General features: G+C 37.0%; 3 protein-coding genes across 5 annotated transcripts; 1 reads left to right on the forward strand and 2 right to left on the reverse strand.

Annotated features, from left to right (window-relative positions):
* Window positions 1-21,067: 21,067 nt before the first annotated feature.
* LOC109049366 (isopentenyl-diphosphate Delta-isomerase 1-like) lies at window positions 21,068-27,128 on the reverse strand. Of its 2 annotated transcripts, none has more exons than XM_042751614.1 (5): window positions 26,803-27,128; window positions 26,153-26,325; window positions 25,937-26,029; window positions 24,979-25,109; window positions 21,068-22,034 (listed from the first exon to the last, which is right to left on the reverse strand). In XM_042751614.1, exons 1-5 carry the CDS (start codon window positions 26,898-26,900, stop codon window positions 21,717-21,719), a joined length of 813 nt encoding a protein of 270 aa, XP_042607548.1. In that variant the 5' UTR covers window positions 26,901-27,128; the 3' UTR covers window positions 21,068-21,716. The 2 variants fall into 2 exon arrangements, with proteins under 2 accessions (XP_042607548.1, XP_042607549.1); XM_042751615.1 differs by having other exon boundaries at window positions 26,153-26,342; window positions 26,803-27,127.
* An 812-nt stretch (window positions 27,129-27,940) lies between these two features.
* LOC109058933 (WD repeat-containing protein 37-like) lies at window positions 27,941-66,564 on the forward strand. Its single transcript, XM_042751616.1, has 15 exons — window positions 27,941-28,166; window positions 30,224-30,330; window positions 31,275-31,453; window positions 36,120-36,216; window positions 36,671-36,766; window positions 37,308-37,372; window positions 45,725-45,860; window positions 46,383-46,454; window positions 46,605-46,649; window positions 47,325-47,401; window positions 50,794-51,042; window positions 51,151-51,278; window positions 61,870-62,004; window positions 62,417-62,531; window positions 64,867-66,564. The coding sequence occupies exons 3-15, from the start codon at window positions 31,316-31,318 to the stop codon at window positions 64,996-64,998; spliced, it is 1,485 nt and encodes a 494-aa protein (XP_042607550.1). The 5' UTR covers window positions 27,941-28,166; window positions 30,224-30,330; window positions 31,275-31,315; the 3' UTR covers window positions 64,999-66,564.
* A 394-nt stretch (window positions 66,565-66,958) lies between these two features.
* On the reverse strand, window positions 66,959-222,470 carry LOC109049597 (adenosine deaminase RNA specific B2 (inactive)). Of its 2 annotated transcripts, XM_042751612.1 has the most exons (10): window positions 222,005-222,470; window positions 123,247-123,333; window positions 121,695-122,620; window positions 95,860-95,974; window positions 87,738-87,906; window positions 84,649-84,800; window positions 84,111-84,279; window positions 78,033-78,214; window positions 73,815-73,996; window positions 66,959-70,840 (listed from the first exon to the last, which is right to left on the reverse strand). In XM_042751612.1, the coding sequence occupies exons 1-10, from the start codon at window positions 222,075-222,077 to the stop codon at window positions 70,673-70,675; spliced, it is 2,223 nt and encodes a 740-aa protein (XP_042607546.1). In that variant the 5' UTR covers window positions 222,078-222,470; the 3' UTR covers window positions 66,959-70,672. The 2 variants fall into 2 exon arrangements, with proteins under 2 accessions (XP_042607546.1, XP_042607547.1); XM_042751613.1 differs by lacking the exons at window positions 66,959-70,840; window positions 73,815-73,996 and adding an exon at window positions 76,566-77,630 and having other exon boundaries at window positions 222,005-222,469.
* Between the last annotated feature and the right edge of the window lie 65,888 nt (window positions 222,471-288,358).

The following is a 288,358-nucleotide window of genomic DNA, read 5'->3' on the forward strand; positions in this document are numbered from 1 at the left end:
TAAACATCCTTTAATAAAACGACAAGAGACCACATAAAGAACACTAAAAAAAAACAATATATATACCCGTCTGATTATCCCTTACAAGGGTATGACTATTTCATTTTACAAAACAAAAAGAGTATATTTACAGTGACTGTGAAAGAATAAAATTTAGCAAAAAACACTGAGTCGAAAACATTCATGACCATTAGCATTTCTTATAATATTTCACTTCAGGACCCAGAGACTTAAATGAATCAGTCTTTTACATTGAATGTTTACTAAAATGAACTGGATTTCCAATGTTATAAGAAAGAGGACCGTTTATAACAGTTTGTCACAAAAATGCAGTGATTTCTTTTTGTGCACTACACCACTGTTCATTGGAAATATTTGCTTATTACTAAAAAGTTACACATTGTAGTTAAAGTTCAACAGTTTTAGTTTGTTCCCAACACTTCTTTTTACACAAGATTGTGTAGCTGTGCTGTTCACAACCCTTCTCTAGTTTTCTCAGATTCATAATGAAGCCTGATTTATATGCACAGTGAAAGCCTCAAGCTTATTTGCTGCTTGTAGTCAACAACTTAACGCCTCATCACAATTCAACAACTAAAGAGGCCTTTATATGCTGGTTTTATACAGCCATCATAAATAGTGCTTGGAAGAATTTCCATCAGCCAATAAATACATAAAATACTACATTTTTAAATATTTATAAAATGTGCTGTTAAGGTTGTCATTCAGTTAGCACATGTCAACTTTAAGTAATGTTCTCATCAAGATTCATAACGCTGACCCGCTGTGACCTCAAAGAAAAAGCTAATACAGGCAAAGAGTTTATGCTAATACTCACTATAATGCCTCCAGCAGCAGTGCTGAGAATACAGTGTTGCATTATGACTAGCATTCTGACACATTTCTAGAAGCTTATTTGCGAAAAGTATGTTTTGGGCCTTAGGGATTTCGGAGACATGAGAGAAAAGGACAAGAACTAAATCTCACTGCATGTAGATTAGCCTACATGCTACAAATTTTACATAATAGCATTGGGCTTCATCTGGGAGTCAGACGTTTCTTGAGCTGTTCATTAATTAAAATTATTTGGGAATGCACCGTGCAAACCACAGAGCAGTTGTTCAATACACTCTCAGACAAAAAAACTACAAAAGCTGTCACTGGGGTGGCACCTTTTCCAAAGGTGAATCTTTGCACCCTAAATGGTGTAATGAAACAAGATGGTGCCACAGACGGCGCCTCAGGGTTTGGCTTTTGTACTGTTTTTGTTAGTTTTCCTGTTTTTTGTTTCTCAAACATGATCAGTTTTACCAGGAATGAACTGCTGAACATTCAGCAGAACACACCACAAAATCTTCTACAGGTTTTCGATTATTCTGACGTTTTGCTGAACATTGTAGTTGGCAGAGCAGCAGCGCTGATCAAGCGTTTTAGGACGTGCAGATGGGGAAAGCGAGCCAGCGGATTTCGAACGGCTCTTCCTAGCATTCATCTTGGGAATCACTACTCTCTACCCAACAAAACAGATGAACTTCTGCTTTCCCAGACAAATACGTATTTTACAAACTCTGCTGTTCTGTGTATCAGAAACCTGACTGAATGATGTGATACCGGACAGCGCTTTAAATCTGCAGGGCTTCCAGCTGTTCAGAGCGGATCGTGATGCAGAATCAGCAGGGAAATCGTGTGGCACTGGGACATGCTTTTACATCAATGAAAGGTGGTGTATAGAAATAACAGTGTTAAAGAAGATGCGCTGTTCCGATCTATAAGTGCTTTTCATCAACTGTAAGATGTTCTATTCACCGGTGGAGTTTTCTTTGTTCATTCTCGTGATTGTTTACATTTTACCACAAGCGCACGTGAACCTGGCTTTACACAAACTCGCTGATCAGATCACAGAGACAGAACAACAACACCCGGACTTTAATAAAGCAAATCTCTCCCGTGAACAGCCAAAATACATACAGCATGTTACATGTCCCACCAGAGACAGCAATATATTGGATCACTGTTACACAACAATAAAGGATGCATATCACTGTGCCCCACAAGCAGCTTTAGGGCTCTCTGATCACTATTTGTTTGTCATCTTACTGTGCGTTCACACCGCCGGCGTCGAGAGCGTCAAAAATCGCTCTGGCCGATCTGCTCACAACGCTGCAGAAAGATTTGTGAGTGCTCTGACGCTCTGACGTAGATCGAATGCTTTATCGTGTATTTAAAGCGGCCGCAAAGCAAACAAGCTTGTTGATCTTGTGCAGACTAACCACAATGAGAGTAACGTTATAAGTTAAGCTCATTAAATATTGTTGTGGACGAAGTATTAAGGTCCTTTACCTAATAATGTATAAAGCACTCTAAAAATACTCGGATGCAAGTAAAAGTCCTGCATTGAAAATGATACTTAAGTAAATATAATCAAGTATAAACATTACTTAATATACGTATAATCAAGGATTTTTTTTAAAGTAAACTGGGACTACTGTAGCCTAGTATTATTTATTATATCATTAGATTATTATTCTTATATCGTTACTGCACATCAGCAACTCACCAGAAAGATGAACAATCTCAGACACCTAGGTCCACGTATAATTTGTAATTTTATTTTTTTTTTTTTATGTCCCTGTACACAAACAGGGACACATAATAGATTACAGCAAACCCGCCACAGCAATAATCAACCTTTTGTTTTGAGAACTAATGTGGTCGGAGCTGCGTTCTCTGGAATCCTCTCGAGCGGTGGACTTCTACGTTCTGTTTGGTTGCTGCCCAACCGCGTCATAGCTCATTACCATAAGGTTGCCCCTGATTTCAACTCTCCTCGACGCTCTCAACGGCGGAGTCGCTCCGCGCGCGCCGCTCCTCGCCGCTGCTCGACGCCGGCTCACATTGAAAATGAATGACTTCCGGCCACTTTGACGCTCTCGACGCTGGCTGTGTGAACGTACAGTTACTCCGACCAGGCAGAAACTGAAATCAGCTAAACCTGTATTAAGGACTGTAAAAAGATGGACTAATGAAGCAGAGTGGGATTTACAAGCCTGCTTAGAATGAAAGTGATTGTGACATGTGGCCAAGTATGGTGACCCATACTCGGAATTCGTGCTCTGCATTTATCCCATTCTAAGTGCACACACACACACAGCAGTGAACACACACACACACCGTGAACACACACCCGGAGCAGTGGGCAGCCATTTTCGTGAAGTTGGGGGTTTGGTGCCTTGCTCAAGGGTACCTCAGTCATGGTATTGAAGGTGGGATAGAGTGCTGTACATTCACTCCCCCCACCTACAATCCCTGCCGGTACCGAGACCTTGGGGTTACAAGTCCAACTCTCTAACCATTAGGCCTCAACTTCCCCTGAACGACTTCCACTGACTGGAGTGTTTTTGAAACTGCTGCCAACAATCTGGACAAGCTATGTAACATACAACAATGACAAACCATGATTCACTGCAAAACTCACACAGCTCCGACAGGCCAAAGAAGATGCTTACAGGAATGGGGACAGAGTCTTGTATAAACAGGCCAAATACACTGGGAAAAGAGATCAGAGTGGCAAAGAAGAATTATTCTGGAAAGCTAAGGAACCCATTCTTTTCCAGTGACCCTGCATCAGTGGGGAAAGGTTTGAAAGACATCACCAACTATGAGACACCATCCCCCAGCACTAGGAAGAATCAACAACTGCCAGACGATCTGCAAACCCCCCCCCCCCCCCCCCGCTCCTGCACTTCAGATCAGTGAAGATGATGTTGGTCAGGTCTTCAGAAAGAACAAGAGAAGAAAGGCACCAGACCTAGATGGTGTCACACCAGCCTGACTGAAATCCTGTGCTGACCAGCTGGCCCCCATCTTCTTACTGATCTTCAACAGATCACTGGAGCTGTGTGAAGTCCCTTCCTGCTTCAAACGCTTCACCATCATCCCCGTCTCAAAGAAACCCAAAATTACAGGACATTCATGATTACAGACCTGTGGCTCTAACGTCTGTGGACATGAAGTCCTTTGAGAGGCTGATGTTGGCTTATCTGAATGATGTCACTGGACCGTCACTGGACCCCCTGCAGTTTGCTTACCGAGCAAATAGGTCTGTGGATGATGCAGTCAACATGGGACTGCACTACATCCTGTAACATCTAGACAGACCAGGGTCTTATGTGAGGATCTTGTTTGTGGATACAGCTCTGCTTTTAACACTATCATTACAAACCTCATCCTGTCCAAATTAACTCAACTCTTTGTGCCCACCTCCGTCTGTCAGTGAATCACCAGCTTCCTGACAGACAGGCAGCAGCTAGTAAAACTGGGAAAATTCTCATCCAGTACCCATACAATGAACTCAGGGTTGTGTCCTCTCCCCACTACTCTTCTCACTCTACACCAATGACTGCAATCTAAAGACCCCTCTGTCAAGCTTCTAAAGTTTGCAGACAACACCATACCTATTGGCCTCATTCAGGACGGTGACGATTCTGCCTACAGACAGGACGTAAAAGAGCTGGCTGTCTGGCACAGTATTAACAACCTGGAGCTCAACGTGCTCAAAACAGTGGAGATGTTCGTGGACTTCAGGAGGAACCCCCCTGCACTCCCCCCACTCACCATCATGAACAGCACTGTAACGACAGTGGAGTCATTCAGGTTCCTGGGCAACACTATCACTCAGGACCTGAAGTGGGACATTCACATTGAGTCCATTGTTAAAAAGACCCAGCAGAGGTTGTATATCCTTCGCCAGCTGAGGAAGTTCAACCTGCAACAAGAGCTGCTGAAACAGTTCTACAGTAACTGTCTGGTTCAGCTCAGCTACCAAATCTGACCTCAGAAGACTGTCCAGTCCAGTCCACACTGCTGAGCGAATCACTGGTACAACCCTCCCTACTCTCCAAGAACTGTACTTATCCAGTGAGCAAAAGGGCTGGCAAAATCACTCTGGACCCCTCAAACCCAGCACACTTCGTCTGCCATCTGGTCGACACTACAGAGCACTGAGCACCAGAAAGGCCAGGCACATGAACAATTTCTTCCCTCAGGCAATCCATCTAATGAACACTTGACAATAAACGTGGAACACACAACACCATCACACATTTAATTATTTAACATATACTTATTTACATTTCAGATTTGCACATAACATACCTGTACATACAAAATTGTCTATTTTGTATATGTGTATTTTATTCTTTTTATTATATATGTCTTATCTTGTCACTGTCATTCTGTTTCACTGTGGAGCTTCTGTAACTAAAATAAATTCCTTGTATGTATAAACATACCTGGCAATAAAGCTCATTCTGTTTCTGAATCTGATTCTTTTGAAAAGGGATCACCCCATTGTCAGCTTTTGCACCTTTTTTTCTTTCTTTTTTTTTTTCTGAGAGTTACTGGAATTACTGGAAATGTTTTCAGTCTTTCAAGTCATGAAAAATGGAGCACAAAAAAGAGTTACATTCCAGTATAAGTAACCTATATGGAGATATAGTGTTACCACATACATATGTTCTCTGGGTAGATGAAGACATGAGTTTATAATATAAATAAATATTCCCATAGTAAAACTGGTATGTTATTGATATCTATGATGATTGTTTATATGGTGTTATATGTAGCAACCATATACAGTATGTCAACAATATATATTTTATTTATATATACGACTTATTAAAACAAAATTTACACAAATAAGCTGTATGATTACATGCTTTTTTAATTTATTTTTTTTTAAATACATTTCTATTTTTTATATTTACTTCAACATGTATTGATGGGTTTTAGGATGGATATTCATGTACATGACTTATACTGTATATCAAAAAATTTATTCATCTATAAAATATGTTAATATATGAAACCGTTACAATTTCTAATAGGTTTTATATATTTTTACTTCATATGACAATATATTTCATATATGACAATTTAATATGTGTACATATTACACAGCTATGTTACATTTATAAGATTTTGCATTCTAACAGTTGACCTTTGCAGTCATGTTGCCAGTTATCGAGATATCAGTATCCCGATATTTGGTGCATCGAGGCTCATGCTAGTGCCTAAATTTGCATTTGAATGTATTTAGTCCTGCCATAGTGAACTAAGGAGTAGAATGAGACAGCCAATGCAGGAAGAAAACCAGATGAGTTGCTAGGCAGTCTTAAACCAAACTGCCAATCAGCCAAGATAAAAGTACTCTGAATATAAATAAAACACCCGCTGTTCTCAAAAGTTGCAAGGTCATATTTTTTTTTTTTTTTTTTTTTTTTGCAATGAGATATTTAGTGTCTTTTATGTTTGCTCACTTATATGCCACTGATGCAGAAGTCGAAAATGTTGGTATGTGAACATCAGAGATAAAAGCGGTCTGAAAGGAAGAGGAAGAAGATAAAAGCGCCGTGGAGGCTGGGCCTGAGCACTACACAGAGAAAAGACAGGCAAACCACAGCTCTGGCCACTGAAAAAGCAACATTACGTAGGTCACGAGCCACATGACACTGTGCGGTCTGCTGCGAATCCATGCAACACCCTCTTTCTCTCCTTCTTGCTCTCACAGCGTGCTTGAGAGTGCTTCTGCTGCTCTGGGCAGACTCTGTCAAAGGGGGCATGGGTCTCGCTAAGCAGGCTCTTGTTAAGGAGCTCACTTTGTCTCTGGAGGGCTCTGAGATCTAATCAGAGCTGTGTGGCATCAGGAGGAAAACCCTGGATGGCTAATGGCCAGAGGAGGATCAATGCTGATGGATCTGCTGGAGTAAACGAGCTTACATCATTGCATTAGTGGCACATGTTCATCAGTGTCACACAGCTGATTGGTCTCTCCTCCAGAAAGACTTCAGCACAAGCAAGAGCAGTCTTTCATTATGGACCAGCTTAAAGCCATATTTATGGGTTATTTGTTTCCATGGTAACTAAAATCAAATTGCCAACAGAACCTGAGCACTAGAAAACAGTGTCAATGATCCGTTGCTCCACAAAGAGCATTGAAAAAATATGACTATAATTCATTGGTATATTATCTGGTATTGTATGTGTGTGTGTCTGTGTATGTATGTATGTATGTATGTATGTCTACAAAATAAATCCAAAATAAAAATGTACTTTACATTATATGTGTGTATTGTATGATCTTATGTAAGCTTATGTAATATATGACATATGTATATGACATATATGTAGACCTTTATCATATGTAATATTGCCATATATACACTTGAACGAGTTGTGTTAAACCAAGTCTCTGCCTTTCTCACAAAGAAAAGCCTTCTGGGCAGCAACCAGTCTGGTTTCAGAAGTGGACATTCAACCGAGCCTGCCTTGCTCTCAGTTGTTGAAGCCCTATAAGACTTGCAAGAGCGGCTTCCAAATCTTCATTACTTATCTTGCTGAATCTGTCTTCAGCTTTTGATACGGTTAACCACCAGATCCTCCTGTCAGCCTTATCGGCAAAGGGTATCTCAGGAACTGCACTCTAGTGGTTTGCGTCTTACCTCTCAGATAGGTACTTCAGGGTATCTTGGAGTGCTGAGGTGTCCAACTCACAACATTTAGCTGGGGTGCCTCAGGGCTCAGTTCTTGGACCAGTTCTCTTCTCTGTCTACATGGCATCACTAGGTTCTGTCATTCAGAAACATGGCTGTTCTTATCACTGCTATGCTGATGACACTCAACTATACCTCTCATTCCATCCTGATGATCCAACTATAGCTGCTCACATCTCAGCTTGTTTAACAGACATTTCTTGCTGGATGAAGGACCATCACCTTGCCAAGACAGAACTGCTTGTGGTTTTAACAAACCCCTCACTTCATCACATTTTCACTATTCAGGTAGGCACATCAACCATAACTCCTTCAAAAACAGCCAGAACCCTTGGAGTTGTGATTGACGATCAGGTGAATTTGTCAGACCACATTGCTAAAACTACCCGGTCCTGCAGATTTACTTTATACAACATCAGGAAGATCAGGCCTTTTCTTTCGGAACATGCTTCACAACTCCTTGTTCAAGCTCTTGTTCTGTCCAGGCTTGACTATTGCAATGCTCTCTTGGCAGGTCTTTCAGCCAGTTCTATCAAACCTCTACAATTAAGCCAGAATGCGGCTACAAGATTAATCTTTAACGAGTTGAAAATAATGCACGTCACACCTCTGTTCATCGATTTGCTCTGGCAAACAATAGCTGCTTGCATAAAATTCAAGGCATTAATGTTTGCCTACAAAACCACCACTGGCTCTGCACCCCTTTACCTAAATCCATTACTTCAGACTTCTGTGCCTCTAGAAGCTTGCATACTGAAAGTGAACAGTGCATTATAGTGCCATCCCAAAGAGACACAAAATCACTTTCACAGATTTTTACATTAACTGTTCCCTCCTGGTGGAATGACCTGCCCAACTCCTTAGCCATCTTCAAGAATCAGCTAAAAACACATCTATTCCATCTTTATTTGACCCTCTAACTCTTGCACTTTCTATTCAAAATTAGCTTTATCTATTTGTTGATTTGACCCTCTAACACTTGCACTCTCTATTTGTTAAACTGCTTGTTTTCTTTAAAAAGGCCGCTAACACTAGTTTCCTCTATTCTTTTTCTGTTGTGTTATTTTTGTTATATGTATATATGTAAAAAACCATGCTATGTGTACTGCGTTAGGCTAACCGAGACTTGTCATAGCACTTGCATATTATTGCTCTTTTGTTGGTTTTGACTGATTCTGTTGTCATCATTTGTAAGTTGCATTGGATAAAAATGTCTGCTAAATAACTAAATATAAATGTACATGTAATATATGTTACCTATTAGATGATATATTATTTTCACATACATAAATTATTTGAGTAGATGAAGATAAAAGTTTATAACATATATAATATCCCCATAGTAAAATGTGTACATGTCATGATGATTTATATATATTATTTGTAGCAACCATATATGTCAACAATATATATATATTTGTGTGTGTGTGTGTATATATATATATATATATATATATATATATATATATATATATATATATATATACACACACACACACACACACACACATACACAAATATATTTAAAAAAATAGTTTATATGTTTTGTAATTTTTAAAAATACATATATCTGTACATGACATATGCTAGAAAATGTATCACATACATAAACATTTTTTATGGATTAGATACATATGCAGATATATGAAATTGTTTTAGTTTCTAAAATGATTGCCTATATGACAATATAATATATGGAAATTTAATAACTGTGCATGGGCTGAGTATGGTTTCATTTTTTTACATTTATAACTAATTGCACTGTGAACTACAGTTAAAATACCCTGCAGTCGGGACTCGCGGATGAATAATTATTTTGGAATACACACCATGTATCACGTCTGAAGTCTTAATTATCATCTGACAGGTTTAAAATATAAGAGGGGTGTTTTCTGAGGGATGAGTGCCAAAATATTTCTGCAGGTGTATTTTGTCACACAGCGCTGCCAGGCAGTTACAGAAGATACCTAAGAGCTGAGAAATGAAGATGTTAACCACGGGACTGAGACTATTTATACCTTCCCATCAGACCTCACTGCGAATATACATGCACGTGTGTGTGAACCAAATATTTGTGCAGCCGTGTGAGAGATTCACCATATGTTCAGCCAAGTCAGTGCCAGGAAAATCTTAGTATTACCGCATAGAATTTCAGAAAAACACCATTTGTATTACACATTTATTTTTTATTATTTTTTTTAAAAAAAGGAACACTTTGTATAATTTATTTATTCTATGTCATATATATATTTTTTTTTTGCATTAAAATCAAATATGGCATCATTGATGACTGACTGAATATTATTAGTAAATTAGTATCATTATATGGAAAAGATTTGCATTAATATTCATCAAAAACATGATAGTGAGTAAATAGTGACATAATATTCATGCTTGGGTGCACTATTCCTTTAAAAAAGCTCCAGTTTTTTTCATTGCATGAGTGCTGTGTGGAATTAAAATTGAGGAACAGATGGTTCACCTCAGGATTTCGTTGACTATGACAAAGCCTTTCAACATTTGCAGCCTTCCTCTCTGACCCTTCTTTCAGAGATCAGCATCTCTGAGGAAAAGAGTGCAACACTTTTACAGTTACATCACGTATGTAAGTGCTATAAAAAAGCCAGTCCTTGGGCTCACACAAATGTGAGAGCGGCTTATGATTATCAGCATATCTTACTGACAGTTTCATGGCAGCAGATTAACCTGGGGGTTAAAATTAAAATGAAATTAACCACTCACCCACACTATTCACTATCTTACCCTGTATCATCACCCGAAAGCACGCACAGAACAACTGTGACTCTTGCAGTCCGTGTGCATCTTTTACGGTAACATCAGGTTGCTATGGCAACAGATTAGCAGTAGTCATTTTGGGATGTGGAGGCAAATGAAGTAATTATTCTGTCATGCTCTAATGAGCACAAGCCCATTGTCTCTTAAAGTCAATCATATTTCATCAAATGTGCCATTATTATGTCAGAATACAGCATTGTAATTGAATGCAGGGTCAGCTGCTGGAATAATAAAATCAATCAAGCAACTTTCACTGATGCACTTTAAAAATCAAACTCATTTAGCTAGTGACTCATGGCCTGCATCGAAACATGTCTGCTTTGTGTCTTGCTTAACAGTCATGAAGTTCTGCATCAAATGCTGTCCATTGGGCAGTCGTCCAGCTGTGAGCAGCCTGTGTGAATTCAGTAATCGATGTTCAGTATTCACTGTGATGGCGGTGTCATCAAGTCTGATAATATCAGCTGGCCAGCAAGAAAGGGGCGGATTGATATTCTGCTAGATATACTGAATCATCACGGCTGGCTTTGGTTGCTAAGATGAGCTTTGTGCAATAGCACTGTTATCTGCTTTGTACAGGGGACAGAATAATAGCAAATTGCAAGTTTTTATTATTGACTGACGGCAGAAAAGGTGGGTGGATAAAATACAAATGCAAGTGCAAATAGATTCTATTTACACTATGTTAAAATAGCAAGTTTTTCTGCTATTTATACTACTTATAGCAAATAGTTGCAATTATCTGCACCTCAGTATTGTGGTACATTTTAAAACAGTATGCAATAATAAAGTGTAAATTATAATTTTAATTCAAATTATTAAATGGATCCCACCTTATTGGAACAATACAGCCTCCATACACCTGCCCTACTTATTTTCTACTTTTTGATTATTATTTTTTTTGAAAATAAATGCCGTTCCGATGCGATATGAGATTTGAAAAGGTAGAAAAAAGTTTGGCAAAAGACAGGTTCGAACTCGGGTTGATCGAGTCAAAAAGCACATGCCTTAGCAATCTACACCACTAAAACTGATATTTAACAAGTGGCTTTTTTCAGTGTTGACTATCCCAATCACACATTGGTGGGCGGAGTTAATGTAAATAGCATCTGCCAACAAGGTGGGCTATTTGCACTTAAGTGTAAATAGACACTCCATTTTAAATTAGCAACATGTTCACACCAGAGCATTCACATGTAAGCCATTTTTGTTGTGAACCACTCAGAACCCTGAAATGAACCAAGCATGAAGGACTGGTTCTTTTAAAGAGGATTCAAGTGAAAACACAATAATGCTGGAGGGGGCAGGGATGTGTGGTCCTGTTTCTCTCTCCAGCTGTGTGTGTGTGTGTGTGTGTGGGTGTCTCTTTGTGTCAGAGGTAATTACAGTGGGATGTGTGGGTGAAGGCACATATTCTAGCTGCTCAGCTGTCTGGGGTAGGCTGATAACAAGCACTACTTTTCTGCCACTTTTTGCTGTTTTCCCTGCATCTCTTGAGCCTTCTTCAGCTTTGTCCTAGGTCTCAACTTTTGCCTCTCAATCTCTCTCTTTTCTTTTCTCCTCTCAGTAAAAGAGATCCTGTGTTCAGCAGAAATCAGTAGTGCACAGAACACGATGCACAGATGGAGAGATCTCAAAAAGAAACAATTTTAACCTCATTTGAAGAAAATGTAAATGGTGGTTATTTAAAACTCACTTCCATAGTACCAAGGCCTTGAAATGTGCTTGTTAAACTGTTATGGTTGGCTATTAGGTGGTTACTAACTGGCCTATAAGTCAAAATAGTCTATTCTCAAGGGAGGGTCACACTACGCTTTTAGTTTCACTGACTTACATTCATGTGAATGCAGGAGACTACAAGCTTATGCAAATTATACAGCACAACTGAACTATGACATATAGATGTTAAGTTTTAAAAAAATAGTAAAAATAGAAAAAAGTAAGTGTCATGGCTTAGAAGGTAAGAGCATATTTCTCATCAACAAGCCAAATGATGTGAATGTCATTTTTATGTCTGTAGTAGAAGATGTGCAGGACGAGGTACGAGAAAACAAGTTTCTGGATAGCTGTAAAACTCTGCTGTCTGTTCCTGCTTTTACTGACATGAATTATGGTGTGCACTTAACTAATGATAGAACGTGTGGATGCAGCCAGGCCTTCACACCCTGTCACCAGCAGTTAGGAAAGATAGGCTATATGTCAGTCAGGATGGCTTGTGGGAGGGAATTACACAGCCAGAGCCATTTCTCTCTGTCATCATGAAGATTTGGCTGGCTCTGCCCTCTTTCTCTCGCAGTTTTCTCTGTTGCCTGTTCTCTGGTCCATCTGTGAACCTCTCTTCGATTATATACCCGACTTGAGAACCAATGAAAACACACTGTAACTAAATGTTACCAATAGATATTTCTTTCCATAAACAATAAAATATTGAGAACTTACACTGTAGCCACAAAGTCGCCAACACAAATCTTTCCAAACGAAGCCATAGTGGAACTGTTTTGCATCTCTGTGAAACATGTTTTGTTGCTGAATGAATCAGTGTTTTTGAACTAATTGGTTAGATGAATGATTCAATGACTCATTTCAAAGGCTGTGCAAGCTGGAGGTCGCATTTGTCGCACTCATTAAAAAAAAGCAAACATTGCATTCCAAAGTAAGAAAGAATTTACAGTAATTACACTTCACAAGTATAAACAGTCAACTGTTGGTTTTCTGAAAGCCTTTCGAAGCTTTTGAAATGAGAGCAACCATTATAAAATTAACTGTCATTCTTTGTGGGGTGATTAAATTGAGGCCACATTTTATTAATTTATTCCCTCATTTTAGGTTATTTATAACCATTCTGTAGTACTAATTCTTTCCCACATCTTAAATAGCACATCTCGGATTTCATTTGTTGTAGCGCAAGTTGCAAGTTGGAGAAAGCAATCTGACATCTCATTTTTACTTGAACTTAAAGGGATTGTTCACTCAAAAATGAAAATTCTGTCATCATTTATTCACATTCAAGTCGTTCCAAACCTGTACGACTTTGGTCTTAATGAACTTAAGGAAAACTAAACCATATGAATCGAACCGTTTAACCCAAGTCTTGTAAAGAGATATGAACTCTTTATATGATGAACAAAATCTAGGCTTTTATCTAAACAGTGATCAACACGTAGATAGTGCATCACAGTAAACAAAGATGCAAACAAACCCCATTCGTTCTTGTGCATCACATTTGAGAATCCATGTTTACCAAATGTAATATGCCCTATATATGTGTGGCTTTGATAATACTTCTGTAAATGGGGTTTCTCAGAAACCATCTCACAATTTAGAGGAATATGCATGGATGTGCCCTATTTGTGAAAAGCAAGTTTTTTGCGTCATGCTTGTTTGGTTTCCTCTTGTAGAGGGGGGAATAATCTCGGTCTCTGCGTCAGGATTAGAAGTGTGCTACTCTTGAGTCTAGGATGAGACACCCGCCGTTTGCGTCAATGGGAGTGCATTTGTGTTTTGTTTGCGTGAGTGAGTCATCTTATAATAGCTTCAAAACAAAGTACGGGGGAGCTGACCTAAATTGTTAGATATCGTGCCTTAGTGTGTGTCTACAGCTACTTTTACACAAATGAAATATCCGAGCCTCCCCTACGTAGGTGCACACATGCTTGTTTGTACCGTGTAGCACAATGCATTTGTGTTCCTGACACTATCTTGACCTTTTTCTTCTGTGCAGAGGCCTGAAGCCTGGAGTGTAAGTGTGTGTGGCAAACAATAATGCTACGAGACATTTCCTCGGCAGGTCAGACCTGGCAGAGCGCGCTGATGGAAGTGTCAAAGCAAATATGTCACAGGCGTACAGCACATGCAGTTGGCCACCCCTGAGTCCCATCCACTCCTGTTCTTGTTCAAAGACGAATGGATAGAGAGCTGAAGGCCAAAGAAGAACTCACCGACTAGTCATAAAATATTAGGACGATGTTCATCTCCATTATCAGTGGCTTTTGAGGACTCTTAAGCAATTGGGTAAATGACATCTAAGCTGATCTTAACTGGTTAATATATGGTAAAAATTACAGATGTGGTTGCAAGAACTTTTTTTTTTGTAACAAATACAGTGTTGCAGTGTTGAGGAAAATTACTTTTAAAAGTAATGCATTACAATATTGCATTACTCTCTAAAAGTAACTAATTATGATACTTAGTTACTTTTTAGCAAAAGCAATGCGTTACATTACTTTTGCATTACTTTTGCTTATCAGGGCTGGTCTTGCTTGTTTGTTTTTAATATAAAAAACTTTCACACTTACAGTGAAATGAATAAGCCTCAGGCTGAAGGAAATGTAAATTCTCGCTCAAACAAATCTTTCAGTTGTGCTGCTATTCTGGATTGCATGAACAATAGGATGCAGTAGAAGAAAGTTCAACACCCTTCAGCAATAAAAATCAAGAAAGAAACAAATGTTATGTTTATTTAAAGTAATTTTTGCTTGTTAGTATGGTTGACTTGGATCATCAAGGTCAGCAGCAAAGACATTGGTTAATAAAATGGGATTAGATACATAAAAATATTTGTGTTATTTAACATTTAATAATTGCGGGTTTGCCTTTAATTGTTTTTTATTCAGCTTGAGGAATATTGAATCTGGTTTTGTGCAAGTAAGATGAGTACATGCATATTCAAATTTAGTAATCTGATAACATCTGATAACATAACACACATTACCCCCAACACTGCTGTTTTAACTGTACATTAATATAGGTGTGCATTATGATATTACACACTGCTTGCTATGATATTACACTGTACATGACGTGAGAACAGTAAGCTATTTAGGTTTGTACGTTAGCATGGACTCACTAACTTTAACCTTAGCTCGTTTTAGCCAGAGATAACTTGCTGAAGCAAACGATGACATTAATGTTCTGCTTAAGCAGATGAAAAGTGTAACTTAATGAGAGTATGGCAACCAGAAAATGAAGGTTTTCGTCTTCATTGGGATTGGGGTTGAATAGGGACATTTTGCTGTCTTGTTTGGGTTTAGGAATAAAATTAATTCCATCGCTCATCCTCTCAAGATACTTGGAATCAGTGTTAAAGTACCCCGGGCACATAGTTTTTCCCATTTTTGTAGCATAAACAGAATCAAACCGTTGAGAGCTTCAGCTCTTCCAGTGTTTCTCTATGGCCCTGTAACCTAAAGATGTCCGAGTTCCGGTCCCCTGATACTCAACTGCCATTGGCTCATATGCGTTCGAGGGGAGGGGCTTACCGATAGGTCAGTTGCGTCTTCCGTGCAAGTTGGCAAATTTCAACTCGACTGGAAAATTCGCAAGATGCGTGTTTGCGCAAGCCAATCAACGAAGAGCTTATTGACACGTCTGGTTGTATCAGAAAATGGATGACAGCATTATGCTATGTTTTCATTCTAGCTAGTGATACGAAAAACATCCCGCAAGTAATCTAGAGTGATAATGCAATATCGCTTTGCTTTTGGTGTGCACACACCATAATTTTAGCTCTTTGCATCAGCAAACTTCACTATGAATTACGTGATTTCAACATGGAAAAATAAGACCCACACCATACTGTATAATTAAAACACGTTATTTAGGGAAGCTTTATGGGTGGACTCTTCATCACATGTGAGTATACGCCATTCAGAAAAAAAAAAACACTATTTATTCCTAAATGAGTAAATTAAGAATCAAACTACAGAAAGCAATATTCTATGGAAGCCCATGAATAAGAAATAAAAATTGTGACTTTATATCTCACAATTCTGACTTTTCTCTCACTATTGAGAGTTTACATCTCAAAATTCTGACATTTTTCGACTGAATTGAGTGTTATAATCTATTGCGAGTTTCTTTTTCTCAATTTTTTTTTTCTCAGAAAAAGTCGGAATTGTGCGATAGAAAGTCGCAGTTACCTTTACTATTTTTTATTCAGTGGCAGAAACAGGCTTCCATACATTTCAGCAGGCCAAATTTAAAATATTCACTTCACAACAGCATGTTCAGTCATTGTGTACTCTAGAGATCGAAATCAGGTAGCTTCTTCCGCTTGTCTTTTTCTCTCTCTTTCTCCTTTGTCTTGTCTCTCAGGGGAGCTGAAGCAGTTCTTACTGATCTTTGGCCCTATTCTGACAAATTAGGCAAAAATAGAGCTGTGCTCATATTACCATGGTATGATGAAAGAGTTGTTTGTGAAGAAATAGAGACATGAGAAGAAATAAGACAGTAAATTAGGACATGCTGATTGACCGGTCGGGCCAGATATTAATTTAATCTGCGCATCATGGCGGAAAAAGCAATTAACTGTGGAAACAGACAGGCAGCTACTAATGAGAGCAGGTGTGCGAAGAGCTGATTGAAAAGATAGATGCTAATACATACTCTATACATGATTAATGCCTTTAACTAGTGTCAAATACATACTGAAATCATCTGCATATGATTTGCTTTGTCATTATCTATACTCCAAGGCACAAGGATATAAACAAGGAGTGTAAGTGAGCAACAAGGCAAGAACTGTTGGTTTTTATGGTTTACAGGGACTCTCCATAGGCTCCAAAGCATTTTTACACTGTACAAACCGTATTTTCTGTTGCCATATGTCTAAACTTACCCCTCACAGAAAACTTTGTGCAGGTTTAGATGAAAAAAAAATAAAAAAAAATAAATAAATTAAGAAAACACCATTTAGTATGTTTTTAAAGCCGTTTGTATTATGGGGACATAGAAAGTGTAAAAAAAATTAATTTCTATCATCATTTACTCACACTCAAGTCTTTTCAAGTACCAACACTGGACTAGAGATGTAACTGTATGACAATTTCTTATCACAATTATAGTGACAAAAATTATCATGGTTATCAGTATTATCACAGTATTGTTAAAATGTTTTGGAAATGTTTAAAAAGTACTGACACATTTATTGTTTCACCAAGTTTTATATTTAAAATCAACAAACAACAAATAAAATTACTTTTTGTTTGCATAAACACTAAAACAAAAACATTACCAATGATGTTAAGATGTTAAATGACAACATGACTGACAATAGTTTATATAATAACATGTATGAAATGTTCAAATAAAACTTCGAAAAGGTTTAATAAAATGGTAAACCTCACACTTCAACCTTTAAATAATGAAAAAGTGTTAAGTCAAAATGATAACTGATTAATAAATGATTACATGTATTTTATCTGCTCCATAAGTAATTCTAGATAACTTATATGAATTAAGCTTATATGAACACAAGCTGAATGTAAATGTAACTCTCTGTAAATCCACTCTCTGACAGCAGGTGGCGCTTATGGAACAGCAGAATTACAGTTGTTTCCGTAACCTCGGTGGACAAAGCAGCATTGCTATTAAGAACACTGCTTTATTATGGAGCGAAGATGAAGACAAAATGCCATCGAAACTTTTCTGAAGACAGTCAGAATCTTCAGAGACACATTCATAATTAATTCATTTGTATATTCATTTGGATAATTCCCTTAGCACTCTTTTAAACCCTCCCAGTGAATACAGTTTTAATGATAACTGAAATATGAAAAGTTAATATTAACCGTGGGGAATTTTATTATGATTTATCGTCAAACTGGTAATCGTTCCATCCCTACATTGGACTATATGGGTGAAAAATGAAAGAAAGTCATATAGGTTTGGAATGACATGAGGGTGTGTAAATGAGGACAGTTTTTTTTTTTTGGGTGAACTGTCCCTTTAAGAAAATAAATGTCCTATTGGTTTACTGAGCTTCCTTAAATCTGAATGCATTAAAATATGTTAGCCTGAGTTTAAAATACAACACACACACACACACACACACACACACACACACACACACACACACACACACACACACTAGAAAGAAAGGTTCTTCATATTTTTCAGGATTGCATCAGCCAGACTCAGTATTAACACATTTTCTAGATTTCTCATTTACTTGCTCTCTCTCTGCTGTCACTGTTATCCTATCTATCTATCTATCTATCTATCTATCTATCTATCTATCTATCTATCTATCTATCTATCTATCTATCTATCTATCTATCTATCTATCTATCTATCTATTTGCTGACATTTAAGCGAACACTTAAAATTTTTAGTTCAGCTTTTGACTTAAATTGTTATATATTTTGCATTCAAATATCCTATTTTGTGTTCATTTTTTAAATTGCAAATTAAAAGCATTTCCACTCTTGGTCTCAGACCTCAGACCAGGTTCCAGACTGTACATAAAAAGACCATTTCAGGGTACAGGAGGTTATTTGTGGTCGGGCACACTGGTCTGAACATCACACTTTCATGTAAAATACATGTGCTGCTGAAGTGCTTGCTGCTCTTTATGATGTTCTTCATCCATTTTGAATCCAGCAGACCCCCTGGTGGTCATTCTTAGAAAAGCCCTCTTATGTCCACCCTTCCCCCATGAACATCTCTGTCTGTGGAAAATCCATGTGCATAATGGAAGGGATTCTTTCCTTCTCAGCAGCTGTGATGGTGCAGAGCAGAGCTGATTGTCTTTAATACCCAAAACATTGTGGTTAGAATAAAATAAATCATGGCATTAATGCTTGATTATTAAATTTAAGGGTTTTAATTTTCTACTCCAGAGTCATTCAGACGAATGCTTGTCAGTGCTTCATGCTTTAAGCACACCGGTGAAGTACAGTTATGAACAATGCTTTGATGATTGACAGCTCTCAGGTGTATCAGCTCAGATGGGCTTCTGTACGTCTGTTTTTCTATATGGCCTTAATACACAATCACAACACATGAAGCAGAGCAACAGTGTGTGTTTAGTTGAATGACTGCCATTTTCATGATCAATACAATTATACACTTAAAAGTATGAGATCACTCGGGACTGAAATGCTCAGTTCTTATAATGTTCTTGTCCAGTGTTAGTTTTGCACAGTCTGTTCCTTTGTTTCTGTGGTGAAGTTTGCGTGGCTTTAGTTGGGGTTTAGTGCCATCTGCTGGATAAAAGCAAGTATGAACTTGTTAAAAAAATAAATAAATAAATAAAACCCAAAAAGGACTTTGCGTTTAACTATTGATACCGAGTTATTGATCGAAGTTTAATTTGACCACTAATATTACACTTTGGGATGCAACTTGTCCTGCACTGTTTGTGCTATAAGCGTTGAGGTGCTTTTAGTTTTAATAAATGATCAAATGGGCAAAAAAGAGGGTAGCCTACATACAGTGCTGTGAAAGTTTTTGCACCGTTACTGTTTTTTGGAGGGTTTTTGAGCATGAAAGGACTGTTTAAGGTCATGCCATAACATCTCAATCGCATTTAAGTCCGTACTTTGTCTTGGCCACTTCAAAGCCTTAATTTTGTTTTTGAGCCATTCAGAGAGGGGCTTGCTAATGTGTTTGGGATCATTGTCCTGCTGCATAACCCAAGTGTGTTTGAGCTTAAGGTCAGAAAAACAGACGGCCGGACATTCTCCTTCAGGATCTTCTGATAGAGTGCAGAATTCATGATTCCATCAATTATGGCGAGTCGTCCAGGTCCAGACCATCACACTACCTCCACTGTTGCTATGATGTTCTTTTTATGAAATGCTGTGTTGGTTTTACGCCAGATGTAACGGGACACACACCTTCCAAAAAGCTCAACTTTTGTCACATCAATCCACAGAATATTTGCCCAAAAGTCTTGGGGATAATCAAGATATATTTTGGCAAATGTGAGACGAGCGTTTGTATTCTTTTTGGTCAGCAGTGGCTTTTGTCTTGGAACTCTCCCATGGATGCTGTTTTTGCCCAGTCTCTTTCTTATTGATGAATCATGAACACTGAGCTTAATTGAAAGCATGTGAGGCCTGCAGTTCTTAAGATGTTGTTCTGGGTTCTTCTATGACCTCCTGGATGAGTCGTCATTGTGCTCTTGGAGTAATTTTGGTAGGCCGGCCACTCCTGGCAAGGTTCTCCATTCTTCCAAGTTTTCTGCATTTGTGTATAATGGCTCTCTGACCGTGGTTCGCTGGAGTCCCAAAGCTTTAGAAATTGTCTTTATAACCCTTTCCAGACTGATACATGTCAACTATTTTGTTTCTCATCTGTTCTTAAGTTTCTTTAGATCGCGGCATGATGTGTTGCTCTTTAAACATGCTTCATTTTGTCAGACAGGCTCTTTTTAAGTGATTTCTTGATTCAACAGATCCGGCAGTAATCAGGTCTGGGTGTGGCTAGTGAAATTTAACTCAGTTTTCTAAAATAATGTGGTTAATCACATTCTTTCATGATTTAACAGGAGGGGGCAATTAATTTTTCACATAGGGCCAGGTAAGTTTGGACAGGTTTTTTCCCTTAATATATGAAATCATCATTTAAAAACTGCATTTTGTATTTACTTGCATTATCTTAGTGTAATAATAAAATTGGTTTGATGATACTTTTATAAATACACTATGAAATGTGTTGGGTCAGAAAGATTAAAAAAAAAAAAAAAATCAATTAATACTTGTATTCAGCTAATTAAAATGGGAGTAAAAGTACAAAAAAAAAAATGTTTCATTTATTTTTTAAATAAATGCTGTTCTTCTGAACTTTCTATTCATCATTAAATCCTGAAAAGATGTCACTGTTTCCAAAAAAATGTGAAGCACAATTGTTTTCAACATTGATAATCAAAAATGTTTCTTGAGCAGCAAATCAGTATATTAGAATGATTTCTGAAGATCATGTGACACTGATGGAAGGAATGATGCTGGAAAAAAATCATTTATTATTTAAATTCATTACATTTTAACATTATATTCAAATAGAGAACAGTTATTTTAAATTGTAATAATGCAAGAAAATTCCACAATATTGTTAATTTTACGGCATTTTTTATCAAATCAGATATAGTGAGCTTCTTTTAAAAAAACATATATATATATCTTACTGAGCCCAAACATATATATATCCACACTAGATTTGGTAATTAAAATGTATTATTGAGAGGAACACCTTAGGGATGAATGGATGGATTCATAATATGGATAATTGTCCATATTCATTTCCTAAAAAGTGTGAAATGAATGGGTTAAAATTAATAAGACTACGAAAAAACCAAATTTTATTTTACTTCCATAATAATTTCTTTACATCACTGTAAACCTCATAATGAGTCCTGATAGTTTTATCTACACAACACACTCTTTCAATGAAACCAGGCACTCCACACAATCCTCCTTCAGTCCTCCGACACACAGACAGCAAAAGCTCAGTGTTCCTGCAGCAGTTTGAAAAGTTTTCTAAGAACTTTAATGCTAAATATAACTCCCTGCTTGTCCAAACATTCACAAACAATAAGACGAGCCCTTCAGTTCTTTTATTAACCGTTAACGTGTCCTGTCCAGACGTGGCCTACATGCGGTGGATCCCGTCGTGGTCGATGAACTGTTTGAGGTCATGGAGGTTGTCCCACCACTTGAAGAGGAAGGTTTCTGCGATCAGGCTGAACCAGGGCGTGATCTCCAGCTCTTTCCGCCGGGCTTTCTCCAGGATCTCCTTCAGCTCCTCTTTGGACACGTAGCAGTGGCTCTGGATCTCGTTGGCGTCTGGATTCAGATCCACGTCTTTCTGCATGAAGAGGATGTAGTCGATCTCGTGCTCGCCCCAGACGCCGTCTGACTGGGCTTTGTAGTGGATGCGGGTCAGGTAGCTCATCTCTTCTGGAGGCACCTGGGACAACAAGCAGCTTAGCCACGAACCTCCAGATTTCTGAAGCGTCACACATTAATGCGACACACATTTTTTGTACAGGGTTTCTGCAGGTTTTACAAAGACTTTTTAAAACCTTTTAAAGACCAAGTTAAAGGGATACTCCACCGTTTTTTCATATTAAACTATGTTATTCCCTTAACTAAGACGAGTTGATACATACCTCTCTCCTCTCAGTGCGTGCACTAAATCGCTCTGTCTTGCGGCGAAACTTTGTTAGCACTTAGCTTAGCCCAGTTCATTCAATAGGGGCCAAGCAGAGAAGCTACCAAACACCTCCACGTTTTCCCTATTTAAATACAGTTACTCGAGTAGCACTTTGACTTGGCGCAGTAATATCTTCATGTGGGGAGCGGGGGCCGGTGAGAGGACTTTTCACGAGTGAAGATATTACTGCGCCAAGTCAAAGTGCTTCAGAGCACTTGCTATGGTATTCCGCCATACAATATAGTTATCCATTTTACACACTTAGAAAAGCGCAACGTTTTGTTTTGTGTCACCGTCCTAGGTCGAGTTACACTACTCGAGTAACTGTATTTAAATAGGGAAAACGTGGAGGTGTTTGGTAGCTTCTCTTATTGGCCCCTATTGAATGAACTGGGCTAAGCTAAGTGTTAACAAAGTTTCGCCGCGCACCAGAGCGATTTAGTGCACGTACTGAGACGAAAGAGGTATGTATCAAATCGTCTTAGTTAAGGGAATAACATAGTTTAATATGAAAAAACGGTGGAGTATCCCTTTAAGAAAATGTAAGGAAAATTTTTTATAAACTCTTCATGTAAGTCTCTAGGGAAGAGACAATGAGCTGTATTAGCAACACTTCAAGTTTTAAAAATACAGCTTCTAACAGATTTCAATTACTTTGTATTTAATTTTTAAAACTATTACTGTACATCTGATCACAAAAAAATAAACAAACAAAAAAACAACAACAAGAGAAGTTCAACTATCTATATTTTGCATCTTTATTTAAAGATGTTCAGATATCTGTATTGGAAAACAAGACAAAAATACTTAGAAAGATATAAATTTTTTCGTAATGCATGCAAGATTTAAAGCCATGACTTTTTGATTTTTTAGACTTTCTGCACTGATGTAAGACTTTTTAAAGCTTTAATTTGTGGAAAGGGAAATCAAGACTTTTTTAAAACCCGCAGAAGGCCTGTGGAACAGAAATAACTTTTACTGTACTTCTGATCGCACTGCAAAAAATTTTTTTAGTTCATGTTTACTCGAGAATCAAACTGATATAAGATGAGTTTATGATGGAAAATAAGACATTTTCCAGCAATACATACAAGATTTAATGCCACGACTATGAATTGAAGACGTTCTGCTTGATTTAAGACCTTGTTAGGCCTTAATTTGTGAAAAGGCAAATCAAGGCTTTGTAAGAGAAGCGGTGTTGTCTCAGTTAGTGATGTTTTGTATTGGGGTGTGTAATGGTTTCCCAGAGTCACGTGATTTAAGTATATTTATGGCTCTGTTTCTTTGAAGTATGTTTAGAGTTTCACTTTGCATGACGGAAAGTTTGATCCCTCGGATTTAATTCAGTTACATTTTAGATAGCCAGTTATATGACGAATACAAATTATTTCAGGAAAATTTAATATTTGTCATATTCATAGGTGCACTGTATTATTCTTCTTATATAATTACATCAAACTGATATTCATACTGGTATTAAATTGCACAATCAGATACAGAAATTCACACACTGTAAGGCGTTTATTTGTGCACGTAACTTGAATCGACGTGTGGCGGATGCTTCGCCCTTTCACAGGCTTTTGGCTGCTATATTTTTATATATAGCTGTTTTCGACACTCTCGAAGTTTCACATCTTTTCCCGAAACAGTGTTGGCAGATTGGGCAGGTTCCCGCCCAGTTGGGCTTCTTTTGGTTACGTCAGTACGGAAAAAAATGCGTTGGACAGGTTGCTAAAATTTGGCCTGCTTTTTGATACAACTGGTGGGTGTTTCAGTTTCCGTGCTTGTAACGTGGGAAATTCCCGTAAATATTTCAGCGTGAAAGTCGCTCGGGACAGATTACGGAATGTATCATTTGCACGTGCTTTTTAAACAGTAAGACAGCTTTCTGTGAGCTCACACCCAAAGCGCGCGCCCATAGCAAAGCGCGCGCACGACTACAGAATTAAGTTGTGTTGCGACCTTATTGCACGTAAACGACCAAATACATACAAAATTCCTGTCTTGATGGAGTATTCACGTAAACAGTTGATTTATACTAAACATGGTCAGTTATAGGCTATTAAGTGAATGTAAACAGTTAAGAAACAAAACTTACGTGTAACAGTTAGATCCATGCCTGAGGTCTTAAAGAGACAGCAACCTAAATAAACCTGCTTCTGCCTGTAACCAATGTTTATTTATTCATTAAAGACTAACCAGTGTTATTTTAAAGTTAAATAGATTATTCAGTTTCTGTGATATTTCTGTACCTGAATATTACTGTTATATCTACCTGAAAAACTTAAAGCACGGTTCATTTTATTTGTATCTTGTTATTGTATTTGTTTGTGCCACTGCTTGTCATTTATCTATTCTTATTTTATGACTGACTGTTTACATGACTTTTTTAGTTAAAATTAATTCAATTCAGTGTTTGAAATCAAAGTTTGTTTTAACTATCTCCCTCACAATACAAATATGAATCATCAACATTATAATTTGAAAAACACAAATACAGTGGGTGACGACGTTTAGGTTGGATGATTTTTTTTTTTTGTTATTACACATTTTGGGCTGGTACTTTTTTAAATGGGTGGGTTTTACGCTGTAGATGGGCTGGAGATCTTCAATCCAATCTGGCAACACTGTCCCGACACAGTCAGAGGAAGCGTCAGTGCTTCACGGGGCTTCATTTGCCCATCACTGGTCTCAGTACCTGATCGGTGGGAATGCCGAGCTCCGCTTGCAGGCGTCTCTGAGCGGCGCGTCGGACCCCGATGGCGTCCTGCTCCTCCAGTTCACTGGCGGTGTGGAGAGGGTGACTGCAGCAAGTGTTGGTAAAACAGCCTGGAAAACCATATCAGACAAGCTAAACTTTATTTCAGCTTATGACAGAGCCATGTTTAATTCATGCTCACCTCTCCGTATTCTGTATCATAAAGACCAGAAACTTTATACACTGAGAAATGTATTGAACATTGGTGTTTTCATCATACCGCCAACATTTTACAATAGCAATAAACCAAGTCTTAGGCTATTAAGCCATTTTGTGAAAACCAGTGGTTTAATGGAACAGAGAGGGAGTACTTAGGGTCAGGTTTACTAAACAGGGCAATTTAGCATTAAAGCACAGTCCCATGAAAGTACAGATGGGAGGGGAAACTCCTACAAATGCACATGCAATAAACCAGCCACAAAAACAACTGTAGCCACGTCTTTTCATCACTCAGTGTTTCTGTGTGTCTTGAAAGTAGTTTTTTAATGCCAAAAGAAGCTGCTAATAAATCTGGCCCTCATCAGTTGTGTGACTATTTGCCATGTAATCACACATTTATGAAGAAAACCCCCCACAGAATTAGTATCTGATTTCTGTGAAGAATTAGGAAATGAGAAAAGGCATCCAGTGTTGTTCATGCGAACTAAAACGAAAACTAGAAAAGCGGTTTTGGTAACTGAAGTGAAGCTGAGATACAAGTAAATCTAAATATTAGATGAAAAACTTTGGAAATGTTGCCTTTAAATCAATTAAACCATTAAAATGAATAAAACTACAATATAAACAAATTCATTCAGAACAACAGATTAAACCAGAAAATATAACGGCTAATACTAATAAATAATTCAAAAATAGGAAGAAATAGTATAGAAGTAATATGAAAATACCAGTGGCAGACCTGGAAAGGTGATTTTGGCATTGGATCTCTGCTGAAGGAGCAGCTTTTCCTCGCTGTTAAACAGGAAAACACTGAATGCTCGGTGCAATAATCCTGTCAGTGAGGAGGCAAGGAAATCATCCAACTGAGGACTTTATATATTCAGTACTAAATAAATCAATGGTAAAGTTTGCTAACATACACATGCATTATAATCGACAGTAAAATATCATGCACCTTTATCAATATTGGAATTAAGGTGGCAGTTTTTCTTGCTGTCAGCTCCAATCCTCCGGTCATCGTCGTCGATGACGATGCACATCTCCGCAAGCAGCTGCACCTGCTTCTCATCCAGATGATCCGTGTTAATCTCCGGCATCCTGACAGAGGAACCGAGCCGCCTCAACCCACTGCAAACACACACACTCTTTCATAATGCACACATTTCACATAATAATTATTAAACAAACAGAAGACAGTTGCTCCAAAACAATCGAAAACAAAACGTATATAAATAAGGCATTTTGGTAAACTGATAACAACATTTAGAGCATACTAATAAATATACATAATTGTTTAATAACTAAATAATATAATTATGATATTGTTAGATATAAAAAAAAACTATTAAATAAATAAATAACACAAACACATTTACACTTAAAAAGTTTAACATATTATGCAAATAGCATAGACGTAATAGTAAAGAACGTAAACATAATAATAATAAATGACACTTAAATATTTTACAATAATTGTTGCAAAAAAATCTAGAAGTATTAGTTTAGCATAGTGCTAAGTTATAAGGACACATAATTTAGGCCCTGTGAGATCAGTAGCTGATAAAGTGAATTGTATAAATGTTCTGCAGATGTTGCTGCACTCACCTGTGAAGCTGTGGAGCAGGTAGATGCGGAGCTCGAGCTCGAGCAGCGGGTTTGTTTACTCTGACGAGCCGCGCAGCCGCCCACAACGCGCGCGACATGAGCGCACTCCGCACCGACCAATCACACTCCAGCTCTACCAACACGCCATCACACCACGCGCTGCTGCGCTTCTGCTACACAGCTCAACGATAAATACACCAGCGCTTCACACGCTCGCGCTGCTGGATGGAGTGCTAATGCTCGAGTCTTTATTAGCTCACGCACAGAGATAAACTGATCACTGCTGGAGTCTGGCGATCACACCGATTTCCGCCTACAGATGACGTTTCATGCCAAAGGTTTTGATTGGCTGTTGGGGGTGAAGCCGTCCTCGGATTGGTGAATATTCATCAAGGCTGTCTTCCGGGTGTGGTTGAGGGGAAAAGCCTAGTAAAAAATTTTAAAAAATAAAATATAACAATTTATATATTATATTTATATATATTAATTACAGTAATGTAACTGTTAATGTACTGGAAATAACACATTTAAGACAATAAAAAAATCTATAATAATAATACGAATAACAACAGCAACAACATTAATATTATAAAAGTATAATAAAAATAAGGCTATATTTTTCACTTTCAATATTTGGAACACGATATCAAATACAGTAATTTATTGTTTGACAGTTGCTGCTGGAAATATCAGCACACAGAGACCCAATTAAAACAATCAAATACATACATTAATAATAATAATAATGATATTATTTAAAATATATTTAAAAAATACAGCTTTAATCAATAATTTAATTGATGTCAACAATTTAATAAATACATACATGAATAAATATTTCACGTGAAATTATATTTTCATCTGACATCTCATGTAATCGATATTTTTTCGCATTTAGTTGACTGTTCAATAGTAAAATATAATTAGTATTAGTACACATAGCTTCTATATGTGACTCAAAATAATTTAGTAAATTTCCCTCAATGTAAAATTTCACTGTAATCTGAATAATCCATAATTGAATAATTATAATTTGTTTACAAATGAATGAAAATAATCTATGTGTTTTTTAGTATATTAAAACATACCGGTGGGGGAAAAATAAAATTAAAGTTGAGACTTTTATTTTGAAGTTGTACATCCGGTCGGAGGCCCGTCTGATCTGTTGTCATTTCCCCTTGCTTCATACTCTGCTGACAGTGTCGGGTTTGATTAAAAAACATCACAGTGTGAAAATCCCGGTTAATTAGTTGACAGAATCCGCCGTGTGTGTTTGTGTAGATCATGCTGGAGGACTCCAACACACAGCATCCCTCCATCAGCGACTGACAGACGCGCTCAGATCTTCTGAAGCGGTCATAAGGGTGAGTATTATTGAACGCCGAGGCGCTAGTGTTCGTCATAACGGAGGATTAACTGTGCGCTGATCATCAGAACCACACTTTATCATCACACACACACACACACACACACACACACACGACAGAGCTGCGTCACACACTGATAACCAGCAGCGAGCTGAACTCTGTTAGTGCTGTTTTAACCGAGCAGGCCAGCTGACCTTGCCTCAGACTGCTGTGTGTGTGTGTGTGTGTGTGTGTGTGTGTGTGTGTGTGTGTGTGTGTGTGTGATCAGATCATTTCGCTGGATTCTGGGACTGATATATCTCCCATTTTCTATAAGTGTGTGTGTGTATCTGTGTGAGACACCTGTGTGTGTGTGTGTGTGTGTGTGTGTGTGTGTGTGAGAGAGAGACACCTGTGTGTGTGTGTGTGTGTGTGTGTGTGTGTGTGTGTGTGTGTGTGTGAGAGAGACACCTGTGTGTGTGTGTGTGTGAGAGAGATACCTGTGTGTGTGTGTGTGTGTGTGTGTGTGATCAGATCATTTTCGCTGGATTCTGGAACTGATATATCTCCCATTTTCTATAAGAGTGTGTGTGTATCTGTGTGAGACACCTGTGTGTGTGTGTGTGTGTGTGTGTGTGTGTGTGTGTGAGTGAGACACCTGTGTGTGTGTGTGTGTGTGTGTGTGTGTGTGATCAGATCATTTCGCTGGATTCTGGGACTGATATATCTCCCATTTTCTATAAGTGTGTGTGTGTATCTGTGTGAGACACCTGTGTGTGTGTATGTATGTATGTATGTATGTATGTGTGTGTGAGTGAGTGAGACACCTGTGTGTGTGTGTGTGTGTGTGTGTGTGTGTGTGTGAGTGAGTGAGACACCTGTGTGTGTGTGTGTGTGTGTGTGTGTGATCAGATCATTTCGCTGGATTCTGGAACTGATATATCTCCCATTTTCTATAAGTGTGTGTGTGTATCTGTGTGAGATGTTTGTGTGTGTTTGTGTGTTTGTATGTGTTTATGTATGTATGTGTGTGTGTGTGTGTGTGTGTGAGTGAGACACCTGTGTGTGTGTGTGTGAGTGAGACACCTGTGTGTGTGTGTGTGTGTGTGTGAGTGAGACACCTGTGTGTGTGTGTGTGTGTGTGTGTGAGAGAGAGAGAGAGAGAGAGAGAGAGAGAGAGAGAGAGAGAGATTCAGGGATTTTATTTGTTGTGAGACAGGAATAATAAAAGATGTCATTTTTGTCGTTGTGGCAGAGGGTCATATGTTTTCATTAGTGATCTGCAGGAAGTCGTACAATTGTAAAACACTTTAAAACGTATGAAGAAACATCATGGAACTTCAATATTGCCATTTTTGGACAATATACCATGACATTACAATGGTGTTTACATGCTTGTGTGTGTGTGTGTGTGTGTGTGTGTACAATGGTACTATGATTCACAGTACATTAATTGGAGTGCGTCTGTGTAGTACAGTTCTATGTTTCATAACAGCAACATAACTGTAGTCTCCCACGATCTGTTTCTCTTAAATTGAAATTTCACTAGGATCATGTTTTATTTTGTCAACTTTAAATCAAAATTGATATTCATTTTTTATTTATTGCTTGTCTTACTGTGAGCTCTTTAGAAGTAAATATTACTCCAGAACCCCCAAAATTTTTATTTTGTAATATTTCTTCCGTTAAAAATGTAATATTCTCTCCATATCAAAAACTAAGGGGTTATGAATGACAGAATAAGCTTATAAAATGACTAGCCTCTGCACGGCTGAGTGTGTAGTGTGCTGTACAGTGCATCGTTTGGGATGTAATGATTTCTATCTGGGAAGAATTAAATCCAGTGACACAAGAGTTTGCGTGACAGAAGTGCTAATGCTGCAGGTGCATAAACTTCATGCATGTTTTCTTTTTCCCCACTAACCCCTTCAGCTCAAACTTGTCTGTTTTAGCTGCTCCATCCGTCCACCTCCTCCTGTTATTGTAGGTTGTGAATGCCGTCACTCCGTGCCTGCAGCGCTCCCTCTCTTCACTGTCATGTTTGTGAACGATAGATGGTGTTGTTTTGTGTTCAGTGCTGGAGTGCGGCCCTGGGCTTCCTGTTGAGATCTTCTTCATCACTTTTAAGCGGTCGTCTGAGGATGTGTCTGCTTTCTTTATCATTCACTGCTCTCCATGGCTGGTATTTGTATTTTTATTTTGCACGCCCTTTATCTAACATTATGTTTTTTATTTTTTTTATGACTTGTTAAGATGCTCAGGCTGACATGAAGATTTCTGTTGTATGTTATTGTGGATAATGGCCTGCTTGCCTGATATTATCTTTTAATTTAACACTTCATGAACTCACTTAACATATTCCGTTTACATTAAAATAACATTCATTGCTTCATCTAAAAATGCAAGTATGATGGGTTTTCAAAAGGAATGTCCGAGTTTTTTTATTTTTATTAAAAAGGACATTATATTTAGCATTAAGAAAATGTCAATCATGCAAAAATGTAACGATCACTTTCATGATATTTAATCTAATTTCTTCTTATCTTCTTGTTATTGTGATAAGATTTTTTTTTAATGCAGTATCAGAAGATCCCATTCTTAATATTGTAAGGAAATAATAGTAAAAATTTTGCTACAGCAGTGTGAGGAAATTTACAGTGAAGCAAAAATCTTTGTTTCTGTAATGCGAAAAAAAAAATATTCTCATCAAATCAATTTTCTTTCTTTTTTTAAATTTATTTTTTTAAACAATATATAAGCCTATATATAGTAACAAAAATGTCCAGGACGTATTTCATTGTGAAAAAAAGGTCCTGGACATTTTATTAGATTCATCTTGTCATTTAGAGTCATATTCAGTTTTACAACAGCTTCTTTTGAACATTTCAGTTTTATTATGATGTATGCATAACTAGCATTAAATCAGCCTGCTCCCATAGTAAAGACAACATATTCCTCCAGTATGTCATCAACAAAGGCTAACTTTAAGTTTCCTCCCTCAATGTTTAACTTGTTATTTACACATCACATACAGAAGTAGTGTATACAGCATAGTGTCCAACAAGGGACACATTATACTCCTCCACTGCTGTAGGATGAGGCAAACCCTGCCGTGTGATTGCTCAGTTTCAGGTAGGAAGTGCGTAGTGGGACGTCACTGAGGAGTGATGCCTGTTGAAAGTGGAAACAGCGCAGCCGCCCGTCAAGTCAAACAGAAGCGCAAGTCGCACAGTCTCTCCATTAGGAGGACCAACAGCACTGAGCAGGACAGGCCAGGCATGCAGAGAGACATGCTGGAGGGACAGGTACGTTGTTCTTTGTCTTTGTTTCTGAAACTCACATGACCACGTAGAGATCCCGGTTTGCATTTCACTATTGTGTGAGCGTGCTGTCATGCGCAGGTGCACAGTCAAGAATGACACACAGCCAGTTCTGTGACATTGTTTGTAAAAAAAAGTTTTTGGTAACCACCAAATCATGACAGCTGGGATGTGGAAGTATCCGTGTAAACACGTGTCATGTTGTTTTTGAATAATTTGCTATTGTTTTAGAATTTATTGGAATTTTAAAAAGAAAAATGTTTGGACATGATGTATTTTAGACATATTCCATTTCCAGGAAGCCAAAGTTGATTAATTAAGTGTTATTATGGAAAAATCAGAAAAGTAAATTAAAACATGTTTTTCTTTATATATACATTTCAAAAGTAAAATGCAATGCATTTCTGGCCATAAATTCATTTTAATTCTAAGTTTTCATTCTGGGTGTCTTATAAAGTTGGAAATGCCTTCAACCCACTTACATTAAAAATGCAAAAATGCTACTAGATTACATTTAATATATATATATATATATATATATATATATATATATATATATATATATATATATATATAGAAAAGACGGATTGTAAATAAAATAGAAATATAATTTTTATTATTATTATCTTAACTGTTTCAGGAGACAGTGTATATAATTTCCAGGAAGCCAGTGTTGATTGATTAATTAACTGTTATTATTGAAACAACAAAGTATTTTTTTTTCCCTAAAAAAAAAAAAAAAAAAAAAAAGCATAATAAGGAACAGCAAAAGGAAAATAAAAGTAATGTAATAAAATTCAAATGACCACAAATTAATTTAAATTTTACGTTTTCGTTCTAGGTGTGTTATAACATTGGAAACAAAAAATGCTGCTAGATAACACTGAAAAACTCATTTCTGGCCCTGAAAAAAAAGCAGTTAAACATATTTAAATTAATATCAGAAAAATTCATTAACTTTGAAATCACTAGAATACTGAAATCCAAATGTAAAACTGACAAATAACAAAAAATACACTGAATTGAAAGACAAATTGTACATACAGTAGAAATAATAACACCGTAATAACTTTATTGAGAGTGATTCTGGTTTGAAAGAATGGAAAGGAGTTTGAATACTGGTGTCATAAAAATTTAAATGTCACAGTCAAAGTCCATGTTATACCTGGTGAACAAATGACCTGAGTTAAGTATTTCTGTCAATGAGTAGTTTTGTCATTGTTTGGTACTGTAACGTCTCCCAGGAATTTACATCCTCTAACACACAACGTTTGTCCTAAATGATCTGTTATCGACGCACATTTCTTACACAGACATTACTGGAGTACGTCAGCCATAAGAGCGGCCTGTACTCATGTCAGTTACAATTGTCAGCTTTCCCAGTCAGTCAAGTTCTTTATCAGTTTAAGTTCAAATATGACTTTATTACATGTTCCTGAAAAGTTTTCATGCGTTATTTTGAACAAAATGTTAAAATTAAAGTCTTAAAGGGGTCAAATGATGTTGCTAAAAAGAACATTATTTTGTGTATTTGGTGTAATGCAACGTATTTACGTGGTTTAGGGTTCAAAAACCACATTATTTTCCACATACTTTACATTAGTGTTGCTCCTCTCTGCCCTGCCTTTCTGAAACGCGTCGATTTTAATGAAGCTCATCGTTCTGAAAAGCGAGGTGTTCTTTGATTGCCCAGTTATCCAGTGTGTTGTGATTGGCCGAATACCTCAAGCGCGTCACGGAAATGTTAGGCTCTTTGCTGGAAACACACAGCGTCTTCATGACTTGGCGGCAGCGGCAATAATACTGCAGCGAGAATCAAAGTTATGCCTTCTTTCTTTGCATATACATGCATGAGTGGTGTTATGCAAATCTTCCCACACAGTGACGTAGATTTGTTAGGGTGTGTTTAAACGAGCCGTTTTAGGAAGGTGTGGAAGAGTCTTAACTTTTATAAAGAATATCTCTTTGGGTATGAGACTTTCATCTATGCGACTTTACAGATCTTATATATGCACACACAGCTTGTAACACTCCAAAGACAAAGGAAAACATGAAATCGCATCATCATCATGACCCCATTAAGAGCAGTCTAACTCATGTCAGACTTGAGACATGATGCCATTTGGTCATCTGTTTTATTGATACTCCTTGGAGGGTATCTATATGGTTTGTACTCTTCTATGGTCTATAGCCTCATCCATTTTTAAAGAGCGGCCCACGCTGGAGTTCGATTGTTCGTTTATTCCTCTGTAGGGTCATTTCTGATTGGCAGTCCCTACTGTAAACCGTTCACTGGATTTAGACTATACCGCCTTTCACCCTCTCAATGCTGTCATTATGTCCAGTTGCTATGGTGATCACAAGTTTTAGGATTGAGCAGGTTTATAAGAATAGACGACAAGCTGTTGTTTATTAATTGCCGTCTCTCTCTCTCTCTCTCTGACACATAAGTACATGTGGTACTGACAGAATGGAGAGCAGTTGACTTCGCTTTTACACTGTTTTCATTGGTTAACTGTTGTCCTGGAGTAGTTAATATGGACATAGCTAATCTAAACGACACAACAGCAATGTTTGTTTGTGGATTGCTTTTCTTTATGTAGTTTTAATCAGGCTGAAAGACTTGGAACTTCTTATCTTTGATAATGGAGGTAAGTTGATTTGGTAGATTAGTTATGTTTTTGAATAGAGATCGCTTTACTTTTTTACTTTTCCAGATTTTGTTGTGATTCTTTTCTGTTGGTTCTTTTCTGTCCTTAGTAATATTTGGTTACTCCAAAAATAAATTATGCATTTAGGACAGAAATGATCTGTACTGAAGCTTGAAAGCCTGTAGAACAGCAAGATATTTTATGTAAAGTTAAGGTAAACATTAACATAACCATGAAGTTTTTTTTTTTTTTTGGAAAAGGTTTTTATAGCAGCATGATATTTAATATAAATGGTTAAATGTAAAGTTTCAGAGCAGCAAGAAATTTTACATAAACTTTTAAATGTTAAGTTTAAGAGCAGCATGATATTTCATGTAAACTTTTAGAATTGTAGTATATTTTATCTCTATTAGCAGCATGATATTTTATATAAATGGTTAAATGTAAAGTTTCAAAACAGCAATATATTTTATGTAAAGCTTTAAAACAGCAAGATATTTTATGTAAACATTTAGATGTAAAGATGCAAAGATATTTTATGTAAACATTTAGATGTAAAGATGTAAAGCTTTAGAACAGCAAGGTATTTTACAAAAACATTTAGATGTAAAGTTTCCGAACAACAAGATATTTTATGTAAACATTTAGATGTAAAGATATTTTATGTAAACATTTATATGTAAAGATGTAACGATATTTTATGTAAACATTTAGATGTAAAGATGTAAAGCTTTAATACAGCAAGGTATTTTACAAAAACATTTAGATGTAAAGTTTCAGAACACTAAGATATTTTAAAACATCAATATATATTAAAGTGTGATTTAAAACATCAATATATTTTACGTAAACATTCAGATGTAAAGTTTCAGAACAGCATTATATTTTACGTAAACATTTAGATGTAAAGTTTCAGAACAGCAAGATATTTTATGTAAAGCTTTAATACAGCAAGGTATTTTACAAAAACATTTCGATGTACAGTTTCAAAACAGCAAGATATATTAAGTAAAGCTTTAATAGAGCAAGGTATTTTACGAAAACATTTAGATGTAAAGCTTCAGAACGGCATGATATTTTAAGTAAAGCTTTAGAACAGATAGATATTTTACGTAAACATTTAGATGTAAAGATATTTTATGTAAACATTTATATGTAAAGATGTAAAGATATTTTATGTAAACATTTAGATGTAAAGATGTAAAGCTTTAATACAGCAAGGTATTTTGTAAAAACATTTAGATGTAAAGTTTCCGAACAACAAGATATTTTAAAACCTCAATATATATTAAAGTGTGATTTAAAACATCAAGTTTTTTAATGTTTTAAAACAAATTGTGATTTAAAACAGCAAGATATTTTATGTAAACATTTAGATGTAAAGTTTCAGAACAACAAAATATTTTAAGTAAACATTTAAATGTAAAGTTTCAGAACAGCAAGATATATTAAGTAAAGCTTTAATAGAGCAATGTATTTTGTAAAAACATTTAGATGTAAAGTTTCAGAACAGCAAGATATTTTATGTAAAGCTTTAATAGAGCAAGGTATTTTACGAAAACATTTAGATGTAAAGCTTCAGAACAGCATGATATTTTAAGTAAAGCTTTAGAACAGATAGATATTTTACGTAAACATTTAGATGTTAAATTTCAAAATGGCAAGATATTTTATGAAAAGTTTTAGAACAGCTGAATATTTTACATAACATTTTAGATGTAATGTTTTACAACAGCAAGAAAATATTTATAGTTTATTAGTAGATTTTGGTATTTGTTATATTTTCTCTTAAAAATAAACTATTAACAAGATCCCTTCAACATTTCTTGTGTTTTAGTAGTTTATTTTTATGTGTTAACATTATTTTTAAATAGTCAGAATGTACAAAGTAGAACAGTGCAAAATCCACATTTATCATTTGTTGTAATTTCAGTTTGAAGGCGTTTTGATGATGCATTCTCTGAGTATGTGTAACATGGATTCTTTGATTCAATATCTAGGACTCCAAGTTGCCGATGGCCTTAAGGAGTAACTTACTGGACCTCTTTGGACAGATTGAACGGGAGTTTGAAAATCTCTACATTGAAAACTTAGAATGTGAGTAGTACCAATTAGCTTCTGTCATATTTAACATGCTTTTTTTTACATCTGGACTCTGTTTACTTGACATACTATATTTAATTTAATGATGACAACGCAATCTTTGCACATGAAGAAGAACTGGTTTTAATTTAGCAGTCATCTCACGCTAAGTAAGTTGCATTCTCACAGCATTCTCAAGATCTGAATCCTTAATTGTACTCGGTATTACAATTGATTTGTATTAAATAATGAATGTATAATTTAAATTGTAAGTTGTCATTTGACAAGCATATTAATGTACAGTCAGTATCGAGGTATAAACTCCTTCAGGGTGACGTGGGTCCTCATCAAACTGTTGGGTTTATTTGAATGTATGTTAGTTTGAAAATGTGACAGTCAGTCATTAGCTTAGTTTATCAGCGTATATATCCATATATACAGCCATATCATACGCTCTGTTCTTGTGCAGTGCGGAGAGAGATTGAATCACTAAACGAACGTTTGGCTGGAGAAGGACAGACTGTTGATGGCGGTGATCTGAGCAAAGGAGCCCTGAAAACAAAAGGTACATGCAAAACAAAACTGACATTTAGCTTTTGTTTAATTTCTGCATTCATTATATCAGATCATTGAACAAATAATGACATTGCTTTTCTGATAAGTCAGAGAGAATAATTTATTAACGTTGTGCCTAAAGCTATGCCCTCACGTGACAAGATGACGTTTTAAGTGCAGTTTGCTATTGATTTATCAGTAGATCTGCATGGCCAGGTGTTTGTGGACACCTTCTTCTTTAATTAAGGGGTTTGACTATTTCAGCTACACCCATTTCTAGCAGGAACATAAAATCATATCGCCATATAATCTCCTTAGACAAACATTTACAGTAGAATGGGGCCCTTTTTTGTTTGAGCTTGACAATGCCCTTGTAAACAAAGTGAGGGCCATACATTTATTTTTTTTTCTAATCTGGTCTGATTTGGAAGAACTTGAAAACTTAAAACCTTGAAACCTGGTGAGGATGAAATTGTAAACTTAAAACCTAACAATGTAATGTATAATTTATCCTATTTTTCACTCATAATCTTATAATTTCTTGTGCACAGCAAGTCACAGCACAAGTCAACTTTCCCAAAAGCTGAAGACGACATACAAGGCCTCCACTAGCAAGGTATGATTGTATCTGTGGGGTTATTTGCTGACATTTCACTTTGAGTAAAAGTCTGTTACTGTTGTTTAAGCTCAGAATATTTCTCTCAGAATCACTAATCTCTATAAACGTAATATCTCAGTGCAAAGTCCTGTTCTTTGTAGTCGGCTTACAGACTTTGCTGCTTAACATATGTAGACACTTTAGAAACGAACAAGCTAGGGTTGTCACAATACCAAAATGTGACCAATATCAGTGAAATCTGATGATTAAACCCATGAAGTTCCATTATTGGGACTCCTTTAAGTTTTCAAAATTGGTAAAAGGATAGTTCACCCAAAAATGATCATTCTTTCATCGTTTACTGATCCTCATTACTCATTTTGGGTACTTGGACCTTCAAAGGAGGGACAGAAATCTCTCAAGTTTCATAAATATCTTAATTTGTGTCAGATTGGGTTTGGAATTAAATGAGCAGTAAATGATGACCGCATCTTCATTTTTTGGTTAAGCTATCTCTGTAAGAAATTGAATTCAAATAACGGCATGTACCATAATGGCATGCAACTGACATGGAAATTTTGTGGAATTGACACTATTGAATAACTGGTAAAATAGTATCTTTTCAGTTTTGTTATTGACTTGTGACATCTCTAGAGCAAGCTATTTTAGGTGGTTATGTAAGTTTGTTTTGTCTCAGTGTTGCATTTTCGTAGTGCTGAGTTGTCTGCTCTGTTTGTTCAGTTTCGTTCAATTATACAAGCTACCTCCAGTTTCACATACACATTTCATGGAATTACATACCGATGATGTGATCAGTAGGGGTGTAAAATGTGTCAGTGTTATTTCATGCATTGATCTAACAATGACAGTTCAATGCATCAGTTATGGAATTTCACAGTCTATTATATTATGATATGTAATACCCAGTTTCTTTTACACATTCCTTTATTACCTAAAATTCATTTATTGACTTTTTAGTTTTCACCAAATCCAGATTCCACCACTTCTGACATATTTTTGATTTTACTTCATTACATTTGTATGATTTAATAATTGTGTATTGTACCAAAATATTTGAATCGTACTCAAATATTGCTGTGAAACCTAAAATTTGAGTACAATTCAAATATTCATGTAATTTAGTACAAAATCATAATCAAGTTAAATGCACTGCAAAAAATCATTAACTAGTATCCATGTACACTGTTAGCAGCTTAACAGCAGCTTATTTATTTTTGCTGTGTAGCTACCATATTACATGTTTGCACCCCTAATTTTTAATGTTCTTACTTAAAGAAAACAAAACATGTTTTCAAATGTCATAATTTCTCTCAACTTTCCACATCTCTCCATTACTGGACCCAAACACCTGTGTACTCAAGTAGCTCAATGGTGCTAATTCAAATTAAAATAGTCTTCTTAATGTTTTGGTCCTCATGGATTACAATTGTTCTTTTTTCTCGGTTTCACTGATGTAGCGCTCAAATTCTTTCCCGGGGAAAGTAGGTGGACCTCGCAACTTCAATGTGGGGAACTGGGAGTTATGGGGTGGAGACTCATGGGTAATTAACTCCTCAGTGTGCCAAAATGCATGAACTATCCAACAGTTGGGGGTCAAAGCCCAGTAGTGATGTGCTTGGTGACAAGCCATCAATCTGTGCTTATCTGGCTAACGCTAACACTAATTCAGCATCATAAAACATTAACAAAGACGTTAAGACAAATCTCAAGAATGAGAATTGTTTATGGAATTGTTTAATGGTTGGCTTGGAAACCTTTGATTGGCATTGATTTTCTTCTGCCTGCAAATCTTACCCCATTCAAGCAGTTTGGCCAGAGCAAATGAACATTTGAATAAGTTCATGATCCTAAAGAACTCTATGATGAAAGGCCAAACAGAGCATACTAGTTCTTCAACTGAGCAAACTCTAAACCAGTAAGAATCTTGTGTGCAAAAAAATATGCTATGGTCAAATATCTTGATGGTGAGCAGGGCCAGATGTGCAGGCGGGAAGAGAACCAGGACAGTTGACTAAATCTAACAATGGTATTACCGTATTCTGGTTTAGAAGGGTTTATAGACAGCTCAATTGGACCCAAATGAATCTTTCCCCTTTTTTGTGGAATTTCTGTTCTAACAAACTCTGTTTAACTCTGTTTGTAAATAAATTCTCTCTTTATAACATTAAAAAGTTGATCCCCCTGCTGAGTAGTTCTGTAATGTGGTATCGCTCATACAACCCTCCCCTTCAAAACACAAGATATGACCGAAGAGAAAAACCAACAGCTCTTTCCCCCGTTACAGTGAACATTAGCTGATGTTTCTCGTTTAGTCAGTGTTGAAAATGCTCTCTTGTTTTTAGGCTGTAAATAGTGTATTTTCCTTTTCTGTATTGGGCCTATTGCATTTTGCTTTTTAAATGCCATAAATAGTATTGCAAATGTTGAATGTTCAATATTATTATTTGTTTAAAATTAGTACTGTCTCGATTTGATAAAAACAATGAAAATCTTCCATGATTCAGTCGTGTTGTTGAGCTGAGATCTATGGACAAGGATAAGTACAATAAATAAGAAAATAAGTTATCATAAGTAGTAATAATATTTTACTACATGGTTCTTACATGTTTATTACATACTTGTTAACCCTCTGGAGTCTAAGGGTATTTTTGGGGCCTGGAGAAGTTTTGTCATGCCCTGACATTTGTGCTTTTTTCAGTTTCTTATAAATATCTAAATGGCTAAAGTCTAATCTCACTGTAATCAGCACACACTGGGCTATAATAATATGTGAGCAGCATGTATGTACATGATTGTGTTTTTGAGAAAAAAAATGTTTTGCGTGGTTAGTGAAAAACTAAAAATGTTAAATCACTTGAATAAGGCAATAAAACACATACAGAAAATTGGTTCCCAGGAATTTTGAGAACTGGAGCTTGTAGCCTAGAATTTTTTTTTTCTAAATGATGTGAAAATCATCTTGTTTACTCACTTACAGAAAACAATATATTGATTTAAATTTTCTAAGACACTTTTTGTTGGTAAAAAGTCATATGCGAGTAGGCGTCAACTATCATGAATTCACACCTGAGAAGACAAAGGCCTGCATAATGAGCTGCATAATGAGCCATTCAGTCAGCTGTGTCACTGAGAGGGATGAGTTACAAGAAAGAATGTGAGGACAAAATAACTGTATATAATTTTATGTTTGTAGTTTATTTAGAATATATTTAATTATCCCACAACATAATTTAATATTCACTTGTGAGTGCAGTTAAACAGTTTATTAGGAACAATCAAAGCTGACTTTGAAACTGAATTTTTTTGCATCATTACTCCAGTCACACAATCCTTCAGAAATCCTTTTAACAATCTTATTTTCTACTAAAAAAAAATTTATTGTTATTATTATCATTATTTATTATTATTATTATTATTATTATTATTATTAATGTTGAAAAAGAGCTGAGAATATTTTTTTTTTAGGTTTTTTAGGGGGGATAAATTGAAAGAACAGCAATGATTGTTACATTTGTTACAGTTACATTTATTGTTACATTTATATTATTTACATCAAGCTTTTGAATGGTATAGTAGTGTATATTGTTATTGAAACTTCATATATTTCACTTGATTATACATTTAGTCAGGAATTATAGTTTGGAAAAAGTCTTTGGAAAAAGTCTAACTAGTAAAATGTTTACACGTTATGTAAAAAACTAGTACAAGTATATAAATAAATAAAAAGAGACTTACTCATGTTTATGATCTCTGCTGAATAAAGTGCTTCATTCTTTTTTCTGAGGAAATCCAAATCTCAAATCCTCAACCACATCACATCTTTTTTGGGGTGAATTATGTCTTATTCCTCTCATCGCGAAGCAAACAGTAAAATAAAAAAAACTTGAAGAACAATCTAGCTGCGGTGTCTTCTGTTGTGAGGGCGTATTCAAAAGCCGCGCGCGCTTCAGTGAAACATTTGAATCTCAAAAGCGCGTTCAGCGCGGGGGCGTGGTCGCATTAGAAGATAATGAAGGGAGACGTGAAAGACGGACATCGCGTTGTTTTCATATGGATTACTTTATCACAGAATATTTGTTTTCAGCAGCACTCGTTTAGTTTAAAAGTAGACATGTCAGGCTTTCTATAGATATCTCTCTCATGTCTCTTCGTTGAGTATTCACTGAGTTACAGTTCATTTTAATGACGCATTTGTAGCTGAAGATCAGCGCAGACAAAGGCTGCAGACAGCACTCCTTGTTTGTTATCTTTATTTTATAAGTGCACAAAGTTTTGTTGTTATTATGTCTGTATACAAAAAAAAGTAGACCCTTTACAGATTCGATTGATGTATTGCTCTTCTCTGTACGATCAAAACTGAAAGTGTAATTTAAGTTATTTTCGGGGTTATCAGGAGAAAATACCCCAAAACGCGTATACGCGTTAATCGACTCCAGAGGGTTAATCATTTATAAACGTAATACTTTGTGTTTTAAATAATAGTCGGTTAGAAATGTTAGTTTTGTTGTTTATTTATTAAACTGTGTAATCGTTAAATATTAATCATGAACAACAAATCAAAGCCTTAAAACAGTACTGTGTTTACATAGTTCAGAGGATATATTCTACTTCACAGCAACGGACATCGGAACTACTTTTAGTGGGGTGTTTTTTTTTTGTTATCATAATATTGCGATTTGATGTACTAAAAATGTGCACTGCCATTCAAAAGCTTGGGATCAGCTGCGCCACGCAGATACGTGGTTTTCGTTCAAATCAAAGCATAAAGAAATGTAGAAAACGTATCCGCGTGGTGCAGCAGACAGAACAGCATACGTTCTTTTCGTTCAGTGGATACTCTCCAAAATGATGTAAGTGTGACTCGGAGGAGACAAATTGTTGAATAAAGTCGTTATTTTTGTTTTCTTTGCATACAAAAAGTAATCTTATAGCTTTGTACAATTACAATTGAACCCATGATGTCACATGGATTATTTTACCGATCTCCTGGCTATGTTTCTGGACAATGATCGTGTAAATTACATTGCTGTCTGTGGGAGGTTCAGAGAGCTCTCAGAATTCATCAGAAATATCTTAATTTGTGTTTAGAACGACATGAAGGTGAGTAATTAATGACTGAATTTTCATTTTTGGATGAACTAACCCTTTAAGCAGCACAACTGTTTTCAAGACTGATTATAAATCAGCATATTAGAATGATTTCTGAAGATCATGTGACACTGAAGACTGGAGTAATGATGCTGGAAATACAGCTTTGCTTCGTAGGAATAAATTATATTTTAAAGTATTTTAACATGGAAAACTTATTTTAAATTGCAATAATATTTAGCAAAATTGCATTTTTTTTTCTTTATTGTTTTATCAAATAGATACAGCCTTGAAGACCATAAGAAACATAAAATCTTTCACTGATCCCAAACATTTGAACGGCAGTGTAGTTCTTAGTGAAAGCCCTCTTGTGGATTTGGTTCCATGTAACTTTGAAGGATGTTGTACGTGACAGTTCAAGGAATTTCATGATTGTCTTTGGATGTTTTATTGAACTCTACAGTATGAGAGGAGCTCATTCAGTTACTATATAATCTTGTTTTCTAATATTACAGAGCATTTTCACAGCGCTGAGATGAGAGCTCATTGTGCTTGCTGTGTTTGCTCTTACCTCCAGTGAAATGTCCGGCTCAGCAGTGCTTGGTAGTGGTTAGGCTGCATATTGACATGCTTGCACACCTCCCTCAGTCCATTGCTTTATAGAAGTCATTTGCTTCCTGTGATGCCAAAAGTTTTATTAAAGTTAGGACAATGTACCTCAATACTTCTTTATTCTGAGTATTTACTTTTACAGATGATGCTGGGGATGCACAGATATAGAAATGTTGGCCGATATGCCAATTTTCATAATATTCTTTTATAATTGCCACTATTATAAATCTGTACTGTTTAACTTGGATCATATTACTTAAAAAAAAAAGGAAGAAAAGAAAAGAAAATGGGATTTAAGTTTTAAATTAGAAGTTTTAGCCATATATTTTAGAATTTTAGTTTTAAATACTGTTAAAGTTTTAGAAAATGACTTGCTTCATATTATAAAAACTAAACTAAACAACAACATGAAATGGTCACTGATATATTGTGCATCCCTTAATATTTTTTTGTCAACTTCTGTTGGTGTCATCACTGTAGTTTGCTAGTAAAGATTACTGTACAGTATTTTTTCACTTACCAAAACATATGCACAGTATTTTACAATTTACAGTTGTGCAACTGTAAATTGTAAAAATGAACTATTTAATGTTTTCAGAAGGAGCAGTTGAATGTTAAGTCAAGTGTTGAACCTATTCAAATATCTAAATGCCAAATGATCTGCAAAATATAGATGAAGGATATACTAATATACACTACTAAATATCTTTTTAATGAAAATCTTTTGAAATGCTGTAAATGTTTTTATGGTTAATTTCTATCAATTTAATGCATCCTTGTTAAATAAGTATTAATTTATTTTAAATACTTGCTGTTCTTTTTATTCATTTTCTACTCACGAATCTTGGAAAAAGTATCATACTTTCCACAACAATATTAAGCAGCAGAACTTTTCTCAATTGATAATCAGAAATGTTTCTTGAGGGGCAGATGAGAGTATTTTAAAGGATTTCTGTTGAATCCTGACAATGAATTACATATGCATATTAACAGGGCTGCCCCCTAAAAGTCAACTAATCGTTAGATCCGTCGACCAAAATTTCGCGGTCGCAGAAAAAAAATCATCTGAAGTAAGTATTAGCAACTTTACATGGCCGCTCAATCTAATGTTAACCTAGAGAAATGTCCGCTATTCAAGTGTCTGTGTGGAAGCTGAACAGTAGCTCACTGCAGGACAGATGGAGGCACCGGTGCGCTCCCCTGCCCTTAAAATACTCCATAATTTTTGGTAATACAGATAAGAGTAATACATCTTTCAAATCTGTAAAGACTCTACGTTTAGTTGTGTGCATACACACTAACAACAAAACGTGCTTTTTTATAAATAATGTAAGCAAACAGGATGCGCTTTCTGCCGTCTCGGTCTCTGTGAACTTGAGCGCAAAACTCTGTGCATATCTTTGCCTTACAGACATTAAAACTATATCTATAGAGAGTGAAATGTCTACTTTCAAATGAACCAATTCAAATGGAAAACGAATATTCTCAGATTATGTAATCTATGTGAAACATGCATACAGACTCATCCACTACTGCGGAGATGACGAGTCAGTGTCAGTGTCGTTGACTTCATCTCTTAAACTGAAAACAAAGAAAGCACTAGTTTATCAGTGAATTATTAATATGTTAATGCAGCCTCCTTACAGTGTTTTCCTGACACATTCAAAATCGTAGCTTCTGCGCTTGAGCGCATATTAGACTTAGTAGGCAATTAAATGCTCATTATTATGATTTAAATTGTTTTTTAATAAATGTGTGATTAGTCGACTAATGCTTAAAACGAACGACTACTAGTCGACCAGAAAAATTTAAGAAAAAAGTTATTGTAAATTGTTATAATTGTTTAGAATACTACTGTTTGACCTGTATTTGTAATCAAATGAATGCACCCTTGGTGAACCTCTATAAAAAAAAAAAAACATATTACAGACCCTTAACTTTTAATAACTTTCTAACCTATTAAACTTCTAACATACATCCATATCAGTGGTAGTTTAGCAGGAAAGGTTGCTACAGTGATATTACCAAAGATCCCTTCTGTAATGCACATTTTATGTTATATAAGATATTTCAGTGACTTTTAAATAAATATTGTGCACTTTTGTGAATGTGTCATTTACTGCCATTAAATTACGTAGTAATATGCATCGACACCATAACAGCCATTGATCTCCTTTCTCTATTAACTCAGCTTCTTTCCTTTTCCAGAGATGATACATATATTTACATGCATTTTTTTTTTATTACGATTTACAAACTATTTTGTCATTAATTTGTTTTCCAGTCATACATTTATTCATGTTTTGTCAGCTTTTATATATTTTAATGGTGTTTGGATGCTGTTCTTGTTTTATTGCTCATTATTGTTTGTTAGGGCGTTCTCATCTCAGAAGTATTGACTACGCTCTCCTTTCATAGACCTTGATCTTGTTTGGGAGACTGTATGACTGAATGCAGTTGTGTTCATACAATCCAGCAGTGTAACCACATGACGTGTGTCATAAGTGTAGAGGTGTTACAGTCATGTATTGATTCCCCATGCTTCTGCGCTGCTTACTGTTGCTGTGTAGTTAGATATGTATGTGTGTGTGTGTGCGTGTGTGTGTGTTAACCTCTGACCCAATGCTCACTCTCCTGTCTGTTCCTCAGATTGTGTCCAGTTTCAAAGCCACCACGTCTCGTGCAGTGTGTCAGCTGGTCAAAGAGTACGTGGGACACCGTGATGGGATCTGGGACCTGGCTGTGACTCGGGTTCAGCCGCTGGTTTTGGGCACAGCTTCAGCCGGTAAATATGCCACAACCGCGCTCACCTTACCCATGATTTTTAATTCAGTTGAGTTTTTTTTTGTCCTGTCCAGATTAACCCTTGTATGTTTTATGGGCATTTTTGTCTTTCGGTTTTGTTTCTTTTTTTATGCTTTCAATCTTTTGGCAAGGTTTCAGAATTTTTGCTATTTTTAAAAGTTACAATTTTTACTGTTTTCAATCTGATAGCACCATTTCATCATATTAGAATGATTTCTGAAGGATCATGTGACACTGAGGACTGGAGTTATGATGCTAAAAATGTTTTGAAATCACAGGAATAAATGACATTTTAAAATATATTCAAATTGAAACCAGTTTTTTTAAATAGTTAAACATATTTCAAAATTTTACTGTTTTTGCTGTACTTTGGATTTTGCTTTTATTGCTACTTTACCAAAAACATAATTTTTCTTGAAGCTGTTTCCACCCTTTTCTTTTATTTCTTTACATTTTACAAATTGTTGTGCTGATTGTCATTCTGTCATTCTTTATTCTTTAGATCACTGTTCCATGCTGTGGAGTATTGAGACTGGGAAGTGCCTGCTAAAATATGCCGGTCACGCTGGATCAGGTACGAAGCTCTTTTCACAGTATGTTTGTATGTGAATAACTTTCATTTGGAGTTTGTTTTCTTCAGATTTGACATGCTCTGGGTTTGGTAAGTGTTGTTAAACATGTTGCATTCTGTCTTATGCACATTTGTTATTTTGTATTCTTGCAGTCAACTCCATTAAGTTCCACCCCACAGAGCAGATGGCACTTACAGGTAAACAACAGCACATTTCCATGTGAAACATAATATATATTCAATATAGATAAGCAGAAAAAAAAGTATTACAGACACAGTGTGAATGTTTTTTTCAACCTCTAATTTGAATATAAACAATTAATTTAAAATATTTATATTTATAAATATTTATAAAAATAAAATAAATTGTCATATGTACGATTTAAATGTTTTATGCAACTCAAGTTTTTATTTGTGTTGATTATTAAATAAATTTGATTAATTAATTGATTATTGAATACAATAAATTTTTAATTCTGGGTGCATCACTAATTTTGAGAATATTATGCATTAATTAATCACAACTCAGGGACATTTATTATGAAAGCAAATAACTTGTTGCTGATGCATTATGGCGCCGTCCAGTGGTTATAACCTTCTATTACACATTAAAGACCGCATGTATGTGAGTGTTTGCTAATGCAGCAGTCACATCTCTTACTATGAAGCTGTTAATGATAATTCATTTATCACGTGACTGAAGCCTAAGTTGCCTTTTAATATTTATTTTATCATGAAAAATAGATATTTTTTCATATCTCTGTTTGTATCTCTCCCCGTCTCCTGTCAGATGCTTTTAAATGTGATTTGATAGATGACTGTCCTTTTTTATATAATGCTCCATCTGTGTTTGTTTTGTCTGTTTCCTGACAGCGTCCGGGGACCAGACGGCACACATCTGGCGTTACATGGTACAGCTGCCGCTTCCTCAGCCCCCGGCAGACATCAGTGTAAGTGTTAATTCACACACACTCACACAGACAGACACACACTCACACACACAGACAGAAAGAAACACATACACTCACTCACACACACACACACACACACACACACACACACACACACACACACACACACACACACACACACACACACACACACACACACACACTCACACAGACACACTCACTCACACAGACTCACACAGAAAGAAAGAAAGAGACACACTCACACAGACACAGACACACACACACACACACACACACACACACACACACACACACACACACACACACACACACACACACACACACACACACACACACACTCACTCACACAGACACACACTCACTCACACAGACACACACAGACACACACACACACACACACACACACACACACACACACACACACACACACTCACACAGACAGACAGAAACACAAACACACACACACGATACTCATCCGAATCATTTTCTCTCATCCAGGTGACTTGCTAATGCAAAAAGTCAACATAAATATTGAAATCAATATAATGTTTTTGTCATTTTTGTGCTAAATTTATACGTATGTTATTAAGAAAAAAGTCTATTTTAATATTGAAAACATAACTTGCTCCACATCTGAAAACATCTGTAACTATCCTAAATTTTTCCCCTACACTGAATATTCTGCTTTACTTAGAAGTGTGCCACATTAAAACTGCACTTTTTTGTGTTCAAAATTTACAGAATGAATAGAATAAGCGAGAACATCATAAATCCGTTTTCCAAACTGTGTTTTTGGCTTGTCCTGGATCACTATGGGACACCTATAATAGGTTTTATTTCAGACTGGTTGGGGTAGGTACCACTGCGGAGTAGCCCTGTACCTGCAGGGATTCGTCATAGACATAAACAGAGAGAAGTGTCTCCGGCTGCAATGTTCTTCTGCAAGACGCACGCAGTTCTGTTTATTAACCGCTAGAGCACCAACAGTTACGGACTGCAGCTTTAAGCTAATAAACTGAATGAATTTATTCAAGAATTGCCGTAATTATTGCCATTGCGTTCCATTTTTGTATACTTAAAGTTACAAGATGTAACTCCTTTTGAGAAAAAAAAATACATTAATCAGTGCAAAAAATACTTAATACTTTAACCAAATATATTCTGTTAAACCTTTAATCTGTTTGGATTTTTTATGTTCAAGTTTTAGGATATTTTTACATTTTGCATTTTCCTTTAAATTTTAGGCTTTAGTAATTTTGATTTGCATTTATTTTAGTAGTTATTGTTTTTTTTAATATGTCTATCTATTTATATTGTAGTATAGTTTTATAGTCGTAAAATTCTTTCTTCAGTTTTAGTACAAGTTAGACTACATTCAAATGAGAAATGCTAGCTTTTTTTTATTTTAATTAATGTTCAATTTAGAAACAAAATTGTATTTATTTTTGCAACACATTAAAGGGGTCATATGATGCGATTAAATTTTTCCTTTCTCTTTGGAGAGTTACAAGCTCTTGGTGAATAAAGATCTGTAAAGTTGCAAAGACTAAAGTCTCAAATCCAAAGAGATATTCTTTATCAAAGTTAAGACTCTGCCACGCCTTCCTAAAACGGCTCGTTCTAACACGCCCCCACATCTCTACGTCACTATGTGGAAATATTTGTGTAATGCCGCCCAAATGTTCACGCAAAGAAAGAAAGTGTGGTTTCAGTGACCGCAGTTAGTGTTGAAGCAGTCATGTCAGGGAGATGCTGTGTGTATGTAGGAGAAAGCAAAAGCACTTTATTTGGCCTTCTGAAAGTAGATGCATTTAGGAAGTTTTAAGATTACTTACAACAGAACAGCAACGCATTTTATGAACGACCGTTTCATAAACCTAGGAGAGGAGGTAATTCTGACTTTGCTACGACAATCTGGTGCTTCTGAATCAGCTACAGTAAGTATGTTTTGTTATTAGTTTTAAGTATTTGATATTGACTGTTCAAATGCGGAGTTTTGCGCATCGTGTGTGTGTGTGTGTGTGTGTGTGTATGTGTGCGAATGCGCACACGTGTGTGTGTGTATGTGAGAGAGACAGGGTCACACAGTGGAGTCAGCTGTCTTAAAGGAACACTGCACTTTTTTTGGAAATAGGCTCATTCTCCAACTCCCCCAGAGTTAATAAATTGAGTTTTACTGTTTTTGAATCCATTCAGCCGATCTCTGGGTCTGGGGATAGCACTTTTAGCATAGCTTAGCATACATCATTGAATCCTATTAGACCAGTAACATCACGTTCAAAAATGACCAAAGAGTTTCGATATTTTTCCTATTTAAGACTTGACTCTTCTGTAGTTATATTGTGTACTAAGACCAGCGGAAAATGAAAAGTTGGGATTTTCTAGGCCGATATGACTAGGAACTATACTTCACACTGCAGCAGGCGCAGTGATATTACACAGCGCCTGAAAATAGTTCAAGCAACTCTGCTGTTGATGCAACTACACAAACTAGCTGGGGACTCTTATCTGGCGCCCTGCAATTATCACTGTGTCTGTCACATGACTCTGTTCCCCTTTTGGGCTTGAACTGATGGTAAAACTAAGGACATTATTAACTGTCTTTACATTTATTTTGAAAGATGAAGCTGGTGATTATGGAAAGGGGTGTTACATTTCTGATGAGTGCTTGCGGTGTTCGGCCAATCACAATGCACTGGGTCAGTTGGCCAATCAGAGCAGACTGCGCTTGTCAGAAGGAGGGACTTTGTAGAACATGATGCATTTGAGAGAGGCGGGGCATAGAGGACCTACAATAATGTACGGTATTTGAAAAATAATGTGTTTTTTGAACATTAAAGCATGTCAACATATTCTGTTACACCAAATACACAAAATAATGATCTTTAAAAAAGCATCATATGACCCCTTTAAAAAAGAAAAAGACCATGGATTGTACAAAATTGCAAACCTCCTGGGGCAATCACTGGTTGTAAAACTAAATAAATATTATTTATTGGCGCTGATTACCATGTGGACCTTTCCTGAGCCCATCCCCTCTCTCTCCAACTTCGCTTCCTGTCTAACTATTATCAAATAAAGGCAAAATGCCAAAAATGCATCTTAAAAAAAAAAAAATATATATATATATATATATAACATTGTCTCAAAATTGTCCCCTTGACTTGTGTATGGATTAACTGCTTCTCCCCATGAATATAGCCATAGATGCTGAATGGTGTTAAGAAGAAAATAAATGAACACATAAACTATAGGCCAAAAGTTACATAGTGTAGCTTTAAAATGTTCAGTAAATGGCTGTAAACACATGATTTTATTGATCTATTCATTGATTTATTTATTTTAGTTAAACTCTGAATTAGCTTTGAACATTCTTTACTTTCCTGACTCTTATTTCCTCTGTGATTCAGGCCTCGCTGGACGATGACGTGGACTTCTCTGATAAAGACGAGGCCGACGGCGAGGCAGACGGGCCCAGTGAATGCCCCACTATCCGTGTGGCCACCACGACCTTGAAGAGCCACCAGGGGGTGGTGATAGCAGCTGATTGGCTGGTGGGAGGAAAACAGGTGGTCACTGCATCCTGGGATAGAGCCGCCAACCTCTATGATGTAGAAACCTCTGAGCTGGTGCACACCCTCACAGGTAAACAAGCCACCGCTCTTCCAGACCGCTGGACGGGTTCCTTTGCCAGGGTTTCAGGGTCAATAGCTCTGTTTTACACGTGTGTGTGTGTTTTTGGTGTGTTTGTGTGTGTGTGTGTGGAGGTGACCCACTGCTGTACTCATCCCACCCAGCGTCTGGTGGTCACCTCATCCAGGGACACAACCTTCCGCCTGTGGGACTTCAGAGATCCCTCCATCCACTCCGTGAACGTCTTCCAGGGCCACACGGAGTAAGTCACATGATCTCCAGCCTCACATGCCAGACATTTCAGTGTCTACATAAAATATGATGAAACAGAAATGCAACAAATGAAAACAAAAACACTTGCCAAGTGCCAAATGAGAGTAAAAATGAAGTCTTAGAGATGCAAAAGCTCTTCTAAAGTCAAGATCAGTGACTGTCCTCCATCTGCTAGCACCCTGACATTTTGCTAGCAAGCCAAAAGACTTTATTGTCATAACTCCAGAACTGGGTGTGGCGAGATTTTTTTGACGAGAATATAAGGGACAAAGTCTGTCCGTTTTGTGCCTGTAGCCTGTGATTTTGAAAGCGACACTTTAATAAATCAATATTAAATATGAACTATCTAGCAGAGACAATAAAATGTATTCTTAATCAAAAAGTGCAAATTATGAAAATACTTTTTCGTGACTGGGAAGAAGTAATTATAGCTGATAAATATCAGTGGTATTGTTACCCAAAACTAATAAAAAATAATTTTTGTTAAAATAAAGCAGAAATAAAGTTAAATATTAGATGAAAAACTACTACTACTAATAATAATAATAGAAATGAAAATGTTCAAATTTTTCCTTGAAAGATAACTGAAACTAAAGTACTAAGATTAATAAAACTGAAATATTAAATGAAAGCTAAATAGAAATCTAAAACAAAAACTAATAAAACGACAGCATTTCTTAAGAAACTATTACAAATGGTTGGAATAAATCTTAAATAAAATTAAACATTAGATAGCAAACTAAAATTAAAAACATAAGTAAATAAAATTAGAAATGTTGCCTTGGCAACTAACCAAAATAAAATAAGGTCAAGTTAAATTACTAAAATTACTAAAACTAAACTAAAAAACAGAATAAATAAATAAAAAAATAAATGGAAATGACAGAAGCACATAAAGGTACTTAAACTTAAATGAAGATGAATATGAAAACTGAAAACAAAAAGCTAATTCAGAATATTAATAAATATTATACTAGTATATAAATAATATCTAAAATAACACATTCAAAATATTCTAAAGCTTAGAAATGTATTTAGTTTGATGAATAACGTGGGCATTATTTGAACTATTTTAGGTCTCTTTTGTTTTTTTATTCACTTTGACCACAAGATGGCAGTGCACTGACAGAAAGTACAGAAACCACTCATTTCTGAACACTTGGGCCTGTTTCTCACCTCACTTTAATTTCATTCACATCAATTTCTTCAAGCCAAGTTAAAGCGAACCCTTTGCTGTATGGCTGTGTTTCATTTATTTTCAGCTTTGTCTGCGTGTCTTGTGTTTTCCCAGAGCAGTCCCTCTCGTGTTTTGGTGGCGTGTGAAATCAGTTGCGTGCTGGTTAAAGCAGGAACGAGGAGGCGCTGCAGTCTTTGATTACCAGGGATTACACGCCGCTCATTATGTTCAAGCCCAACATGTATAATTCCGTCAGATCCCAGCGTAATGCTCTCAAATAGACAATCAGCGTAATGAGATTAGCTGCTTCCCACTGCCAGCGCCTCCGTGCAAAGTCAATTACTGTCCTTCACTCTCATTCAGACTGAACCAGGCTCCCTGATATCTCCACTCGCTGATTCTCACGCGTCTCTGACGAGGATCGCTGTGGATCATCTGCAGCCGCACACCATTCATTCAGTTCATTAATTACTCAAGGCGCTCATATTTAAGCAATAGTGTATCGTAATTAGGAAATAATATTACTCCACAAACACCCTCAAACAAATATCTAACAGTGTCGAACCTGAATCCCTTTTAGAGTTATTTACATGGCAAGTAACAAGTTAAAATGATAATAAAAAAAAAAGATAAGGAAGCAGGCATGGTTTTTAAACACCAACCAAACAACCAACTTTTATTAAATGGTTATTACATAATATTAAATGAAATGTTTTTATTAAAATTAACATTTATTTATATATATGTATATGTATATGTATATATATATATATATATATATATATATATATATATATATATATATATATATATTAACTATTAGGTTTATTAGAGCAAATAGATTTCTCTATAGTTCTAAACATTTTTATTTAATTACTCACTTACTAATTATAATAATTATAATTGTCTCAGACTTTAAAAAAAATCTTAAAATAATTAAATCCATAAAAATATGTATTTTTATGAACACATTTTAAAAATGGAAAAGATCTAAATAATGACCAGTAAACTATTTCAACAGTATGAAAATTATTAAAACCATTAGAAAATGCTACTTAAAACAAACTAAATAAATAAACAAATTTAAAAAACTAATAAAAATGACACACAACAGAATTACTAAAAACCTTAAACTGTTAACTTAAAATGAAAACAAAAAATCTTAAAATGAATACTCTATATATATATATATATATATATATATATATATATATATATATATTACTGTCTTGGACTTGAAATTTGTGTTACCTGACAATTAAACCAAAAATCATAAAGCAAACCCACTTCTCTGTAGACTTGTGTCTGTGAGTGGAGTATCGTGTTGATTTCAGAGTTGATGAGACGCAGCTAATTGTGTTGAGCCGCTGAATTCACTCGTCACTGAGCCCTGAGCAACACTCAACACACACACCTGTGTAGCAGATTTTCTCAAGTTTCTTTTTTTCTCTCTTTGGAGGAACAAAGAAATGTCTGAAAAAGTCGCTATAGGAAAATATTGAGCTTTAGTAGCATCTTTATTATTCCAATATTTAGTACTTCATCCATGAAATATACTGGACCTCAAAATCTTCACAGCTTTTTTGAGGAAAAGTGTGCAGCTACTTTTCACAGTGATCAACTTTTGCTTAGTGGATGAGAAAGCGCACAAATCTAGGGCCTTGTGATTTACACAAAGCTGAAAATGCAGATGGAATTGTGGAAAATATAAATGATAAAAAAGGAATAATGCGAAATGACACAGAATTTGGCATAATGTGGGTGCTATTTAGACTGCTGTTTAAATATAAAGTCTGCATGTTCTACGTGTTTCTGTATGAATGAGCAACGCAGTTTTGCATCCGTTTAGTTTAATTTAGAGAAATTATTACAGAAATATATTAAATTGTAATGTAGTGCTCAGAGTAGTAATAATAAAATTCCAGTTTATTTAGAGAAAGCATGATACATTTTTTATTTAAACAGTAAATCTCTCTTGTGCAGCACTTTGTCAGCAAATGGCAGAAATTTTCATTTGATTTGCATTTTAAAAGACCACTGTTTTTGATAAAACGGTATAAATTCATACACTAAATCCAGGCAAAACTATATTTGTGAAAAAAAAAAACTATTATTTATTCATGTTTAAACTCCAAATGCAGTTGTAATAAAGCATGCCACATTTTCAGACACAGAGTTCCAACAATTATTTACTAAATGTTTTTGTGTAGTTATACAGAATCTAGTTAATAAAAGTGTAGTTCTCTTAAAATGAAAATTGTCACGCTCACCCTCATGTCATTCCAAACCCACGATGCATTCAATAATATAAATTATTAAATTGTTAATGTTTATGAATTCAATTGATTAGACATCCATCTCGATTATTAAAATGTAATTAAACCATGAAAATGGAATCCAGAAAAAGAAGAAAGAAATGAAATTCAGGAAAAATAAAATTGTATCTGGGGGAAAAAATAAAACCAATTTCATAGGGCCCTAAATATCCCATTGTAATACCAGAATATCATACTTCAGAAAGCACTCTTTTTAATTTTGCCCAATATCCTGTTCTATCAATTGCATAGCAACATGATAGAAAACACTCTGAACACCTTGGCAACCAATTATCAATGGCCTGATAACCACCCATAACACCCTGGCATGTTGGCGGTGAGTTTTCTTCAGACGCCTGGCACAAAAAGTTTGACTGCAAAATGCACCGAAAGGCTTAATGAATGAGAAGTTAGACTGAAAATAGCAGCGTGCATAAGCATTTCTGCATGCAGATGTGTGTGTGTGGGCTGTAGAGACAGCTGTTGGTTGTAATGAGTGGCGTACAGTGCGATGTGTGTGTGTGTGTTGATCGAGTCACACATGAGAGACAGAGAGAGGGTGTTGTGCTGTCAGTGGGAGTGAATGCTCTGCTGCACTGGGACTGTAAGATGAATGAGCTCTGCAGCGCTCCTGGCAGGAGCTGAGGACCTCCTAAAGACCAGACACACACACTTACACACCTTCACACAGGCTGGGATTTTTATTCATTCATGCTGAGCGTGTCTGTGGGTCCAGCATACAAGAGTCATGCTAGACTACCTCTCTCTCTCTCTCTGTCTCTCACACACACAAACACACAACCTGGACTTCCTGTCGCTCTGATTTCCTGTTTGCCTCACTGTCCTTAATTTCCTCCACTGGTGTTGACTCCACATGACACCATGCACATATATGCACATATACACACACTTACTAAGTCGCATGTTTTTTTTCTTATTTATATCAAATAGAGTAGCTCTGCCCACAGTACAATCTCTGCTCTACAGAGCTGTATTATAAGCGATGATATGTTCACACTGGCTGTGATTGTATTCTGTATGAACCCCCCCCCCCCCAAACAAAATGCTGGAATATTATCATGTTGAACTTAGGAAACGGTTCAACTTTAAAATACAACTTTCTGTGTTTTTGGTAGTGAGTAAAAATGTAATAATTAGCTGTTTTTCAGAAATGTGTTGATGAATCATGTTTTCTTTTGAGGACACCCTAATGTTTGGTCCTTTTTCAAGTTTTGGTTTACTAACATTTTCCAGATAATAAATTGGCATTTCTGTTTAAGCTTTACACATCACTAACAATGAAATCTTTTAAAGTATGCTGTCTTTTGAGTATTCTTTGCAAAAGGGATACACTGAAAAAAAAAATGGTGTAAGATTTACATGAAAGAATTTTCACTCAGAAATTTCACAAATAATCACAAAGATCATGAAAAGATGAGTAATATTAATTAACTACATGTAGTTACTATATGGTTAGGATTAGGGTTTGCCTTAGGGTTACTTACATGTACTTACTATTATAATAACAATTAATTATGCATAATTACATGCAAGTGTAACAAAACACCTTAGAATAAAGTGTTACCTATAGTGTTGCTTTTTTACAGTGTTTCTCACCAAATATAGAAATCCTATCATTACCGATATTAGGGACTAAAAAAAGTCCCATATTGATATACCGGCTGATATATAGCTAAAGCTTTCATGGGGTGTACATATTTTTCACAGCATTGTAGCTAGATTTGTAACACATCTGAATAGTGTTTCGTGGACACAATCCTAACAGATGTTTTACGTATACGTAACAACAGGATGCATGTCTATTTTATGCAGACTGAGGCTCTTAAACTGCTGTACAGTTTCTAATAGTGAGTGAAGTTTAGCTCCGTTGTGCAGTACAGCTGACATATGCCTGTCTCACATCACTAACCCAGAGCATCAGGACACACCATGAGCGCAGCATTACGACATATGGACACTTAGATGAAACATTCAAGCCTTTGCCCACTGTTTTTCTGATTTTTAGCAACGTAAGTGTTGAAAACTTTAAAGAGTTGCACTTTTAGAGCTAACTAGTGAATACTGGTGCTTATAGACAATGGAGTGTGACCCAGAGATGTAAACTTGAGTCTGAAGGCCTTAGTGTTGTGGAACTGAATATATCTTGATGTGCACACGTCTTTTGAATTTCATGCTGACAATAACCATGACATGCAAATTATCTGGTGATTAAACTGGATCTACAAAGTCAATGAAAAAACTCTTAAAAACGCTCAGCTGAAAGGGCCAAGGTGGGTATCAAGATTTTCAATCACAGTTTCCATCGGGTCCTCATGCAAAGCCATCATATGGCTTCAGAAGACTTTGGTACAGGGCAAAAGTAATATAGACAACTTTTATGATACTCATGTGGTGCTTCTGGGTCATTTTTGAAACTTGTACGCTTTCTGTGCATTGTTCAGAATTTTTCTTTTTGGGTTCCACGATTTAGCATTTGGGACCAAAAGAGGATTTGAGACTTGACTTAGACTTCATCTTCTGATTTGATACTTGATACTCAACTTGTGAAAAGTGTGAATTTGTGAACTTTTGAACCTGTAATTGTTCATGTTGGCACTCAAAAGGGCAGTGGAAGGGCCTGAAATGGCATCTCCTAATCATCTAATGATGGTGCAAATGCTAATGAGTGGCGCAGTACAAATGAAACATGACAGGAGTGTCGCTGTACACAAGAGCCTGTGGTGTTCGCTGCCTCATTCCTCTTTGATCTGCAGGGCATTTCCTGTCAGAGCCGCTATCTGTCTGTCAGGATGTTTGTGAGAGTATCGCCAGCATGCTTGATTTCAGACAGACAGAGGGAGACACACCTGCTGTCTTGGGGAATGTGTCAGAATGGGTTTCTCACTGAAGAAAAATCACAGCTGGGGTCTCCTCTGAGACAGATCATGCAAATTCTGGATGACAAGCCCACCTATTCCTGTTTCTCAGACTTGTGGTTAATATTCAGGCTGGAGGCTAAAAGGCTGTAGTTTTGAACCTAGTAAGGGCTTATTTATGAACCCTTGATCAAAACAAAGGTTAACAATCAAAGGTTAATTCATGGGGACTGAACGTGTAATGAGAGAACTGCTAAAGGTCTTCTTACTTATAATTGCTTAATTTTACAGGGACAGTTGACCCAACAATGAAAATTACCCTATGATTTACTGAAACTCAAGTCATCCTAGGTGTATATGACTTTCTTCTTTCAGACAAATACAGTTGGAGTTATATTAAAAAAAAAATGTCCTCTCTTCCAAGCTTTTTAATAGCAGTGAATGGGGGTTGAGATTTTTAAGCAAAATAAAGTGCATCCATCCATCATAAAAAGTGCTCCACACAGCTCTGAGGGGTTAATAAAATCTCATGCCCCCCCATTCACTGCCATTATAATGCTTGGAAGAGCCAAGACATTTTTTTAATATAACACCGATTGTAGAGAGATTCTGAGATTCTTGGTTTGTGTCCTTGGAAGAAAGAAATTCATGCTAGTTTGGATTTGAACACTACTGCGTACATGGAATAAATTCTGTTTTAAATGTATGTTTCATAATTATAATTGACAACTATGAATTTCATACATCTCAAACCATCTTCAACACATTTCCCAGTCTCAGCAAGAGTTTTAACCACATTCAAATACATTAACAATTGATTGAAAGAGCTTGTTATACTCCAGCACTGGATCTCTATTAAATGCACATGCAGCTCTTACTCTAATGAGTCTTGACCTTGCTTGTCAGTGGTCCCAGGGGAAACGGAACATTCCCAAAATATCATTTGAGTTGTAATAGGATTTTAATCAAGCTTTTAATCTATTACCCCACCACTGCCCCCACCCTCACTTTCCGGTGGCAACCCGCAATGTCAGAAAGCGTTTCCACGCTTCACTTTGGATGTGAACTGTGCTGGAGCGAGCCGAGCAAAGCTGTTAAATACAGCCAAACCCAACTCCAAATCTTTAATGCAGCAGAATTTAGCCCCTAATTAAACCTTAATACCATGTCAATTCAAATTAGCACGGCTAGAGGCGAGCGGAGCACCACTCCGGCCCTTTTTTTTTTTTCATTTTTCTCTCCCTCGCTCTCCCGAGAGAAGGGAATACAAAGAGGAGAGAAATGTCAGCAGGGAATGACGTGATAGATTAGTAATATTAAGGTCCATTAAATGGAAGTGTGTGTGCTGAGCGGAGCAGTTAAATGTGCGCTGTGACCCTGAGGGTTGCTGACATTCCTGCTGTTCACCCAGACTGTCTCAGATCACACACACACTCTCTCTGCCTCATTTTACCCCAGCTGCTGGTGCTCTCATGCCCTGTACAGGAGCAGAGGGTGGTCTTTTCAACCAGGGAAAGATGAGTTTAATTTCATCATCACAATAATATAATTTGTTGGGATGATTCAATTCCAGTAGAAACTCAAGCCTCATCACAGAAGTCACATGTAGGCCCACATTAACAGACTTTCGACTACCAGAATGAAGTCTGGTCCACAGCTTATTCTGGCCAAGAATTGGCCACTTAAAATGATTGCAAGCTAGGACTTGTGCTTTGAGAATTCTTGCCACAACATTGACTTCCAACTTGGATATAGAGGAAAAGCACAAGGCTTTGGAAAAGTGATACTACATCATCGTCCAAAAGTTTAGATATTTTAACTTGTTGTAACATACTGTGATAAAGGAAACTGTTGACCAGTGAGAATTTCCGCTTTCCATGCCCTCGGTTCTGATTTTTTTTATAGAAAATTTTGACTTTTGAGTCGCTAGGCCTTCTGGCCCCCTTGTGTGGTTTACAAGGTGGTTGCTATTTTGAGCTCTGGTCCTTCTGTAGTAAGTTCCACCTTTCCCCTCACTAGCGACATCCCTGCTTCAGTTGCTTTCAGAACTCTTTGACAGATGTCAATTTAAAGTAAAATAATAGACAGAAATCATTTACAATTCAACAAAGATCAGAATTTAACTTGCTAATATGCATCTTCACAATGTGGTGGAGCTCACATAATCTGTCTCATGATTGGCTGGATCAGTGGTTCCCAACCATGTTTCTGTCCCCCAAACCCCTACACACCCATCACCGCACATCACACATTTTGTATATCTCTTTTGTCTAAAACACCCATTTCAGGTCTTGGAGTCTCTACTAATGAGCTTGCAAGTTGAATCAAGTGCCAATCTTGAATCAAAATGTGCAGTGTTATGGGTACTCCAGGAACGGAGTGGTTGGGAACCACTGGGCTTACTAATCAAACAAATAGCAATGCCTACAAGCAGTCAGCAGTGCAGCTAATTGGCGAACTGCTTTCAGTGTAAATGCATCTGAAGTCGCTCAGTATAATCCAAATTTGCACACCTTGAATCCCCTACCTGATCTCATGACGAAAACATTCCTGTGGGAACTTTTTCGCAAGATGCGAAATACATACCAATAAGTACATATCTCTGCAGTTTCCAACAGAAATTAACACTAGAGGCAGTAAAACAGCAGGTTCTTGTAATCGTTTTCATACACAGTTATGATTACAGCTCCATATGTTTTGCTTTCTGGATGTTACAAGCTTGCTCGGTAGTTCAGCCGGCATGGAATTGGACTTAGGAAGCAGAATCCTTGGGTGATGCAGTGAAAAAAACAAAAAGACAATGAAAAAGCTGAAAGATGAGACATTGAAAAACAAGCTAAAATGGAATGCTTGCGAATGTGTTTTTACATCACATTCAATTTTGTTCATAGTATCGGGTAGGTTTAGGTGTAGTAAAGATGGTACGTTATTTTAAAACGTCACGGAGCATTAGAGTTATAGCGCCACTCAACAGACATTTCAAGTCCGAACTGCGGTGACACGTACAAAACCAACGTCATATAAGCAGCCATATCACCCTGCAGCCCAAGACTGCTTACCCACTGAAGCTGAGTAGTGTTTGGCTTTGTAGGTAAGTGGGTTTGAGACTGCTAGGTTGCTGCTGGAAGAGGTGCTAGTGAGGCCAGCAGGGGGTGATCACCCTGTGGTCTGTGTGGGTCCTAACGCACCAGTGTAGTGATGGGGACACTATACTGACAAAAAGCACCGTCTTTCGGATGAGACATTACACCGAGGTCCTGACTCTCTGTGGACATTAAAAATCCCAGGATGTCCTTTGAAAAGGAGTAGGGGTGTAACCCCGGCATCCTGGCCAAATTCGCCCATTGGCCTCTGACCATCATGGCCTCCTAACCATCCCCATATCTACTGATTGGCTTCATCACTCTGTCTCCTCTCCACCAATAAGCTGGTGTGTGGTGGGCGTTCTTTAGCGTCCTTAAGACCAATTCACCTCATGCAGATGCAGACCAAACGCCAATTCAACATGTTCAGTCACCGAGAACAAGTGTTGACCAACAGCTATAGACACACACTGATCAGACAAAACTCTATGAATGTGTCTGTTTGACGGCGTCTGCTGGTGCAGTGTGAATTGGAAGTGACACTGATGATTGGCAGTCATAACTATTTGTTGATGATATAATAATAGACCACCAATGGAAATACAGAAAGCAGAGTTCACGTGATCTGCTTCTTGATCTGTTGGGTACTGCAAATAAGACTGTGGAGATAACCCAATCACCTTGAGCGCACTCTAGTCACTCTGTACAGTAATTTGTCATTCCAGTAAAAGAGAGAGTCTATCTTGCTTTCAAAGAATACTTGAGTGCTGAGCTAGTTACTTTTAGGGGACTTGGCATTTTGCTGATGTATTTTGTTCAAAGTCCCTTACGTTACACTTAATTCAGGGACAATCCCTGCTGGAGCGTTCTGGAGTTAAGAGTTGCTCATGAACGCCATTATTATCTCTCATGATCAGGATTAAATGGGTGTCCTTCACATTAGCAGCCGAGATCCTTGACCTTCTGCAACTCTCGTTTTCATGTACAGGTACAGGTATGTGCTTCATTAAAACCATGTGCGTTTGTTCAGGATGATATTTTTGGCATTGAGGTGTTAAAGAGTGATTGAAGCATGTTTGAAGTGTGTGTGTGAGCGCAGTTTTGTTGACAAGCCGTTTGTTTCTTTCAGCACCGTGACGTCAGCTGTGTTCACCGTGGGAGACAACGTGGTGTCGGGAAGTGACGATCGCACCGTCAAGGTGTGGGACTTGAAGAACATGAGATCTCCAATTGCTACCATCCGCACAGACTCCGCAGTTAATAGGTAAGAGCAGCAGGTTGGTGAGGTGTAAGACCGCTTCCTGAGACTGTTGTTTCTGAGCAAGCAGAGACAATACAAGTGCCTGTTTTAGAAAGTTCTGGGAAACTGAGAAACTTTATTCCTCTATATCAAGATATTCTGAAAGAATGAAGTCAAGTCAGGCTTCTGAACTAGGAATAGTACAGAAGATTTTTTTGATTATTTACATTTAGTAAATAGTATCTAGCTCTATTTGCACTATTAAATGGCAACTTGTGTTATTGACTAAGTGTTATTTTGGAAATTGTTTAACCGATGGGAGTGAAAGTAGCCTTTGTAAATGAGGTAAGCTTTCTGCATTTGGTGTAAATAGATGCGGCTTGTTTCTTTACATTTAATTGAGTTTATTGATTGATTTTCTGGCTGTAACCTGCAGGATAAGTGTCTCAGCGAACCAAAGAATCATCGCTCTGCCACATGACAACAGGCAGGTCAGGCTGTTCGACATGAACGGAGTCCGTCTGGCCCGTCTCCCACGGAGCAACAGACAGGTACGTTGCATTCAGAGTGGAGGTTTTATAACTTTTCGTTTTTGCTTCATGTCTGTCAGGTTGTCTCGCACTCTTTAACCACTAGACAGTTCCGATTATTTGTCTTTTTCTTTCTGGGAAAAATAAATAAAATAATAAATAGTTGTTTTTTCTTTATGATGTAAACTCAGTTATTCCAAACTGTAGGTAGCAAAGTTTTGCCATTTTGTGACTTCCCTTTGAGAACATATTTTGCAACAAATATGGCAGCCTGTTGTTAACTGAAACTTTACTAAGCTAAAAGCATTTCAATAAAACAGTAAAATAACATTTTTATGTACAGAATAAATATATACTTCTGTTGAACGGTATCAAGTTGCATTTATTTGATTAAAAATACAATAAAACAATACTTTTAATGATAATTAGTTCTAGCTTTCTACCTTAATATATTTAAAATATAAATATTAAAATGTTATTCTAAATATATTAGGGTGATGTTATCCTTCATAAACTATTCTAATATACTGATATGTGCTCAAGTAACATTCCATATTATCATTGTTAAAAACTGCATGATTTTTCATATTTTGTAAGTATTTTTTAAATGTTAATAGGTACACAAGAACATTTATTTGAAATAGACATCTTTTGTAATTTTATATCTTTGCTGTCACAATTTTAATGCATCCTTGTTGAATATAAAAGTATTAATTTCTAGGGATTCACCGAATGTTCGTCAACCAAAATAAACGAAAAGACCGAATACATTGTACATGTGATCAAATAGAGGCGCGCGCGCACTAATGCAGCAACATGCAGTTTGGAAGCATTGAAAACTGTCCGAGAAAGACGCAAAAATTATTAAAAGCACCAACAACGAGAGAATGTTTAGTACTGCATCTCCGATGAGAAGAGGAAGGGGTGGTGGTTGCTGGTTACTGTGTGATGACTGAAATCACGAAATGGCCTTAAACAATTAAATAAAATGCAGAATGTTATGTATTCCAACAGCGCTGCATGAGCTAGTGACGCTATCTGCTTGTTAGCCAGGGTTCAAAGTACAAATCTGCACTTATGAATTTTTATAAGGCATGGATGTAACAATGTGATGTGTGCCTCAGACATCATCTCAAATTCTTAATAAGACTCATTTATAAATCTGCTGTTGTTGCAAAAAGAAGTACTGAGATCTTCCTGCAAGAACTCCATCTGAGTTTATAAATGATAGTATTGTAATGTTATTGTTGTTCTGTAAATAATACTCACAACAGCTCTATTAATACATTTATTATAACATCAACTTGGGATCTGTAATATTTTCTAATGTTTTGAAAGAAGTCTCTTCTGCTCAGCAAGTTTGGATTTGTTTGTATTTTTTAATGTGTTGGTGGTAAGACTGCATTTATTTGTACAGTTAACGGCATGCCTGATTCAAGAAGGGGGTTTGTATTATAATTTTTTTTTTTATTTTCTAGATTGTTAAAATGTTCAGTGTCAAGTAAATATTTTTAAATTGTTGTTCTGTAATTGATTTATTTTTTTTCTTTGAAAAGCAAGACAAAACAGTAAAAAAGTGGCTGTTTAATTTATGCAATGGTGAAAAAGAAAATGCCAAAAAATTGGCAACATGCATGGAAAAAAAAAGGCGAAAAACTGTGTTCGGTATTTCAGTATCAAGAATTTTCTTTACAGTGCATCCCAATAAAAAAAAGTATAAAGAATTTTCTTAAAAATAATAACATAAATATTTAAATTATTAAAGTTTTTTATAAATGTTAATGTTTTGTATGAATTTTGGATTTTTTATATTTTTTTTTATAGTAAAATTTTTATTATAGATATTTTTATTTTAGAATTTAAATTAATTTTTCTAATATATATTTACATTAATACTATATTGATTTCAGTTGTTTGAACTGTGTCTATTGTAAATATATATAGATTTATAAACAATTTAACCCAATAAAAAATTACTTTAAATAAAATCTCCTGTTTAAACTCTCTGTATTAATAATATCCAGTTTTGTGCATCCAGCATATCCATAATGTACATTTGAAACCTTTAGCTAGCAACCCACTGAATCACCAGAATCAACAGTGAACATTAGTTGAGTCCCACATGCGAATCTCTTGAGATGTGTTATTTCCTTGCAGCACATGAGTGACTCTTAGCAAAGTCACTTCCTATGAAGAGCATCTTAAATCAGTCTCTAACAAGGGTCCATTTTAGTACTGAACCATGAAGGCGGAAAGGAAGCTTACTAGGTTCTGTGCCACATCACTTTAACTATTGCATTAGCATGTTTTATACCTTTTTATGTGTCCTGACAATCACATTGCATTTGACACGCAGGGCCATCGGCGCATGGTGTGCTGCTCTGCCTGGAACGAGGAGAACCAAGCTTGCAATCTGTTCACCTGCGGCTTCGACCGCCAGGCCATCGGCTGGAACATCAACATCCCTGCCCTGCTCCAAGAGAAGTGACACTTCATACGTACACAAGCTTAACACGGCCCATCCACATAATCACAACTCAACACGTTCGTCAGTGCCACACCTGCAGTAGATTTTAAAGAACACATTCACGTCGTGTGTAATAAGACTTAGTATTTCATCCCAGTTGGCGTCTACGGTCGCTATCATCATCCCGTCACACCTTCTGACGTGTGTGGAAAACTTATTTTCATGGATATTCTGCATATCGAGGTCATATAGTGTGGTGAACTTCCTCCCAGTCTTGTTTTTACATGTTTGCATGAAACTGCGACTCGTGAATCCTGCGAGACCGGGACATTGCCGAAACGTTCGTTCACGGCCTGCCGCTGTTACACTCAAGTCATTTTTCACTTTAGTGGTATTTTTGTTGTGCAGTGTTCTTTGTACAGATTACTTTTTATTTTACGATAGCATTTTAGATTTTTTTTTTCCTTTAGTTTTGTATAGAGTTCTGCTTTGCTTTTTATAGAGATGAGATGTGCAAAAGAAACTTAAAGCACTCTGCCTTTTGTTAGTGGAAATCGGCAATCGCATTTACGGATCCGCACCTTCTTGATGTTCTGATTGCTGTTCAAGCGGCCAATCAGCTTTTGTCAGTATTGCCGTAGTCCATTTGCATGACAAACCCACCTCTCTTGTTAAATATGTGAAGCAAAATGCTGTATAATTGCTGTGTAATCTTGTTCACCCTATGAAAACGACAAAAAAAACTACGTATTGACTGTTTATGAAGCCCTACGTTTGATGTTCACTTCCATTTCAAGGGCTTTTTTAAGTCATGTAGAAGTAAATATTTGAATCAGAACAAGTTCACGTGTTGCTCACTACTGTAGTTTTTACATTGAAGAGTTGTTTGCGACAGCGAGTTTTCGATATTGTAATATTCGTCGATAATCATTAGACCAAATGTCAATGCCTGGCTCAGTGTGGTCTGCTGAGGCTTGAAAGGCTTCCTTCTTGTGATGTGTGAACCACTGTGCTTAGCCGTATCTACAGAAACCTCGCTTGAATGACTTGCGACATTCGTCAATAATCCTTAAATGGAAGCTCTTCCATCATTGTTACAATTGGTATCGTTACTGCACTACTGGGCTTTCACCAGAACTACTTTGGAGTGTGCTAGAAGTCTTGGTGGAAAGTGTCAGTTCTTTTCACGTAGACAGTCTGTTAAATCTGTTAGGTCTAACAAAAAGATGTTTATTATGCGATGTATGTTTGTGTGATGTCCATGTTTAATGGACTGTATTTGGCTTTAGTGTTGAAATGTACGCAAAAGACGCATCGAAAACGCTCATCTTTTATCCAGCTGTCTAACAACAACGCATATGACCCATCAGAACGTCCTGTAAAAAGGAGTCTGATCACCAACATTTTAGTTGTCTGTAACTTGATAGAATGTTCTGTGGGGTATTTGAGCCATTTCACTTTTTTATTTGAGAGCAACTTAACTCGCTGTAATGGAGAAACATATTGCATCTTATAATAATGTAGAGATATAGCATCAAAATCATTCACTGCTGGGCTTCAGAATAAAGTGAAGATGTCTTTCAACGATCACATTATTTTGATTGAATCTACAAATTAATTTATTATTCTGTGTACAAAAAATTCTGATGTTATTATATATATATATGTGTGTGTGTGTGTGTGTGTAAATTAAAGGGTTATTAGAGGGTATAATGCATATTCATAATGTGCATTGTAATACATTATATCTTGTCTTAATTTCAATCGAATTTAAAATGCATAGTGTAACAGTGAATTGATAAAGTATTGTACATTACGTTATAATGTATTAACTGTGGTTACAATCATGCATGAGATTTTACAATGCATTATAAGGTGCATTACAAAAACTTTTATAGTGCATTATACAAAGGCTTTAAGTAAAGTGTTACTTTTTTTAAAGTAGTTTTTACAGCACAACAAACAGAATCAAGTCAAAGTATAACACAACATTTTTGTTTTTATTCACATAAACATTCACTTTTAACTCAAGTGCAATGTACACACCTTAGGAGCATATGCTTTTGGGTTAAAATGTACACTTTATTTAGACATATCTTTAAGGTATTCTTAATTTTTTTCTTTTTTACAAATGTTTACAAAATGTACAGTCATTAGTACAATATTGCCATTCAATCATGCCTTACGACTGAATTACTTGAGATGTAGTTTTGTCTGGGGCTTTTCATGTTTCTGTTGTAATGAAGAAAAGGTTCAACCCAAACATAAAACAAATATTGCCCAAAAAAAGGTAAGTGAAACAAGTACATAAGAGAGACATGCATTAACTGTCTTTCCAATTATGTCAGTTTCAAACTGGGTTGTCAGTGTGGTGGAAATAACTATGAAACAGATCATTCCGTTCAATATCATCAAGTTGAACCTTTTAGTCATTTTTGGGAAAAAAATAAATCCTGATAACAAAGCAGCCAAAGGTTGGTAATGCTGGGTTACATATTTCGATCTCTCAGTTTCACCATCTTTCTATTGATATTCTATTTCTATTAGTAGACAAAATGATCACATTTAAGCTGGGATGGATTCATTATTTAAAATATATTTATATAACATCAGACATTAAACAGGGGTCAGAGAAAACCTTAAATATATTTACCACCACTGGGTGTCCCTGTAACATCTTGAGCTGTTTGTAAAGGGGTGGATACATGACATCTCAGCAAAGGTCGACAAAGTGCCATTTGAAAATACATACTGAAAGCTTATGAAAAAAAAACACGTGCTGTGATAATATACTCAAAGCAGTAACAAATTGTGCAATAACGAACTACGGCAAGAAAGGAATCAACCATTAAAATATAATCATCATGGAGTAATATGACTGTATTTGTATACAACAATAAACATCTTCACAGACAAATAATGTTAACTTGACAAAATAATTCAAGGTTTAAGCACGCATACTAAACCACAGAAAAGCGCACATCTAAATCAAAAAGACATGAATGGGATGTATCTGTAAATTAAATGAATGCAGGAGAATCATTGGTTAAACCTCGGTTAAAGTGGCATGCGTTTCAAAGGTTGGGTCAGGCTTTACGAAGCAATTTGTAATGTGCTCGGTTTGTAAATAAATCCATTAACTACAAATGACTCCATAATCACGGATCTCTACTCGCACTCTTTACTCCATTTTCTTTTCGTCTTTTGTGCCTACATCAAACCGCCGACGTTTCCCTTTCTTTTCACGCTAGTCTCTGCCTGGAACACCCTGTGTAAAGATACACAAAGAGAAACCAGCGGAGAAATGACACGTCACCGGTGAGTGGGATTCAGGTATTAAAGCAGCAAGCTGTCCCTGCTCAAAAAACGGCAAGAGACCTGGGGTGTCGTAATGGTACCATTTACATTAGCTTGTCACCATTACCTCTAACCTGCACACCCGAAATGGAGCTGAATTAACCTGTCTTTGCAATGTCAACCCCTACTGTTTTTTCGTTCCCTCTTTTTTTTCCTCCCGATTTTGAAGTTGTACCAATGAACCAAAGGCAAAGGAGAGAGAGGAAAATGAGGGACGCATCACTCTGACAGGACCTCTAATTGGACAGCGTGTCGGAGCTCTTCAGGGGCAGGCCATCCGGAAACGGGCAGATAATGACAAGACGGCGGCTGCCTTTCACTTTGGCGAAGGTTAACACACATACACACGTTTGAATGACAGCTACAGGAGAGCCGTCAGTGGAGACAGAGAGAGAAGGAGAGAGAGAGAGAGGTGACCATCTTTCCATCTGCTATGTTGTGAGAAAATTGTCCCCGTTTCTCACTTTTCCTCGTTGCCAATTCCGTACCTGGTAACCCTTGTTCTGCCAAAAGTCTTGCAAAAGCTATATACAGTTCATTGTTTCCCAGAACAAAGCACCCACTAAGTGTAAAACCTAAACTTCCATGTTTTTGGTTTTTAAATGCTGATGGACAAATTATTTTGCGATAATCGACATGCCATAATGGACTGAATGCACGATCGCTTCTGCATTTGGCCTCAATGGCCACTGCAACTTCCGCTGTAGTGCAGTGTATTGAAATGCTGAGAAAATTAAATCTTGGGAGTGTTACACAAGAGGACAAAGCAAATTTGATATGATCTACCTTCACACTAAAGGTATTCCGGAAGCTTCTGCAACTCATTACAAGAACGTAATAGTTTAATGTTATGTTGAACTGTGTACTACGTACTGTGAAATTACATGCATACAAAACTTGAAAGAATAACAACTGAACATCTATGAAACGCTAGATGGCACTTAAAATTTTGTACTAAAATGTTATTGCAACCATGTAGCATGAATGAATGAAAATGTATAATTTTAAATTAAAGAGAACTTGGAGAGTGTGGGCTGCTTTTGGTGCTTGAATTTGTGCTTCTGTATTGAGGTCCAAGTTTAAGACACACTAGAAGTTAAATTTTTTTTTTTTTTCTCTATTTAACAATATTAGCTAACGAAAGACATATTCCCTCAGGTGGACTGCATGTTTCTTGCCTAGCTGGATGCTGTACTTATGATCAATAATCACATTGTTTGCATTCGTCAAAACTGATTTGCCGAAATCAAAACATGGACGGTGAAACTGAATCGCCTTTAGATGTGAAGCTGGAGCGACTAGACGACAAAGGATTCTGCAAGGTCTTAAAGCCTTGCACAAATTGCTACGAACGCAATTCAAACAATGATTTGTGCATAAAGAATGTTTAATTATCAATTGAGAATTTGTTTTACGTATGGTCTAGGTCTAACGCCGTATACGTGCGAATATGGGACAAGCTTCTTTGATGCCTTAAATACGGAACGATTCCATATTATAGGGAACATTTGACAACCCTAGCAGTGGAATCCATTGCTTTCAATGTCCTGAAAGATCCCATCTTATTTGGTCACAAAAGCAATTCCATTGGAAACAACTTTTTGGGTCTTCAATTCTGAGCCTGATTAGAAATGCTAGAAAATCATTTTGCATTGAATTTGTTCTTAGCTTAGCCTTCTAGCTTAGCATTGCACTCGGTGGTTGGGAAACTTTTTTTGAATAGCTAGAACAATTTGGTACTCTATTGTTCTATGTTTTAATCAAATGTTGAGGATAGGTATAGGATCTTTCATAATGTCGGAACGTTAACCATACACATGATTTTTTTTTTCTCTATGTCAGTTAAGCGCAAATCTCTCCCCTCCGTCTATATCATTTAGTCAACTCGAATAAAAGTCCAGATTTTGGCAGGGATTTCATTGCAACAAATAGTAATGCTATCTATTGGGGATGTGCTTCCAACGCTAAGTAACTCAGGTTCAGGCTAGGGGTTAGTATTCAGCGTTGTGACTGACATGACCAATGAAATCTATAGAATCGGCTGCGGGGCGGTTTGCACTTTACTGGTCTGGAAAAAAAAAAAACACTAACTGTACCCCTCCCTACAGAAGCCATAAAAGCCAAGGTACAATTCTTCCGTGCCTCATCCTTACCTTGGTAGCAACATTTTGCGAGAGTTTGACAGAACAAGGTTTACCACCAAGTCGTGACTCCGGTCATCTCCCTGTGGAGATTTTTTGGCAGTGGGATGTTGTTGACTTTAGGGGTAAAATAGGGCTTCTGTGGTGACTGGTTGCAAGGTGAAGGTGGTTTTGGTGACGAGGTCAGGCTTCCGCACTCATACAGTCAGAGTGAAGTTTTCCTGCTCGGGAGGTTTTCTGACCCAGGTCCCTAATCCTGCTTCCTGTAGACCCTTCAACCACTGCAGCTTCACAGTCTGGTAGGTGCCGGCCGCCTGCTTCGCTTCACAGTACAGCGGCGTACCACTCGCCCCACGGACCACCAGCTATAGAGAGAGGAAACAAAAGGAAGAATGAAGGAGAGAGGGATGGGACAGACTGAAGAGATGGTGAGAGTGCAAAACAAAACGAATGAGCCGGCACAAACGTGGCGTTTGAGCAGCTGTGTAATCTCTCCATTTAAATTTCACAAGCAATTGAACATTCTCCGTGCTTTTGTGCATTTCTTAGTCGCACACTCACACACGAAAAAACAGTGCAAGCAAAAAGAGGGAGCGGTGAACGGAGGGGCTCGGAGAAAAGAAAAGTTTCTTTGGAGATTAGCGTGTGTGCTCTTGCGTCCCTTACTGCGAGTGCTGAGCGTTTGCCATGGGAGGCCGCTCAAGTGCTTTTCGAGATGATTACCATTTCCACAGTCATTAGACTTTAACTGCCAGCATTTGGTACAGCAGCCGGCATCTCTCCCATACATTTACATGATGAGGGCCTGATGAGGACCTAATTCTGCCCTACGCTTTTTTTTTTATTCCATCTCGTAACAAATGGGAGCTGTCTGTTGTTGTTAATAAAAAAAATAATTATTCATCCTCAACTAGTTCTTTATATTGACCTGAGAAAATGCCACTGGAACTGGGTTGGTAATTGAAAGGTCTTAGGTTTCAACTCTGCAAAGGTCCATTGACTGTGACCTTGATCGAGTTCCCTAACCTCAAACTGCTTCCAGTAAGTGAACTCTTAAGGTACAGTGACCAGCAGGGGCGTGTTTCTAAACTGCAGCTAAACAATTTTCCCATGTTATGGCATCCCTGGTGACCAGATATAGACTACTGTGGTGACCAGGCAGTATATCAAAAGCACATTGACTTCAGATTTATCGTTGTGTATCAAGTGTGAACAGGACTTAGTCACCATGAAATGAATATTGACGATTAACTTCACCTCCCCCTTGCAATGAACACTTCTCTGATGACGTGTGCACTGGGGTGAGGACGGGACAATCCCCGCCCTCCAGCAACCTGTCACTCATATTAGATTGCGACAACTGGCAAACAATAAAAACATAATAAACTCCCAATGGACAAAATCAAGTCCCACCCCAGATTTTTTCCTTTGGTGTTTGTGAAGCCGGTTCATACATCCCAATAGGGGATCTTGTATATGCATCAAAAGACGATCACAGCTTACATTTCATTCTGAATGTTCATAATGGAGTACTAATGTTCTGCATACTGCACAGTATGTACTGAACACTGCATATTTTTTAAGATGCCATATAGTATGTGATGAACGTTTTGACTGTAGTATGGTACATTGTGCTAACATAATTTGGTTATTGGCATTCAGGTAGCATCTTGAAGGGTTTTCACACCGAAGGAACCTTTTCATCGATCCTAGAACTACTGGCGGAAGTTCAAGCTTTTATGCATGTTCGCACTACAGGAACTAGGAATGGTTTTAGTTCTAGGAACTCCGTTTGGGGGAACTTAATTAGCTTCTACTTCAGAGTAGGGTCTAAAAAAGTGGTGTTGTAGGTACTTGTTGTAAAATATTTTTTCTACGAGAACATGGAAAACAGTGATAACGGCATTTAGCTACATGTCGTCTGCAGTAGGGGTGTCAAAAAAAAAAGAGAACGTCAATGCGGAAAAGATCTTGTGTACGTCAAAACTGAAACCAAGCCGTTCACACATATTTCACGCATTTTCTAGAGGGACATCACCATTGCACTCGAGTCTCGCATGTTTAGAAAGCCATGTAAAATTAATTCAAGTTCAACTTTGAAAAAACAAATGTCGACACTTAATGGCGTTCTTTCCTCCCCCATCCCACTGTAGATCATGTTTTTAAATTAAAAATGTACTCTGTGTGATTGGTTTTCAGCAATTTAATTAACTGTAATTGGTTTATAAACATTATTTTAAACATTATGCACCTTTTTCCCGGATAGTTATGTTATCTTATGCTCGATGCGCCCTCTTGTGGCCTCAGAAGAAAAGCCAAAAGCTTTTCTTTACCCTTACTGAAATTATGATTTTTAAATTTGAATAAGCACAAAATTAGAATTTAGTTTTTCAGCCATTTTGACAGCCCTAGTCTGCAGCATTGTGGTCTTTTCTCAGCCTTGATGATATGTAACACTGCAAGTTGCCATCGGAGATTTAGTTAGATTTTCATGATCTTTCAATTGACAGCTTCAGAGTTCCTGTTGCCAGTGCGAATGCAACCAGGAAAATGGCCAGAGAGGGGAATTGGTTCTCTAGGAACCATGGTGCAGAGGTGAGTTTCCCAAAAACAACTATGGTCGCAAGTTCCATCATTACAAATAAGAGTTCAAATGGAAGTAACGTCTATAGTTAGCCAACAATGCTTTTGGGAAACGCACCCCTGGCTAGTTCCTAGAACTGAGATCCTAGAACTATGTGGTGTGATTTCCCCTTTGGAAATAAATCTGGTTATTTCTTCAGTTTACACTAATGCTAGCTATAGTGCCCCTGCTGGCAACACTGAGAATGCAATGCCTACTTTATTTAGTTATGAATTGTTTTCACACATGAAATGTAGTTTGTGTAATGTATTTATATCAAGTCATTTAACAGTTTAAGATGTAAACACTATCAGTGCGTACAAAATTGAATATTGTCCGAATAGGTACTACATTTGAATTTGAAATTTGTGAACATTAAAAGTATGTTCTATATACTATAGTACGAATATGGGTTGCATGAATGAAATTCAGACACACTACATCCATCATGTTGTTACTGTCATGTGACCTACGGTACCAGTGTCAGCTGTGTTACCACTGCCTTTCATAAATCAATTCCCTTGGTCTCTTGGGATAGTAAAGTGTTGATCAACTGCACATTCCAGAATCTCAGCAGAAGTGGTACTGTAGGTCATCCGGGTATGTTTTTCAAATACTATGATTTTGGACATACTTCTGTTTTTGTGTACTGTTTTTGCCTGCTTTATAGTATGGCAGTATTCAAATTCTAATCCAGCATGCCAAGGTGAGCTCACCTTGCGATAGAGTCTGATCCAGCGTGTAAAAAGCGCATGCTTGCAAAGTCTGGACGGAGCCCCAGAGTCTCTTCTCTTCCCAGTAGACGCGTTGAGCACCTCCAGTTGGGTGTCACCTGCCGTCCAATTGACACTGTAACACACGGACTTCCCCTGCTGCCTGCAGTCGCTGTTGCTCAGGCCTGTGTATAGGAGAAAAGAGAGGGAGTGAAAGAAAGCAAGACTGGTAAGAAAGCACTCAAGGGAGGTTCTATTTAGCATGTGATTGCTGAAGTGTTTCATTAGCAGGCGAGCATGTCTGTGTGTCGTCTGTGCTATCTTTGAGGTAAACACTGGTTCCAGGCACAAAGGATCTCTCGGGCTCCTCAATCACTGCCGCATCGCTACACCAATTAGCATGGCATTTTTTCTTTCTTAAAGTGGAGAGTATCATAGCATGCCCATGTACTGTACTGCTGACTTGTAAATGCTATATGTGAGACACAATGGTGTTTTAGTGCGGTAGCACATTTGTAGTGTTATTATACAGTGGCATGCGGAAGTTTGGGAACCCTTTGCAGGGAACCCCTAATAATTTTAATTAAATGCATGTTATTTTTTATTTAGTATCGTCCTGAATAAGATATTTTACATAAAAGATGTTTACTTTTAGTCCACAAGACACACAAAAAAATTAAATAATAATAAAAATTGCAGAAATTATTAAAATAACCCCAATCAAAAGTTTGGGAATCCTGGGTTCTTAATACTATGTGTAGATACCTGGACTGGTTTTTTTTTTTTTTTTTTTTTTTGATTGTTGTTCATGAGTTCCTTGTTTGTTCTGAACAATTAAACAGATCACTGTCTCAAATGATTTTGAGATCCATCTTTTCACACTGAGGACAACTAAGGGGACTCAAACACAACTATTAAAAAAGGTTCAAACATTCACTGATGCTCCAGAAGGAAACATAATGCATTAAGAGCCGGGGGGTGAAAATGTTTTGAATTTGAAGATCAAGGTAGATTTTACTTAAATTATCTTCCGGGAAACATGCAAGTATTGCTAAAAATTAAACAAAAGACAAATTTGGACATCCTCATCCTGATCAGAAGTTTTCACCCCCAGCTCTTAATGCATCATTTTTCTTTCTGGAGCATCAGTGAATGTTTGAACCTATTTTAATAGTTGTGTTTGAGTGCCTAAATTGTCTTCAGTGTAAAAAGATGGATCTCAAAATTACAGTCACTGCTGGAAAGGGTTCGAATATGCAAAAGATGCTGGAAAACTGAAGAATGGAGGATTCTTCTGAAGAATCCTTCTGTGCTCAGTTTAACTGTTCAGAACAAACAAGGGACTCATGAACAACCATCACAAAACAAAAAACATTGTGGATCACCCAGGTAACCACACACAGTATTAAGAACCAAGGGTTCACAAACTTTTGAATGGTGTAATTTTAAGAATTTTAATTTTTTTTGTCTTGTGGACTAAATGTTAAAATTATTCACATTTTCACAGATTCTGCAAGGCGTTCCCAAACTTTCGCATTGCCACTGTAGGAGAGAAATTTGATATGGAAGACAACTGTGCTGATCTTTACTGTGAAGTCTTAATGAATATTCACAAAATGAAATACGAATCTTGGTGTTTATGTTTAACAAAACTTGCTAACAGAGGATTCACATTTAAGCAGCCTTAAAGGGATAGGTTACCATAAAATGATGAATGTGATCCCCCATTCATCAAATTGGTGGGACTAACTTTCTGCTGTAGAATGTAAAAGAAATATTGAAATATTGTGAAGAGTGCTATTTACTATTTGCTGGAGCTCATATCCTGATAAAGAGCAACCTGGACATTGTGTAATATATCTCTTTTTGTTTTCCACAGTAGAAAGAAAGTCATACACATTGGGTAAATGACAGCATTTTCATTTTTGGTTGATCTATTCCTTTAATCCTCCAACAAATCTCAGATTTTCTATTCAGTGCATCTAAACAGGTGGAATAAATAGTCTCCTATAATAAAGTGCATATCCTTTTATGCCGTAACGCAGCTGCTTTCTCGAGCCCTTGCTCACTTATTCCCAGTGTCATTTCATACTCTGCATTCGGTTTATCCCTATATGTCAGTAATAGAGCATTTAATTTGTATTTTACCTCAAGCAGGCTTCATCATTTACTGTCAGTCACAATGCTGTCGTCTATCCATCATCCAGAGTATTTTACACGAGATGCTGCTAAATGTGATCACTGTGTTTGACATACGGCTACTCTTAAGTGCCACTTCATATCTTCTAAAAGTGATGTGCTGAAGTATGTGACCTGCATTTAAAGGATATCTTCAGTAAAGTCATACACAGTCTGAATTTTGCTAACAAAGAGAATCATTCAAGAGTTTCGCAGTACAACGTTTACCATCTAGACACGGCACTTTTATCTATATGAGTCTCCAGTCTGAAACATTTGTGCAATTGCTAGTTCAGTCTGGTTTATGCTGGTGAATTCTTTGTTGCAGGTGAACCAGCACAACTGATCTGGTGAAGCAGATTGACTAGCATTATACTGTTAAAACTTGTTGATAATGAAAGTCCTTCTGCTTAAGATAGTTATGTAATTTGGTTAAGCTAATTAAAGGTGTGCTGAGTAAGTTCTGTTTATCAGTAATCTTTTACTAGCTTTTCTTTATTTGAGTAGTTCTTGACTATATACTGACACCTACTGGCCTGGATGTATGAGGTTTACTGCTTCACAAAGCAGTTTGAGTTTGTTTTGTTCCTTTACTTTCTTGTACATAAACAATACATTGATAAATTCAGTCTAAAGGATTTTCATGCATTGTTGAAGCTGGCTGTCGCATCGCTTGCACCAACCTTTATTTTTCACTCATACTAATTCTGTTTGGACCAGTAGATCGCAACCTCAATCACACAGAATAAAACTTTTTTCTTGAAGACAAGTATGTCCAGAGTTTTCATCTCATGTACTGTGTGTATATATTTTGAATGATATTTCTCAACCTTTAAGCACCTTCGTATTCACACATTTATTAAATATACCTTATTTGCAAACATGCTGTTTTTTGGAGCTTTAATCTAACATTTGTATTATAAAATGCAACCTGCATTTAGTAAAACACTATTTAATGACCTCCCCTGTGCATAAGTGAAACTAAATAATGAGTCGATAATATACAAATAATGAGTCACAGGAAAAGTTTGAAGGAAATACCATTCATTTTTATTTTCCCTCAAGCTGTCTTCATTTACTGTCACTAATGATGTTGTCTATACATCATGCAGAGTATTTTACACAAGAATGCTGCTAAAACATTAAACGCCATGCTGTATTTAAGATAATATGTCTGCTGTGCAAATCTGAGAATGTTAAGCACAGGTATGTCCACTGAGGACAGCCTCATTTTAGCTTCCTGACTGAAGGGGTCATTTGCTTCCCTTACGATAAGAGATCTCGGCCGCTTCTTGGGAACTCTGCACCCTTTATGATGCCTAAAATAACCAGCCCATTTTCCCCAACAAGAGAATCCAGACAAAGGAAGAGAAGCTCATCAATGGTGGTCAAAGGGGCCGTGCCGGAGATGTGCGGCCCACTGGGCGTGAGAGGAAGAGTGAATGGATCGCTGTCCTCTTCAATGGCAGTGATAAGGTGTTTGATGAGATTGATTTGGAGGATGGGTAGATCCAATAGTGCAGTCTGTCTGCCATACTGAGGCTCAGGAGAGCAGTTTAACAAAGTGATGGAGCGAGACAGAGTGTCCTCCATGCGCATAAGGTCACGTCTGCTAAAGCATTGGCATGGTCTTGGGTTTAACTGTGCATTCAAACCATACATTTTATTAATATGCGCGTTCCCTTGGATTCAAACCCACAACCTTGAGTTTGCTAGTGTAACTGGTCCTACTTGCACAGCTCAGAGTGGGATTCAAACCAGAGTCAACTGGCATAGTGTGCCAACAAGTCACTAGTGAGCATCTTAAGGCTAGGGAGTGAGGTTTACAAGCACAGCTCTTACTATTTGGCCTCTATTACTCTCACACCATCTTTAGCCTCCCATGCTGATTGATGATGATTAGAATCCCACTTGGAGAAGTGTGAGTGAGACCAGTTACGCTTGTATACAGGGATCTACTGGTCAGCAGGGACCTAAAAAAAGTCTAGTTAGAGTCTAGCTAACATTTAGAAGATGAATAAGAAAAGGGTTTAAAGGACATACCACTCAGTAGAGGCTGGTTACGGTGGTAGCATGTAGGCAGAGGGCCGACTCTCTCCAGCCTGTGGTTCATCATCCTGGAGAAGTGACCCGTGTGTCGTAGGCTGCCCACCGTCAGGCTGTACAGATACACCGGTTCCACAAAATGACTAAGCAATGCCCCCTGCAGGCCGAGCACATTCCACCTGTAGAGAATGTAGAGGGGTTAAGAAAGGTGTAGTCTAATCCCAGACTTTTGAAAATGTGCAAAATTCTCTCCATGAACAGCCCATTTAAGGTTTGGTCACAATAGAGAAATTTCAGTGGAATTTCATGGACAAAGAAAGGTCCACTGTCTGTTTTTCACTCGTGTGGCGATGTATGAAGCACAACTCACACAGAATGTGTGTTAATGGCAAGATTCTGCCCATAAACCGCCCATTTAAAGTGCCCCTATTATGCCATTTCGAATATTGCCTTTCGTGCAGTGTGTAATGTAGCTGTATGTGAATGTAAATGTTCTTCAAAGTTGTAAAATCCAAAGTGCATGATAAAGTTATTGTCTCCCAAAAGAAAGAATCAACTCTGAACAGCCTAAACGAGTTGTCAGTCGAATCATTGGAAAATTAGGTGAAATCAAATGATTTTGACCTTGCATGCATGTAAACCTATTATATGAGACTCCCAAAACAATATTAGGAACCCTAAAAATGGCCTAATAGATGCACTTTAAGGTTCAGACACCTTAGTAAAATTTCAGCAAAATTTTGTCGGCAAAGAAAAGTCCATTGCATATTTTTAATCATGTTACGATGAACAACTCACACAGAAGTCACTTTCAAACCAAATGGCTTCCTGTTGGTTAGCGCCAAGAATCAGCTTGTACAGCATGATGGGAAATCTTTCACGCTCATGCAAAATTCCAGATCAAGTGGATTCCTATGAAAATGACTAATTTTTGCACACACATATTTGTGAACCGTGACTGCAACTTGAACCAGAAAGACTCCTTGTGATAAATGTGTGATTGCCAGCGACTATTTATTCTTTAAATGTGCTCTTTGTATTAACCCAACCACTGTGGAAATAATGTTAAGACAGCCAGTCAGATTGAAGCCTGTGATTTCAGCCAGTTTGTACCTGTTTTGTGTGCAATATGTATCAGACGGCCTGGTTTTAAAATGGACAATACATTTTAAATAACTAAATTTAGTATCTACACAGCATTACAAGTTAAGATAGATAGATATTGTTGCATTTGATCACAGGCTAAATTCAGAATGCAGAATCTCAACAGACAGAATAAACATTTTGTTTTTAACCTCAGACTGTAAGCTAATGTATTTATGAAAAGCGCAATCATTTACAAATATTAAGCAGCTAATTTTTACATCATTGTTCTTTTGCTTAATTAATGCCTCTTTATCATGCCGGTAATGATTGCAGGCTCCTCTCTCTCTCTCTGTTCATCCCTGTTCATGAATAATAAGCCATTATAGTTTTTGCTTTCCCAAGCAGTCAATTAACATGGGCCGCTGTTCAAGAGCTGCCGCCCAGCATCTCAAATATGGATCCGTTTACCTGAGCAACAATCTGCTTGTGGAATCTCCTGCTTATTCAGACAAACTGATTTTTTATTCTCTCCCTTTCTGTCTCGGATTCTACCAAAATAGAAACGAATCGGCCTTGCAATATTAATTTACACAGGAGGCAACGCTGTGAATTAGAAACATCTTTTAATTCTCTTGCAAGAAAAGCCATCTGGCTGCTGTAGAAACGTAACGGTGGGAGCCTCCTTCATACCCTCCTCCTAACCTCCCTCACCCCCCCGTCTCGCTCTCTCCCAGCACCCCCTCCAGTGCTGTAAAACGGCAGGCCATTAAAGTAATGTGTTCATCTACATAAAACGCAAATGGAATATGACGGATCATATTCACAGGCATGCCATTTATGCCTTCAATTAAAGCACTCATCAGCTTAATTAAACATCCGCTCCACTCAATCAGCTCGGCATACCTTACTGCCTCTGAACAATAACAACACCTATCTATCATAACTCTGCAAAAGTAAGAAGCTTTCTGTATCGAGTCCAGACTCAGAAATCAATCAGGGGAATCACCTAATCTTATACAAACACCACAATGATACATAAACAAATACCATGTCATAATTTTATTTCATATTTTATTTTATTAAAAGTTTACACCCTCTAATGCATTATGTGGCCTTCTTGAGCATCAGTATGTTTTTACCTTATAGTAGTGATGCAAGAGCCCCCCAAATTGTCATCCATGTGAAAAGATGGATCACAAAATCATATTGGAAAGGGTTCAAAAATGCAGAAAATTTAGGAAAACCAAAGAATGGGCAGGTGCTTGAGGATTTTTCTGAAGAACAGCAGGCAGTTGAACTACTCAGGATCAACCAGGGACTCATGAACTAACACATTAACATTTATGCATTTAGCAGATGCTTTTATCCAAAGCGACTTACAGTGCATTCAGGCTATACATTTTTATTTTTTTTTAATCAGTATGTGTGTTCCCTGGGAATTGAACCCACAACCTTTTGCATTGATAACACAATGCTCTACCACTGAGCCACAGGAACACAAAACAGAAAGACAGTCGTGGATCATCCAGGAAACGACACACAGTATTAAGATTCAAGGGTATGTAAACTTTTGAACAGGGTAATTTTTATTAATTCAGTTATTATTTTGTCTTGTGGAAAATATATAAACATCTGTTATATGTAATAGCTTATTCAGGACAGTATTAAATAAACAATAACATGCAACATGGTTCGATACGACAGTGGTGTCACAGATCGGTACGTTTTTGATACGGTTGGTAGTTTCTTACATCGCAATATTTCTGTTTTAAACCATGAAGGTGAGCCAATGGATATCACATAAGCAACTTGCAAACTTTGCGCAAGAGTTTAGTAGAATGTCTTAATCTCAGTCAATTTACTATATGCAGAAAGTGAAAGTAAAAACGGAATGACGGAGCTTTCGGCATCTGACGCTGCATATTCTCTCAGAGACGACGAGATACGAATCTACTTCAACATACGCTGATAACGGTATATAGCTAACGGTTTTAATTTATTCCCTTAATATTTCTCTTGTGGCCCGTACATAGTAGGAACATTTTATTTCATTTTTGTTTGTTTTTTTGAAAAAAAAAAAAGCCTAAAAAAATAAGTATGTAACAGGTCTTTTTTTTGGCAGTAGGGTTCCATTATCACAGAATAGCTTTCCTGTGGCCGAATGGAGGCAGTGGAGGAGCGCGGGAGGGTGAGATGGAGGATAATAATGTGAGGTCAGGGAAGATGATGAAGGGATGAAAAAAATGAGTGCGACTAAGGATGAAAAAGAGGGTGAGCTGGTTGAGGGCAGTGGAGATGAATGGAGTTGGTCTATAAGGGACTATAAGGACTCTAAACCTCTTTTCCAGCCTGCTCTTGATGGTGACCTTGATCAACGACCCCTCTGAGGTGTGGGCTCAACAAAAGAGCGGGATAACTCAACGGGATATAAAATGGAAAAGGAGTGGCACTCAGGAAAAAAAAAAGATCTGGATGCTCTATTTTGTCTTATTCTGTGTGTTTTTTTCTAAAGTAATTACTTTAACCCCGCACCATGACCTAGCCAGATAGAATCAGACCCTTGTGGTCCTGGCCGATGCAATCTGATTGGTCAAATTAATGGCCCAGGGGATAGAGCTTCACCTTAATGTGACTCTGTGTCCCTGTGCACAGTCGAACATACACACATTACATGCAGGGTTGGGTGATTCACTGGTTTAAAAGATGCTGGTAGGAATTTGTCAGCTGGTATACATTAAAGCAGGGGTGCCCACACTTTTTTTGTCTGGAGATCTACTTTTCAAATGAGAAACTCACCGAGATCTACCAAGTGAAAAATAAATAAATGATAAAATACATATAAAATAAATAAATAAAAAGGCTTGTTGGGATTTATCTTTATATATTGCATTAATTTAATTTGTAATAAAATATAATAAAATAATGTTCTATTCTTAGTATCTCTATAGAACTAAGAATAGAATTTACCTAAAGAATTTAGAATTTACCAGCATTTTCCTAAAACAGTGGTTCTCAACCTTTTTTACTCCAAGACCCCCTCCTCTCCAAATCCTTACTGCAAGCCCAAACTTTTCTATTCACCAAATCCTTTGTATTTGTTATTACTTTTCAATTACATAAATTCAAGATAGATTTAAACATTTCATGTTTTTTATTTTTTTTTATTTTGCAAACATAATTTGCAAAAATGTCACTGCAGATATTCTATACAACTTAAAAGTATGTAAAGCTCAATCATATAATAATTTTAACATACAAGCACAAGTCAACCTGCCATACCAAACAATACCACAGGGGGATGCCAAAGGACTGCATATACACCTCTATATGGGTCCATTCAGAATCACTAAACACACCAAAATACAAATGAAAATGAAACCATTCTGAAGGCGGCTCGACGCCACAGAGAATAGTTCCTCTGTCAGAAAAAGCTGTACAATTTAATCTTTACAATTATAACAATTCTCATTATTGTAATGGGGAAAAAACCTGATTATGAAAACTCATGCATCATTTATATTATAATCAACTGATACTGGACAGCATGTTTTTGTTGCACTGCCTTTAAGTTATGCTGTTTTTTTTTTTTTATGTGGATAATGCTTATTGTCATACAAATAATGCAACAAAGTAAAAAAAAAAAGAAAAAAAAAAGGGTCTAAAACCAACTTTATGCAAAATTTCTTATTTTAATCATTCTAGACCAAAGGACATTTTCGGAATATTAACTCCATATTAACCCTAAATGCATGACATTAACTGATCATAGCCTTGACTTCAGTTTAAATGTGTGTAACAGTACGAGTAATCAGAAACCTTCACAATCAAACTTCTCAGGTTGTCAAAGCTCACATAAACAAACAAAGTCAGCTGAGGGTGGTAATTAAATCAAGCATATGGCAGCCAGCTCAAACACAGCTGTGTGTGTTGGAGATGAGTAAGTGTGTGTGTGTGTGTGTGTGATCTCTGGGCAGTGCGATTCACACATTTATAGAAGGTGTGGACTGAGTGTCAACGAGACAGAAGTGTGAAAGCAACTGAAGTAACCACACTCTCTAGCCGAAATGCCTCAGCAAATATCCATCCGCTCACATCACCTGCAGTGTCCTTCTGATGTCCAGAAAAGCTCTGAGGGCCTTAAGATCATGTAGAGTGTGACTTAATTAAAACATGACTAAATGTCCCAGGAGAGAGACAGAATTAATGATGAGAAACTACTCTAAAGTTGAACAATCCCTACCAGTTTTACAAACTGAACGTAATGTGTAAAGCTGCAGTCTACATATGAAATGCAGGTGCATATAAAAACAGAGAATGCCCATGAGGACACAGATTAACAGTGTGACGTGTCCCATACAGAAGCTAATTATTGAAGGATTATCAATCAAAGCACAGGCATCATCATAAGACAATAAAGGTGATCATTCCAGTCCCAAACACCATCGGTTCGGATAACTCCCTTCCTCAAGGCAAATATCACGCCAACCTTTCCCTCAGCCATTATAATGGCGTATAAAAGTCAGCGTATTTAAACGAAGCTATTTCTTCCTCATAAAAACTAATCCTCTAATAAAGGTAAACCTTAAATCAATACACTGTCCAGCACTTCACAAATCATGCTTTAGGGATGGTGAGCCTACTCTCTGAGGAAAAAAGGTAAACAAAAAAACCACAAATAAAATATATATTGCATTAAAAAATCTAAATGAAATGAATAAATAAAATACAAACATATATACAGTATGATAATTGAATGCAAATTCGAATGTTTTCTACATACTGTAGCAGGTGAAATCAGTTCCAAATCTCTGTAAAATAGGAACTGGCATAAATGTGGACTTTAATTCAGAACACTTTATTTCACACATGGGATCAGATAGTTGATTTACTGTCTTCTCATAGCGGGAACGTCCAGAAACAAAGCTGAGACCCGTGTTTGATTACTCTGTTTTCTTTACATGTGAATGTTGCGGTGTTTTTGATCCTGACCTAGAAATTTTGTCGGTGCATGACATGGTGATGAGACGTTCTCCTTGAAGGACTCCGTCCCACGTCTGAAAGGGACCAGTGGACTTCACGGGCAGCGTACCCTCCCCAGATTCAATCTTTGTCCGTAGGTGGCTGTGAAACTTCTTCACCAACTGTCTGTTGCTGTGCACTGTGAAAAATTCAAAAGGTGTTTGAATGCATAATTTATTCAAAAATACACTTAAAAATAAAAATAAAAAATAAACTCCTGTTTAACTCCTCATTTATGAATATATGACTTAGTACCATATGATTGATATTTTCCACATATTTTAGCCTACAATGTTCTGTTGAATTTTAAATGCAACAAAACACTGAATGAATGAATAAATACTGTACACACATTTTCCTTAAACATTTTCCTTTTGGATTAAGTTTTAAAACCCCTGAAACCAATGAACTTGACCAAAGTAGTACATAGCATCTGAACACTTCTAAAAGTCAGTGTTAGATACAGAAGCGAGCAGAAGAGATGATACAGACAAGTGAAGAATCTTACAATCGGAGGTGATTTCATACGGCGAGTTGACACGGCCGTCCCCGCAGGGCGACGTACTGATGTACATGTGGAAGAGGACGTTCTCTCGCAGTCTCAAACAGGAATCTTTGTGCCGTACGAAGATCGATTGCTCCCAGTCCTCTTTCCTTTTTTCAGAGTGATCACAGACCGCAGGCGGGAAGAGAGAACAGAAAAGGGAGACATGAGAAAGAACCACGTCTGAAAGCGTTCGGCGCTCACATTCCTGGATAATAATGGGCCGAAGACACAAAGGAGACAAATATTGGCCTTGCCGCGACCAAGGCTAGTTCCATCACTGTCACATTCCCCTCTCGCGCGCTCTTTCTCTCTCTGGTACACAATCTCAAATCATTACTCTGTCAGAACAAGGTGAATACAAATGGCCGAGACAACAGCGAGCTGTAATTCTTTAACCCAGATGATCTGTAGCTAGTCAGCTGTAGGGAGGACACGGCGTTTCCTGCAGAGCCGCCCCACTTTTACACATACAGTATCATCGTAATTAGCATTAACGCCTCACTGTGACATCTTACAAAGGACGTTTTGGAATAGTGCACGAGGTGAACTGCGCACGGGGAGCGCATTACATACGCAAACATCATCGTCACTAATTGGCACCTAAGCTGTGTTAATTAGGCAAACGACCTGCGATGTCAAGGGTGGAGTCACGCTGCTCCAGATCTGTCTACTGTGGAAGGTGCCGATGGCCGTCGTGGTATTTTATTTGCCGAACGTAATGACTTATCTTCCAAACTAGACTCCAGACCCATTTAGTGGCAGATAATGCACTCTGGGAAGACGCATATGCAAATATGACATTACATGAGGCTTTTCTGAGCAGCAATCTGCTACATCGAGGAAGACATTTAGAGTCTTTGCTGCCGCACAATGATACCTCCAACACCAGACCAGACTCAAATGATAATGTGTTTTCTCTAAGAATGAAGAATTAACACTTTGGAACGTACAGCCAAGTCCTTTGCTGGGTGCGAAATGTGCTTCTCTGAGAAAATGTGTTGTTTGCGTAAAGCTCTACGGGAGTTTTTCAGGTTCAATATGTGTTAAGCTCTCTTGACAACCTCTGTGACATGCTGTTGATTAATGCAGCAAATCATTTTGATTTGGAGTGAAAATTGAGCAAATATCTTGTTTACAGTAATGCACTTACTATGGAAGTTGAGTGGGTGATTGGTTCAAAAACATTTTTTGTTATGCTGGTAGAAAATCTCTTCACATCTGATACTGATCACTAAGTTAAGTGGTCTAAATGTATTTTTATGTATTTATATCATCTGTGGAAGCCATAGAAGCATAAAATGTTCTTCCAATCAGATCCCTCAGAACCTCATCAACGTGTTCCATTATGCTATTGCAGACCAAATGAGAATGGAAGACATTATTATTGTAATATTATGCTCTTTGGCAACTGTAATATTTTCTCACTCAATGAGACACACTTTATATGTGACCCTGGACCACAAAAACAGTCTTAAGTGTCAATTTTTCGAAATTGAGATTTACACACCATCTGAAAACTGAATAATTATTATTAGGATAGGACAATATTTGGTCGAGATACAACTATTTGAAAATCTGGAATCTGAGGGTGCAAAAAAAAGATGTCCAAATGAAGTTCTTAGCAATGTATATTACTAATCAAAAATCAAGTTTTGATATATTTATGGTAGGAAATTTACAAAATATCTTCATGGAACATGATCTTTACTTAATATCCTAATGATTTTTGGCATAAAAGAAAAATAGATAATTTTGACCCGTAAATTTTTTTTTATTATTATTATTATTTTTTTTGGCTATAAATATACCCCAGCGACTTAAGACTGCTTTTGTGCTCCAGGGTCACATGTGTCACGATGTGACTTTATATCACATTGCAGTACAATTACTATTATCTTTGAAATTTGGCTAAAATGTACTGTAAATGAACTAAGCATTTATAGTAAACTAAAATAAATACTTTGTAAATTATGTATTTATGTAAGTTTGGTCAATAATGAACAGTAAGACACTTGTTACATGTACTTACTATTGTAATAATTAATTATGCATAATTGCATGCAAGTAACCTTAAGACAAATCTTAACCCTAACCCTAACCATATAGTAAGTACATGAAGGTAATTTATATTACTCAGTATTTAAATGTATAATTACACTGTAAAAAGAACACAAAATAAAGTGTAACCTAATTTACTAGTGCCCTTTTATTTTATTAATATTATTATCTGCAATTATAGTTATTTTTAAAAATATACTTTAAAGATTTGAAGTACACTACAAGTGCACATTCAATACAGTTAAACACACTTCCTTTTCACAAGGGTTGATATGGACACAGACACTGTTTACTGTGCTCATCTACCCAGAAATAGTAGTTTCATCTAAGAAGACAATATATACATCTTTACAGCTCAGATAACACTATTTTTTTTTTGTGCAGACAAAAATAAGTGCTTTAGAAAAAATACACGCTGCATATTTCTACTTGACTTCCAATGTAAGTGCATTACCACAAATTAGATTTCACTTCTTTTTACAAACCGATACACAAGTTGAAGTCTTTTTTCTGCGGTACATGTGAGTTTAACTTGATTTGAACCCGGAATATCCCTTTAATGTTTTGGGGAAACTTAATGCATATCATAATAAATCACTTCATCTGTGCATCTATACATCATGCTGTTCTCTAGCATGCAGTTAGTTTTCATTCCTCATGTCATTTTTTTTAAAGCTGTTTCTTTGAAAAACAATCTATTTTGCATCATAACATCGCAGTTTACACAGTGTAGTTACTGCATTGTGTGTACAGTATGTGTGTGTAAGTTTAGGTTTATTCTTATTTATCTTACACTGGGTTCAAGTTTGTCTTCAGAAGTTACAGTAGCTAAATTTGACAAACCCTCCCACTGGGAGCGTCCTCACAAGGTAAAATGACTTATAAATAAAATAAGTGTTTTCTTTCCGGCATAGTGGGTAGGGTTTGGGTTAGCGCTCATAATTATGTAAGCTTTATGTATAAATGATCAAATGTAAATGTGTGTCATTTACCTGAGGTGTAACTCTAGCTGGGAGTACAGGAACCGCAGCAGGGCTCGTCTGGTGGTGATTTCAGCGTGACAATCGTTGACCGCCAGACCCTGGTCACTGATATATTCTCCATTAATGCATTTAGTGCCGGTCGATAGCGCCACCACTTGGGCCTGTCTCAGATCCAGACCTGAAGAGCACAAACACATGTGACAGCTTCATAATATTGGATCCAACAGCAAATAAATGCAAATAAATTCCCGTTCACACCAAGAATGATAGATAACTTTAGCGATAATTATATTGCCGTCCACACCAATGGATGATAATGCTACATATACATAAATGTTTCTTGAGCATGGTATTTGTAAAAATATTTGGTTTTTGAAGTTTAATGTGATACTTGTTTGTGGAGTAATGATGCTGAAAATTCAGGTGCGCATCACAGAAATAAATTACACTTAAAAAATATTCAAATAGAAAACAGTTGTAATAATATTTCACAATAGTTAAGATTTCTACTGTATTCTCTATCCCTATTTGCCAAGAATTCACAATATGCATTTGCGTACTTGCATCAAGTGTTCCTGGCTTAAGGATTAGAGAGAAAATGGAACCAAATTTTAACCATTTTTGGTGGAAAAAAAACAAACAAACAAAAAAAAAAAATAATATATAATTTATTTTTTTTTGCACCAAAAATGGTTATTTTTTTTTTTTGCACCAAAAATATATATATAAATTTGGTGTATATATATATATATATATGTGACCATTTGAAAAATAAGCAGCATGAACAAGGTTTTTATCAGGACAGATACTACTACAAGTTCTGCTGTAGTCCACAATAAAAGCTGTTCTTTGCTGATGTTTTTTACACAAGGATGAGTAGCTCCTAACTTGCTGTGGCCGCGCTGGTCATCAGTGCACAAAGCTTTTCTGTGACATTTTCATCAGCCACAGCAAGACGAAACCCACAACGCCGGCACAAAGCATCTCCACCTGCCACGGCCCGCTGTACCTGTCTCACAGCTGCTCGGCCACGATACGGCACTGGCAGGAGGACACAGGCTTCGCTGGGATTTCTGTACTGAGAACAGCTCAAGCGTGTCAGCGGATGTCTCAGCATGCTTAACCATAAAGCTCTGTGTGCTGGAGAAATATATATATCTCCCCATCGCTTCAAAAATTTAGTGTTCGCTGCCTCATGTAGACCTGCAGGCTAGAGGCAACATATGAGCTTTTATCAGTCGGGGCCCAGACGGAATTGCACGCCGTGGCCCGGCCACCACCAGCGCGGCTCGCTGGCAATAACAATAATAAAAACTAATATTGAGGTGGGGTTAAAGGCATAGCCTTTGAAATCCATTCTTCCACCTTTCACTGCTCGCTGAAACGAGAGAGAGAGAGAGAGAGAGAGAGAGAGAGAGAGAGACCATGAGAAGAGGAGAAATAGATGAACACGAGTCAGAAAAAGAGAGTCTGGGTCTTACGGAACCATAAGTCCAGATCAAAGCAGTCAATAGCTCATTTTTTCATACTTGTTGATATAAGGTTTTCTGTGGAGCACTACATGTATTCATAAACTGTGAGTTTAAAAGGTTGTTTCATTCATAAATGGATATTCTGTCAAGCATTTTTACAACCTAATGGCATTCCAATGTCATATGCCTTACTTTCTTCTGGAAAACACAAAAGGAGAATTTTAGCAGAAGGTCCATTTAAAAAAAATAAATTAAAAAAAACACCACATACCTATAAAAAAACACCATATATATTCCTAAAAGTGTAAATACATGGAAGTTTTTAAATCTAATTTTTAAGGTTTCTTTTTTTACAATCACAGTATAATAAAATTAATAATTAATAAATATGATTGCTTTTGCAGAATTGCACCACCTTAAATAAAAAGGTAAAATTATCAGATATTTTAAGAGATTTGTTGGCCTCTTTGATATCTCCTGCATAATTATTTATGTATGTTTCCACATATATATATATATATATATATATATATATATAAAATTATAATAATAATAAAATAAAAAAATAGGCAAAAATAAGCAAGGCTGCATTTAACTGATCTAAAGTGACAGTAAAGACATCTATAATATTATAAAATATTTATATTTCAAATAAATGCTGCTTTTGAACTTATTTTTCATCAAAATATACAATAAAATAAATATAAATATAATAAAATAATAACATTATTATTATTTAACATTGATAATAATCAGAAATGTTTCTTGAGCAGCAAATCAGCATATTAGAATGATTTCTGAAGATCATGTGACACTGAAGACTGCAGTAATGATGCTGAAAATTTAGGAATTAATTACATTAAATAATTATGGAATAAATGACAATATATAAAAATCTGTGATTTATTTGTCATTTTGATTTGTTCCCACTCCCATTCATTTTAATGAAAAGAGTGCCATTAATATTCTTCAAAATATCTCCTTGCTGACAGAATTTTATCTGTGTGAGAACACAGTCCTAATAAATAAAGCATTACACTATTTTTTTGACAGTAATGATAGCATTACTGTCCTATGTGACATGCAGAAAGGGAAAGAGAATCCCGGTACTCCAGGAAAAATAAATCCTTGAGGAAAACAACGCCGCTGCCCAGCAAAAAACCATCACAGTGAGTTATGCACTTCTTTTCGTACACTATTATAGCAACTCTACCTTTCCATCTATCAAAGACAGACTCAAACGTCCCAAATGTTCCTCTGAAGACAAATGCCAGCTGGTTCTGCTTCAGTCTCCACCTGCCTTACCTGATCTATCCCAGCATGCATCGGTACAGTGCACAGCAGGGACCCAGCATGCCTAGGTTTTGTGTTCAGGCATCTTTATTCAACAATCCCCCAAAGCAAAAACACTTCAGAAAAAAAAAAGTAAGTTAAAAGGCCCCAACCACCTCACTCTCCCAGCCTGTTCTCTCCATGCTGTTCCATTTAATGATAGTTTAGATCAATCTGGCGATGGCAGAGAGAAAGAAAAGAGAGTGTGTAGTAATTTCTCTCTGTACCGGCATGAAATTGTTGTAAAGGCTCTTCTCTCGGTGTGAGGGGGTGGTGAGGCCTGTGGGCACTGCTGCTTTTAGAAGAGCAATAATCATCAACATCTCTGAGAAAGCACATTGTGCCAGTGAGGTGGGTACAAAGGCAAACACTCTGGATGTGAACATGACTGCCGTTCTCTTTACCCTTCAGCAGACCGCTGTGTAAAGAACAGAAAAGAGAACATCACAGTATCAAAGGCAAGTGTGCGAAAAGACGCACTATTGGAACAACTAGTAGTCTTTAAAACAAATAGTCTTTAAAAATAGCTCACCAAAATTGTTTTACATTTGCTGAACATTTACTCACCCCCAGGCCATCCGAAATTAAGTTCGTTTCAGATTTTGAGAATTTATCATTATATCACTTGCTCACCAGTGGATCCTCTGCAGTGAATGGGTGCCGTCAGAATAAGAGTCCAAACAGTTGAGAAAAGCATCACAACAATCCACAAGTAATCCACACCACTCAAGTCCATCAGTTAACATATTGTGAAGCCAAAAGCTGCAAGTTTGTAAGAAACAAATCGAATAAAAAAGACGTTTTTTAACTTAAAACCATTGCTTTTGACTGAAATACGAGTTCTCTATCCATAATGTTGTTTTCTCCAGGAAAAAAGGTGTCCCAGCTGAATCAGGAGGGAAATATGCATGGATCAAGCAGTGTTTACAAGCAAAAACAATTCTACACACAAATGTAATTTTCATGTGAATGGGGATGGATTTATTTTCACTGGGGGAAGCGTTATTATGGATTATGGTCTCATATTTCGGTCAGAAATTATGGTTTAAAGTTTAAAAATCTCTTAATGGAGAAATGGTTCATTAAAAACACAAATCTTTTCATTTTACATAACGTCAATTAACAGATTGGAGTCTTGTGGATTACTTTTAGATTATTGTGATGTTTTTATCAGCTATTTGGACTCTCATTCTGACGGCACCCATTCAGAGGATCCACTGGAGAGCAAAAGATGCAATGCTAAATTTCTCCAAAAAATGAAGAAACAAACACGTCTACATCTTGGATGGCCTAAAGAGGGAGTGAAATATTATTTTAACAAAAATCAGAATTTGTTTAGAAGTAGAAAGACATGCCTGAAATAATATACAACTTTTTATTTATTTATTTTTAATGTGACTGTTTATTGCACCTTTAAATAACATTGTTTTTTAAAGTTTGCATATACTGTTTTCTTGAGTATTTTATTTGATGCATCAGGTTTTTTTTTCTTTCTCTAGTATGATATAGTGAAAATATGGAGCTCATAATCAAGGAGGAAAAATCAGCTTAATCTAGAAATGTATATATAACTGCATCAGCAATTTTATCCAGATTATATGGCCAAAACTAAGACTAACTAAGACTAAGACTAAATTCTAATAGCTTGTAAAGTGAGATCTTTATAGCAAAACAGCAGAATACATAAAATACATATTAATATCAGCTGTCACTCTAGAACTCCCATTTTTAATTGATTTTTTTGTGGGATATTTGTAGAATAAATGAAGTATATATTAATTTCAGCTGTCACATACAGCTGTGAACTTGATCTATGAAAAAAGCAAAATTCTTATAATAAAACTCAGTAGCAACAAGATTCTTATAATATAAACTACAACAGAGACAATACTACAGCTCAACACTCTAACCTTCACTGCTTTGCCGTCAAGAGACACCAGATTGTACCTCTTCATGGAAAGTGGCGTATACAGTGCAGTATTCAGTGAGAGGAAAGAGTATTCCACTGTGAACACAGCCACTGTCTGTGCAGGACACTATTAATCAGCACATGGGTCACTCTAGCGGAGGTCTGTCAGGGGAAAGCCCATATGCTGATATGAGCTTAATAAGCATCATTACCCCCGCGTTTCCTAAATGAGTTTTGTTTCGCAAAACAAGGAAAGAATGCAGTTCATCAGCTCCTTTATGAGGCCATCAAATCATAAGGAATCATTAGATGGGGTTTTATGCATCCTCTGCTTTGGGAGGTCTAGGAAAGTCCACATTGGATTGGATGCAAATGACACAGTGTATTTTTTTTTTTTTTTTTTTTTTTTTTAAGACACAGAAAGCGATTATTTCAGAAAATTGATGAATTTGCATTAAACATATTTTCTTCAGGGGTAAAGCAAATGGCCGAGGTCATCGTCTACCAAGTCATTTACATGCCATTAGTTATAAAGAGGCTCATGAATTGATCCTTTACAAGTTGCTCTCGCATGATAAAATGTTTGAATATTAAATAAGGTCAAAGCAGTGCACATCATCACCATTTACAACTTGTGTTCCAGAGATAATTCCTACCGAAATGGAAACCTTTGCGCAGATATGGCACACTTATATAAAATTATATGCTTAGAGAATGAGCTTCATCTTATCACTGTCAAATATTGAATCTGACTTGTTGACAAACAGTTAAATGTGCAAATTTTCTATAATAGTTGACCACATTATGGTTTTATATTATTCTTCCATGTTCCAATATATATATATGTATATATATATATATATATATATATATATATATATATATATATATATATATATATATATATATATATATATATATATATATAAATATATATTCTAATTCTAAGTTTAGTTAAACTTTTAGTAAGCTTTAGTCTGTTGTGTGTTTTTTTGCCATTTATATATTGTTTTTTTCTATTATTGTTTTTTTTTATTCTGCATTTATTTTATTTTATTTTATTTTATTTTATTTTATTTCAGTTATTAAGGAAATCTCTTTTGAATGCTTTCCGCTGTAGTTAACAATAAAAAATCAATTCAATTAAATAAATTAAAAAAAAAAAAAGTTTCAACAGTTTTCAGCTTGCCTTAAAATTTTAAAGGGATAGTTCACTCCCTTTAAAATTTAAAAAGGGATAGGACACTTGGTTGAAACAACATTTTTTAATTCATTCATTCATTCATTCATAAACGGTTCAAAACATGAATATCTGTGAAAAGCAATTGTGATTTCTGAATTGGCAAATGCTGAATGGGGAGTAATTGTTGTATTCATAACTACACAACCTCATCTTCAGATTCAGAACAAAACAAAACTTTTCAGAACCTGGTTGAAATTAATATGCATTTTCCACCACGGGAATCTGTCTTTCCACTTCCCAATTGCTCTAAACACAATCATCTGTTCTCCAAATGTCGAAGCAGACACGTCTGGTTCCCTTTACCAGCCCTTCAACTGTGCATCTGATGTTCAAAACCAAAATCCCAGCATCCGTACCGTGCCTGGTTGAAATAAGATTATTCACACCATCTGATTCAAGCAGTGTCTGTTTCCTTTACGTTAGCAGATGAAATAATCCAATAAGAGTCCTGTGAGGAGCACTTTCGCTCAGGTTATGACTCCCTCTGCGAAAGTCTCGCAGTTCAAAGTTGGACCCGCATTAATATTCCACCGGTGCCCGAACCAGTCTAAAAGATTCAATAGATGCTCAAAAAGCAGTGAACAGAACCCCCAGTGTTTCTGTCAAGTTTGCGTGTCTGCTCGCCTGCCACAAATTCTTGGGCACCAATGTCTGGATCTTTGAAGATAACAGTCTTAATAAACATGCTCCGCAATTACTGTGAGGCAGACAGAGCGGGAAGCAGAGAAAGAGAGCGAGACAGAGCAGCGAGGACGGGGATTAGGTCAGATCTCACTGAAGTCTACATTGATGAGCTGTGGTCTTCAAAAGAAAAACTTGATACTGATCCTGCAATGGCTCCTGAAAGCCTGCAGCTGGGTCTTACACAAACACACTGAAACATCCCGTCAACCTGTCACTCCTCGGCAACTGAGCCGTTTTAATTCATAATCGTGGGATATACTGTATATTTTAGTAGCAATACGCCAATAAATATGGATAGTGCAAGTATCCCTATTATTTTTGTATTGAATTTTTATTTTCTTACACTTGGGGGTTGGTGATTTGAAGCAGCATCTTATCACGGAGATACTATTAATAGAGATATTCTATTAATATTTTTAATATTTTATTTTATTTTTATATGCTTGGTTTTCATTTTATATATATTCGTTTTTATTTATTTATCCTATTTCATTTATTCTATTTAAACAAACCGCTAACCCTTAATGTTATGCCTACTGATCATTCCTCTATTAATAAGATAATTTATAATTATAGCCATTCAACATTACAGAATTACTGAAATTATATTATTTTTATCCATCATATATTACCAATTACAGAACATTAACAAATTTTAATTTGAATTAATTTAAAATGATATTCACATAAACACATTCTAGTAAATGTCATATGATCACAGAAATTAGCATGATTTTTCCAAGCCCTTACTAAATATTAGACTTTGGCATGTGACTTTCCAACACCATTTTGTTCTGTGGACTGAATAATACCCAAAATCATGTGATCATTGTGATTTTCATCTGGTTAAAAATAAAAAACAAAACAACAACCCAAAAAAAAAAAAAACCCTACCGATGCATTTCAACCACCCTAGCAACCACATACAGTAGCAACACACTAGTTAAAGTGAGTTCTGCACAGTCATCTAAACAAAACAAATTTGTTTATAAACAGGTTTCCCAAACAGTTCCCTTATCTCCCGTTGGTCAGCTTCACAGACCCCACACCCATGTCACTGGTTGAGCTGTTGCTATGTCAGGATGGTTGGATGCTTATAACATTGTTTTGATAGCACCACGGATACAAAGTGTTCACACCTTCCAGGGGAATCAGCCTATGAATGACTAACAGTTCACGCTGAATATCAATCTGGGATAAAGGAAAGTATTTTAACATCTGGAAATATTGCACACATCACCTTTAATATTGTTCTAAAGAATAAAATCCAAGACTTCATTGGCTGTAAATCATTTTAGTCTATTCTCCATCTGCTCTTTGACTCCATTCTGATATATGTGCATCTTTGTCTGTTGCTTTTTCACAGGTGATAAAGTACTAAATATTTCATCCAAAGCTCCACACTCAGAGGACACAGAGACTTAGAGGTGCTTTCTCTACTCTTATTGAACTTCTTAAATAATTCACAGGCCGATTGAAATGATGCCATACCTCTGGTCATGACGATGCCCGCCAGGCCTTTGTGACGCGCGTGCAGCAGCGAGGAGCAGCCGGCCAGCTCTGTGTATTTCTCTCGCACCAGGTGGAATATCGCATCCGCAAACTCCTGCAATTCACAACAGGTTCTTGGTAAGTTTGTTGCCTTATTAAGAATATATGTTCATATATGATACCATATCATCACACTGTAAAGTACTGAAAACAATGTATAGTAACTTCCAACAATAATTTTAAGTAACAAACATTGAATGTTCCATATCAGTACAACAGATGGTTAAATTCAATTGTGAAGGTAGTTGAAAAGAAAATATGAATATTTCCAAAAAATTTACATTCTGAACCAGAATTTAAATTGCACAAGGAATTATTATATTCTATAATATTTTATTAATGCATATAATTAATGCATATATCTGTTAAACATTACATTATAATTTTTTTATAAATGAAAACTATTGTAGAATTTTTCAGAGCAGTGAGTGCATGTATTTCAAAAACAAAATTAATTTAAATTCTGCTTCAGAGTGGATTTTTTTAAATGGATATTCATTATTCACTTATTTATATATATATTGTATGTAATATATATATATATATATATATATATATATAAATACATACATACATACATACATACACACACACACACACACACAGTAAATCTATATAAAAGCAAATAAAAGTTAAAAATGACATAATAAAATGTTAGAATACAAATACATACAATATTTGCATGTCACCTTTTTCATTAATTATTTTTTTTCATAGTCTCGATATATACACGACATCATAAATATATAAAATATACATAACATCTGAATCTACAACAATTAATGCTCTGTTAAGTAATAAAATAAAATGACCAACAATATTGTAAGTGTTACTCTGTGTGTGGTTGCTGTTACTGTTGCATTAAGATTAAAAATAACTTCACTAGATATTGCATAATAGAGATTTTACATGCCACAAATCATATATATCATTCATATTTCATATCAAATAAATTAAATTCAGCAAATAGCTTTGCTATTGCATGATCACACAATGACTTTGCCCGTGGCGTTTTTTTTTCCCCTCACCAATATGGTGACCCAATTAATTTGTGTCAAAACACCGGCCATCAATAGAGTAATTGGAAGGAGAAGAGACCAGGGGCGCGCTCATGGTCAGCCATTTATCTGAGACACTTTCACTAATGGAACAGTGTGATTAGTTTGGTAGCATCTCAAATGGACCATCTGTCCATTGCTCTGAGCTCAGGGTTCAGGCCGCCAGGCTGAAAAATAACCTGGACCCTGCGTTTGCTTTCACCAGACGGGCTCTGGCTCATCCTGCCCCGTACAGCTGTTCCTGAACCTGTGCGAGTGCATTTTTCATACCACGTCCACAACTGATGGTATTATGTGGCTGTTTGTGGCAATTAATGGCTTATGAAGGCAAACACATATCCACACAGTACATACACACACAGTGCCAGATGATAATTATGACTTCTGAGGGGTGCGCCAAGCGTCTGGTGAAATAAAATGGAGGGCAAAAACAGATGCACCTCTTTATGAAGGATGTTCACAGTATGTAGCAGCTGATGATCTGATTGGAGAACAGTCATAACACAAAAGGCATGTTCCTGTCTGTGGACCCTGAATGACATTTAGCAGAAAAGCACTTTTAAGAAACACTTTTATACATTAGATGCGTTGTATTTGAGTGAATCTTCCTAAGCATCATGCTTTTTTTGCTTTAAAGATATTTGTCATAATTGTACTTCCATATTCTCCCCTACAAAGGCAAAGCACATTAGAGAATTTTTTTTTATTTTGTATTAATTTTTCATACACTATTTTAAGAATTACATATTTTTTTTTTATGTTCAATTATTTCTATCCAAGTTTAATGAGCAGCAACAACTAAGTAAACCTTTCAGCTGTATACAGCAACAAACCTCTTAGGAAATGTCTCATACTGTACAACCTAAACATAAGAACAAAATGATGCTCAGTCTAAGGTTAACTCACAGTTAAGCGCTTCTTTAGCCTGAGCTTGCCAAGCCAGCAGACATATTTAAATGCCTCTCAGTGGTAATTAAACAGTAATCCCAATGTCACCTTAATAAAACATCTTTTATTGGTGACATTAAATGGATTAAAAGGGATGCCAAACATTTCCACACTTCAAAGACAGAGGCGTGAGCTATGGTTGGACTGATGCCAGATGCTCATACCTCACTGTGCTGGAGATCACCTCTGATGACTGGAAACAGCTACATTTTTACATTTTCTTTGGTAGTTGAAATGGCATTGGTAAACAGTTACTAAGGTGTTGTATGTGTGGATTTTAGCGTGTTGTGCTATTGCTAGGGTGTTGCTATGTTGTCAGGAGTGTTTTCTAGGCTGTTCTGGGTGGTTGCTGTGTATTCTGCTCTTTCTATAAGTCACACGATTTGAGGTATCAATTATGTTTGTAGCAATGGGGCAAGGTTTAATACTAAGGTTAATTGAAGAAAAAGTAATTGCGATGCTTGATGTGTAGCACCACTAATAAACACACACAGTCAAACACACAAAGGGGGTAGAGGATATATGCGATGGAAGGAAAGAAGCAAAGATAAAGAGGTAAATGGAGGGAAAACAAGCCCCAGCATTGGCCATTTCAGGGAAATTAAGTGGCTTCTGTCTTTTGTTTGCTACATGCCAACAACACATTATGAGCTTTTAAATTTCAAAGACTTGTCTCAACATGAACCATTAATGGCAATCAAATCATTTGATTCCTTTTGAAGATATGCCACAATAATGAAGTCTTTTGCATACATCTGTATTCACAAACCTGAATGCAGAATAATGTCACACTGATTCAAAAAGGGAAACTCTTGCAGGTAATGGACTGAAATTAGTTATCAAAGACAGGAATAAAATATTTAGAGCACTCAAAAAGGACTCTAATACCTTGAAAGAGGCCATGAAAAGGAAGGAAAAATCAAAAGCAGAAAAATGGCGATTTAGTCTCTGGCACATTGCTAGAGAATTTGTCTTGAATGTTAATCAGGCAAAAAAAAAAAAAAAAAAAAAGAGCTCTGTCAAATCAGAGAAAACCTGCAATCCAACTCCTTTCAGTTTGAAAGGTGTGGATGCATGTGACGAGACAAAAAGAACATCTGTGATGTGCGGTGGTTCTTTTTGCTGTCTAGGAAAAAAATTAAAGAATAAAACACAATGACATGACACACACTTAAGTATGTTCCTGCTATATTTAGCTTTAACCATGGTGTTCTACCTCTTGTAACTAGTAATAAATTTAATCTTCAATCAACCTGGGAGTTTGCTATGCTTCGGTACTTACAGTATGATATATAATATAAAATAATCAAAAGGAATTTCTATAAGATCAAGGACACACCTATAATACACCTTTAAACTCACACTTTAGTTCTCCCAGTTTGGAAAAACAAACAAACAAAAAACAGCCAAAACCAGCCATGCTGGCTGGCCGGTCTTAGCAGGTTTAACCCGATCAAGCTGATCTCCCAGCCTGACCAGCTAAAACCAACCTGACTTGCTGACGAAGTGATCAAAAACCCTCTAAAACCAGCCTGCAAACTAACTATGACCAGGCTGGAAAACCATCTTAAACTGGTTCAGTTGGTTTTTCAGCAGGTTAAAGCAGCTGTTGAAACAAAACCTAAAGCTTCAAATTGGTTGTTCTTCATCAACAATAACTAAATTAGTGTTCACATGAGCAGATGATAAAGTTCTGTGTATTAAAAGCTCATGCTGCAGTTTTGTCGCCTTTCACTTTAAAAGCTAAAGCTCTTTAAAGCAGGATTCTGATTGGCTGTCAATATTTCTATCACTAATCAGGTGGGAGAAAAATGTTCTTAAAGTGATTTCAGTGATTTTGTACCATTGTTCCATTATAGTTATAATTGGGATGGACTCTTTATGGACTCTTTATTACAGTTATCGTTATCAACCTTGGTGTGAACAGGCCTTTAAGCTTAAAGTGGTCATGTCACGTTGCTAAAAATAACATTTTGTGTATTTGGTGTAATGCAATGTGTATATGTGGTTTAAGGTTCAAAAAACACATTATTTTCCACATACTGTACACTATTGTTTCTCCTCTATGCGCCGCCTTCTGAAACATGTTGATTTTTACAAAGCTCATCATTCTGAAAAGAGAGGTGTGCTCTGATTGGCCAGCTATCCAGTGCATTGCGATTGGCTGAATACCTCAAGCGTGTGACGGAAATGTTACACCCCTTACTATACGGTGATGCCGTGATCCAGTGCGACAAGACAAAAACAATAAAACCCATTACAAATGAGGCATTTGTTGCATCCAGTGGGGACATAATTACAGATTATAATGACTTATACTGTCTTTTTACGCATTGCGTTGCGTAAACAAAACCATTTGTCTGCATTTGTGATTGGTGAAAGGACAAACAACAAGCACTACTCTACGCTCAAAACTCGCGTTTGAATCATCAGTGGCAAATTCTTTAAATATGAAAACATACATACAGGCTGTGAGTCAGAACAGCTGGCATTGTAGTTTCAGGAAACAGTCCTCCGTTAAATGCGTTGCACACACACAAATATTTGGTTTGAACTGTTCTGGAACAGTGTTGTAAATACAACTTAACCACTGATTTCTAGTTGTGCACTCTGTCGAAAGGTCAAAAAAAGTATTTTCGCTTTCACAACGAAACACACAGCATCTCCACGACATGGCGGCGGCAGCAACAAACTTACTCCTTTCTTTGCGTGAACATTTGGGCAGCGTTATGCAAATCTTCCCACATAGTGATGTAGACATGTGGGGTGTGTTTAAACGAGGCGTTTTAGGAGGGCGTGGATGATTCTTAACTTTTATAAAGAATATCTATTTGGGTTAGAGACTTTAGTCTTTGTAACTTTAGGGATCTTATCTATGCACAAACAGCTTGTAACACCCCAAAGAGAAAGGAAAACTTGAAATCGCATCATATGACCCCTTTAAGTAGAGGTTTAGTTATAATTATTAAAGTTATACTACAAAAAAGCATCAACTGCACAACATTTTAACAGTTTCTTTACAACTCTCTTTCCAGAACTCGTATTCCCAAGGTAATGTAGAATGTCAGTAGCACTGCTGCCGTCATCTCTCCTCAGATGTCAATATTGTGCCAGGAACACAAATGTCAACAGGGAAATTTTCTCGACTGATCCCTGACCCAGAAGTCTATCCCTTGGGGGCTTCTTGCTGACAAAAGGGTCCTGGCAATGCATGACTTCCTCTGCAGGGAAAAGTGTATGGACTATGCAGAAAATACCGCTGCCTGCTCTTCAGACTCAGGTGAGGGTTGGGATTTAGCTCTACAGCATGAGAACCAGAAGAGCACACACTGTTTAGCGACCAACTTTACCCACACAGAAACAGAAAAAAATCTTGATCTTTTTTTTTTTTTTTTTACCAAGGTAAAAGCCCAAAATGACATATTGAATGGTGATTTAAAATGCACAAAAGTGCATAGATTCAATGTCGACCAATACACTACAGTGCATAACCAGTACATTGATATGTAGTGATAAATAGACAATAACAACAAAGTAATGAAGGAAAAATGAAACAATTTTACATCATTATGAAATTAGCATTTATATCATTATGCTTTTATTGCACAGGCCATGTCAATAAATCTCAACATCCTTCAAACTCTGGATAACACTCCTGCAATTAACTGCTTCCATTGTATGACACAAGCATCATATATTTCCTAGTGTGGCTGCGTTTTACAATCTCCAGCTTGAGAGAATCCAATCATACGACGACGCGTGTTAGGGCCATCTCTTCAGAAACCTCCCCCCACGGCTTATCAGGGCCCAACAGAGCAGCCATGCCTGCAAAGAAATAGGGCCATGCCTTCTATTTCTTTATAGAGGTATTTAACAATTCATTCACCAAGTTTTAATAGTGTCTTTCCATGGCTATATCATCCTCCGCCCTGCTGCCCAGGGTGGGTTCTTTGAAAATCAATATCCGTTGGAAGCCTGCCTCAGGAGCTTTGGAAAATCTCAAAGTGGCAGGTACCCACAGTGCCACACATTTCACTCTTGTTTGTTCTCCGTTACCCATGCTATTAAGCTCTCTGTTTCTATCTCTGGCCTTGGCTTTACAAGTAGCCCACACTTTCATTTCTGTTTGCCTTGTTTTACAGTTTGTTTTCCCTTCTTTCTGCGCGAACAAAAAGGGGAACCGAGGAAACTGCTGACGAAGCCCCTGCCCATCTAAAATGAACTGTGTGCAGCTTCGTGATGTCGCCTTAAACCGTGTCCAACCTTTTAGCGTGCAGAAGGTCCAGATGGCCCTGCAGCCTGCAAGACAGATTTTCAGCCGGCCACGCTTTCTGCTCTATCAGCGGGGAGCTGTCAGTCAGATCAGCCTGACTGGGCCACCAGTGCTGTTAAAAACAATGCTTTCTCATCTGTCTGTTGTAAGACTCCCAACGCCCAAAACGAAACAGCAGGACCAGAGAGTTTTGATTTGGGTCCATCAACGCTCTGGAGGAGAGTTGGGTCACCTAATCCGAGGGGTGGACAATGCACCTGACCCCATAGCCTACGGGAATCATGACAAATTTGTGGCCTGGAACAAATGACCTCCACCATCATGAAAGAGGTTATGGAGGAATGAGTCGACCTGGTAAAGCAATGGCCCGATTTGTTTAGCTTCTAAAATGAAACTGCTTCTAACTACTGTGAGACGGGATGTCTATTAGACTGGAACAAAGAGGTCTACACATCAATATCAAAGCAGACGTCTCTGATTACTATGCTACAAGTCACTGTTTTTTTTTCCAGCATCTCGCGTCATGAGCACTGCATTTTTAAGATGCTGTATCAAGTTAAATGTGGTTCAGCTTAAACATTTCAATATCCTTGTGTTCCATTCCTTTATATTGTACTTTGTTTAACTTTTTTTTTAACAAAAGAACACATCGATTTCTGGGTTCCTTCTGGGTCATGCTTCATTATGAAAGTCCACTTTAGACATTTTACTAACTGTAAGTAACTTTGAAACTACATGCCAACTCATTAATTTGCAACTTCTGTACTTGTCTACTCTTGATAGAGCACTAGTAGACTGATAGGTTAGGGTTAATATAATAAGATGACATGTACTTGCAAAGTTATGGGAATGCTTTACATTAGGGAACACTATTCAGTATTGTTGCTTATTAGCATTCAAATTACTAGCATATTGTCTGTTTATTAGTGCTTATAAAACACATAATAAATCCTTATTCTGCATGACCATATACTAGATCCCCTAATCCTATCCCATATAACTACCTTACTTACTATCAATTAGCAGCAAATTAGGAGTATTATGAGGGAAAATCTCAAATGTTACCATAGTTACTTATGCTCAATAGAATTGCTGGGGGAATGTCAAAATATTAGATATTAAGCAGACAGTCTACTAATATTCTAACAACTGGTAGTTGACACATAGCTGCAAAGTTACTCATAGTACTCATAGTTAGTAGAATGTCTAAAGTGGACCATCAATAAAATTTCAAATGTTACTGTTTGTTTGGTTGCCGTTTCGTTAAAGAAACTACCCAACCTGACTGGATGTGAAGTTTGGGTTGGAGTCATGAGTCTTGGCATATTAACCGATTCAGTTACCAAATAAACACACTGACAACCAAACAAGCTGAAAAAGTTCTTTTCCAGGCCATAACGCAGATGTGCACAAACAAACCTGCAGTGAGGATCGTAATCATGCTACAGATGGACTCATCATGCACTTCTGCAGCCGTATAAAACAGATGTTGTTCGAGAGGGAGTGTACAAGCATGTGTACAGTACGTGTGTGTGTGTTTTCATGTGCACAGGTTTGACACCCAATCACTGTCCTGCTTCAGTGAGGCCATCTGATTGTACAGACTTGGCAAACAGATACGAAAGCAGCTTTTAGGATCAGTTCAATCTGTGCCACAGACTATCATGGCACCATGTTGGTTTTGCCCTGCATGGGCTTAATTCTCTCTCCATGTGCACTCAACCTGGTATTATCTGTGCGCCAAGAGGTGCCACGGTACAATTCACTGATCCTTTGCCTGTACTCCTGACTTACTTTTAAAATCTACGTGACCACACTTTCTCAAACTTTGGGCCGTACACAACAGTGTGCATGGCCTGGTTTCCAGAGTGGAAAACGTGTTTAAAAAAAACTGAAGCCCCAGTAGGAGGGAGCTTGTTTTAAAGGCTCAGTGTCAATCCCACCTGATTAACCCTTGTATCAAGATAGAAAAGCACAGATAAGAGGGGAAATGGTTTAATAATGCCAGAGAGGGTGTAAAACACACATCAGGGCCTTTATACATAATGCATCAAATAAAGAGGAAAAGGAAGAGGCTCCTTCAAAGGCATAACATGACCTGCCCCTCAGAATTAATTTGTGAGCGTGAGGAGGTGAGCGTGAGGGAGTTAGCGGGGGAGATTGAGACACAGAGGAGGTACGGGAAGATGAAGAGGAAAGATTGACGGTGAGAGGGAACGAGTGTGATGTTCTCTTAACGAGCGCCTCTTGGGCCGACCCTCGTCTGACCGCAAGGGCTGTTCACGCATCGCTCATTAATCCACTCCTGATTGTGAAGAGCCCTGCTAACAGAAAGGCCACGGAAAACACTGTCATCATTACTCGTAAAACTGCGCAAATGCTACTGGCTAATGCAGGTAACCCGACAAACAAATGACACAAAACAAGACTGTTATGAGCAAAGAGAGATAAATGACATCTGGAGAATGCTATATGTTAGCATTACTATCCATCACAGTGATGGCTGCTTAGCTCACACAGAACCCCCTGGAAGTACAATATGAAATCTGCCATCTTTCCTCATGAAATCTCAGAAGTTTAAAGCCAGTCGCCCAAGCTGAGACTGCCATGTGGCTAAGAGATTTTGAGCCACAAGAATATTAATACACAGTCACAAATAATCCACCAGCAAGGATCGTGAACTATGACAACAAAGGCAATAAAATTGGAGAAATATAAATCCATTTCACTGTTATAAGTAATACCCTACAAAAATGCACAATATTATAATAGAATACTTGCAATTATATTGCTTAAAAAAAATACACACCAGGTTTTGAATGGCTGTCAATGGACAAAGGTTATTTTTAGAAACAGATTGTGTAGCTACAGCATCTGGAGCAGCAGGTGATAAGTGAACATGCTAAACCTTTACTTGGTTATGACAAGCAATCAGGTAAAAGATATCTGCTTTAATTTATATTTATTTATTAATTAATTTATTTATTTATTTATTTTTACTTTGTCCTAAGTAGATGATATTTGTGGTAATCTGATATAATAGACCTCACAAATTGATTAGTTAACTGTCGGCAGTCAGCAGTCTAAAATCTTACATTAGATAAAATTATATATATATATATATATATATATATATATATATATATATATATATATATATATATATATATATATATACACACACACACACACACACACACACACACACACATATACAGTACTGTGAAAGTTTTTGCCCCTTCCTGTTTTTTTTTTTTTTTGCATATTTCTTACACTTAAAAGATTCAGATCATCAAACCAATTTTATTATTACACAAAGATAATGCAAATAAATACAAATTGCAGTTTTTAAATGATGATTTGATTTATTAAGGGAAAAAAGCTGTCCAAACTTACCTGGCCCTATGTAAAAAATGAATTGCCCCCTCCTGTAAAATCACGAAAGAACTGTGATTAACCATATTATTTTAGAAAGCCGAGTCAAATTTAACTAGCCACACCCAGACCTGATTACTGCCGGACCTGCTAAATCAAGAAACCACTTCAATAGAACTTTTTTTTTTTTTTTTATAGAAAAGCAACACACCATGCCACGATATAAAGAAATTCAAGAACAGATGAGAAATGAAATAGTTGACATGTATCAGTCTGGAAAAGGCTTATAAAGCCATTTCTAAGGCTTTGGGACTCCAGCAAACCACAGTCAGAGCCATTATACACAAATGGAGAAAACTTGGAACAGTGGTGAACCTTCCCAGGAGTGGCTGGGGGACCAAAATTACTCCAAGAGCACAACGACGACTCATCCAGGAAGTCATAAAAGAACCCAGAACAACATTAAAAGAACTGTAAATTAAGCTCAGTGTTCATGATTCATCAATAAGAAAGAGACTGGGCAAAAACAGCATCCATGGGAGAGTTTCAAGACAAAAGCCACTGCTGACCAAAAAGAACACAAATGCTCGTCTCACATTTGCCAAAATATATCTTGATTATCCCCAAGACTTTTGGGCAAATATTCTTTGGACTGATGAGACAAAAGTTGAAGTTTTTGGAAGGTGTATGTCCCGTTACATCTGGCGAAAACCAACACAGTATTTCATAAAAAAAACATCATAGCAGCAGTCAAACATGGTGGAGGAAGTGTGATGGTCTGGGGCTGCTTTGCAGCTTCTGGATCTGGACGACTCGCCATAATTGATAAAACCATGAAATCTGCACTCTATCAGAAAATCCTGAAGGAGAATGTCCAGCCATCAGTTTGTGACCTTAAGCGCACTTGGGTTATGCAGCAAGACAATGATCCCAAACACACCAGCAAGACCTTCTCTGAGTGGCTCAAGAAAAACAAAATGAAGGTTTTGGAGTGGCCAAGTCAAAATCCGGACTTAAATGCGATTGAGATGCTTTGGCATGACCTTAAACAGTCCTTTCATGCTCTAAAACCCTCCAATGTAGCTGAATTGGAACAATTCTTAAAAGAAGAGTGGGCCAAAATTCCTCCACAGCAATATGAGAGACTCACTGTCAGTTATTGCAAACACTTGATTGGGTGGCACAACCAGTTATTAGATTTAGGGGGCAAGTACTTTTTCACATAGTGCCAGGCAGCTTTGGTGAGCTTTTTGCCCTTAATAAATTAAATCATTTTTTTCAAAACTGCATTTTGTATTTACTCGGGTTATCTTTGTATAATATAAAAATTAGTTTGATGATCTGAATATTTTAAGTGTGACAAATGAAAACAAACAAACAAACAAACAAAACACCCCAGGAAGGGGCAAAAACCTTTTCACGGCACACACACACACACACACACACACACACACACACACACACACACAGGAAGGGGCAAAAACATTTTCACGGACATATATATAGGTCAAAAGTTTACATCCCCCTTTCAGAATCTGCAAAATGTTAATTATTTCATCAAAAAAAAGAGGGATCATACAAATGCATGTTATTGTTTATTTAGTACTGACCTGAAAAATATATTTCACATAAAAGATGTTTTCATATAGTCCACAAGAGAAAATAAGTTTCATTTATAAAAATTACCCCGTTCAAAAGTTTACAACCACTTGATTCTTAATACTGTGTCATTACCTGAATGATCCACATTGGGGTTTCTTTTTCTTTCTTTCTTTTTTTTAAATCAGGAAAGAAAAATTACTTGGTGCTCAATGCTTTGAAGCATTGCATGAGTTGTGTCTGTTTAGGATGAGGCGTAAAACAGAGCAGCATCCAAACAAATCAACCTACCGAAGATAAAACATGCACTACTTCAAATATTGCCTCAACAATCACCTTTCATGTGTTACCGGAGACGAGACGCATTCAAACGCCCTGTGAAGTAGCATTTTGCCGTCATCTTTGAGGGAGAATGTTGTGACCATCAACCAGAAACATCACAACTCCATCACTTCTGCTTCTCTTGAAGATACCAGCCAGAGCAGTGTGCACCATCCCAGACATCACTTCAAACCCAGTCTGTTTCCTTTGAACAGACTCTCCATATCTGCTGCCAAACCTGGTTACCAGCAAACACTGCCTGAAACTCTGAGTTTCAGAGAGTAGAAAAAATATGATGTTCGAAAAAGAATGTGACAATTTTACCAATTACAGTTGTTGAGAAAGAAAACCACAGTCATGTCATTGTCCAACCCTTGGGTACAGCAAGAGCACCAAACCTTTTCATGCAGTGCCCTTTCGGTCATGGTCAAATAATCTGGACACTCCTAGCCCTGCAAAAAACCCTCTGGCAGGCCATATATCACTCTGTATTGATATAGTTCCACTACACTGCCACACCTGACATTTGATTCATAGCTTCAGGTGTTCTTTTTAAATTCTAAACAGTCAACAAGGAATCAAGGGAAAATGTCAAATGAGCGTTGCGCCGTGTTGGAGATTGGTAAAGCCAGAATGCCTTAAGTAAGTTATTTGGTTGGAAAGTATTGATGATTTTTTAGAAAGAGAATTTAATGCTGATATATATTCACTTTCAAGTTATTTGTTGTATACTTTACACAATTAAGGTTAACAGGGTTGACATGTGAGATTGTTCCCCACTGAGACTCATAAAAAAGGTGAGGTGATAAAATTAGGAGATTTTAATTTTCTCATAGAGTTAACTTCCTGACAAAATGATGATAACAAACAAATGGCATAGCTGTTTTAATTAAAATGAGCATATTTGCTAATTTCGCAAAGATGCATCCTTATGATAAAAAAAACAGACAACAGAGTGATTAGAGAAAATTCTATTTAAACACCCAACTGAATTCTTGGATATTCATTGTTTTGCAGAAATAACAACCACTCAAAAAATTTTTTTACATGCAAAAATGTAGTCATAAAAAAAAAAAAAACTGCTGCGTTTTCATAAGTGGGTGGTACACAGCCAAAATAAGCTTCAATGTGGTCAAAATAAGCTTAGTTGTATTGTTACATTAGCTATGTTTCCATTCAAAGTTGTGAATTTAACTTGAGCACAAAATTGTAATAATGCATAAAACATGCGAATAAAACCTGCGACCTTCGGGTTACAAGTACAAATCTCTAACCATTAGGCCACAGCTGCCCCCTAAAGTAACTCGCCGAACCACCTACCTTACTAACTATTAATAATCAGCAAATTAGGAGTTTATCAAGGCAAAAGTTGTAGTTAATAGTTAGTTAATAGTGAGAATTGAACCTTCCTGGTTAACTGGTGCCAAATATCACTAAGAAAAAGGTAATTTGCTGAAGTAGGAGAAGCCACTGTGGGTCTTTTTGTATGTATATAATATACTTGCACTTCAGAGCATGCAGACGAAACGCAATCAACTTAGTCGTTATTTTACTTTCCATTTCTAGTTTATGCTCATGATTTCTTACCGTATAAAAAATTTATTCACCTCAATTTAGCACATATGTTTATATGCACATTTATGCGCATCTTGGCATTTCCATCTAGTGTTTTTAATGCGATATCCAAAAATGCACATAAAAATAAGTGGATGGAAACATAGCTACAGTTTCTGGGTCCACCAGCTCTATCAGATCGCAAAAGTAAAACACAAACACTGCTAATATACACTCACGGTGTGCTGAGGTACTACTGAAAAATCATGATCCTAACCTTTACCTCCATAGCGAAATCTCAGTTGGTCAGACAGTGATTCAACTTCTCTGAAACATTAAAATATTGCTGACCAGGACACAATGCACCTGGAGACTCTAGTGTACAGCATAAAGCTTAGCTTAAATGCGTGCTTTAAATGAATAGGCTACTGGGATAGTGTTCTCACTCGGAGTAGAGGTTTGAACCCAGAAACAGTATTTGATATTTCATGATTCAACAAGCAGATAACGAGATTCACAATTCATATATGTGTCACCTAACATGACTCCAATAACAATTTTAAACAGCACTACATCCCAGACCTGAATGAATGTGAACAGGATGGCACAAACATTTGAAGAAACTGAAACGGGAGGCAGAAATGACAACGTACCCAGAGCACTGTATGCTTCCTTCACCCAATTACACTCAGTAGTCAAGACAGCCAGAATTCGTTGTATTAACACAACACAACATTCTCAGAAACTCCAGCCCATGAACTGATGCGTTCCGCATCACGTCCGACATTTATTAAGCCTGCATATCAATCCGTGGCCTCTCACGACACCGATTTCCTTCATTAGCCCCTGGTTTGATCAGGCTGCCTTACACTCGGCGCGGCGACATGCTAAGTCAATTACAGTATCACTACTTCTCACCGTTTCTCTTCGCGTGGATCACCAGGGACGTGTCATTGTTATGAGACGTAACCTTCGCATCCTAATACGCGCTTGTACAACATCTGCTTTGATTTACAGTCCTGTTCTGCAGTCCCAACGGCTCCACCTATGATTGGAGGGTGTTAGCTGATGTGTAAAGTTAACTGCCGTGGTCAGACCTCCCTAACCCACCCTCCAGCTCTCTCCGGGAAAGAGTTCTGCTACTAAAGGATGTTTTACAATTCTGGTTAATGGCTGTGTGTGTGTAGTGATACAGGAAGAACAGGGAATTCTTTTGCAGACAGTGTGTCAGCCTCCGAACTGTGCACTGACACTTATGACTGTCATTAGAGGCACTGTATAAAAACCGAAAAGTCCTAATTTGACATGGCAGTCACGGAGGCACGCACAGGGAGAGAGTCCATGTCCACTCACACCGAAATATCTTAATGGTCTTGTGAGCGAGTTCATAAGTGCACCAGCAGAGGGAGCCGAAAGGCGCTCTTGGAGAATCTGGTCTCCTTCAACTAAATGCGCAACATTATTAATTTATCTGTCTGCATGGGGGTACGTTCACTAGTGTGATCTCCATTAGCAGAGGTGAGGTTTGAGAATGTCAGTGTTGCGTATAGTGAGCGACATGGCAGTTCTTGGGAAGCTCTGCTTTAGAAATTGCAGGAAATGGAATTTCCCTGTTCGTGGTTAGGTGCTGAGGCAAACCAGATTATCACAAATGCCTGCGCTGTACATGTCATGAAGCTGTTTGAAAGGCAAAAGGGGCTAAAAAGGGTTCAAAACAGCACTCTAAGACAATTTGTCTCTGTATTATAAATGTATTGATGGAATATAAAAGCACAGATGACTTTGCACATAGGTCTAAAAGCAGCATCGCGTTTTGGTTCACCAGTGAATTTCATGGGTCGTTTCAAACCGGTGATTTACTTTCTTCGGTGGAACACAAAATGAAATATTCTAAAGAAGAATTTGGTTGAAACTGACAAAAACAACAACAAAAAACACTCGTCCATATGATTACTTTATACATTTATATTCCAAGTTGAATGAAATGTTGAAACAAGTTGAAACTGCCACGTTTTTTTTTTTTTTTTTTTTTACATTAAACAAAACTATGCATTTAGCCGAGGGGCGAAAACTTTTGAACACAATGTGTATATTTGTCTTATTTTGCCTAAATATATTTTCTCGTTTAGTACTGCCCTTCAGAGGCTATAGAGACAAAGAAATAAATAAATGCTACTATTTATTCTGCTTTCAAGCTAACTTTACAATCTAGTTTTAAAGATATTTTTACTGGAAAACATTTTTTTTTCTAGAGTGAAAGATGTACTTATGTAATTTCTTATTTTAGTTCCACATAAGAAAACCACATGGATTTGGAACACCATGAGAGTAAGTGGAAATGAGTGATTTTCATTTTGGGGTGAACTATCCCTTACATATACTGTAAGATTCTTACAAAAGCTTCAAAAGTGAGTCACTGCACCACAGTAACTGCCCAACTTCCTTTAACAATTAATGAATTCAAATTGGAGAGTTGTGAGTCATATCAGCCATGTTCTGAATATCACAATGTTCTCCCAAAGTGAGTGCAAGCATTCTTGGTCAGGAATGAAGATTAAGCTCATAACGGCCATTTCATCTGGAATTACCGATTGGTATTCAAAGACGAGCACTTCCTGTGCCTCAGGAAATGACATAATGTGAAAGGCTGAAAGGTGACCCACTAATCGTCCCGTTTTTGCATCCTTTCTGACATCTTTGATATGCTGCTCATGTCACTTTGTAGAAGATAGATGGCAAACCCAACTAAAAATACAACTGAATGAGGTCAAAGGCTCTTATGGGACCTGAATTCAGCAGCAAGTTAATGCACAATCATTTGCATCTGTTCTGAATACAGTGCGACAGCCAGCAGCCTGGCACAGCGGCACCGCAGAAAGAAAACTCAAAGAAACAATCATTTACGAGCCCAAGACTTGTGCAATTTTTCGTGCTCTGTTGAGGAACGAAGTGTGAAATATCAACAAGCTGCAAAAAACACAATAAGAAGCCAAAAACACAAGCAAAACGAAACACAAATGACAAAGCACGTGAGCATGTTGCTGAATTATGACCCGACAGGCTGAGAGGACATTCTGCATGCACGGAGCGCCCATGCCCCGCAACCAATCTGACGCCTAATTAATCCTGAAGGTCTTTTAGTTCCGCCCCCCTCTCTCCCGTCCTGTCTTTAGGTCCATTTCTTTACCTGCTCATTCCTCATACGTCCAGATCAGTTTCAGCCTGTAGACAAACAGCACTCACACTTACAGTGCTAGGCCAGAGCCTGAAGGCATGCGTGTGTGTTTCTGATAAAATACTAGGCATGTGTGAAAGCAGAAGTCATTTGTTTTAACATGATCCTTCTTACAGTTGTTTAATGAATGCATATCTCATGCATATACATATAGATGGGTGCATGGATATTTCTACTGTCCATGCAGTTATTGTGACTTTCTGTTGGGTGTGCAATGATATTTCATTAATGAGACCAAAGGTTTGCTTACATTAGTGAAATTTCAAACTGTATGAAGCATTTGAACATAAGTGAAATCTGCATGGGCAACCTTTTTTGCCTCGCGTGAAATACTGATCACACAGATTTCAATTTAATTATTGGATTTGCTTGTGAAATTTTGTCAAACAATGGCATATTTGTTAAACTTGAGACTATCCCACTCATTATTTGTCTTTGCCATAAAATATGCCCCCTTGATTTTCCTGTGATTTCAAAATTGTGATCACATATTTAGAAGTAAAGGATAACTTCATTCATTTTCAACTACATTTGTATTGATACAGTGTCTTTCTCTGTCACCTGCAGAAAACCCTGTTTATTTGATAGCAAAAGTCCAAAGAATACATTTATTTTTAGGTGAACTCTTCTTTAACCTAAGAATAACTGTAATGTATGGCCTCTCCTTGCTTAAGGCTTTAAAAAGAGAATATATAGTTTTTGCAAAATATTACAAAGTCAGTTTTGTTAAAAACAAAAAGGCTTCAGGTTACTGAGGGATACACACTTAAACCACAGGGGTTGATTACTCACGGGACAGTTGGCGAGATGGGAAACCAGTCTCTGTGGAGGTTTAGCACTTAATGCCTAGCAATGTGTGTAGTGTAAATGGATAGGGCAACTAGATGTAGCCTACATGCACATACACAGTCCAGCTAGGCATAAGGTCAAGTAAAAGGCCACGTGTGTTTAGATAGGTTCCTCTGGCCTGTCCTCTTCCACCTGGTTCAGTGAGATAAACTCCCCCCACACACACACACACTCGGGCACTGTCTGTGATTTATCAGAGCCCGTCTGCTAGCTGAGTGTCTATGGCGCAGTAATGAACTTGATTATGCTTTTAATGAAGTGTGAGCATCTCATTGGGAGGTGATTATGAGCATGCGCGCTGATCACAGGAGACGGTCAGGTGTGAGAGATGATGAGTGTTTGGGGGCGTGAGTGTGTGTTTAAGACTGCCATCAATCCGGATGATTACAGGGGAAGAGCAAGGCAGTTCAGCAGCCAGAATTCAGGCTCAGCAACAGACGTACAGAATCAGGGCTTTTCCATGTGCCACTGAAAGCATCAGGAGGTCAGATGAAATGTTTCATGTACATCACATTTAAATTGTATTTACACAGAAACTGTTGGTGTCCTTCTACCGCTGCTCCATAGAGAGCATCCTCATATACTGCATCTGTGTGTGGTTTTCCAGCTGCACAGTCGCAGAGAGGAAGGCACTACAGAGGGTCGTCAACACAGCCAAAAAGATTATCAGTTGCCCCCTCCTCTCCCTGGAAGACCGGTATAGTTCCCACTGTATCAGGAAGGCACAAAATATTCTCAGATATCCATCTCACCCCGGACACTTTCACTTTGAACTGCTTCCCCTTAGGCAGACGTTACAGAACAATGAAAACTCGAACTAACAGACTAAAAAAACAGTCTCTACCCCAGAGCCATAACTGCCCTGAACACTGCAAAGATTTAAACTTAGCAATTATCTACTGTACATGTACTATGCAATAAGACAGGAACGTGCAATGACCGGCAGAAATATGAATGCACCTTATAGGTTTGCTGCAATTTCATTGTATTTGTACAATGACAATAAAGATAATCATCATTATCATTTCAAAATAATAATAATAATAATAATAATAATGCTACTCTTTTGGACTTTCTATATCAAAGAATCCTGAAAAAATGCATCATGGCTTCCTAAAAAAAATTTAAGCAACACATCTGTTTTCAATTTATAATATTCCAAATCAGCATATTAAGAGTGATTTCTGAAGGATCATGTGACACTGAAGACTGGAGTAATGATGCTGAAAATTCAGCTTTGCATCACAGGAATAAATGATATTTAAAAATATATGCAAGTAGAAATAGTTATTTTAAATTGTAATAATATTTCATGATATTACTGTTTTTACAGAATGGGAGAGTAGTAGAACAACAGCTTCAAGACTAAATTAAAATGTCACAGATTGGAGCTAATTTCATAATTATATTAATTTATTATATTAATTATATGATTTTAGTGATTATACAATATGAAGTTAAAGACCAATTTGGTGTTTGCAAACAGTGATGCCATGGCATAAAAAAGTTTATTAAATATGAAGTTTTAGATTTTTTTTTTGTTTTCAAAATTTTGTCTTTATTTTTGATATTCCGAGATTTTGTATAAAAATTCTGATAAGGACTGATAATTCCTGACTTTTTTCCCCTCAGAATTGACAAACTCACTATTGTTGAGTTAAATCAGGTTATAAAGTCCGAACTAGGAGATATAAACTTGCATTGGCAAGGAAAAAGTCAGAATTGTGAGATAAAATTAATATGTTAAATGTTAATGGTAATAGGTTTAAATAATATTTCATGCTGTAACTGTAGGGCTAATACAATATGCCCTCTATGAACTCCATATGTGAGTAATATGTAGACCTGTTGTTTAAATCAAATTTATGCTTTAAAAGTAGAGTAATCATAGCAGTTTTCATCCATAGTCTATCCATTTAAACATCTGCGTTTTGCTTAAAATGGCATCTTTGATGACAGTATTCTATAAAAATGATTTGCATTCCGATTCTGACATCCAAAGGCACAATTTATTTCTCTTATTCCATGAATTTTATCCATTTCCTTCCACTTGTTACCAGTGTTTTTCTGCAACCACTATGCGTGTGCAGCTGCAAGTGCCTAACTGTGACGTCTACTCCAAATTGGTCTATATTTCCTATAAATTAAAATAATATTTTCAGATTTTTCTTTTTTGCTTAAAAGAACTTGCATGTCTGTCATAAAGTTTCAACAACTGCAGTCAAGGCTACAATATTTATCTTGCAGTAACATAGGTGCCTGCAAAATGTAGGACACAGCTGAATACTTTTTTTGATAATTAAATTTGTTTGTAACTAAAAACAACTGCATTCACATCATCAACCAAAATCATCATATTAAAGGCCAATTCACACTGTGCTGACAGATGCAGAGAAATGGCAACTGTTTTGTCTTGATGTGTTTGAAATACCTTTTCTAGGTTAATTTAATGTCATTTAATAGTGTATCATATATCTGATAGTTCTCGCCACACAAAAACAGAAAAATGCTTTAAAAAAAAAAAAGTCATGGGATTGCACTGAAGCTTGTGTGTGGTTGTGCTGAAAGAATGGAAAATATTTTTATAGGTCATATTTTGCATAGGGATGAGACAGTTCCTGATAATGATAACCTTTTGGGTTTAAAGTGCTCCTATTATATTTCAAAACGTTATCATAGAAAGACAAGCTAAGAAGAAATTGCACTTAAAGCTGGCATGATTTTTACTAAGCCAGTTAGACATCTGCAGGTGGTTTCACTGCAGACTGTAAACACTAGAGCTCTTGCAACGCTATCACAACATTGCTCTGTTTGTTTGAGTGGCCCGCCAATCACTCCTCAAATAATGCACAGACGTAATAGCCACATTTGTCAGAATCGCTTAAGGAATAATTGACAATGGATTAATGCACACCTGAGGTTGTAATGTGGCCGTGGTGCAAAGCAGCTGGTGAAATCAAATGGACACTTCTATCCCACAAGGCCTCAGAAGCTGAAGCTTTATTCAAAAAGTTTAGAAAAGATAACTGTGAGCTAGACTTTTGACTTGTTGATGCTTTCAATAAATTCGACTTGCTGCAAAAACCTCCTCATTGTTATTGTTAGCTATCAGGCTGAGCTAATGTTGATGAACTTAATCAACAGCTAATGACAATGACCTTATGTGATAGATTTAAATAATACTCTTTATATTCTTTATTAACAATATTTAAAAATAAACAGCGCCTGTGATGTGGAGATCCTCTAGTAGGCGCTGATAATGTTCATCAATTACGCTCACAATGTCTGTTTCACACTTTGCAATCTGTATTCTCTCTAGCTCTCTTACCATCCTGCCATCTCTAATTTTTTGTGGCAGTCTTAATTAATGATTTTTGCTTCATGGCTGCTAGAGGGTTGTTTATATCTGGAGTGATTAAGTCAGAGGGTTAAAAACAGAGAGAGAGAGATAGAGAGAGAGAGAGAGAGAGAGAGAAAGAGGGACAAAATAATCACCAAATGGCAGGCTGGTGCAAGGTCACCTTCACGTGTATGAAAACGGTCTTAATTCACTCTGCTGGGGAAATTACCATGCTAGATTAGTCAAAGTCCATGCATACTTTCTGCATCCATATATCAAAAATGTGGCATAATTCACTGAAGCAGAAAGCGAGACACCTTCATGTCGTCGTTTCTCAATGAGAAAACCCAAAGGCCTGAGAAACCTCCCAGACAAAATCACAACATCATGCATCCTCTTCGGTTTAGGGGTTATTGTTCTGTATATGATTATTTCTGGTGCATAGTAATGCAATAAAACAGAAAAGCAAATTGGTTGCTGTAATGATGATAGTTTTTACTGTCTCATTTTCCATGCTAAATACCTGCCAGTGATGTTGAGCATATTATTAAGTAAATTGAACCTGACCATCTCAGTTTCTTCATATTTGCCTCTGAATTATTTCCCCTTCATTATTTCCATGCAAAACTTTACTTCTCTCTATCATTCCACCATGATTGCTTCCCTATATCTGCTCTTTAAAGGTAACATTCGTGTCCAACACTACCAATCACACCTGATCTCTCCCTGACCCCACCTTTTAACAACCCCTCATTTGCTGACCCTCACTCTGACCCCACCCTTTAACACTCCCCTTATTATGACTTAACACTTCACTGCAAGCAGCAAATCTCGTCGAAGACTTGACCCCACTCTTTAACACTGCTGATCTCTATTTTCCACTCTGCTCAATCTGTCTCCACCCTTTAACAACCCCTCATTCTGACCCCGCCCATTAACACTCCTCCCCTCATTCAGATTTCAGTCTTTTACATTCTCCCTCATTCTGACTCCACCCCTGAATAAGTCCCTCAACCCTTACCAGTCCCCTCATTTCCACCCATTTTTAACACCCCCTCAATCTGACCCCACCACTTACCATTTCCCCAATTGTGACCCCACCTGTTAAGACTCATTCTGACCCTCCCCATCTTTCCTTACTATGTATTGTTCCGCTTCATTTTCACCTCTTTATAACACCCTCCTTCATTCTCTCCTTTTCTGACCACACTGTTTAACACTTTCCGTCATTCTGACCTCACTCTTTGACTCTGTCTTCCCCTTTTCTCCCTGTACCCTATACAGACCTTGCGGTTTAACACTCCCTTTACTAGGGGTGAAACGATTCATCAACCTTATTGACAACTGTGACAGAAAAAAAAAATTGAGAAATATTTTTGTCGTAAAGTAGTCCTTCGATCTCATATGACCTAATGTAAAAGCCTGCAATAACGCAGTTTGACCAGTTGGGAGGCTGTTGCGATTATAGCGATGTGGATGACTACACAAGTTCTGCAGCTCAGTACTCTAAAGTCCAGTCACGACATGTTTATTTATATAGCACTTTGAGCAATAGATAGCCTTAAATCAATCAGCTTTACAGTATTAAACATGAAAAAAACAAAGCAAAACGGTGTCAGTGTCGCTTTCATTTAGAATTACAACTTTATTTTCTGTTACAAAGCAGCTCTCTACTGTGGAGCTAGTTAATGTTAAAATCTTTTTATTAGAGAGTAAAAAACAAAAACATTTCGTTTCATATCCACATGACTAACAGGCAGAATGATGAGTCATTACATTGTAATTGTATTGTAATTATATAATATTAATATGATTTCCAAAAACTAAAGTGATTTCCTTATTATATTTATTTGATAGAATATGTTTAATTCAACAGTTAGTATTAGTACTATTAAATAATAATAGTTAGATTAATCGATTATCAAAACAATCATTTGTTGCAGCCCTACCCCTTTACTTTGCTTACTCCGCCCTTTATCACTCCGCCTTTTAAGACTCCTTCTTTCTCTTGACCCTGTCTTTTTTTTTATATATCCCTAACCTTTCTGAACCTCCCTCAAACACCCACTTTCTCAGTGCGATTCATTCCTGTAAGCCTTTCTTTTTAAATATCATCTGCAACTGGAAGTCCAACTGTCTCACCTCACTCATGATTAGGCAGTGATTAATATTTACTGTAGCAGCATGCTGAGGTAATTCCTTCAGTCAAATACGCTGTGCTCCAAGGTTAACTATACTAGTGGCATGGTCAGGACCTGTAGTGGCAGCAGCGTCGCCCTCTGCTCAGACTCTGATTTTTCCTGTCTTAGCAGGGTCTGTGCGTTGACTTGGCAACGCTGCAGATATTTGTGACTGCACTGAGAGATTAAGTGGCCAATCAACCTAACCATGCACTGCAATCATTCTACCTTATAATGTGGGCCGACTCCTGATGCCAAATCCGTTTGCCCTGCATTTATACTTCTGAAATCAGAGGAATCGTGATGAAAACGTAAAGCATGCAGACATGCAGGGCACGGTTTTGCACATTTCCTTTTAGCTGGGAATGAAGTTAGGAAAGCGCTGGGGGGACTATGATCCCATGATTGATGGATATTTTTGGGGTGACTTAATAAGTCTTGCTTCATACCTGGATCTCATATTACTGCTTCAATGTTATATTGACTTTCACAGAGCATGCGGGTAAATCTCCGCAGGGAGTGTGTGTGCATGTGTGTGAGTGTGTCATTATTTAGAGATGTGAAGAGACATAGGGATCTGGCCAACAAGGCATGCAGCCTGGATGACGGTTCAATTTTTCATTTAAGAGGTGGTGGAGAAGGGTAGCCTGCAAGTTATTGTTCATATTTGCCTGGGGCATCACACTGCTATGGTCGGCTCTTCCTACGGAATATTCCATCTGTGCCAGAAATGCCTTCCACCCACCGGAGCCTCCCTGTCCTTCTATTCCACTTCAAAGGTGACCCTTATCTCACTCACTCTTTCTGCCACTCTTTGTTGATCGCTTTCTTTCTTTACAGCTTGTTTGTTTCAATACAGCCTTAAAATCTCAAATTTGATTCTAAATGTTCCCCAAATCCTCATAAATGGAATGTGTTTGCATCAGGGTCAGAAGTTTACCAGAGGTTTGGGCAAAAATGCCTTAAATGCAAAAATCACAATTTGTTCTCCAGAGTGATTTCATATGTTTATTAATCTTTCTGCGTCTATAAATTATATTTATTCATTCATTCATTCATTCATTCATTGCAATTCTAATTATATTCTAATGACTGCAATTAAGTAATTTAAATGATTATAATTATATATTTTTTCTTTATTTTGATTTCGAGGTGAAATGCTATTGCCAGATTTACTCAAATGTAATAACATTTGTAATTATTATTATCAAACAACAAAATGAAAATTAAAATTAAGTGTTAAAAATGTGGATAAAATTAAAAAAAAAACTGGATTTTTAGGCAGAAATTGTATTTCGTTATAGGAAAGCTTCTGCTACTAGTTGCTGCAATGAATGTTGTTAAAGGAAGTTGCTTCAGAAAGAAAGAGAAAAACCTCGGGTCTTGAGAGCAGTGTGACAGCGGCAGAGCTGGCAGCGGTTGCTATCAGCAGGGCCCTGCGGCACAGGAAGACACCCTACAGGCAGTGGTTTGAGCGCCATCCAACCCTCAGATCTCCAGACTACTGAGAAATCGTCATACAAGCTCAAACACACATGCACAAACGCTCGTTCCACCGGCCAGATGATGCTGGATGATTTTGTGATGGAAAAGAAGGAACATTTCTAATTACATGTGTATGTTTCTGTCAACATTTCTAAGAGACTCAACAGCTAACGCCGTAGTCTGACTTTCAAGAATTTCCACAAGGAAGTGCATTTCTGGAACTAAACTAGTGAGGCAAATCCTCTTATAAATCCTTTTAAAGAGCGTGGCGAGCAGGAGAAAAGAGAAGTTTCTCTCCGGCAAACATGTGCAGGTTGTTTGGCTGCTGTAGTAGGAGAGGAAAGACAACATTCTCCCTGTCGGCTCTGTGCAGGAAGGGGCTGAATACTAATACAGCACAAAAAACAGACACAGGAGAGCTGATACGGACATACACACATATACATGTGCATACTTGAGGAGAGAAAAAGTCACAAACACTACACAATAAACTGATTAGCCTCATACATCCGTGAGTGATTCTTAAAAACTAAAGAAACTCTATTAATCACGGTATAATCCCTGTTATGCGAGGTCATGCATGGCTTATTGCTTTTCGAAAATGGCAGCAATATGACAAATGTTCAATAATTAATTTATAGGAATGATAAACAATTCTTCCAATACGTAATATAATTAGCCAAACTATAGACTGTGTATGTACTGTATGGCAATCAACACTGAAGCTTTGTGCAATTAAAACAATGTAATTAACTACAATATCACGTAATTTAATTGAATTACAATTGATTGACATCATTATATGTTGATTAATTTTTGACTTCATATGGACACACAAGGGATCAAAAATACATTTTAGTTCTCTAAGAAAAAAAAAACATTATTTCCCTAGTCTGATTGCTATTTACATATTTGACTAAATAACAGAAGAATGGGTCTGAGGATTGTTTGTCGATTTGCTCTGTGCTTTTTTCAATCTCCTTTGGGCAACAGATTGAATTATTGTTTATAGACACTGCCATGTCATACATGAGGAAACTAGAGATTGTGCAAAATAACAATACTTTTGCAATTTAGCTCTATAAACACATGGAAAGTAAAAAAAAAAAAAAAAAAAAAAAAAAAAAAAAACATTCATTTGCTGGCACATCGTTTTTCTCTCTGGAGTCAGAGGTTTCCAAATGATAATTTGCCTCATTTACATCCTTTTTCCATCTGAATAGATCTGTGAATAGATTCTGTTTACCTCTGGCCCTTTTGCTTTCCTAAGTACACACGCATGTGTGTGTTTACACTAGATATGCCATCCTGTCCTGCCCAGAGTAAATGTTAAAGCCCATGTGCTAACATAAAACGCTTTCACCTTTTGCTCTGCGATATAGCCTAACCTCTCCACCATAATCCATCTGTACTGCCCCATGCCTCCCCAAACATTATCTCCTCCCTCTTAATTAAGTCTTGGCTGGCTGTTCTGTATCCCAGCATTCCTGCTGCTTTGGTTATTAAGGCCCGCCGTATGGAACGAGTGGCCTGCCAGCGGCTGGACTGGCACACTCACCTGGGGCAAATGAGGGCATTTGATCCTACTGGGCCGGTGTCCCGCTCTCGCCTCAGGTGCCAGCCTGAAGTTGAAGAGCGCCTGCAGGGCACACAGAGCCGCCTGCCTCTTCGCCTGCTTCTTACTGCGACCCGAGCCCTCGAATATCCTGCCATCCACTCGAACGGCCATGACGAAGCTGCGGTGTGCCCGTTTGCCCTGAACCCGCTCCGACAGGCAGGCGTATCTCAGGCCGGGCCGCAGGTCATTGAGCAGGACGACCGGACTGGGCTGGGTGGCGGGAACTGGAGGTGGGGGGAGGCAGGGATCTCCTTGCCTGGCCTGCACCACCATCAAGTCCAATGTGTGGCGCAGACGGAGGGCACTAGACAGCAACTCGCTCTCGGCAGAGCGGCAGCCGTCAGGCTCGAAGCCTTTGAACAGCGTGTCTGGGAAGTCGGCCTGGTCTGAGGTGAAGTCGGCCGCAGGGTTGCTCAGGCCGCCCATGGCCGAGTGAGCTTGCGAGGCATTGGGAAACTGGATGAAGGACTTCAGGGCCATCTCGGCTGCCTTCATCTTAGCTTTTTTCTTCGTAGGGCCGGTGCCCTCAAACGTGAGTCCGTTGACTTCCACGGCGATGGAAAAGAGAGGTGCGTGCACTGGTCCTGTCTGAGAGACCATCCGATACTGTAGACCCGGTCTCAGCTCGTTCAGCTGGACCAGAGCATTCTTTGGTGCATCGGACCATGCCAGTTTCTTGCAGTACAGACGCAATTTGCACAAGTGTCCAATATTATCCTCCTCCAAAGGTCGCTTTCGTTTAAGGCCAGATGCCCCATCCCTGGGCGCATCGGACAGGAAGAGCGTTTGGCAGTCTGATGGAACAATGGCACAATCTTCCAAATTTCCCGTGTTACGGTTCTCCTTGACCTCAGCACTGCTGGTGCCTAGGTTGGAAGCAGAAATGACATGTTATTATGATCAAGGCACTCAATGAGTGCTATATTCTTCACCATTCTGCTCATAATCTCACATGATCTGATAAAAGTCATATACAAGTTGATATTAAAAACTGCCATTACCATCCTCAAAGCAACAGTTCCATATGAGAAAAGCCTCCTCTACTTAACTGTTGCAAAAACCCGAAGACAAATCCTCTAAAATGGGGCATTATCTGGCAAATCGCTACATAATCTCCCACAAAATTGGCTTGGAGGCTATACTTAAAGTGGGTACAAATCGTCTCCCCCATATACAATGCAAAGGAGAAGCCGTTTTGTAATGCAGGAGAGCAGACGGTTATGAGATTTCAGTGTGTGAAAGTATGATCATACATTAAAGCTTCTATTTCACACCCCAACTGTGTTGTGATGGAACCAAATGAAATTAATCTGTGAAAATAAACTTCAACACATGGATGCAAGCCTAAATTGTGAGAAAGGACCAAAATGTTGTTTTTGTCGTGCTGCCTGTCTCCAACTCTTCTAGCATACTGTATATTGTATATGTTCATATCAAATTTAATGTTTTAATTTAATGAAAGGGGCTGTGTTAGTGATTATGCATTACTTACTCAATGTGTCCTCATCTTCTGTGCAATTGGCTGCTGGGCTCATGTACTTGTAAGGGGCGATCAGTGCAGACAACATGTTCGTTTTCTCTGAAAGGTAAAAAGGAAAAGAATGTTTGTGTAAATGCATCACATACTATGATTTGTACATACATGCTTATTTCTTACAAAGTTAAAAATAAAAAGATCTAGTGCTTCTTCAGCCTGAAATACATTCTGTGCTGATCAAATGAAAACACTAAGTTCATACAATGGGATTACACAGTTGCAATGCCTCAGTGTTTGCATACTTATATAGATTATGCTTTTGGTTTTAGCGGTGGTGGAAACGGAGTTTCTGGTTGAGCTGCCAATAAACCAAATTGTGTTCACAGCCCTCGTTTCCCTCTATAACCATGTGAGTGTGTGTGTTGTTAACACTGCAGGTTCCTATTAGGGTCTCTGCTGGGCTCAACCCAGACTGTGGGGAATTGACAAAGCTGCCTGGACTCATAATTACATCCCACCTTTCTCAGCATCCCCTAATGATCAATAATCTTAATGGGCAGACAAAAAAAGAAGCAGAGGTTTTGTGTGTGTATAGAAGAGGGACACTGAGTGAACAAAGAAGTGAAATGTGTGTACTCACATAGGCCACATGAAATGTAAAGATTCAGAATAGAAAGTGATTTTTCAGATTCTGACAGGATAATAACAAAGGCAAATTCTGATTAAACTGTTTTGCATTTTGATCTAGTATTAGACCTTAAACGCCAATAACAATGGCCCTTCAAGAAAAACCTTTTTAATGCAAGTACATTGATAATATTAAACAAACCCTGCTAAAAGTTTCTCTTCTACCAATAAAATTTTCATCCAAGATATCACTGAAAATGTTCAATCATCACACATTTCTCTTTTGTTAACAGTTTACATAAATATTTCCTGTATATGTCCTATGTGTGCATGTTTGTCTGTCTCTAATAATATTGGGCTCCTAGAGGCCCCCAGAAGCCCCAGATATGATTATTGTAGAAACATGGGTGTGGATTCATTTGACGCAGTGTAGTGTACTGGAGTTCCCCTTCCTAGGCACCAGAAAATTATAGAATAACAAGGGTGTGTCATTTTGACTAAGGGTAGTGTACAGAGATCCTGCATGGGGCCCCAGACATATCTAGGCATCTGCATATTTATAGAACCATTAGAGTAACCTATTTTTTGCAGAAACATGGGAGTGAGCTGCTTTGACCAGGTATAATTTACAGAGGCACCTAGGGGCCCCAGACCCATCTAGGCACTAGAATATTGTAGAAACATCAGGGCGGGTCATTTTGACTCGGTAATTTTCAGAGACTCGGTATGGGCCCCATATGTAGACATCTGATTTTTGTAGAAATATGACCAGTGACCTTTTGACTGGTGGTAGTGTACAGAGGCACTGGAGGGCCCCAGATCTATCTTGGCACCTGATTTATGTAGAAACATGGGAGTGAGCTCTTTTGACCCCAGGAGGTGCACAGAGGTACTTGGGGGCCCCAAGTACCAGACACACTGGGGTGGGTCATTCTGACTGAGTGTAATATACAGAGATCCTGGCATATCTAGACACTTGATTTTTGTAGAAAAATAGGAGTGACCTATTTTGACTCAGGACAGTGTATAGCGGCAACTGGATGGCCCAGACGCATCTTTTACCAGAATATTATAGAAATTTGGGAATTAGTCAAGGCAGCGTACATAAATCATGTTTGGGGCCTCAAAGGCCCCTAGAGGGCAAATCTAGGCATCTGATTATCACCTGAATAGGGGATGAGCCCTTTCGACTCAGGACAGCCTGCGGAGGCCCCTGGGGGCCCTAATCATACCTAGACTGCAGACAATCTGAGAGACACGGGAAAACATGGAACTCAGTATGTCACTTATTTTTTTCAGAAAATCTACTTTATCATTTTGTGGCCGGGGTTTAAATCACTCAATTAAACAAATCTGTTTGCAAGGGTCGGGAAAGGTTTGCTGTCAACTCCACATCATAGAAGAGAAACAAAAACAATTCCCCCACTTACTGCAAGTAGAATGAAGTGAAGCCATATAAATGATAGAGAGTGCAGTTTTGTAAAAGCAACAAGCTGCCATACAATAAGGCAAAAAGGTCAATTTAGTAACATCCACCAAGTATGGTCACGTGAGAGTCTAAGGCACGTGTCGGACACTACTGCCCCCAGTGACTGGCAGTAACACAATCTAAAAAGTCTCACCTATCAGCCAGCCACATGAAATCCCTCTTGCTTGACTGAAACGTGACCAAGCCCTGGCAGCAGGGAATTTTGACAACTCGTAATGTGTTGAGTGTGATAAGGAGCAGGAATCCAATTATTTTGCTTTCCCAAGCAGTGGTCAAGAGATTCTCTCTCCCTCCCATCAGAGGTGTGGAGGATTTATAGGTCACATATAGCACAACCAAAGTGCTGAATGTCAGCACATAGCAGGGAAGATACGGTAACTGCATTGTATGCTTCCTGTGTGTCACTTCCTGAATGATGGCTGAGGAGAACAGGGCATGAATAAGTGATAGGAGGTGCTATCACTGTCATCAACCAATCACAAAAGTGCTGAGACAGACTCTCATACTCAGAGCGATGATGTGGAGGTCTCTCGAAGTTCAGCCGTATCTAACGAGCACAGAGCTTTGCCATCACTACAGAGCCATTGAAGGTTACACGGATGACGTGACACCAAGAATCAAAGGGGGCCTACAGGAAATTAAATGTGAAGTCTGTTCATCTCACAAATGAGAACAAGAGTACAGTGTACAGCTCAGTAAAGTACTGCATTTGGACAAAATACACAGCTACTATACATGGTATGGGTCAATGACGTGGTGTCAGTTTAAATTCTAATTTCAGTTACACATAAAAAGAGTTTACAAATGAAATATACAGTATACGCAAAGGGTTCTGATAGTAAAAAAAAACGAATGAGCTCAACAACAGAAACAGAAGACAACAGACACAATCGCAGGAATCATGCTCAGTCAGTTGTCACCGCTGGATGTTTTGTCATGTCACCCTCAAGCACTTTGACTCGCCTGTCTGTGAAGCCAAACAATATGAGCAACTAGCTGGAGCTCTTAAAACCGATCCATTACTGCTGCCATGTTGAGGAAGGACGAATCATTATTCTCTCTGAACTACGGCTGTCAAGATTTCAGCAGTCAAAATATCACCATTCTTGCTACCAATTTCAAGACCAGAGAAAAATCTATTATGTTATTCAAGACACTCATACAAAATTAAATATTAATATATGCAATACCGGTCAAAAAAAAAAAAAAATCTTATGTTTTTGAAATAAATCTCATCAAGGCTGCTTTTATTTGATGAAAAATATAGTACAAACAGTAATAGTGACTTTTTTTATTCTTCAGAAATCATTTTAATATTTATTAATGTCATTTAAATATTATTATTGAGGTTGAAAACAGTTTTGGTGCTTTTTTAATTGCTTAATTTATTATTACTTTTTTTTTTTTTTACTGTGATGCACTACCATTCAAAAGTTTGGGTTAAGAACTTTGCTAATAACTAAGGACCAGTAATAGTTATTAATAATTGAGCACCATTTCTGAAGGATCATGTGACACTAAAGACTGGACTGATGGCTGTGATGCCTTGACATAACTAAATTACTGTCATCTATGTATTAACATATTAACAAAAGAATGTAGCTTTCTAGTACTTCTCGACTGGTATCATAATATATGTGGTAATTTTGTAGCATTGCCTTGGTACCAAAGTACTTTTGACATCGCTCCTCTGAACCAAAGAAAACAGCAAATATCAGGTCAGAACCAGAGGCCTGGCAGACTGCCATGTTGTCAGGAGACAGAAGAAGAGAGAAACGGTGTAAATTCAGAAGACGAGAGGGGCTTTGGTGTACCCTCCTCAGCTATCAGGAGCAAGCAGAGGTAATGAGCCAATCACATCTTCCCATGGCCCTCATAACCATCAGGTCAGATGAGACACTAGAGACTCTATTCAAAAAGGCAGTGGGGAAATCATTGACTCTCTCTCCCTCTCTTTATCTCTCTTCTCTTCCTTTCTTTCAATCACTCTTTCTGTCTAGGAGACCACCGATTAAACACTGGTGAAGTGGCAAATGAGGGAGGCCGCATTGTCTCGCCATCACGCTAGGAATCGGATTTCTGTCAGACCGCTCAGCTGGAGCTTGGTAGAGACACCTTTTGTGTGTGCTAACCATCTATATGTGTGTGTGTGTGTGTGTGTGTGTGTGTGTGTGTGTGTGTGTGTGTGTGTGTGTGTGTGTGTGTGTGTGTGTGTGTGTGTGTATTTGGACTTACTTAGCAAAAGTTTGAAGACAAATTTGTCGCAAAAAGTTGACTAAATCTGACAAAATCTCCCTTTGGAGACAACCAGTGACATCCACATTAGGAAAAACGACAACCTAAAAATCACAAATTAAGCAAAAAACAAGAGTTTTAAAACAATAGTTCTCAACCTTTTCGACTCAAAGGCCCCTTTTTTGTTCAAAACAATAATTGCAGACTATAATTTCTGGCATTTCTGCTGTAATTATAACAAAGCTGCTTGTTTTTAAACCTTTTTATGAAGAGAAACTGGGAATATTGATATATTAAATGCATATTCCATGAATAATTTTGTGATTTTTATGTTAAAAACTTAAGTTATTGAGAGGCAATAAATAAATGTGATTTTAGTTTACATTTTGATTTTGTGTGTTTAAATGTAGAATTAGTTTAATATCCTAATAATGACTTTTAGTAATAGTGTTCGCTTAAAAGTTTGCTGAGGCCCCCTAGAGGGATTATGATTATTATATTCATATAGTTATTTAAACTGTATGTTACATATTATATATATTAAATATTTTAACATTATACTATAAATAAATATTGAATTATTTTATCAAAAGACAAAATAAATGAAATAAAGATAAAAACTGTCTGTCTGTCCATCTACACACCTAATGAAACCTAATGTAAAAACTAATGGTAAAAAAGCAAATATTCCTCACTATAGGCTAGCACATGTAGAACGTAACAGTAGTACAATGCAACAGCTCAGGATAGTCAGTAGTTAAAGGCTGGAGACTGTGTGGCGTTTTGATGTCATGTGTGGCTCCAGAGTGATAAGTCATTCACGACTCAGCTGTTTGGCCCAAAAAATGGATGCAGAACTTCTATTTCCTAACAGCATACCAGCACAAGCCAACACAAAAGCGTGAGTGTTGTGGGTTCCAGGATCAGGCCGAGTGAGCAGACAGAGTGATATTTAGCACCTGATTAGTGCCAACAGAAGACATAGTGCACCAGCCATCTGCTTTACATGTGTTACTCTTTTCCATGCCAGGGACAGAGGTTTAGCATGCTAGCTGCTGCTAACGCCACTGTCCACAGGCACCCATCCTAATCGCTCTCCCACAACAGCTGTGGGCACAGACAAGCCATCCAACACAAGATTAAATTAACATTATGAGCTCAGCTTTTGTGTTTATTGGCATTATGTGTCACAGTGGAAGAGGAGGGAACCAGTGGGAGTGAGGATCAGTGATTGGTCAGGGTGGGCAAAAGATCAGAGGTCGTAAAAGTGGTTACAGGGCAGATTTAGTTTGCAACTGTTCAAATGTTTGGGGCCAGTAGGATTTAAAAAAAATGAAATGAATACCTTTAGTAAGCTTGGATGAATTAAATTGATCAAAAGTGACAGTAACAACACAGAAATGTTTCTTGAGCTGCAAATCAGCGTATTAGAATGATTTCTGAAGGACCATGTGACACTAAAGACTGGAGTAATGATGCTAAAAAAATTACTCCTATAGCATTACGTAATGGTCACTAGACATACAAAAGCCAATGACACTTCACAACCAAGGCTGACGTAACACTTCTTCTGGCTGCATTTTTTGAATTTATGCACAGACTGCACACACATGATGAGCTACACGGCGGACTGAGACGGCGAACGTGTCTATCCTCCCACAAATCAATCTTTTTTCCGAGGAAGAATAAATTATGACTGTAGCCGTATCTGCCTGTTATATCTTGTGTTTTATTATGGTAGGTTTAGGGGCAGGGGATGGGTTACGTGCTCATAAATGTGTAAATAGTGTAATATAAAGAAAACTGTTGTGACTGTTTACATTGAAAAATCACACCACAACATATATACAATAATGGCAATATTATTACCCAATATATACGATTGTAATTTTTAGATTGTAATAATATTACTGTATTTACTGCATTTTGGATTAAATAAATGCAGGTTTGATGAGAATTAACAGTTAAGGCCATTTAATATGAGTAATGAAAGGAACAGAGCCCAAAATGACTAATTTAATTGTTATTGGTCAGAAAGTAGAAAAGTTTTTATTAAACTATGGGTACGTTTACACAACAGCAATACTAAAAATGGAAAGGTTTTCCCTTCACAGTTTTTAAACATTTCCTTACAGACTAAACTTGGCACTGTATTATGACTAAAATCAATGTATTATGCATGCCAGGCCAGTAGTTGGCGATGTCACTTTCTAAAGAGACACTACACACTTTGCATTTTCAGGCCCCAGAAATGCTGTTGTTGTGTAAATGAATGGCAAAAATGCATAAACATGTCTCCTAAATAACGATTGTTTTTATGTAAGAACCTTTAGCTGTGATTTTGGTTGTTTTGACGTGCAGATAAAGACGAAGACATCACTGTTAAACGTCAAGGTCGTACTAAGATCGGTTTCATGATAAGAGATCCCACACTGCATGTGCTGATGTACCTCCCAAAACACTCGTTTTAAATTCTTCTCTCGACTGTCAAAATGTCAGTTAGCTCATAATCTCACCACAAACACTCATGTCCGTGTCAACATCACATGTGCAGTATACCACTCTACCAAGAAAAACCTTTTTGCTTTATTTACTGTAAAAAACTTTTGGTGTAACAGAAACACTGCAAAAGACTAACCGTGTGGGTTAGGGTTTGAACAAGAATTAAAGTTTGATGAAGCTGTTAAAAACCGCTCCAAGGAAGTGTGACTTATCTATTCCAATGACGCATCCAGATGATGTCAGCGGTGAGAAATAGAAATAAAACCCTGTTTTATGATACAGGTCTGGATGGCCAAAATAAACTCTTTCTTTGTCCGGTCTTTCACCCTGGACGGTCGTGACGCCATGGCCAGTCAGGGCAAGATGAGACTGATCACGTCTCCACGCCGCGGGCAGCTTCATCAGAAGGTGTCTAGGATTCATTCAGGGAGTGCTAGGGAGAAGGAAATTGGTATCCTTCTATAACTTCTATCGCTAGACATAGACACATTCACACACATGAAATGCCCTCAAGCCAACTCTGACCAAATCGAAGTTACCCAATAGCTACAACTTCTATGAAGCTCAAGGAGGACAAGCCGAAAATCATACAAGTATAAAATTTAACAAAACGTAGAAATGTAAAATAAATAAATAAAAAATTTTAAAAAATGAAAAGTTAATTCAGTAATTGCAATTATTACATATAATTCTGACTAAATTTGAGCAGTTCGTTTTTCCTTTAATTATTTAGATGTCATCAAAACAAAACAAAAAACACAAAGAAGCCAAAATGACTCACTTCTTTTCACAACTCACTCCAAAGAGAGGCGTCAGTTCTCACTTTAGCTTCTGCTACACCTGCTTCCTATGTCATACGTCATAACTCGACTTTCTCATGAACATGCGTACGCCAGTTTCCAGAAGCCAGTGATAACAGTTCAGAAAGTTTTAAATAATAATAAAATAGTTTATAAATATAGTTTTAAATATAAATATGTCTGAGGAAGAGCTTGAAGGCTCAAAAACATCACCTGTGGTAAGAAAATAAATATTTTTCTACGTTTGGAGCTGTGGTGTGCCAATTTTGCTCTTCCTGTCTGACAATGAGCTCTTGGCCTGCTGGATGTGCACACTTGGATTGTTAAGTTTTCAATATGGACATTTTTCTTACAAAAACCATTGCTTCACTTCAGAAGGCATTTATTAACACACTGGATTAATTTTATGATGGCTGGATGTGCTTTTTGGAGCTTCAAAACCTTGGGCACCATTTACTGCCATTACATCACTGGGAAGAGCCAGGATATTATTTAATAGAACTCCAACTGTATTTGTCTGAAAGAAGAAAGGCATACAGTATACACCTACTGTAAGATGGCTTGAGGGTGAATAAATTATGTGATGATTTTCATTTTTGGGTGAACTATTCATTTAAAACTGAAATAAACTACAGAGTCTGTACATTAAGCAGTTTGGATTGAATTACAGAAATAAGCAGAGAAAAAAAAAGAATAAAAAAAGTGGACTTCAGTTCACCTTGCGGACACAGTAACAACAAATGTAGTACTGGACTCATTGTAATAACCACCTCAGCTGTGTGTGTGAGTCAGCTGTGGAGCCGCGGAGGCGTCGAACAGATGAACAGTTACACCGTCTGACGATGTTTGTTTTTAATCTGAGTCGAGTTCTCACACTCAATCCCTTCACCTCAGAGACTCGGCTCCATACATCACGCCGAATTATCAGATCTCCGTCTTTTATTCTGTCTTCTCAAAACACTTAGCCTCAGATCAGCTGTGTCTCCTCCTTGTTTACTGTTTCTCTCGGTGTCATTCACAGGCCCCCACCCGCCATGCAACAATGATACGCTCTCACTCGCAAACCCTCTTCTCGCCTTTTCTTCTCCTGTCTAACACATCTCTCTCGGCAGCCTCCCCACCATCTCACATCAAAACACTTCCCAGTTAGGCTTGTCAACCATCCCATATAAGACCGGATCATCACACATTTAAAGGAAACATACATGCATTCAGTATTAAATCCATACGTCACACAGTTTGTGCTTTTTTTTTACACCTTCCCTTTAATTTTTTGTTTGTTTAAAAATGTTCAGTGGTCTCCTCACCTGGCATAAGTGGTATAAAGACAAGAAATGTCTCTTATTTTGCTAAAAATCAACTGAGTCAAGAGTCATTTATTTCCCTCTGCTGTAGTTGGCAGCACTATTCCCAGTGTCTCTGTCAGTCAGTGTTTTCATTTATGAGTCCCTCTGCCCTCGTTCTCTTCACATGCATTCTGCTCTTGTTTTCTCTTTATGTTGCAATAACCATCTGCATCTATTTCAGTATACCGTCTGCAAACATCCCTCTGTATTTTCACTTACAATGCCACAGATCTCTTCAAATATGGACACTTTCATATCACACGGTCTAAAAATTATTCTAAATTAAACAAGAGTATATTTTACAAGTAAACACTATTTCAGTTTTTCTGCTTCAAAATTTCACATTTAATTAAATGTTATTATTTCTTCATAACTGTTTGTTAAATTTACAAGCAATTTTTGAGTGCAAATTGTTTCTACGTTATTTTTTTAAGTCAGTTTTAATCCATAATAATTTATAATCATATGGATGTTAATATTTCCCTTTGATCCAAACTGTATATCTTAAAATAAGATAAAAAAACTCCAATATATTAATTTGCAAAACACCAGTTAAATAAGCATGTGAAATTTACAAGCAATTTTTGAGTGAAAATTGTTTCTACATAAATTTTTTTAGTCAGTTTTAATCCATAATAATTTAAAATCCATATGGATTTTAATATTTACCTTTGATCCAAACTGTATATCTCAAAAAGATAAAAAAAAACAATATATTAATTTACAAAACACCAGTAAAATAAGCTTAATACAGTTTTTAATGTGTCAGAATTATTTATATTCAAAACGTATGACATTTTAACTTATTTTATTTACTTAAGGTTACATATTTAGAATTTATGTATTTAGGATAAATAAATTGTGATGAAATCAGCCTTAGCAAGCCAAACGATTTGGCCATTTTATTCCAAATATGTTTGGAATAATTTCCATCACAGAATGCCATCAAATCCAGTACCACATACTGTATGTGATGGGATGGAAATGACATTTGTTGATTCAGAAAAATTAATTCTGTCATTGTTTTAAAAAATAAATAAACAAAGACAGAATTCTCTTGTGATATTTGTATATGCACCATTGGACATTTATAATAGACTAGTGAGAGTGTGAAAAGTGTGTATTATTTTTTCTAAAAGTCCACAAGGTCTAAAGCACCCAAAGCTGACGAAACTCCCTCATACGTTCATGTCTGTCATTATCGCGTGAGCAGTAATTCCGCAGTGTCCCGTCTCTTTTGTTGGGGCTGGAATGAGTGGGCCGCTGGGCCCGTGCTGGTCCAGATGGGGCGCGGTTCTTTCTTTCTTTTTTTTCTGTCGGCTGTTCCGTACCACGGCACCCACCACATCTGTTATGCAGCGCAAAGCATCTTCTCACTAATTTGTTTGTCAGTACATATTGAAGGAACGATCTGTCATTCTGCCATGCTTTGGTTGCGCCGTGATGTCTGCAGACATGGCTAGTCATAAGTTTCAGACGCCAGTCGCCAGGGACCTGCTCAGTGATGGCCCTCTGAGCGGAGAAAATGAAAGGGGGAAAAACAGAGAAAATAAAAACAAAAAGCACTTCATAAAGGAGCCTCCCGCACATCATTCCCAGAGTGCAGTAGCCCAGTTTAGCTAGACAACAAGAGGGAAGGCTTCTGTGATATTAGAGACAATTTAAAAATAAGCCGGTTCATGCTCTGATCAGATTAATTTCATAATGGCTACTATTAATATGCTCAGAGAAGACGCCTGACCTCTTTACAACCCATTTTCAACCATTAAAAGACACGGAATGTTTAAAGAACGAAAACTGCAATACTGCTGTGTATCGAATGACAAAAACATTGACTGTGAGTGTGTTTGTACGTGTGTGTGTGTGTGTATAGGGCACAGATAAAGTCTTTAAACGGTCGCTCGCTCAGCCCTTTACTGCCTCTCTCCAGCCCGGCTCCTGTTTTCCAATGCTTTTCCAAATCCCAGAGCAAAATTGCGATAAATGCAAACTGACAGTTCATAATATCCCATTTCCAATCGCATGCAGTGCGCTAAGTGCGTTTCCAAGTCAATTAAAAGAAGTGTTTGATGTTGATACTTTGAGACTTTCAAATTACGGGGCGGCCCATATATGCGGGTAGATGTGGCTTCCTGCGCAAGACACCGATAAAGACCAGAGAGACACTCGGAGACTCATGATGTCTTGAATCAAAAGCATGCTGTTTTAAAACACAACACTTCATTAATTAAACCTCTTTTAACTTTTAGTACAGTGCTTAATTACTTGTGAAATATTTGAAGCTGTGGAAAAAGATGCATTTTGATTGTCTGAATATTTGACAGTTCATATATTTTTATATTAAAGTGAAATGAAGTGACATACAGCCAAGTATGGTGACCCATACTCAAAATTCATGCTCTGCATTTAACCCATCCAAAGTGCACACACACACCGTGAACACACACCCGGAGCAGTGGGCAGCCATTTATGCTGCGGCGCCCGGGGAGCAGTTGGGGGTTCGGTGCCTTGCTCAAGGGCACCTCAGTCGTGGTATTGCCATCCCGAGACATGAACCCACAACCTTAGGTTTTTTTTTAAATGCATATAATTCAGTAATTAAAAAGTAAATGATTATTATTTTTTTAAGTTATATTCTTTGGGCTTTTTATTCCTTTATCATTTAGAAAGGACAGTGGAGAGATGACAGTAAAGTACTAGGTAGAGAGAGGGAAGCAGGACTGGAATAGGACCTCGAGACGGAAATCGAACTCGGGTCACCGTGAGCGCAGTTGCACTGTATAAGTCAACCGCCAAAAAAAAAAAAAAATTCTATTCTTTAGGTTTTTCCCTTTCTCTGTGTACTGTAAAGAAACTGTTTACAAATTAATAGACCTTTTTTGTAAAAAAAAATTTTTTTTTAGCTTAAACATAGCCTTTTAACATGACAAATGTGATATACTGCTAAATATGAAGTTCTACATTTCATGACGTACAAAAATAAAAAAAACCTTGACATATCAAGAGAGGTATGGAAAATGACCTTTTCAGTGTGCTTGTACAAATAACTGAAGAAAAACTACATGCGTAAAGAAAAAGGCCAGGTAAATGAGAAGTTATTGCAGATCTGAAATTGCTATGGCATTCACTGAAATAAATCTGCTAAAAACTCTAATGCATTCATCAAAGGACTGAATCATTAATAAGAAGACACAGGAATTATACAAATGTCTTAGTGATGACTGGAATATGTCTTACATTTTAGTCTTGTTCACATTTCTGCATATTCAAACATTATAAAAACTTGTGTTATCACTGATGTCAAACCTGCAATATATGCCCAACATACGACCTCAGAAGACTAGGAATGTAGTGCATGACTCATTTAGAATGTTTCTGGTACTCTTATGCTGCGTTTAATCATTTTTCTTTTACAGCTTGACAGCCCCTGGTCACTGAATGTTTTTCATTTTACTGATAATAACAGCACACATATTCTTCTAAACTGCTTCTTATGTGTACCATGAAGTAAGTCAGACAGGAACAACACAAAAGAATATCAGACAACGGGTGAACGATTGCTTTAACAATGCTAAAGGTATCAGCATGCACTTGCTTTAATTTGTGGCATTATACAAGGATGAATAAATGGCATCTGTATGAGTAGTGAGGCTGAAGGATGTAATAATAGTGAATGCTTAAAGCACAGTGGTTATATTCTCTAATCACATGAATGATTCTGTAAATGGGTCACCAGGTGTGGGAAATACAGTCTAGTCTGCATCCCACCTGTGAGTCTGTACAAGGCTCTATGCAAGTGTGTGAACACAAACCATTCTAGCTTTGTATCATCATTACTTTTCACAAGTACGTTGAATTCTCAGTGTTGCCACAAGGGGTGCTCTACAGTCTACCACGGTCAGTTCTCTCTTTCAGAACTATTGGAGCAACAAGAGAAACTTGCAGTCTTGCGCAGTTCTTTGATGTTTCTTCAGATTCATTTGAATCAGTTTTGAATTGGTTGCTTCAGATTCATTCACTGACTCGTTCAACAATCCTTTCTGCAGATTATGTACCTTGTTACACTAATAAGTTGCGACAAATGAGTTTATTTTTGTATGTTATGTTTGAGTAATTTAATTATTCACTCAACTGACTCATTCTTTTGTTCATGGCAAAAGTAGAGATGCAAGCTATAGGTTGCTGTTGTTGTTATTATTATATGTATCAGTTACCAGTAAATATAGGCTATTTAATTGTCCATTTCCCTATTTTTTACATTTAGATCACATTTGTTGTCACCTAAAGTTCAGTTAAATGTAATATTTAAGAATGCTAATAATTAAATAACACAGTTAAATGTAATCTTTAGTACACCTTAAAATGAATATCCATTTTTCATACTTTATATAGCATAATTATGTGATGACTCAATTATATGAAAGTAGAAATGCAAGTTATATCGCTACCACAAAAACCGATAATAGATTTTTTTTTCAGTTCCCAAATAATATTTGAGATTTAATCGTCCATGCTCATTTAGACTTTTGAAATGTATCTTTTAAACAATAATTCAATAGTGTTACATGTAATCTTCAATAATTCTCAAAACGAGTGTCCATTTTTTCATACAGCACATTACATTTTTAATTGTGATGACTAAATTCATTTAGCATTTAATATATATATAAGCATTTTATTTTAAAACATATTTAGACTGAAATAGCATAGCATTTTTAAAAATCTTGCCATTTATCAGTCATAAGAAATAAATAGTGGCTTATATCAGTCGAGAAATCTATATCATTGCATCACTAAAACTTTATTACCCTTACTAAAATTTGCTTTGATACAACAAGAATGATTCTTTCTTCATTTAAAAGATCTGTTTAAAAACATATTCATAAACAAAATACCACTCTCAGAGCGTGTTCTAGATGCGCCACACACACTCTCAAATGTACGAACACATGCTTCAGCTAAATTGCCCTGGCACCAGATGAGCGCAATCTCAGTTGCTTACTTTAATACGGAGTCAGATCCAACTAATCAAACACACTCTGGTACCACTCAAGCAAAAACCAAGACAAAGAAAAACTAAGACAAATTTAGCCAGAGTCTTCTGAATAATAAACCTGGAGCAGTTCTATATGTAGAGATGTTAAAAGGCTTTTGCTGTTCTTTCTTCTGCGACCAATTCTTCAGGAGTACGGATGCAAAACATTACTTTCCTCTAAAAAGACTCGCCATGTTTCTGTCTCATGACTCACACAGTCACTTTTATTTTTTTTCTGGATGGCTATCAGGTCGACATCTGATGAAATAAAATCGCCTAATACTTCATAATGTACTTCCTTGTGGTCTTATTTACATTATGCATCCAAAATTAGCCTCACTGAGTCACCAAATGTGTTGTAGCAGAATTTAAAACAAGCTAAATTGCTGCCGGATAGTCCTTCAATGACAATATTGGCAAATTATCGTACTGACGTGTTACATCAAAGCCCTTAGGATGTCTAAATGTGTTTTTAGAAGTCATCAACAGTCATAGAGCAGAGCAACGCCATTAACAGAGCCTGAAGAACTGGAAAGGGTCTCATTTGCTACAGTTCTTTCACTTTGATTGTGGAACACCTGACTTATGTTTGCTCTCATCTCCTTCTTCCTTTGAAAGCAGGAGAAACCGCTATTTTCAGAACCCTACAAATCATTCGCCTACATTAAGAAGAGCAAAGCCTCCAAAACCACGTGAAGAGCTCTCTGCTCCAGTGTCACGTCTGGAGACGCGGATCAGAAACCGACTCTTGAGGGCACACTTAGTTCGGTTTGTCGCAACAAGCTGGTATTTTAAGCTCAGGGTCATAAAGTCGCTGTTGTTGCATTCTGGCAGAGATGGAAAAATTGAGCGTGTGCGAATACTCCTGATGCTTCTGGACAAGTTGCCGTAATTGCTTTCAAAGCAGATGAATCTTAAGGCCACTCACAATCAATAAATTATAGAGAATTTGGTGCCTGATGAAATAAACAGGGTTCTTTGAATGGTTTCTGTTTTTAATGCTTTTTGGTGCCATTTGATGTTTTGCATTTTGTTAGCTTAAGGATACCAAAACAGACAAGATGCAGACTCTAATTTTCATTGGTGTCTTTTTTCATCCTCAAGTCCAAATCATCTAATATTAATTCATTGTGTCCCGCAACGTTCCACAATAAATGCGGCCAGAATAAAATCAACATGAAATTGACCCTTCTTAATACACCTTTCCAATCTTATTGTGCAGGATTTATCAGTGCACGTTCATTCACAGAAAATAAACAGCCTCTTTTACAATCTAACCAATTCCCATGGGATAAAATCCAGTCCTGCCTTATTTTTTGTTTCTCATTAAATATCCATTTCACATAGGACGGGTGAACAATAGGAAGCCAATATTATTAACAAGGTTAAACCTATTTACAGTCTTAATACATGTCTGTTCATAAAAAAAAAAAAACACATTAAAATAAAAAACACATCAAAATCCAAAAACTTGCACCATCTCTTTAAAGGACTTTCCTTTTAAGATCATGACACAAAACCCTTCCCTCCAATCAAACAGCTCCATTCTGGTAAGTACCACCCACTTTTTATAATCCAATTAATCCCAGATAGATAGATAGAATAAAGTGTAGCCACACATTAGTAGGTTTTACTTGGAAAATATGTCATGTCAAAACAGGAATCACACATACCACAGTGGAACTGGCCTCCTTTATGTGTGGACATCTCATGATGCACATACAAGATAACAATGGGATTTTGAGTGTAAGCTGACCACAGCTTTCAACAGTCAAGATATTCATATCCAATTAAAAGCTGCACAAAAGGCACATGTCCCATGGGCAGTGTTGCTCCTTAGCAAATTAAGTTTTCTAATGCAGAGGACATTTTCTCTCCTGTTTCTCTCTGTTTGACTTCTATAAAAGTAGTCAGTGTTGTGTTCTCACACAGGTGTTGTTTGATAATGCACTGAGTTAGTGTTCAGTGATGCATCGAGTTTGACTGTGCTGAAAGCATTCTGTCATGCCTGACCCAATGCATGTGTTTGTTTACTGGTGTCTGGAACAGAGAAGTTAAGTAAAAAGATACGATAAGTTGACGTTACTCGCTGTGTCTGTGTGATCCTTATCAAACGCAACAGTCAGGGGTCTCTTTAACCCTGAAGCATTCTGATTTATGGTTGTACACACCTCTCGACCACCTCACGAGAGTATGATCAGTAAAAGGAGTGTTTATATTGCTTCTGCAAGCATACTACTGTACCAACAACCACAGCTGTAACTACCAACCATTTACACAAATGACTAGTGTTCAATGAATAAATGTCAAATTAAGAGAGGATCAAGCACAAAGTATTCTTACAAGCTAATAATTTTGAATAAAACAGGCCTGACTACCTAGCTGACTTCTAGTTAAATAATATCTGTTTTTGCTCTGTATTTTTTGATAAGTGTAGAAGTAATGTGTTTGTGATGGAGCATTAACATTGTTTTCTATGTAGAACATTTCAGATCAGGTTACATTTCAGTTGGGATTCTGTTTTAGAAGTTATGTAGATAGCAGACAGTAGAGGCAGCTCGCTAGGGTTTTGAACAGCGCCAATAATTGTTTACAAAATAATATGAAATCATATTTGAATAGAAAATAATGGATGCATCTGATGGTTTCAAAATGATGACAAAACTGTAAAGTAGTGAATCAGTAAGACTTCATATTCTGAAAAAAAAAGCAAAAAGCAAAAAAAAAAAAAAAACACCTGATGACCCTTCTGATGAACAGAAACATTTACTTTCATAAAATCATTAATTGTAGGTTTGCTTAGTGACAGTATAAAAGAACCCCAAGCAAAACAGAGGAACATTTAAAAGAGCAACAAAGAGACTCACTATCAGTGTTTTTTTGTGATGGCAAAAGTTAAATTTCCAAAGGGGATGTTTTGTTAGGAGAAATTGAATTACATTAATTTCCATGTTTGCTGAGATAATCCCATTCCACTGATTGTTACACCTGGGTAAAATATGCAAATGAGCAGTCTCCACATAAAACAGTGGCAAATGAGTAATAATCATCATTCTCCAACATCGGGTCCATAATCATTGACAAGTGTTTCACATACAGTCACTCAACTTCACATTAATGCTGGTGCAACACCAATTTGCTTTCACTGTGTTTTCTTTGAGCCGGAATTTTAGGAAGTGTATTAACATTGTGTTAAATGTGCTAAACAGTCACCATGACCTTGCGTCTCTCATACGCTTATTTAAAACAGATAAATTAAAACTGGACTTTTATATTTTCTGAAGGGAAAAAAAGGTAAATTGACTGTACAAATCTAGATATACAAAACTACAGTGTTGTGGTTGGTTAACAGGGAATTGCTACATGTTTGCTAAGGCGTGTGGAGTATTTTTATGCATTTCTATGTGGTTTTTAGGACATTGAGGGGGTTGTTAGGTAGTTGTCAGGTGGTTGCTTAAAGGGGTCATATGACGTTGTTAAAAAAGAACATTATTTTGTGTATTTGGTGTAATGCAATGTGTTTAAGGTTAAAAAAAAAAATTCCACATACTGTACATAATTAATTGTTTCTACTCTATGCCCTGCCTTCTTGAAATGCGTAATTTTTCAAAAGATCATCTAAAAAAGCGAGGTGCACGCTGATTGGCCAGCTATCCAGTGCATTGTGATTGGCCGAATGCCTCAAGCATGTGACTGAAATGTTACACCCCTTACCTTAATGTGATGCCGTGTCCCGGTGCGACAAGACAAAACCAATAAAACCCATTACAAACGAGGCATTTGTTGCATCCAGTGGGGACATAATTACTGATTATAATGACTTAAACTGTCTTTTTACGCGTTGCGTTGCATATCGCGCCACGTAAACATAAAACCATGTCTGCATTTGTGATCGGAGAAACGACAAACAATAAGCTCTCCCAAGTCTCTGTTAAAAATTTAAACCAGCCTAAGTGGTTTCTTTGTCTAAACTGGTTTGAGCAGGTCTTTAAGGTGTTCAGCTAGTTCAGATTGTAGAGATGTAATGGTGAACAAAAGTGTCCAAAAACCTTCTAAGACTAGCCAAAACACCAATCTGACCCAGTTGGGCTGGTTTAAGCTGTCAAAGGTTTTTTTATGTTTTGTTTTTTGTGCATATTTGATCATCTTCTAGACGAAAAATGTATGGGTTTTTAAGTACACATGGTTTTAAATACAAGTGATTTATGAAGCACAAACAAGTTATCAGACAAGACCTATTTTTTAACATTGTGTGCATAAAAACCAAGATGCTATTCATCTGGCAGATGATAAAATGTGCAAAAAAAATCCTATAAATCAGCTAAAAAAAACAACAACTTTAACAGCCTAAACCAGCCCAAGTGGATCAGACTGTTCTATTGGGTGGTTTTAGAGGGTTTTTATCTATAATCTCAACTAGCTGAACACATCTTGACATGGGTTGAATACTAGGTTAAAGCAGCTAAGACCATCTTAAACCAGTTAAGACCAGTAAACAGCCTTGACTCAGACTTAAGTCTGGACTCAGGTCTCAATGAGCTGGTCTGGACTACAGCACTTATTGCTAATCCATGCTGCAGTAGTTGCAGGTTAAGGCTTACAGTCTGGAAAAGGTTACATTTTGGTGTCGTGAGGTAATTAGTAAAACTCATTAAGCTGAACAAGTCATTCCATGCAGACAGGGATTTGTTTTACACGTTTCTTATTTGACATTGCAGAAGCTCACACTGCCGATTGTACCAATCTTTCCTTTGATACTGCAAAAAGATAAACATCCAGGGTTCTTTTTCCCCCAGCAAAGCTTTTAGTGTAAAACAAGAGGCCAGGGTTCATGATAAACACGGAGAGGCCGTGTCTTAAGAAGGTCCCTATTCCCCAACTCATTTCCCATCATTAATCTAAGTGAGAGGCTGAGGAGGGACTACCCTGTGTGGCCTCAGGTATGGCACTTTAACAGATGACTATGGGCCAGCAAAAGGGCCATTCCTAGTTTTTTGGTTCCTGGACCCAATGATTCCAATTTTGGCGTCAATGAAAGCAGCGATTTATCATCCAACGTATTACTTAGTATGGCGGGTGGAGGGGACCATTCATCTCCCTCACTGCCAGGACTGGGCCAAAAAGACGCAAGCCCAGCAAACAACTACACCAACCTTCGCTGCACCCACACGCCCAAACTGACTTCACCGCCTCTCAAACCCCACAACATTGTGTAACCCCAGGCTCCACTGCCCTCAATATGTTCGAAACCGTATCAGTGCTACTGCTAAAAAAAAAAAAAAAAAAAAAAAAAATCCCAGCTTGTTTGCTTCAGCAGGGCAGACTAAATGTAGGGGGAAAAAAATGAAATGCAGAATGAGTTATGATGCATACACTTGCAATTTATGCAAAAATACAAAGTTAAGAAAAGTTTGAAGTCTAAAACTCACATGGGCCATGAAGAAATTTTAATGAGTAGACCAGCACTTACACAGGCCAAATGTGTAATCTACGCCATACAAGACATGCTAAAAAAATGGTATACGTCAATAAGTGCAGACACTGAAGGATCAAAAAGCAACATTGCTATGAATAATTCTGTTTTCAGATCCGCAGTATGTACTTATATATGTTCAATGAACTATCAAGTATACTCCAAACAACCGTTGAAAAGTTTGAGGTCCGGCAAGATTTTTACAATTCTTACCAAGTTTGTCAACAAGGCAAAATAAATAAACAAATAAAAACAGTAACGTTGTACCTGTTTTCAATTTTAAAATGTCTACAGGACTACTCTAGTCTTCAGTGACACGCGATCCTTCAGAAATCATTCTAATACTCTGATTTGCTAATCAAGAAAAATGGTTATTACACATCTTGAAAACGTTTTGATTTTTTTCAAAAAGTGCATAAATGTATAATTTAAATACATGCATATACATAAACCTGCATAAATATACAATTTAAAATATATATTCACAACATTTTAAATCAAATCAGGTACATTTTCAAAAAGGCTCAGTCAGCTTTATTACTCTTTAACAACAGAATCAGTTGATTGAAAGGGGGTAAGAGTTAATAATTGCTCTAACCTTGATTCTGCCCACATACAGAAATCTCCTATTTCACACGGCTCAATTAAAGGTGATAAAAAGGACAATATTACCCACCCTCTGTGCACATAATGGGCTATGCCTAGCCTCAAAGGCAGATAGCTGTGTATGCCTGGTAGGCATATGACACAGTGCTTATAATTGTGTAAATGAGTATGTATGTGTGCGTAGTTGCTGTGCTTCCAGCTCTGCAATGACAGGGACACACAAAACAATTTCACGCCCCCCAGGGGAGCGGAGCGATGGAGGTGCTGGGGACTGAGGCATGGCCCCTGAGCAAACCACTTCCTCCGCTTCAATTAGCGTTCAGCTCTCGCCTGCTGGCCGCCACAACACAGGCAACTGCCAAGCATGAAAAACACCCAACAACACGCTTGGGCTACAGCAAGCTGTCCCTGCCTGTGACACATATGACTCTAATTTTACCCTTCCCAAACTCAATATAGTTCTTCTGACTGTATGACACGGCACAGCCCACTTCCCTCGCCCAGATAATTCAGGATCCACTTTTAGTTTCACGGTTTAATTTGAGTCGGATTGTTATTGCCAAGTCATGATTGCCTAAAAAGGATAACCTACCACACAATCCAAGACAAAAACGATGATTTCCTTTCTATATAAATGTACAGCACAAATGTATTACCCACAATTCTCTCTTACACTCGTAACAGCAATGTATAAACAACAATCTCATGGTCCCAGCAGCAGTTACACATAATGTGAAGGAATAACTCTGTCTCTTTTATGGTAGTAGTGCTGTTTTGTTTAATATTGTAATGGGAAGTTGTGTTGTGGTGTGGTATTTTTTTTTTTTACATTTCATTTCAATAGCATAGTTACATAAGTTGCTAATGCTAAATAGAAGCAGTTATTGGGGGAGGGGCATTTTCATTCTAGAGACCATTTTTTGACAGCAATGTTTGATTTGTACATGGTGGATATGACAGTCTGTACTGACAGTAAGTTTGTTGCATTCATTTTTTTTATTTTTTTTATTTTTTTTTTTCGAATAAAACCAGCTAAGTTGCATGTGAAAAAAATATGGTCGGCTTTATTAAATTACAATGTTTAAACTATGGTTAGTGTGGCAAAACCATGGTTAATTTATGGCTACCATGGTTTAACTATAGTAACCCTGCTTTTTTGGTTTTATTTGTAGTAAAACCATGGTTAATTTTTGTAAGGCCTGACATCAAAATTATGACTTCCCAACGTGTAAATGTAAATACGAACTTACCAGGAGGACTTGAACATACCATTAGATTACATGGGAGTAGCTTTTAGTATACAAACATTAGCCCCAAAGCTAACACACGAGTAAGCAACACGAATTTAGATTTCACAGAAACAACTTTTAGGTTTATACTAGCATTGGCCTACAAAGCAAGCAAAGACTAATTAAATTTAATTGCGAGTTCACCGAACAGTTTTTGTGATTTCAGGATTCCCCCATTCATTTAGATAGGACTTGGTCTTGTTTGAGCTGACTGGAGGCATTGCAAATATGGTGGCAGAGTGAACAGACTTTCCTTGAAAGGGACTTTGACACAATACAAATAAACAACACCAATTTAGATTTCACAGGAGCAAAATTTATATACTAACATTTTAGTATACTAGTATACTAACATTAGTATACTAACATTAGCCTAGCCATGTGTAAACCACACCAATTTACATTCAGTTTAAGTGCTGACTAAGATGTAATTTTATTAGGGATGCACAGAATATTCGGCAAGTGAAATTATTTGGCCGAAAGCAGCAAAAAAAATAAAAATAAATATCTTTCGGTGTTCGGACGAATAAGCAAAAAAGGCCAAATAATATGTTCTGAACGATGACTAACACGATCAAATAGAGGTGTTATAATTTCAATTTTATTGTTTTTCTTTTTTTTTTTTGTATATGTACATAAATGGACCATGGTGAACTTATTTAGACGGTTTGTGAATGCGGTTTTGTTTTTTTAGACCGTTAGAAATGAAGTCCATTACTGCTGCTCGTCAAAGGCAGCTGTCACAGCTGCTAGGCTACAAGAACAATTCTCTATTCTTTACGGCCTTCAAAGGATGCTGCCCCTGAAATGGGACACAGCTTTTGAGTCTGACACATGTCAAGACTTGCCCACAGTGAAATCTCTCAAAACCTAACTTTAAATAACTGTATTAAACCTTAAAAAAAAAGTTCCTGCTGGCTGTAATTGTGTTTCATTGCACAGCATTTTTGTTTTCAGCGTAAACAAACAAATCACTTTTGCTGTAAACTAGTCATGTTGCACCTGGTTAGGAAACTGCGTAACTCGTTTCACGTGCATTTAAAATGCCTGAATTCCGTATCAGCTATGGCTATCATCAAGAACGGTCACGGAACAATAATGCTTCCGTCATAAACCAGCATACTTGGAGTAGCAGAAAAGTAATTAGGCAAACTGAAGATGCTTTTGGAGAGACAGGAATTATATCAGTGTTTTCCAGTGTGCCTGGCGATGCCTGCAGCTCTTCCATGGCATGTGCGCTCGCTGATATGAACGACAGAGCTTTTGTTGTGTCTTACTTACCAACACCACACCGCTCCTCATTAACCTTTGCACAGATAAGCCTGTTTCAACGGCATGTTTCAACGGCTCCAGTGAAGCGGTTCCTCATCCGACAAAAATATCCCAAAATAGCATAGTTTTATCCTGTTTTAAGATGCCGTATCATTATTACGAGCCAGATTGCACAATCTGTATTTCAATTGCGACTGCAGCTCAAAGATCTCAGCCTAGCTGCCACCTGATCCACCTTTAATTACCCAACATGCATTCTGGGGCCAGTGTTCATTCTAGCACAGCTAACAAGGTTAAAAGGTGCAGCTTGGGTCTAATGAGATTCACGATAATTCTCTAAATAATTGTTAACAACATGTTACAGCTTTTTCCTCTTACTCCCAGTCGCCGGTTCTCAAAGCATACGCTTGTTAGAGGAGACGTTCAGGTAGAAAGAAGCTCATTTCTGGGCGCCGAGCGCTTTCTTGCGCAGCTGTGTGTAAGAGGAGGAGGGTGCTGGAGGTGTGAATATACAGAGACGCTAAACAAACATGCCTTTTATCGTAAGCAACATGCAGGAGCGCAGAGAGAGGAGTGATTATTAACTGCCAGTGTGTAAAGATAATTGGCACCATGTGATTATTCATCCACTCAGGTCAGCGTTTTAATGGTAGGATCAGATGGAACGCAAGCAGTGTGAAGAACAAACACTGGTAGCAGAGGAAAAGGGCACGGTGTACGTGTGGGATCCAGCAAACTGAAACAACACCTGAGCAACCACTGAATTTTCCCTGAAGCTTACACTGGAAACAATTCTTTAGGAAACTAAGGGTTGATTTGCAACCTCAAGACTCTGGTGGTCCACTGCTGGCGTGCCACCTTGGTAATGTAACGCCACTCTCCAGTAACAACCAGCAAATATAGTATGTCTGGTGTTGGTAGACATCCACAGGCATTTTACAGGTGAATTTCCAAATGCCGGACTGCTAGTTGTCAGCCTAGAGGAAATCTTGGTTAACAATACACATAGAAAAGTAGAAAAACAAGTTTAAATAGAAGCTCTGGTCCAAAACATAGTTAGCTGATTCGCTGTTACTGCCTACGTGTACAGCATTCTTCTAAGGCAGCATCCTGACTGAATAAAAAAAACTTTGTTACTCAACTGAAGTGCATGAAGGAACAACCGATTAACAAACATTGTTGAATCCAACAAAGTTTGACGTTAAAGCATGATTCAAGCAAACAGCACAATACTCTAACAAGCGGAAAACCACAAACGATTGTTGATTTATTTTTTTATTAATTTTTTGACTCGTCTTTTATGTTGTTTTGTTGTGTGTATTTTTTATTGTTGTGTATTTTTGTATTTTTATTTTTAGATGTTTTTTTGTTTTATTATATTTTTGTGTTTTTGAAAGTGATAAAGTAACTTGCAAATGTCTGTTGCAAGCTGAATGTGTTATAAATCAGGTAGCTAGCTATAAACGCATAGTGTTGTACTGCAGGGATGTTGTATTAAATAAAAAAAAACGCCCAAAACCCAGAAATGAGTGAGCATTTTAGAACTTCCAGAAGTCAAAGACTTTTTGGTTAAATACCTTAATTGAGGGCTGTGGTAAATAAAAGCTCTAGATATTTTCATTAACTACATTGATTATTTTTTTTTTTTTATCTTTTACTGGTCTTGATAAAGGGGGTTGCTAACTAACAACTGTCTAAATGGGACTACAGAGGTTGACGGGACATTAGTCTCAGCCTCAGACGTCACACCCACAGATCGCTGATGCATGTGGCACACTTAGCTGGAAACACTTCAGGAGTTTCGAAGTCGTCATCGGATTGGCTAGATTATACAGGATTTCCGGGAGATGAGTGTGTCACGTTCTTTAATGTTCCACCTGGAAACAAAAATGCTGTGGTGCCAAACCCCCTCACGAAAGAAGAAAACCGTTGTGTTTACAGCTGTGATGACGAGTGCTAATCAGGATCAACTAAACGCTGGATATTCAAAAGTATGTGAAACATGTATAGTTCATGCCATACAATCTTTAAAATATGTCAGAGTTTTACACACCGGTCTGTTATTGTGGCGACATTTCGACGCCCCTGAACATGATAAACGAAATGTGATTGGATGCTTTACCTGTCAGTCATATGGCCTCTTGGGCAGGCCTTGGCCACTCAAAGCGGCCAAAGTTCCCAGACCTTCAGCCGTCAGTCTGAAGGTCTGCGTACACGAGACTAACGGGACAGTAAACACACCAACTCACTACTCTGCTTTTATCGCCACACTGTGTTTATGATCCCACTCTTGCAAACCATTTTACCTGAGAATTGTTGGGAAAATGCTTTTAAATAAAGATTGCAAGAGTTTTCAGAAGCTTAATGGTGGCGACACTGAAGTCGTGTTCTTCTTTTAAAGCCAACATCTAGCTTTTTTACTTCTGGTGACTGTAGGCCTAAAAAAAAATAGTTAAAATTGTGTTCATTGGTAAAAAAAAATATGAAGAACAAAACATGTAAGAATCATAACCTACTGACACTTAACCTACTCAAGATTATCAATTTCAGTAGATGACCTGGGCTGCGTTTTCCAAAAGTATGATTAGTAATGGTCATAAGTTCTGTCGTTAGGACAACGATTCTGAGTTTCCTGCAACCATAGTTCCAAAAAACATTTGTAAACAGCATCACAAATTGTGACTGGGTCTACAGCTCTAGACCTGTGGTTGAAAGCATAGTTTCTTATTAGAAGAGCACGTGGACATAGATCACACTCCTGGGCAAAATAAGCGATCTAACATACAGTACAATCTATATCAGTCATTCCATATCTACACATTTCATCCTACATGGTTTAGCTTGCCAAGAGAATGAAAGCAGCTTTTGAAGAGTGCATTAAAACCTTGGAGTGTGACAGAAGAAGGAACCTGAGACAAAATCAAACATCTGGAACTGAATCATGCGCGTGACAATGTTGTTAATGACAGACATGTATTGCCTAACCAACATAATTCGATTGATGACAGTGCAACAGAGTTACTACAGTTTTGGGAAATAGTTGTGATTAGTTATTTAATTCTTACAACAAAGTGTGGCAATGGCAATTTATGGATTCTGATTTTATTTTTACTGTATTTATTTTTTTTATTTGTGGAGCTAGAAGTATTTGTGATCACAAAGTAATCTTTGGACTTCAAGGGCAGAATAATTTGTTTGGAACAGCGAGGAAAACACCTACAGTGCCTTTAAATGGTGTCTTGGTAGGCAGCTAAATATGTTTTGGAACTGTGCCACAGACAACAAGCAATATGTTCTGTACTAAAAATGAAAATGGATTCTCAAAAATGTAGAAAATGATTTTTAAAAATGAATAAATGGAAAAGAATCAATAATAATAATAATAATAATAATAATAATAATAATAATAATAATAATAATAATAAAAAAAATAAATAAAAACATGCTCATATTTATTGCAGATGTTTAATTTGTATTGGTAATCTGTGGCTTTACCAAAAGGACCATTATGTACAGTACATAACTGTGCTAAATTAAGTTTTTTTTAAGTCCCATTAATCAAACTAAATTTTAAATCTATCATTAATGAAGCAACTAGACTTATATATAAATAATACTATTGAAATAAACAAGTATATTCCACCGTCTACCCCATTCTTCATTCTGTCTGGCTTCTCCTCTCTCCAGCTGTATAGAGCAGAAAAAAAACAAGCTTGAGGAAGCACATCATCTGTTCAGCTTTTAGGAGATGGAGGAGGAGGGTGAAACATCTGCGCTGTTTCACCAAATAGGTAATCAAAAATCAAGTAAATAATGCCAATATTAAAATCGAAACAACATCCCTTCTGCTAAACCCTTTTCAGCTGAAGGGAATATTTAACAGAGCCAAAGTAAATGTCCATCAGTAATGATTATTCCAGTTATTATTATTCCAGTACAAATACCAGAATGCACCTGATTTACTAAGATCCCAAATAAAGGCTACTAATTTGCTTGTGCAATCTTAGAAATTGCATTTGCATTTCAAAGGCATATTTACTACACATATGTAGCACTTTACTTACAACTGGACACAAACACTTGTGCATGTGCCAAATATTAAACTGACAGCATATGTGACTGTTCACTAAATACTCACAATTGCATTGATGACTATATGGAATGATTTCACTTTAAATACATTTGCATAGACATAATTCCATATTTTGAATGCATTTGCAAAATAAATAAATAAAGACACGAGACATACGATTTTGTGCATCTGTATGATCAGCTTGCAAATTTTACAATAAAATATATACCTTCTTTAAATCAAGGACTCAAGGAAAAGGTTTAAAAAATGTTTTAAAACAAACAAACAAAACATTTTCTCTGTCATTATTTAAAAGAGATTTAGACATGCAAGTCATTTCATTGCAGGCCTAATAAAAATTCTAAAATTGTAAAGGCCAAAAAAAGGCCATCACAAGAAGAATAAGGTCCAAATGAAAGCCTTTATGCCACAATAATGAGGTACAAAGAAGTCGCCAGAGCTAAAGAACTCTGCAGTAATGTTCTTCTTTTCCGAAAGGCCACAAAAACTGCTTTTACAATATTCAGCCACTTTTACATAATTCATGTATGCAACGGTCACACAGATAATTACATTAGCAATAAGCAAGGGAAGTCTCCTTTTAACGCATACCCTTTGACTCCGGGTCTAGAACAAAAGTGTGAATAGACACGGCTTTCACTATTACCTTCTCCTCCCGTCAGGAACGTTAATGCAATTTCAAATGGCCATTCATTCCGCAATCTGAAAACCTTTTTATCATAATCCAATTACTAGGTCTCATTTATCAGCCAGCATTTTTTCACCCAAAACAATACAATGAGAGGTCAGTACCATTACTTCCGCTATTCATGCACTCCGTGTCTTAGAAAGAGATTTGGATAATCATGTGGCTGTAAGCAAAGGGCCAAAATATGAGGAATTGGGGCTTCTGACTAACTGTATTTTTTAATATACAAACAATTATTTTTAAAATGATAAAAAAAATTGCCTATATTAACCCATATTGACACAATTTTGCCAAATAGGACAGCTTTCTAGTTGGTTTTGGAAAAAACATCCCTGTGGACCAATCAGATTTTAGTTCTGGTTTTAAACCCGGGTGTAATTCTGAGACACACTGCATAAAATGTGCAGATTTCTCTACTAATTCAGATTAGACTATTTTTTTTTTCTTTTTTCATGGGAGAAATCAATATTATGGGTAGAAGATTCAAATGATAGCTTTGTTTCTTACAGACATTTCACAGCTTTTCACTTCATAACTCTTTTCACTTCATTTCACTTGATAACTGATGGACTGGAGTTGTGTGGAGTATTGTGATGTTTTTATCAGCAGTTTGGACTCTCATTCTGACGGCACCCATTCACTGCAGAAGATCCACTGGTGAGCAAGTGATGAAATGCTAAATTTCTCTAAATCTTTTAATTTTGGGGTAAACTATTAATTTAATCTCTGTACCACATATTCTAAATCTCTTAATAATATAAGTTTGTTTATATGAAGAGCCAGGACCAGAATTGAGAACTATTGCTCTACACCCATTAACCTTTCTTAATGCATATGCTTAGGACTCTGAGACCTGATGTTTGGCAGAAACCTGCCACTACTACTAAACTCAAAAAAAAAAAATAAAAAAAAAAAAAAATGTTTTTTGACTTCACATGGTTGTGAAAGTGTGCTGTGTATGTGTGTGTTCAACTGTTCATGTTTTTTTGTATTATTTTTTTTATGCCTGCCCTTTTGGCATTGATTTAAACATGTGGCTAAACATTTCAAGATAAGAGTGGTATTTACCTCTCTGGTGGGGACAGATAACATCCCAGCTCATTACCCCAGCCATGTTGGCTTAAACCCTATCGAGCAGACCTTTACACAGTAAGCTGTATGGAAGCATTTTTCAGGTTTTTGCAAAAAGAATAACATATCGCTGATTCTTAAGTGGTCATTTAAAATTGTTTTTGGAGCTACAATTTTACAAACAATGGGCTTTCACACCAAACTGCAGCAAGAAATTAAAAATCAACACTATCAAAATAAAAAAGGAAACATCTAAACTTGATAAGCAGTATTGGCAAAATTTATCATACATCAGTTCAGTTCTAAACTCTAGTGATTTGCTTGTGCGACACAAAGATTGTTTCAAAAGGTAGACAATGCTTGTGCGACACAAAGATTGTTCAGAAAGAAGTGACATAAGCTTCCAGTACACAAAAGACAAAACAACACACAGTCAAAAAAATAAAAAAATAAAAACCTTTGCAGATAAATAAGTGTATAACACACTATAAATGATAATGGAATTGGATGAAATTACTAGGATGAAAGGGTAACAAATCGAAACATCTACAACTTGATTTACTTTTTCAGCAGTATTGGCAAACTTGGGTGTGAGGGATTGATTTTATCTGGATACATCATAATCCTTTCAGTTCTAAACTCTAGTGATTTGCTTGTGCGACACAAAGATTGTTTCAAAAGGTAGACAATATCGCAATACTCGAAATAGAAAACTTACTTACAGTTTTGGTTCAGTATTATTTATATACTATTACAGTGTTGACATTTTTATATATATATATATATATATATATATATATATATATATATATATATATATATATATATATATATATATATATATATATATATATAAATATATAAAAAAAAAAAAAAAAAATTAAGTTCAGTTGCTTTTTAGAATTCGTTTCTTCCAATAATCAACTTGGCCACATAAATCATTTCAACTTTAACTGCATTAAACCAACTTGGAAAAAAGAAAATATAATAAAATAATAATAATAAAAAAATTGTTGAATACCATATGACAAAAAATTGAAATTGCTCAACTTACTTTTAGTCGAAGTGATGTAAAAATATAAGTTTCCATGACTTTCTGACGATATCATTTATTATAGTTTATAAATATTTCAATATAGCTTTGTTTTATTTTATGTTTTATTTCAGTTTTAGTTTTATTAATTTTAGTACTTCAACTTAAAGTTTTATTTCAGTTAGTTGCCAAAGCAAGAGTTCTAGTTTTCATTTGTTTAAAATAATAATAATAATAATAATAATAATAATAATAATAATATTATTATTATTATTATTATTATTATTATTGTTGTTATTTTTGCTTTAATTCAGATAATGATCATTTTTAATAGTTTTGGTTGTAGTAAAAAATAGGTAAACAGAACATTTTAACATTTTAAACAGCAGCATGCTACACCGTTGCACATGAAATTTTGTGAGTTTTATCCAATTATTAAATAATGATTGGAAATTAAAATATTAATTTCAGTTAAATTAAAACATTTTTAATTTTGAATGCAATTTTGTGTGAAAATACTGAAAATCTAATCACGTGATGAGTGAAGAAAGTGGTCAAACTGTGCATAGTATGCATACTACATAATGCAGAAATAGTACTAGTAGTATGGCAATATGATAAAATAGTATCATAAAATACATGTTAAGCATTATACTAATAAAATAAATAATAGTAGCTAAAACTGATTGAAATTAACTGTATTATAGTATCAAGTTGTTAGCTTAGCAAAACATGTTAACACCAAACTCTACTGGAATGAAATGTAAGCATGTTTATTAGTTTGATGCACGTTAAGAGAGTGGCTGTCAGTGTAGAACGCTCCAGACCAGTCACTTGTGAGGTTCAGTATCAGTTAGATGTTGATTTAAAAGACAGTGATGCGGCTCTCTAGGGTTTGGAACAGAACTACAATTACAACATAACTGTTTGTCTGCGTTTTAAATGAGGATAAGCAAACAGACGCTTGAACTCCAGGAAATAAAAACATCAAACCACTCACAGCACAGAAATTGAATCACGAGAACAAATAACAGGATGACATAACTAAAGACAAAGAGTTTCCACTGAGGTAATGGTTTATTTTTTGTAATTAATACACAGTTTATTGAGAGTGGTGTTCTCACAAACACCTTGAAATCCTCACCTCTCCTCTCAGGGGCTGACTGAAGAAATTCACAGCCTAGTTCCCTTGACAATATTATCTCAGACGAGCAGACAAATTTCCTCTTTGTTTAAGACACGAATACCACTGAAACTTCATTATGGAAAATCCTATAAATAAAAGGCAGTTGGTGTGGAGCTATTGAGATCCGCTGTACTGAGGCTAACATTCTCGCATATAATGGGCTTCTTTTTTCATCTTTTTTTTTCCCTTCTCGTCTCGACTGAGGAGTAGATCAAGTGAAGGTTGCGTCGACCTCTTGCATGGCCTACATTCTAATGGGGGAGCTAATTGCATAATTTGTTTTAGAATTAACGGCTAATAGCAGCCGCTCTCCGATCCGCAGCCATACTCCCCCTCCCTCGCTCCCCGTTTAACTGGAATTTACGGAGGCTTTGGACAATGACTCATCAATACTGTGGGAAAATAACGCCAACTAAAATCAACAGGAGCTCTGCTTATGAAACCGCACAATTGGAGTTCATGCTAATACGTCTGAAAAGAAGTTGTTTAGAATCAGTTGACTTTGTTATGAAATAACCCTAATCATGTCATGTTGGAATTACCGAAATTGGGTGTTTTTTGAATTATGGGGTCTTTTTTTTTTTTGTCAAGTCCCAGACTTTCAATCTTAAAATATGGAAATGCATCATAATGGAGACATATGACTAAAGTATGACATGAGATGTGAAGAAACCAAGAAAAATCAAAATAAATAACAGTTGTGAACATAACATTTCTATTGCCAGTCAGTAATTAAGTTGTCATTTTGTAAATTTATGTAAAATGTGAATATTTATTTTTGATAATAATAAGCCACAGATGTCAATAAACTAAATAAATAATATGAGAAATGATGCAAATGACATTTGCTGTTCTCATAAACTCAATTTGTTCATCTTTTTCTCAACTGTAAGTTTTCTAGTCAAAAAGTACACTTAAGAAAAAAAAAATATGTCAATGTGAAATGGACATTGTATGACTTTATTATGCTACTGTGTGGATTGTTACCTGGTACAGTTTATTCAATATACTGAAAGAGAATAAAGAGTTAATTTAATGTAGTGATTAAGTATATTTCTCTCTTGGCATTTTTTGTGTATTGGCATTATGTGTGTTGACATTTAAATTAATGGTGTGAATCAGTGAACTGGCATCTACAGGTGGGATTAGCTATGATGGTTGGATTGTCAGTCTCGCTCAAACCAGGCAATAACTTTGGCTCCACGCAATGTAATAACCAAAGAGAATTGGCAAACGAAACCAAACAAACAAAGCTCAGCTAAAACAGAGAGAGGCAGAGAGACAGACTGGGTGCGAGATTCAATCAGTACCGTGTGATCCAGCTGTCAGTCAAACCCTTTTATACTTTCAGTCCATGGCCAGAGTTTCACGCTTTTAAAAACTCACCCACTGTTGAGAGAATCTCTATAGCTTGAGTGTGATTAATTAAAGCGATTATTAGGAGACCTTTTTTTTTTTTTACAGCTTCAGCAATGACAAATGAAAAATAACCAACTGCACTTTTTCATTTTCTGGGGAAAACAAACAATAAAAAAAACGGTAGCATTTAGTAGCTATTTGAGGAACCAAGACTTCATTGCTAGCCACTAACTGTAGCAATAAATGAAATATTTTTCCCAATCACTTGACTTCATCTTCGGTAGCCAATGATCTGTGTCCTTGCATCTCCGACATAATGATATGATCTATTACTGCTCACTCACAATGCCTCAGGCATCCATTTTAATTATGGTAATGCTAAAGTGCAACCTTTATAGTACATTACCACAGTGGTATAGAAATAATAGGAAAAAAGGTTCATAATGGTGAACGTCTTTTTATTATTTGGTAAATAATGGCTGCTTGTTCAAACTTTCCATCATGGTCGGTGTTTGGAATTTGATTGTAACCTCAGGTCCTGTTCTCTATTATGCCTCATTGGAGCCTAATATTGCTTTGCATTGTGTTTTAAATTGAAATATGACAGCAGCACTGAAAGGACACATTTTTAAGGAGCCGTTTCATTAGCTTCTATTCTGCATTTTTACATTTAGCTTTTCAATTATGTGAAGAGGCCTATTGTCGTCCATCGTGCGGTGTACGGTTCAAGAAAATTCATTGAGCCAACCACCTTCTTTCCAAAGCATTTGGTCACAGACGATTGGAAAATGAGATGTCACAATGCAAAGAAATTAAGCGATTTGTCAGTAAATTTGTAGCAGTTAATGAAATAGTTTAACCAAAAATGAAAATTCGAAAAACCCATATGCTGTTATTTTGCATAAAAAAAAAATTAAAATAAAAAACTTCCATAAAAATCTTCTAAAACTGTATGTGCTACTAACATAACCGTTTTATGAGGTGGCAATTTAAAGGATTTGTATGATTTTATTTGAACAAAAATGCACAAATCATGCAAAATCATCATATCAAATAAATTCTGTTCACACCAAGAAGTATTGGTCAAAAATATTATACATCATTAAAATATTATTTTTTGATACATATAGATGAAATATTTAAAATGGTTAACATATTCTTACTCCAAACTCACTTCATAACATCAGTTGAGTGTTGGAAATACCTTTCTTTTGTTCTGATGTGGTTTCTTATTATAGAATGAGGCAGAAAACACATTATTTTATAGTATTCCATAAAATGTATATGTAATGATTGAATGAAATTTATAAAACTCCATAACGCCCTTGGCACCCTATTTCTGGGTAAAAACATGAAAAATAATACTTAATAATTTGAAGTAAAAAATATGCAAATACATAAGTTTTTCACCAGTGTTTTACCACCTAAAGATGTTTTCATTCAAGCAAAAATATACCTCACTGTCATGTTTTAGCCTTGTCGTATTTATCTCTCAATAAAACCCTAAAATTTTATGCTCTTAGTTTTGCGGCAGTTTAGTTGTTCCCATGTATCAAAAATGGCATTGAATAGAAATATTTTTTCAAGGTATTCAAATTTAAAAACTCCAGTATCGTGACTAACTATAGCAATAATTCCATACCAATAGACAACAATGTTGTCTTTATTATAAGCAGTTGCATTGCCTGCCACTTTGAATGCTTGAGATTCTGATTGGCTGTCAGTGTTTTTATTGTTCATCAGATGGGGAAAAACGGTTCTGAAAGTGATTCCAAAGATTTTGTTCCTTTGTGTTGTTATCATTATATTTGTGTGGGAACTTCCCCATTCTCGCAGAATTAGAAGAAATATTAAAATGTTATAATTGCTGTCCTTGTGTGTGAACGACACTGTGACCACCAGTTCGCCAAAACCAAATTGCCATGAAAGAGTTTGTATTCCATGGCAAAAAAAAAAGAAAAAAAAATGGATTTGGGTCTGAGGGTCTCAGAAGTTCAAGGCATGGTGTGATACCTACTCCATCATGGGTTCAAGGTGACAAACCTTTACTTTGTTCCCAAACCCAACAGGGAACATTGGTCAAAAAGCCCTTACATGTTCCTACAGTAGCCAAAATGAATAGCATGCTGGTCAGGGAAGACTATGGGTAATGGGGAAATGGTAAAGTATGGAACACATACCTGTGAAAAGAGTCCCAGCGTGAGGTGAACGTCCATTTGAGAGGCAAAATAGAAAACAGAAGGAAAGAAAAAGATGATTAAAAACGTTATAGTGAACTGATATTAGTTGTTACCCCTGACACACTGCTGCAATGTCTTTCACATAACCTTTCACCCAATAACACCAAAGAAAGCGAGGAAGAGAGGTTGCTGACTGACAGCTTGAGCAGGCCATCAGTAGATTTCATTTCAGATTGCAGTGTTATCTTCAGAGATAGGTAGAGGTTATCACTGACCGCCTGCTCTGCATTCTGAAACGCGTTAACGGTCGCATCACGCACCCCATTACGAAAAGGAACCCACGCTGAGAATGCCGGATACGTGATAACAGTGAACGTTATGCTTTGAGAACACTGTTGTTTTTAATGTTTGTGACCTGAAATGACTTTGGAAGATTTTCACCACCTGTGCTTGAGAAGAAAAGAGCAACAAAGAAAGTGGATGTTGCACTAGTTGGGCTAGTTCACGTTATACTTGTGTTTTCATAAATCATAAAGTCTTGGGTTGCAAAATATTATGAAATAGTTCACTGAACATGTAGCAACAGCAAGGCATGTTGTCACACTATATTTGGAAAGCTATGCCAAAGCATCGACTATTATAGGCTTTTCAGCAACATTTAAGACAAGTGAAATCAATATGAAAGAAAATATTAATGAAATGACAAAAAAAGTAAATGTTTTTAAAATAAGTGTATTATGCTCACCAAGACTACATTTATTTGATAAAAAATAAATAGTAAAACAGTAATGCTGTGAAATATTATTTACAATTAAAAGTAACTGTTTTCTATTTGAATATAATTTAAAATGTAATTTATTTCTGTGACACAAAGCTGAATTTTCACCATCATTGCCCCAGTCTTCAGTGTCACATGATGAGTCTATAATGAAAGTTCAAAAGAACATTTATTCAAAATAAAAATCTTTTGTAACAATGTAATTTCTGTAATTTTTGTCCATTTAATGCATCCTTGCTAAATAAAATGGCATCAATTTCCTACTTACCCCAAAATAGTGTTCAGTGTCACTGCTAGAAACACGTGCATTTCTCAAAATCTTAGTTACTAAGATACTGCTACCCATGTGACATCTTGCCCCGGTCTCCCTTATATTTATCCTCTCTTTTCCTGACTCATTTGTAATTGGGCAGGATAAAGAGCCTGCTGACAGCAGCATTATCAGTTATTTACTCTCGATGGTGACTGTACTTGACTGGCAGTATCTGTAGCAATCATCACAGGTCATTCAGCCCAGAGTAAATGGCTCTTTTAAATTCCGTATATCACATGCCCATTTTCCAGGGAGTTGCAGTGTCATCAGATTAAAGAGGCACTAAATGCTAACTTAACGTGGCTCAAAGGTTCACAGACTGCAAATGTTCCTTTCTAACATGTTTTTTTGGAAATTAGGTGTATTATAAACATAAGCAATTTAAATGCACATACATAAGCATGTATGTTTCCTGCACTGAAAGCACTATTAGAATAGATTCGCAGTGAATGTATTTAGTTTTTCTTCTCAGGATACATATATGGTAGAGTTAAATATCTGATTAAAAGATAGAAACAAAAGTAGATCCACAATAATAAATCACATAACACACTCTGAAAAAAAAGTATGTACAGGCAGTATTAGTGTATTTGACATTCGTGTGGCAAAATGAGCTATGCATAAATCTGATTACAACCCACACATAACACATACTCATTCAAACTCAGCCGGCCTGGCTGATGTTTCAGTTACTAGAAAGCATGATAGAGAGCATACTTCCAGGCATGGTGATGTTGGCAGAGGTTCACAGGGATCATCCCATAGCAGGATGTGGATTACATTCGCATTAACATGTGGCTTTGGCTGCACGCTGGGTCGTACCCTGTGCTGCCCACACAAGAGTCAACTCATCTGTCTGGGGCAGGACTCTGCAGATCCAGGGCCAGGAAGGTGAAAACTGTAGCCCCCCGGCCACACTCATCTCACACTTTATTCCTGGATTCACTGATTGAATCCCAGCTTTAGCCTTTATGGACAGAAACTGAATTCAATCTAGTAAAACCATACTGTATACAAATTTAAAAAGCAAATGTAACTAGCGACAAACATATTGCTTCGTTTTATTAAATTATATTTTATTTTCAAAATAATATTTCAGTTCAAACCAAGTTAAGCTCCTAAGCACTTGCTAATTTTGTGTATTGTTATATCAAAATTTACAATGCTTAAAACCCTAAAATAACCATAAAAAATGATGAGAAATTAGAAGCTCAAAAATAGGTGTATTGAAAAAACATACAATTCACTGCATTTCCTTGCTGAAATGAACACAAGTGGCAGTAAAACAGTAACACAATGCTAGCTCCATATGCATGACTTTTTTGACATACAGTCGTAAACTTGCTCTGTAGCACACCCGGTACAGCATGTACTTGCAAAGCGAAGCGCTCTGCAGTGCGTTTAGTGAAATGCAAGTAAAAATAAAAGACCTCAAAGAGTTGTGGAAGCAAGCACAAATTTTGCAGATTCAGCAAATGTGCTTTTAAAATTGAGATTTATACAATAAATCAGCGGAATAAATAATATTTCCACTGAAAATTGCCTTTCAAGTTGTCCAAATGAAATTCTTAGCAATGCATATTAATAATCAAAAATTAAGTTTTGATATATTTACAGGAGGAAATTTACAAAATATCTTCATGGAACATGATCTTTGCTTTATTTTGACCCATACAATGTATTGTTGGATATTGTTACAAATATACACATTGTTATAAATATACATATATATATATATATGCTAATTATGACTGGTTTTGTGGTCCAGGGTTTTATATATTATATATATATATATATATATATATATATATATATATATATATATATATATATATATATATATATATATAAGAAAAGAATAGAGAGAGAGAGAGAGAGAGAGAGAGAGAGAGAGAGAGAGAGAGAGAGAGAATAGAATCGAATAATTGCTCTTTTCTAAACACCAACCAGACTTTTACTAGCATTTCTCAAACATGGTGGTATAATTGATGTATCTGTTGCTGCAGGCAGACTTCGAAAGAAAGGCCTGATGTACTCTCTTTTCTTTTTTCTACCCCCATTCCTCTTTCACCACCTGCCACATGTTGCTACGCCAGATCTCCCTCCATCGAGACGAGCTTTTCCAGCGAATGAAAGACGACTCACACTCTCTTATTCAGTCATCCATCAGTCAGCATCTGACTCACACACATCCGTGACTGTGCAATTAAGACCAAACGCCACGGAAAAGCATAAATCAGTCACAGCAATAGTGTGCGAGGAAGAAGCTTGCCATTTATTCAACTTCATTACAAGCAAAACTTACTGATGTGAATTTACATTGTTGTCTAGGAGAGATCAGGCAGGGAAATATAGCATTGATTGCCTGCTAAATACGATATCCATCGCCTACAAATAATGTCATACTTATCGTAAAAATACCGCTTTGGGCATTGGAGATGTTTTGCTGTAGGTGGTTAAAATGTACATGTAGTACTGCTCAATGAGGCGTAATCTTTATGAGAGCTGCTAAAGAAGATGCAGCCGACATTCTTTCTATATTGTAATGTTGTTTGTTTTCCACTTAATTAAACTTTCATTAATTAACATCCTGTCATCTAATGTTTAATCGTAATTGCAGGACAATCCAGCAGCTCTTGTGAGGAACAACAATACAATGTTGAATAATGTTCTCTGTTTAGTGTGCTCATTTGCTCAAATACAGCTGACCTACTGAAGGGCCTCCAGTCTCGTAAGATTCACTTTCAATCATAAACAAACGCTTGCAAACTCCTGCATGCTGCCTCTAGTGGTCCGTTTCCAGAGTTACACGCTCCTGCTAGCTGGCAAGTGTTCGATTCTGCTGAAAAAGCCCAACAACGGGCACCATTCAGTCACTGCCAGGCTGAATGACCCAGTACATGGCTCAGCTGTACACTAGCATATCAATTCCCCCTAAAACAATGAACCCAAGCCGACTGACTAACAGACGAACAAAGCGTCAAGTGAGGAAAAAGTCACACATAGATGCCTGTCAACAATGCCTAATTGGCAACACATTTGTTTGTCATTTGCTGAACTTTAATGCTTTCCATAAACCCAACAGTCTAATTATAACTTGATGGTTACATGAAAATGTGTCATTATTTTCTGAGGAAACGCCACAGACATGCGCACACTGGGCTAATTAAATCTATTTTGTCTATGCATGGCAAATGAACCTTGATGAGCAATGTGATCTCATTAAATGACAGCACGACAAATCCAGTGCTGTGCCGTTGGGTGCAATGTTTTCCTGACAACAGACCTCAACGGTACCGTCGCCCAAACAGCTGGGAGCTGGCAGACCACAGAAGCTGTGTTTTTCAGCTTTCACTCATTCACTAACTTATCCATTACCATTTCGATCAAAGTCTTACTAACTTTTTCAGCACAGCACTGATTTCATCAGTTGAATTACTGACTTTTTTTTTTTTTGTAAATAGTCTATGAACTGAAAATGTTCACATATTAAGGCCCCGTCCACACAGAGACGCATTTAGCTGTATACATAAAAAATTGTATTGTATTGGCTCTTCATCCAGACGGATCCAGCGTTTTGGAAGTGTGAAACTGCTATTTTTTGAAACCGGGTCTCAGAGTGGATAAATCTGAAAATGACACCTTTGCGTTTTCGTGTGTACAGCCAATCCGTATATTTTGTGAAACGATGTCATCACTCCACGTCTCGCCCCTAATCAGACATAGTGTTAATTTCATTAACAAAGACTACAATGAAAAAATTTTCTTTGACGAGCTTTTTTCCCATGACAAAGACAAGACGAAGACGAGACGATAATAAGGTCAATCAATGATAACTAAGACTATATCAACATGCAACTTCATTGACGAAATAAGATCAAAAAGATAAAAACTTTGCCTAAAATTCTTTTTAAAACTCTTTATTTTTGCCAAAAAAGGAGACAAAATCTCTATACGCCTCTACTACACGAGCGCTCATGAGTGCGGTTGCCAGATATCAAGAGTTCTAATCTCTGAATCAGAGCTTCGCTGTTAAATTGATACATTTCTGCCCGGTTATTTTGCTTATTTTAAGCAATCTGGCAACCCTGCGCAAACGCAGAAAACACAGACAAACAAGCTGGAGTTTAGGGATTTAAATGAAAGCGTCATTCAGCCGGACTGTTTACTGTCATGAGATCTCTACTGTATTGTTCTCGATTGTGATCGCTGAATAAATGCACTTACTCAACCGCTGTTGTTTTAATAGAGAAATAGGCTATTGCTTTATATAAATATAATATAATATATTATAATATTTTTTGTTTGTTTTAGCTGTTTTCATAATGTAGACAGAGAGATTGGATAACTCTTTGGTATTGAATTATATGATAAAAAGCCTACAATAAATCATAAAAAATTTTTTTAAGGTTACAATATTATTACAATTTGGCTTGTTACAGTAAAATGGACGAAACCATGCTGGCATAAAATTATTTTTAAAGAAAAAACATTCTGCATAAATTCAAAGGACATTTTCTACACAACTCAAAAACTATGACCTAAACAAAACACAGTAAAAAATGAAAACTATTCTAGAGTGAGTGAACTGTGAATAAATAATAACATCTTCGTATCTTACAGGAGCCACAGCCTAAAGTTTAGTGCACATTCTTAGACAAATTGAGGAGCATTCATTTACTGTCCTTTGTCCACAATCTGAATCAATAATTTTGCATTTCAAGAATTTGCTCTTTAGTTGGTGGAATCCAGTCACAGAATAGTTTGTAAGTTGGCTTAATGCAATACTCTATTTAAACTTCCCGCCATAAAATTTGGGTTTCATAGACTACTTCACTTTCCTAAAAAAACTGAACAAAGTGGGAATGTGACTGACAAAGCACCAGAGTCAAAAGTAACTTCTGTTCATGTCTCGCACAGGCGTGTAATAAATCATCCACACAATCACTGACCTGCGCGCTGACAAACTGGAAATGAAAGTCTTTTCCCTCCTGACAAATAATGTTTTCTCTGCCCTCAGGCTTTCTATCGGCACTGCGTATAATGTGGGGGAGGTGATGGCATCAGGCCTGTTTCCTCTGACATCAGTGGCAGAAATATGAAGACTGACAGATCTTAAACCTTGACTCTTCAGACAAGCCAAACTGAATCTTTGAAAACATAAAAAAAAAAAAAAAATTCTCCTAATCCTCTCTTACATGGATAGCTAAACAGTGTATTTTCTAATGTGGCGTCTTATTTTGCACAGCTGGGACAAACTATGAGTTTGTGTTTAGCGTCACTTCTCTTCCAAGCAACTTCAAAGGCCTCGTCAGCGACACGGTGAGAAACATTCACCCTGAGACAAAGTGGTCTTAAGCACTGATCTGCCACTGTTTTCTTTACGATTAGCATGGCGGCGGAGCAAAATGTCATTTAGTCAAACAACGCTCCGACGGATTTGCTGCACTGTTTGTCTTCTTAAACCTACAAGTGAAGAAATAGCAAATGAACCGAAAAGCCCATGAATAAAACAAGAGAGAGGTACAAGAGGTTCTGCCACCTTTTGGGGATCTGACCGCCAGGAATCCATGGAAATTTTGATTCAAGCAGACAGCAGCAATAGGCAGTCGCCTGAATCGTTTTTGCCCAAGAAGGCAGGCTTTCAGCACTTTGTCTTCACTAAAAGATATTAACAGCAGTCTTGTTCTCTCTCCACGATTTCGGCATCCGACAACCACGAACAGTCGTTCTTCTGTCAGCCTGTCTCTTGCAAAGTTATTTCTGCCTTTTTCAGACAGTGATATTCAGACTGAACAAGCTAAAAGTCTTTACCATCACAATGAAACAGTCAAGTCTGCGTGGTTCTTCATGGTTCTGTCAGAGGAACACTCTCAGACAATTTTAGCTGAAATGTCTGTTTGAATGCAGGTGGAGGATTCAAAAGAGAGATAAGACAAAAGCTGAGTTTTGAAACTTTGCAAATTGTTTCACTGTCGAATGCCTACACAGATGGGGCGTTCACCCTGACAGCAATTTACAGTGACAATGCGACCAAGTCATTCATTTACAACGACAGTTGCTGACTTGAGACTACATGAGTGACGGTTTGCAATGTGATAAAGTTGAGAAGAGTTTAACTTTATGCAAATCTGCATCGACGATGACTACCGAAGGGAACAGAGATATTGACGTTTAAGCTACATGATTTGTTTAGACTATGAATTTTGTTGAATTCAACAGTCAAGTACCAATGCCTAATACAAACCAACAGTCTTGAGACTTGTTAGCATGTTGGGTAAAAATGATTGGTTTTGAGATCTTTAGTTAAAGTATTCAAATTAGAACATCTAGTAGCAACCAATGCAACTTAGTGACCTCTAGCAACATTAGCATGTGGCTAACACAACACAACACTCGAAAAACCTAAAGTTTACTCCAGTTTGACAAAACACTTGTGTTGTGTATACTGTACATGCAGCCAAACACTTAAACTTTCAAACAGAGCTGGTTTTAGCTGGATGATCCAACTAGCATCCGAGCCTAGCCAGCCACAGAACTGGATAAAAGAAATATTTTCTGCTTAACCAGACTGAAAGACTAGCTAAAAACATCCAACTAGTTTTTGCTTCGCTTACTCTGCAAATCATTCATGCAGTTCTGCCTTCTGTGTTATCCAAAACAAGGTATCTTAGAAGACAGCATAATGTTGCTGTTAACATAACTTAAAACCCACAGCATCATGGTAGGCAGCTCACTAGGTTTTGGTAGAGAGCTTATGTGTCATAATTATAAAAATAATGCAATGACGAGTGGAACTCAAACCAGACCTTTGCCATTTAAGGACAAGTCTCAAGAAAGCTATAATTCTGTGAATTGTGAAGTCTGAGAAGTCAAAGAGAGGTGATTAACATTGCCTTAACAAATAGGGGTCATTAGCCCAGCAGATTGTGCGTGACATTTCAACCGCACACACACCACCACAAATACTAATAGCTCTGTTTCTGTCTGCATCCATCTCAGACAGCTCCATCATATTATCAGCAGACTGCAGCAGGCGGGAGCATGTCACATATCCAACGCGTGAGCCAAGACTGCCGAGAGACAGGAAAAAAAAAAAAAAATGTACGTTTTCACTCAAAACAAACCCGCAAGCATATTGATTGCTTGATCGCAGGTGGTTAAGTCTTTAGACTGTCTATGTGGGAGCCTTAGTATTACAGATACTGTTGAGAACCAAGGTATCAGGATATCCATCTCTTGGGTTCGCACCCCTGTCCCTTCCCAGCACCCCCTGCTTTGAAGAGGTAAAGCAATAAATCTCATTTACAGTAAACAGGAGCAATGGGACATCTTTGTTGTGCCATCGGTGGACATTAATTAGTCATTCACTGTTTGTCCACATGCATAATTCAGAGGGGGAGGTGGCATTTGCAAGGTGTGCGAGCTGTGGGGGGTTTGTGCATTATTCCTTCATCTTTTTTTTTTTTGGCAAAGCTCATTTCTTACATGTCTTCATGAATGCATTGCTGATCTTCCACTCCATGCTGTGATCCACCTGTTCACATTCAACCTCATTGCAAAAGCCTCTGTTTGTAATTTTATGTTTAAAAATTAAGTGCTTTAGTCTTAATCAGGGACATTAGCCTGTAGTTGTTGGCCTGTAGCCGTCATCTTAGTCTCAAGTCTAAAAGTTGTAAGCCTAAGTCTAAGGATGTATTACTTAGCCTACATTTAACCTTTGACTTTGAACTTTATAATTAAACTGTAGACTAAATCGAAGACTTCAGAGTGTACAATTACACATAAAATGTACATTTAGACTTTAAAGCCTAGGTTAAAGTGTAAGTGTAAACTTTGGGCAATGAACTTCTACTTAAACCATAATATTTGGACTTTAGAAGTAGTTGTAATTTAGACGAGGTGTCTTTGGATACAAGACTTTGGACTTGAGACAATAACATGATCTAAGCTTAAGACACAGACATAGATTTAGGACTTTGGACTCTTTAACTGTAGACTAAATCCAAAACTTTACAATTACACTTAAACTTTACATTTAGAGTTTTTACTTACACCTTACCTATGCTTTAGAGTTCGGACAATGCATTTATACTTAAAACCTTATATTTTGCACTTTATACTTCAGACAAATTATCTTTGGATATAAGACTTTGGACTTAAGACAAGAATATGGTCTAGTCTCAAGAAACAAACTTAGATTTAGGACTTCAGACTTTATAATTACAGAAACTTTACATTTAGACTTTACACTTACACCTTACCTAGGCTTTAAAGTTTGGACACTTATACTTAAACCTTAATCTTTGCACGTTGTACTTACAAAGTGTCTTTGGACTTAAGACAAGAATATGATCTAGGCTTAAAACATACACTTAGATTTAGGAGTTACTTGGACTGAAAACTTGTATCCTGGCTTTCGACTTTAATAATGCAAAAACTACCAAAGTTCACATCTTTTTAGCTAGAAACAAATTATTATGCATGCATTTCACAAATGATTATATATCGGCCATTCAGTCCAAGCTGCAGGTACTTGCAGTGCTCTGAATGAGAGAGTCTATAGTACGACTTCTCTACTCCGCTCCCCATAAATGTATTTTGTGCATGAGTGAATTAGGTGATCATTTTTTATCTTACACGCGCTATGGCTTCTGGAGTCCGCTTCAAGGAAATTGGAGGGGAAAAGAAGTTTAACATTTATCGCATGCCGAGGTTAATCTCTTGAAATGGTGGGATTTTGTCAGAGGGAAGAGGAAAATCCTCAATGCACTCCAGCAGAATTACAGTCATATTTCAGAGCGCTTTTTTTACCTCTGTCTCACCTCATCCTCCTTACCAAGTATCAAATCGTCATTATTTTTCTACTTCAAAAACACACTCTAAAATGTCTTGACCCAGATTTATCCAACTAACCTGCTACTTAGGTAAAACAATTAGTCACAGCTAATGGAGTGGCAAGTGTCTAATGGGCGTTTTTAATTGTTAATTTTAGTGTAAACCTCTCCTGTCCATCTACTGCTTCAAGAATCAACAAGGGAGGTCATTATTTATGGAGGCCCAAAATACCTGCCTATGATTAGACTGTAACCATGCTACCTTTGTGCCATGAGAACTCCCAAATATATTGCAACCTCGTCTGAAACTCTAGACACATGTGAGATTACGCAGGGAAAAAAATCTGAGATGTTGTTAAAACAAAAGTCTTGACTTGTTCTTTATTCAGTACATTCACTGTCTTGAAATCAATTGAGATTACAATGTTAAAGAGATCACATTTGTAGTTTTTGATTCCCGTGGGTTTGACCTTAAACTGCCGCATCCGAGCATCTGTTCTTATTCACCTTTGTGGCTCTTTCTTTATCCCTCTTTTTCACAACCTGACAAAAGCAGGTGCCTAAAGGCATCTGGTAAAAATGTACCACGCTCAGAGCAAATCACTTCTTGCAGCTGTCAAAAGCAAGTCACATGTCTGTGTGCATCAATGCAGGTCTATTCACACGGAATCTGAAAAGCAAATCCAGAGAAGAATTTAAGAAACTTGTGTGGCTTTAAGCATCATTTCACTGCTATCAAGGTCTGTCTTTCATTACAAGATAGAATTGTGTCCAGTGCATCAGAGCTACACTGAAATCTGCCTTAGCATTAGCACTGCACAATTTAAGAATTGTATACATTTAACAGTTAGCATATACAGTGTACTGTTACTTCCTGGAGTGTATGCTAGTTGGCCTGACTGTCATCTGTGCTGTGATTCAGTAGTCATGTTTACTTGTGTGCACTTGATGAAACATGTACATGTAAAGCACTTGATTATAACTAACTGTAGTTTGTTATTTGATGTTACATTTAAAGTTATTAGATTGAAAATGTACTATATTTCAACTTAATTATAAATGTATGATTACAAATATTTAAATACATGGCATACAAGTTTCAACGGAAATTATAGTATACTTTAGTTTGTCATAAGACCTTTTCAGTAAATTCAACAGTACACTTGAATTATATTTCAAAGACAATAGAATTTAAAAAATTGCATGTAAATATGTACTTAAGAGAGACAAATTTGCAATAAACATGTCATGAAGTGTTTTAAAATATTACATTTAGTTTGCACTAAATGTAGTTTATTATTTAAGGTAAATTAAAATCATCTTTTTAAAAATAAGCTAAAATGCACTTATTTTTCACAAGGCACAATATATCTTCCAGCACTGATACATGCATATAAATTTACTGTAATTTACTACTAGTAAAATAATATTAAATTTATGCTACCTAACCTAAATCCAACAACCCATCAATTTTTTTATTTTTATTTTTTTTTATTTGGATGAGTTTTAATAACTCCCAGCTTAAAAATAATTCATTGTTTACCTCTGAGCACAGCTTAGCAAGCTGTTAGCTAATGTTTGTGAGTTCCTCTTGCATTTGGTCTTATAATTTGACATGTTTTGTCAGTATAGGGTCAGAGAGTGTTGTGTCACAAAGTCTGGGTCCGGACTTCAACTTATTGCCCACCACAAGATCAGCACACATTCAAAAACAGTCAGCTTTACATGCACATATTAGGATGAGAACAATCAAAGAAATCAGGCATTGTGAAAAATATGCAGAGACTTCTGTAAATGTGTAATAGGCGGTCTGCGACAGATTTGTTGCATCTCTTGGTGTGCAATTTATACCTGTATTTTATGGCATTTGCAAATGACTGTCTGCCGCACTGCGAAGTAATTCCACCCTGTCATATTTGTCTTTTAAAATTGTAACAAATTACGGTGATTTATTATGTGGAGCTCTTTGAGGTGCCCCCTTTTTTTCCATTTCTGAGAAGATAAGTCGCTGATGGCAAGATTGCAGGGCCATCCATTTAAAACGTGAGGCACTTGACATGAAGACATGTTTCATTCTCTCTGCATGTGACACAGCCCCCTTCCTTTGACTGGAGCCTGTCAGCATAATTCAACCCATCAGCATGCTTTTGTTGGGTAAGAAGAGTGTGTGAACATGTGTGTGTGTGCTAGTGCATCCGAGCAAACGAACCGGAACCTTCTATTCCCGTTCTCCCATACCCATGAACACCCTCTCTTCCTCTAGACCCGCTAATGAGGTGTGACTTGTCAGTTGGAGGACCGGACTGCTTGTCATTCTTCGTTCCTTCCTTCCATCCCTTCTTTTTCTTCTTGCTCTCATACCTTCCTGCCCTCCTCCAGTCAATAGGACTTAGCTCTATCTGTCATGGTTAGAGACAACCCTGGGAGCTATGACTGAGCGATGTGTGTTATAGAGTGTGTGAGAGAGAGCATGTGTAATCCTGGCACTCGGCATCCTCTTTCCGATGGAAGGGAGGGGGGGAAGGAAAATAAAATGAACTGCCGGCATCATCTAGTAGCAATTGTAAAGTAGAGCAAGTTGCCAACGGGGTCCTTTGACTGTACAGAAATCCCCCTTTCCCATCTCGCAGATTAAGTCTTCTACTCAAGCTTATTATGATTGTTAGTTGTAAGAGCAGGAGTGTGTATATTAGAAAATAAGAAGGTGGTTGTTCCGTGCATGCTGTAGGGTAGGTGAGGTAAACAGTAGGTCACTCAGGTAACTACAAGAAAAACTATGAAAAATAACACTAGAGATACTTGCACATGGCTCACGTCAACACTACCCAATGAACAGAAAAATACTGACTGATGCATAAAGATACAGTGTTACCCTCTGTGTTGTACTACAACATTGAAAGTTGGGTTAGTAGTCACTGACTTAATCTGATACAGCCTTTTGATTAGTAGTATAACATCGGCCGACCGTCTGATGCATAAGGCACACAAAATGGAAAACATTTTTTGGGAATGGAATTTCAAAGTTATCATCTGATTGGTTGATGTGTGTGTCAAATTCTTTAACAGTAGGCCTGGAATTGAAGCCAAAAAGTATGTAAAGTTCACAGCATAGACTCTTGACAACTGAAGACATTTTTGAATTAATTATTTATTGCTCCATTATTGTAGGTAAACTGACACTAAACAAAACTAACTGCTATTGGTTGCTTTACACGTTGGTCAGACAGCCTCTTTGGCAGTCCTTGGCCAATGAAAGCTGCGATGGAGTCAGATATTCTGCCGTCAATCTGAAGGTCTGGCTACATGAGACTAGGTCCTCATTAAAACTTAATTAGATAAAAACCACCCACTTAAGGGTCATTTACATGACACTATAGTCAACTGTGAAAAAAATGGAAAACTCTATGCTTTTGGCCATTCATTTACACAACAACAGCATTTTGGGGGCCTGAAAATGCAAACCTTTCAAAGTGCAAGTTTTTGAAAACATTACATTACTACAACAACAAAAAAAAAAAAAAAAACTAACTCATGTAAACACCTTAATCTTAATTCTGTTTTATTCAGAATTAGGTAAATAATTAGATTACGGATTTTCATGTAAACTTGGTCATATTTGCCTACCTTAATTTGGCTAAAGTCATACTTGATGTAAATACAAATTGAATTAAGATATGTGGAGTATTCCTCTTTTAGCTGCATAATCAAAGTACAGTAAAGACATGTACACACCTAAAATCACACTATTACCATCGTGTAGGACTTTTCGCCACATTTTGTGATAGGATCACACATGGCAGTGGTCAACTATTTGACGACAAACAAGAGCATGGCTTCAACAATGCCAACATCTCCTGTAGCTCAAGTGGTAGAGCATTGCGTTACGAAGCGCAAGGTTGGGGGTTCGATTCCCCGGGAACACATAATAAGTAAAAATTGATAGCTTGAATGCACTGTAAGTCGCTTTGGAAAAAAGTGTCTGCTTAATGCATAAATTTAATTTTAATTTAATTTAATCATCTGTTTGCACATATTATATGCTAAATAATTAACTGCATTTGAGGCTTTTGTAAAATTAAAAATCAAACCCAAAACTGTACAGTATATGGTAATAAACGAAGACGAACTATTTGTTGATATGTGAAATTCTGGAGGGAACGACGGATGCCGTCGGATGGGAATGTAATGACGTGTAATTAATCAATTTATGTACTATAACGTAAAACCAGGAATATTCTAAAAGCAACTCACCATAATAATAATATTATTGTCTTATTTAGAATAAGGCAAATAATTAGATTACTGATGTCCATGTAAACGTACCCATTGTCATGTAACACCCTTTGACAGAAGAGACCATCTTATCTACATATAAAGTGACCAACCAGTTAATTTTGTTTTCATATGCCATTTAGGGGCACGTCTACCTGAAATACCACAAAGCTAGACGCACATTACCATTGTACAAAATTAGACTTATATTTCAGCCCAATTTATATATGTTGGTTCTGATGCAAACACTCTAAGAGGTCTTGCTCATACTCTTGTACTTGTTTAAACTAGTTGTGTGTATCTCTTAACCATCTCACACAAGTGCTCGTCCATGTAGATGAATGTTTTTTTTGACTGTGAACAGGTTAGAGAAGTGTTGCCACCTTGTCATCATCGTGCTAACCTTGCTATCTCATAAAAGCTCCCCTCCTTGATGCTATCTGCAATGTGTTCATGTGGACGCTTGTACTAGTGGAGCATTGAAGCACGAAAGCAAATCATGTGAAACGCTCCTAATAGGGTAATTAATTCACAATATCATTCATGATATCAGAAGCACCGATATGTTCTCAATGTACCTACGCAGTTTCCATCATCCCCATTCATCTATTGTCCATTATTTCCTCAAGTCATCAATCAATCCCTACTGCAAATCTGAGAAATTATGCTTGCATGCAGTTGCAAAATGGAATACAGTGACAGTGTTTTTATGTTCCAGACAAAACTTACTGTATTCTTCGGTTTCCAACATCATATAATGTCTTTCACACACTAAGATTTTAGTCCTGATTTTTTTAATGATGCAATCTGAGAGAAGCTCTGATATGTGATGCTCAGGAAATATTTAGCAGTTTAAATATCTAGGCTTGTCTGTGATCCAAGTCCTTCAGTGTGAAATGTGTTCATGCATGTGGAACTGACATCAGCAATGATGGACAGTTGTATAGCGTGAAAAAAAAAAAAAGTCAGCAATCCAATGACTTTGAGACTATGAGTAACATAAGCTATTACTTTGATCCTTTACAAATGAGATGTCTTTTAGCTCATTTGATGAATATAAAGTTTTATTTTAAATTTTATGCATCAAAATAGAGGTCTTTTTCAATTCAGTTCCAGTGGAACCAAACAAGCAGTTGTGTTTCAGACCAGGTGTGGGTCAGTCGTCACATACACCTTTATATAGCCTCCATCACCGTTAAGTCTTAGCTTAGCTAGCTGTTTCCAAGTGTTTTTGACTTCAGGTCGGGGTCAGATTTAAAATTCGACAGCACCAATCGGGTCAAGTCAGGTCACAGGGTCTTCTTTACGGCTGGATTCAGGTTTCAACCACTAAATAATACATCTTTTGCAGGCTCTTTCTCGACATTAACCTATCTCTGTCTGCGATCTCGTCGTGTTGAATTACACTGCACTATGCCACATGACTTGCTTGGGTTGTTCAGACTGCTGCCTTACTTTTGCTAATTGCACTTGCATTATAAAAACATATTCCCCATAGAGCTCTGCCAATTTAATCTTTTGTTAAAACGTGTGAAGAACATTTGTAATTTAATAAACCTCATTAACAAGAAATGGAAGAGGGAGGGCTTGATGAGGAGAGGGGGGGGTTTTCAGACAGCCTACCGAATGTCCTAGAAATGCCCTGAAAGGAATTCATAATGAATGTCTCACCCTCCGCTAATCACTGAATGCCATACTGTGAACACATCAGTCATACAGCCTGCCAATTATGCATGCTCTTTCCATACAATGCATACAATATCGGATACAATTATTTAATTTGAATAGAGTGTGTATGTGTTTAAATGTTAAGTACACGTGGCTTTAATTTCCAAAGTTACAATCTAATAATGGTCAGATCTAATATTTCTGAATAATCTGTGAAAATGAAATCAAAATGTTGCATTTAGATGGTTCCTTTAGAGCACATTTTCCTCTTTTTATTATCATTATCTCTGACATGATCGTCACATTTTCAGATGTAATTATGTTTAATGAGAATGACAGTAACAAAATGGTGCAGTAGTTTATGCAAATCACTTTTCTCGCACTCTGAGTAATCAAGAAACGAAAAGAATATGACTGTTGAGTTAAAAAGATTAAATAGTGAAATAATATTCTTCTGCAAGCACAAACAGCCCTTGAGAACGTCTGGTGTGGGTGGGCTTCTGGGATTGTGGTTTGTGTGTTGTAATAGATAAGTACTTAGAACTTCAATCATTTAGTCCTCTTTCCTCATTTTATACTGAAATGCTTTGTAATGTGTATGTGTGTGAGACGTACGAGATGACTTAGTGAAAATCCTGCTGCAAAAAGATCTTAAATTAGTTGCTAGACTTAACTAATCTAAGCCGGTCTCCCAAGGTGGTCTTTTGCTTTGATCTAAAATCATCAGACCAGCTCAACTAAGTTCGGAAAACCACCTTAGGATGGTTTAAGCAGTGTTTTCAGCAGGGAAGAAACAAATGGGAGAGCCTGAGTGAGTCTGACCGGAGATGGCAGAGAGGAAAACAGCTCTTGAGGTGCCGGGCTAACCGCTCAGGCGAGTCTAGGAAGGAAACATGCCATGAAGGGCTTCTCAGGCTGTGTTATTGATTGGAGCTCACTGACGGCCATCATTGAGACAAACATGGTGGAAAGCACCAAAGGCGATCATTACCACTCGAGCACTGGTGTCAGTAAACATTAGATTGTCCATACACGGATACTAAAGGAGAAGCCTGGCTTGAACAACAGCTCTCAGTTGTACAAAGGGTTCCCCTGTGGGGGTATAATTCAAATCAATAGATGCTCTGACTATAGTCAAATGATTTGAGCACTAATAGATTGCTTTTGGAGGAGAGAAAATACTATCTGAACACATGCACACTGAATTTCAAGCAGAGCTGGATATCTTTACAATGTAACCGTGATTATAAACACATGTTGAGATCTGACAACATTACAAGAATGAGTAGACATAACAGTAACAGCACAGACATAAACAAACATTGTTTGGACTTTACACTTGCTGTCATGGTTATGACAGCAAGTCTTATAATTTGGTTTTAAATAGTTAGTTACATGACTATTTCTTACCCTTAGAATATCCTCTCTCAAATCTTACTTATCATTCAGAAAAGTTAAACACAATAGTTAAACTACCCTTGCTGACACTACAAACTTTTATCTTTCAGTGGTGGTAAGGTACAAAAAAATCTTGATGTTGACAAGCTGAGCACTTTCATTGCTTTGTCCTCCGTTTCAGCTCCTGAGCAGAAAGACAAATTAAACAAGTTCCTATAAAGTGGTGACATAAGCCTCTGGCAGTGCGCTGTTAGCTGGGTGCCTTATTTGTTAAGCGACTTTATTAATTTATTGTGTTTGTATGGGTGACCACCTGCCTGGCCCTGTTCAAGGGCATTTTGAGGCAAAGTTGTTAGTTGGTTAATCTTTCTGTGTGGATGATTGAGGCTCTGCTGTCCAGGATAAAAACAGCAACGAGAGAGATGTGTCTAAGGGACGATAAAAGAAATGGTTAATTTAGCGTTCGAGGGACTCATGACCCCGGAGACTCACTGCTGGAGCAATACTAATGCCTGACATCTAAAGACTGACAGACAGCAGTTATGACTAAATGATGCAGTCTGTAGTTCTCAGACTCATTTGTGTCCCATGCATGATTTATAATTTATATACTGTATAAACAAAACAAACTAGAGGATTGGAATTTATTTACATGTAGATATATCTGACTCTGAGAAGAATGTAATGTAGTTTTTATTAATATGTTTTTCCATTGTAATATCATCAAGTTTTTGTCCAACTAATCATCACCATTAGATTTAATTGTTCATTTAGAATAAACTGGAAAATGAAACCATTAACAAATATTAAAATATGTTTTCTACAATCTTCTGTTTTCTTCATCATTTTACTTGATGCATATAAACACAGCTTCTTTATGCGAGTGCATATGTATAGTGCAAAGCATCTCACAGAGCAGAGATGAACTGTATGTTTAGGATTCATGTGGTTAAATGAAGCATAAATTCAGAGGAGACTCTTGACCAATGTGCCCAAACAGCATGTCCTTGTAAAGCCCTGTGGACATTAACACCAGCTGTCCTTGGTAGGCATTTCCGATCTGTACTACCTTCATGTTCCTGCTTTGTTTGACTTGTGTGCAACTTCTATACAGGACAGTAGAATGAATGGGATTGTATCTCCCATTGGTTCCATAAGCATCGCTGCTAATAACCAGGGTCAGAATTTAATGGGGCTTAGGCAAAAATGCTACCAAAACGTACAACATTGTTCCCCAAATTCAAGATTAGGTGGCAGAGAATCCTCTTCACAACTGACTAAATCTATTATGTCTATTACAATTAAACTGAAATGAGAAAACGAAAGATAAGTGTCGATTGTGGCATTCTATTTAGATCTCCTCACACTGCTTAAGATTTTCATGTGCTTTTAAAATTAAAAACAATTCCAAGCGGGCAAAAAATTGAGACCCTGGTGCTATTGACCCATGCACACTACAGCTATAAAATTTGGCAGCATCTATTTATACCAAGTAGATGAAAAATGTAAATAGTGGTAGATGCTTTGTGCACAGTACAAACAGCAACATACAGCATCTTGGTTACACTAAGTGTGTATTCAAGGTAAAATATCAGTTAGTGAAAATAGTGCATATAGCAAAGAGAATTTTTTTTTGACTGATTGTTTGTGTACAAAAATGTACACAAAACGAACTCAAATCACTTTAGGTTAACCCGATTCTCTTTGCATTCACACTGTTCCTCACCATTAAAATGGAGTCAGATCTCATGTAGTCAGTTTTAGTTAAGACTACAAATAAAATGGACCAAGATGAGATCAACAGTGTGAATGCAATTTAGTCTGCTTTTGGTACTTTTAAAGTTGTAGAGAGTGTACGTTACAATGTTAAAATAGTTTCTTCTCTTTTTGAGACAGGACTTTGTTTGATCGATCAGGAAGAATTTTTGGGGAGATCTTTTTGCAATTCTATTTACTGGCACTAGTTGTGTTTAAATTGCACACTTCAGCTTTAAAAGAGATTCAATTGACGACACATGGATTTCTCTCTAGGAACAATAAAGCATATAGATCCAGTTACATGTCCTACTTAACACTACGCCTCTTTAATGTTTATTTTTGTCAACAAGTAAACACTGAGTAACACAAAGTAAATGTTAAACGGGTGTTACATCATGTTTACGCATGAGCAAAACCAGCGTGTTTTTTTAGCAGTCTGCTAGCTTGATCTCACAGTTCTGTGGTATAAGAGGGAATTCTCTCTCCTTTCCGGAGCGTGTTTATGTTTTTGATATTCCGCTAAAGAAGAAACCCCTAAGGCTACCCGCGTTAACACCGCCTCTAAGTCAGAGACAGGCTTAGCAAACATTTTTATTGGCCATTGATTCATAGCCAGCTCTGCTGAGCAGCCTTTTATGCCAGACAACACCGCACGAGTGCAGCTGGCATCGGTCTGATAATTAAACCAAAGCACCTCTACCCTCTAACAGCTCCTAATAAAGCTCTCATGAAAAAGATATGAATGTGAAAAGAGAGAAACGGAGGTGTGTAGCAACCGGAGGAGTAGTCTGCTTGCAGTGAAAGATGCAGGTAGGTAAAACAGAAATCCCACTGATAATGGAGGTGAAATGCATGGGTGACAGTTTGTTACACCATTGACTGATCTGAAATATCTGACACTGCAAAGCACTTTGGAGCCACTAATTACTGGGTATTAACCTACTTTTATCCCATTCAAGTCATCCACAGTTCCTTTAAAGCTGAATGTGCAAGTGCTTTTTTGCAATGCACTAAATTTGCAGTGGGTTTACCTTATTCTTAAGCCTGTCGATGAAGTTTAAAAGCATGTATAAGTTTCAATGTGAGTAAAGCTCTATCGACAACATCTGTGACTTGCAGTCGATTGCCACAGACAATTTCGACTCATCCCTCAGTTTGTAAAAACAAGCAAAAAAAGGTGCTTACAGTAATGCACTCAACTCATTTCAAATGAATGTTATAAAGCAGTTTTGAAAGGATAGACAAGTAAACATGAGATTAGTCTGCTTACCAACTTTGTGCAAAGTACATGTAGTTTAACTCTTGTCATAAACATGTAAAGTCAGTAATCCAGTTAATTTCACATGGTAAAAATACTAGAAAGAGGCATGACATAACTATAAGTATATTACATAAGCCCTATTCAGATGGTAATTCTCTCTCATGGGATGTGATGTATTTTAAATATTTATAGGGGTTAGTCAGTGATTTTATTGCTGTCTAACTCTAGAATGTTGGCATTATTCTCCCACCACCAGCATACAAATTTCTGTTCTAACTACATTTACATTCATGCATTGGACGATGCTTATATCCAAATCGTCTTGCATTTCACTTAAGTTATATACAGCCCTATCAGTTCATGCATTCCCTGGGAATCAAACCCATGACCTTGGCATTTACAGTGCCATGCTCTGCTGTTTGAGCTACAGGAAATACCTACTGGTTTTTGACAAACACCAGAGTCATGTGCTAATTTAATTTCCGCCTGAAGTCTCAAGAAGGGATCAATCGAAAAGACATCTGGCAAATCTTTTTGAACACTGCCAAACACCATGCACATGGTTATACTTTATAATGTGTATGCATTTTAAGTATGGACATTTTTATTAATGAAATGCTGGAAATTTACACAAATTATAATGTGTAACTGCTCCACTATATCAACTGGGAGCTGTTAAAAAGATTTAGAAAAACAGAGAACAAAATCACTGTTGAAATTGGCCATAATGTTGCATAATTTTTTTTTTTTTTTTGGAGAGATAAAATGCAAAACAGAGTTTAAAATCACAGAAGAAAATTTTTTCCAATTATTACAGAGTATTTTATATACACAAATATTCAAGTATTTTAATAGCGGTAGGAGAGAGTCAATTTACGCCATTCATGGTGCATCACAGAAGTGTTTTATGGATTCAAACAATTAGACATGCTAAAACACAGAATTTGGTTACAATAAAAAATGTGGTGAGAAAAAAATAAAACATTTCATAGGGCCCTAAACATGTAATTTTTGTTAAACCTTTATTAAATTGATGTGAAAATGTATAAGTTTCATGGTTTAAATTAATTAGACTTGCTTTTTAATTAATAAACTTTAACGAGTAAAATGGAGTGGAGAAAAATTAAAATGGAAAAAAACACAATCCAGAAAAATTCAAACGGAAATAATGGAATTTGGAAAAAAATAAAACAGAATTTAGGAAAAAATAAAACAGATTTTGTAAATTTCAACATTTACTATTACTATTATTATTAGTTTTATTATTATTACTACTACTAGTATGATTCAGTACTGTTTTTTTTTATTTTTTTAAATAAAGCACTATTTTAGTTTTTGTTCAGTATCCATTTTAAAAACTATCGGTTAATTAATTGGTACGGCCAGTGTGGTCCAACATAGCTATCGGTATCTGCAAAATCTGTCGACCTCTAATCAACAGGGTTCAAAAGAGATTTAAGCCATCATGAAATTGCTTGAAAGCAGTTTTCTTTCCTGTACTGATGTAATTCCAGGAAGTTTTGGGAGGAGATTTCAAACATTGCTTTAAATAGTCAGTAGCTATTAGTTTGTATTACAACTATTAACAGGATTTGCTCCTTGCTTATGCTAGTCAGAAGTAGCCAGTATTGGGAGGACCCTTAAAGACAGCAGCATATACTGTACATCAGGCATATTAGCCTTGAAGCTAATGGACAGTTTATCTATTTAGGTACATACGTTCAGTTTGTTCAACTGAGCTGTCACATGGTATGACTGAACCATAAACCATATGATTATAGTTAATATCAGATTTTAGATCAGAGCTGTTCCTTAGTGTGAGAAAAAAAATCTTATAGAAATATATTTGTGCTTATGAACAGCTTATTGACTGAAATATTCATGAGGTGTGTTGTGTGTACACAAACATAGTTTGCAGTTATAACCCCCTGCAGCGTTTATGTAGGTATACTTAGTCTAATGCTAATAATGTTTCTTTTTATCTGCAGTGTAGTTTACATCCAGTATAATTAAAATAACAGTCCCTATTCAAATCTTTGCCATCATAACACAAGATATTCTAATTAACAATTTAATAATGAAGCACACAGTCAGACATCAAAGATAACTGAAAACATTTCAACACAGAGGAGGACTGGAGAGAGCAGCTAGAGATGGAGGATTGTGGTTGGAGGGTTTCGCAGAAGTTCATCTATCATCTCGGCTTTTGCCTTGCTTGAAAAATCTAAACAAATGGCGGTGGAAATCAATTACATAGAGAGAGAGAGAGAGAGAGAGAAAGAGAGAGAGAAAGAGAGAGAGGAAAAAAAACTATGTAGCTTGTCAGAAATGTACAGCGTTCTCTTTGGCTCCATTTCTTCTTGCTCGACAACATGACAGAATTCCAAGATTAAAATCTGAAAACTTTATATATTATTTACGTCCTTGCCTGCTCAATCAATTCCCAAAAGCGAGTTCTTTTTAGGTTTTGTTTTGCAGATCAATATGCTAACTATATCTATGCTCTGGATAAAAACGTCTTAAAGAAACACCATTTCAACTGTCATTTACATGCTGTTTCAAACTTTCTTCCATGGAACACAAGAGAACATTTTATCAGTTTTGTGTGATAGAATTTATTTTTGTTTGTTTTTTTGGGGGGTTGTTTTCTCAGTCTCCATTAATATGTTAGTCAACTGATCATGAAAATATATACTTGATTGAATTGATAGCAGCTTGAATTCTGACAAAGCCTCAAACATAATTACCATGTTTTTATGAACTTTAAAACAAGCCATGTGACGCAGTGAATTAACCAAGAATAAATGAGAAAATTCAAGCGCCATGGTGACACTTTAATCTGAACAACTGTAATTGGAAATGAGTGTAAGATAAAATCTTTATATCCAGATATCTAAGGAACTCTATCTGAGAAAAAGAAAAATGAAAAAAAATAAAAAAAACTTGATTGCTCATCATTGCTGTATAGTAGCTTGAATGTACTGTAGATAATGAAGACACAAATTGAGTGATTGTGCTGTGGGGATAATATAATAGCCAAATTCAGGCAGATAAATGGAAGTTAAGGTTAAATTGAGTGGATCCACTCTGGGTCAAATCAACATAAGTGAATTCTATTTCTGATAAACAGCGTTTGCTTAATAGGATATGTTGCTTCATGCAATTTCTGAAATTCTCCACATACCTCAAGGAAATATTGTATTTGTATTACAAAAACTAAAAAAAAAAGGCCATATATGTAGTCAATGTGACTTCACTAGCCTTAAGAAGTCTTTGTGTGAGAAACAGCCCGAAATCAAAGCTATTAAATCACTAAAAATCTTACCTTTGCTTGCAGCTCTCATATCTCATTAGATATTCAAAACTGTGTGTCATGTGTCATACAGTATGTGTGTCATATTCACAGCGAACGTGTCATATTCACGGTCACTATTTTCTTACACACTGTGAAATGCCATATTTGAATATGTGCAAGTGTGAAGTTTTGACTTGACTTCTATGGAAACAAGTAGCATAAACATTCTATGAAACTTATTTCTCTGTTGTTGATTAAAAAGCATCTTTTTGAATTATGCCTCTATGCTTTTTACTTCGTTTTACCTTTCCATGTTGATTGGGAAAACATGTCTATATTCAAAATTCAAAACAGTGTAAAATGTACTGAATAGCCTTTAAGGAGTAAAGTACATCTATTTTAGCAATAATCATATGAATGGAAATCAAGTTCTCATCTATGGAAGCATATGCATATAATAATGTTTAATATTATGAGCAAAGTCACACATTAGACCAAGAAAGCCAAAAAAAAAAAAAACCTTTAGTCTCCCTGTAGTTGTCCAATACCACTTTTCAAGTTAAAAATATATCCTATAAGCATACCACAGCTCAAAGTGAGCAGCATACAAAAGATCTGGCATACAAAATTGCTACGTACCATATAATAAATGCTCTGTCTCCAAGCTAAGGCAACAATCTACTTCTCTGAGGTAATATCATGCTTCATGCATTTACTACAGACTGTAAAACATCATGGATGGAAAGTGAGACAGTAATGTACTGTACAGGATTATTAAAATAGATCCATAAGTTCTTAACTTGCATTACTAGCTTCAGTTTCTGAAGAGGGTGGTCGATTTTGAGTTGTACGATACAATTAAACGTCATGTGCCACCCTTGATTTTTTTATTCTTGGTACAACTCTCATCTTTTGAAAATGCTGTGCCTTTAAAATAAGCAGACAAATGAGGATTTCATTTGATTTGACCATGATAGACCACAAGGAATGCATCATCAACAAAACCTTCAAAACAGAGGGCCAAGGAATGCAGGAGACAAGACCAAAATCTCAAATATTGAAGGGCTCAGAAAATCTTAGGCATCTCTGGCCAATTACCTTGTTAATTACAATCTATTGTTGACGGCTTCAAAAGCAGATCTGCTCCCTGATTATACAGCGTATTTGTCTTCCAATGCAAAGCCTTAATCGGTAATTATGACCTGCAGCTGCACAAGCTTCATGAAAGACTTTCAGCTGTCATTCCCAGACTATGTAGACTGTATGTGTCTGAGAAAGAGAGGCTTTACTGTGATGTCTACTGAATGTAAACCCTGTGAAACTCCTCCTCCTGTTCATTAACATTAAAGGTTACATACAGAAATGTCATCACTCTCTCATTAGAATGAGAATGAAGTGCTCAAACACTGGCTAAAATCACACAATCTGTCACCTGTAAGAAGCTGGACTTGTTTTACTGTCATACAAAAGATTGCTTGTGTCTATGACAACCTTTTTAATGGGGTTTTCGAAGGCAAGCATTACTACTGCTATTACTTATTCTTGGGGTTAGGGATTTAATCAAATCCCCAACCATTTTGGTGCATGAATGATATCTCAATCATGTGGCTTATACAGAGTGGAGTTGGGCTACTATTTTTCTAAGAGATCAAATTTATGATTTTCACCTAGCAGACAAAGAAGTGAAAAATCCCATTGACTTACTCTGAAGAAGAACCTGCTGCCTATTGCAACAAACCCCTTAAATTAAGGAAACCCTTTGCGATAATTTTTGTATAATTGCAATCAGGCATATAGTAAGCAATTCTATAGGGTCTGGTACATCATTAACACTTTTGTTAACCGGGCCACCCTCAAGCCTGGTTTGGGACCTTTTCGGCAACCCTGATTACAACTAAGGGATAACTTTGCTGGCTAGATAAGGCCCTGAGCATTATGTAGTAACCAGAGTAACATCGGCACTTTGGACTTGGACCTAGGGTCGCAGCTAAATCTCATGGTGACTGGGACAACATCTGAGACTTCTCCCAGCAATTAAACTACACCATAGAACAGTGTTTTCCAACCCTGTTCCTGAAGGCACACCAACAGTGCACATTTTGGATGTCTCCCTCATTTTAACCATCTCTTTCAGGGCCTGGACTTTCTAGTAACAAGCTAATGTTGTGTTTAATTGGAAAGAGTTCAAACACTGCCATAGAGGACTTAAGTGGGGATAACAGTACTTTAGTGGGGCCTTTATCACTACGGTCCTACTTGAGCCAGTAGAAAACCACCAATTACCCAGTTAGAATATGTTATAACTGCAGAGCAACACCATGGCAATCACTCACAGCATCCCACCACCATGTCAGTTACTATTTAGTTGGAACATGTTAAAAAAAAGCTAGTTAATATTTTTACATGGATGTTTTTCTTAAGGATCTTGGTGCTAGAATTTTCGGTTTTGGTTTATTTTTAAAAGTGTAAAAAAGCCTGTTGCCTAAGGAAGACATCTCAACCCTTCATCTATAGGGTCAGGTCTCTCCACTCAGCAGAAGCACCCAAAGCTTCCATTTAATCAGCAGTGCTTCACATTTCCAATTGAAAGGTGAACCTAAACAAAGGATGAGGACAATGGGGTCACTGAGCAGACTCTCAGTGACACCATCAGTAATGTCCAAAGGTCTGTGATAGGAGAGGCTTGTCTGGAGGACTAGACCCTACACAGGTCTCATCTGGTGAATCTGGATAGTTCCAGTCAGACAGACAATGTTCTTTGCACCCGGCCTGCCCCATGTGTCACTGAAAGACAGGACTATAATCGCCTCACCGCCCCTGACAGGCTTCTCTGAGTGCTGACCTCAATGAGAGGCGTCTTCTCACGGTCCAGATGGAAACCAATGCATAGAAATGGATAGATCCATTAGGGAAGGAAGTTCAGAGGTGAAAGAGGATCACTTCTTGACATGTTCATAGGTTCCCAGTGGGCAATTTGAGGCTATTCCCTGAGTGTCCAAAGGTGGTGGAGATGGTCAGGTCCATTAAAGCAATCCAAATCAGATGACTATTTCAGTGATGACCTTGTGTTATGACAGGTGAGTGCGCAACCTTTCCGTCACCCCGAATCTGACTCAGAGACTTTACTACTGTACATACCCTGGAGGTCAACTTGTGGGTTCGGAGGTCTCTAAAGTCTTACTACGCATGAAAAGGTCAAAAATTTGGGGCTAACGTTTTTGTCAATTTGCAGAAGTGTGCAATCACCCACACATGCAACACAAAAGGTCAAGAGTGGACCAGGGGTAAAGAGTTGCATGTTGTTAATACAGATTTATGTAGCCGTTCATTAAAGAACATGAGATGAGATGTGTGGGAGCAGGGAATGAGAGCGAGGGAGTGTTGTTGCAAGCCTAAAGTTTGAAAGCATGTTATGAAGGTATGAAAATCCAAGGACTTTCAGAGGTGAAGGCATGGCTATCAAGCATAATTCATAGTCTTGTCTAATTTGTTCTAGAGTGATAAAAAGCCTTTGATTATGCTGTGTGCAGAGATTAAGGAGCTCACAGACGCATAGCTAACAAAGCTAACGCACAGCACAGTACAGTTACGCATATCTTGTATAACTTCCTTTTTAAAAGTCTCTCCTTCCCAAGACGAATTTTGCATTATTATATAAACCTGAACACACAGATTTGTGTCTCTGAATAAGCAGAGAACATTTAAAAGGGAGCCCACAGGTTAATCACATTGATTTTTTTAAAGCCTAAACCCAAACCTTGTCTTTGTTCTACAGGAAGCTAGTATTGTACACATGCACTAGCTGCCTAGTCTTGTTGAATTCATATCATCGTCAGTGTAGCATTGCAGGACAGCTGTGGATAGACAGGTGGAGATGTGGGGAATGTGCCGTTGAGACGCTCCAATACACCCACCTGAGAGCTCAGAGAGGAGAGAGGACAGCATCCACAACTGCTACTAGCATGATTTGTTACCAGCTTTTACAGTCTATGTCAGAAAGAACCAGCTAACGTGAGGAGTGCTGAAAGCTCTCACAGAGTGCTTGAAATGAAAGTTCAGGTGGAATCAGGTTATGCACTTAGCATTTAGCAGATTCTTTTTATCTTAAATGCACTAGAAGTTTGAACAGTTTAAAGCCCAAAGTAAAAATCAGTTTAGACTTGAATGCTTATTAGTATAGTCAATCGCACAGCCGTTCAATGCATACTCCATTTGATAGCATGCACAAACATAAACACTTTACATAAGCACACTTGAATGTTTTTTTCCTTGTTCAGTGGCTTCGCTGTTTCTCTCCAAAAGTTATCATCAACAAAAATGTCTTTATGCGCATTTAAAGGGGTCATATAATGCTGCTAAATAACATTATTTTGTGTATTTGGTGTAGTGAAATGTGTTTATGCGGTTTAAGGTAAAAAAACACCACATTATTTTCCACATACTGTACAGTATTGTTTCTCCTCTATGCCCCGCCTTCTGAAACACGTCGATTTTTACAAGGCTCATCGGTCTGAAATGCGAGGTGTGCTCTGATTGGTCAGCTATCCAGTTCGTTGAGATTGGCCAAATACTTCTTAGCGTGTGACGGAAATGTTATGCCCATTAACATATTGTGATGCCCTGTCCGGCAGGAGCGACGAGACAAACATAAAACTAGAGTGAGCGGAGGCTGGCTTGAGTGAGCAGAGGCGGGTGGCTTGAGAACGGCACGGGCGGCGGATACTACAAAGGAGTGTCCGTTGGGCTTGTGGCAACCACATGCGACGACCCCGGGCTGGACTCCGCTTCGTCCATGGTGAAAGCCGATCCGGCAAAACACAGTGCAAAGTTGATGTATTTCCTCAGCGACCAGCACGGATCAGTTCCAGGCATGACGAAGCGGATATCGTCCTCTTTTGGAAGGCCAAACAAAGTAGTTTGTAGTACAACCAAACACACAGCTTCTATACGACATGGTGGCGGTGGCAACAACAACACTACAACGAGAATAAAAGGTACGCCTTCTTTCTTTGCGTGAACATCTGGGCGGCGTTATGCAAATCTTCCCACATTCAGATGAAGAGATATGGGGGCATGTTAGAACGAGCCGTTTTGGGGGGGTGTGGACGAGTCTTAACTTTTATAATGAATATCTCTTTGGATTTGAGACTTTAGTCTTTGCAACTTTACAGATCTTCTTCGTGCACCAAGAGCTTGTAACACTCCAAAGAGAAAGGAAAAAATTTAAATCGCATCATATGACCCCTTTAAAGTAAATTTGCGTGTATTCCTTCACATAACATGGTTGTCTGTTGTTACATTTTATTTTTAGACCGTGAAACAGCAGGTCTGGGCAGTGCTGCCACCTTGTGGACAAACTAATTAGTGCAAAAAAAAAACTCAAGGTTGCATGTGTGAGTAGAATGTAAATTTGAAATTTACACTGTGCACTTTACATATACCCTAGCATACATGTAAACACCCATATACACTTCAGGTTTAAGTGAACAAATTTAATCTCAGTAATTCCCTCAGCTTTGCTCAACTGAGTGATGTGGGTCTAACTTTTTGTTTTTTAGTGTTTCCCATTCACTCTTTACAACTCTGCAAGTAAAACTGGCTAAACAACAAAAATTTTGAAGAACATTTGAATGATGTTTTCCCCATGTAAAACTGGCCACCACATTCCTAAGATAATGTGGATAGTTACCAGGGAGTTTCTATATGTTTGCCAAGGTGTACAGTGTGGTTTTACATGTGTTGGTATACTAGGATGTTCTAGTTGGTTGCTTAGCAGGCAAAATGTCTAGTCATTCAGACACAAAATAAATACATAACAGATTTAAACAACCACTATGCCCAATAAAGTGAGCAATAGTAGTAGTGATGCTTGCTAAGAATTTTTAATTTTGTAGGTTACCCTTATTTAGGATTAAACCTTCAGCTTTTTCATTCAAATCCTAGGTCCTGGACCTTTTAACTACCAACCAATAATGTACCGGCAGCAAAATTCAAGGACAATGTGGACAGAAGAAACGAAAAAAGGCGAGAGATAAACGGAAAGTGCTGCAGCCGGTCTCAGGACCCCCATTATGTGTGTGATGGTGTGAGCACTAACTCTCCACAGCTCAGATAACAGCCTGTGAATTCCTGATGACTGATGCTTCCCCACCTGCCACTTCACATGCAGTCGTGGTGAAAATGTGTCGAGCTTATCAGAGAGACGAGCGGAGAGGGCAGTGGACACTGTGACGGCTCAGCAGTCACTGCCAAGCCGCTATAGGGAGACACAGCATCTAATGTGAGACAGATGTCTGGTTTAATTACCTGAGAAAAAAAAAAAAGAAAAAAAGTGTATCAGTATCAACTGATATAAATAAAACCAGCCTCAATTAGGGCTGGGCGATTTTTTCGGTTTTAATGATTATTTGAATTTAGTGTTTTGCCAGGATTTTTTTTTTTTTTTTTTTTTTTTTTTTTTAAATTTAGTGTTTTGGGAGTATTTTTTTTAAGTTATAGTTGGATATTTTGACAATATGCCAATGATAAATGTAAAGGGAAAAGAGCAACCACATGCAGGCGCAAGTAATTAACCGCTCATGTGTGACACGCTCATATCGCTAGGCGCCATTTACATAGAATGCGCGTTTGTGTTGACAAAGATGAGACGCAGGCAGAGGAATAGGAAAAACATGGAAGAAGATGGGAGTGGAGTTCTTTTAACTTCAGCGCCACGTTTTTAGAATGCCATTTCATGCATGAGACACTGCAAGAGACACAAGCGCAACAGTCAAACGCGTTCATGTTTACATAGAGAAAAGAAAAAAAAAAAAGAAAAAAAACCTACCTACTTCTGTATGTCTGACATTTCATTTTTGCATCATGATGACAGGTTGAAAGCCGCTTTTGTTTTTACAGAACATTTATAGTTAATAGTCTACTGGTGTTAGACCTTCAGTAATTTTGAATTTGAATTACCTTGACTATTGAGATTTTTTTAAAGCATTTACCTCATATTATTTCAGAAAATATAATGTGTATAATACATGTTGACAACTTCATGTGTGGTGCACCTGGAATAGAATTTTCTTTAACTAGAGGGTTAACAAAGAAAAGTTACTTGAATCATGTTGTAGTTACATTTTCAAGTTGACTAGTCAAAAATCGTAAAAAAAAAAAAAAATAATAATAAAAAAAGTCCTGAGTATCGGTCAAACGTTCTGAAAAAACAAAAAAAACAAAAAAACAAAAAACAAAACAAAAATAAATAAATAATAATAATAATAATACTTGAGTTTAAAATTTTTTGCCATATCGCCCAGCCCTAGACTCAATTATCATTAACTCTGAAGTCTTGTTTACACAGACCTCTGACAATCAGAATAAAGTCTGGTCAACATCACAGCTTATTTTGGTCAAGATCACCCATTTAGACATAAAGAGATTGTTCATTTGACAGGAACATAACATGATAAAAATCACACTATTTAGGGTGTTTAAGGGTGAATTTATTTGAATTTGTTCATTTCATGACAGAATATAAACAACAAAACCTCAAATGTCAGAATGCAAATAATAAGTAAAGTTTGTTTGATTGTTTGTTTTCTACAGGAACAACTCAAACAAACTGGAATATGCATTACTGCTTCTTGGATATCTAATTGACTTGCTACTTAGTGACTCAAACATGCAGACTGGCAGAAATCTGTACAGCTTATCTCTTGCATAGTGCCAGCCAATTAGAATAGAACTGAAAATTTTCAGCCAACCTGTGCAATTTTGTCTGCGATATCATTCCAACAAGATGTGGCCATTTTCTTGTCAAAATGTCAATCAATCAAAAGTAGTTTTTTTGTGAACCATCCTAAATTCACTACAAGGGTGCAATCTTCTCATTCTCTGCTGATTTAGTCTTATGAAGATATTGTTTACTGCATTTGTTTATATTGTCAAATTAAATTCTTTGAAATCATTCTTCAAATGAAACTGATGCGTTTACTCCCAAATGTACCCCAGCACATTTATAGTTCTGCATATTATATTCAGCCTAATGCTACGGACTCATTACTGCGGACAAACCCCTTCCAAGACCATCACACCAGGGTTCGTCACAAACCCTTAGTAAGTACATGCCTGAAGACAGCACCCATTGCAGTGTGGACTAATTAGAAAGCTTGCTTTAATGGGGTTAGTACAGCTGCCACTATGATGAAGTTACCCATGGTGCTCAGTACAGTAGTTTAATGGGCTCTGACTGGGGAACTGCTGGCGGATTAAATCTTTGTGTGGCATTAGAGAGGGACTGTGTTCTCGAGGGCTGCACTCTATATGTTAATCATAATAAGGTTGTCAAGGATTGTTTCACATTCAAGGAGATACAGGATTCAAAGCTTAATGAAGGCATTAAATGAATGGTTCGCTTTTTGACTTTTCAAAATAACTGTTCGGCAAATCAAGAAAGCTGAACCATCACCACGTAGATGTTTCCTAAATGACACCCACACAAAATCCCCCAAATCAACATTGGATACACTGGTGAAGAATTTCCACATTTTAAAGAACATTTTAATAATCTAAAGTAACTTTTTCCAACTATGAAAAACTTCCATGGTGGATGTTTAAGTTCCTTAATGGAACCATTAATACCAATAACGAACCTTTATTTTTAAGAGTGTAGCATCAGCCAGTGGTGTATTACCCAAAAGCATCGTAAGAGTAAGTAGGATCAACAATTGGCACCAGTGGTCTCTATGATCTAATCAAACTTGCAATGCTTCTGGAAAACACACTCTTGATCAGAAAATCTCATACTGAAAAAAAAAAAAAAAAAAAAAAAAAAAATATTTAATCTTCCCACAACATCAAAGAGAACAAAACATTAAAAATACAAAATCATCTCAAAAACACAAGAAAAATATTGCAACTTGCAAAAACAAATTGGGAAAAAAGCAAGAAAGAGACTGAGAAGCAAAAAAAAATCTTGCACCTGATAAATTCAGGGAGTGGTGAGGGAGGAAATCGCTTCCGCCAGTCATGCTTGACCGTGCTCCTTGGAAAGTACTTCCCCGCACCCCCCCATACATCGGGTCATGTGCTGAATAGAAATGAAGACGCACTTCACCACTCCACTCATCCCCGTAATAGACTCTCTCTTGTGGTGACGGCCCTCTAATGAGTTCACTTTCTGCTATTAGGCTGGTTACGACTGCTAGCGCCGCACTAACCCCTACAGGCTACAACACCTCACGTTCCACATTTACAGGCCTCTCTACAGTAATGTGGTTTCAAATTATGCACTGTTATGTCACATTATATTGTCTGTACATTGCTATTAAAAGACTATTATCGTATGCTGATTTCGATTTGTAGATACGATTGTGGGTCCCAGGGGAATTAGAGGCCTTGAGTAGAGTCAGTGAGGGGAATGCTAAAGCACTCGCACACACCGGCATTATGGGTATGAATTGCCACAGTGTTCTCGGTTTGCTGTGATGCCTGTGAATGCCTGGGGCCCATCGCATGTAAAGCTTCACAAACATTCCTCATGAAAAATGAAAATGTTTAAGTAGGTCCATACTGTATAATGCATGCCGGGGCGGCTTCATGGAGATTTATGACGCCGCCGTGGCCGTCCAAGGGTGGAACCCTGGGGTGAGGGGGAGTGATCCAGTCGCTGAGGGCAAGAGTTGAGTGGTTTGGCTGGCTCTGCTTTGTCTCAGTGGGTATGAGGAAGGGGATTTCATGCGCTTTAATCCTCCAGTTTACAAGACAGACAGTTTATGGGGACATTGTGAATGGCTGTTTCCCTCCATTTAGCCAGCGCTCCGCACTCATTCCAGTTAGTTTAACGCTACCTCGGCTCCAAGAAGAAGGATTACACTCGGGTTCATGTCGCTCTGAGAGAAGCTGCCTGGGTTCTTGCAGTGGGCGAGTAAGTGTTTGTTTGTGTGCTGTTTTGCAGACTACACGCACCACGACTTCCATTTTAATTTGCAACAATGAGGAGATGGATGGATGTGGCTGGGCTCTGGAGTTTGACCTCAAGTGCCCGTGTTTCCACTGAGAAATTTCAAAGTTGCGACAGATGGAGGTCATGGCTAATGACACAAAGTTATTGAAAAGGAACTGTGTAGGTTAACCATGTAAGGGATACATATACATTTTCATGGCTTTAGCACGCCTAGACCAAAATTGATTACCATGTGTAGGAAAAAGGTATTAAAAATGTGACCTTTCTATATTTTGGTACCTGGCCTAATGCCATAATAACTCATGTTAAATTTGTAAGTGTGAGTGAGAGTGCGCATGCCTGGGAGGTAAAGGCCACATTGCCATTTCAGAACAAACTTGCACGCACACACACTCACATACACCATTAAATGTGTGCCTTTTATGTGCGGTAAGGCATACAGAGGCAGCCATTTAAAATTCACTGCCAGCAAACATCAGAGGATAATGAATTTGCTGCGTGAACGATTTGTGAGCAGGCATTTTTTTTTGGGGGGGGGGGGGGTCGGAGAACTAGACCCTGAACAAGTTATTAGCCAGCTATGAGATCTTACATTAAGACTGATGGCACAGCAGTGCAACAGGAAGAACAACCGCGGGAGGAAAGTTTTCAAGGCCGTTTGAACCATGACCAAAACTCCTCAAGTGGCAGTTTGTTCATGTTGTGCTGGAGGACACAGGTTAAATCGAGAACAACGCTCAAAGTAAGCAAGTGGATGTCATTTTCTCCTTTAACATCATAACATGAAAAAACACAATGGAAAAGGTTAAGTTCATCTGGGGGCTTTTGTGAATGTCTTTCCTAATTAAGCTTCCCATCACAACATACGAGGCTCCCTACCAGCACACAGAGAGAAGGAATGGAAAAAAATCCAATTCCATCACTGAAGAGCGTAACAATGGCTGCAGTGGCCGGCGTCAGACAAAAGCGAAATGAATTCATACTAGCTGAAGCGCAAAGACATTCTTTAACTTCCTATTATACTACACCTCCGATATGTTGTGATCTCGTTCTTGACAGAACAGTCCATTCTACTCTGTTCAAATTCAGATGCAGTGCCCGCAATAAATCACAAGAGATAGGTATGATAGCTCCACTATGCGTTCACCACAGCTGGCAAAATCTATACAATGAGGAAAAAATAAATATACTGTGACCAATACTGGAGCACAATGAATGAAGTGGTTCACAAAACAATGAAAGCATTGCTAAAATGTGAATGGATGTATGCACAAACCCTGCCTAAATTCTACAGGTTAAGTAACTAACGGCAGTAAAAGAGGAGGCCGTAAGGATTGACCGGACAATAGAGATTCCAAAGGCCATATCTGTAACAGCCCTCATCAAGGGCAATCCTTACAGTTATACTATCCCCACTAGCCTGAAAGACTTGCTTATATAGATTGTCATGTCTAGACAGCGATTTCATTTTGGAAATGAAACAAGGCGGTGCTTATAACCCTCTTTTTGCCAGTGCTGATCATCTCAAAATGGTCAATTGTTGGGCTGGTTGATATATCAGTCTATCACTAGTCATGACCAAATCAGGTATGTGCCTTACCCTTCAGTCTGGAGAACAATTCCCTGAACTCCTTGTGGTACTAGAGCAAGAGGGGACCTCATCAGCAGTAGAAGAGATAAGTGTGAATGGATGCAGTGCACACTGGGTAATGCCTTTGTCGAATGTCTGCTTGATGTAATTAATCCGAGTTATTGTTTCATACCCGTTGTACCATCTTCCTTCCTCACCATCATAATTATTGTTATGTTCCTCCCGGTGATGTTTTTGGGAGCCATAATTCAGCAACAAATATCTGTCAGAGATGTGTCTTCATAAGCCTTGACATGTTGGTATGAGTGACACAATGTCTTATACAACCGGAAAAAACCTCTAGATTCATACAATGTGTGTATATGTGAAAGCATGTGGCCGATGGACAGAAAGAGAAGAGCAATGTGTTCTGGGTAATAACTAGGGCTTAGGCCTACAGGTATGTCCTCGACCTGTCAAATTCCCCAAATAAGAGGCTGATCACACAATGCCAGAACTTTCTGGCTTGTTGAAACTTCCGGAAAGATGTCTATTTTCCGTAACCAACAGAAAGAGCTTATTTTAGAAAGAAGTATTGTGTAACAGCTTGGAGGAACATAGTGGATTATTAGCATTTGGTACAAACACAAGCATTTTAGATTAACAGAGAAACAGCAGAAAAAAAGTAGGTTGAGGTTCCATGCAGCACTGTGCACATGATGCACATACTAGCCCAGGATTTCCCAACCTTGTTTCTGAAGCCACAGCAGTGTTGATGTTTGTTTTGGTATGTGGCCATCAACCAAATACAACAAAAAGACTTAAGAACGCCAAGTCTTGCTGGAACCTGGCATGAGTTCTTGAAAAGTGTGATCTTGATATGTGTGTGTGTGTGTAGGGAAGCCTGGGGTGGGTTGGACTTGACATGAGACAGTGATGGAGGATGGACGCTAGTACTGAAGGTCAGAGAGTGCTTGCAGGAGGGGCATTGGGCTAGTGCTAGGAAAACAACAACAGAAAGACCTGGAGGGCAGTGTGAGGGACACAAGGGAAATGTGTGTGTGCACGGGTATATACGTCAAGTGCTGTGTATATGTTAAGGGAGATCTAATACAGAATGACAATAGGAAGGTAATGTTGAGGGTATTAAAAGTCCAAGGACACAATGCTTCTTGCACCAGTCAAAGGTGATTAATGTAATATAAACAAAAATTGTTTACAAGTCTACAATTTGACAACAATATTAAATAAAATAATTATTCTAATCAATTTATTTATTTTTGGTGGACAATGTGTAGTTTCATTTATTAAAGGCTTTAAATCAAACATTGACTGCCTGGCAAATCTGACAACCTGACTAGACCTGGTCATAAATTTAAGACACTTTTCACACTTATTTGTACTTCATATATCTGGTGGAGAGCGATATCTTTAGACAGCTAATGCTACAGATGCAGAGGCAGCCACTGTCTCCTGCAGACCCCTGTTCCAAATCAACTTGTCTGATCCTGACAAGGAACCATTGTCCCAAAGGGAGGTGCCGCCTGACTATAATGCAGGGTGACATTCATGAACATAGAGGAATCTAAAAACACGGAGAGAGACCGTAAACTTCCTTTCCCAAAACTTGTATGAAAAAAAATTGAAAATATAAAACTAGATTTGTACATTTTACTGAATGCTTGGTGCCACCACAATGCCAGGTCAATGCTATGTAGTGACTAAAGTGTCCTGGGTGGTTGCTTTCTGGCTCAAGGTACTATTAGGAGTTCACTAACAAGTGTCTATAATGTACTGGTCCTTAGAAATGGCTTAAGTCCTTCAGTCCAAGCATATGGGATTTTCTGTCCATTATATGAACCACCAAACTCGTAAGTTCAATTACTTAAGTAATAAACACCTCTTGATCACAGTTATTGTGTCAGTTATGGCCATATAGCACAAACAGTGCAAGACATGTCATACACCAAATATTCTTGCCACTAATAAGTGAAACAAGATAAAGATGAGTTTTTTAGTAGCACATCAACATTCATTTAAAATCAAGATTCAACACCTGGCAGGAATTGTTAGTATCATGGCTGTGAAGTGAGTCACTGAGCAAACATATACCTTTAATTTCATATGGTGAAACTCTTTTATGATTTGTAATCATGTAGAACTCAATAAAAACAATGTTTAGTTGCAGGTTTTAAACATTTTGAATAAGAAATCAGTGCTTCAACGCAGCACCTGCCTCCTTCAACAGTTCCACAAATGACTGCAAATATCGATGTGTCTTTGTTGTGTTATGATTACCCTCTCTAATCTGATGGGGTTTGAAAAAGGTCCCCTCATCTCCAGCGCTCTGATTTAAGGAATTGGCCGCCTCCAACTGTGTGCTGGCTTGTAAGGCTCATTTGAGCCGAGGCAATAAGAGTCGTAATCAGAGCTGGAATAACACTGAATTTGGGGCTGAGATGTGAGGTTAATTTCGCCAGTGCCACTTGAAAGTCAGCAGGCTCGTTCTTAATTAATCTAGCATGACTTCCAGCCTCAGCGAGCAAATCCTCCTCAAGCCGGGGCTGGGAGAGGGCACAACAGGGAGGTGTGAATTACCACAACTGGACCACTCACATATGTACTATTCCTGACATTTTCTCACTATTCCACTTTGACTCTATGGGCAATACTAACAGGAATTCAATGGAGAAGTATGTTTAGTATAGCATACAATTTTTCTCAGTCCTTTATAACTGTGGCTTGTAAGAATGCACAATATAACCCAGGTGAGATCTTGAATAAAAGCCAAGGCAGATGGTGCGATATCAATTATTATTATTATTTTTTTTTTTGTCAGATTGTAGAATATACTGTTAGCGAACTTTGGTCACAACTGACAGCATTGACTATACAAAATTAAACCGAGCCACATTCTGCCCATTTATCAAAGTATGAAGTAGTATCTCATCATTTAGAATGAACAACAGGTAATTTTACATAATATGAACATAATGTTTAGAGAATAATTGCAATTGCTTCAATTTCCAACCTCCTATTGGTTTTTCATTACATGGCTAACAAAATTCTGACTACGCGAGAAATCAGTTGGAGGCTTGTGCGTCTGTCAGAATGTTTTTTCACTACAACAACACATTTTTTTAAAAAGTTTTCTTTGTGTGTTACAAAATAAATTGTGCAGGTTGACTTTTTCCATTTTTGCCAATTTTATGTACAACATCAGTTTTCTTGTGATCCTCTAAATTTACCTTCAAACAACAGAAACAGTTAAAAATCTATGCAACTAGATATATTCAGTATGTGTACATGAGGATTAACACACGAAAATCCTATAACACTTCCACAAACACGTTAACAGTCAATCCCATCAGCGGGCACAGCCAGGCTTGCCAAACAGGTGCGGCATTATAACAATCTGTGAACCGCAACATCTTTGTTGGCCTGAAATGTGATTTAATACCTCACGCATAGGCGCACACACACAGCCAATCTCTTGCCAAACCAGCCCCTTCAGGAAGAGCAACAGTGTCAATGTCAGAGCTTCATTCTGGTGTCTGTAATGGGCGGGCGGCTTGCTGACACTGCCATGATCACACTGTGCGACGGTGACCTGGAAAGGCATAGAGGACAGCAGAGAGGGAGGGAGACAGGGCCCTTCACCAGACACCGCTGACCTGATTCAACCTCAGGGCCTCAGAGGAGGACTGAGTAACTAAACAGCACTCATTAGGATAAATACTAACTTGGACACAGCAGACGAAAACACCTGGTAATGATAAGAGAACCCATCTAAGGAGGTTTTATATCAAAACACAGAAAGATGCCTCGGTGTCAAACATCTATAAGTATAGATGGCTTCTGAAGGAGCATCTTTAACATAATGGTCGTCACTAATTTGAAACGCTCTTCATTAGCAGCAACCTGATTCTAATAGATGGTTTGCACACTTCTAAGTTAATTACAATATAGTCTGTAGCATGTTGCTAATTACTTAAAAAAAAAAATACAAACTTGTATACCTGTTCAGTCTGATGTTAGAATTGTGCTAAGCTAGTAATTCTAGCTAAAAAAATTTATAATCTTGCATTGCTTGACCAGTTTGAACCAGTGAAGAACAGCCAAACAACTTCCGTCATTTTTTTAACAGGGTCTAATGTTAACATGTAACTAAGCTAATGACAGCTGAAACCAAACACACAAAGCACAAACTGATATAGGCTACACATTCATGAGTCTGACGTTAGCATGTTGCTAAGCTAATGACTCTATCGAACCCAAAAGCACAAATGAACATACACAAGTCTGAAGTTAACATGTTGCTAAGCTAACAACTCTACTAAAATCAAAAACACAAAAGTACAAACTAATATAGGCTACCCATGAGTCTAACATATTGCTTATTTAGTATTTGGATAACAGCATTCACAACCTGTTTTACATTATAATTATTATTAAAAAAAAAAAAACTGTAGTATTTGTATAAACGTTCAGGGACAGATCATGTTAAAACATTTTGTATAAAGATTACAGTTTTTGTTACACATCATGGAGTGAGCACATACTATTTAGTATTTAACTACTAAGCTATAGTTCTTTTTATGACTGTCAATATGCATGGGAATACAGGTACGTGCAACACGTTAATATCTACTTGCATCTAGCCAAACAATACGCTCTTCTAAACAAAGCACAAATGCATTCATGGGATACTATTGTATGTTGTCAGTTATTCAAATAGAGTTATGCAAGCTTTTATCAGATATCAGTAGTAATTCATATCATATTCTTGTCAGCGCTGCTCCAGGAGTTAATGTGTGGTGAGTGCACCGTCAGTAAAATGAAGATAAATCTCTCCCTTCACTATTGTGTGTCGGGCGTTTCTGTGGCGGGCCTCCTGAGAAACAGCCGTGCTTCCACCATGCAGACATGCAAAAACTGTTAGGTCTAGCACGAATGACTGTAATTTAGCTTTTTAGCTCATTTCTGACCTAGAAACATAATTTATTAGTGGATACCAAACAAATAAATCAGAACTCAGAAAAATTACTTCTAAAAGCCATCAAAAGCAGTGACACGCACTAAATCTTCAATCACACTCAGGTGTGACTACATGTGCGAATCAGGTGCTAAATTTGGAATTAGCTGCTCACTGACTAACAGCACATACATCACACTAATGCAGTTCTGTCATCCTCTGCATCCTCTTAATCAGAGCACATCTGTGTTCAGATAAGGTAAACAGGGATGCCGGTCCGAGCCGCAGTTTGCACTGGACTGGACTTTCGCTTATTCATTCAAATGCGGATTCAACATATCAAGCTTAGTTTCAGAGAATATTTAAGACTTCCTGTTGACTTATATTAAACTATCAATTCTCATCAATTTCATATTTACTGTACTTCTAGTTGGTCATTTTACGTCAAACTTTACAAAAGGAAAGAATAAGAACTTTCTTTTTCAAAGTTAAAATATATTTATATATTCTATTTTAATATATATTTAAAAATGTTATTTATTCCAGTGATGGGAAAGCTATTTTCAAAAGTCTCCAATTTTCCAAGTCATGTGATCTTTTAAAAAACATTTTAATTTGCTGATTTGCTACTCAAGAAACTTTCATGATTCTTTGATGAATAGAAAGTTCAAAAGAACCTTTTTTTTTTTTTTGGAAAATGGAAATCTTTAAAGTCTCTTTTGATCAGTTTAATGCATCCTTGCTTAATAAAATGAATGAAAGCATGAATAAAAAATGAAAAAGTCCCCAATCTATTGATATGTACGGACTATAGACCCCAAACTATGTAGGTATGTAGAGAACACATACAGGGCTCACACCTGATTCTTCATGTTCAAGTTATATGATGTTCTTTTTTGACCATAATGCACTATATTAATAAATTTGTAGTGTTCTTCTAGACTGGAAACACGAAAAGTCATTGTTAGTTCTAGGTCACATTATGAAACAGCAGTGCTGCACATTGAATTAGCATTTCACATATTACCTTGTCACCAAATGTCCTCTTTTGTTTTAATGGGAGCACAATTTGTCGACCTCAGACATAATTTCACAGGTATCTGCTGCAGAAATGGAAAAAGGTTGGCCCAGTGACTCCAACTTTTGTTACAAGCTAATGGAAACACTGCGTTCCATTTTACGGTCGCGGCCACAGTGCATTCAACCTTACTGGTCTCAGAGCATCCGAGCAGGGAATGCAACTAGTTCACACTCACACTCAATCAGTGGATGTGGTTCAGACCCGTGGGCATTGTCATGCTGTTATTGTACAGTCACAACGCATGGGTGACCTTGGGCTAGTTAGCATACAGGCCAGCTTGCATTTAAAGGTCATTTCATTGGCCACAGCATTGTTATAATGGAACGTGGCTCCAGTCATCTATCAAATGAGATTCTACACCTTTTATACAGATTGTGTTTCACTGCGCCAACACTTTCCCAAACATTTGTCATCTAATGCAAAAGGGAAGCAGTCAAATGTGTTTTACTGGAAAATAAAAATAAATAAATATTAAAACAGGGAGGTAAAGCGACACTAGTTGACAAGAGAATGCACTGACAGTTCAAAGGCATGTTCTGGTAGAGGGATATTTCATCGGCTGTGTGTCAGCAGCTAAAGCTTTGAGGAAGCGACTGAATGTAGTGACTGTATTATCCCATGGAAGCAGCTTTCCTGGGTGGATTTCCATTTATGTGCACTTCTAAAACTGCTTTTTAACCTGAGACATGGCTGCAGAGTCAGTCCTGAAAATGGCAGGGCCAGTAAAAATGGTGTAGTCTGGGTGGTGCAACATATGGAAAGCTAATGATACAGGTGAGATGTGTCTTGTTTAGTGTACAAGTAAAAGGCTCATGTAAGAAAACCAGCATAATGAATGTCATTTCAAAACAGAAAGGGTGCCATAATAAGCTCTTATTTGCCTTTGAATTCCAGATTGTAGCATATGAAGCAAGACAATGGTGCAATTGAAGGGGCTCATGGTATAACTATCTATTGGAATAATGCTTTTTTTTTTTCATTTTGCGTATTCCCAGCAATATGCAGCATAATCTGGCTATTTGATCTATTTTTTTTATCATATAATTTAATTTTCACTTTGTAAAAATCATTATCTTTTTTTTTTTATTCAATTAAATTATGCTTGTTTAATTAAAAAGCAAAATAGTCTCAACCATACAAATCAGTGAAGACAAGCATTTAACACGCACATTATGCCAAGAATATTTTCTCTATTGATGTATAAATTTTACTTTGAATAAAATGTATGTTATCAACAATTAAAATAGGCTCATTTGACCCAACTGTGGAATTATTATTGTCAACATTAATAAATTCGAGGCCAAGCTTTCACAGTAACTCTCATCAGAAGAACATTCTTGCGTAGACAGACAGACAGAGACAAAACTCGGTTTTCTTTGATTACAGCTACTGTACATGCTCTTCAGAAGTTTGTTTGGGCATTTTACAGAATATAAGAATGTATAAGGTGTATACTAGAGTGAAAATGTGATATTTCATATCTCACATGGGTTTTAGCACTCTAAAAAGTGTGGTAATTTCCATTTATTACTTGGCATCAAATATAGTGAATGATTGTACGTGGATGGCATCTGGACTCCTCTAAAATCCCAAGTGAACGTGAAACCCTCCAATCATCACACAGTTTTGATAGGGGTTGGGGGGCTGGGCATCTGCCAAAAAGCTTCCCTACACTTTTCCCGCAACAGCACGCCAGTCACTGAATACAGGATGACAAATTACCCTCCACGCGCCTTCAGACGGCAGTGGCCTCCCCATCACAGCCACTTCCAGATGGACTCAATTAAACTATTAGCCAGTGAGTGGGGCCTGATGACTCCATTAGGAAACATTTTGGGCTTAAACAAACTGAGTCAATCAAATGCATTCCTCAAAAATACCACCTGCTAATGCCAAGACAGCACTGAATCATACTTGCATAAATTGGTTAAGTGTTCTTGTGAAATATTTTGCAAGACTTTTTGCCGTACTATACAGTGTACTGTATACTACTGCGTTTTGAAAATAACATTGCATGTTATATTATCAATACAAACTGGTAAAAATCGAGAAACATGAATTTAACCTTAAAATTTGATGGTCCACTTTAGACGTTCTGCTAACTATAAGTAACACTGCAACTACATGTTAACAAGCAGTCATTAGAGTATCAGTAAACTGACTGCTTAATATCTTCTAACACTTTATTTTGATGGTTCCCAGACATTCTTCTGACTCTAAGTAAATCTGTAAGTATGTCAACTTATTCTACTAACCCTAACCTAACAGTCTATTAATACTCCTGTGTAGTTGACATAGTTGCAAATTCATGAGAGTTGGTTCACATCTACTGTAGCTGTAAAATTTATAGAATGTATAAATTGGACATTTGAAAAAGTGTAACCAAACAGGGCTACTGATTCCAGATTCCAGATTTTTTGGTCACTTTGGAAACGGAACGTCAAGTCTAGAGCACTGTATTGTAGGATACAGTATTCCATGCAGTGTTCTCAAATTGTACACTTCATATTTTAGTTTCTGAAAGATACTAGTATGCAGTATGTGTACTTAAAAGTACATTCCGAACATACCTAGTGCATTTTTGGCATACAGGTTTGTGCACCCATGGCCTGCCTCTGTAGTAGCCTGACTGTAAGGTTTTCAAGTAGGCAATAGGGCCCTCTGTGGTGAAGGAGAACAATAATTTAGAATGAAATACGTGGAGATGGGAATCTGGAGTGGCTCTCTGCGCTCTCTCCCGAGCCCCGTTTATCTGTCATCACCTTAGCTGTCCCATATATTCAGGCACAGAGTCAATGCAATTCACTGACACCATCATTCACTTCAGGGCTCTCTAGTGCCAACTGCCTGTGAGAATCAACCTCAGTAACACGGCTTTAATTTATATGACATGAAAGAAGGGATAAACACCAAACCAAGGCTATAAACTCACTTGATCTATTTGAACTGAAGATAGTGCTGGAAAGGTCTAGAGACATTTAATATCTCTGCAAGCAGTAATTACTAAACAAAAGGTCTTTTGGGGTGAATTATACTACAGGCTATTAAAGGTCAATGGGATGAGCTATTAACCCCAAATCTGCAGTTACATTTCTGAAACGGGAGAATATCCAGGTTTGAGTTCATCCCAAGGGCCTCCCACTACCACTAAAGCAATAAATGTGAACATATCAGAAGAGAATATTAATAATGTTTAAAACAATTCTTTTTTTGATCAGTAGGTGAACACAGGTCCTGACAGCCAACTTCAACTGTGTGGTGGTCTTTGACTCCGCTTAACTGACTATAACACTAAAAACACATCCACTAAACAACAGTCCAGTACAGAAGCTAACAGACTTTCCATATATCTAGAATCAAGTTAAACATGTATAAGCCATTATACAGACAATTCCCCTGAAGCAAGCTGGAGATAAATGGTTAACAAACCAAAAATTACATTTCTGTAATTATTTAAATCACTCTCATGTTGTTCCAAACTCATATAACTTACTTTATTTAGGGATGAACGAGAAGCAATTCTAAAAGTTTTCCACACAATTACAATGAATGGAAACTGAAGCTGTCAAGCTTCATAAATGGACAGAAATGCACCATAAAAGTATTATAAAAAATAGCCCAAAATATATTAGAAGAAATCTGACTCACAAGCTTTGTGTGATGAACAGGTCAAAATCTGACATTGACTAAAAATCCTGACATCTACTGTAAGCTTTCAGATATTTCTTTTGAGAATGTCTCTATTAATCAGCTGATCTGGTCCACAAAACTTGTTTAAATGATTCATTCAGGAATCAGATCTGGCTTTCAAGTTGTGTTTAACAGCTTATTAGAGAAGGAATGTTTTCAGAGAATAATAAATCAAACTTTAGGCTGTTCCACAAACAATCACACTTATGACTTCAGAAGACTTAGGCTATATAGCACACAAGTTGGATGGGATACGTTGCAATACTTTTATGGCATTTACATCCATTTTGAAGCTTGAAATCCTGAAGCCTGAAAGCTCCAGTCAACATTTACTTGTAATTGATCAATAAGTTATTAAAATGTCCTTTTTGTGTCTCCTTTTCTTCCCTATCGCCTATCTCTCTATCCCTTTTTCCCCAAATCACAGAAACACTCATCAGGAAATAACAGACAACCTGCAATGGGGTCTCCCTGTCCTGACTTTTTTCTGCTCTCTGTGACAATGAGATACAGTGGCACCAATGTAAGAGTCCCTCGACAATGCACCACAGCTGTGCAACTGTCCCACTTTTAAATCCGCCAACCGTTTTTCCTCCCTCACTACTGGCCCAGCAAAAATGTTTTTCTTTTAATGACCCTTTTTTCAGTATGCAGTTCTTAGAATCAGGTTTTAGACTAATGGAAATTGTCAAAAATAAGGGGCCAAACTGTACACCAACATGTCACAGAACATCTGTTTCCTGGCTTCAAATGCTCTTCTCTTCCAGGTGACTTCACTTTCACGGCAAGTGAATCCCCACCTCTGGAGACTCGCTGAAATGCCTCCAAACTGTAGTGTTGAATTAATAATATAGCATTTGCTTTGAATTCTTTTGGAATTGTGTTGGAGCCAAATTACACCTCGTTTTGGATTGTTTATCCATCACAAACTTAAGAACGAAGCAGAATCAACAGCAGATCGACCATTAAAATGGAGCTTCCAGGTTTGAGAGATAAAAGATCTGGGAGTTTATTGGCAGCTTTGTGCTGACACACATTCAGAGCAATGTGAGGGACAGTTAGAAGGCGAGATGCCAGAGAAGCAGGGGATGCTTTTGTGATGAGCGTATTACCAGCTTGCAGAGACTGTGTGCTTGTCATCTTCAAGCTAAGTAGAGGCAGAGCCGTGCTTCACAGCCCCTTCGCAGCAAGGCAGCAGCAACTTGTGCCCACCCCATAATAATCACTGACATTCCCTGCATGCCAGCTTCCCTCCTCTTCTCCTCTGGCTCCCTGAAACTGCCAATTTGCCTTAAACGAGCCAAACTTAATCCCATCACTCCCAGGATCCTGTCTCCACCACTGTCTAAATGACAGCGGCCATGGGAAGAACAAAAGGAAAGAGGCAACAAACAGCAAGGCCTTAACCTTCTAACTTCCACCCTCTGGATCGCTCTGTCAAATAACACCAGCTCTCTGCCCTCTTTGTTGTCCCAATCCTCCTGTCATTTCCTTGTAATTGTGCTCAATGGAGCTTGAGATCTACTCTGCCGTGTCTCCTCACTGCTTTAAGCCTTCTCATTCTCTCCGCCTTGTGCCTAAGAGCGCTGCCTTTCTGTAGATGCTCGACACAAACAAGTGCATTGCACTTAACCCAAGCAACTCTCTGGCTCAGCGGCGGCCAGCCTTTCCGGCAAGGCCTTGATTTAACACGCTATCACCTGTCTCCACAACCTCGTTCCTTTACCTCTCCACCTCCAGACTCCATCCATCATCCTGTCCTTTTCTAAACTGGGACAGCCAGTCACCCCAGTGCTTAACCCCTCTTTCCCTCGGTTTCTTTCTGTGCTTTAGGAATTCATCTTTCTCCTGCACCTGCGGAGCATGTCCTTTCCTATGTAGACTGCTGGTCTTCAGAGGATCGGCTAGGGAAGACCAGGCCCGCTGACCCCTGTACGGAAGACGTCACAGCTGTCCCTCTATCCCAGTGTGCTGCCCACCTCTCCGTGACAAGTGTCCCGGTTTCCTCATCCATCACTTTCTCATCCTCGCTTACATTCGTGCTCTCAAAACCAACCCTAACCGAATGTTACTGCTCCACTTTCCTGGCTTTCTTGATAAAGCCTCACCACACGTCCTATTTCGTGGCTCACTCTTTTGCAATTTCTTCTCCTGTGCCACCTGAAGAGCTTGATGAAGGTTCTCCACCCTTCCTAACCCCCTGCCAGAGCTTCTATGCGCTGTCATGGCTGCCAGAGCTCCACCAACAGTAAGAACTGCACATTACTGAGGGCTGATGGGATGCTGACATTAAGACAATAGGACCGTTTTCAGAGGCTCAATTAAATCGCTGGTGACAGCATGCATTTGAGGGCATATCTGCTGCGCGCCACTTGACTCTTTTCATTAGTACAAGATGGTACCAAGCAAGTCTTGTTTTATATGTGTATATTTATAGCTAAATAACCAGCTGGTGAACAGAATCCTGTGAAGATGCTCTGGGCTTTGTGATCTTGTCAAATAGAGTCGGAGACACAAAGAGATGACAAGTGCTTGGGGACTTTGCATATTGTTTCAGAAGGAGACAAAAACAACTGCCTAACAGAACACTACTATGGGGGATTTCAAATGTTGAAATGCGATCCAGGCTGCATTCGGCGCTGGAAGAAAGAGTTGTTGCGCTTTAGCTTGAAGTGGTATGTTTAATCACGGGAAGACATCTAGCCCTTATGAGCAACAATTGTAGTAATGTGCGCCAACTATAACGACTATCAAATTAAGTTGAAAAGGATGTTTTTTCCACTAAAGTGTTGGCGCTCAGGGCCAGTCGATAAAAGAGTGTGTGTTGTTAAAAAAAAAAAAAAAAAAAAAAAAAAAAAGCCTTCCCTCTAAAGAGCCATGTGACAAGTGGTGAGAGGCCCTTGGCAAGGGTGGAGGGTCACATTGATTTAGCTTAAGCATTGCAGAGCAATTCAGCTGACTCACTTCACTGGAGGTTAACGAAAGAAGAGATTCAAGGGATGTGTACAATTAGAGCCTCGGTAAATGGCCTGCCAATTGTCAGACTAATTAAAAATGGCTAATTATAATGCGTGTTACTTCAAATAATCACTCAGCTATAAAGTCGTGGCTGTCAGGTGTAAACAAGGCGTGTGACTGCAGTGGGGAGAAAATCAATGGACATCTGTTCATTTATCTCAGGCAGGAGACCAAATTGAAAAATGGATTGCCCAACTTGCCACAAATCTGCATTGTGATAAAGGTGCAATACATCGCAACACCTGCTTAGGAGGTGATAATGGGTATTTTGACGGCTGGCCGCTAGCCCCCGAGGATTGCCAATAAAGGATCAAATTGCAATCTTTCGCTGGCCCGTGGACTGAGAGCTGGAGGAATTTGTAGGTATAGACAAGGCGGGCCAGACAGGATGTCTTCAATCATGGAGTGAAATTCTTCTGTGTGGTGAACAGGGTGTTCATTATGGAACTCTAATGAGTGAAAATTAGACAATAAATCTATTCCACTGGCTCCTCGGCTCTGGAGTCCTAAACGTAATGATATTACATTTCAGTCTTTTAACAATGGGCCAGTCCATATGTCCCCTGATAGTTTCCTGAAGATTGCTCTGAATTCAGACCACACCGATAGTCAGCAGAGGACTGATCGGTGATCTCCAAATGATCCGCATCGGAGCACTCCATGATTGGATGGCTAAAACGGACAACCTAGGAAACCAATTCCTTAAGTAAGAATGGTCCTATTGCAGTTTTCTTAACTATTGTAAAAGGTCCCAATTTGTGGTTACAACCAATTAAAATACAACAGATGATAAACAGATTAGCACAATGGGGCTAAAGGCCCTCGCAAAGATCCTTCAGTGTTATGTTCTTCCAAATAATACATGGCAAACCAATCAAAACATTCCAAACCACCTGTAGAACAAAAACAAATTGTTGTACAAAGTTCTATACTGCCCCAAAGTTCTACAACTTCAAATTTGACTAAAGAATCACAGGTGGGTGCAGTTTCTTGGGACAATAGGAGGAATAAACCAATCAAAAAGACAGAGCTGTTTATAAATGATTGTAAATTTGCACATTTCATATTCTCAGTAAGTACCCTCAAACCAAGATTTCTCATTTTGCGCTATTTCTCAGTAATCCTGACCTCCGGGCCTGTGTGGTATTGCGGTGTCAGAGGAAGAGAGCCATGGAGAGGCAAGAAGAGAGAGAAGCAAGAGCGTGGAATTATAGTGAGAGCGATTAGCCCTGCGTGTGTAATAGATCATGACACACACACCAGAGCAGAATCCATCTTCTGTAGGGGATCAACCTAACACCTTCACTCTGCCCACCTCTCTGAAACGCAGCAACACAGCACTATCAGTTTCCTAGAAATTTCACAGTTTTATCGTTTCTGATGTTATTCAGTCTATTGTGTTACTTCCACAAAATTGTGGCATTTTTGCAATAACTTTTGCAATTTTTTTGTAAACTAAATTAACACCATTTTTCATGCCCCCTTTTCTGCACATAAATGTCCTACTATCTGAACAATTCAATGATTAAGTACAACCTTCATAAGTCTGCAGTCAGTCCAGCCCATCAGCTTGTCTTTAAATGATCATTTAAAGTCTTTTTTTCTTCATCAAGTCTTTGATCTTTTAAAGATCATTTAAGTGCTTTTTTTCATTTAAGCAGATATTGATAGATGCAATTAAGTGCAATTAATCTGATTAATTAATAAGCATTTAAATCATTAATTAGGTTTAAAATGTAATCGCTATTTTTGTATTGATAAGTCTGTAAATTAAAAAAAACAAAAAGACAATATATCCTAACAAGTCAAAACTATTAAAAATAACAAGTACAGCATCTGTAGTTCAAAATCAAACCCAAATCAGAGCAAATGTTTAAAATGTTTGTTTTCAAACTCAGAAGGCTTTTTTTAGAGTTCAGAATAATTTTTATAGCTTCTTGCTTAATGCACAGCCTGGTTAGGTCATGTTGAGAAAGACGACAGGAAATGATGAGGACAAGGGAAGAAATGGGCTGCACGATTATGACAAAAATTATAATTGTCGATTATTCGCTTGAAATTGTAATTGCGATTATTAATTACGATTATCACAATTTACATTGAATGATGTTTATACCATTGTTTAATGCAACTGCATGCTGTATTTTTATATGAAAATAAACAAGCTGAAAATACTCTAACTGAAAAAAATTTTGTGCTTTTCTATAGTATTAAGCCTCAAATGTCAACTATACATCAGATTGGTTTCTTCTTTAAATAATAAAAAAGTAAAAGTATATATGGTATTATAATGTAATACTAAACTAAAATAATGGGGAAAACCCTTAAGATAACATGTAGAAAGAAAAAAACAATCTTAAGCAGAATAATATAAGAGGACTTGTAACTTGAATGTGTGAGGCTTCCATGTAATTTCCTTGCAGTGATTTTAGCTGAACAAAAACATCCCATTCTTCTGCCTGAATCTGGTATTTGTTTTCATATCATTTCAATGATTTTTTTTTATAATCAAACATACTGGTTTGTAGTGCAAATAGTTTTACCATTTACTGCACTTTGATATTATTCTAGATATTTACCAGTAGTGCCTAATAAATCTTAAGTCTCACATTCACAGAACATAGCTTCCACATTGCAAAATAAGGTGGATACATGTCTGGATTTGTATGCTAACCGCTAGGCTACAGCTCTGCCATTTGCAAATTAACCAAACAATGACTGTCCTCATTTTTTAAAACATGCCATAAAGTTCAACCTGAGTAAAATAAGCGAAACCACTAAGCAAGCAAAAAGTGGAAAACAAATATTTATGTAGCCTCTAATCGTCCAGATTTGGGCTCTTGATAAGGAGCAGCAATATGATGCTTGAATCGCTATCAGTGTGATCCAGCCACAGGAGTGAATTGTGTTCCTGTCATAAGTTCTTCTCCGAGACACTCGCACAAACAAGCAGACACAGATTAGCGACATTATAAGCTCCATCTGGCAGCAAGCCCCGTCTCCCATTTCTCTCGCTGTCTCGCTCACCCTCTGATACTCTGTGGCCATTCATCCTTAGCTAAGCCCAGAAAGGTATACGGATGTATACAGTGTGGGCAACGTACTAACGCCTCAAATAAAGAATCATGAGAGAGAAGTAATTTCATCACCGATGGCCACCATTTGATTTACTATTGCCCATAACTAGACGACCCACCATTTACAACTACCCTCTTGATAACATACACACACTACTGTTCAGAACACACTCTTGATTCCATTCTTGACTTTCACTCAAAATTTACTCAGTTAAGTACATATTACAGAGCAGAAAGTTAAGTGCTACCTTGCTGTACAAAGTGCTCCACACAGCAGTCTCTCTTGCGCTTTCTCTCTCTCGGCCTTCCAATAGTTTTTAAACTCAAACTGAGAGTGGCAGGCAGGAAGAATTGCAGGAACAGGTGACAACAAGATAATAGCTTCCACTGCAGAGAGTTCATCACACTGCCCTGTCTCGATTTTGCAGGAGCGTGTGTGTTTGGTGAGTTTTATAGAGAAAGAGAGTATGTGTATCTCATTGCGTGTGTACAAGTAAGAGAAACTCCATGGCTCTGTTCCAAAACCAAGTAATCCAGTTAAAGCAGACAGCATTTTAAGGCATCATAGGCATGTGCCTGTTGCAAAGGCCATTCCAAAATCATATTTGTTTACTTTTGTACACTACACTATGTTGATACTTTTTGGTCTTTGAGTCTTGAAGAAAAACCTAGGTACTGTTTTAAGAAGAAAACTGCTCTAAGATTAAAAATTTAAGGCAGCAATGCATGCATCTTACATAAAAGCCATGCTACCATGCATTGCAACAAACTTGCAATGTTTGCAACATTGTCAAATGAACATTTTCAGTTATTATGATTATGTATCTGATCTAGGGTGACCAAATGTGCCATTTTCCCAGGACACGTCATGGCCAGGATTTCTATATTGCCTAAAATATCCAGGTTTGGCTTCAGTTTCCTGTTTTCATACTTAATGAAGGTAATGATCGTTTGACCAATAACATGCAGATATTGTACGTAATCAACCAATCGTAGTGCGTGAGAAGGTGGGATCTACAGAAAATGGTCAAAGTGATGCAAATACGTGTACATATTAGTGTTTGACTTGAAGCAGCACTGAGCATACCAATCGGTGTATGATATCAAAGTACTGTGATTCAAAAGCTCAAGAAGCCGTCTGCTCTCACGGTACTTTATCATACAACAATTGGTCTGTGCAGCGCAGACAAAGCCAAAACGTGGATATTTTAGGCAATCTAGAAATCCTGGCCAGGACGTGTCCTGGGGAAATGGCACATTTGGTCACCCTAATCTGATCCGTACATAATTTCTGTAAACAGGGATTTTCTACAATCAGATTAATTCGAGATCAATGTAAGCTTTAAGTAAATTAAAATGTGACTGTCTGCTAGCTTCCCACACCTTTTGATTAATGAACTTTCATGAATTGTCCATGCCCTATCCATTAATTATGAACTACTGGAAAAGAGGTTTTAAAAAATTTTATTTTAGAGAGACTGCATAGTTATTTTAGAGCCAAGCATAATTAAAAAAATTGTATAGTCACTAGATTTTTCTATTTCCTTTAGCAGGCCCAGAAAGCCATTTTTAAAATTCAGTATAGGCCTTTAGTTTTTTCATGACTGTGTGATCTAGGTTGGTGATCACTTTTAGGTCAAAGAGTCCAGTTTTGAAATACCATATTTGTCTACCAGCACAGACTTGAGCAAGTAACTAATTTTTAGATCACTATTTTTTAACTACCTTATACAATAGTATTAAATAAACTAAATAAATAAATAAAAAAATTGCTATAAGGACACAATATTGTCAGTATGGAATGTTCTGTTCTGTTTTGTCAATCACTGCATCTCTGATTAACACAATGGTGTTTAGTTCCTGAATTATTTTATCATTTTAGAGTCAATGTCAATGATTCGATAAGCCATCATAAAGACAGCTGCTAAAATCAAAACTGCATACTAGTATATTTCTCTTACTATTTTTAGCATATCTTACTAGGGCAGAAATAGCAAAAGTAGCATTCTGAAATCAGCAGTTCACTCGCTTCATTTCTGAAGGAATCGTCCATTTTGAATGAATCATTTGAATGAATCAATCAATTACTAGAATTAACAATTAAAACAGTGAAATATTACCACCTATTGGTGGCTTTAGTTTCATATTTAAAAATTTGAAGGTATCTTACAGTTCTGTGTTCCTTTTTTAACACAATTCCTGTATAAATACATCTAATGTGAATGCGGCACTCATATGTGAATTCTGAATGCCTATTCTACTTACTGTGTTTTTAGCTTAGCAACATGCTCATGCCAAACTCTATTGACATCAAATGCTTTGTAGGAAAACAGAGGTACAGTCTATGTCAAAAGTTTGAAAACTTTCACTTATAAGATATATAAATGTAAGATGCTGTGTAAGCAGACAGTATATACAGTAGCACTGGGTTTCAGAAAAGAGCCTGTATATGTGTGTGTGTGTGCGTATCGCCATGCACTGATGTGTGTGTGCATGTGGGCGACACATTCAAGACTCTTCTTGTTCCGACGGTCCATTCAAATTAAAATGAACCTCCATCACATTAGTGAGAATAGGACAATGACCCTCTTTCAGCTGTGGGCAGAGAGCAGGATTATCAGCCTTTATATATAAACACAACTGCAAACATTATCACTGCTTTCCTGTCTCTCTCTCTCTCTCTCTCTCTCTCGCATACACACAAAATAAGTGTTATGAGGTATTCATTTCACCTGCACTTGAAAGAGCACTCATTTGGCTTTGCTAAGAATCTTTTAATGATAGAACAGCCATTGAACTTTCTTGAAAGGTGGTCAGAGATGATATGATGTTGTATGAGTGTGTGTGCGCACAAGTGTGACATGGAGCACGAAAACTTAAAAAACAACAACAACAAAAAAACATTTTAAGATGACGTAGGAAATGTATAAAGAAAAAAAAAAAGTGTCTCATTCACTAATAATTGCATTATATGCACAGAAGAACTTGTTATTTCTCATGCCATATAATGATATTATACTTTTTTTAAATGAAATGGCTATGTATAAAATGTCATCTTAATGTAGAGAATGTCCTTGAGAAAGTTTAGAAAGAAAAATATGGGTCTCATTCACTAATAATTGCAGGGATTATTCGTATTCATACATACAAAAGAACTTAGCAGTTCTCACATCTGATTAAATTTATTTTAAATGAAATACCCATGTATAAAATGTTTACATGTTTTAAAGACCACACTTATATGCTTGGTTTTGATTGTTCCTATATTTTTTCATAAATAAAAATAAATAAATAAATAAAATAAATAAATAAATAAATAAATAAATAAATAAATAAATAAAATATATATATATATATATATATATATAGATATATATATATATATATATATATATATATATATATTATGAGAGATATATGAAATTATGATTTTTTTTTTCGTGTAAATGTTCATACTCCGATTTCACACACAAATTTGGTTAGTAAATGAGACCCATTGTCTTTTTTATTCACACAGAATCCGACACATTTTCCCCTTGTATGAATTTATAATTTAATTGCTAAAACCTGATAGTTTTAATTATCATAATAAACACAAGAGACAAGTGACATCCCAGAAAGTGAGGTTACAAAAAAAAAAAAAGACATTTACCTGGAGGTGATAATTGAGAAAAAGTTTTTTCTTCAGAAGGTATTGTTTGTCACTGTTTCTGCTTCATCAAGTTACTGCAAGTGATTGCATAGTTTTGTGTACGCTTGAATATTAACGAAACAAAAAACCTGCAATACCTGAACACGCCGGTGCACACACAATCTCTCACTATGGCAACACATCCTCTGTGTCCTATAAGCCTGATATCACACGTCGCCCGGGGTCCGGCGTATCCTTCAACCTCCATCGGCTGACCAGACACGGCTTTGGAGGAGACCAGGTAGTTTAACCACAGAAAGCACACAAAAGAGAAAGTGTTGCTCTCTAGTACATAAACCCCGTCCTTTCTGGCTCCTGCCAGCCAGTACGCAAACAACGAGAGAGCAAATCTCACCCCGAGAGAGTGTCAGAGCTCACTCTGTGTGAAAACCAAATACACTCTGGGTTATCACACGAAATAGATGAGCAATTCGAACATACATTGTCTGAATACAAATACATCAACCGGCGTCCCCTAAAGCCATTCAAATCGGACCTGCCCAGAAACAAACAGCCCTTACACACAATAACGAAAGGAAAGAGAAAATATCATGAAACAGACAAAAAAACTGAATGTAAGAAGAGTTAGATTAGAAAAAGCTAATGCACACCAAGGATTTGCAAGATAAGTCTGGTCTCTGCGCATGGCCCCTAAAGGATGTTGAAATCGATGGATGAGGGCAGCTTTACTGTAGGCTATCAGGAACGGAAACGTTATTTAAAGACAGCAGTGTGTGGAATGATGCGTCATATATTTCACTGCTGCCAACAAAGACAAAGCAAATCTCTCATATCGCATTCACTCACGCCTGTCGCAATAATCATATCTAAATAATACCCCAACCAGGACAGGCATATGCACCAGCGGGGATGCGGTCGGCGTGGTTAAGTGCTAAATAAGCGTTTTATGGGGGACGTTGTTACTGAGATTCATGGATTACTGCTCTTATGTGAAGGTCACGAGGAATAAAACAACATCTAGCTGACAATCTAAATCCACATTCATCTATATTTTTAACATATTAATGTCATTCAGAGTTCTTTTTATACTGGAATCATCATCATCATCTAAATCTGTAAAATGATTCCAACGTATTAAAAGCATATACACAGAAACCCGTGTTTATGTACTGGCGGGCAGCAACCCAAAAACCAGTCACAGGCCCGTTAGTAGTGAACCTCAAAACAATAAACAAGGCTAATTGCAAATAATAAAGTGCTACTATCAATACAATGCTAAAAACTAAATAAGTAGGCTTATTAATATGTTTATAGAGTCAAGAAAATGCTTCCCACATCTTCTGTTGTTGACATCAGAAGCTGTGCATCAAACCAAAATCTACAATATTTTTGATGCAAAATCATCTGGTAGCAGCTATCCAAATGAGACCGATGCCAACACGACGTACTCTCGTCCTCAAAACCCATTGAGAAAACCACAAAAAAAAAGAAAGAAAAAAAATGATACAATCCATTAAATACCGGTTCATTTGCAGTACGGTTTGTGTAAAACACAATGCGTTTCGTGCTGTCATTGAAAACATTAAGCCATTCAAAAGTCCCGTTTAGAAACCAACATTTGTAATATTTTCTATTTGACAGTGGCATGTTAATATCTGCCATTTAAACAACAGTAAATAAGGACTATTTTGTACGATAAACGTCATGTGCAATGTAAAATCTGGGCCCTGTAGCAAAATAAGACATTTAAAAAATAATGTGCATGCATAATAACAACAACAACAACATTAAAAAGTTTTAGCATTAGATTTAATAATATTATTGCAAAGCTACTGATTTCACAGTATTAGAAGTCTCCGTGTCAGTAGTTCTCGCTCGTGGGCATTGTTAATTGATTTGTGGCCCACATAGCAGTTCTGTGCTCGTTTTCCAGGCAGGAGGTATTTATGGAGATGTGCTTGTGCTGTCAGCTCTCATAGCCTGTAATATTATTACTCTGATCATCTGATAACTGCTCGCAGCACAAGTGGGCAGGCAGATCAGATGAGTCCGCTAGCAGCGTATGCCAGAAACATGTTTATGTACTTTTGATTATCAGGCAGGACCTAAAATATCTATATTTCACTTTAATGTGATGGACGAAAGTATAATTAACACATTGAGCTATACAGCAGTGATGAAATAACAATAAAGCATCCGAAGCATGAATTATTAAATAAAAAAAAGCAATGTTTCTTTTCACCTCATGAAATTAATGAAATCATTCCCTAATTTTCAAAATCGAAGCTACACATCTACACAAGTAGAACTGAAAGATAACAGTAAAATGTTTTATTATGTTTTATTTTATTTGAATATATAATATGACACTACCATGCAGATGTTTAGGGTCGATAAGATTTTTTTTTTTAGAACTGTAACATTGTAAAATGCTGCTACAATATAAACAAGTTATTTAATTTTAAAATGTAATGTATTCAGTCTTCAGTGTCACATGATCCTTCAGAAATCATTCTAATATGCTAATTTGCGGTTTTAGAAACATTTATTATTATTAACAACATTACAACTTAATCTATTTTGTGGAAACCATGCATTTTATTTTTAATTCACTTGATGGATACAAAGTGCAAAAGAAAAAAAAAACATTTTGTGCGATAACTTAAGTCATGTTTGATCAATTGAATGCACCCTTGCTGAAAAAAAAAAAAAAAAAAAAAACGTTTTTTTTTTATTTTTTTTTTTTTTTTTTTTTTTTCAAAAGCAAAACTTTATTTTCCCAAAGTTCTGAACAATAACGTATAAAAAAACAAACATGATTAAGGGTCAACGGTCATCACAAATGGTGATTTGAATATAATATCACAGCCTGAATGGTTAAAAATGCTAAAAATTTAAATGTTGAATCTCATTTCAAACAATATAAACCAAATTTCATTCAATTTAACGTTATCTTATTAAGAATAAAATGACTATGCTGGCTGCATAGCATCTACAGTACCTCTATTGTTGTATAATAATTTTGAAATAATGAAGCTCCAGATTGTTCTTCCTGTCCCGTGAATGTTAGACACGGTCTCACCTCAATTAGACGGTTATCTCAGCAGCTCATGTGTGGTATTGAGACATTTCCACATAACATGTTTTTTTAATTTTTTTGTTAACTCTCACTCGGTGAACTTTAAGCAGAAATTCAAGAGGCAAGTCTCAAAAGCCAAGAGGGCCTATTAAGAGATAATTACTAATTATGCTAATTTGTAAAGTTGTGCTATTTCTTTCTTTCGGTCATTTTATCGACGGTCCCTCTGGAGGAAGCCAAAACCGTTCAGGGTTAATATCTTTTTTTTTTTCTTCCCTCCCAAGCCAAACGCACTGTGGAGGACGCCGTGTCCTAAACCACGGAATATTTCACGCTTAATCAGGGAAGTGTCTGTGAATCGAAACGCTGCCGTCACACAGGTCTCTGGTTGCCGCTGGTGACGACCTTCATTAACTTCTTAAATGCTAGCGGTGTTATACCAGCATTCACCAAAAAATTCCTTATCACCACTGCTCACAAAGAGGACTGTGTAATGAAGTAAGGCTCAGGACAAAAATTATGTTTACATCTGATTACGGCTAAATGCGTTTCCTTTTCCGGTACAACCAATTTGGGGTGTCTGGATTATGCCCGAGCTAAATCTTCATCCTTAATCCAATCATATATAAATATTTATTTTGTATATAATAAAGGCTGTGTAAATATGTTCTCATTAACTGTAATTAAAGTCACCTCAGATTGCGTCAATCATGAATACGATGTAGAATCAGGTGAAATAACAAGACAAATAATGAACAATTCTAGCAAAATAACAGCGAGAATAACTACCTTTTAAACTGGCCTATGGGGAATATGTGCCGCATTCGAGAACTGTTTGAGTCTCTGCTGCCCTCTGACCGCATCGCCGCAACCGCTCGACCTTCTGGAGCTCGAGATGTGTGTGGCAATTACTTCACCGATTTGACAACATGTCTGTCAACATCCACACACATCAGGACACGCTGTTAGACATAGCAAAAAAAGCAGCAGCAGATACATTCATACACAATATGATACCAACGCAAGGCTGTTACATCCATTTAAATAAACCAAACAACATACAGGATTTCACCTTTCATTTAAATCATATTATACGTGTAACAAAAATACACTTTTGCATGCTTTTAAAGAGTATTTATATAAAAACAATACACTTTAAACAAATATACTTTTTTGTTAGTTGCAATTAAATTAAAATGTATTATAGTTTAAATTCATATTAAAAGCAATTAGCTGAAATTGAGTTTTTTTTTTTTTTTTTTAATAGGACTTAAGCACAATTTCAGAATTACTTTTATTGTCTTTGAAACCTGCTTAATGTGTATTGCTGAATGTACTGGCAGAAATTTATGGAAACAATTCATACAACAATACAGATATACAAACATATGATGTGTGGTGTATATATAGCACAAGTTGTATTTCTCACACACACACATATAAAAATATACAACTAATTTTTACAGATGAATTAGCATATTTGAATTATTTTAATATATTAACTCTAAATGTAATAACGAATAACTTAACTGATCATTATGTGCAATATTGAATGAGTCGTGTAACCGACTGTTGAATGAGAGACGTCTTCTGTGTGTAATGTTGTGTCACAGATCCTGTCATCTGTGTACTATTTATTAGATTATTGATTTATTTATTTTTCTTTACATTATGCACCCAAAGGATTGCATTCAATTTCGTTGTACTTGTACAAAGACAATAAAGTCATTCATTTGAATAACAAACTACTACTTCAAAAATGCTTTTGAAAGGTGTTAAACATAAATAAAAGTGGACTTAAGTACACCTAAGAGGCCTTTTATTTCATAAAAACTGCAAGTTTTTTTTTTATTTTTTTTTTTATGTATACTTTTAAGTTCTGAAGTACATTACAAGTGTACATTCTATCAAGCAAACTTCTTTTTCTTTTTAATGGTGGGTAGGGTTTCACTACACTCTTCCCAAAAGATTCGGGGGGTAAATAACTGGGCCGTGGTTAATTCACACCAGAGCCAACTAACAGAACGTCCCCCTCTGCTATGAGCCACAGCGGGGCAGTCACACACTTCAGCAACCACTAACCTTTAACAAGTTTGGAACTAAATGTAGTTCTTCTGCACCAATGTATTGACTCACCCAACACTGTATTATTTAATACTTCTCATATGTTGCGCCAATACGGTTTGCTCTTGGCCTGCTTACCTTGAACTTATCAGCAAACAACTATACAATTCCTCAACACACACTTTCTTGTTCAAAAGCATTTGAGTACCAAGCATGTAAGGTTAAAAAAGCACATATTTGATAGCGGTAAGATAAACTGTCCCAGTTTTGAGAACTAATCTCTATTGTTTGTATGTGTGCTACCTCAGTAACCTCTGCTAACACTACTGCTACGCTACACTGGCGCGAAAAAAAAACACATCAGGAGCAAAATCTTCTTACGTGCGTTTGAATACACATTGGTTTTATTGCACTGGGCATTCTGTAATAATCTGAAGCATTTGCTGAGGATTAGAGCGTCAAATGCCATGTCAATATAATCCCGGAACGGCGTCCATTTGCCAGGGAGACAATAAAACGAATTGTTTCGGCTTTCAGAAAAATGAGCATTTGTTAGAACGAGACACGGCATTATGTTTTCATCTCCATTATGAGAGATTAGATGGGAGAAGTTAAAACAATCTGCTGGCGTTATCTGGTTTTATGTGATTAATTTTGTCTGAATTCCCCCCCGAGTTAAGTATATTGTCCCAGTGGAAATGAAAATCTTTTATTATAATGATGATGAAAAAGATAAAGATGATTGTGAAAATCTGGCAGTCTAAATAATCTGACCAGTACATACACTTTCTAGCATGCTTTTCTACATTCCTGGTTCCTACTCTTCTGTCCAGCACCACACCATCATTTCCCATTAGCTCAGCTGATAAATTAGCCCTTTGAACACACACACACACACACACACACACACGCACACTCGTATTCTTACACACTCCTCTAATGTTTATATGCAATGCTTAATGTTGTGTGACCAATTCTGTCATTTCCATTATGTAAATATATTTGCCTCGATGTCACACTACAACTATTGTCTAAATTCTCAGGATTGCTTGGGTTATTAATCCTCTGGGTTACAGGTCAGGCCGCAGTTGTCGACAGCCATCAGTGTGTGTATTGCACAATGCTAATGATACTTCATGAAGTGACTCCACACCACAGGCCACCACAATAATTCCATCACAATGTCCTCAAAAGCAAAACCAGGAACAACGAGATGGATCTGCAGTCTCATATTGCCTAACCACTGTATTCAATATTTGCATTAAAAAAATATTTATTTACAACCCTTGTTCACATGTTTGACAGTTTTACAAAACCATGCAATGCAGACTTTAATAAACTCCAAGTAAATCCGTGTACGTTTGCCAGCGAAGGCACACAGACAGACTGACCGCGAGCAACGTTGGCTGATCAATCCCGCGCTATCAGCCCATCCAGCCCACGGCCCGTGCCTCTCTCGGGTCACACAGTAAGCAGTGACGGGGTGAGACGCAGCACAAAACCTGTCACAGCAGACGCAGAGGTGTTTCTGAACCTCCCCACCATCACACACCTCCATTTATTACCAGCCACCAAAGAAAGATGAGAAGCAAGCGTGCCCGCTGTCATTCAATCACATTACACTGCGCTGTTCTCATTACATTATGGTGACATTTCAGAGTTGATAATGGAAATGGTGCAACTAATTTTCCTAAAAATTCCTGCTTCTACACACATGCAAAAAAAGTTTTAAATTATAGATTTAAATTATTGTTCATTGTAATAATAATAATCTCTGTGTTGACAGCATAATTGTTTAAAAATATTAAATTGTTTACAAAAGAGCCATGTTATATGCAATTGTTTAAAAATATTAAATTGTTTACAAAAGAGCCATGTTATATGCAAATATTTTTTCTGGACTAATTTAGAGTACTTTAATATATTCTATACTAGTTTCTGCAGGATACTAGTAACCTAAATTAGGCACATTTTATATAATGCCATTGTTCATGAGGTCAGGTTATATCTTGTGCCTGATGTCCAAGGAGCGCCGGCAATGGCAAGATTCAAAGACCCTGGACGTGGGGAGGGATCAGAGGATAGCCCTTTTCCTCACTTTTATATGAGCAGGGGTTTAAAGCAGTACCTTTTGTCTTATGGTGTAAACAGTTATGAAGTACAGATTAGGTGGATTCACCTGTCATGAAATTCCTCAGCTGGCGGAAGAAGTACAGCCTTTGTTGGGCCTTTTTTTTTTTGTTTTTTTTTTAATCTGAATGACTCCACTAATTGAGTGGGGGGGGAGTGTTTTTTTGCCAAGGGGGGGTTCTCCCACAGTACAGATCATCTAATTTAAAGGTTGTTAGCTGCACCAGACAGGTGCTCAACCTTTTTTATTTTGGATTATTCTTGCAACTTATTATTTATTTTTTACAGCGAGAAGAGCAGTTGAAAAAATGTGTTGTTGTTACCTCACTAGGTGCCTATCTTCAGAAAGGCTGGTACTTCGAACTAGGAGAGAGGCTGAGTTTGGTCTGGAGGGACTTGGGAATGTGTTGAAAGCCGACTGAAGTCACAAACAGGATTCACATTTGTCTGTGTTGCCAGATGTTGCAGGATCATGGTTGCATCCATGTTTGATTCAGATCATCCCCAGCCCTGTTTAATCGGTAAGCAAATGCAGCTGTTACAGCATAAAGTGCATTTGAGGTGTTTCAGATAAAAAAAAAAAGTTTTTCAAAAACTCCTAAAAAAGATGTTAGAAGCCACAGGTCTGTAGCGTAATAATCGTGGGCCTCTTTTGGAATTAATGGTGAGCGTTTGAGCAGGAAGGCACTCACAAACTCCAGAGTAGAGATCTGTGACGAATTAATGAAAAGAACTGGTCAGAAAAAAAAAAATCTGGGCCTGGTGCTTTTTTCTTTTGTCTTCCTGAAGAGTTTCCTGGCGCCACATCATTCTTCAAAAATTTGAAGAGCAGGAGGTGTTGGGATGAGGGGGATTGCAAAAAGGTGTAAAGCTTATGGTATGAGATACAGTAACTTTCACAATAATTTCCATAAAGCATCCACACTGAAGTAGAGTCGTTGGAAAAAAGGTAAGTTTTTTAGCGTCATCTCTTTGTCAGATACAAGAATTTCATTCTTACTGATATTTTGTAAAACCATACTTATCAGAAGGTTTACAATAGTTTTATGTCACTTTTAATAAGATATGAGGTTACGGTCTCTGTGAAACGTATTTGTAGCACAAAAACACCTGAGTCAAAACAATAGGTCCATCTCTTTAAGTCTTTCAGGTATCGGAGATAAGTTTCTGCCCTAGGTTGTTATAAGATATCAGTGATCAGACAGTCCAAAAGTGTCGGGTGGAGAAAATCAGAATCAATGTGCTTTGCAAAAACCAAAAAATTACTGTCTCTGGTGGGACATGATACTGGCTGTCTGTATTTGTGCTGTTCACGGGGGGGAGTATTAAAGTCCCAAGAATGATGTTGTCCGGGTGTTGTTTTTGATTTATGTATAGTATTTCATGTAATGTGAAATCAATGTGTTTTTGAATGTTGAGTATAATATGGTATGTGATGTTGTTAGATCTTTAGCACTTTGAATTGAATAAAAAAAAAAGCACGGCAGCTTTAAACGGTATGGCGTCATTGAAACCCCACTGAGTGTAAAAAAACATGGTCCGATAGAATAATCATTAAACGGAGATATTCTAGGCAACGGCTTAAAATATTCTACATTTTGAGAGGTAGTTTAAATATTATGTTATTGCAGTTTAAAATTTTTTTGGGGGGTTTTTTTATTATTATTGTTTTAACTGTAGAATGATTTCGTTATGATTTAATTTTGTCGGGACTATATACTTAGCGGTTCCAGATGCTGGTGTAAACTAAATGCAGTCAGGTTTTTTTTTTGTTTTCTTACTTAAATTAAAGAGTTCATTTAAATTTTTAAAGGTCAGATTGGGTAGAACAAAATAACACCTTAGAGGATAAAGTGCAATTTTTTTGGTTGTTCTAAAAAAAACCCCATGTTAAGTTTTCAACTGTGCCTAGTCATTAGTTACGGTTATATTTAAATTCCCACAAAGTACAAAATCTGCCTAAAATTTCAGGTATAATCCAAAATCAATCCGATAGCGGAGCAAGGTGCTGTGACATCCAGAGGCACTTTGAAGTTGTAAAACATATTTAGAGGCTGACAAACGTGGTATAAGCATTAACATATTACAGGAAATTTTGCAGGACAGTAAACTTAGAATGTCACAATCTTAAGCTTTCGAGGACTAATTAGGTTTCCAAAGGATAATCATATTAAAAGGTCAGATACCGTGTATACCTAAGGTACTAAACATGCCCATTTTAAGGACACGGGATTCAGTACCGGAGCTTTAAATTCCCCAAAAGTAACAAAACTCCAGGGATGCACAGACAGAGAGGGGGAAAAACGTAACACGGCGTAAATTAGTCAAATCTAAATTTGAGGTGTTACGCAAGGAGCGAGTAGTTTCCTCGTGGCGCGAGCGTGAGCTCGTGCGAGCGTGAATCAGTGCGCATCTGAAGCGAGCTGTCATATGTTTACACAAACTTGACAGAGGAACGATTGAGACGCGACCGACGCGCATCAAACACAAACCCGCGTACAGACATCCACACTGCGCAGTTGCGCGGAGATGATCGCCACTTAACGCTGCGTATACCAGGCAGCGTGCGCGCAACCTCGGCATTGTGAGGGACAGCGTTCAGTTACGACTGAAAGAAACTTTACCTTTTCGCTTGGACCTCCTCCTTCTCCTCCTCTTGAACTTGCATTTGACTTGGCTGCTGGGAACCGATGCCATGGTGCTCAGATTTTGGAGAACTTGTTCTGCTTGATGTTTCTGAAGTTGCCGTGCTGCAGTTGCGCACGCGAAACGCTCCGGGAATATCAGCTGCGTCTTATTCCGCCTCACACTCTTCTAATAAGCTCTCGATAACAAGCTAAAAGTGCTGTTCGCCTGTCTGCCCGTTTTTGGAGCGCAGCGGACCGCCGCGTCCTCCTCCCGCGTCTGGAGCTCCTGCGCCTCTCTGCGCTTTTTGGCACCAGCCACTTTGAGTCCAATCATGCAGGACGCGTGTCTATTTGCTGCCGCAGATTCTAATTAGAGCCAATCATGAGAGTCCTTGCGCTCTGACATCACGACCGATGGCACACCTCCATCCCATCCCATCCCATCCCAAGCGGGCGTGCGAACTCAGCCTTCATCTCTGAATGAGTGATGATGCCACTGATGCGCGCCGATGAGAGGACAGACAGGAGGTGAGATGTGGCTGGGACAGCAAAAGTTGCAGATTTACAGTACCACTGAGGCTCAGAAGTTTGAGAAAATTAGTGAAAATGTTTCTGTTTAGCCAATAAAATACAAATATTTCAATTAGAAATCATATGATTACGTTAGAAATATGAGAATTTCTCCATTTTGCTTTAAATAACTACAGCATTTGGACAAGTTTGTGTCATCCAGATGATTCATGTTATCCAGCAGCTTGAATATTCCTCTAATTTCATGATTAATATGCTTAATATTAATGAAAGTTATTTTAAAGTGGCACTGTGCAAATCTAGCTTTTTATATCGGGGTTTGCCATGATAGCTGAAACTAGCAGTTCAACAAAAAAATAAAAAAAATAAAATAAATAATAACTACAAATAATAAATAATAATATTAATAATGATAATTCAAATTGAAGTCTATTACATTCAGAAAGGTTCAAACTTACTCAGGCCATCCAGAATGTACAGTAGATGAGTTTGTTTCTTCATCGGATTTGGAGAAATTTGAAGAAACATTACACCAATTTTTCACCAATGGATGCTCTGCAGTGAATGGGTGCCATCAGAATGAGAGTCCAAACAGCTGATAAAAACATCACAATAATCCACACCACTCCAGTCCATCTGTTAACATCTTGTAAAGTGAGACACATTTTTGTAAGAAACAAATCCATTGTTACATGTTTTGTTTTTGTTTATTTGTTTTACTTTGTTGCGTGTGGAAAAATATGACGACGACTGTTCACAATATTGCTTTCTCCAGTGAAAAGGTCATCTCGCCTGAATCAGGAGAGAAATATGCACAGATCAAACACCATTTACAAGCAAAAACAGTCCAAAACAGTTCCAAACAAATGTGTTGGAGGATTTTGATGTGAATCCCAACAGGGGATGGACTATTTCAGTTTAGGACGTGTTATTATGCATCACGAACTCATATTTTGGCCAGAAGCAATGGTTTAAAGTTAAAACACCTTAATGATGACTTTATTTCTTTCAGACACAAACCTTTTCACTTCACAAGAGGTTAACTGATGGACTGGAGTGGTGTGGATTATTAGTGGATTATTGTGATGTTTTTATCAGCTGTTTGGACTCTCACTCTGACGGCACCCATTCACTGCAGAGCATCCATTGCTGAGCAAGTGATGTAATGCTACATTTTTTTTTAAAAATCTATTCCAATGAAGGCATGTCCTGAACATGGATTACAATAAAGTGCATTGTTATAGGCACAAATTTATTTTGTTTTTACAAACCAAGGAACAAGCTGAAAATATTTTCTGTGGTAACTGACAACATCAAAATAAAGCCACTGATTATATAAGTTTTTTTTGTTTTTGCTGCAGCTGTTTATTGATTGGCTGATTGTAGATCCAGGTGCATATCAATTGTTATAATTTATAAAACATATCCAGACCCCAAAAAATATCACTTTCAAAGATCCATGCCATGTTCCCGGTCGCCGTGATTTTGCCAAGACATGTTCCTGGATCAGCATCTTTTGATGATCCTGGATCAACATTATTGTCCAAAAATATAGACTTAACCCAATCCCTACCCCTAAACCTAACCCTACCCATAATTTATCCCTAAAGTCAGAGTGAAATGATAACTGATTAACAAGGGTGTAGAAGCACCTAACCCTGATTGTAAGCCTAAAACAGATATTTGCTGAAAACTTATATCTCAATTCTGATTGGTTGATTGGAATGTTGTTCCAGGATCGACAAGGATGTTGATCCAGGAACATGTTGTACTTGGTGAAGTCACGCTCACCCTGTGTCCCCATCACTCGTCAAATCGATCCTACAGCCTGTTTGTCAGAGAATTATCATGAGGTTACATGGACATTTCTGACATTTAACTGGGAGAAGTTGCTTTCAGAGCCCAGGTGAAACTCTTGTTTGGTTGTTTGTTTGTTTGTTTGTAATAGTAATGTTATTATTATTTTTTTTTAGTTTACCCCTGACAGTGTGACAAACTTAACTGCAAAAAAGACATTTCAAATGTTTAATGATATGTAAATAAAACAAAAAATACACTGGCGTTTGTCAAGCGATTTTACCTAGCACAATCACATATTGTCTTTGAAATGGTTTTATTTAAAGGGTTTTCTAAAAAAAATTTTTTTAAGAAAAATGTTAAATACTCTCACTCAAAATTAGGTGGTATTATGAGGAAAGTACAAAAGGGCTCATCCATTCTAACACCATGAGGAACAAAAAAAAAAAAAAAAAAAAAAAAAAAAAAATTTATTTAGAAGAATAACTTTAAAGCTTTGAAAACACATTCTGAACCAACCGTACTCTCCCCTAAAGCAAATACCTCCTCCAATCTGCTGATCGACAGATTTCTAAACTGAAATAATCGTAGACATACATGCATTGATGTTGACATTTTGCTAACAAAACAAAAGGCAATTTTTTTCCCCTGTCAAATGTCATTACACTTCGTCTAAAATACCAGCAGTGCGACTACTTGGTGACATTTACTGCAGGAAAAAAATGTAGAGCGAATGGAGGTACATTTGAAAACACGGCATATTTGCTGACAGAAAAGTCACTTTGAGATTCCTTTGTGTGCTTGGAACATTTCCATGAGGGCTATAGGGAAAAAGTGTGTGTTTGCATGAGTACCTGTGTGTGTGTGTGTGTGTGTGTGTGTGTGTGTGGATGGATAGGAGAGGGTGTTGGGTGGTCTGAGGGGACACTGGTTGCCTGGAGGACACCCACAAATATCCATGTAAATTGCAGTTTAAGAGAAATCAATGATGGTGACAAGTTGCCAATGCCACTATCTGGGGACATAATGAACATTTGGCGAGGCAAACTGCTTCCTGATAACCCCATAGGGTGTGTGTGTGTGTGTGTGTGAGAAAGAGAGAGTAAGAAAGAACATCAGCACAGCTCGTCTATTCACAAAGATTTGCTTCTATATGCACAAGTAAACAAACGACAATAAATTGAGACCAACACAAACTGAAAAGGGACGAGACAGACAGACCTATTGAAGGTTATTTACTGATTTCAGGTCAGATCTGAGAGGATGTTTCATCACTACACAGGTTGTCTCACCAAACAGGATGTGACAGCAGAAGCAGCGAAAACTGGTGACACCATAAAAAAAAAATAATAATATATTATTATTTATTATTATTATATTATTATTATTATTATTATTATAATATAATATAAAATATTTTTATTTTTATTTTTTTTTTTTTTTTTATAATTTTTATTATAGTGAAGAGTACAGACTAAACTAACTTACTAACTAACTAACTAACTAAATACACAGAATGACAGTTTTCAAGTAATTTTCATAATGTTTTTTAAGCTTCTGTATGATGAACATTGATTTAATGTTGTTGTCCTATTTAAAATAAAGTGCCAGTCATATATGAGAACTTCAGTGTGCTCACTTCAATTGTTCTGTACTTACTGTAATGGCATCAGTCTAGATGTCACTCCCATGATGCACTGTGACACCTCATTGAACTACATTTCATTTTAAGTATTTTACTGCTTATGGACAAAATCCAAATGGGCACTGCAGGAAAAGAGCTGTGCACTAACGGTTGTTGCAAGAAAAGAAAAGAATACAACATAACATTGCTTGTGTGTTCATATACTTTCAGGATCATAGAAGAACTGCTGTTAGGGATTAAAACAGATAAACCTGCAGCTTTCAATTAATTAAAGTAAACAATTAAGTAAAGTAAACAATCCGTGTTGTTGCTAAGATGAAATAATAATAATAATAATAAAACAAATAAAAATTAAAATAAAAAATAAATAACAACAATGACAACAACATCAACAACTTATAATAATAATAATAATAATAATAATAATAATAATAATAATAATAATAATAATAATAATAATAATAATAATAATAATAATAATAATAATAAAATCTCAGGAAAACATTTCTTCCCTGTCTCATATATCAATTAATGTTAAGCTGCCAGTACAGCCTATTCTAGATTTTTTTTTCATGCTGCAGAAGGCAGAGAGAAAGAGAGAGAGAGAAAAAAAAGGTGTTCATATTTAAGTAATAACGTACAAGAGGTCGTGACCTGAGATGCCAAAACAGTACAACACCAGGACCCTTAATGCATTCAGTGTGAGATAATCACTAAACTGCTGGGCACCTAAGCATTTTGATACCTAAGCTCATACTGACCACAATGACCTTCAGGGCCGCACACAGCACAAGCTGACCTCTAGGGACCCCTGTCCCCTGAGCACACACAGCATGAGCTCCCCACTAAGACCTCTAGGAGCCTTGGTGTAAACAGTTGACCAGTGACCACTGTAGGGCCCTTGGCCTATACTGTATAGTAATTAATATGACCCCTTGACTGACCACTGGGGTTCCTGGGCCCTCTAAGGCCCCCAACTATTGCCCAGATTTACAGTATGGGTGAGGCAAAGCTTTTTTTCAAAAGTAAGAGCTTTCAGTTGACAGATTTCACAGTAAATTGCATAGTGTATGATGGGCACTATGCAATTTTTTTTTTTTTTTTTTTTTTTTTTAGTTTCAGCATGGCTGCAAGAATTAAAATGTTGTATTGACCAATAAAATGTTAAAAGTAAGTTATTTTCAAAGTAGACAATCTGCTGAAGTGAAAGCATTTAAAAAATGTAAAAACTTAAAGAATTTAAAATTTACTGTAAAGAAAATGTACTATATGATTTTTTGTTTTATATAAAATATTTTCAAAATATTTTGGAATCTAAAATTGACATAAAATCAAATGCATATGTCAAAATAGCTTATGTTCCAAATTTGAAGTTTATATTACAAAAAAAATTGATTGAGGTTCCTGTGAAGTTATGTTTAGGCACTGTACTAATGATAACACCCAAACTCTGTTGAATCGTTTTGATGCATTGCCCTTTCACAAATTTTTACATTTCTATCACAATATTAGTTCTGTAAAAAATATCAGAAAAGGAGAATATTGTGCTTGATTCCATTCACATATAACATGATTTCAATTCAACTGATATGTGAGGAATTAAATATAAAAATGAACCGTTTTGCACTGTATATGAATAAAGAATATTGCTAGTATCTCGGCATGTGAACACATTTCAAGAATTGAGTTTTTTTGCTCTTTGGTAGATTCTATTAAAATGTACTCTAAATATAGAACCTTGAGACTCAGACCTTTTCAACGATATGTGTTTTGTCAAGATTAGAAAACGTTTTGATTATTAAACATTGCAGTACACTTTGCAATATGACACTTGACACCACCCACTAGAGGGAGGAGCTAGCTAAAAGATTTTAAAGTACTATTTCCATAGTAACACAATGTCTGGTTTCATAACAATTTGCACAGGATGAATTTTGAGTGGTTTTCGAATTATATCTAATTAACGATGATTGGTAAAATATGTGATGGGATGTGAAGGTTATACAGTACAAATTTTTGTGATTTTCCCTTTAAAAGGCTCAAACACATTGTCCACATTGTCTCTTCTTGAACATTCCAAAATTATTATTTTTTTATATCTCTTCTCTCTTTATCTTTTCCACCTATTTTGTCATTAACACTCTTGGGAACTTCATACTTTGCCTGATCCTGTGAAAACAGGAAAGGGAAAAATCAAAACAATATGTTTTGTGTTCTCTTCTCAATGTGAGGAAAGCATGACGTTTCGCTACTTGAAAAGCCTAATTTGTTCAAGGAAATTTGATATGATCCAATCAAAATGAAACACTTCAGCAGCGGTGGCATTGTGAATCATAAAATACATTGCATGTTATGAGAGATGCCCATTTTTACTAGGCTGCTAATGTGCAGCGGTGTTTTATATAGCCTGTAATCAAATTTAGTGTGACTCCTTGTGATTGTGCAGTGAATTCAACGTCTTGTCTCTTATGACAGATGCGTTATGTCTAATGATATGATCATTTCCATTTTGTCAGAGTGCCTGGTGGTCTGTTTATTTAACACTCTCCCTGGGGGAATGTTAGTCATTCGTTAGATTCTATATACTCGCAGTGTAACACAGGAAGACAGAGAGAGAGCGAGATAGGAGAATGTGGGAGATGAGGACTCATAAACATAAAGCATTATAACATAATAAATGACAGTGGAATTCCAGCCATAATCAGTAGCCGTTTAATTAAAATCCTACCATCATTTACTCACCCTTATGTCATGCCAAAGCCATATGATTTTTTTAATTTTTAATTTTAGTTATTTTGTGAATGCTCAAGCTGTTCTTTTCCAAACAAAAATGGAACTTCAACATTAATCATGCCGGGTTAGACAACAATGATGCAAAACTCCTTTGGTTGGTAAGAAAACATCTTCAAAACTTACTGCCACAATGTTATGCCATTGTGGGTGGTTGTTAGCATAGCCATGTGTTGATATACTATTGTTAAGGTAGTCAGATTGGTTTACAGCATGCTGTTATGGTGCTTTAGGGTGATTTCGGTGGTAGCAAGGTGATTTCTTGCTGGCTCAAGTCAAAAGATCCAACTCCAAAATCTCTGTAGACCTAGATGTACCAAACCAACACAGAACTAACCATGACAAAAGTCATCTGTGGTCAAAATCGCTTGCATGTGGGCCACAATGTTGCACTTGAACACAATGCAAAGACTAAAGACAATAGCCAGCTAGGATATATGTTCTGCATATGCATGAGAAGAAATAAGTCTCCGTGCCAGTAGGTGGCAGCGGTCTGTATTTATCATTCAAAAAGCACTGCGGATTTACAAAGCATCACCAAACTACTGCATGCTTATTTTCACACTAGTCTCACTCGCCACAGAGAGATTAATAATATATTGTCTTCTTATGACGACTTCTTGACTTCACCACTTTCACCGCTCACTTGGAGCAACTTGAGATTAAGTAATATATTATTATTATTATTATTATTATTGTTTGTTTGTTTGTTTGTTTTGTATTTATTTTTGTATTTATTTATTTGCTTTATATTTGAAACAACCCAACAAATTCATGAAATTAATTAAAACATCTTATCTTTGGGGATTTAATCCAAGTTCAAGGTTATACCAAATTTAAAGTCTTTCCAGTAATTTAAATTATTTTAAAGTTTTGTAAACTGTTTTGAACAATTAAAGGAAAAAAGACAAGAACATTCTTTAAGAATGTTTTCAGAAAAATATGCAGTTAAGAATCATTTTATTGCAATGGCAAAGTTTTAATGTATGGACGAAATTGAAAGATTTTCAACAAATAATTGTTTAAATTTCAGTTTGTTCTTTGCACAAAGCTATCAAATAGCTTCAGCTGACTTGGAACTTTTTGTGTGCTTTTTGTTGCATTTTCTTTTCTTATTCACTTTAATTGTATTGGAATAACAGCATGAACATTCTTCAAAATATCTCATTTTGTGTTCCCCAGAAGGAAACAAAGTCATACAGGTTTGGAATAACTTGAGAATGAGTAAATTACAATTTAAATTTTTTAGTATTTTAACTATTCCTTTAACCTTTTGTCCATGGTATGTACAAAATTCGTAGTTGTTTCTGCCAGTTACTGTGTAACCCTGGACACAGATTTGGAGCCTCTTTTGGTGTGTGCGTGTGGATATTGACTTTTCGGCTCTCTGGGAGGGATTAGGTCTTATCTTGTGCTGAGGCGCCTCACATGTGGTTTGCGAAGGGTCTGAAGATCTGCCTTCATCTGCCTGCCATAGATGTCTTACCCCCTTCCCACACACACACATACACACACTCACTTCTAAAAAACCTTTCGTCCATAGGCAAAACACACATACATGCCTGAAGCACAAATTCACCCTCCATCTTCAAAATCTAAACAGTACATTCACAGGTCACAGTCTCTAAGCTCAAAGAAACCAAACTCAGAAAGCTTATAAAAGATTTAAATCATACAAAAATGCAAAAGTGACTGCCACAATGTTGTGGGTGGTTGGTGGCATAGCCATGTATAATAATTATGCATAAAAGCCTATAGTGTTGCTATGTAGCTGGTAAGGTATTCAGATTAATTTTTAAAATGCTGTCATGCTGCTTAAGGGTGTTTATGGTGGTTGCTTACTGGTCCAGTTCCCAAGTTTCAATGATATTTTGATGTCTAGATAAGACTCTTGTATCTCCTTCAATAAAAGTCTATTTGATTTTTGTTTGTTTGTTAAGTTAAAACCAAATGTCTAATTGCTCAACAAGCTACACTACCAGAAGTATCATTCATGTTCATAGCACAAATTTTGCTTAATTGCAATACTTATATTTAATAAAACCTGTAAAATTGCTGCAAAATATTGCCATTTAAAGACAGGATTTTGAAAAGGTAGAATGAAGGAAAATTGACGGTGCAGAAATATCACATCATATTTTGTCTGTTCTCAGGCACATAAATTCAGACATATGCACGGTCACAAATACAAAACAATTGACTTCCTGTGGCAGGGGGCTGTGGAGGCGGAGCATAATCACACTGACAGTGGGGCATTCTGGGAGGACTAAGGTTAATTCAAAATGACTGTTATTATGGAGCTGGCGTCGCTGGGGTTGCGGTGGGCGTTGAGGCCATCACAGAACACAATATGTGCTTAACATTGCAGACGGGAAGTGCCAAAGGTATGTCTGCAAGAAGACAGAGGAAGATGATATATTCATCCTGATAGGAATGTCCATTCTTACGCAAGAACAACACAGAGGTTGGGCGGGGACATTTTAAAGTTTTCCAGAGTACACAAATGGGTGCTGAAAGCCTTAAATCTTACAGTATAAAAACAACGAGTGTTACAAATCAAAATTTTAAGTTGACCAGTTTGCTTTTCTTTTATTAAAATTTAAATATCCCAACTTCCCTTTTCGGTCAATGTCTACATGTTTAATGATGCTATAATTGCCTCAAATCAAGCTCCACCCTACATTTTTACCCTTGTCCAGTGAAATTTATTTTATTTTTATTTTATATGTTGCATTTTAAAAATATCATAGGTTGCAAATGTTCTTTTTTGTTAATTATCTTAAAATAATATGGAAATTGCTATGAAATATTTACTTAATCTTTAAAAAAATATATAATAATAATATAAATAATAATATAAAATAAATATATTTTAATGATCCATGAAAATATGCTGTAACTTTCAGAGCTGAATCCTCTACAGTGAATGGGTGCCGTCAGAATGAGAGTCCAAAAACTGGTGAAAACATCTCAATAATCCACAAGTAATCCACACCACTCCAGTCCATCAATTAATGTCTGAAGAAGTTAAAGTTTTGAAGTGAAAATGCCTTAATGATGACTTTATTTCTTTCAGACACACAGCTTTTCGAGTGGTTTGGATTACTTTTGGATTATTGTGATGTTTTTTCAGCGGTTTGGACTCTTATTCTGACGGCACCCATTCACTGCAGAGGACCCACTGGTGAGCAAGTGATAAAATGCTGATGATCTTTTGATGAAGAGACAAATTCATATACATCTTGGATGGCCTGAAGATTGTAATTTTTGGGTGAACTTTTCCTTAAACACATGAGCTTTAAAAAAAATGAGTGGACTTCAGGGGAAGGATAAAATTAGAACATGACATGACCCCTTTAAAATCCAATGCAGTTAAACATTTTCATGATTTAGATTCATTAACAAGCTGCTCTTTGTCTGAATAAACAGCTCTATTTAAATCAGTGTGAGAACAGAGACAGGCACAGGTGTCCTGAATGTCATAGAACTGTATCAGCTCACTGGCCTTTCATAATGGGCTAATTATGTGCATTTCCGGTCTATGGAGCTTATCACAGAAAAACAGGAAAACTTAAGAGGTGAAACAAAAAGAATGGGAAAAATACATTATATCTATGTTTACAAGAAAGCGGAAGGGCTAGGCGGAGACTTGGGGACATGAGGCGACTTCATGAGTTGTTAAAGTGTGTAAAATTGCTTTTTCCCTTCCGTTTGTGTCAGGTGTTACTGAAGCACATATCCAGCATGACAGTAGGGCACAGAGAACTGCAAAAGCAAGTCCTGCGGTAATGCCTCGGCTGTGCCAGTTCCAATCAGACCGACCCGCGCTGGTGAAGGTGAGCTGTACAACTGCATTTGTGTTTGTCTGTGCTTTTCTAGTGCTTTCTGTCAGGTACAGTGCAAACCTTTCTGATAGAAATTCTGTCAAAGCTGTGGCACAGTGGGTAGTACACGTGTTCATGATATACATAAGAGCTGCACGCTCACAAAGTTAGAGGCTTTGAATTGCTCTTGTGTCAAAAACAAATTAATAACAATACACTAGCAAAACTTCACATCTGACTATAATTTACTAACACTCATTACGTCTTAAATACAGCTCACAGTATTTCAAATCATTAGAAATCACATGGTTGCTGAGGAACAGAGCAAAATTTGAGCCATTGTTGACTGACAATAATCACTTCTACTGTAGCTCTCAAATTTCATTCACACTTCTGCATTATCAGACTTGTTGCTATAAATAAGGCACATACATAAATGTCAGAAATCAAGTTTGGGATATTTGTATCCCCTGTTCTAAATAAAATGAAATAAATTACTCTTTTAAATAAAACGTTAATGAAATATTTTTTTAAGATGCTGGTTTAACTTTTTTTTTTTAAATTGTAAAAAAAAAGAAAAAGAAAAAAAAAACTCTAAATGATGATTTTTTTTTTTTTTTTTTTTTTTTAATACTATAGGTAATTAGGAATTTATATTTGTTATCAATTCTTACATTTTTTTTTTTTCCACAGAATTCGGAGATCTCATAATCAATATTTTTATGTAAGTTTACATAATGCAATTCTTACTTCTTTCTTTGAAGGTAAAGTAATAGTGAATTTTGATACCACAATTTTGACTTTTTTATACACATTTATATGAACTCAGAAATATGAGAAATAAACTGAAATTTCAGAGAAAAATTCAGAATTGGGCTTCCTTTGATTTCTGTTTATACCATGTGCCAAATAATAATAATAAAACAAAACAAAACAAACTAAAAAAAATAGCTAATGAGGAGTCATGCCATATTGGAAATATTTTATGCTATTTCTCTGTAGGAGCCGGTGATTTACACAATAGTGACAATCCACACAGAAACATCTACTGTTGTGGTTATAATCTGAGATCAGGGACAGAGATGAGTAAACCTCCAGGCAAAAGCCTGACCTTTGCAGAAATCCCAACATGAGCTTGAGAACTGGAATTTCCAGGTACAACCCACAAAAGTCTCAGATAAACACACTTTAAAATCTAACATTTCATTATCTCTAAGCCAGATGGAATACTATACTGAGACAAAAAAATTTCCATTCATTTGAAACATTCTAGACATCACAGTTCTTTATTTAAGTGACAAAACTAAAATGTTTGTCCTGTATATTTTCATATCATTCAATTCACAATCATCTGTTTCAATTCATTAAGCTGAGTAAAATATTTGATCCCACACTGTAGATCATTTTCACAAGCTTATAGATGGCACGGCCCAGCATATTTCAATTAGTCACATATCTTTAGCACAAACACATTAAAGAAGTTTTTCCATCTCTTTCCCTCTGCCCACTCGGCACAAATTAGCAAATACTGGATCATCTTCTGTAAAGACTCCACAAGTCCTTGAAGTTCCACTGTATATCGCAGTATTTCCGAGCCTGCGATTAATTGCCTCTTTTACGCCCCGACAGTAATCCTTCAGACCACTTCCTCCAAGCTCGGCTACATCTGAAGCTGCTCGTCAAGTTTGGAAAGAAACGTAAGCGCAAGATGTTAAGCCACTTCACCAATATCCTGCCTGACACTCCACAGGACTTAGGCAGAAAAATTTCTTTTTTTCCCCCTTGGATTTACTAAGAGGTGGGGGAAAACACGCAAGGTAGCTGCAGATTGCATTCATGGGTGGATTTAGGGTGGGGGGGGATGGGGATACAGTCACTGTTTGTTTGTTTGCCTTTTTTTCCAATGTCTTTTTCATTTTGACTACACTGATTGTGTCATATGTTGTCCTGGTGTCTAAATCCTCAGGAATACAAGCGCAGTATTTAGCACTGTACTGTAATAATTCTGTTGTTTATTAAGTTGGCAGAATTCACACATGCTTTCGGACGGCTTTGCGTTCTGGCATATGCTGCCTGTGACATCAGAAAAGGTCATTGTGTTCTCACTGATTTGATGCCGGCGACAGATGGCCCACATTGTTGTTTCATTTGTACGATTTGTCAAACTATAAAACATTTTCTCATTTTCTGCTTGGATGATGTTTTAAGATAAAACACAGTCACTCAGCCATAACTTCTGTCTTTAGTATGTCAAAAATGTTCTTTTAATGCTAAAAGCATGGCTTTTAGATAATGATTCTTATAAAATTACCTCGTTTGGAATGTGCAAGAAAAAAAAAGACTAAATAAATTGCTTTAAAAGACTTCAAATTATAGTGCAGCAGATCTAATTGGGTGTTCCTTCAACTTCAAGCACTTTAATGTCCCACGGGTTGATTTTTTTTAAACAAATTTATTTGATCTAATTTCCTTTACATATTTTCTGTATTTTCCACTATTTCTGTGTGCATCTTTTCCACTTATGCAGTAATAGTCAAATTATGCAAGAAGTGTGAAATGTTATTTAATTGTGTGTGTATATAAGACAGCTATAAAATTAGCCTTAGCAAGTGAAAAAATAACTTTAATTTTGTTATTGTCACGACACACACACACAAGTATAACAGGAACTAAGGAGATGAGGAATATACTTAACAGTCTTTAATCAATAAGAGACAGGGAACATCAACACAGGAGACAGCAGGGAACACATCCACGTAACAAGTAGACCCGACAGAGATAGAATGCAAAAGCACAGACTTATATACAATGGATAATTAATAAACACAGGTGACAGGAATCATAATCAAACTAAACGAGAAAAGGAACATAAGGAAACACAGGAAGGCACATGAGGAGCAAAACACGGACCAGAGTCTGACCCCGGAAGGCGCGTACCATTCCGTACTACATCCAAGGGGTGGGGGCACTCAGGACGGGACACGTTCCAGGACCCATGGTGGATCCGACAGCTCTGGGCGCCATGGTGGATGGCAGAGTAGGGAACACAGGAGGCCATGGTGGTGCAGGCAGTTCAGGAGGCCATGGTGGAGTAGGTAACACAGGAGACCATGACAGAGCAGCCTCCGATGCCACAGCCCCAGCCCCCACCTCGGCCTCTACAGCTGTGGCCCTACTACTCCCCCAACAAAATTACTTGGGGATGCTTATGGGTTCCGAGGCCCTCCGTGGGCCATGACAGGGGACTGGAGACCTCCCTGGGCTCAACTGGGGATCTGGAGCCCTCCCTGGGCTCAACTGGGGATCTGGAGCCCTCTGTGAGCTCGACGGAGCCGACACTGGAGCGAGACCTGGGCTGGAACCGACACTGGAGCGAGCTCTGCGGCCGGGGCCGACACTGGAGCCAGCTCTGCGGCCGGGGGCCGACACTGGAGCGAGACCTGGGGCTGGAGCCGACACTGGAGCGAGCTCTGGGGCCGGAGCCGACACTGGAGCCAGCTCTGCGGCCGGGGGCCGACACTGGAGCGAGCTCTGTGGCCGGGGCCGACACTGGAGGCAGCTCTGCGGCCGGGGCCGACACTGGAGCGAGCTCTGCGGCCGGGGCCGACACTGGAGCCAGCTCTGCGGCCGGGGGCCGACACTGGAGCGAGCTCTGCGGCCGGGGCCGACACTGGAGCGAGCTCTGCGGCCGGAGCCGACACTGGAGCGTGCTCTGCGGGCCGGGGCCGACACTGGAGCCAGCTCTGCGGCCGGGGGCCGACACTGGAGTGAGCTCTGCGGCCGGGGGCCGACACTGGAGCGAGCTGACAGTTATGTCTATGTTTAAAATGTTGTTTCTATCACACAATTACAGTAATTATATGAAGTGACATTTTACAAAATTGTTTATTTTGTTAACATTATTTTCCTACATGTGCATACATGAACAAATAATGAAAATGTAACACGTCATTAAAAATCAAAAGTTGAATGTGTTAATATTATTTAATGGACCTGAGCTAATGAGTACTAACAATGAGCAGTTGTATCATTAACAAAGATGATGAAATATTTTAATAAATGTATTGCTTATGCCTTAACTAGTAGTATCGTATTAAAAAGTGCCTCCAAAGAAAAAATCTTCATTGTTAGTGGACAAATAAACTAGTGTAAAATGTGTTTTAAAGGAGTTTAATATATAAAGGTCAAAAAGTTAGAGAGAAAATTCTCCATAATAGCTACTAAAATTGAATGCACCAGCAATGATTTATGTGACGTGTGATTGCTGCTCCAATGCAGCTCCTTTTGCCTGCCACTGATTACAAAACCGCACAGAATGCAAACTCTTTCTCTCTCTTATTGTTTTTTTTTTTTTTTTTTTTTTTTTTTTTTTTTTGTGTGTATGCTGAATGGCATATAATCAGTCACAAATAGGTTGCAGAGAAGGTTTGACGGTCAGAACCTCAGAGCTTAAACATTCACATGAAAGCCTAGGAGAAGGAAGAAAAAAAAGAAGAAGAAAAATAACAAGAGGAAAGGGGAAAAACAGTTAACAGTCAATTAAAAAATCATTGCAGCTTGAATGAGGAATTTAACAGAAATGAAAATGTCAAGATTACACAAAAATGAAAATGTACATTTCGGCCATCCAAGATCTAGATGAGTTTGTTTCTTAATGGGAATTAATTGGAGGCCCCCCTCTTGTAACAATTGCAAGATATAATGTTCAAATAACAAGTAACTAGATCACAAATAAAACAACTAAAGTTGCAGAACAGGCAACAATGCTACAAATAATGTACAACATCAAAGCTGCAGTAAGGTGTTCTGTGCTGTTTATCTGTCTATTTATTTCAATTTTACGTTTGCAATGGCTTGTGTACAAGTGTCAGTGTTTCAGTTAGAGGTCTCTGACAGTCAGAGACCCCGGGACAGTTTGGGGTTGGTAAGATTGCTTAATGTTACCTGAAGCCTCTTCTGCTCACCAAGGCTGCATTTATTTGATTAAATATAAAAGTTATTTGTGAAATATGATACAATCTAAAATAATGAGTGTATTTGAATATATAGTAAAATGTAATCTATTCCAGTGATGAAAAGCAGAATTTTCAGCACCTTTACTCTTCAGTCTTAAGTGTCACATGATCCTTCAGAAATCACAATATGCTGCTTTTTTAGGATTATTTGAGAAATAGAAAGTTCAAAAACAGTATTTATTTGAAATCTACAGTATATTGTTTTTCTTTTCTTTCTTTGATAAACAATGCATCCTTGCTGAATTATAATAATTAACAACAATCTTATTGAAATGAATCTTATTGACCCCAAACTACTCAACAGTAATGTATCTTCATATACTGTATCTTCAAATATTCAATATCTTGATGCTGTTTCTATAGTTAATTAAAGCAATAAGCCCCAAGAAGCCGTGGTTTACAGTGAATTTATTACAGATAAGGGGCGGTGCTTATTTCTTTTTTTAAAACGGTTATTCCATATACGTAGTAAGGTTTCACAGAATAAAACAGAGCAAATAAAGTGTAATGATATAAATAAAAACATTATTCTTCCACCAAACAATGTAGTTCCTCAGAATCAGTTGTGCTGAGCAACACACAATTGTAAACAGTAAAGATTATGTTTATAGTTATTATATAAACATTAGTCACATTTAAATCTAGACTCAAAACTCTGTTTAGCTGTGCATTTGTTGAATGAGCAATGTGCGATGTCCGAATTGATTGCACTGTATTTTACATATTCACTATATTCTATGTAAAATCATTTTCTATTTTTAACTGTTTTAAATTCATTTTAAAAACGTCAATTTTTTAAATCATTTCCAATGTTTTAAAATTGCCTGTTTTTATGTTTTTAAAATTGCTTGTTGTTTTATTTTTGTTATTATTTTTCTTCATGATTATTTTACCTTCTTTTATGTAAAGCACTTTGAATTACCATTGTGTACGAAATGTGCTATATAAATAAACTTGCCTTGCCTTGCCTTGCCTTGCCTATAGTGTAATTTACAACAGCTTCGAACGTGGCTCAGCCAATCAGAATCAAGCACCGGAACTATCCGTTTTATAATGTGGTGTAACTAGTAAAGATTATTTTCCTAAATCACTCACTTTGCACTGACTGACATCCTGATTCCATACTATAGAAACACTGTCATTCCTGGCCGGTTGGCCTGTATTATAAAAGATAAATGCCAAAGAATTCTTTAACCACCCACAGAACGTGGACCAAGATATTCTCGTCGGCCATCAACGGCTTTCTTTTCCCTACGGTCTACTTCAGCCAAACAACGCAGTCATATTAGTATCAGAGATTTTACTGCCATGGTGACAGGGTATCCTTAGCAACAACAAATAAAACGGCTCCAAAACGACTTCAAAGTGAAGAGTGAAATATCCTTCATTGTGTTAGAGGCAGTTAATAGGATGAGACGGGGTGTTTTCTAAGTGAGTGTTAACGATCATATTAGAGCCATTTATTATGGTTGATTAAATGCAGTAAAGTGATACATCGCCTATTCTCACATTAAATACACATGGTTACAGGCGAGCAGAGAGGAAAAATATTGGAGGTTTACCTCAGCTAGAATGTTTTTGCTAAATATACCACCACATGTTTCAGAAAAATCATATTTCTCCACATGAACAGCAGATGGTAGTAGTAAACATTTAGAATTGATTTTGGACCACTCAGATTGGTGCTTTTGGCAGATGACATGCTACGAATGCAGTCAGCAATTAAAGTGAACGATATGCAACATCTGCAATTAAGCATTAAAACATGAATGATATGATAATGTTTTAAATAAGGAATCTTAATAAGGATTGTGCTAAAAGTACAAAATGTACAAGGATGTCACATGAGGGCATGGGAAAAGATTTCCTAATTGTCTCCAGAGGGATGTTAGCACTAAACCGGACTGAAGACACAGAACAAAGCTTGTCTGTCTGTCAAAGTTAGCCTCAGATTTAGGAACAAATGAAAGAAAGGCTATTGTATAAATCCCGCAAGTTAAGCCGCATGGCCTGCGCTTCGTCTTTTGTCCTGTCAAAGATCACAGAGGGCTAACACCGTCTGGGGTTTCACTTCCTCAAACCTCTGTAAATTAAACCGACGACGTGGGCAGTCGGGCCGATGTGAGATAACACAGGAGTAAGACGTCCCACTTGCCTTCCCTCATCGACAAACGTAGACAGACCTGCCTGGGAGGCAAAGAGATGTCAGATAAAAATAATAGCAAAAAGATCAAACCTCCAGCAAGAAACGTCAGTCATTCTGAAGTAATGACAGAACTGTGTTAGAAATGTCATTTAAAATAGCAGAATATCGTGTAACTCTACTAGAAAATCAGGTCAGAAACAAAGCAAATCTGGCTGTTGGATGTGCGAGACTAAATTAACAGGTGGGCGATATTTATCTGACATCAGTTCTCGCCGTATAGTTACGATTTGAAATCTTCTGACAGCTTCATTATCATATTTCAGATGTGGAAGAATATTGATTGACAGTGTTTATCTGTTTGTGGGATGGTCGTAAATATACAAGTGAAGCAGCTCAGAGTGAAAAATTTCTCAAATTGGTAGATAAATCAGCTAACTTACTCAAAACTACTTAACCTGGATACTAAACCGTACTGTTTTGTAAGAACTGATATTGATAATGGAAATTAAATAGATTGCAAAGAGCATTTCAGATTAACTCCAAGTTAATTTTGAAATTTTGTAAGCAACTCTCTAGAGCATCTGCATTTAATAAATCACAACAACAACAACAACAACAACAACAACAACAATAATATATATATATATATATATATATATATATATATATATATATATATATATATATATATATATATATATATATATATATTAAACATTATTAATATTATTATTATTTTATTGTTATGTTTTTTTTTTATCAAGAATAATAATCTGCATCTCTGCCATGTTCATAGAATTACTGAGATAGTATTTTATATCCAGCTTCTATTTTGAATTATATATAGTGTGGTTTTTTTGGAGCCTGCGCCCCCCAATCCATGATCTAGCTCCCCAAAGCTGAAGTGAATGGGTGCCGTCAGAATGGGAGTCCAAACATCTGATAAAAACATCACAATAATCCACAAGTAATCCACATCAATTAACATCTTGTGAAGTGAAACACTTTTTGTTGTTTTGAAATACCTTTTGGACAGAAGCAATGGTTTACAAAAAACAAAACAAAAAACAAAACAAAAAAAAAACTACTAAACCCTTAACATTCATGACCCTAAATGAGAAATATTTACAAACTTTCATGAAGAAATGAATAGTTATACGAATATTTTGAGTACTTTGAAAATGGATTGTGGGTCCGCAATAAAACAGAAGGGTTAATTTGGATCAAACTCATTCAGATCAATGTTTACATGAAAGCTATCGTGATTGATCTATCTGGCTATAAAATGATTACTTGGAAGCATTTAAATGTAACTAATGAGAACTTATTACAAAACAAAGTTTGCAAACTTTAAAATAAAACTATATTTGTCAATTTATTTGAAAGGATGGTGGAAAGTTACAGTGACCTAGTAGTGCACAACACAGGGAAATCTCCACAACACAATGGAATTAGCACAACAACAGAAACAAGCCACAACACAACGAAATTAGTACAACACAAAAGAAAGCCACAACACAACAGAAACAAGTTGCAACACAACGGAAAAAAAGCCACAACACAATGAAATTTGCACCACAACAGAAACAACACAGCAAAATTAGTACAACAATGGAAACAATCCACAACGCAATGAAATTAGCACAAAAATGTAAACAAACCAAAACACAATGAAATTAGCACCAAAACGTAAACAAGCCGCACAACGGTGAAATTAGCACAACACAACTAAATTAGTCCTAAGCGTTGTGTTGTTGCGATTTTGTTGTGTTGTGAAGATTTAGTGTTGTTCACTACTGGGCCACAGAAAGTGGCCTCACTGTAACAGCAAAAGGGCTGAATGTGAAAGAAAAACTGCACCTATGAAACCATTTTTTAATATTTTGAATATATTTAACATCTTTGGGATAACATGAACTAATAAATCATTCACAATAAGTTGAAGCAAATACATTTGATTTTTGAGGTCTTTCACACTTCACCCATGTTTTATGTAATATATCACAGCAACAGAAATTTGTTCTCCCTTATTAAAACGTGCTAACTTTAAAATCAGTTTCCTCATTCGCTGTGAATAATAATCATTTTCTCACTCTTTAATCAGCTTTGCTTAAGACATTTGAGGACAGCGAGGAAACGCAGTATGAAAACGCACATTACAAGGACAAACACAAACACAAACACACACACACACACACACACACACACACACACACACACACACAAACTAATTCTTCCCCTGGCCTCTGTCAGTGATTAGAATTACTTTGATGGGTCGTCTTCATATTTCACAGACGTAAAAAAAAAACAAAAAAAAACAGGCTTTCTAAATTAACATGCAAAGTTATTGTGCTGCATCATCCAAAATGACATTTGCTGCTGCAATCAAACAGAAGTGAGTGAAGCCTGCGCAATAAGTTTCTCTGTGAAGTTACGATAACTTGCATCAGGAAGGGACTACACTCAGCAAAACTCACCAAAGCTTAACTCTGAAGCAATTCTAGAGCGTGCATCAACAGTCAGATTATACATATAGGACATCATAAAGTTGACTGGTAATCTTCTATTCCTGGAATACATGCAACTTGGTGGCAATTGTGCTTGAATATACATTTCCCTTCCTGCCAAAAAAGATTTATACGACCCTAGGGAAAGGTTATTATTAAATGTATGAGGCTAAATTCAACATCCGTCTTTCTCGAAAGGTAAACTTTCCTTCAGAAATGCAATATATCAGCCAGGAGACGTTTCGCCATAGGATTAATCATGGTTCTTCTTGTGGGTTACTAAATAAATGATATTTTTTCCAAGTCTTGAGCCTCTGTCCACAAACAGGGATGTTCTATATCATGATATGACAAGAGTAGGAACATCTCACGTTGAACTGTACTGGAATAAACTTACAGTGTTCAAATATAACAAGTCAAGTATAGTTCTACTTTCACATTCAAGGTTTAACAAATGTTGCATCGGCTCAAACCTGAAGTGCTGGAAATCCTGGCAGCGATGGAAACTGCAGAAACTGTAATCATTCTATCAAACTTAATAGTTCTCCAGCGATTTTTACCGATAGGAGCAGCTTGAGATGTCTCGCAAGAATGGCGCTAAATTTCGTCTCAGTGCTCTTAGAGAAACAGATGTTATTTTTAACACTGAAATGAAGCCAAAAGACCAGAAATATCTTCAGAGATATTATAGCTTTGTATCAAAACCAAGTGTCCTGCCTACTTAGTAATTTAACACTCGCCAACAACTTGTACTAATATGTACAATTTACACATACTGATATGTACCCTTTAGGGTGTACCACCCAGTGACAGTTATTATTATTTATTTTTTTTTGAGATTGAAGCAAAATTTGCCAACAGCTTCATGCTTGTAGGTGTCACACATATGATCAAGAAAGACACATGGAAACAAAGATAATCTCTATAACATCTAATAGTAATCCAAGATGATGAAGACAGGCTAACCACAGCAGTAACAAAAGTGAGGCAACACAGTTGCAGGAGGTGAACTGATAATGAATTAAACTAGGACACGAACAAAACCAAATAAGGGCAAACGGGATAAGAAAACTCAAAAGACCAAACTTAAGTCCATCATTTTGACAGTTGGGTGAATCATTTGCCAAAAATTAGGAGGAATTGCATGTACTGTACATCTCATGGGAAAGACAATCCCAGAATTCATTGCAACAACATGAAACAAGATCAAATGCTGACTAAAATATTTAATTCAGTACGCAGTATTGAAAATAATCAAGATAGCTAATTTAATGGTAATGTTGTCAAATTTACTGGAATGTTGTGCTAATATTATTCTTATGTTCTTTTAATGCTAAAGTAATGAATTTTAAATGTAATGTTAACCTGATGGCATTATAGTGTTCAGTTGTGTAAGGTTGTGCGAAGCTTTTTTTTTTGTTAATTTAATGTTTGAAGTTAGCATTTGATGGTAATGTTTAGTCAATGTCACTGTCACTGTAAGTTTGCTTTAATATTATTCTCATGTTCCTCTAATTTTAAAGTATGGTTGATATTAATGTTAACCTAATGGGTGTTTAGTGTTCATTTGATGGGTATGTATACTTGTGCCTGAATTTTTGCTTTTATATTAATTTAGTGTTCACTTGATGATAATGTTGCGTCAATGTTACTGTAAGGTTGTTTTAATGTTATTTGTATGTTCCTATAATGTATTGCCAATAATTAAATGTTAACCTTACAGAAGTTTAGTGCTTATATAGAGTTCATTTGATGGTTATGTATACATAATAAGTCAATAAATTGTTGCTTAAATGTTAATGTATTGAATATAATTAAAGACACCTTATAATAACACTATTATATAACAAAAAAAAACAAAAACAAAAAAAAAAACAACTGCAAACAATTAATGATTATTATTTTACCCAGTAATCACATGAACTATGTACTTTCATGCTTAAAACATTGTGGTTTTATTTAAGCAACATGCTAACATCAAACTCCACTGGAATTATTTATGAGTTGAGTCTCCAGTGCATTCTGTGTGACATACTGTAAGGAGTTGTTGTTTTAGTAGATTGTTTAAAATCAGTTACTTATAAGAATACATTTCAGTTAGGATTCTGACAGTTGCCTATGTAGACTGACGACAGCAAGGGAGCTAATAGGTTTTGGAACAGAGTCTATATCCATATGTTAATATGCATGACAAAACCAAGGTCTGACTTAATAGCGAACAGCCTGACGTCAACCAGAGCTTCACAAAAGCGGTGTGATTTTGAAACATTACTTTCACACAGTCACAAAAACTATTCACACAGTTAAATCTCGCAAATTAATCCCTTGATGTCGAGTGCCACACGTTTTAATTAATCACGCCTGACACAGCACACACTCAGATTGCTGGAGTTTGAAAAGAAATGTCAGCAAGCCAAGATTATTTATGCCTTTAAACATTTTAGGAGTTCAATCAAGTGTCCTGCAGCAGTAGAGGGGAAAATTTACCTTGTTGATATGTACAGTAATATATTATGCCATCATCCCAGGAAACGCCTACAGTCTCGCCTTCCTCAGACCCCTTCAAGACTCAAGTGAATGCATCCTGTAGAGTGATCACTGGGGAGCAATTAAACACAAATCCAGAGCCATGCATGACTGCCTTCAAGACTGACACATTAAGGGGCTTTCAGGCTGTTCAGGTGTAAAGTGGAGATTGCTGCCTGTCCTCAAGAGTTTCGTGAATGTTCTCGCAAGTGTATTCCATTGTTATTTGCACACATTTGCATGCAAAGGGTTTTTGTTGTTATTAAGAGCTATGTTTGTTGTCTTTAAAATCGGGTGGAGGATGTCACTATCCCTTAATAAAAAGCAGATTATAAATGCATTTAAAAATACGTAGAATATACAAAAATATGGAATCCTAGGGAAGCTTGTTTCCACCATGAGATAACCGATTAACCAACTAATTTTTTTTTCTCACAATTTTGATTTTTTTTTTTTTTTTTTTTTGCAATTCTGAGTTTATATATCACAATTCTGTCTTAATGTCTCACAATTGTTTTTTCTTTCCCTCAGAATTTTCTCAAATTTGCAAGGCAATTCTGAGAAGTAGAAATTGCAAATAAAAAAAGTCTGAATTGTTATATTTTGCGAGATATAAAATCACCATTGCAAGATATTAACATGGAAAAAAGGAAGAACTGTAAGAATAAAATCTTTTTTCTCAGAATTGAGAATGTGAGATAAAAAGTCTCAATTTTTCATTTCATGGTGAAAATGGTCTTCCATAGAATCCTGTTGGGAAACAAATGCTGGTAACACTTTCTTTTTCTGTGTCCTTCTTACACTTTATATTTACTTACTATTATAATAACAACAAATTATGCATAATTACATGTAAGTAACCCTAAACCAAACTCTAATCCTAATCTAATCCTAAATAAGTACAAACCCGATTCCAAAAAAGTTGGGACACTGTACAAATTGTGAGTAAAAAAGGAATGGAATAATTAACAAATCTCAATAGAATATAGATAACATATCAAATGTTGAAAGTGAGACATTTTAAAATGTCATGCCAAATAATGGCTCATTTTGGATTTAATGAGAGCTACACATACTGGATGCCCGTGATCTTCGGGCCCTTAGACGGCACTGCATCACATACAGGAATGCTACTGTAATGGAAATCACAACATGGGCTCAGGAATACTTCCAGAAAACATTGTCGGTGAACACAATCCACCGTGCCATTCGCCGTTGCCGGCTAAATCTCTATAGATCAAAAAAGAAGCCATATCTAAACATGATCCAGAAGCGCAGGCGTTTTCTCTGGGCCAAGGCTCATTTAAAATGGACTGTGGCAAAGTGGAAAAACTGTTCTGTGGTCAGACAAATCAAAATTTTTGAAGTTCTTTTTTGGAAAAACTGGGACGCCATGTCATCCGGACTAAAGAGGACAAGGACAACCCAAGTTGTTATCAGCACTCAGTTCAGAAGCCTGTATCTCTGATGGTATGGGGTTGCATGAGTGCGTGTGATATGGGCAGCTTACACATCTGGAAAGGCACCATCAATGCTGAAAGGTATATCAAAGTTTTAGAACAACATATGCTCCCATCCAGACGTCGTCTCTTTCAGGGAAGACCTTGCATTTTCCAACATGACAATGCCAGACCACATACTGCATCAATTACAACATCATGGCTGCGTAGAAGAAGGTGTGTACGGTACTTAAATGTACTGTATAATTACACTGTAACATGGACACCTTAAAATAAAGGGTTAATTAGGGTTAAACGTTTGAACAAGCCCCTAACACTAAAGGTGCAGTCACATTTTTCGCTGTTCATTGAAATGTTTTAAAGTGCCCATTTGAATAGAGGTGAAAGCGATTGTGAATTTTGTGTGACCTGTATTTCATTGAAAGTTTTTAATTACATGCAGATTTCGCAGCGGGTTCAGGTTGATCATTTACAGTATATACGTGTGTAAGTATGTATGATAGCTCTAGTCTGTCTATTCTTAATAGTGCATGTGTGATGCACAGAGACACAAAAAGAGACAGAATAAGAGCTTCTGCTGCTTAGGACCATTACAAACACACATGCTCCCTGTCTCTGATCATTAATTGAGCTCTGGTCCCTCAATGTGATAAAAGTGGGTTATGTAACAGAGGTTACACCTCTTTGACTCCCCTCTGCACACATGCCAATGGTAACACCAGATGCTGCTGATTTTCACTCTACATTAACATGCACTGAGTGGGAGATTGTTGAAGTTCAGAAAACAACAAGATGCACTTCAGAGTGCAAAGCCATCTTGTGCTTAGTGGTGTTAAGATTCGGTCACATTTGGCATTTTTGGGTTGACGTACTGGGTTGACGTACTGAATAGCACCATATAACAGAATAAACAAACAAATAAATAAATACATACATAAATAAATACATAATTTCAAAATATAAAAAAGCTAAAATATGTTTCAAAATATATTTATATTTTCTACATATATATATATACATAAATAAAATATATATATATTATATATAATCTACATATATATATATATATATGGTATTGTTTTGTATACTTCTGAGAATAATTTTAATATATATTATATTTTAAATGTACAAATGTATTTTTAAAAGCATTTCAAAAATATATATTGCCATCTAAATATTTCAGCCCAAGAAAATGCATTCAGATACAGTGCCATGAAAAGGTTTTGGCCCCTTCTTTTTTTTTGTCACATTTAAAAAAATCAGACAAATCATCAAACAAATTGTAATATTACACTAAGATAATGCAAGTAAACACAAAAATGCAGTTTTTTAAATGATGATTTCATTTACTAAGGGAAAAAAGCTGTCCAAACCTACTTGGACCTACAGTACATGAAAAATGAATTGCCCCCTCCTGTTAAATCATGAAAGAACTGTGATTAACCATATTATTTTAGAAAGCTGAGTTAAATTTAACTAGCCACACAGGGAAAAAAGCTGTAACACAGAGATGTTTTTTGTGGGGGATGTTTTGTATAGAGATATCTTATTTAGTAGATTTCATTTAAGATGAAGTGTATTTTGTTTAAAGAGCAACACATCATGCTGCGATCTAAAGAAACTCAAGAACAGATGAAGAACAAAATAGTTGACATGTATCAGTCTGGAAAGGGTTATAAAGACAAATTCTAAGGCTTTGGGACTCCAGCAAACCACGGTCAGAGAGCCATTATACACAAATGCAGAAAACTTGGAACAGTGGTGAACCTTGCCAGGAGTGGCCGGCCTACCAAAATTACTCCAAGAGCACAATGACGACTCATCCAGGAGGTCATAGAAGAACCCAGAACAACATCTTAAGAACTGCAGGCCTCACATGCTTTCAATTAAGCTCAGTGTTCATGATTCATCAATAAGAAAGAGACTGGGCAAAAACAGCATCCATGGGAGAGTTCCAAGACAAAAGCCACTGCTGACCAAAAATAATACAAAGGCTCGTCTCACATTTGCCAAAATATATCTTGATTATCCCCAAGACTTTTGGGCAAATATTCTTTGGACTGATGCAACAAAAGTTGAAGTTTTTGGAAGGTGTACATCTGTACAAAGGTCCCGTTACATCTGGCGTAAAACCAACACAGTATTTCATAAAAAAAACATCATAGCAACAGTCAAACATGGTGGAGGTAGTGTGATGGTCTGGGGCTGCTTTACAGCTTCAGGACCTGTACGACTCACCATAATTGATGGAATCATGAATTCTGCTGCACTCTATCAGAAAATCCTGAAGGAGGAAACGAAAACTGTCGAGGCCATAATACCATTTTGTCCAGAATGTCCGGCCATCAGTTTGTGACCTTAAGCTCAAGCGCACTTGGATTATGCAGCAGGACAATGACTCTGAATGGCTCAAAAACAAAAAAACAAAACAAAATTAAGGCTTTGAAGTGGCCAAGACAAAGTCTGGACTTAAATCCAATTGAGATGTTGTGGCATGACCTTAAACAGTCCTTTCATGCTCAAACCCTCAAATGTGGCTGAATTAAAACAATTCTGCAAAGAAGATTAGGCCAAAATTCCCCCACAGTGACGTGAGAGACTCATTGCCATAGTAAATGCTTGATTGCAGTTTTTGCCACCAAGGGTAGGACCAGTTATTAGATTTAGGGGGCAATAACTTTTTCACATAGGGCCAGGCAGGTTTGGACAGCATTTTCCCCCAGATAAATAAAATCTTTATTTTAAAACTGCATTTTGTTTTTACTTGGTTTATCTTTGTGTAATAAAAAAAATTGTTTGATCTGAATCATTTAAGTGTGACAAACAGGCTTTAAAAAAAAAAGACAACAAAAGACGGGGGGCATAAATTGATTTTCACAGGACACTCTTTATCAGCACTTTATATCACATTTGAATAAACTTCAGCAAGGAAAATAATTTACAATGTTCCAAAACATGCAATTAATTAATAAATTATTTTATATATAGTTTTTTTTTTTAAATTTGGTTATAATTTATTATAAATCTAGTTTTGATTTCTAGTATGCCATCCACATTTGATTTTTTGAGTCTTGCCCCTGAATTATAGGTAATATTTTGGTAAAAACTGAAACTAAAATAGATTTGGTGTTGCACAAACAAACACACACACACACACACACACACACACACATATATATATAGATAATATGTTTTTTCATGCGGGCCCATTGACTTCCTTTTTTTTTTTTTTTTTTTTTTTTTTAATTAAAGAAATACTCATAGGGTTGGAAACACAACTGGGGGTGATAAAATTATGACGAATTGAAATTCTTGGTGAACTATACTGTAAAGGACCCACCACAATCACCTAAATATCCACTCGTTAGGCAGTCACATGCGTTCAATCAAGCTCTTGTTGTTCACGGTTTGGCGTTTTGTTCACATCAATAAGGAAAGAGACTGGGCCAAAAACAGCACTCCTGCCCAGGGGAAGAGTTTCAAAACAAAAGCCCACTGCTGACCAAAAATACTTACAAAGGCTACGTCTCACATTTGCCAAAATATATCTTGATAAAATCCCCAAGACTTTTGGGCTAATCAATGGTCCATTTGGATCATGAAAAACAAAAGTTGAAGTTTCAGGGAAGAGTGTACATCTGTACAAAGGTCCCGTTACATCTGGCGTAAAACCAACACAGTATTTCATAAAAAAAAACATCATAGCAACAGTCAAACATGGTGGAGGTAGTGTGATGGTCTGGGGCTGCTTTGCAGCTTCAGGACCTGTACGACAGTGCATCATAGCATGCGTTTGTGTTTTTATGTGGACGGAGATTTTTTTTTAAAAAACGGAAGAAGGAAAAACTCAGTTTATAAAAATACCCGTGTACGTGTGGACATGGCCTCAGTCACCACAGTCATCAGCCCCAGTGCACATCAGATCCCAGTCACCCGAATTCTGATTGCCCACACTGGTCTCCGCTCATTAGGCTCCCTATATCACTGCACTCTCCCCACTGCCTCATAGTCTGGTTTACAATTTGCATTACCGAACTAAGCCTGACTACTTTCCTTGCTTTCTTGTGTTTCCTGTGTTTACTCACGCTTAGATGCTCTTTCGCTCCTGTTCTCCACTGCTCCACCGGATCACCTGCAAGAGACAATCATCTGTTACCATCAGCTAAGATACCTGAAACCTTTAAATCTGCATATTACTCACCTTCTGATCATTGCTTCTCATTGCCACTGCCCGTCTGTCAATAAAACTACTTTTTTGCATGCTCTGTGTTTTTGGCCTTTTTGCTGACAGTGAGGTAAATAAATAAATTAGATTTTAGGTAGACTGGTCTATTTCTGCAAACACACTCGATCCATTGATCAATTTGCAAAAGAAACAAATGTGTCCTTTCCATCTCTGTCCATCATCTACCTGCTCTTTCGTTATCTTTAGGTCACGTCCCAAAACCATTCAAGCTGGCGGTTATTAAACCTCTTATTAAGAAACACAACTAGATCCTTGTGAACTGGCAAATTACAGACCCATTTCAAATCTTCCATTTATGTCTAAAATTTTAGAAAAAGTTGTGTATGCTCAATTGTGCTCCTTCCTGCAAAAAAATTATCTCTATGAAGAATTTCAGTCGGGTTTCAGGCCCCATCATAGCACAGAAACTGCACTTGTTATAATTACAAATGACTTGCTTCTTGCGTCAGATCAAGGCTGCATCTCATTGCTAGTTTTACTTGATCTTAGTGCTGCGTTCGACACCATAGATCATGACATACTCATAGATAGATTACAAAACTATACAGGTATCCAAGGGCAGGCTTTAAGATGGTTTAGAGCCTACCTGTCCGATCGCTACCACTTTGTTTATATAAATGGGGAGTCATCTCATTTATCACCAGTAAAATATAGAGTGCCACAAGGATCTGTCCTAGGTCCTCTGCTATTTTCAATATACTGTACATGTTGCCCCTTGGTAATATCATTAGAAAATACGGGATTAGTTTCCACTGTTATGCTGATGATACTCAACTATATATCTCAACAAGACCAGATGAAACTTCTAAATTATCTAAGCTAACAGAGTGTGTTAAAAATTTAAAAGATTGGATGACCAATAATTTTCTCCTATTAAATTCAGATAAGACAGAGATATTACTTATTGGGCCAAAAAACATTACACAGAATCTCGTAGATTACAATTTGCAACTAGATGGATGTAGTGTTACTTCCTCTACTGTCAAAAATCTGGGTGTTATATTAGACAGTAACTGCTCTTTTGAAAATCATATTTCCCATGTTACAAAAACAGCATTCTTCCATCTTAGAAACATTGCCAAGCTACGAAACATGTTATTACTATTTCTGATGCAGAAAAGCTAGTTCATGCATTCATGACCTCTAGACTGGACTATTGTAATGCACCGCTAGCTGGTTGTCCTGCATCCTCAATAAACAAGCTAAAAGTAGTCCAAAATGCAGTGGCTAGAGTCCTTACCAGGTCAAGAAAATATGATCATATTACCCCTATTTTACATTCTCTGCACTGGCTACCTATTAAGTTCCGTATCAGTTACAAAATATTATTACTTATAAGGCCCTTAATGGTTTAGCTCCTGCAAAGCTAACTAGTCTTCTACCACAATATGATCATTGATGGTCCCTAAGGTCGCAAAACTCTGGACTTTTGGTAGTACCTAGGATAGCAAAGTCCACTAAAGGAGGTAGAGCTTTTTCACATTTGGCTCCCAAACTCTGGAATAGCCTTCCTGATAATGTTCGGGGGTTCAGACACACTTTCTCTGTTTAAATCTAGATTTAAAACACACCTCTTTGGCCAGGCATTCAAATAATGCATCTCATAATTTTGGACTGCAGTTATATCTGATCAAATGTGCATTATTATTCTTTAGCTTGGGTTAATCTAATTAATTTTACTTGGCTGGAACAGCAGCTACGCTAATTATGTCTCTATTTGTTTCTCTGTTTTGCCACAGGATTTACATTCCATGGTAACTAGGATTTACACAAGCTCCAGTCTGGATCCAGAACACCTGAGAAGAGATAATGCCAACCCCTCAGAGGACCTCAGATGATGCTAACCCTGAGATAACATACAGAACTAGCACATTTTTCTATAAGTTTGATTGCATAATTGCTGTTAATAGTGTTAATCGTCTGTTTGTTTACATCTTTTATTGATTTTTTGGAACATTTCTGCCGTATGCACATAAACTGACAGTCATCACTGATAAGCTACTACAAAATATTGTAGAAACTTAATTTTCTGTAAAGTTGCTTTGCAATGATTTGTACCGTAAAAAGCACTATACAAAAAAAACTTGAATTGATTTAGTGTATTTCACTGCTCCTAAGCATGAAGGTGTCTCTGTGGTGCCTCATTAACTAAAGGGCTTCAGCTGGTCCAGCCTCTAATCCAACACAGGGATTAAGTCGGTGTTTGCTGAATTCTCCTGGGTTCTGGAGGTGGAGAGACTGATCTGGTCCCGGTGGACACGAGGGTTTGTTCATAATGAGTCTGTGTTCCTGCAACCTCTGTCTGGCCACCACTCTGTGATTTTAAGAGATGTGTCCATCTTCTCCAGTCCTAAACACTGGGGACTGCAGTCCAACCTGAAGCCTGGAAAAAGAATCTCTGAACACACTGTGATAGAGTTTCCATTACTCATCTAATAAGAAGCTCACCGGATGGACAACAACAGATTTACAACATACTTCAAAATGTACTTTAAGGAGGATTTAAAGGGGTCATATGACGTTGCTAAAAAGAACATTATTTTGTGTATTTGGTGTGATGCAATGTGTTTATGAGGTTTAAGGTTAAAAAACACATTATTTTCCACATAATGTACATTATTGTTGATCCTCTATGCCCTGCCTTTCTGAAACACATCGATTTTTACAAAGCTCATCATTCTGAAAAGCGAGGTCTGCTCTGATTGGCCAGCTATCCAGTGCATTGTGATTGGCCGAATTCCTCAACCGTGTGACAGAAATGTTACGCCCCTTAACATACTGTGATACTATTTCCTGGCGCGACAAGACAAAAACAATAAAACCCATTATAAACGAGGCATTTGTTGCATCTAGTGAGGACATAATTACTGATTATAATGACTTGTACTGTGTTTTTACGCGTTGCATATCACGCTGCGTAAACAAAACCATGTCTGCATTTGTGATCTGAGAAACATCAAACAACAAGTGCTTCTCTACACAACTCAAAACTCACATCTGAATAATCATTGGCAAATTCTTTAAATATGATAAGACTGTCCTTGCAAAGTTGTAACTGCCCAACTATAGAAACAGACACCAGCACTGTAAGCTACTCTTCCAGGAAACAGTCCTCGTCATCCGTAAAATGCACTGCACATATCTGAATATTTGGGTTAAACTGTTCTGGATCAGTGTTGTAAATACAACTTAACCACTGATATTCTAATTGTGTCCTCTTTTGGAGGACCAAACAAAGTAGTTTCACTTTCACAACGAAACACTGCACACAGGAACTCCACAACATGGCGCCAGTGGCAACAGCGAGAATAAAAGTTACGCCTTCTTTCTTTGCGTGAACATTTGGGCGGCGTTATGCAATTCTTCCCACATCATGACGTTGACATGTGGGGGTATGTTAGAATCAGCCAAAGGTAGGAGTGGTTGACTCTTAACTTGCATTAAGAATATCTCTTTGGATTTGAGACTTTGGTCTTTGCAACTTTACAGATCTTTATGCACCAAGAGCTTGTAACACTCCAAAGAGAAAGGAATATTTGAAATCCATATGACCCCTTAAGGGAGGATTTCTAATCTTAAAATACATTAAAATTTAAATACCTTAATATACTAATTTTGGACAAAAACAAAATTATTTGAATATTGTGTAAAAAAAACAACAACAACAAAGAGGAGCTGCATTCTATATGCCCATCAGTTGGTTCATGTAATAAAAAACACACACCATTTAAAGTAGGGCACTGGTATTTCCTCAAATGCATTTTCTGAGCTAAGACTCTTAAGGCAGAATGCATGGAGTCAGCATCTCAGAAATCTTTTGGCCTCTTTGGCTCTTCTCGACGGTAGTGCTTACACAGGAGAACTGCCTCACTGGCCTCCTTGACAGCTTGAAATATGTTGTCTTCAGGGCCAGAGGTCTCTAAAGATCTGGACACCAGTGACCCTTTAAAGCTGGACTTTTCTAATTTGGGAGAGGTTTTACTTCCCATTATATATTTATTTATGTATTTGCCATTTGTCATTAGAGCTTTGAAATAGTCTTAGTGATATCTTGGAGATGAGAAAACATTGTTTTCTAAATAAAATGTTCTTGAATATGAATGCTTGCCATAACATCTACCTTTCAGAGGTTCATCTGACAAAAGCAGATGAGTTCTGAGATTGATCACCGGTGATCATGCTGGTTAGACATCCTTTATGATTATACATCTGGCCTAAATGCCAAAATGTTCTCACCACAGCGAGCTGCCGTTTTCAGAGCCAGACGCCACAGTTGCTCTCCAGCAACTGTGCAAACTAAAAGAAAAATAAGAAGTGACTTGCATGTTTAGTGACACAGCTCAGCGCTCATTTGCTTATGGCTTAAAATTACCATAATGTTTCATTTGCTGTTGTTTAATCTGTGTAAACATTTCCTGCACACTGATAATGTGATCGCTGTTTATGAGATCTTAAGCTAAGATATGAAGTTTTTACATATTTATGAAATGAAAAATGCTGAAAATTATAAGTAATAATTATAATTATAAATAATAATAATAATAATAATAATAATAATAATAATAATAATATGTTATTTTATTATGTATTATTATTATTAGCAATAATAATATTCTCTCACATTCAGCTGCTAGGGGTCACCACATTGGATTATCAATAATAATAATTATTATTATTATTATTAATAATAATAATAATAATAATATAATAATAATAATAACAATAATGTTATTTTTATGATTTATTATTATTATTATTATTATTATTATTAGCAATAATAATAATCTCTCACTTTCAGATGCTAGGGGTCACCACACTGGATTATCATAATAATAATAATAATAATAATAATAATAATAATAATAATAATAATAATAATAATAATAATATGTTATTTTATGATGTATTGTTATTATTATTAGCAATAATAATAATAATCTCTCACTTTCAGCTGCTAGGGGTCACCACATTGGATTATCAATAATAATAATAATAATAATAATAATAATAATAATAATAATAATAATATATGTTATTTTATGATGTATTTTTATTATTATTAGCAATAATAATAATCTCTCACTTTCAGCTGCTAGGGGTCACCACCTTGGATTATCAATAATAATTATTTATTTTTTTAATATTATTAATATTTATTTTTACATTGATATAGTAATATTGATAAAGTTAATTTATAAATTATATATCATCATTATAATTTATATATTTTTATGTATTATTATTATTATTATTATCTTTAATAATATTAGCAATAATAATAATGATAATAATACATTTTATTAACATTATTAGTATTATTCAAGTTGCATATTTAATGAACTACAGTGACTGGAAAAACAAAACGTATTGAAATTATTATTATTATTATTATTATTATTATTATTATTATTATTATTATGATTGCTAATAATAATAAAAATACAGCAGATCTAAAATTTACTACTACTACTTATACTACTGCTGATTATTATTCTTACTATTCAACTACAATGGCTGAAAAAAGGGAATAGTAATAATAATAATAATAATAATAATAATAATACCCTTTATTATCATTATTAGTATTATTAAAGTTGCATACTTAAACTACAGTGACTGAAGAAAACTTATTGAAATTATTATTATTATTGCTAATAATAATAATACAACAGATCACAATTTCTACTACTACTCATACTACTACTAAAATTGTGTTGTGATTATTATTATTATTATTATATAATTAAGTTGTATTTTTCATAAACTACAATGGCTGAAAGGGGATAATATAATAATAATAATAATAATAATAATAATAATAATAATAATAATAATAATAATAATAATACCATTTAAAAAATACAACTTTATTTCAAAGCAGTTTTGGCAGTCTTTAATTCTATGCCTTTTTATTTATTTATTTGTTTGTTTATTAGTTAGTTAATTTGTTTATACACGCACTTTTAGTTAGACATGATCAGATCATTACAATATCCAATGTACTATTAATGACATGCATCTGGCACGCACACAGTGAAATGTGAAAGAAAATTTAAGAAGCTTCATGTCTGCTCAGTACCATAAGACAAATCACAAATGACATGCATTTCAATATCTGAAGTGTTTCTCCTAGACAGCAATGAGATTAAATGTACTGTACAGCAAATGCAGACTGCAACTCAAGTCTCCTGAAATCTCTCAAGAGCTTCAGAGATGATCTCATAAACTAATAAAGTACGAGTGTGCGAGAGAAGACTGTTACATGTTCACAAGATGAACAGACTGTTTTTTCTCTCACTAGTCCTCACCTCTGTGTTTTCCACACTAATGCGTTGGCCATCAAGTATCTGCTAATGTGTCAAAACCCATATGGTCTGTAAGCTAATGAAAACAACGGAAAGCCTATCTGTGTGCACGTAAATCCCCCATATGGCCCAAACTTTCTTAACAAATGCCAAGTAAACCACCAGGGAATTGACAACAGAACCTTGAACAGTTTTAGTTTTGATACACATTGTCAAATACATGGCAACAAAACCGATTCTAACAGATCTCATAACTTACAAGCAGCACCTCAGTTTATTGAATGAAGCAGCTCTTGATTCCTGAAAAACGCAGTCGCCGGGTTCCGATCAGAGTTTGTTTTCATCATGCCTCATGGCGAGGGATTTCAAGTGTCATTAGAGAGTAATCTCAATACAAGCAGACACTCAAGCCCACCGCTGCCCGGTCCACTGAGGGGGCTTATCTGACACACTAGAAATATCACAAATGAGTCGCTCTAATATCTCGATTGTTTCTCCTAGGACTGCCACTTCTCAAAGTTTGAGAAAAAAACTCAGTTAAGTCTCAAACTGTGTTTTGCCAACACAGCAAATCATTTTTACGGTAGCTCTACAATTACACTTCAGCTACATTTATTAGTTAAATACATGAATAAATGATAATTGACATTGGGCATGTATTTACAAAACACCAAATACAAACAGAAAATAGATGTATTCAAATGAAATATATTCATAATCCATATGACGTCTCTTCTATTTAAGTAAAAGCCAAAAATATCCACTGTGAAACAAAGTAACTTGCATTAATTATTTTAAGAAGTAACTCCGATATTTTCTTGTAAAAGTAATGCATTACTAATTACTTGAAAAAAGTAATCTGATTACGTATCTTGTGTTACTTGTAATGCATTACCCTCAACACTGATCAGAACTGTTACTATGTGTAAACAACTTTGTATGAATGGGAAACTTGAGGGGAAAAAAGGCAAAAGAAACCATCAAGTTAACAAAGAACCACAATACTCCTAGGCCTCATTTATACGCTTGGTCGATTAACACTCAAAGTTATTTTTTGCATTAAACCTTTTATATTGAGAGCGTATAAAGAGAAGTAATGGATGAAAATGTTCACATTAAAGAATCATTCCAACGAAGATGTGAGAGAGCGAGAGAATAAAGAAATGAAGTTCTGAAGCCAAAGTTATTCAAGGGTAATGCTTTAAGTTTGATATCGCTCTCTAACGAGCTTTGCGGGACTACAAAAACAGAGCTTTATGACGCCTATAATATGATCATTATACAGTTTATGGCAGTGGGTCTCTGTGGGCTGAAGATCACAGGGATGATATCCTTTCCTGTTTCATATCGGAAGATGCTCTGCAATTTTCCACCTCTTTCATAACAAAAGGCTTTGATGCGGAGTCAGAAGTCTTGAGATTTGGAGGATGATGGCTCAGGGATGAAACACTGCACTGTGCACTGAGTTCTTTGTCTAGTCTAACAGTCCATAATGAACAGTGATCAGAATATAATGCATTTTATGTGTGGATCTCATGGAAACATGTCCAGCTCATATTTTACACCAAAATCAAAAATAAAATTACATCTTACATGAAACTAGCCTGTATTTAGAACCTATTTGACATTTTCCTGACAATGAAAGTGTTGTGGTGTTGTGTGCTACACTCCATCTGAAACTATTTAAAAAAGCATTTTCATAATTTATTTATAATTATACACACTGGGAATATAATTAGTTGCCAAAATAACTCAATTACAATAAAATAGTAAAGGCGGAAATGTGATTCAATAATGAAGTCAGTACATCCATTTACATTTTTTCTATGTAAAATTAAATCTAAAATCTTGATGTTAAAGGGGTCATATGATGTGAGTCAACACTCTCTGGAGTGTTACAAGCTCTTGGTGCATAAAGAAGATCTATAAAGTTGCAAAGACTAAATTCTCAAATCCAAAGAGATATTCTTTATAAAAGTTAAGGGTCAACCACACCCCCTAAAGCGGCTCATTCTAACATCGCCCCACATGTCTACGTCACTATGTGGGAAGATTTGCATAACGCCACCCAAATGTTCAGCAAAGAAAGAAGGCGTAACTTTTATTCTCTGTGTGCTGTGTGTTTCGTTGAAGTGAAACTTTGTTTGGCCTTCCAAAAGAGGACACAACTAGAAATCAGTGGTCAAGTTGTATTTCAACACTGTTTCAGAACAGTCCAACCCAAATATACAGATGTGTGCTGCACATTTTATGGAGGATGAGGACTGTTTCCTGAACCAGAAGCCTACAATGCGTATGTGGAACAACAGCTGTTTCTATAAAGTTGGGCAGTTCAAACTTTGCAAGGACAGTCTGGCGCTTCTGATTCACAGCCTTTAGGTAACGTAATTTTTTTTAGATTTAAATAATTTGTTGATGATTCAAACGCGAGTTTTGAGCAGTAGAGTAGAGTTTGTTTGTTTCTCAGATCAAAAATGCATACATGGTTTGATGTTTACGCAGCGCGATACGCAATGCAACATGTAAAAAGACAGTACAAGTCATTATAATCAGTAATTATGTCCCCACTGGATGCAACAAATGCATCGTTTGTAATGGGTTTTATTTGTTTTGTCTCGTCTAGTGATGTCTGTATCGCGAACGAATCTTTCTATTTAACCAAATCGAACTGAATCATTTGAAACGGTTCGCGTCTCCAGTATGCACTAATCCACAAATTCCTTAAGTTATTCGGTTTACAAAAGTGCTTTACACTCCCTATGACATGAAATTATCCAATATCCCGAGTTATTCAGGTACTCCTAACAGCACATTGACTGAACTGCTAAAAGAAGGCCATAATGGGATGTGCACAAGCAGAGCAGATTTTTAGCAGCATCATATGACCCCTTTAATACAAAATGACAAAAAAGGCAGTGTAATCAGTTCTACTACAACATAAAAAGAAATTTTGGTTTAAATGTGCTTAAATGTCACAATTAATTTTTTTTTTTTTGGGCTTAAATTTTCTAAATGCAAAAGGTAACTTGTTTTTATTCTTGACAGGTTTCATGATATGACATAATGTGAACTTATAAGATTTTTGTCATGATTATCATTTTCTCTGTAACATCCTAAACATTTTTCTCCACATCTCAAATAACAAATTAGTAAAATGGTCAATCACTGCAGCAGATGTGTGGATTTCATTCATTTTATGCATTCTAAGTATCCACAAATAAATAAATTCTCAAAGTTTGACAGAACTACAGCTTGACTGGCAGTGATGCACATACAAAGAAATTACATTCACATGTGATAGTTACCTTGTTATTTCTCAGTGACAGTTGCCACAAAAACACTTCAACAAACAAGATAAGATTTTATGAACCAATGACTGTACAAGACTAATGAACAATGACTAATAACAAAATGGAACTATAGAGGAAATAGTGACAAAAAAAATTACAAAATAAAAACCAAATAAACTTCAAAATAGACTGTTTATAGACTCTTTTATAATTGTAAAGACATAATTCATAGTTTTAGTGGAAATTGTATAGTTTTGGATTTAATGTAGCACCTGTCATATTCTGTACACAACAGTCAGTTAAAATAAATGACATGTAAAAGAGAACAATTTGAACTTCTGGGCTTTATATATTTTGGTACCTTTTGTAAAATCAATCAATAAATAAATCAATCAGCTTGTTTAAAATCATCAATAAATCAATCAATCTACCAAAACAGTTTTGATGTGACCTTCATGTAACAAAAAGATAGAGATTCAATTTGTCAATTTGTTTTTTCAAAAAAAAAATTGTTTTTTCTAATGATAAATGTTTTATCTGTAGTTGAAGAAACACTCAATGTGTGTGTTCCTGCGGCTGCCTTCACTCCTGTGTGTGTGTGTGTGTGTGTGTGTGTGTGTGTGTGTGTGTGTGTGTAAACAGCAGGAGCATGAATCCGACTATGAACCATGATGACGGCAGTTCCAATTACCTTTATTATCTTTATCTTTGATTTAATTAATCCCAGCAGGTAAAGGAGCAGCCGTGTTGGTTTATTGGCAGGGGAGATAGAGATCTAAATGTAATCACGCTCGCTGTCAGCATGCCCTTCATTATTCCTGCCGCAATCATCGTTACCTCGTCAGCACCCAGGAACGTCTTGTCATCTGTCAGTCTGAGACAACAAGCTGTTCCAGCCAAGAAATACAAAACCCTTTTCAATCACTGTCCGCTGTGTTTTTCCATCTTCTACGGTGTGTGGAGGGCACGCAAGCTTGCTTTTGTCATTCCCAGGAGTGCTATCGGTGCAGGTCACTCCACTGGGTAAATAACAGAATGGGTAATGACAGAGAGGTCACAGACTAAACACTTTATATGAATGTTTAAGTTCAATCAAGTTTTTAAAGGGGTCATCGGATGCTACATGCACTTTGTTTGAACTGAAATGTGTGTTGACAGTGTGTGTACACAACCACCCTATAATGATAACAATCCACCCAGTGTTCTTTTTTTAATCTACTAAAATCTTTAGCGTTTCAGCACAGACTGGACTGGTGTTTTACCTTAGACCCGCCCTGAGTGACTGTCATCAGTCCACCATCACTTCACCACCGGAGGAGATGTAGACAAGAATGTCTCCTAAGCGATTGAGGTGTTTTGTTGTTGGATGTAATAATGAATATAGCAGTCATCATTTACTTCCGACATCTGAGCCACTGAAGACACATTGGATTACATTTGTTTCTGATGGGAATTTGCCCTTGATCTACCTAAATGCGTCTATGTTCATGCTAATCATTCGTGATCCAGCTTCACCTACAGAGTAAAGCGAGTTAATGAATCTTTGCAAATCACTTTTCCTAATAATGTGCTAATTAGCAAGTTTCACAATGAATGTAAACAGTCTCTCTGAGAGTGGCTCGGATGAGAGGGGCGGGGTCAGAAGAGCTCATTACCATTTAAAGGAAAATGCTACAAAACGGCTTGCTCTGAAAAGAACTAGTTTTCGACACGGTAAAAAAGGTGTTTTTTAAACTACCATTGAGAAATTTTAACCAAACTATGTTACAGACGTTTCATTTTCAGACCCTAAAGAATCATATCAACTCATCCGATGACCACTTTAACATTGGTAAAAGTCTGGTAAAAGTCAACACCATTGCTAAGCATTTTGGGGTTTGAAACATGCAACCAATCCTGTCAAATTGTGGGGTGGGTCTTTTCATTTCATTAGCTGCCTGAAATTTGTAACATTAACAATACATTATTAGCTGTTTGATAAAGTATTGAAGCCAAAGGCTAATGATATCAATTACTGTTATGTGTCTGACGTTGTAGAGAGCGGCATAAAATGCATTAGCATTCTGATACGTGGACTTGTAGATGACCCTGTATAATTCACTCTTCTTTTTCTAGAATCAGTTTCTGTGGCTCAGTCAGTCCAGTATTGGCAACTGCCATTGTGTAGCATTTCATCCACAAGGATCAAACTGTTTCATGAGGCATATCACGAACCGTGTTCCACTTAGTTGTTGGACAATTAGCAGAAAATTTAATTCATTGTGAATGGGCCTGAAGCATATTTATTTATTTATGTATGTATTTTTATTTTTTGTCAAAACTGTTTAACTTAATCTCCAAGCTTGGCTAAGCTGGTGCTCAGAAGGTTTAGTAGGTTGGCCAGCTAATCTTCCATACTGACCAGCTGCCCAAAACACCAAACACCTTTATTATCATCATCATAAAGTTAAATCAATTTTAAATTATATTTTTCATTTTATAAATTTGATATTTATGTATTTACAATTATTATTTATTTATTTTTGAAAATTACCTTCTATAAGTAATATTTACTTTCTACATGCCTGAATTTCTTGAATTGAGTACAAACATAAAACATCTTAGAATTTTAGAGAATAAGATTTTTTATTTGTTTAATATTAATTGCTTTTTTTATTCATTTTTATTTAATATTCAGCAATAAGCAAGGATGCATTAAATTGTTCAAATATGAAAATAAATATATTTATAATGTATTTTTTATGTAACAAATTATTTTTTGTATTAATTATTTCAAATAAATGTATTTTTATGAACGAAGAATAACAAATTCTAAAAAAATGTTGCAGTTTCTACAAAAATATTAACTATTTTCAGCATTGATTTTATATATATATATTTATATATATATATATATATATATATATATAATGATTATGTAAATTAATGATTATTGATGCTGAATATTCAGCTTTGCATCACAGTTATCAATTACAATTTAAAATAGATTAAAACAGAAAACAATTATTTTAAATTGTAATAAAATCACTGTTTTACTGCATTTTCAATCAAATCAATTTCTTGCTGAGTATAAGATACTTCTTTCAAAAACTCAAAACTCATGGATTAGTGAATATCCTGAATACACTGTAAATCACATTTTAAAAGCATAAAAAAAAAAAAAAATACAAACATTACACTTGTGACTAGCAATGCTTATTTTTGCAGCAGTGTAGTCCATCTAAACCAGCTTGAATTGAATAATGACCAACTCATCAACTAGAAATCTTCCTGGTTTTAACCATAAATTCCAGCAGGTAACTGGCACCCTTTTACTTTTTTAACCATTTTGTTATGAAATGAAAACGAACAAAAAAGTCGACTCGTCCATGACTATCGCTACATAAAGTTTTACCCTTAAATACAAACAGTCACGTTTCAATTATAAGTGTGTAATTTGCATCAGTCTATGGTGTGTATTATTCCTCTAGCTATTACTAAGAATTTATTATTTATGTGCACGCTATCAGCAAAAAGGCAAGCAATTTACTTGTCAAAATGCATTACATTGTGCGAGCTGAAATATGACTGAAGAGCTCTGGGGCCGGTTCATACGACGGATCACAGCAGTGGGCAGCTAAATTATGAATGGAGGTGCTGCTTGTTTCAAATGGGGAGTGTTAGCGAAATGCCACAGTCTGTGCCTTTGATTTCATAGGGGTTAATATAAAAGCTTAAAATTTACACTTCAATACTCTTCCAATGAAACAACCTGTCCAGGCTTTTCAAAATATGGTGCTTTCAGCGTTGGCCACTTATTCAAGCGTACCATCAGCGCTGGCCGACAGGTGTAATGATTCAGCGTGAGGATAAAAGAGAAATCCATGCATCTGTCGACTCAGAGTGAGACATGCGTTTCCTCATATCTTACTTTTCTTTCATTAGATTAGCCTTTTCCATACGTTCTTCTTCCCTGTGCTGCTACCTCAAAGCTTACAATGACGTGGAGAAGAAGTGCACCCAGGTGATTTGTAGCACACTTCAGCAGATTAGTGCTCATTATGGATTATCCAAGAGGATGACGGCCTATCTGCATTTTTCCCCATCAGCCCCTGGGAGGGGCCACCCTCCAGCTGTGCAGACTGACAGGTAGAGATTTGGACTCCTTAAAACCGCAGCATCTCCACATAAGTGTAATCCCTGTCACATTTACCTGCCTGCTAACTCTGCACTCCTCTTCCTGTCTTCTTTACTCCATTGTTTTCTTCCCATCATGTCAAAACCATCTTGCTCTTTTAAATGGCAGATTCATGACTGAGATTAGCCAAGGCAATGTCTTTGAAACATCTAAGTGGATAAATTCCATAGCGTAAAGGTGCAGGTACATTTACTGTTTCTCTGCGAAATCCAGTCATTTCAATGGGAATGCACATGATTTGAAATTTTCATGAGGATGAAAGATTTCCCTGTGCAACAGGTTTAAGCTGGACAGTCGAATTTGCTGTGTTGATCAAGAGAAAGCTACTTGCTGTAAAAAAGTGACTTCTATGTGAGTTGTGCTTCATACAACTTCGCCTTCCAGGCATCAGCAACTTTCGCCAGCGTCCTCCTATGCTTCAGCCCTCTCCTCCACTCCAGCCGCAGAGAAATGGACCATGACAGGATTATGTCAGGTGCTCATCAGCTCTGGCATCAACGTCCAATGTTGGCGACCAAGGCAGATCTCCTCACCCTTTATACTTCTCTCCAACCAGGGGCGCCTTCAAACTCCACTCCTCCATCCAAAGCTGTGGATAAAGCTGGCCATGGTCGCTATGTTCCTTACTCACAGCCCGACCAAATCACCATTCCCTCGAGAACAGACCTCAGTAATCAGGTCGCAGCAGAAGGCATTCAGCAAGCCTGAGCTGTGCCCCGGATGCCACAGCAACCAGCCCCAACCCTCTCCTTGATGCACAGAGCGTCAGCTCCCAACTCATCCTGGCAAAGTACCGGCCTCCATCTCCACACGCCGCCACGTGAGCGTGAGCACACCTCTGCTAACGGTGCATATCTATCCACAGCCCTTTACTTACCCCACTCCCAACCCCCTCCCCTACCCATGGCCTGCAGCCCCACCGTCCAACTCTTGTGTGAGCATGCCTCCGCTAATGGCGCAGGCCCCAATGCCCGCCATTCCCCCTGTTTTTCCCCCTTTTTTTTTCCACTCCCAGAGCTGCCCCAAGCGTGAGCATGCCTCCACTAATGGCGCAGGCACCGACGCCTGCCATTCCCCTCTTTTTCCCCCTCTTTCTTCCACTCCTGGAACAGTCCCAAGCATGAGGCTGCCTTACTGAACACTCATCAGCCGACCCCTTTAAAGCCAGTCCATCCCTGTTCGCTCAAACTCCAGACCCACTATAGCCATCCATCTCTCTTTCCCATGGCCACAGCAGTATCTGCTCCTGCAGGATCCTTATCTGTATTTTCCCACTGCCGCAGCAGTGTCTGCTTCCGCAGGAGTCTTATCCATATTTCCCCATGGCCGCAGCAGTGTCTGCTCCTGCAGGATCCTTATCTGTATTTTCCCACTGCCGCAGAAGTTTCTGCTCCCGCAGTAGCCTTTATTTCTCTCTCCCACTAGCGCAGAAGTGTCTGCTCCCACAGGAGCCTTTATCTCTCTCTCCCACTGCCGCAGCAGTCACTGCTCCCACATGAGCCTTTATCTGTCTCTCCCATTGCTGCAGCAGTGACTACTCCTGCAGAAGCCTTTATCTGTCTCTCCCATTGCTGCAGCAGTGACTACTCCCGCAGGAGCCTTTATCTGTATTTCCCACTGCCGCAGCAGTGACTACTCCCGCAGGAGCCTTTATCTCTCTCTCCCACTGCCGCAGCAGTCACTGCTCCCACATGAGCCTTTATCTGTTTTTCCCCACTGGCACTGCAGTCACTGCTCCCACATGAGCCTTTATCTGTTTTTCCCCACTGCTGCAGCATTCACTGCTCCGGTAGAAGCCACATTCTGTTTTTAGATACCGCAGCAGTGTCTGCTCCTGCAAGAGCCTGTATCTTCATTTCCAACTGCTGCTGCAGTGTCTGCAACTGCAGGAGCCTTTATCTCTCTTTCCCTCTGTCACTGCAGTGCCTTCTCCCGCAGAAGCCACATTCTCCTTTTCAGATGCTGCAGCAGTGCCCGCTTCCACTGAAGCCACATTCTCTTTTTCAGATGCTGCAGCAGTGCCCACTTCCGCTGAAGCCACATTCTCTTTTTCAGACCCGCGGTGATTCTACTCCAAGCGATGTCCACCATCCCATCAGCCCTAAACCCTGCAAGGTTTGGGGGGTTATCAAGCCCCACTCTGGCTGCTGTCCCACGCTAATCGCATTTTTTCGTGCAAATGCCGAGCTCGGAGCCCTCTCCACGGACAACACGCCAAATATGCATACTATTCTTCTCACTTTATAATCTGTAAGGCAAACTCGTGAAATGTTTTAAATATGTTGGAAACTCTATTGAAACTATTTAACATGATCACAATTTAATAAAAAACATTTGGCCGATTAATTATTTAATTTCCACGGCTATTCAAGCTATAGAGAAAGTGAGCAAAGAACATTTACAGTATCATCGGAGCTTTTTGAAACTCTGAATCAGTTAATTCATTGCATCACAAAATGATTCACTGTTTTGAAGTGCTCCAATCGGATTGCCTATCACAAATCATTTGATTGCGATCGGGACTTCAAATGGCAAATCCCAAATCATTTGATTCAGATATGGACTTTGGCACTGTTCGCGGCATGTTTTTTTTTTTTTTTTTATCTCCACCGGAGATAAAAATAATTCAGCAGAGGCAGGGATGCGTAGACCAGAGGGGGGAAATCCCCCCCATCCCTCTCGGAAAATCGCAGCCTTTATATATATAAGGGCTATCAGTTTAATGCGTTAACTTAATTAGTTATGAAAAAATAATGCGATTAAAATTTTAGCGCAGTTAATGCACTGGCCCCGCCCCAAGACCTGTACATCATCTTACATTTCATACAGTTGATTGGCAAATATAATGCAGGGCAACCACTCCATAAATGCAGTTATGCCCAAAAATTCAAGAGTTTTTGTCTCATATTACAGCAGTATTACACGAGTGATGATTTTGTCCCAAATATCATGAGTTTAAATATGATTTTATACAACAGTAAATAAGAAGTTGATATTGTGTTATTTTTTAAACACAATATGATGTGTTTTTGCTCAATTTTGCAGAGAACATATTACTTTTAATGCCATAGCAGAATTGTTGTGCATCTTCGAGCAATTTAAATTCTGTCATCATCCCTTCTTTTGTGGAACATAAAAGAAGATATTTTGAAGACCGTTGGTAACTAGGCTGTTTTGGTTAGCAATGACTTTCATTGTATGAACAAAAAATACTGAGATATTTCTCAAATTATCTTCTTTTATGTTCCATAGTTTATGTTAGGCCATTGTAGCCTAAATGTTTATGTGTTATTAATTTGATGTTGAATCAAATAAAACATTTCTTTCTAAAGCTACAATTTGTAATATCTACTTGATACGTTCTCATTTAACACAAAAATAGCTTCAAATAATCTTTTATGGGTATTTTCAGTCAAATTTATCTTGCGATTAATTTGATTAATTAATAAATTAAAACATCATGTAATTAAGCAGATACATTTTTTTAATCGACTGACAGCCCTATAATATATATATATATATATATATATATATATATATATATATATATATATATATATATATATATATATATATATATATATATATGCATAAAATCAAGCATCTCCTAACCTTTTTGATGCTCTTGGCTGGTCTCAATGTTTTTTTCCGGTCCACTATCAATCCCTTTTGAAAAAAGAAACTGGACCTTTTTGCTCATGATGTACATAATGTATGTTTACTGTCGCTCAGCAAATTTTTGTTTAAAAAAATCCAGCCATTTCAATATGAATCCACACAATCAGGAATTTGCTAAGAGAGTGGTGAATCACCTTCACACAGCATTCCTGATTCCATTGATTTCACAGTGACAATTTGCCAAACAACTGTAAATATAACTGCACTGAAAGTGTGTTTGAGCGTGTGTTTGTTCCATTTGTTTAGTGCGACTCGCGGCTGGCGTTAACCAAACGAGAGCTGTCGTCTGCTCCCTCATGGGGATCTCACTTCCTTACCCACGCACAGGAACCAGGCGCTGTTAGCTGGTGCCACTTGGGAAAAGAGTTAGATGATCTGCTACCGTGTAGCTTGCAGCGAATTTAGCACAAACCAAAGAACCTTTCAAAGTTAAACAAATCACCCGGAGGCTATATGTCTCCTCCTATAAACCTCTACACATCTCACACAATCCCACTCGCTTGCACTGACTGTCTCGCTTGTACTTTTTTTCTTATAAATGCTTCTTAGACTGTATTTCTGTTTTTAAGAGCCTTTAAGTGTTGAAACATTGTAGGTGGATTCCAACTTGGATTACTAAAGTGTCAGTTCATCAGGATTTTAAAACAGAACATAAATGGGTGAATCTTAGGGCAATTATATACAGTATTTCACCCACAAATTAAAATAAAAATATAAAATGAAGCATTAAGATTTTTTTCTATAGTGTAATTTTTTTAAGATTGAAATTATCATTTCACATTCTTTTTTTGCAGGTTATACTAATATCCACTATTGTCAGTGATACTTCATAAAATTTCATTAGATTGATTGATTGATTTTAATCCAGGTAAAAGACAGTAGCCTAAATACTACTATGATATATAAATTCTTGTTACAATAAAATCTAAAATTGTACAAATTCTATAATGCAATTTAAATAACATTTTCCCCACACTTTAGTTTGATGATAAACAGTTTATTTTTTTTATTTGATAGAGAGTTTTTTCTTAACAAAAAGGCTTAGTGTTAACTGTCATCATAAATGACTGACTAAATATACAAACAAACAATAAAAACAAATACATTCATACATACATGAAATACTTTTTCACATTTTCATGAGAATTATTCCCTCCAAATTATCCTTAATGAAATTATTCTCAATTATTATTATTATTACCCTCTACATTAATAATCTCTGGACATACAACTGAAATACATTTTTACTTAAACAGATTAAATTAAAGGCAGTACAACAAATACTACCACTTATCCATAAATAATTCTATAGATTCATTTTCAAATTTTATTCTTAACCTTAAGGTAAAAGGTACTGCATGAACTGATAAAATGTATAAGCTAAATACAGTGCAAATCGTTATGAATATAAGATCTGCCAAATCTATAAATGTCACATTCTTCTATATCATATAGCTCAGTGTCTTAAATCAGTGATAATAACAGACACAAGACTAACAAACTGCCAATGTAGGTGTACAGTACATGCTATATGATTCAGAGGAGATCATATTCATCCATCTCCCTTATAATTACATTTATTAATCCTAGCACTACATCTAAGCGAATATGAAAGCTAAAGTCTGTAAAAGTTGAAGAAGGACATCAATACATGTTAAATGTGCAGAAAGAAGGAAAGAAAAAAAATCGAAAGTTATTGGTGTTTCAAAGTCAATAGTTATTTTTATAATAGAGAGTCCATCATATCATTTTAGCAGTGCTCTATTGTATTCTCAGATGGGCACTGGACAATTGCTTCATCCATGCACTATTACATAGATGTGGCTATTAACCCTAAAGAGAATATGATCGTCTCGATTCCACGCTGATGCTGGCTTTGGCTCTGATCACAGTTATTATAAGAGAGGGACTGGTAGGGATATTATAGCCAGACACTTAAATGTTATTAGCACAGCCATATTTTACTGTCCAACACTGGGCACAATGTATTCACAGGAGGGCACACGCTATTTTTTAAATATGTGGCTAGAGTAACATTACCCCATCAGCAATATGACAGATAAATGCTGAGCATATAACCATCACATTAAATAACAGATTTACACTAACTTTAAAATTTTAGTGAGACTGTGATTATAAAATATAATCTAGAATCTGGAGCATACAAGCACCATTTGGCATTTCCAAAGGAGAAGCATCAACGAGTAAAACAAAGTCTTCTGATAGATCAACAGTATTCAAAGAGGTAAATAATATGAGTTTTAAATCTTCATTGCTCTGGGCCTGACAGGCTCGGGGCTCATTTAAAGTAGGCCAGCTCTATCCAGGTCAAGTGGGTGTCAGTGATCTGAGGAGCTAATACTCTCCAGAGGAAAACTTGCATGTACACAGAGTCATATTTTACCTGCAGGGATACATGAGGGTCTGCGGGGCCTGAACAGAAATCCAAAGCCAATATTATAATGGTTTGCAAAAGAAAGAAAGGGGGATGTTAGAAAATTACACTACATTTCTTAAAACAGATTAATTTCAGAATTTACAGATTTTAACATTTGTTTTTTGTTTTTATTTTTTAGATTTTAAACCAACAGACACATAACACAATACAATTATACAAGTATTTTTTTCCTGCTGTTTTTGTGAATTTGCAACATTTGAAATTCACAGAAATTCACATTGAAATTCACATTTGAAACTATTAGTTATTTGTTTCGGGACTGTTCTTTTACTCAGTCTTTCTGGAGTAATATATTTATCCAACATGTAGGCTGGGTTATTATGTGTTTCACATTCATAAATGTAAATACACAAAAAGTAAACCCCACTTTAGCATCTTTAAGCAAGAACTGAATTTTGGTATACATCTCAGTGTTTATTAATAAGAAAGCATTTAAAACATTAGAATTTGTGCCGTATTTAATATTCTATGCCCTTTTCTTTTTCTTTCTTTCTTTCTTTCTTTCTTTCTTTCTTTCTTTCTTTCTTTCTTTCTTTCTTTCTTTCTTTCTTTCTTTCTTTCTTTCTTTCTTTCTCTCTCCCTCTTAGGGCAACTCCTTCCTTAGGTGAAATTAATGTATATAATATGCCTTTTCATCTTTTTTGCCCTTTCTTTCCTTTATACTGCAGTTTATTACTTAAATGAAATAATGTTTGAATGTTTGTATGTTCTTATTTGTTTGTGTATGTTGAAATTGCAATTAAAAACTAAGGATGATTTTGTTTATTTATTTATTTATTTTTACAAAAAAGAATATGCTGTAATAATAATAATAATAATAATAATAATCAACTTCATATACTTTAGTAACTTCATAGTAACTTCACTTCATATAGTATAATATGTATGTTTGTAGTGTAGCCATGTTTTACGTACCTAGAAACAATCAAGTTGCAAAAACCAGTTCTGCATTCTATGGTATGCGTGATTTTTGTAGCCGGAGAGGTGTGGTATCTAATCCCTGGCAGGTGGAGCGTGATGGAGCTCGCTGGGGAAGATAAGACTTCCTGTTCCATTACTGAACCTTCACTGCCCCACTTTTCCCATCCCGATGCTGGGAACGTCGCAGGCCTGGGTGAACAGGGTACAGATAACCAAAGACCTGCCACACTCAGGTAAATCAATCTCCACCTCCTGCTGCGGCTGTGGAGATTATTTTATTTGTTTATTTATTTTATCTTGGGGGTAGAACTGTTAAAAATGTGTAAATCAGAAAAAAATGCATAAATCAGTAAAAAACAAAAACAAACAAACAAAACTAAACTAAAAACTTTTTCACTGTTATGGATTATGGACTTTATGCAGCTTTTTGCTTCACAAGATGTTTATTGATGGACTGGAGTGGTGTGTAATACTTGTGGATTGTGATGTCGGCATCCATTCACTGCAGAGCATTCATTGGTGAACAAGTGATGCCAAGCTAAATTTCTCCAAACCTGTTCTGATGAAGAAGCAAACTCTTCTACATTTTGAATGGCCTGAAGTTCAGTACATTTTAGGCAAATTTAAATTTTTAGGTGAATATTCATTTAAACCAGCCTAATGTTGTTTGCAGATTCAGTTACTTGAAAAAAAGAGACTATGGGCCTTATTTTAATGATCTAACGCATGGTCTAAAGCACACGGCGCAGGTGCACTCAGGGCATGTCCGAATCCACCTTTGGTATAGTTTAACGATGGGAAAATGGTCGGCACGCCTGGTGCATGGTCTAAACGGGTTGTCCCTATTCTATTAATGAGTAATGGGTGTTTTTTGGGCGTAACGTGCAATAAACCAGTCAGAGTCTCATCTCCCATCAGCTTTCAAAAGCAAGTTGCGCTCACACCGTGGCGGGTTTGCTATTTACATGGCGGAATGTAATTTTTCATTTTAAAAAATGTTTGTGTGCTGCTGCGTGTGCGTCCCTGTGTGTGTGATAAGTAAAGTGTAAGCATGTTGTGCATGTATAGGCGCATATTACTAACTTTTTGAATAACAAAGAAAAAGTATTGAGCCAGACCTTATTTATTTAAGGTTTGAGTTGGTCTATGGCGCAGTCTATTTTCAGGTCCTCAAAATAGCAACAAGACAACAATGCGCCTGAACACACCTCTTTTTTAGACCAGCATCACAAATGGGCACAAATGCATTTGCTATTTAAACAACGCGGTGCAGGACGGGGAAATGAGAACTGTGTCGGGCTGAAACTAGCAGAAACACTTGCGCCATGCCTTGCGCCGGGTGTATGATAGGGCCCAACGAGTAATTGGCAAGTAAACTTGACAAATGTACTTCAGATTCTCTTCAGCACATCAGCAGAGATGGGATTTGCGATATAAGCTGCAGTAAACGGAGAATGTCGTCATGAAGGGGCTGAAGGGAGACTGTCCATCAATAGACCAATGCAGTGATGCTGTCATGCTGTTATGTCTCTCAGTCTCTCTCTCTCTCACTCTCTCCTCTTTTCTTCTTTGTAGATAATGGCACCTCTAGAACAGACGGCATCTTTGCTCTTTATCAGATAATGTATCAACACAGGCTTCCAGCCTTCAGCTATTTCCGGACGACTCCCCGCCATCCCTAAAACCATATCAACCTTTTACAATCTCCCGCCTTCATCTTCCATCAGATTTTACATCCTGAAAAGGGCATTAACAGTTCAAACCTGATTCCACTCCAAGATAGTTTGATCAACATCTTTATATTTAAATCTTTTTTTCATATCGCTGAATAATGTTACACCAGCAGCAGAGCCACGTCACATGAACCTACAATTTAGAGCATATTAGTGATGATATTTCACAGGTATGAATATACACAGAAGTTCTGTTATATGTCATCTGACAGGTTAAACAGTTGACCTACAAAAATCAGTCAGTGTTTTTAAACACATATTAAGTCAACATGTAACATAATCTGCAATTGTGTAGAAAAGTAACTGGGTCCAATATGTAGAAATGTATTGCTACCAAAAATCTGTCACAGGCTGAAATGTGCCTACATACCTAAATTTTGGCAATAATCCAAAATGTACTTATATAAAAATATGCATATACATACATTTCACTGCAGTGTCCTGTTGAAATGAATTCCTTTTCATATCAATTATGATTCTAGGTGCAGATTATTGATTAATAATGATTATTTTTGCATGGCTCCTTGCACAATACAGTGCAATGACCCCAAAACATTTGTACCATAGTACATGGTTTATAAACTAACACCTTTTGATGTTTGCATCACATAACTGACTCTATATATGCTATTTTTCTGACACAGTAAACTTGCTCGATAGTGCACCTGGTGCATTATTACAATTGCGATGCAAACACATACAAATCCCATAAAACACAAGTCACAACAGAAGAGCTGAAATATTTGTATAAGGAAGCTAAAATGGCATGCAAAATGATTTTTTATCTTGCATTTACTATGACTATCATTTAGGTTTTATGAAGGGTTTAGTATAGGTGGTATGTTATTTTATAACACAATGAAGCATTTTTCTTTTAGTGCCACTCAGATTTAATTTATGAACTGCCAGGTTATATAAACAGCCAAACATAATGAAACATTGCCACACTCATGTTCATCTTTAGACTAAACACGCTTTTAGTACAACTCAGTGTGAAAGTGTCATGAAACACGCAAGAAGCAAAGTAATATAATGTAACATACAGTCTATGAAACAAAGAAGTTTTAGTTTTAATATGTCCAGTATGGGCTCGGAACAGTGCGTGTACATCAGGAACGAAGTACCACATGTAAAATAGGGGTAGATGGGTAATTAAAGGCTGTCTTCGTGGGTGATTACAGTGCTTTACTTCATAATGACAGTGTAGGAGTTTACCAAGAACTTAGATTACTGTCTTCAGAGCGGAACATGTGCACACAAGCGTACATTATAAAAATAAATGGCAGAAAAAGGCACAAAATAACCGGCTAAGAGAGTTCATCAGTGTCCTCAATTTGCCCGTCTGATCGTTTAAACAATGTTCTTTGTTTGTTTGTTTTGGGAATGGCTGTAAACTAGCAAAGCATTAAATGATATCGTACAATCATGCTTTGCTCTCAGCGACTATGAACTGCGATCATTATTATTTAACCTTTAATTTGAATCGAACAGAGTCAGCACTGATAAAACATGACAAAAGCCAACCTCAAGAGGAACGAGAATTATCCCAGTGACCTCTTACGGAGAAATGTGAGCTCCCAGCAGTTTTCAATGTCACTCTGATGCCATGCCACCTAAATAGGGGATGAAAAAAAAATCAATATTTGATTATAAAATGTATATTTCTTATCTCTCGTCTTGTTATACTGAAAAAAATCTTGTTATCTGAAAATGTTCAACCTTCACAAGGTTATAAAAGATTAGTGGCTAGTCAGGACCACCACTATGTTTTATATGATTTATTTAGACATAACATATGAGCAGCTGAAACATACATAAACTTAAAGAAAAAATACATAAATAAAAATATCAAAATGGAAAATTTTCAACTTTTTGCTTTTTAATCATCTTTTATATTTTATACTGCAAGATACTGCTTGAAACATCATGTTAACTACCCATATACACTACCGTCAGGTCAGTCAGATTGTTTTTGAAAGACTTTTATTCAACAAACATGCATTAGACTTATTAAAAGTAACAGTAAATACATTTATAATTGTACAAATGAGTCAAATAAGTTGTGTTACTGAACTTTCTATTCATTAAAGAATCCTAAAAAAGTGTCACAGTTTCAAATCAATCAATTAATCATTTAATCAATATGTTCCTTGAGCAGCAAATCATCAGAATGATTTCTAAAGGATAATGTGACACTGAAGACTAGAGTAATAATGCTGAAAATTCAGCTTTGCATCACATTAATAAATTACATATTAAATATATTCAAATAGAAAAGTTTTTTCTAAATTTGTAATAATATTTCAGAATATTACTGATTTTACTGTATTTTGAAAAAAAAACAGATGGATGGATGGATAGATAGATAGATAGATAGATAGATAGATAGATAGATAGATAGATAGATAGATAGATAGATAGATAGATAGATAGATAGATAGATAGATAGATAGATAGATAGATAGAAAGATAGATAGATAGATAGATAGATAGATAGATAGATAGATAGATAGATAGATAGATAGATAGATAGATAGATAGATAGATAGATAGATAGATAAAAATCTTACGAACCCCCAACTTTGGAATTATTTTGTGCAGGTAAATGCTAATATACGAAGTGCAGTCTTTTAATATTGTGTCAAAGAATAATTTTAGGAAGTAAAAAAGAACTGGGGACAAGCACTACTTCACCCGACTGTCTCTGGTATTGTCTCACAGTCACATCACGGATTTGGAAACTGTGGATCAGACTTTTAAAATTACCAGCAATTTAAAACAACCAGCTGCAGCAATGAACTAAGCTGAATCAATCTACCAGGTCATTGAAACTGTCACTGAACTGAGCCAATCTTTGAACTGTTAACTGTTTTTCTGAGGTGTTTTTTGAGTATTTCTAAGTTTTTTTTGCAGGTTGTTCCACACCAGCCTCCCAGGAGTTGAATCATTGCGTGCCATTAGTATGCTTAACATCTAAAATTAAGAACGCAATTACTGTTACACAAAAGAAGAGACGGCCGCTCATTCTCCTCAGCATGGCATGATGGGTATTATGGTAATTAGTTGACAGAAGGTCAAAGGCAATATGTTTAAAAGTAATCAGCGCGTAACACTTCCTGCATTCGAAATGGCAGGATGAAAGGCCGAGGTTTGGTGAGTTTATTAGCAGTGCTGGGGAAAAGTCAGCTTTTCTTCCATTACAGAGGAAATCTTGCAGAGGGATTTCAAACGTTGGCTATTTTAAGGGATGTCTGCAGGGCTGAGATAGGGAGAGGTTCATGACTAGGTCCGTTTGGACGGCGTGGAGGCGTCATTCATGTTGAAAGTCTTTCACCTCTCTGTCCTTCCGTGACAATCTGCAGGAAACGTTGACGAGGTTTTTTTCTCGCAGGAATTTATTGAGCAAGCTTTGTTTAAAGCCTATGTCAAATGCAATTTGATTTGCTTCCCTGAAAGTAAAATTGTCTTTATTAGAGGGTAACCAACCAGTAGTTTACAGCTTATATTTGCCAATATCATTTGCATATGGTTTCCAGAAGAACACTGGGAAACAATAATTCAAAAAGTAAAACCCAAGAAAACAAAACACGCCTTAAAGAGAGGTTAATCAAATGAAAAAGTAAAGACATATCTTGTAAAACTTTAACTTCTACAAACAACTGTTTGCATTGCAGGTTATATTTCCATCAATCAATCTATTATTATTATTATTATTATTATTATTATTATTATTATTATTATTATTATTATCATTATTATTATACACTACCATTTAAACTTTGGGGGTTGTGAGATGTTTTAATGTTTTTGAAAGAAGACTCTTATGTTCACTAAAGGCTACATTTATTTGATCAAAAATACAGCAAAAACAGTAATTTTGTGAAATATTATTACAGTGAAAAACTGTTTTCTATTTTAATATTTATTATAATATTACCAGGTTTAAAAACTGTTGTGCTGCTTAATAAATTTGCAAAAAAAAAAAAAAAAAAAAAAAAAAAGAAAAGAAAGAAAAACGATAGTTCTTTTTTTTTCAGGATTACATGATGAATAGCATTTATTTGAAATAGAATTTGTTTGTGACAGTGTAAATGTCTTAAACCTAAACTTTTGATCAATGCAATACATCCTTGGTGTAAAAAAAAAAAAAAATTAAATAAAAAATAAAAACCTTACTGACCCCCTTTGTATAGTAGTATATGCAATTATTTATTGCAACCAGATATGTTTTAATAAATATTTAATAAATATGTTATTAAATGTTATTTTTTAATTTAATTTAATTTAATTTAATTTAAGTTTATTTCATTTCATTGAATTAAAAATAAATATTATTTGCCAGAATCCCCACTTGCGGAAAATCTTTCATAGCAAGAGGCAGGTTGCTACTTGAAAACAGCTCCCCGATTTTCCCTAAAATATCAAATTTGTAGAAATACACTACTAGTTTTTTACCCACACTTCTTCGTTTCCTCTTCTCACTCAGTGTTTTCTTGAAATACGGGCTCATGAACACAGTGCCTTGTAAATACACAAAGTAATCCTTTTCATCCGGAGTGCTTGTGTCCTTATTAGACTGAAGGGAAAGTCGCATTACTGCAGTGTGCTTGAAAGCACACAAATACAGCTTGAAAGCACAGCCAGAGATTCATACACACCACTTTCCCCATGAATTTTGAAAGGCACTCTCACAGGTTTAATGCTCAGAGGAAGAATCAGGGTGAAAATCGGGGGAAAGGGTTTCTCTCTGCCTTACACACATTATTTGGCAGCATATACAGTGCTGCCATGGCCTTGCTCAATTTATCGACTGCTCAGGGAAATCAAGTGGCACAGGCTTTGCGGTTGGCAGATAATAAACTGAATTCATGGAACCTTTTATTCAACAAGCGGCAGCGGGAGATGAATGGACATCATGTCTACCACTGAATTTATTAGAGCCGTCTCCTTTCTTCTGTCCCGTGAGCATCTCTAATGTGTCTTGGTGTGTGGCGTATCTGCAACGCATATCTGGATTGTTGATATCCATGCATAGCTTGTTGTAAGCTGTTTGTATAAATGTTTAGGAAGAGTGACAAATGCAGGTCTATTATCTTGCTCCTTTATGAGAATCCCATTTACCAACCAGGCTATAAAGAGCTCATATAGATAGCACTGCGTTGTATTTTTAGGGTAAATGGCAATTAAAAGTTTCCATACTACTACTACTACTATGTGGTTTAAAACACAAAACCTATAAATGTAATCTTTTTATATAAAAGCTGGTTTTATATGGTTTTGAAAAACTTTTTTACCAAAAAAAAAAAAAAAGTGCTTTCACTATCAAGGAAAATATGCAATAATTTATATATTTCTATATTTTCTATATTACATTTACTCGACCTTGTCTGATTTATTATAGTTGACAAAAACAACAACAACAACAACAACAACAACAACAAAAAACATTCATTGCACATTTTTATTTAGTTTATAACATCAGTAGTTTATTTTTGAATAAAAATAGAAACTATACAGGTGTATTTACAAACCAAAATATAAAAAATCTAACAAAAACTAATAAAACTTACAAAAACACAAAACAAAATAACTGTAACTGAAATGACCATGAAGCACAAAATCTAAAATAAATATCTATATATATATATATATATATATATATATATATATATATATATATATATATATATATATATATATATATATATATATATATATATATATATATATATATATATATAGACTGGTTTTTTTTATAAGGAATAATAACTAAAACTGTTAATATAATCCATAAAGTCCAAACACATTTGCCTTCAACATTTAGCACTGTGCTATTATCAGCATGCATTCATGGAGTAAAAGATGTGCCATTCCTTCATTGTTTTTGTCTTCGTTTCGGATAGACGCTGCTATTTATTATACCCACACGTCCTGTGCACTTCTGTGATAATGGATATAATTTCTCATATTGTTTTATTTGGTGCCAGATACAGACAATAAGTAATGTGAGACAGGGAGTATTTCACAAGCGAGAAATCAGCACTTTAGCCATACATCACCCTGACTCAATGACACCAGAGACTCCGGTGGCGAGACAAAATATCCACCTGTTGTGGACGCCTCAGAGCAGATGATCTATACAGTTCAAGAAAATATATTTATAGCCTTCATAATTAAAGCTGGTATGATGACGGAGAGTCTGTCGTAAGATGATTAATCAAGTCCCGCTGGCCTGGACTTCAAAGGGCGTGCGGCAGGTGTTGCTCACTCCAGCTTGAAATGCTGTTTGCAGGAGTCTGTGCTTCTGCCAAGAATACGCAGAGATACACACTCAGGATCCTGGGAGGAATTTAACAATTCAAGAGGAAATAAACACCACCAGAGTGGTGTCTGTGTGACTGTAAAAAGACAACACAAACAAAGAGGAGAATTCACCGTCAGTCGTTTCTGACACCACTGATAGTGTCTGTCTGTCTGTCTGTCTGTCTGTCTGTCTGTCTATCTATCTATCTATCTATCTATCTATCTATCTATCTATCTATCTATCTATCTATCTATCTATCTTATTTTGGTCAATCTATCCATCCATCCATTGTTCTGTCGTTCTTTCTGCCTGTCTGTCAGTCTATCTATCTATGTTACCTCAATTCAAACTGAATCCAAAAAGTTGGAATTGAAATTAATTTAATAAGGTATTTTCAATACAGTTATGGAATATACACGGCTTTGCATCTGGAGTATAACACTGCTGTAAAGTTTTACAATTACTGTTAAGTAATATTTCACCTAAAATAAGTGAGCCACACTCAACTGAAATGGTTACATTTCAACTCAATAACTGTGATATTTACATTTTAGATTCAAATAAATCACATTTATGTTTGAGACAGTATTCCAGCAGCATCTTTTCTGTTAACAGCAGTACTTTGGCCCACTGCCAACTCAATCCACAAATCCTCATGCTGATCCTCTGAACAAACTACTTTTGACCTTTACTGGAAACCTCTTGCTTCACAATTATCTCAACTCACTTTCACTTTGTCATACAGGATTGATGAACCAGCGAATAACAGGTCTCCTTTGCCATTTGAATTTATTGATTAAATGTCAGCAATTAAATGTACGTTCAACTACAACACCCGCTAAGTACAGATTTACTGTTTGCCAAAAACATTTCAACTGTGATATCACACAAAGTGATGTAAAAAATACCACACACTGTATCTGTTGAAAATGGAAGTTTTTTTATTTTTTCTCCTTTAAATCTACAGTGGCCCCAAGAACTACTATGGCAGTTTAGGCTCACTTAGAAATAAAGCACATTAAATAATAAAATACCTTTTGATACTCATAATGAATTTTTTATGCATTATTCTCTTCACAGTAGCAATAAGGTAAATCACACAAGCTAGAGAGTGTTATGGTTGTAAATCAGCATGACTGTTATTGCTTTTCAACAGACAAGTATGCAAACAAAACAAGTGTCCCATTTTTAGAACCCATTTTTGTGTGGAGCTACTTTCTTATGCCACAATTCAGGATCTGTTTTTGCTAGTTGATGTGTCCAATACTATAATTTGAAACATCACATTAGATCTAGCAAAGAGGCTTGGAATTTTTCTGAACTTGGACTGGAGTTACACAAAGCAATTATGCAATATTACAACAGTTAAATAAACCATTAACAGTGAATAACTTTCCCTTTAGATCACCAGTTACTTTACCTGTTTTTGTTCCAGCAACTTAAACAGTTCCAAGCAAAGCAACATTTCCTTTTTTTTTTTTTTTTTAATGTTAAGGTTCTGAATGATTCCATGGTTTTGAACCAATTGCTTGATCAAATGAGTTGCTGGTGATTTCAAGTAATTTCAGAAAGATCATATTTAAATAATGACACAATCACTTGCATTGTTCTTAAATAAATCACGTTTTTGAACTGATTGGTTGAATGAATGATTCAACGACTCGCTCATAAAGGCACTTGTTGTTCCTCAATAATAAGCGTTTTTGCACACATTGGTTGAATGAATGATTCAGTGACTCATTCATTAAGAGACTTGTTTTATTCACATTAACCTACATTTACATTTAGTCATTTTGCAGATGCTTTTATCCAAAGCAACTTACAATTGGGGAATACATCAAGTGATTCAGGAAGTGCGCGCAATACCAAATTTCAGGCATTGTTCAAATAAGTACAAGCTAGAAAGGAAAGGAATAAATAAAGATAAATATGATTTATTATATATATATATTTTATTTTTTTATATTTTATTTAGGATGAAGTAAAGTAGCACTGAAAGAGATGAGTTTTCTGTCGCTTGAAAATTGTCAGGGATTCAGCATTTCGGGAATTTGTACTCAAATTTGTATTGTAATTTTACATTATACATGTACAAAATGTACAAAATGTACAAAATGTACATTCGCACATTTTCATACAATTTGCTTATGGTCCCCTGATGGTTAGATTTGGAATGGTCTTTCATGCTTAATCACTTTTTTTTTTTTATCGTATATTTCCAAACAAATCACATTGTATGAATTCAGAGTACAGCACTTGAAATAACTATTGTTTAATAATGTAAAAGTAAGCTTAAGCTGTAAAATATTTTATATGTGAGATTACAGTAATGAGGCAATATGAATTCATTAAACAGACATTTGTAATGCATTACATATATAGATTTCATAGAAAGGGTTTCTGCTTTTTTTTCATATTATTTAAGAGCTAATATTGTCTTCTTTTCTGATAGTTTACCAATTATCAATCTTACTCACCTGTGTAAATATCACAATATGTGTCTCTCCCTGGCACCAGGGCCCGTGTGTGTGTGTGTGTTCGGTTGATGCCCCGGGCGCAGTGGTTCTCAGATGGGTAATTATCTCTTGTCTGAGAGGGTAGCAGTCTCCCCCGGGCCCTGCCGATGGTGAGCGTCTGTATATCGAACCTTTTCGCCTCTGCCAACAGGCCGGCTAATAACGATTCATGCAGCTGCCAATCTCTCCCTCCAGCGCTATCAATATTCCACAGCGACAAATAACAGCAATTAAGAGAGATATCTCAAAGAGAGACACCAGACAAACATTTCCCCTCCCGCTCTGATGATATTAGTGGCGGGTGAACAGACATCTGCTCTGCATAAGTGCCACCAATAAAACAAGGTGCTGCATTTAAATATTGCATGAATAAAATGTCTGTATGGATCACCCGACTAATGGAGTCACAGGACGGGTGCTTGCGTTTTCGGCAAAGTCTGCAGTCCATCAAGTTGTTGTTCTGTAATGCTGTCCTACTTTACAAACTTTTTAATCAGGTTGATAAAGTTATATTACACTGACATAGAGACACTGTGTACTCGTTCCTTATATGTTTCAGAGATGATGCATTGCTTTAGCTGGACTTATTAATAACAATAATCTTTCATTTGGAGAGCATTCAGGCCCTCTTTTCTGGATAGTCTCAGGGAATGTATTAAGATGTTTTCTCATGTAAAGTTTGCAGCTGGAACAAAAGAACACTTATTTATTTTGGCATTGCAATACTTAGTTATGCAGTATTTCTGAAGTTGGTTTTAAGCTTTGCATCTATTGAAAATAAATTAAAGGCATAGTTCAGCCGAAAAACTAAAATGCTGTCATCGTTTCTTGTCCTCATGTCATTCCAAAAATTTTAACTATCTTTCACACATTTAGTTTCTCTAAATCTATTGTATGACATTAGATAACTTGGAATATGCAGTCAAGTCAAGTTACCATTATTTATATAGTGCTTTTTTACAATGCAGATTGTGTCAAACAGCTTTACAGAATTAAACAGGGAAATAGTGTGTCAAAGGAGCGTCTCGGTTACGTACGTAACCCTTGTTCCCTGATGGAGGGAACAGAGACATTATGTCGAACATATGGGGTCTCACTTGGGAGGCCAATAATCTCTGAGTTTAAGAAAAAATGCCAATGAAAACTGGCTAGTGGATTTTACATATCTGAGCCACTCCCCGTGCCTACGGGTATAAATAGGCGACAGGTGCATCCACTCATTCAGGTTTTACGCTGAGGAGCCGAGAACGTGTCCCGGCAACAGCGAATGGTTCAAGGTTGTGGCATGGGGACATAACATCCCCTTTCCCTCCATCAAGGAAACGAGGGTAACGTACGTAACCAAGACGTTCCCTATCTGTCGGTCACTACGAGTTATGTCGAACGACATATGGGGTCCTATGGAAAACAGCACAACCTGAACACCGTCACAACCCTGTGGCGCTACAATTGTCGACAAGCTGCGGCGTGTCACAAAAGCTACGCTTAAGGTCGTAACCTTCCCAAAGCCCCAGCGCAAATTCACTGACCTTGGTACCAAAAGGGGGCCAAAAGGGTGAGTACATCGCTGCTGGAGAAGGCCATACTGCTGTTCCATCCACAAAAAGTTTTTGAAGGGATTTCAACCTTCAGTGAAAGATTGCTTCAAATCTTTCCTATTTGTTCTTTCAACTTGGCAGAACAATGGGGAAGTAAGCCTTAGGAAAAGGTTGCTACGGAGACCACATCCTACGCGTAGGGAGGTGACGTGGAGATATTGATATGGACTGACCCAGGGGGCAGTACTACATATTGAATGGGTCTCTGAGGCAGGTACTACCTAGAATAGGGATGGAACAGCTGCCAGGAGAGACTGACAGAGCGGGTCTGTCAAGGGTAGACACGGGTTTACCAAGTGGGAAACCTTACCATGGAAGAATACACATTACCCATAGGGAATCAAGCCATATGGACACCTAGCCCTGTACAGGGGCTGACTGGGACTCCGGGCATGCTAACACCAGTACTGGGCCTGGCGCCAGACTGCTCCGCCAAGTCTGACCGCCGAGGGTTCTGGAGGATGCTCGACCAGGGTACCCCAACCGGGGAACTCTACTGGGAGAAGAAATGCGCTCGCATCCCTGTTTTAGGGGGAATGGCACAGCAAGTGTGACACCGAGCCAGTCCTTCCCGCAAATTACCTGTTACCCAACACACAGGAAGAAACTGGCTCTACACAAAGGTTGTAAAACCTCGCAAAGGTGTTAGGGGTCGCCCAGCCCGCAGCTCGACAGATGTCTGCCAGAGAGGCGCATGGGAGGAGGCCAAACTCCATGTGGAGTGAGCCCTTACCCCCAGGGGGCACGGCTCGCCTTGGGAATGATACGCCAAGGCGATGGCATCCACTATCCAGTGGGCCAACCTCTGCTTGGAGACAGCCGTCCCTTTCTGCTGAACTCCAAAGCAGACCAGGAGTTGCTCAAAGCTTCTGAAGCTCTGGGTCCGGTCCACGTGTATGCGAAGTGCTCTTACGGGACACAGCAACGTCAAGGCTGGATCTGCCTCCTCCAGGGGCAGTGCTTGCAGGTTCACCACCTGGTCTCGGAAGGGAGTGGTGGGAACCTTGGGCATGTATCCAGGCCGGAGTCTCAAGACAACGTGAGAGTAGGCCGGCCCAAACACAAAGCACTCTTCACTTACCGAAAATGCTTGGAGGTCCCTGACCCTCTTGATGGAAGTGAGCGCGACCAGGAGCGTTGTCTTGAGAGACAGGAACTTGAGCTCGACTGACTCCAGCGGCTCAAAGGGACCCCTCTAAAGTCCAGCCAGAACAATAGAGAGGTCCCAGGAGGGTATCAGGGGTGTTCTAGGAGGATTTAACCCTCTGGAGTCGATTAACGCGTATACGCGTTTTGGGGTATTTTCTCCTGATAACCCCCGAAAAGAACTTTAATTACACTTTCAGTTTTGATCGTACAGATAAGTGCAATACATCAATCGAATCTGTAAAGGGTCTACTTTTTTTTTTGTATACAGACATAATAACAACAAAACTTTGTGCACTTATAAAATAAAGATAACAAACAAGGTGTGCTGTCTGCAGCCTTTATCTGCGCTGATCTTCAGATACAAATGCGTCATTAAAATGAACTGTAACTCAGTGAATACTCAACGAAGAGACATGAGAGAGATATCTATAGAAAGCCTGACATGTCTACTTTTAAACTAAACAAGTGCTGCTGAAAACAAATATTCTGTGATAAAGTAATCCATATGAAAAAAACAACGCGATGTCCGTTTTTCACGTCTCCCTTCATTATCTTCTAATGCGACCACGCCCCCGCGCCGAGCGCGCTTTTGAGATTCAAATATTTAACTGAAGCGCGCGGCTTTTGAATACGCCCACACAACAGAAGACAACGCAGCGAGATTGTTCTTCAAGTTTTTTTTATGTTACTGTTTGCTTCGCGATGAGAGGAATAAGACATAATTCACCCCAAAAAGATGTGATGTGGTTGAGGATTTGAGATTTGGATTTCCTCAGAAAAAAAGAATGAAGCACTTTATTCAGCAGAGATCATACACATGAGTAAGTCTCTTTTTATTTATTTATATACTTGTATTAGTTTTCACATAACGTGTAAACATTTTACTAGTTAGACTTTTTCCAAAGACTTTTTCCAAACTATAATTCCTGACTAAATGTATAATCAAGTAAAATATAATGGTTTCAATAACAATATACACTACTATACCATTCAAAAGCTTGATGTAAATAATATAAATGTAACAATAAATGTAACTGTAACAAATGTAACAATCATTGCTGTTCTTTCAATTTATCCCCCCTAAAAAAACAAATAAAAAAAAATATTCTCAGCTCTTTTCAACATTAATAATAATAATAATAATAATAATAATAATAATAATAATAATAATAATAATAATAATAATAATGATGATGATGATAATAATAACAATAAATGTTTTTTTTGTAGAAAATAAGATTGTTAAAAGGATTTCTGAAGGGTTGTGTGACTGGAGTAATGATGCAAAAAATTCAGTTTGAAAGTCAGCTTTGATTGTTCCTAATAAACTGTTTAACTGCACTCACAAGTGAATATTAAATTATGTTGTGGGATAATTAAATATATTCTAAATAAACTACAAACATAAAAATTATATAGATTTATTTTGTCCTCACATTCTTTCTTGTAACTCATCCCTCTCAGTGACACAGCTGACTGAATGGCTCATTATGCAGCTCATTATGCAGGTCTTTGTCTTCTCAGGTGTGAATTCATGATAGTTGACGCCTACTCGCATATGACTTTTACCAACAAAAAGTGTCTTAGAAAATTTAAATCAATATATTGTTTTCTGTAAGTGAGTAAACAAGATGATTTTCACATCATTTAGAAATAAAAAAATTCTAGGCTACAAGCTCCAGTTCTCAAAATTCCTGGGAACCAATTTTCTGTATGTGTTTTATTGCCTTATTCAAGTGATTTAACATTTTTAGTTTTTCACTAACCACGCATAACATTTTTTTTCTCAAAAACACAATCATGTACATACATGCTGCTCACATATTATTATAGCCTAGTTTGTGCTGATTACAGTGAGATTAGACTTTAGCCATTCAGATATTTATAAGAAACTGAAAAAAAAGCACAAATGTCAGGGCATGACAAAACTTCTCCAGGCCCCAAAAATACCCTTAGACTCCAGAGGGTTAACTTTCTGGCACCCCTCAGGAACCTAACGATCAAGTCATGCATCCCCAGGGGCCGGCTGTCCACTGCATCATGATGGGCTGCAATGGCAGCCACGTACACTTTCAAGGTGGAGGGTGACAGCCTACGCTCCAACCTTTCTTGCAGGAAAGAAAGCATGACTCCGACCGAGCGTCTCCGGGGGTCTTCTCGATGAGAAGAACACCAATTCGTGAACAGACTCCACTTCAAAGCATAGGCCTGCCTCGTGGAGGGGGCTCTAGCCTGAGTGATAGTGTCTACCACCGCCGGTGGCAGATCACTTAGGTCTGCCATGACCCATCCAGAAGCCACACGTGGAGGTTCCAAATGTCTGGACTCGGGTGCCATATGATGCCCAGCCCCTGAGAGAGGAGGTCCCTCATCAGGGGGATGCACCAGGGAGGGGCTGTCACGAGGAGCATGAGTTCCGAAACCAGGTCTGGGTGGGCCAGTAAGGTGCAACCAACAGGACCTGTTCCTCATCCTCCCTGACCTTGAACAGTGTCTGTGCGAGCAGGCTCACTGGGGGAAACGCATACTTGCATAGAGCCCGAGGCCAGCTGTGTGCCAATGCATCCGTGCCCAGGGGGGCCTGGGACAGGGAATAGTACAACCGGCAGTGGGAGGACTCATGGGAAGCATACAGGTCTACCTGGGCTTCCCTGAATCGACTCCAGTTCAGTTGGACCGTCTGGGGATGGAGGCGCCATTCCCCTGGGAAAGTGAGTTGTCGTGAGAGCGCCCCTGGGATGTGGACAGCGCGCAGTGACTTGATCCGCGTCTGACTCCAGAGGAGGAGATGGCGGGCGAGTTGAGAGATGCTATGTGATCGTAGACCGCCCTGTCGGTTGATTTACGAAACAGCCGCAGTGTTGTCCGTGCGGACCAACACGTGCTTGTCTAGCAACAGTGGCCGAAACTGCCGTAAAGCTAGATGCACTGCCAGCAACTCCAGACAGTTGATGTGCCAAAGCAATAGAGGTCCTGTCCAGAACCCTGAAGCTGCCTGCCTGTTGCACGTCATGCCCCCAGCCCAACTGACTGAGGTGCCAAAGCACCAGGTCCCTGTGATCGCACAACTCCTCTTGGGACCGGGCCATGATGAGCCAGTCGTCAAGATAGTTGAGGATCCTGATGCCCACTTCCAAGAGTGGGGCAAGGGCGCCCTCCGCGACCTTCGTGAAGAGACGGGGGGACAGGGAGAGCCCGAAGGGGAGGACTTTGTACTGCTATGCCAGACCCTTAAACGCAAACCGCAGAAACGGTCTGTGGCGAGGGAGGATCGAGACATGAAAGTACGCGTCTTTCAGGTCATTCGCTGCAAACCAATCCTGGGCTTGGACGCATTTGATAATACCCTTCTGCGTCAACATCTTGAACGGGAGCTTGTGCAGATCCATGATAGGTCGAAGGCCACCGCTTTTCTTGGGTACGATGAAGTAAGGGCTATAAAACCCACTCCTCATCTCGGCTGGAGGGACCGGCTCGATTGCGTCCTTCGCCAGCAGGACAGCAATCTCCTCGCGCAAGACAGAGGCGTCCCCGACTGCCACCGAAGTCTCGAGAACGCCATTGAACTTGGGAGGTCGCTGGGCGAACTGAATCGCGTAACTGCACCTGACGCCTATTTATACCCGTAGGCACGGGGAGTGGCTCAGGTATGTAAAATCCACTAGCCAATTTTCATTGGCTTTTTCTCTTAAACTCAGAGATGATTAACCTCCCAAGTGAGACCCCATATGTCGT

Source organism: Cyprinus carpio, chromosome B24, assembly GCF_018340385.1.
Source record: "Cyprinus carpio isolate SPL01 chromosome B24, ASM1834038v1, whole genome shotgun sequence".
In the NCBI taxonomy this organism is placed as follows: Eukaryota; Metazoa; Chordata; class Actinopteri; order Cypriniformes; family Cyprinidae; genus Cyprinus; species Cyprinus carpio.

Excerpts from the sequence above, each read along its gene's own strand:
- LOC109049366 (XM_042751614.1), bottom strand. The coding sequence starts at position 26,900 with ATGTCGCGCGCGTTGTGGGCGGCTGCGCGGCTCGTCAGAGTAAACAAA. Across the intron at positions 26,326-26,802 it reads CCTGCTCCACAGCTTCACAG|TGGGTTGAGGCGGCTCGGTT; the intron begins GTGAGTGCAGCA and ends GTGTGTTTGCAG. Across the intron at positions 25,110-25,936 it reads TGCCAAAATCACCTTTCCAG|GCTGTTTTACCAACACTTGC; the intron begins GTCTGCCACTGG and ends ATGGTTTTCCAG.
- LOC109058933 (XM_042751616.1), top strand. The coding sequence starts at position 31,316 with ATGCCTGTTGAAAGTGGAAACAGCGCAGCCGCCCGTCAAGTCAAACAG. Across the intron at positions 46,650-47,324 it reads AGAGCAGATGGCACTTACAG|CGTCCGGGGACCAGACGGCA; the intron begins GTAAACAACAGC and ends GTTTCCTGACAG. Across the intron at positions 51,279-61,869 it reads GTCTTCCAGGGCCACACGGA|CACCGTGACGTCAGCTGTGT; the intron begins GTAAGTCACATG and ends TGTTTCTTTCAG.
- LOC109049597 (XM_042751612.1), bottom strand. The coding sequence starts at position 222,077 with ATGGCATCGGTTCCCAGCAGCCAAGTCAAATGCAAGTTCAAGAGGAGG. Across the intron at positions 84,280-84,648 it reads GTATGAAATCACCTCCGATT|TGCACAGCAACAGACAGTTG; the intron begins GTAAGATTCTTC and ends AATTTTTCACAG. Across the intron at positions 78,215-84,110 it reads TGCACCGACAAAATTTCTAG|GTGGAATGTGCTCGGCCTGC; the intron begins GTCAGGATCAAA and ends CATTCTCTACAG.